The 243906-nt window shown below is 54.9% G+C and overlaps 18 protein-coding genes across 35 annotated transcripts; 5 read left to right on the top strand and 13 right to left on the bottom strand.

Annotated features, from left to right (window-relative positions):
• Positions 1-6254: 6254 nt before the first annotated feature.
• On the bottom strand, positions 6255-8371 carry FXYD2 (FXYD domain containing ion transport regulator 2). The gene is given in 7 exon segments (XM_054647504.2): positions 6255-6444; positions 6573-6603; positions 6739-6775; positions 7357-7431; positions 7545-7583; positions 8259-8286; positions 8288-8371. Coding segments are annotated over 6 exon segments (273 nt in total). The 5' UTR covers positions 8357-8371; the 3' UTR covers positions 6255-6444; positions 6573-6578.
• Positions 8372-9809: 1438 nt separating this feature from the next.
• Positions 9810-19545, bottom strand: FXYD6 (FXYD domain containing ion transport regulator 6). 2 transcript variants are annotated; one of them, XM_054647502.2, is made up of 8 exons: positions 19427-19545; positions 12997-13056; positions 12768-12809; positions 12585-12659; positions 12424-12460; positions 12149-12198; positions 12004-12047; positions 9810-11564 (listed from the first exon to the last, which is right to left on the bottom strand). In XM_054647502.2, the coding sequence occupies exons 2-7, from the start codon at positions 13052-13054 to the stop codon at positions 12019-12021; spliced, it is 291 nt and encodes a 96-aa protein (XP_054503477.2). In that variant the 5' UTR covers positions 13055-13056; positions 19427-19545; the 3' UTR covers positions 9810-11564; positions 12004-12018. The 2 variants fall into 2 exon arrangements, with proteins under 2 accessions (XP_054503477.2, XP_054503478.2); XM_054647503.2 differs by having other exon boundaries at positions 12997-13059; positions 19427-19544.
• A 5448-nt stretch (positions 19546-24993) lies between these two features.
• TMPRSS13 (transmembrane serine protease 13) lies at positions 24994-33683 on the bottom strand. The gene is made up of 13 exons (XM_054647307.2): positions 33663-33683; positions 28783-28957; positions 28462-28563; positions 27697-27819; positions 27490-27619; positions 27219-27311; positions 27088-27131; positions 26674-26833; positions 26280-26452; positions 25736-25834; positions 25363-25505; positions 25112-25264; positions 24994-25008 (listed from the first exon to the last, which is right to left on the bottom strand). Exons 1-13 carry the CDS (start codon positions 33681-33683, stop codon positions 24994-24996), a joined length of 1431 nt encoding a protein of 476 aa, XP_054503282.1.
• A 3445-nt stretch (positions 33684-37128) lies between these two features.
• IL10RA (interleukin 10 receptor subunit alpha) lies at positions 37129-41262 on the top strand. Its single transcript, XM_054647555.2, has 7 exons — positions 37129-37238; positions 38024-38144; positions 38240-38418; positions 38653-38816; positions 39125-39275; positions 39437-39561; positions 39683-41262. Exons 1-7 carry the CDS (start codon positions 37175-37177, stop codon positions 40613-40615), a joined length of 1737 nt encoding a protein of 578 aa, XP_054503530.2. The 5' UTR covers positions 37129-37174; the 3' UTR covers positions 40616-41262.
• Positions 41203-45875, bottom strand: LOC129129443 (small integral membrane protein 35-like). The gene is made up of 5 exons (XM_054647283.2): positions 45497-45875; positions 44353-44469; positions 43935-43968; positions 43655-43784; positions 41203-43030 (listed from the first exon to the last, which is right to left on the bottom strand). The coding sequence occupies exons 1-4, from the start codon at positions 45510-45512 to the stop codon at positions 43679-43681; spliced, it is 273 nt and encodes a 90-aa protein (XP_054503258.2). The 5' UTR covers positions 45513-45875; the 3' UTR covers positions 41203-43030; positions 43655-43678.
• A 5858-nt stretch (positions 45876-51733) lies between these two features.
• Positions 51734-61535, bottom strand: LOC129129475 (small integral membrane protein 35-like). Of its 6 annotated transcripts, XM_077189956.1 has the most exons (8): positions 61418-61535; positions 61199-61322; positions 56806-56861; positions 56210-56407; positions 54576-54692; positions 54093-54126; positions 53813-53942; positions 51734-53622 (listed from the first exon to the last, which is right to left on the bottom strand). In XM_077189956.1, the coding sequence occupies exons 4-7, from the start codon at positions 56223-56225 to the stop codon at positions 53837-53839; spliced, it is 273 nt and encodes a 90-aa protein (XP_077046071.1). In that variant the 5' UTR covers positions 56226-56407; positions 56806-56861; positions 61199-61322; positions 61418-61535; the 3' UTR covers positions 51734-53622; positions 53813-53836. The 6 variants fall into 6 exon arrangements, with proteins under 6 accessions (XP_077046071.1, XP_077046070.1, XP_077046073.1 ...); XM_077189955.1 differs by having other exon boundaries at positions 61199-61520; XM_077189958.1 differs by having other exon boundaries at positions 51734-53188; positions 61199-61520.
• On the top strand, positions 58645-66148 carry TMPRSS4 (transmembrane serine protease 4). Its single transcript, XM_077189834.1, is given in 16 exon segments — positions 58645-58766; positions 58768-58877; positions 58880-58899; positions 62124-62154; positions 62489-62602; positions 62733-62885; positions 62974-63103; positions 63728-63829; positions 63911-63951; positions 64358-64517; positions 64919-65085; positions 65260-65355; positions 65453-65592; positions 65722-65905; positions 65992-66063; positions 66066-66148. Coding segments are annotated over 16 exon segments (1725 nt in total).
• A 362-nt stretch (positions 66149-66510) lies between these two features.
• On the bottom strand, positions 66511-74633 carry SCN4B (sodium voltage-gated channel beta subunit 4). 3 transcript variants are annotated; one of them, XM_077190009.1, is made up of 6 exons: positions 74432-74633; positions 72816-73081; positions 70049-70212; positions 69155-69380; positions 68823-68952; positions 66511-68665 (listed from the first exon to the last, which is right to left on the bottom strand). In XM_077190009.1, the coding sequence occupies exons 1-6, from the start codon at positions 74587-74589 to the stop codon at positions 68572-68574; spliced, it is 1038 nt and encodes a 345-aa protein (XP_077046124.1). In that variant the 5' UTR covers positions 74590-74633; the 3' UTR covers positions 66511-68571. The 3 variants fall into 3 exon arrangements, with proteins under 3 accessions (XP_077046124.1, XP_054503541.1, XP_077046125.1); XM_054647566.2 differs by lacking the exons at positions 72816-73081; positions 74432-74633 and adding an exon at positions 73288-73438; XM_077190010.1 differs by lacking the exons at positions 72816-73081; positions 74432-74633 and adding an exon at positions 72454-72736 and having other exon boundaries at positions 70071-70212.
• A 5170-nt stretch (positions 74634-79803) lies between these two features.
• SCN2B (sodium voltage-gated channel beta subunit 2) lies at positions 79804-85368 on the bottom strand. 2 transcript variants are annotated; one of them, XM_077189927.1, is made up of 5 exons: positions 85121-85368; positions 83375-83465; positions 82284-82450; positions 81918-82128; positions 79804-81819 (listed from the first exon to the last, which is right to left on the bottom strand). In XM_077189927.1, the coding sequence occupies exons 3-5, from the start codon at positions 82431-82433 to the stop codon at positions 81620-81622; spliced, it is 561 nt and encodes a 186-aa protein (XP_077046042.1). In that variant the 5' UTR covers positions 82434-82450; positions 83375-83465; positions 85121-85368; the 3' UTR covers positions 79804-81619. The 2 variants fall into 2 exon arrangements, with proteins under 2 accessions (XP_077046042.1, XP_054503506.1); XM_054647531.2 differs by lacking the exon at positions 83375-83465 and having other exon boundaries at positions 85121-85367.
• A 1563-nt stretch (positions 85369-86931) lies between these two features.
• On the bottom strand, positions 86932-92680 carry LOC129129623 (myelin protein P0-like). Its single transcript, XM_054647570.2, has 8 exons — positions 92572-92680; positions 90890-90938; positions 89481-89638; positions 88804-89029; positions 88182-88293; positions 87824-87884; positions 87583-87678; positions 86932-87422 (listed from the first exon to the last, which is right to left on the bottom strand). Exons 2-8 carry the CDS (start codon positions 90930-90932, stop codon positions 87261-87263), a joined length of 858 nt encoding a protein of 285 aa, XP_054503545.2. The 5' UTR covers positions 90933-90938; positions 92572-92680; the 3' UTR covers positions 86932-87260.
• A 2891-nt stretch (positions 92681-95571) lies between these two features.
• MPZL3 (myelin protein zero like 3) lies at positions 95572-101386 on the bottom strand. Its single transcript, XM_054647569.2, has 6 exons — positions 101308-101386; positions 100224-100390; positions 99595-99805; positions 98307-98472; positions 97517-97580; positions 95572-95598 (listed from the first exon to the last, which is right to left on the bottom strand). The coding sequence occupies exons 1-6, from the start codon at positions 101384-101386 to the stop codon at positions 95572-95574; spliced, it is 714 nt and encodes a 237-aa protein (XP_054503544.2).
• Positions 101387-103264: 1878 nt separating this feature from the next.
• Positions 103265-109080, bottom strand: LOC129129467 (myelin protein zero-like protein 2). The gene is made up of 6 exons (XM_054647309.2): positions 109032-109080; positions 107490-107656; positions 106281-106491; positions 105199-105343; positions 104227-104314; positions 103265-103711 (listed from the first exon to the last, which is right to left on the bottom strand). The coding sequence occupies exons 1-5, from the start codon at positions 109078-109080 to the stop codon at positions 104254-104256; spliced, it is 633 nt and encodes a 210-aa protein (XP_054503284.2). The 3' UTR covers positions 103265-103711; positions 104227-104253.
• Positions 109081-111773: 2693 nt separating this feature from the next.
• Positions 111774-115725, top strand: CD3E (CD3 epsilon subunit of T-cell receptor complex). Its single transcript, XM_054647464.2, has 7 exons — positions 111774-111989; positions 113003-113023; positions 113287-113301; positions 113428-113628; positions 113843-113995; positions 114828-114874; positions 115454-115725. Exons 1-7 carry the CDS (start codon positions 111941-111943, stop codon positions 115508-115510), a joined length of 543 nt encoding a protein of 180 aa, XP_054503439.1. The 5' UTR covers positions 111774-111940; the 3' UTR covers positions 115511-115725.
• Positions 115726-117111: 1386 nt separating this feature from the next.
• LOC129129562 (uncharacterized) lies at positions 117112-119554 on the bottom strand. Its single transcript, XM_054647501.2, has 5 exons — positions 118859-119554; positions 118365-118571; positions 117943-118074; positions 117742-117782; positions 117112-117330 (listed from the first exon to the last, which is right to left on the bottom strand). The coding sequence occupies exons 1-5, from the start codon at positions 119493-119495 to the stop codon at positions 117268-117270; spliced, it is 1080 nt and encodes a 359-aa protein (XP_054503476.2). The 5' UTR covers positions 119496-119554; the 3' UTR covers positions 117112-117267.
• A 74-nt stretch (positions 119555-119628) lies between these two features.
• On the top strand, positions 119629-128394 carry ZW10 (zw10 kinetochore protein). The gene is made up of 16 exons (XM_054647311.2): positions 119629-119785; positions 120323-120457; positions 120979-121080; positions 121446-121523; positions 121625-121784; positions 121951-122100; positions 122500-122691; positions 122880-123031; positions 123207-123389; positions 123589-123827; positions 124677-124748; positions 125367-125536; positions 126085-126215; positions 126461-126592; positions 126762-126964; positions 127198-128394. The coding sequence occupies exons 1-16, from the start codon at positions 119669-119671 to the stop codon at positions 127316-127318; spliced, it is 2337 nt and encodes a 778-aa protein (XP_054503286.2). The 5' UTR covers positions 119629-119668; the 3' UTR covers positions 127319-128394.
• A 26195-nt stretch (positions 128395-154589) lies between these two features.
• On the top strand, positions 154590-185862 carry DRD2 (dopamine receptor D2). 6 transcript variants are annotated; one of them, XM_077189971.1, is made up of 9 exons: positions 154590-154792; positions 155799-155921; positions 174393-174721; positions 177693-177802; positions 178208-178344; positions 179005-179195; positions 180229-180315; positions 180932-181271; positions 182202-185862. In XM_077189971.1, the coding sequence occupies exons 3-9, from the start codon at positions 174449-174451 to the stop codon at positions 182393-182395; spliced, it is 1332 nt and encodes a 443-aa protein (XP_077046086.1). In that variant the 5' UTR covers positions 154590-154792; positions 155799-155921; positions 174393-174448; the 3' UTR covers positions 182396-185862. The 6 variants fall into 6 exon arrangements, with proteins under 6 accessions (XP_077046086.1, XP_077046085.1, XP_054503464.1 ...); XM_077189970.1 differs by lacking the exon at positions 154590-154792 and adding an exon at positions 155135-155269; XM_054647489.2 differs by lacking the exons at positions 154590-154792; positions 155799-155921 and adding an exon at positions 155282-155748.
• Positions 185863-197946: 12084 nt separating this feature from the next.
• Positions 197947-206253, bottom strand: ANKK1 (ankyrin repeat and kinase domain containing 1). The gene is made up of 8 exons (XM_054647563.2): positions 206069-206253; positions 203277-203571; positions 202778-202929; positions 201900-201949; positions 201661-201816; positions 200708-200826; positions 199791-199836; positions 197947-199409 (listed from the first exon to the last, which is right to left on the bottom strand). The coding sequence occupies exons 1-8, from the start codon at positions 206251-206253 to the stop codon at positions 198076-198078; spliced, it is 2337 nt and encodes a 778-aa protein (XP_054503538.2). The 3' UTR covers positions 197947-198075.
• Positions 206254-218111: 11858 nt separating this feature from the next.
• Positions 218112-234619, bottom strand: TTC12 (tetratricopeptide repeat domain 12). 4 transcript variants are annotated; one of them, XM_077189996.1, is made up of 21 exons: positions 233862-234618; positions 233032-233192; positions 232727-232757; positions 232175-232252; positions 231673-231794; positions 230805-230864; positions 230387-230458; positions 229976-230036; positions 228994-229182; positions 228197-228263; positions 227594-227682; positions 226868-227033; positions 225618-225710; positions 225388-225451; positions 224568-224720; positions 223502-223600; positions 222547-222615; positions 221729-221830; positions 220708-220807; positions 219055-219280; positions 218112-218267 (listed from the first exon to the last, which is right to left on the bottom strand). In XM_077189996.1, the coding sequence occupies exons 1-21, from the start codon at positions 233923-233925 to the stop codon at positions 218192-218194; spliced, it is 2142 nt and encodes a 713-aa protein (XP_077046111.1). In that variant the 5' UTR covers positions 233926-234618; the 3' UTR covers positions 218112-218191. The 4 variants fall into 4 exon arrangements, with proteins under 4 accessions (XP_077046111.1, XP_077046113.1, XP_077046114.1 ...); XM_077189998.1 differs by lacking the exon at positions 228994-229182 and having other exon boundaries at positions 233862-234619; XM_077189999.1 differs by lacking the exons at positions 231673-231794; positions 233862-234618 and having other exon boundaries at positions 232046-232252; positions 233032-233135.
• Between the last annotated feature and the right edge of the window lie 9287 nt (positions 234620-243906).

Genomic DNA, 243906 nt, shown 5'->3' with positions numbered 1-243906 from the left:
GCCCTGCTCATAGTGGGGGAGCCCTGGCGAGTCCCTGAGCTGCCTGTGCCGTTCCCTCCAGCCCTGTTTGCTCCTCCATGGATGGCTCAGCCCAGGCCCTCTGCCAGCTCGCTGAGCCCGGGCACACGTGCAGGGCTGGCAGCACTGGGCAGGCAGCCAGAGCTCCTGGAGCAGGAGCTCCTGCCAGCCCACACCGGGGCTCAGCTCTGGCCCAGCAGGCAGCCACTGTTTGGGGACATCAGCCTGCCCACAGCCCCGTGTTTGGTGTGCACAGGAAGCGTTTGTGTGCTGCCTTTGCCTGCAAAGCTGGTGTCCTGCTCGCAAGCAGAGCTGCGGCGTGTGCTTCGTGTGGTGTGATGAGGAAAGGCAGGAAATCTCCAGGGTAATTATTTGGGCAGCGCAGGCGGCTCGCAGGCAGCCAGGCCAGCAGTGGCTGGTGAGGAGAAGCCCGTCCCAGGCTCCCTGTGGCCACTGCCCTGCTCCCAGGCAGCCAGCAGCCTGCCAGAGCCAGCAGCCAGCCCAGCTGCACGGTTCAGAGGTGAAGCTCCCACTGAGGAATTCATTCCCTGGCCCAAACTCTGCATGAGGCACAGGAGAAATGATGGCAACGCATACCCACGCACAGCTCTGAGCCCCAGCAGGATCGGGGAGGAGGGACCCTTCCTTCACCACCAGGGTGGGTCCTGCTGCCTCTCCTGGGGGCACGGGGCATGCTGCAGCCCTTTGAAAACAGCCCTCCCTTCAATCTCCCCCTTGCCAGGCATTTCTTCTGCCTCTGGGCAGAACTGCAGTCAGCTCCAGGCTGCCCCAGAGCTCTGGGGATTACAGCAGTGTCCCTGTTAGCCAGTGAGCTATTTCCCCCTGAAGGCAATTCTTCCACTAATACTCAGAAAACCCGCTCTCAGAGGAGAACGGCCGAGAGGAGGGTGGGCACAGCACCCCCTCAGCCCCCAGGGCCAGCCCCAGATGCAGGCTGTGCCCCGTGCTGGGCACCCCGCATCCCTCGGGCCGGGCACACCCTGCATCCGGCATCCTTTGGGCCGGGCACACCCCGCATCCCGCATCCCCCGGCCGGGCACACCCCACCTCCCTCCGGCCCCAGCCCCGTGGCCTCGGCCGCCCTCGCAGCCAAATCCCCAGAGGAAGCGGTCATTAAAACAACAGGGCTACTTATCTGTCTGGAGCCGATTGGCACAAAGCGCTTCCCACGCGTCCCTGCTTACCCTCGCTGCCCCTCTGCGGGCAGGGCCAGCCCGCTGTGACCCCTCAGGGACAAAGAGCTGCGTCCTGCACAGCCCCCGTGCCAGCCCAGTCTCACCAGGAACAGGTGGACAGCCTGTGGGGTAATTGCAGGATGGGGTTCTGCTGATTATTGGGTACACCTGTTTGGAAGGGCGCTGGGCATGCCTGGGTAGGGTTCCTTCCGGCCAAACCTGTCCTGGAACGCCGTGCCCCTCCTTCCCTGCCGTCCCCAACCCCAAGGCTGGCCCAGTGTGGATGCTGAGGGGGGAAGCACCCCCCTGGGCTGTCGCTGCAGCCCCCCGTGCCTCAGTTTCCCCGGTGGCAGAGGGGAGCAGGCGGCTGCCACATGGAGTGGCGGGGGATAAACACCCTGAAGGTGGCCAGGGGCTGTGCCTCAGTAAAACCCCTGCACAAACAGGTGCACAAGCAGGTCAGTGCCCCCAGAAATGACATCCTGCTTGAGCCCTTTGGGTGTGCACTGCAGGAGCAGCTGCGTTTCCATAAGGAGCCCTGGCACTCGTGACTGTGAGCAGACAACGCCACGAAAACGGGGAACAGTTTAAAACTCCCAGCCCAAACCATCCTGCGGTTCTGTTCTCTGCCAAGGGCTCCGTGTCCCCGTGCCCGAATCCCTTGCCGGGCAGCCGGGATGCTCGGATTCCCGAGGAAAAGCTCTTTCCCGGCAAGAAGCTGGGATTTGGTTCCCCCTAGTGTCGCCGAGCTCCGCGGCTGAGCGGGACCGGGCCAGCGGGGACAGGGCCGGGGGGCTTCGAGGAGAGCGGGGTCCGGGTCCTCACCGGCTCCAGGGGCTTTGCACGGTTTTAGCAAACTCCAGGGGCTAAACAGCCCGCCCAGGACAGCCGTGGAGGGATTTAATGCAGGGATTTAAAAGACAGATGTGTACAGATGTGACCTCTGGGGACCACTAAACCTCTGGTTTAGTGCTGGCAGCATCGGTTAATGGACTTGGATGGTCTTAGAGGGGTTTTCCAACCTCTGTGATTGCAAGGCACGGTCCTGAGACATGGGCTGGGTTCACGGGGACCCTCCTTTGCTTCCAGCCACGTCCTGCAGGGCATCCCACAGCAAATCCCACCGGGACGAGCCAGCCTGCCCATCCTGGGCTGCACTCCCACAGCGCTGCTGCCTTGAGCACTCACTCCCAATCGCCTCCTCTTTGGGGCAGTGTGACAGGGAAATGGGGGCTGTAATGCCTTTTCCTGGGGCTGAAATGCCTTTTCCTGGGGCTGAAATGCCATTTCCTGGGGCTGAAATGCCATTTCCTGGGGCTGTAATGCCGTTTCCAGGGGCTGTAATGCCATTTCCTGGGGCTGGAATGCCATTTCCTGGGGCTGTAATGCCTTTTCCTGGGGCTGAAATGCCTTTTCCTGGGGCTGTAATGCCTTTTCCCGGGACTGGAGGGTAATTCCAGCCCGTGCAGCGCTGCTGTCCTTGCAGAGGTGCTGCTGCTGGATGCGCTGCCTTTTCGGGAGCAGAGCAGAGCAGAGGGAGGCTGAGGCATGTGGCTGGCTCCCCGCCAGCCCAGCCCATCTCTCCTCTCTCCAGTGCTCCTCTCTGGCTCCCTGAGTCACCATTTGCTGCTCTCCTCTTTAAACTAACGAGGAGACATTTTGCATTTGCGTTTCCTCACGGGCGAAATGCGTCCCTGGCACCACGGGCAGGGCTGGCAGCTCCTCCCTGGCTGCTGCTGCTGCTGCTCCAGGTCTGGCCCTGCTGCCTCATCCCCTCGCTTCCAGTCAGGGATGAAGCACAGGCCACAGCCAGCCAGAGCCCCTCTCCCTCCTACCTGTCCACCCAGAGCCCAGCAGAGCAAACAGGGAATAAATAACCAGCTCCAAGGGGAAGCTGTTGGGCTCTGGAAGCCTTCCCAGAGGAAAAGGGCACTCCAGTTGTCCACTGTATTATTTACCCAATCCCCTTTGTGCCGCAGAAAAGATTTGCTCTGAGAAGATTAATGGCTCAGGGGGCTGTGAGAGAAATCCCCCGAGATTGCCTGGTTCAGGGGAGAAGGCCAACACCTCCTCACCAAGGGAGAGCAGGGAAAGGCCCGAGGGCCTGGCCTTGCCATAGGTTTGGGTGCTGGGTGTGCCCTGCCCTGCCCCTGTCCCCTGTCAGTGTCCCCATAACATTTTCTGAAAAATCCTCTTTGCCCAGGATCTTCTCCTGGGAAGCTGGGAGGCCTCAGGAAAAAATGAAATCAATAATTATCTGTTTGCTTCAGAATGTGGTCTGGAGATCGTTTACCAACAGGTGCATCTTTGATTGGTTCCATGTGAACTGTTTTTAATCAGTGACCAATCACCATCAGCTGTGTTGGACTCTGAGGAGTCAGGCAGGTGCTTTCATTATCATTCTTGTTTAACCTTCTGATATATCCTTCATATAATATAATATAATATAATATAATATAATATAATATAATATAATATAATATAATATAATATAATATAATATAATATAATATAACGTGGTATAACGTAATATAATAATATATTATAAAATTATATATAATATATATTATTAGTAATATATAATATATTATATAATTATATATTATAAAATTATATAGATGTATAATATAATTTAATATAATATCACAAAATAATAAATCAGCCTTCTGGAAACATGCAGTCAAATTCTCATCTCTCACCTCGCCCTAGAGACCTCTCAACACCCCATCCCCGTTTGGGGCGTGGGGCCGTGCAGGTGCGGGCACACGTGGCTGTCCCCAAGCCGTGCAGAATAATGCCATTAATGCCATCTGGTGCCGAGACAGAGCTCCAGACACGGCTTTTCCCTCCCCTAATCCGCGGCCCCAGAGCCACGGGGGTTCTGTCTGCGGGGTCCTGGCGAGGGAAGGGCAGGAGGGGAGCCCTGCCTGGGGACGGGCTCGCTTCTCCCCCTGCTGCCTCCCTGCCTGCTGGGAGCCTCGGCTGCTGCTTTCGGGGGACACAGAAACCACCAGGCCCGGTCAGGCACGGGCAGGGCAGTTCTGGTGTGGCCAAACCCTTCGGTGCTGTTAAAAAGGCACTTTGCATAGAATCTCAGGATCGTTTAGTTACACAAACACCTCTAAGACGGATCGAGTTTAACCATTAACCATTTTCTTCCTCGGTCGAAGGACTCCTGTTCTGCTTGAGCTGTGCAAAGCTGCAATGAGTCTTTATTAGTGGGTCACTGTCAAGTCAAAATTATATTCCAAAATAATCTCCTTACTGTGTTAAATAAGCACCTCAGATTAGACAAATTGCACGGATTTTGCCTAATAACCTTCCCCCAGCTAATCCTATTTTTCTGTCAATGTCTGACCTCCAGCGAAGCCCACACCAACCCCGGGATTGATTTCCCCATCCCGGTTGTGCTGGGACGGTCGGGGTCACTGAGGGCGGCCCCTTGCACACCTGAACAACCACAGTGGCTCCAGGTGAGGGGAGGACACCCCTGAGCTGGGGTTTCTCATCCAAACCATTCCCTGGTCAAGCAGCCCCCAGACTGACAAATATTCAGTAACACACAGTAAGAAAGTAATGGGATGGGACTGAACAGAGAAGAAAAGCAAGGTGAAATATTAGGATTATGTATGACTACTTACTAAAAGCTCTTAAAAAGGCTGATGGTGTTTTCAGGGGAGGAGTCAAATGCATATATTTCTGCATTCCACTTGCTGCAAATAAGCAGCTGTCATTTTGCTGAATTTTAGTAATTCTTGTTATTTATATGCTGCAGCTAAAATGACGTTTAAAACATATTTGGTGTCTTTGCGTTTGTGGGTTTTTCTTATTCTCTCAGTCCTCCAATATTCTAAAAGATGCAACTCCGTTTTTTACAGTTGGGGTTTCACTTTATATTTTATTCCTGGCAAATGCATATCCATAAATAGTGCCCCAGGCTGGGAGTGCGCTCCCCGCTGCATCCCTCCCTGCTCCCTCCTTCTCTGCTGTTCGGGGTGCCCCGGTCCCCTTTGCCCCAGGCCTGCGGGCGTTGGGGACAGGCAGTGCTGTGCCCTGCTGTCACTAGGTGTCTGTGTCGGGCCAGCTCTGGCACTCAGAGCGAACCTCCCTCCCTCCTCCTCCTCACTCGCCGCCCAATTGCGCGAGAGTTTTGCTCTTTTTTTTTTCCCTTTTTTTTTTTTTTTTTAAGAGGCGTTTCTGGCTGAATCCGAAGCTGAGAGAGGCCGAGAGCTCCCACAGAGCTCCGTGGTTCATGCGAGCCCCGTTCCTGACCCAGAAGGATCCCGCTCTGTGCAGCTGGGCTGGGCTGACCTTGCCTGGACACCCTGAGCTGCTCCACCACTCCCCTCCCCAGCAGGGCAGGCAGGGATTAAAAACAGGGAAAATCCCCCAAACGCGCGGGTCAAGGTAGAGGCAGTTTATAAAGTGAAAGCAGAGAAAAGGGAAAAAGAGGAAACGCAGAAGCTGAAATTCTCCGCTTGCCCTCTGCAGGCGATGCCCAACCCTTGCTGGGGAGTCGGGATTGTTCTGTGAGGCAAATGTAACTCACGAGCATCCCCCTTCCTCCTCCTTTCCCTTCTCCACCTGCGCAGGTGTCACATCCCTGCTCTGCAATGTCCCTTTGGTCACTTTGGGGCTGTCCGGCCCTGCCCCTGCCGGGACCCTGCCCATCCCAGGGACAGCGCTGCTGTGGGAGCAGCAGGAGCCAGCACTGGAGCGCTCCCAGCACCTCCCCAGCTCCCAGCACAGAGCCCAGCACCGCCAGGGCTGCCAGGGAGAGGATTAACCCCATCCCGGCCAGACAGGAGCACACAGAGAGCCCCGCGGTGCTGCCAGCTGCTGCCTGCGCATCCCAAGGGAAAGGGAGGTGCCGCAGGATCCAGGACCCGCAGCTGGGAGAAGAAACATCGGGAGCAGAGCCAGGGCGGAGGCGGCTGCCCCGTGCCTCGGGCTGCGGGAGCTTTTCCTGTGTCTGCAGGGCAGAAAAGGGATTGGAGCAGGGCCAGGAGAGTGGGCGATTCAAACGCCTCGGGCACGCAGTTGAACCTCTCAGAGCTTGAACTTTATTAGCCAAGAAACTCTCGCTGGGTCTAAGAGAGGGGGAAGCACGAGGGTAATTTGCCTTCTGGCCCTGCGGGGTAATGGATCCACTGGAGCAGGGTGAGGGGTGGCCAGGACTGCTGGGCTTCGGCTGGAGCTCTGCTTCCAGGGGGGCATTGCAGCTCTGGGGCTGGAGAGAGGGAGGGCGACATGGCCAGCGTGCCCCAGCCCCTCTCCTCCCGGGACAGACTCCCCAAGAGCAGTTCCCTGGAGCACGAGTACCCCAGAGCATCGCTGCCCAGCACAGGGAGCTCCTACCTGCACCTACAGCTCGTCCTCGTTCCCTTGTCTGTGGAGCAAAAACCAAAGGGAGAAGTGTTACACTGGGCAATGTGGCTGAGAGAGGGGGGAACAGGGGCTGGACCCCGGCCCTGTCAGCTGGCAGGACTGGAACAGGCAGCAGAGAGGAAACCCCAGCACCCACCTCCTCTTCTTCCTCCCTCCGCAGTGGAACCGCTGGCCTGGGGGTGAGAGGAGCGACTGAGGCTGAGCCTCCCCCCACCCATCACAGCCACCCCTGCAGCCCTGGCACTGCCCACAGGCTCCCCAGGCTGCCCCATGATTGCAAGTGCTGCTAGTTTCCATGGTTTTTTTCCCTAAAATGAGTGAGTACCATCCCTGCAGCAGCTGTGACCATGGCTGCCCTGCACAAAGCGGTGCCAGAGCACCCTGGCAGGGCCACAGTGCTGACACTGAGCACCGGCTCAGTCTGGGAGCTGCTGAGGTTGGAGGGCTCTGGGAACGCTGGCTCCCCTCTCTGGAAATGTCAGAGTTTTCTCTGCTATTTTTAATGAGTGACCTTCCCTCTGAAGCCCGGGCGCTGGCAGGGAAACACAAAATATTTACGTGGTCTCCCTCCCAACTCGCCCTGTGCTGGGAGCGTGCCTGGATGGAAAGTTCCCAGGCAGCGCCGGGGGCAGGCTGTGCCCACCCTGCCGCTGTGGGGCAGGGCTGGTGACCCCCAGCCCCCTCCCGGCCACAGCAGGGGCTGAGTGGAGCACGGAGCAGAGCCCAGGGGTGTCCGACCCACCCAGGCACTTACTGAGGATGATGAGGAGCCCGATCACAAAAGCCACGACGGCGAAGATGAGCCCCCCGTTGCGGATGGTGTCATAGTCTGGGGAGGAGCACGGCCAGGAGGTGTCAGGCCAGCCTGAGCCTCTGGCAGAGCCCACGGCGGAGCGGCAGGGGCTGCCCGTGCCCCTGCCCCAGCCCCGGGCACACACTCACCGTAGCTGAACCTGTCCTGGCCCTGCTCGGGCACGTGCTCTGAAAAGAGGAGAAACTCCAGTGAGAGCCACGTCCTCACAGAGAGGAGATGGGAGAGACCAGGACCGAGGACTGCAAGTGACAGTGCTGTGACCTCCTTGGCACGCAGCTGAGCCAGGAAACGCCTGGGTCTCACCCCGGGAGCTTTCACATCCTGGGCAAATTCACGGGATGCACTTGCAGGATACTGGACAAATTGCAGGATCCTGGGCAGATTCACGGGATGCACTGCAGGCTGCACTTTTAGGATGCTCCAGGTGCAGCTGCAGGCAGGGACCCAGCTCCACTGCCCTCGGGAAGTGCCGCTGCCTGCAGGACTCCAGCAACGGCTCTGTCCCCTCAGAGCTCAGACTGAACAAGCCCTGGGGCTCACACCTCGCACCAGATGCGCCCCAACAACCCCTCGGTGTCACCGAGCTCGTCACCGTGTCACCGCTCCTGCCGCCTTACCTGACTGCTCAGCCCTCTGCCGGGAGCAGCTGCAAGGAGAAATCACCCCAGGAGAAGCCAAACGCCGGCTGTCCCTGATGTGCCACGGGACTGTGGAGCTCTGAGCATCCAACCCCACGTCTGCCCACCCCAAATGCTCACCGAGAGCTTCCCCCGCTCTCGGTGGGAGGGACGGGCGCTGCTGCTGCTGCAGGGAGGTGTCCCCGCGGAGGTGGCTGTCCTTACCGTCACCCATGGCCTCGGCGTGTCGTCGCTCCGGCGGGCGCCTCGCTCTGCGAGTGGGCACCCACGGGAACGCGCATTAATTGGGAGACAAACCTCATTAAACATTAATGGCCTCAGTGTAATGTTTATCGCAGTCACGAGGGGAGGCACAGGGCTCCCGCCCGCCTTTGGCAAAGAGGGAGGGGAGGGAAGGGCAGGGGCAGCACCCACCGTGCCAGCCGTGGGGAGGGCTGGGCACCCCGAGCTGCGCGTCCTTGTCGCGGCCCTGCCTCCCGTTCCCATTGTCCGCCCTGCCGGGCTTCGCCTCCTGCCGCGGGGACCGGCCGAGGGATGGGCTCAAGCACAGGCTGCGACCGCCTTTTGCTGGGCAGGAGCGGGCAGCGCGGCCCGTCTCGCCAGCCTGGCACCGACGGTGTCCCCCCTCGGCCGGGCCAGCCCCTCCGTGCCAGCTCCGAGCCCTCCCGGGCCTGGCAGCACCGCAGCCCCGCGATGGCCGTGGCGCATCCCTGCGGGCGGTGGGCACCGGGATGCCGCGCCCCTCCCCGGGCGGTGCCAGCCCCGGGCCCGGCGTGGCCGGCTGCCAGCAGGGCTGTGCAATCCAGTTTGCTCTAATCTCGCCATCGGCGAGCGGGAGTCACGCGCACAAGCCGATTAACCCGGCCGGGGGGGAGCCGGCCCCGAGGGACGCTCCCCTCGGCAGGGCTGGCAGAGCCCCGGAGCCCCCGGCAGCCCGGCCCCGGTGCCACGGGGCGCAGCCAAGCCCCAGGAGGGCGCTGGCCCAGGTGGGGCCGTCACAGCGGCTCCGCTGTCACCGCTGTCGCCGTGCCCTGGCAGCGCTCAGCATCCGCCGGAGCGGCGCGCCAGCAGCGCGACACGGCGGCTCCCAAAAAACCGAGGGACAAAAGTGTCCGCAGCCGAAGTGTCCACGGCCGTGCCCCCAGCAGCTGAACACGGCGGCTCCCAAAAAACCGAGGGGCAAAAATGTCTGTAGCTGCCCCTCTAGCAGCCCGACACAGCGGCTCCAAAAAACCGAAGGACAAATGTGTCCGTGGCTGCCCCCCAGCAGTCTGACACAGCGGCTCTCAAAAAACCGAGGGACAAAAGTGTCCGTAGCCGCCCCCCAGCAGCTGGACACAGCGGCTCCCAAAAAACCGAAGGACAAATGTGTCTGTAGCCGCCCCCCAGCAGTCTGATACAGCGGCTCTCAAAAAACCGAGGGACAAAAGTGTCTGTAGCCGCCCCTCTAGCAGCCCGACACGGCGGCTCCCAAAAAACCGAGGGACAAATGTGTCGGTGGCCACGCCAGCAGCAGCCGGACACGGCGGCTCCCAAAAGCCCAGGGACAAAAGCGTCCGCGGCCGCGCCCCCGCGCTCCCTTCCCACGGGCTCCGGCTCTGCTGAGCCGCAGAGGGAGCGGAGGGGGCTCGGCCGGCACAAAGCCCGGCTGTGCTGCCCAGGGCGCTGCCCCTGCTCCCCTGACCCTGGGAAGGCGTGGGAAGCTGCCAGGCTGCCCTGGGAACGCCACGGCCCTCGAGACAAGGCAGGCAGGCACCGATAGAAACGATATTTTATTCCTTTCCCCTTAGGTCACAGCACAGAGCACACCAGCCCTCCAGCACAGCAGCACACTCGCCTATTTAAAAGGAGACACAATAGCTCAGTTTATTTTACAACAGTCAGGGTTTGGCCATTTTACACACCACAGGGAGCTCTTTGTTTCGTGGTAACACCGACGGCACACTAGGGACAGCACCGGGACACACACCGTGACACTCGGGGGCCGGGCCGGGGTCTGCCCTGCCCGGGAGCTCTCTGCAACAGCCAGGACGGAGGGAAGGGACACAACACGAGAGACACGGCCCCTCTGCCTGGCACAGATGGGACAGAGCTTCCCGGTGCCACCAAGTGATGCCAAGCATGCAGGGACACAGAGCACGCTGGAGGCAGGGCCACCACAGTGGGATGGGCACAGCAGAAACTCCTCCCAAAACCGTCCTGGGGGACAGGACCCCCTTCCCAGTGTGGGGATGGCACCCTGAGGGGTTTCAGTGAGGCCCTGGGGACCTCCCCACTGCTGCCCCACCCAAGCTGGCAGTCCCCAGTCCCAGCCGAGGTTTAACCTGCCCATGGACATGGGGAGGAGCCAAAAATCACAGGTTTGCCTCTGACCCATGAGAGGACACAGGGTGACAATGACCTCTGGGCTCAGCACGTTGTCACAGTGCAAGCTCGGTGTGCAAAAGCCCCGAGGATCACTGAGTGCCACTCGCTGCTGCTCCATGGGGAGAGGGGACAGCTGGCACGGGGGTGACACGGAACCACCACGGGACAACACACAGCACTGACACGGGTGGCACGGGGGGTGACAAGGCGCCAGCAGGGGCAGGGAGCACCAGGAGGAGACGCCACTGCCCCTTCTGTGCCAGGGACAAGCACAGACAGGGTCTCTGGTTCCCTTTAGCCCTCAGACTGTGCCACCCACCCAGCCCTGGCTCACGGGCAGGAGCTGCTTTGTGCTGGTCAAGGAGGTCACTGCTGTGCTGCTGCCCTCACCCACGGTGTCACCGTGCTGGGGACCTCCCGGGCTCCTCTGCCCTCATGGCCTTGCCTCACACTTAAATCAGTGTGCCCCAGGTCTGACCAGGGACAGAAACAACTGCTTGGCAGGGAGTGCCAAGCAGGAGAGGCAGGAGAGCTCCTTTCAGCCCTGAATCCAGCACCCAGTGACCCCAGCGAGGAGGGCTGAGCCATGGGAGGGCCCTGCCTGGCTCAGCCCCCACCATGGCTGTTTTTAGGCTGGGGCATGCAGGGGGTTATTGCTGAAATGGGGACGGGTGGCCCTGAAATAGCTGGGCAGGTCCCCAGGGCACTGCAGGTCCCCAGGCCCTGCCCAAAGCCAGGGGGGCTGTGCTGCTGGCCCCGGGCAGGGAACGGGGGTCCCTGAGCCACAGCTCCCTGTCCCCAGGCGTGGAGGGCACCCCAAAGGGCAGCTACCTGCCAGTCCCACAGAGCCTGAACCACACCACAGCACGAGAAGGGTGAGGAGAAAGTCACGATTACAACACCAGCAACAACTAGCCCTAGAGGTAAGGATCATCTCACAGCAACGTTGCACACCACGGGAGGCAGAGAGGACGGTGAGCAGAGTTTAGTGGGGTTAGGGACAGAGAGCCGGTGCTGGAGCACAGAGGGGGACACGGACACGGCAGCCCCGCGTCTCCTGAGAGGTTCCTGCTGCTGGGATTTCAGTCTCCTCGCAGGCTGCGGGCATCTGCGCTCTGGGTGTCCCTCCTGGGGTCTCTGGCTCTGCGTGGGGAGCAGAGCAGGGGTCAGGCTTTCCCCACGCTGCTGCCATGGTCAGGCTCCAGCCTCCCCCCTCTCCACAGCAGGACACAGCCCAGGAGCTCGGGGAGCTCAGGGTGAGGAGTTCACACCCAGCTTTCCCAACACCCTAAAACCAAAACCACTCGGGGGTGGAGGAGCAGCAGAAAAGGAAGTGTATGTAACACAAGGGAAAATCCGGACAGATGCTTCCTTTTCCTGCTGGGCTGCCTGTGGACTCTCAGGACCTCACCAGCACTGAGTTTCCCTGTTGTGGACCCCACCAGTGCTCACCCCCAGCCCATCCCAGGGATGCAGAGCTGCCCAGTCCCACTGGTGTGCTCAGAGCCCCACAGTCACCCCACAGGCAGCCCCAGCTGTCCCTCCCATCCCAACTCCCCCACCCAGCCTGGCCTGGACTCACAGCATTGGCTCCTGCTCAGTTCTCTGCCTTCTGTGCTGCTGTTGCTGCAAGGGCAAGAGCAGAGGGGTTTGTGGTGCCTGCCCAGCACTGGGAGGGGGCTGTGGCAGGGGGAGGTGGCACAGTGACCACAGGACAGTGACCTTACCGTTCGAGGTGATCAGGTTCTCTGCCTGAGCCTCCTCGTCCCCTGGAGCCCTGCAAGGAGAGGAGCACAATGAGGGCAGCTGGGACCTGAGCCCCACCAGGGGCTGGGGTGGCCAGGAAGGTGCAGGGGGAGCAGGCAGAGCTGCTCCCCCAGTTTGGGCACCCCAAAGGGACACCCAGAGAGTGCAGCCCCTCTGCCAGCTGTGAGAAAGAGCCCAGGAGGATCCAGAGGGGCTTTCCAAGGGAGGTGTTCCCCACCAGGCTGCCCTCACTCACCTGGGCTTCTGCTTGAAACTGCACCTGCACCTCCTGCCTGCAAGGGGAGAGAAGCCAGGTGAGCGTGGCCCAAGGGGGAATGGGATGGGGCCTTTCCCACCACAGGAACGGCCCCTGCAGCCCCACCTGCCAGCCCAGCACCCAGCACCTCCCCGACTCACTGAGGATGAGGAGAATGCCCACGGTGAACAGGACCACGGCGAACACCAGCCCCCCGATCCTCAGGCTCTGGTAGTCTGGAGGGGACACACAGGGCTCATTCCTGCTGCCTTCAGGGAGGGCACAGCTCTCTGCTGCCCACGGCACACCCACGGCCACCCCCAGGCTCAGCCACGCTCACTCACCATAGTTGAAGGGATCCTCCTCTTCCTTCTCCTGGGCGGCCACTGGAAATGAGCAGACAAGGGGGGGTGAGGTGAGTGAGCCCCTGGCTGAGCCCTGACAGCTCCTCACAAACTCTGGGCTCCCATGGCTGCTGCCCACACCCCCTCCAGCCCCTTGGGTCCGTGTGGAGGCTGCTCCAGGGCTTCCCCAGCCCGTTCCTGAGGTGTGGGGGGCAGCACGGGCACCTACCGTCCGCCAGGGCTGCGGGCACCAGCAGGGAGCACAGGAAGATGAGCACTGCCTCCATGGCTGCTGCGAGAGAGCGGAGAGAGGGCGTCAGCACCAGAGGCCTCAGGAGGCCGCTGGGACAAGGCCAGGGAGCACGGGGGAGCTGCAGACAGCCCAGGGCCCAAGGCTGGCTGTGTGGGCAGGCAGGGCCAGCCCGTGCCATGGGGAGAGCCAGGCTGGTGCTAGGAAACACCCAGGGTGCCAGCGCCGTGCCAGCCCAGCAGTTCAAAGGCAGGCAGGGAAGGGCTCGAGCAGCCAGACAGACTTTTTTTGGATGCATTTTCGACCATTTCCACTTGGCAGAAATCTCAGTGCGATCTCAAGTTTGCTCTGCAGGCAATGGGGCCAACAGCCCAACAATTCCCCCCTGGGCATCCCTGGCAGCACTGTCCAAATGCTCCTGGAGCTCTGGCAGCCTTTGTGCCCATTCCCTGGGGAGCCTGGGCAGTGCCAGCACCCTCTGGGGGAAGAACCTTTTCCTAATATTCAACCTAAACCTCTGCAGAGACAAAGATATTAAAAAAAAAGAGGCTGGATTTACAGTTACCCTAGTTTGCTGAAACACTCAAGCCTAAATCCCGCTGTCTTTGGGAGAAGTTGGCATCACTTAACCAGTTTGCTGAATATTTCCAGCCTCTAAACTGGGACAGGCTCCATTCGCACTTGGGATTATTATTTTTTTTAATGTGGTTTTCGCTTCAATTAAAAACTTTCTCAAGAAGACTTAAGAGACACCACGGAAGAAGAGGCAAGAAGAACAATTTTAGTTTGCTCTTCCTACATCTGCTCTTAAAACTTCATTGCTTTGGAGCATCCCAGGGCTCCTCTGGGCACGGCACCCGGCCGTCAGCCCCGAGCCGGCCCCTGGTGATGATCTGTCCCAATTAGCAGAGCAATTACAGCCCCGCAATGAGGCCAGTGGCCCTGGTGGGACTGAGCTCAAAGACACGCTCGCCCTCCGGGCTCCCCGCAGCAGCAAGGAGAGGCCATAAATAATCTAAATAATCTCGGTGTCCCCTCCTGTGTCTGTCCCTTCACCGGGGACACCCGGCCGGAGCTCGGACCTTTCCCCCCGGCTCTGAGGGCGCTGTGGCCGGGCTGTGATGCTCCGTGCCAGCTCGGGCAGGGGGACACGAGCCCAGTGTCCCCAGATGCACTTGGGATGGGCAGGGTGGGCATCGCTACCCGCAGCCGGCCGCAGCATCCCTCCTGCAGCCCCAGGGGACAGGGGAGAGCTGCTCCCGGTCCTGCCGCTGGCACGGGGCGCTGCGGACCCGGTTTTCTGCGGGGGGGGACACCCGGCAGGAGAGGGCTGGGGTGATGCAGCCCCTCGGAGCGGGATGGTGCCAGGCTGGCCGCTCTCTCCGTGTCCCCACGGCTCCCCGGGGCTCTGCCTGCGGTGTCAGCGGTGCCAGGCGCTCACCCTGTGCCCCGTGCCGGGCTGGGTGCCCATACATGGTCGGGAGCACGGAAAGGGCTCGGGACTGCCAGGGAGGTTATCGGGAGCCCTGAGTGCTCCGGAGCTGCCGCAGCTGCCGCGCTGGATTAGTGCCGATAAGGAAGGGGCCCTGCACGGCAGGAATTCAGCTCGCTGACGAGGCAGAGCGCCGCTCCTCAGCAGCCCCTGCGGAGCCTGACCTGATTCCGCTGCAAGCTCCAGCCCAGCCCAGCCCGGCCGGGGTCCCCCAGACCCTGCCACGGCCCCTTCCCGCAGTTTGTGCTCCACGCTCCGGCACTGGCATGGAGCAGGCTCGGCAGGGCCCACCAGAGCCGGCCCCAGCAGCCCCCAGAGCGCCCGCAGGGCTGGGAGTCCCAGCGACCCCCCCAGACCCCGCCGTGCTCATCAGAGCCAGCGGCAGCCCAGGGTAACTCCCGTCCCTCCCTGCCTCCCTCCCACGTTCTGCATTCCCAAGGCGAAGTGTTTACCCGAACACTGCAGGGTTTCATCCCCCTCTGCTGCAGCTGCCGGGCCATTGTGAGCGCGGGGCAGACAAACCCCCTCGTTTGCTGAGATGCAGATTTCGGGGTAATTACCAGCTCTGAGGAACGCACACAAAGAGCCCGCAGCTGGTGACACAGTCACTTCGATCTGCACATGCCCCTTCTCTCGCGTTGGAAGCTGCAAAATCACTCACTTTACCCTACGAGGGCTCTGTGTGTGCACAGGGGCTGTGACCCAGCTCTCGTGCTGTGATCAATACTAATTGGCTCCCGTATTTCTCAAACAAATCATTCACCAGATTTTTACTGTTTTGCTGCTATTTGCCTGCTACTGGCTCGTTCCCTGAAGAACGCACTGGGGGAATTTTGTGTTATTTCCTGCCCTGAGCCCGTGGCACCGGGCCCTGCCCAGCCACGCACACCCTCCCCAGCCCTTTGCTCAGCGTTTGGCTCCTCGCACGCAGCGCGGCGGAGTTCGCTGCGGGGCCGAGCCAAGCACGCAGCACACATATGTTCTTTGTTTTTCCCTCTCAGTTCCTAGAATTCACACACTTGCCTGCGCTCAGCCTTATCTCTGCACGAGGGAGCCGCCAGGGTTGGCAGTGTCCCTGCTCCGAAGGCAAACACGGCGCCGCGCAGCGCAAACGAGCCCAGCTCGCCTCCAAGGGAGCATATGCCTTGCAAAGAGCCACAGGTTTTTTGGGTTGCTCCAAGCTGGCCCACCCACCTCTTCCTGAAGCTGAAATAAAGTGAGAAGAGCGAGCAGTGCCGAGGGTTTGCCGCTCTCCCCGCTCCTGCCTCGCCTCATGCTGACTCCAGCTGCGCCTTGGCACAGGAAAGGAGAGGAAAACAGCAGCTGCCACGTCCCACAGCCCAGATCTCTCTCTCCTTGTTTCCTCCCCAGTGGTGACACAAAGTTTGGAGTCAGCACGGGCAGTGGCAATGCCTGTGACTCAACCAAAACAAGGGGGTTTCCTGTTAAAACTGCGAGATCCGGTGAAGCACGGAGAGAGGCGGAGCAGCACCGGAGCCGAGCAGCAGCGTCCAGAACTCGCCTTCCCTCTCATCCCGGCTCAGCCTGCTGCTTCCTGAGGGATACCAGAAACCTTCCCACCATCCTTATCCCCACACAAGGGCCGGCGGCAGGAGGAGGCAGCAGGAACTTGTGGGAGGCTCAGGGGGCAGGAAGCAGCCCCACAGAGGGAGGAAGTACACGGAGGATGTGCGTGAGGGTGGGTTGGGGTGTCACAGACACATTTTCTGAAAAATCCTTTCCTTAGGATTTCTCCTGAGAAGCTGAGAGGCCTCAGGAACAAAATGCAAACAATGGTTATCTGCTGCTGTGGAATGCAACAGGTGCATCTGGGATTGGGCTCATGAGGTTGTTTCTAATTAATGGCCAATCACAGTCCAGCTAGCTCGGACTCTGTCCGACATGCAAACCTTTGTTTTTCATTCTTTCTTTTTCTATTCTTAGCCAGCCTTCAGATGAAATCCTTTCTTTTATTCTTTTACTACAGTTTTAATATAATTTATATAATAAAATAATAAATCAGCCTTCTGAAACACGGAGTCAACATTCTCATCTCTTCCCTCATCCTGGCGCCCCTGTGAACACCGTCACATTGGGGGATTAACCCAGTGCTGCCAGAGGCAGCCAGGGCTGGGCCTGCCCCACGGTAGGGGTCAGTTCCCCCTGCCAGGTCAGCCAGCAGTGGCACCAGGGCCGGGTGACAGGGCAGGGTGACACCCTGGCACCAGGAGCAGGGAGCCGCCCGCACCCACGCGAGCCGCCGGATGATTCACAGCCCTGCCACACGCACAGCCACGGCTCCCTCTGTGCTGAGCACAGCCACGGCTCCTCCTCGGCCTCCTCCTCCTGCAGGATCCCTCCGTCCCAGCCCCGCTGGCTTGGTGGGTGTGCGTGCACGGAGCCCGGGCCAGGGAGAGGAGCAGCAAATCCAGGCAGACAGACCCAGTCTCTCCTGCCCGGCCCAGCTCTCTGCAGCGCAGCAAATCCTGCCAGAGCAAGGCAGGTGAATTTGTAACGCCGCCCTTGGATCTCCAAGTCCCCTTTTCCTTTCCATTGTTTTGCGTGGCTCTGCCCTGTCAAGTCTCAGCCATCACAGCACAGCCTCCGCCTTCCGTCAGGAGTCCTCAGGGCATCTCCCGAAGATCAGAGCCAGTTAAAATCTCTGGTTTCTGTGCAAAGCCCCCCAGACCGTGACAGCAGCGCTCCATTGCCCGGGGCGTTTAAGAGCGTGCATGTGTGAATGGACATTTCCAGCTCTGCATAGATGGGCTCTTCTGCCATTTCACGTCAGCATCAATCTGCCTATTAATGTGCCTGTTGTTGTGCCTCGTGCTGCTAAATGAGAGAGGAGAGGAGATTTCCAGCCCTCGCCATTCCAGTGTGGATGGCCCTTCCCAAATCTGGTGCTGATTCAGAGGCTGCCTGGCTGGGAGACATGCTTTACTGCAGTCTGATTGTCTCTTCTGCTGGTTTGGGGTGTCTCAGAGCACACCACCCTCACCTGTACCCCAGAACTCCTCTGGCCTCCTGCAGGGCTTCTTCCAGCCTCATGGAACTGACCCTAAACCATTGAGGAGCCTCAGGCAAGGCTGCCTGGCCATGTGGGGCTCAGCACAGTCCCCAGCCCCCCAAGGACACCCCAATGAGGCAGCGAGGCCAATCCTTCACTGGGGCAAACCCTGCTGAGCTCCAGGCTGCCTGGCCAGGGAACCCAGCAGGTACAAAACATCACCTCCCACAAGAGTCTGCTACTCCTGATCCCTCCTTATTTGATTTGCAGATAACCAAGGGCTGTAAACCTGACCGTGCACCTGCCTGGACCCACCACACCCTTGTTTGGCCACACACCAGCTGAATGAGCCCAGCTCTGCAGGGGCATCAGCCACAAGAATCCCACAGATGAGACAAAGGAAGGATTCCCTGGAGGATCCTGGTGGTGGGAGTGCCCCAGACCATCAGAACAGCCTGGCAGAGCAGCAAGAAGCTGTCTGAGGCTCCTGAGTGTGCTGGGTACCACAGCAGGGCCACGCTCTGCAGCGCATCAGAGCAGACATTTTCTCCCTTCTCTCCTCTGCTGTCACCACCGTGAGCACAAGGCAGGCAGCAGTGCCCAGCAGCACTGCCCCAGCACAGAGTGGTGGGCAGCTGGCACAGCCCCTGGCTGGGACAGGACAGGACACCTCCATGCTGCCAACGGTGCCCTCTCCATGCTCAGGGACACAACAGCTGCAGAGCTCAGCAGCCCTGTTACACCTTGCAAACACACAACCAGCCTGAAAGGCAAACACGGGGGAGCAGCTGGACACAGAGCTGCTGGTTTGCTGTGCCAGGGAGTGCCCTCCACACCCAGCACAGCTGTGGCTCCCCACCATGTTTTACCTGAACGGGCACGTTGAGACAAAGCAGATAAAATTTCCAGGTGAGCGTGAGCCATGAGGCTGCTGGGGGGCAGGTGCAGGCAGACTCACACCTTGCAGGCACAGGATATTCTCCAGCAGGTTCCACAGGTGGCCTGGCTTGGCAGCCATGGCACTCCATGCTGGCAGCTCAACTCTTCACTCCGCCTTGGAACCGTGGGCCGGTTGTGCAGGGATTCTCCAGGTTCGTCTTTGTTTCAAACTGGGAGCAAAACCGCCCAGCTGGACTGAAAATCCCAGCGGGACCCACCAGCGTCTCGGAGCGCTGCGGGCTTGCCAAAATGGGTGCTCCATTCCAATCCACACACGGCTTTCCCCGGGAGGAGAGGCTGCTCCTTCACGCTGCTCGTTCACATCCACACAAACCACCTGTCACTTTCCCTCCCACAGAAATATCCCTGCAAGATCCAAGTTCCACCACATGGACTCCAAAATCCGTTTCTTTGGAAGCATTAATTACACACCCTGAGAGACACGCCACGCTGCTCTTCCCTTCCTCCCTCCGTACGCCTCCCCGGGCTGAGCGCTCGGCTGTTTACGCACGGTGTTACTACAACACGGAACAACAGGAGCCGGAGCGCTGCCAAGGGCTGCGAGAGCGGGATCCCCCCGCTCCCCGGGATCTCCCCGGGATCCCCGGTTCCCCCCAGCCCTGCGGAGCACCGCCCGTGCCCGGCTCTCCCCGCGGTGGTCGCGGGCGGGGTCCGCCGGGGCATCCCCTCCCCAGCACGGGGGGCTGGTAACCAGGGCAACGGTGGGATGAGGGAAAGCGCGGTACCCGGCGTTGCCATGGCAGCCGCCGGGGCCGGGATGCGGGCGGCGAGGGGCGATGCCCCGGGGCAGCGGGGCGGGGTCGCTGGCAGCGGGCTGGGGCTCGGTCCCGCACGCCGGTACCGGGGCTCGCACCCCCGAGCGGGCACCCCGAGCGGCGCTGCCGGGCGCACCCCGAGCCCCCCGTTCCCTCCCCACCTCCCCCAGACCCCTCGGCGGCCGCACCCACCTGAGCAGGGCCGGGCGGAGCCGGGCCGGGCCGGGCTGGCCCCGCGGCTCCGGGCGGTGCCGGGGGAGCGGAGCGGAGCGCGGAGCGGAGCGGGGCTGCCGCACAAAGGGGAGCGGGCGGGCGGGGCGGGGGCGGCGCCTGCGGGGCGGGGGGCGCGGGCAGCGGCGGGGGCGCGGCCAGCACGGCCCGGCCCCCGGCGGCTCCCAGATCCCCCCAGAGGAAGGCACGGGGATGCTCAGGGGGATGGGGCGCCTCTGCTCCGGACACTGCTGGGGTGTCCAGCCTGCAGGAGAGAAGCTCCAGGGAGAGCTCAGAGCCCCGTCCAGCGCCTAAAGGGGCTCCGGGAGAGCTGGAGAGGGACTTTGGACAAGAAATGGATTGGAGAGACAGAGGGAATGGCTTCCACTGCCAGAGGACAGGGTTAAATGGGATATGGGGAGGAAATTCTTCCCTGTGTGGGTGGTGAGGCTCTGGCACAGGGTGCCCAGAGGAGCTGTGGCTGCCCCGTCCCTGCAAGTGTCCAAGGCCAAGTTGGATGGGGCTTGGAGCAAGCTGGGATGGTGCAAGGTGTGTCAGGGATTTCGAACTTGATGGCCTCAAAGATCCCTTCCAGCCCGGAGCATTCAGTGGCTCTGCAGAAGTCACTGCAGGGTGCAGGTGTGGAGGGGAACGCTCAGCTGGCTGTGAAACCTCCCTTCCCACAGCCCAGCAGCCTGCACTCTGCCCTGGGCTGTGCTCCTGGTGTGGGGGGAGCCAGGAACAGCCTGGGAGCTCAGAAAACACACCCAGATGGTTGCAAACACAGCACAGAGCCCCTGCTGTCCTGCTGCCTCCCGAGAGCTGGGAAAGGGGTGCCAGGCCAGGGAGCCCGGCTCACAGGGCTGCAGTCACATCACTCAGCCAGTCTCAGGTCAGGATGGGCAGCAGGGCCACTTCCAGCCTGGCCTGGCTCCGTTTCAGGCACACCCAGGACCTGGTGCTGCCCTGCCTGCCCTGCATCCAGCAGCATCTGGCAGAAAACCAGACCTGGAGTGGCCAGGGCAGGTCAGGAGCCAGGGCACACCTCAGCCAGCCAGGACAAAGCGCTGTGTGACAGAAGGGCTGGCCAGAAACCCCTGCAGAGCTCTGAAAGCCCTGTCACAGAGCTTTGTGGCAGGCCCCAGCTCTTCCCTCACACAGCCAGGCGTGTTGGGAGCAGCAGGGTGGGCAGGAGACCCTTGTTCAGTCAGAGGGAACGGGGTGCTGGGGGCACTGCCAGGCGGGAGCTGAGAGCTGTGGGCACCACCCCATCCCAGGCACATCTCTGTCTGCCTGCAGAGCCATTTCTGCTTGGAAAAACACCTCAGCAATGCTGTCAGCACCCGGCTGGCTCATCCCTGCTGCCTCCAACGCAGCTGAGATAGAGATCAGGCAGTGACGGCACCGCTCCATCCACAGCCATCTCCCCGCTTCCAGTAAAACATAAAGGGAAAATAAACCAGCGCTGGCATTTCAAGGCAATTATTCAAAGGGTCAAGAGATACAGACCAACACCGAGGAGCTGGAAAGCATCAAGTCCCTCTAATGCATGAGGATAACAGGATAAGGCTGTCAGTTGCACTGCAGAGAGGGAGGCAGGGATCAAACCATTCTAATCAAGTTTTGGCCGTTTTGGCCTTCTCTGACCTTATCTGCCTCTCAGCTGTCATTATCCACAGCACACAGTAAAACATGCAGGTGTGACCATGCCCTGGGGGCTGCAGGGAGCACGGTGGGACCCTGCAGAGCCCTGAGCACAGGTGCCCCATGCAGCAGCAGCCAGGACACAGCTGGATGTGCTCTGTGCTTTCCCTCCTTTGGTTCTTTATTTACAAATTCCCAAGGAGCTGCCCAAAGTGAGTGGAACCAAAAAAAAAAAAAAAAATCAGCAGCAATTGTTTTTTCCCTGAACAAACTCAGATAAAATAGAGATCCCAATGTGAATGTGGGGAGAGAAGAGGAAAAACAGCTCCAGCAGTCGCTCGTGGTGAACGTCTGCTCCCCAGAGCTGGGCTGCTGGAGAGGCTGCACCGAGCTCCAGCTTCTCTTCTGGAGAAACTGGGCCAAAAGTAATGCAGAGGCCAGGCAGGAGATGCTGATTTATGTTAGCAAGGGGGCTGGGCTGGCTGAGAGAGCAGGAGCACGGCACCAGCTCCAGCAGGGCAGGATTGGTCCCAGCCTGTGTCCCTTACCCTGGGGCAGGCGTCTCCTCCCCGTGGGGCTGGGGCAGGGACAGAGCCACCTGCTCTCCAGAACTCTCCCCTCCCATTTTAAGGTCTCTCCCTGTAATGCCAAGCTTGGGAATCGCCTGTTCAGAGGCAGTGCAGCCCTGGGTCCCATCAGGGAGATGGGAGAGCGGAGCAGTGACAAAGGTTGTGTGCAGCCATAAGGCTGTGTTTACCCCAATAACATCATTTTCCACCAGGCCCAGCCATTCCTGGTGCCCTGGGTCCCTGCAGGAGCAGGGATTGAGCATTCCTGGTGCCCTGGGTCCCTGCAGGAGCAGGGATTGAGCAGGGATTGAGCATTCCTGGTGCTCCTGCACTGCCCTGCCCAGCACAGCTCCAGCTGAACTCCACCCGTGCCAAGTGATGATGTTACTGACCAGGGAAAGGAACCAATCTCCAACTAGAGGAAAAGCATTTTTGCAGGGAAACATCATCGCTGAAAGCCTGTAAACAAATGTGTTTTGACACAGCAGAACAAAGAGCTATAAAAGGAGAGATCGGGAAAACCACGGCTAATGGGCAGTAATTCACATGGTGCCTGCCAGGCTGTATTTTTGTAATTTTTGTCCCTTTGGGATGCTGGCCTACGACTTCCAGAGCTCAGAGGAGCTTGGGGACAGATGTGGGGCGATGCTCAGCACCCCTTGACTCGGGAGATGCTCTGGAGCAGGGCACTGAGCAAGCAAAGGGCTTTGCAAGAGCCACAGGTGATGGCCTGGGCTGTCCCTCAGGGCTGGGCTGGCACCCAGCACAGCTCTGCTCCCCCAGGAATGGAGGCAGAGCGGTGTCCAAGGCGTCTGCTCCATCTGCACAGCCTCTGGGAGCAGCACGGCAGCCGTGGCCAGGCTGCACGGGAAATAATCGCTCCTAATCTGCTTAGAAAACTTCATCCCCTGGGAAAGCACAGCACACCTGCCTGTGGGCCTGGGGGGACACACTGCTGGATGGCAGGCTGGGAATAAATAAATTAAATTGGTATTAGGGGCTGAAAGCATTTTCTGCTGTGAGAGACTTTCAGAAGAGCAATAACCCCTGAGGAGGAGAAATCCACAGCAGAGGAGAAATCCACAGCAGAGGAGAAGGTCCCACATGTGCTGAAATGTTGCATTACTGATCCCAGGAACAGAGCTCCAGCAAGATCAGCTCTCACTGGGTTCCAATTTTTGGGTTATCCCTTCTCAAAAGTAATGAACCACCAGGAGCTGCTGCTCTGCTCTGACTTACCCACAGAAACCCCCAGACCCCTCTGGACAAACCTAGGCTGGGTCTGTGCCTTCAGTCCCACTGAATTCCCACTTTAACCAGACCAAAACAAACCAGGGAGGCCAGGGCCCCATCTCTAACTCAGGATCAGCTGCTTCTGTTTATGGAAACTTGTGCTGCCTGCACACTGAGGGCAGGCACTGCAGCAAGTGCAGGCTCGGTGTGGGGGGAGCAGAGCCCCCCAGGCCGGGCTGGAGCCCAGCAGGGCTGCCCAGGGCCCCCTTGTCCAGGTGGGGATGTGGGGGGAGCAGCCCCTGGCCCTGGGGAGGTGGGAGCAGCCCCTGGCCCTGGGGAGGTGAGAGCAGCAGCCCCTGGCCCTGCTCACCCCATTCCCCAGGGCAGCTCCTGTGCCCTGGGAGGTTTCTGGGCTGCTGCTCTGAAAAGGGATTTCAGGTCAGGCTGACTTGGCTGTTCCCAAAAGGCACAGGACCCCTCCCTTTGTTTCAGTTCAGGCCCGGGGCAGCCACCCAGCCCTGTCCAAAGGCACAGAAGTGAAGCACGGCCAGGAACTCCCCCAGCCCTTCCCAGCAGCAGGTGCAGCCCCAGCTCCAGCCCCAGCCCCAGGCAGGTGCTTTCTGCACACCCAGTCCTGCTGTCCCAACACAAACCACAGCTGCCCATAACCTTTTGCAGGGGAAGTGGTCAGTGCTGGGAGCCCAGGGGATGTCCCCAGGACCCGAGCAGCAGAAAGGATCCCTTTTCTCCCAGCCACGAGCAGCAGGTGATGGGCAGGAAGGGCCCCTCCATCACCTGCCCGCTCCCCAGGGATCCCTGGCACCTTGGCACGCTGCTGCTCCCTTTCCAGCCCACCCCACAGAGCCATCTCCACGTGGGACACTACCAAAACATTTATTGGAAGAGTGCAGGGTGGCCAGGCTCCACAGGACCCCCCCTGCAGCTGACCACAGCGCTGGGGAGGGGAGCAGGCAGGCTCTGCTCACCCTGGGCACCTCCTTGTGTGCCCCAGCACCCAGCAGGAGATGAAGGCCCTCGTTTCCTCGAGGGAAATGTCCCTGCTGGGGCGTGGGCAGGGAGGACAGACAGGAGGCAGCGCTCGGGCACCGCGGAGCTCCCAGCAGGGACACCCAGGGCTGCTCGCTCTGGGCACTGCCAGGGGGGATCGCTCTGAACCACACTCCAGCGTGGCCTTTGGCTGCCGCTGGTTCTGTCCCAGCTGCCTCGGCCACCCCCGGGGCTCAGAGCGCCCCAAACCCCGCCCGGAGCGCGCTGAGAGCGGCCGCGGGGCTGGGAGGGAGCGCCGGCTCCGACCGGAGCCACGGCACGGAAAAACAAACAGCTCGGCATTTCTCTGGCAGGCAGGGATATCCCGTAAAAGGCACTTCCTAAATCCCTCCGCAAACACCAGGGCAGCGGCCGCCCCTCCCAGAGGGAGGAATATCCGCAGCTCGGGGCTCCCCTTGGGGCAGAGCTGCCAGCGGCGCCCGCAGGTGCGGCAGGGTGGACACAGCTGCCACATCCTGCAGCCTGAGGTGGCACAGCTGTGACTAAAGGGGAGAGCTCCCTCTGCACGGGCACTGCTAAAGGAGAGAGCTCCCTCTGCACGGGCACTGCTAAAGGGGAGAGCTCCCTCTGCACGGGCACTGCTAAAGGAGAGAGCTCCCTCTGCATGGGCACTGCTGGCAGCTGTGGCCTGGCTAAAGGAGAGAGCTCCCTCTGCACGGGCACAGCTGTGTGCAGCCCCTCGCCCTCTGAGTGTGCCAGGGCCCCTCCAGGAAGCACTCACACAGCCTGTCCAGACAGGTCTATTTACAGGAGAGCCACAGACACAGGACAGGGAGGTGTCCCCCAGCCAGCATGGCCAGCTGCTGGCGTGGGCTGTGTCCCCCTGGGCCTGGCTGGGTGCTGTGCCCAGCCACCACCACGCCACCCCTGGCGCCAGGTGAGGGCAGGGGCATTTTGCAGGTGCTGTTTCCAGACTTCGGGGGCAGCCACGGGTCCCTGGCTGCAGGGGCAGTCCAGAGAGGTGGGGGTGGCTGGTGGCATCATGCCTGGGGCAGTGGCCCGTGCCAGCCCAGAGGCACGGTGTCCATCCTGCCTTTAGTCGTTCTCGCTCTGCAAGGGACAGAGAGGGGAGCGGGGTGAGGTGCCAGGGCTGGGCTGGGGGCACAGCCCCTCTCCAGGGCCACCCTGCCCAGGCCCAGCCCTGCCACCTCACCTCCATTTTGCTGTATATCCAGCTGAGGAGCTTTGTCACACGTGTGTACACCCCGGGCTTGTTCTTCTGGCCACATCCTGTCCCCCAGCTCGTCACCCCGGCCACGTACCAGCGCCCATCGTCCTCGCACACCAGGGGCCCTCCGCTGTCACCCTGGCTCGGAGGGGCAGAGCAGTGAGGAGGGGAGACAGGAGATGCCCTCTGTGGGTCCCCGAACGGGGCAGCTGTGCCCCGGTGTGCCCCCAGCTCACCTGGCAGGCGTCCTTGCCTCCCTGCAGGTACCCGGCGCACATCATGCGAGGGGTCAGGTAACCCTCGTACACCTTGTCGCTGTTGCAGATCTTGTAGTCGATCAGCTTCACCTCGGCCTCCCGCAGCTTCGGGGAGGTGTTATCTGCAAGGCAGGAAGAGCTGTGGGCCAGGGGGGGCCTCGCCAGCCTCCACCGCCCCCGGCCCCTCACCAGCGAGGGAGGAAGCGGCTGCTTCTCACAGCTCTCGTTTCTGCAAAGCCCCGCAGCCGGCAGGGCTATCCCGGGAGTTATCCCTGCGGGAAAGCCCTCCAGGCCCCGGCAGGGCTGTGCTCGGGGCAGGGGCTGCCTGCGGGGAGCCGCGGTCCTCCCTCACCTTCGTTCTCCCTGGTCTTGCCGAAGCCGGTGATGAAGCAGGACCGGCCGGTCTGGAATCGCTGGCCGTGCATGGGCAGGCAGGCGGGGCGCACCTGGGCTGCAGGGGCGGGATGGGAGCGAGGGATGAGTCAGCGGCACAGAAATCAGCACAGCCCCGCAGCCAGGGAGGAGCGTGGGGCGCAGGAGAGGCTCCACTCCGTGCCCATCCCACCCACGGCCCCGTGTGGGGCTGGGGGCACAGCTGAGCCCATGGCTGAGGGTGCCAGAGCCTTCCTGGCCATGGGACAGGCAAGGTGGCCACAGCAGAGCTGGATGTGGCACTCGGTGCCGTGGTTTAGTTGATGTTTTGGGGCTGGGTTGGACTCTATGATCTTCAAGGTCTCTTCCAACCTGGTGATTCTGTGGATTCTGTGGATTCTGTGGATTCTGTGGATGCCCCAGCTGGCAGCATCTCCACGCACCCCATGGTTCCCAGGACACACCTCTCAGTCCTGTCCCCCAAACACCACCCAGCCAAGCCCAGGTGAGCCAGGTGACCTCACCTGAGAGTGTCAGTGGCCTGGAGAGCTTCATGAGGGCGATGTCGTAGTCGTCGTGGTCGTCGCTGTAGTTGGAGTTGATGATGACCTGGGACACGGGGATGCCCTCCATGGGCTGCTTCAGGTCTGACACCCCCCCATACACCTTCCAGTCGTCCAGGATCTTCATGCTGTTCCTGGCAGGGCGAGAGGGGCAGGAGGGAGTGAATGTGACCGTGTTCACAGGGGTCTCAGGATTAGGGAAGGGATGAGGGTCTGACTGCATGTTTCAGAAGGCTTGATTTATAATTTTATGATATATATTGCATTAAAACTATACTAAAAGAATAGAAGAAAGGATTTCATCAGAAGGCTGGCTAGGAATAGAAAAAGAAGGAATGATAACAAAGGCTCTCACATGAAGAAGCAGTGGGCAGCAGTGAGCACCCACTGGGCGTCGATGATGGTGCCGCCGCAGATGTGGATGGGCCCGTACTGCACGCTGACCTGCCAGGGCCATTTGTTCACAGAGGTCTCCTTCCCACCGATGATCCGGCCAGAAATCCTCTGCCCACAGGCTGGAGGGGACAGCAGGGCTGGGAGAAAGGCTCGGGGGGAAGGGGAGCATGGAGGGGGACACACACACAGCACCCCCACCACCCACAGGAGCCACGCTTACTGCAGGGGATGCAATGTTGGTGCTTTTCTATCACCCAGAAAATTTGCTGGAAGTTGTCCCATTTGCCCACCCCTGTGCTGAGAAGGGGGGAAAGGGCTCCCAAGCCTGTGAAAAGGGCACCCACCCTCGGCTGTGTCCTAGCCAGCTCCTTACTTGTGCATCGCAGGGAGACGTACTTTCCTGTGAGGCACTGGGAGCTGCGGGAGAGAGGAGGAGGGAGAGCCAGCCTCAGCCTCAGCCCTGCCCCTGTGGCACCAGGGCAGGGCTGGGGGTGACCCTGGTACCTGTTGAGGCTCTGCTGGATGGTCTCTCGCTCATCAGTCACCGTGAGGCTCTTGCCAGGGACACGCAGGGGGATGTACTCGGTCTGGGACGCGCTGGAAGGGAAGAGGACAGGCAGTGAGGGTCCCCCTGTGTGGGCACTGCCCACCTGGTTACCCGGTCCCTGCACTGTGCCCAGAGGGGGAAACAGTGCAGCAGACCCTGCTCTCAGTCAGGGCAGGGCTTTGGCAGGCCCCAGCACCCGAGCAGAACAACCCATCCTGCAGGAATTACTTCTGAAATCCCAGCTGCCGGCAGGTTTTCCTGGAGAGGGACTCGTCCCAGTCGCTGCTGCACACCGGCAGCCACTGGCTCTCGGTGCTGGAGTACACGTGGAGCAAGGACTCCTCGGATGAGAAGCGCACTGTGGGATGGAGCAGGAGGGTCAGGGCTGCTCCTGGGGCTCTCCCCATTCCTCCCATCCCATCTCCCGTGCCTCACCACAGCCCAGCTCGTCGCTCCTCTGGGAGCAGTCGACGACGCCGTCGCAGCGCACGGCGCTGTCCTTGCAGCTCTCTGCTGGCTCCTTGTACAGGATGCCCGTCTGTGACCTCCAGAACATGACTGGAAGCAGGAGAACACCACGCTGAGGCCAGGGCTGTCCATGGGTGAAGGGCTGTGTCCCACCTGGGTGGGCATCTGGAGCGTTCCCCATCACCGGGTGTGAGCGTGAGGTGTTGGAGCAAGAGTGAGGAGCTGCTGGGGAAGGCCTGGGCACCCTGAGCACCCCCTGTGCTGCCCAGCTGCTGCGAGCCCCTCTCCCTCCACCCACAGGAAATGCATTCAGCCTGCGAGTGCTTCAAGCCCCGGGGCTGGCGAGTGGCAGCAGGATTGAAGGGATTCCCTGGTGCCTGTGCCTGTTCTGCCTCATGGTTTGTCTTGGGGAGGGCAGCTCTGGGTGCTGCTGGGTGCCCTGCCGCCCACCAGAGTGAGCCCAGCAGAAGGAAAGCCCACTGCAGCCCCAAGCCCTCAAACACTGCCCCAGCCCAGGCAGCAGATCTCCTTTTCTCCTTCCCCAGCTCCTGTCTCTCCACCAGATGTCAGGAACGCTCAGGGAACGGGAGGAGCTCATCCCTGTCTCTGAGCCAGGGGTTTCCCTCTGGCACTTCCCAGTGTGGGTATCCCCAGACTCTGCTGACCCCCAGCTCCCCTGAGAACCCCTCCAGGAGCCCGGAGCCCCCCGGGCAGGGCCCCCACCCCACTCACACAGCAGGATGAGGGCGATGAGCAGCACGATGAGCACGGAGACGCAGAAGATGAGCGCGAGCCGCCGCTGGCTCATGCAGGGAGCTCTGAACATGGGGGATCCTGGCAGCAGGGCAGAGGCAGGGTCAGGGTCAGGAGCCACCTCTGGGCTGTGGGAGAGCAGTGCTGTGCACACCCAGGCTGCCCTGTGGTCACTGTGCTCTCCCTTGCCCCCCACACCCCTCACACTGTGGCTGTCTGTGACCTCCCTGCCTCCCTCCATCCCTCCCTCCCCAGCCTGGCAGGCACCAGGCCATGGGTCAGCCCTGTCCCCATCCTCACGGGTGCTGTCACAGGCTGAGCAGGGGCTTGGCGCCGGGCCGGACTCGGGGCTGTAGGGTTTGAAGCTGATGCCCAGGACGTTCTCTCGAGGCGGCGGAGGTCGGGCACCGAAGATGCTGCTGGCCGTGGAGACATGGAGCAGGCTGGGAGGGACACTGCTGGGCGAGGCAGTGGTCTGTGGGCAGAGGGGGCTGTCACCAGCAGTGACTGCTGCCCACCAGAGTCCTCCAGCTGCCACCCTGCCGGCTGTGAAGCTCAGAGACGGATCTGAGCCCCCTGGCACCACATTGAGCACGAGAGTCACCACCCCAGTGCCTCTCTCTGTACCAGAGCCTGAGCCACATCCCGCCCAGGATGTCCAAAATCCTCCTTGTCACTGGGTTTTTCCCCCTTCAGGCAGCTGAGCTTCCCAAAGGCATCACTGGGAGCCGAGCAATCAGCCGGGTATTTGGCATCGTGACACGCCGTGTGTCAGTTCATCACGCCGTGGCCCAGTTCCGCGGGGCCAGTGCCCCAATTTATGCATCTATCCCTAATTAGCCATTTGAAAAATACAGTGCAATTTCCAGCTGTCATTTAGTAACACTTAATAATCGGTGTTTTCCAAGCCCTGAAACGTCCTGCACCCTGGAATGCTGCTCTGCAGTTGTGTCACTCCTGATCCATGAATTCACAAAAGAAAATGTATCTGTTTCCTTTCCTCAAAATGCACTCTCCCAAATGCTCCCTTGGTGACAGAAGCCAGAGCCTCTCATTTTCCTCCAGAAAGAACCTGCGAACAAATCCCAAAATAAATGCTGCTTCCTCTACCTTTTGTGGGATGGATGGGGCTTGGAGCACCCTGGTCTAGTGGGAGGTGTCCCTGCCCATGGAAGGGGGCTGGAACTGGGTGAGCCTTCAGTCCCCTTCCATCCAAACCATTCTGGGGAATGAGAACTGGGGAGCCCAGGGAGAAGTGGAGCCACCACCCTTCAGGGACCACTCACCACCCAGAGATGGGCTCTAACACATCCCTCTGAGAGCCTGCCTCTGGTTTTTGGCCCTGCACTGCCAGAGATCACCCTTCTCCACCAGCAGAAGTCATCCCTTTCCCTGCCAGGCTGGAGCTCTGGAGAGGGCAGGACAGGGACACTGCTGGGAGCCCCCTGTCCCTTCCAGCTGGCTTTTCTCCCTGCTCGTGTTCCCTGCCGGGAGCCAGGAGCCCTGGTGAGCAGCTCGAGAGGCTGCTGGTGCTGTGTGAGCACAGCTGTGCCCTCCTTGGTGATGCTGCTGTCACTTCCTGGGCTTTACCTGAGTCACAGCCCGGTGTGGCCACGTGTCCTGCACGGCTCTGAGCCCAGCCACGCACTGGGGACACCTGTGCTGCACACTGGGGACACCTGTGCCACACACTGGGCACACACCTGTGCCACACACTGGGCACACACCTGTGCTGCACACTGGGGACATCTGCCCTGCACACTGGGCACACACCTGTGCCCTTCACACCAGGCACACACCTGTGCCCTTCACACCAGGCACACACTTGTGCCCTTCACACTGGGCACACACCTGTGCCACACACTGGGCACACACCTGTGCTGCACACTGGGGACATCTGCCCTTCACACTGGGCACACACCTGTGCCCTGCACACCAGGCACACACCTGTGCCCTGCACACTGGGCACACACCTGCCCTGCTCGGGCTGTGCTTGCTGAGCCCATTCTGCAGAGCCAGCAGCCACAGCGCCCCGGGCTCAGGGCCACCCTCCCTGGCACAAACCTCCTCCCACCCCCGTGGGCCCTTTGCACAGGCACTGCTGATGTCCCCTGGCCATGGGGAGCCACCTCCCCACTCGTGTGGAGCTCCCGGGCTCCTGTGCACGGGGAGGAGTGAGAGAGGCACTTTCTGTTTCACTGCATCAGCCCCACTCCCAGTCCTTCCCCAGCAGCCTGGCTCTGCTCCAGGTTTCCCTACACCCCCATTTCCCAGCACTGCTGCAGCCTTGCCCTCTCCCAAGGGTGCCAGGGGGCCCAGGAGAGCCCCTCAGTTTTCTCCTCGAGGCTGGGAGGGCTGGAGGGTGCCCTGCAGTGCCCGAATGAGCCTGAGCAGTCCCAGCACTGATGGGATTTCAGTTCTCATGCACCCACATCGTGGGGCATCCCTGGGTACCCTCAGTGCCCGCTGTGGGTGACAGCCAGAGCTGTGGCAGGTCCTGGGCAGAGCAATGTGGAGATGACAGGAGCCCTTCCTGGGAAAAGGATGTCTCCTGCCTGCGTTGAAATGAGGTTTTTGTAAATACCCTTTTCCTGTGGCATTTGTGTGCTGTCCCCACGTCTGATGTGTCACATCTCACCCTGCAGCAGCTGTAACCCTTTGCTCATCAGACCAGCAGCACTACAATCCTCCAAAGGACAAACCTCTCCATCACACACAGAGAAAACAGAGCCCAGCTTGCCCAGGGAGCCAGCAGTGCTGGATGCCACAGCACTCCCACCTGCAGTGTGCAAACACATCCAATGTACACCGAAATGTGCCACAGGTCACAGTGCTCTGAGCGCTCCTCAGCAGGAAGCACATGCCCTTTCTTACACTCAGGTGAACTCCCAGCTGCTTATTTCCTTAAAAATTTTAAGTCTAAATAATTTTGTGGGCTGCCAGAAAGTGTGACGGAGCCCTTAGCATGGTGAGCAGTGTAGGGCCACGGCAGCAGAGCAAACAGTGGTGGTTTTGCAGAGATGTTCCTGCTGGGGAGAGCGCGTGACCCCAGCGAGCGAGCGCCGGCTCCTGCCCACAAAACCTTTACTCATCCCTCGCTGGCTTTTGAGTAAAAGTCAGAGGCAGAGCCCAGCCCGGATCACAGGCGCCGCTGCGGTTTCAGCCCTTTCCCCACGGCTCTGCAGGTGCTCCAGCAGCCACAGGGGTGATCCAGCCCAGGATGATCCATCCACAGGAGTGATCCGTGCCAGGGCAGCCACAGGGAGGGGGGCATGGGCAGCCCCTGCCTGGCACAGAGGGCTGGCATTCACAGGGCAGCCAGGAGGGACACTGGGGACACTCCTGGCCAGCTTTGCTCACCCTGCAGAGAGTGAATGCTGCCTGTCTGCAGCATGAGCCCTCTGCTAAACCTGTCAGGAGTGCAAACAGCACCTCACACCCCATCCCAGAGCAGAGCCGGGCATGGCCCCCAAACCAAGGGCAGCAGCTCTGCCCGTCCCCTTTGCACCCTGAGCTGAGCACTGAGCTGCAGCTCCACACCCTGCCGTGGAGGAAAGGCCCCCAAAGCCACGGCAGCCAGGACAATGAGCAGGGAAAGGTGATCCAGGCTGGCCTGGAGGCTCCAGGGAAAGCAGCCAGCAGGCAGCCACAGTTTCGGAGTGGGAGGGAAAGCGGAAGCCAGGGAACACCTGGGTGTTGTAACCAGACCCGGGGCCCAGCCACGTCCTGGGGGAGCAGCAGGGCACAGAGTTCCCAAAAACCCCGAGCATCAAGAGGGGAGAGAGGGAGGGAGGGAGGGAGGCAGCCTGGCTTCAATGAGCTCAGATCCTCCTCCCCAGCTGCGCCCACCCTCAGCGCGGCTCCTGTGCCCAGTCTGGGAGCTCCTTCCCCTGGTGTGAAGCACCCATTGTCTGCTCAGAGCAGCTCAGCCAGCACCCAACAGAGACATTATCCTCACCAGGACAGAGGTGTCCCCAGCCTAGAGAGCCCCAATCCCTCTGGGTGACAGCGTCCTGCTCAGGTGCCACTGCTGAGTGAGGCCTGCTTGGGAGGGGACAGAGCCCGGCACCAGAATGAGGGGAGAGGGCACTGCCAGGACCCTGACACACACAGCACAGTGAAATCCCAAAGCCAGGCACTGTCACTGTGCAAGTGCAGGTGAGTGACTGTTTATTGGCCAGGGACAGCTCATCCTGTGCCACTGTGGGCACCCTTTGGGCACAGACCCGAAATGTTCCAGGGGCTGAGTAACCACTGCTCACCTCACTCCACAGAGGGGCAAACAGAGGCCTGGAAAGACAGAGAGATGCTACTGCCATTGCAGAGCCAAGGGTGGCTCCTGGCACTCCTGATGTCCCATTTAACCCAGGTGACAATGCCAAGGCGGCCCAGTGGGACTGTCCAGTATTGAGCAATTGTCTCTGTGTGAGGCCATGCCAGTTCCTGCCCCACCATCACCAAGATGCAGTGATGCCACCCAGAGCTGGGACCACTCTGCACGTCCTCAGAGCCAGCCAAGACCCAGCACAAGCCCGCCGTGCCCCTCCTGGCCAGCCCCCAGGCCAGGGGGCAGGAAGGGGACGCTGTCAGAGCTGGCTCTCCTCCCCTGGAGCCCCGGGCACGCCGTCACCGCCGCCTCTGTCCCGGATGTCGCTGGCACCCGGCGCTGCTCAGCACGGTAATTACTCGCTGCCTCGCCCGGTGCCCGGCCGGGATGGATGTTTTCCTCATGACAGGATGCTCAGCAAAGCCCCACATCCAGGGCTGAGCAGGTCCCAGCCAGCCCAGCCCAAAAGGGCGCAGGGAAAACTGCCTGGAGAGCAGGCGAGGGGAGCAGCAGGGCTGTGCCCACCAGTGCGGCGCTGCTGGACACTGAGCCAGAGGGCTCAGGAACGTGCCAGGCGGCACCAGATCCCTGTGGCAGCACCAATGGTCCCCTCAGCTCGCAGCTCCAGTGTGGCAAAGCACCCGAGAGCAGCCTCGACAGCTCTGCCCGCCCCAGGGATGCTGCTGCCCTCCCTCCAGGTGCCAAGGGGTGCCGGAGGCTGCGGCTCCTCAGGCAGCTCCGCCGGCTCCTTCTCCCTCCGGCTGCCGTGAGGAGCACCCGGAGAGCAGGAGCGGAGCGCGGTCCCTCCCCCAGAGCCCGAGGGGTCCATGGAGCGCGGAGCTCCCGCACTTACCGGGGAGGTTTTGCCGTCCATGGGCCGGGCTCGGGGCTGGGCTGGGCTCAGAGCCGCGGCTCGGCCATGCCAGCAGCGCGGTGCCGAGCAGGGCCAGCTCGGCGGGGCCGGCCCAGGAGGCGTTTGGCGAGCGGGCTCGTACGTCAGTGCCAGCAGCGCAGCAAACCTGTCGGACCTGCCGCCCGGCCCCGGCGCCGCCGGTTTCCCAACAGCTCCAAAACACCTGCGCTCTGCCGGCCGGCCAGGGGGCCCTGCGAGCGGGGCAGAGCCGGCCCCAGCAGGGAACTGCAGCATCCCGGGGCTCTCCTGGCTCACCCGAACCCCCGTTCTCCCCTCTGTGCCCCCCACTCACTCACTCACCCACCCGCGGCTCTCCTGCCCGGCCCAGCGCAGGGGAGGGGATGCACAGCCATGCCCAGCCAGGAGAACCCTGCTGCTGTGAGCCACAAGTCAGGAATTCCCTGTCCCAAAGGAAATGAAATGCCGTTTCCGTCCGGTTTCTCTAGAGGATTTTTAATTCCTTTGCTGATGGAGCGATGCTTCTTCCAGGAGCCAGCACAGCCTCCTGCCTGCCCTGCAGGCACAGCCTGGGGATGCTCTGCTTAACCCAGGATTCAGGTAGGAACAGGTGAAAATTCCCAGATTAGAGGAGAAAGGCCTAGCTTCACCCTTCATCCTGTCCCTCAGTGCCACAGGTGTCTCCTGGGATCATTCTTAGTGTAAATCCCTCGTTCACCCAGCTCCCCACCCACACCTGCTCGTCAGAAGGGCAGGAGACAAGCAGGGATGTCCAGGCTTGGAGGAGCCCTGGTGCAAAGCTCCTTTGGAGGCTGGAAAGTTTGGGCTGGATCCCTCTGACCCCTCCTGCCCCCAGGATCCCAGCTCACAGAGGGGCTCTGAGCCAGCCCTCACCCCACAGTGCACTCCTCTGCAGTTTTCACAGCCAGGAGTGGGTTTTGGGCTTTTTTGTTTGCTTTTTGTGCCTCTGCAGGTTGTGTCTGCTGAGTGCCAAGGTGGCCAAGCACTGAGCTGCACCCCCAGGCAGCCCTGAGCCAGCTGTGCCCTCCTGAGCTGCTGTGTCCAGTGCAGAAAGGGATTCTCAGAAAACAGCTCCAGGAATCGTTCATTGCCTGCTACAAAGCCACCTACAGAGAGCAAGTTCCAGAGAACAGCATGTGTGCCTTGACCTCAGCAGCCTGATGGTAAATGTCAGCATGCACACAGCTCCTGGCTGAAATCCTCACCTTTCCTGCTGCTGTGAGCCCTCCCTGCACCCTCCTGCCCTCCCAGCCATGAAAGAGGAGCTGAAACACACAGCCAGAGCCGGCTCCACCAGCCCAGGAGAGCCGCTCCAGCCTCTGGGCTCCAGGGAATTGGGCTGAGGATCCCCTGCCCTGCTCTGTCCTGCGGCAGGGCTGTGCAGAACCAGCCCTCCGGGCCCATCCCTGCCCTGCTCTGTGCAGCCTCACCTGCCTGGCCCTGCTGTCACCCTGGGGAAGCTTCCTGAAGGACAGCAGGGAGGGAAATGCACAGCCCCAGGTGCTCCTGGGCTGGGTTTCTCTGTGGAGCGTCCTCAGGGAGGCATTTCGGGGTCAGCCACATCAGCCCAGCTCTCAGTGTCCCCCAGCAGCCTCTCCTGTGGCACCTGGAGAGCTGTGCCCTCCCTGCAGAGCTCAGGCTCCAGCCCAAGCCCCCTCTGTTGCCACATTTCACAGAGAAAAGCAAGGCACAGTTCTTCCCAAGAATATTCCTGGGTTTCACCTTCTCTGAACCTCAGAGAAAGAAAAAAACAATTCTTATCTCATTTGCTGTGCCTGTGTTTGTGCAAAAATAGAATGCAATATGGAGATTGTTTACCCTCAGTGATGGAGTTTGGTTTCCTTGGCCTGTCAGGGCCAGGTGTATGTGTGTGTGTGTGTGAGGACTGTCAGGACAGTCACAAGATTCTGGGCAGATTCAGTTTAGATGTAATGTAACATAGTGTAATATAATATAATAAAGTATATATATAATATATATATAATATATATTATATATAGTATAACATTTATACTATAAAATAATATAGTATAATAAAGCAATTAATTAACCTTCTGAGAAGATGGAGTCAGATGCATTTTCTCTCCCCACTGTTGGGAGCGAAAATATCATCTCCACCCCTGGTGTAGTATCATCCAAGCATTCTGCAGAACTCTTGTTCCTCCTCAGCCTCTTTCACTTTCCTCTAAATTGCCAACCACTTCTCCCAGTTCTCTGAACTGCCTAACCCGCAGGGCCAGCCCCGCTGTGGCTTTTCCACAGAACTCCCACTTTCCTGCCTTTTGGTCCCGTTGTTTCTCATGGCCATGACTTGCACAAAGCACGGTCTGTGGCTTTGGGGGCCAGCTGCAGAGTGGCAGGACATCAGCTGGTCTGCCCTGGATGGGGACAAACCAGGGCAGGGAGGGGATCTGCTGCTGGTGCTCCTGCCGGGCTGAGAGCTTGTGGCAGCTCTTGGCCTTCACCAGGAAGGATAAGTCAGGGGAAACAGGAGAAAATCTCCCACTTCAGCCTTTAAGATGGTTCTTCCAAGAGGAGCCTGCATGTCTCTGCCCACCTTGATGCTCTCTGACCCTGTCCACACCACTTTTGGTTTCTCTTGCTCTCTTTTTGTCTGTGTTCTTTCCACGAATTCCCCGGTGGGAAATTCCTCTTCTTGAGGAAAATCACTCTCCATCACATGAGGGCCCCATGAAAGCCCTCAAGCAAGCTGTGAGGCAAAGCAGAGCACTCACACTCAGGCTGCTGGCTGGTGATTCAGGTCCCAACAGGCAGGCAGGACATCCCCGTGGGGCCAGACCCCACAGCCATGGGATCACAGACGTACCTGGGGGGCTACCAGAGCCCTGGGGACAGTGGCAGCCCCTGTGTCACACGGGATTTCCAATGTCACCCCTGTGTGAGGCTGTTTGCAGGACACAGGATAGCCCAGAGGGTCTCACTCGGCCCCAGAAATGGAGAAAGGGGAATTGCAGGCTGAGCCCAAAGGAAGGGAAAGCCAGAACCCCCTCCTGGGGCTGCAGGGCTGCTGGAACCTGGCTGGATTCAGCTGCTGGCAGCACAGGACATGGTGCTGTGCTCAGGAAAGCCCCTGTGCCAGGTCACCCTCGGTGCTGCCTCTCACCTGTGCCGTGCTTTGAACATCTCATTTCACAACAAAGCAGCAAGGGCAGAGACATCCCTTACTCGTACTCTCCTTTTACTCTCCTTTCTCAGCACAGCCCAGCTTTGCTCAGAAAAGCCCCAGAACTGTTCCTCTGCAGCTCTGTCGGAAAGCCCAGCCCAGGCTGAGGCTGCGGCTGGGGGTGAGTGGGTGGACAGCAAAGAGAAGTGGAAGTGACTGCTCGGTGACTTTCCTGACGCCTCGGAGACGTCACTGAGCCAGCCCCTGGGGGAAAAACGAGCGCTCGGCTCCCGCCGGGGCACAGCCCGGTCCCGCTCTGCCCTGCTGCCACGGAGGATGCTGAGCGGCCATGGTCCCCTCTGCCACCGCCCTGGCGCTCAGCCTGGCGCTGCTCCTCGCCTGCCCTACCCACGGTGAGTCCCTCCTGCCGGTTTGCATCGCCCTGCTGGCCGGGGCTGAGCTTCGCAGCTCCGGGTGGGATCCTTGGCATGGGGGATAGGTTGGAGGCACAGCCCGGACGCCTTTGCTGGGTGCTCAGCCCTCAGATCAGTGCTTGGGAGCAGGGCATGGCCAGGGCTCCCTGCTCACTGCTTGCCTTTCACTGCTGGTTGGGAGCCCCAGGGCTCAGCGAGGGGCACCAGCCTGGCTTGCCCCCACTGGTCCCCATGTCCCCATTGTCCCCATGATGAGCCACAGGCACTGGGGACACGGCACTGGGCTGGAGGTTTGCCAGCAGGCAGCAGCTGCCAGGGACACCTGCAAGGGAAAAGTGTCAGAAGTCATCAGCGGGGCTTTTCTGCCAGGTGTCAACACAGAGATCAGGCAGGAGGTGTGAAAAAGTCTGGTTTCACCCAGGCAGCAGATGAGCAAAACAGGAAAGCCGAGTCCAAACAGAGCTGGTGGCGAACGGCAGGGGATGGGGGATGCAAATACAGCTCCTTTCCTGGGGCTGAGAAGCACCAAGAAACCCCAGCTGGGCTATCCCAAAAAAGAAAGAGGAAGGAGAAGAGGGGGCTGAGCAAATCCTGGAAGCCAGCAAGAGAAATCTGAGCAAAGGCTCGCACATTTCGGGTGGTCAGCACTGCCACGTCACCCATCACCCATCAGGGGGATGCTGCACGAGGCCGTCCCAAGGCTCGTGGGGGCTGAGGTGGGGCAGGGCTGTGCAGCCCCACCTGAGCCCAGGTGTGCCCCACAGGTGAGAAGCTGGCCGAGCCCCGTTCCGTGCGCATCACCACGGAGATGGGCTGGCCCCTGCTGCGCTGGAAGCCGGGGCGCGGCTGCCCCAGTGACGCCCGCTACAACGTGGAGTACGTCGTGTGAGTAACAGCGAGGGGGAGTAACAACAACGGGGCCCTGCCCTGCCCAGCGCCTGCCCCAGCTCTCTGCTCACCCCTGGTGCTTCTCCCTACAGCTATGGCATAGGCATGAACTGGACAGCCATCCCGGAGTGCTGGAACACCACGGAGCACTCCTGCAACCTCACCCACTACACCCTGCACCCGGGGCAGCGCCACCATGCTCGGGTCAGGGCCGTGGCCGGGAACCTCACGTCCTCCTGGAAAAACACTGGAGGCTTCTACCCAGAGCAAGGTGCCTTGGGCTCTGTCTCCAGCCTGTGCTGGAGCTGGGGGGGTCAGGGTATCAAGGGATGAACGGGAGCTGGGATATTTCCCTCCACACCTTCCTGGAGGGCCGGCGGGCTGCGCAGGGGGATGGGGCAGCCCGAGGGAGGGTGGGACGGTCCCGGCTCAGTGTGGTGCTGCAGGGGCTGAGCTGTGAACAGGAAACAGCCCTGACCTGCCCTTGTGACTGCTCTGCTTCCAGCTGGCCTGCGCCTGGCGGGGCAGAGCCTCTCCGTGATGGGCAACTCCATCCAGGTGCAGCTGCGGCTGCTGCTCCGCCCCGGGACCAGCCCCGAGTACAGCGACTTGCAGAGGGAAATGAGCCGCTACCACGTGCACCTCCGGAGGACAAGGGACAACCACACGGTGAGAGGAGTGGCTGATCCCCTGCTGTCCCCATCTGTCCCACAGGGTGCTGCTTAAGTGGAAAAACAGACTGTTAAAGCAGGGTTGTCCGCAGGAGTAAGTGCTGAGCTTTCTCACAGCCACAGCAGGGCAGAGAGGCTTCTCTGCATGTTTTGTGGGAGAGTTTTCCAGCTCTCAGGGGAATTTTGGATCTAGCTGCTGTCATCATTATCACAACGCACCCTGGGGATTTTCCCCTGCAGAGGAGGAGGAGGGAGGGGAGCAGGAGCTGGGGGCTCCCAGGTTCCAGCCCGTGCTGTTTGTTGCAGATCACGGTGGTGAAGAACAGCACGGAGTTCACCATCAGGGAGCTGTTCTGGCTCACAGAGTACTGCCTGAGCGTGGAGCCCAGCCTGGCCAACATGCCCATCCCCAGCAGGCGCTCTGCTGAGCAGTGTGTCACCACCGGCCCCAGGGACAGTAAGTGACACCCAGGAGGGGGGAACCACGGGGTGCTGACCCCCCCCACCCCAGCCTCCTGGCCCTGGGAGTGTGGGGATCCACGCCAGGGCAGCCTCTGGGTGCTGTGTGCACTGAGGAATCCCCTCTGCCCCCTCACCTGGTCATGTCCTCTCTTGCAGGGAGTGCAGAGCTCCTCCTGACCATCCTCAGCTCCTTCTTCATCACCCTGTCCTTGCTGGGGCTCCTGGGGGCTCTGCTGGCATGTACCTACATCAGGAGACCTGTGAGGACACCGTCTGCCCTGGTAAGGCAGGGACAGTGCCTTTGGGGCCAGAGCAGGGATGCAGGCTCGGGGAGGGCTGGGAGAGGCAGGCACCAACCAGGGATGAAGCACAGCTCACTCCCCTCTTCCTCTCCCTCCCCAGAAGTCCTTCATGAAGCAGAGCTCGCTCTGGGTGGAGCACGAGCCCCCATCCTCGGGCAGCCTGGATGCAGACCCCATCCAGCAGCTCTTCCTGTGCCAGAAGGAGCCCCAGCTGGGCAGCAGCCCTGGCAGCAGCACCAGCGCAGCCCAGCAGCCCCTGGAGCAGGGCTGGAAGCTCCCAGCATGGCCCAAGGACCAGCTGGGACCCACGGGGAGCAGAGACAGCAGCGGCACCAGCATCGACAGCGGCATCTGCCTGCGCATCCCCTCCTCCTCCTCTTCTTCCTCCTCCTCCTCCCTGAGCTGCTCCGTGGGCCCCAAGCCCCAGGGCTACAGGCAGCAGCTGCCCAGGGCTGAGGACAGCGGGGTGGGCTTGGAGAGCCCCTGCCCTGCTGCTGGCTGCTCCTCTGGCAGTGCAAACACCAGCCCAGGGCTGTCCCCTGCCACCAGCCAGGCTGGAGTGGAGTTCCGGGGGTACCTGCAGCAGTCCAAGGGCACCGTGGAGCCAGAGAGGAGCCCGGGGCAGGGAGAGCCCGTCCTGGGCTGTGCAGGGTCCCTGCAGGGCCTGGGCAGCACCGACATCATGCTGGACATGGAGTGCTCCGAGCTGGCTGTGGCCAAGGGGTATTTGAAGCAGTCCAACCCCGAGCATCCCCTCACACAGCACCTCTCTCCCCGGGGAGCTCCTGCCTGCAGCTTCTCCAGCCAGGTGGGGCCCCAAGTGCCCACCCTGCTGAGCTGGGCAGCCCCAGGTGCTCCACTGACCTCCAAAGCCAGCCCTGATCCGAAAACTCCCTTTGACCTGCACATCTTCAACAACACTGCCTTCCCTGGGGTGCTGCCACTGATCCCCAGCCTCAGCTCCAGCTGGATCCCACTGCCCACCCAGCCCCTGGGCCAGCTCAGGGGGGACAGCAAGGACAGCCGCCTGTGACCCGTGCCCTGGGGCCACCAGCCTGTGCTCCGACCCAACTACCTCGTCTGCCTCTGGATAAGCTACTCCTGACCCTGGATGTCCACGGTGCCAGCCCAGCCGTGGGCCAGCAGCACCAGCTCAGCCCCTGGTGGGGCTGCTTTGCCCCAGCCCTGCTGTGGGCAGCCCCCAGGGCACCCCTGCAGCCACCCCAGCTAAGGGGACACAGGGATGGGCTGTGCTGGGGGGGGGCTCATCCTCATCTCTGCCTTGCCCAGCACGGGCTGCAGGGCCACCCTGGGGGCCTGGGCCAGTCCCGTGCTTCCACTTCCCCCTCTCCTGGGCCAGCTGGGCTGACGTCCCCACTCCTGGTGCCATCCCAGCCTTTCACAACACAGAGACTGAAGGCACAGTCAGGCTGACATCAGCACCCTGCTGCTGGCAGCACGGGACTCCTGCCCTGCCTGACCCCACATGGGTGGACCCAGAGCCTTTCCTGACCCTGCAGAGACCCTTGGGGGAGCCCAGGGCGGGATCTGGGATGCACCTACAGGCCCAGCATGAGCCAGGGCAGTCCTACCCACACTATGGTCTGTGTTCTGCCACTCTCAGATACAGACATTATTTATTGGATTTCATTTGTAAATACAGAAAGGATGTGTTATTTATTTGGTCCATTTGCCTGTTTATCCTCTCCTAAGGCCAAGCTGAGCTGTCTGTTTCCAGATTTGGACGTTCCCCGTCAGCAAGAGGCAATGTGCCTTTGCCTCATGTGGGGAGGAGCATTTCTACATCACAACTGGGAAAAAGGAGAACCAAGCCAGCTCTCCAGGAGCCCCTCACATGCCTGAGCTTCTGGGGAATTTGTGGGGGCAATCAGCAGAGGAGCAGCAGGGAAAAGAGGCTGGGCTGCTCAGAGTGATCCCACAGGGATGGAAAAGGAGCTGGGCTGCTCAGAGTGATCCCACAGGGATGGACACCCCATGGGACATCACCAGGGAAGGACAGGAGGACAAGTCAAACCCAGGGGTGGAGGAAAGACAAGAGTCAGGGCTCTGCTAAGCAACGTGGTGCTCGGTCATAGGTTGGGCTCCATGATCTCAGAGGTCTTTTCCAAACAAATCGATTCTGTGAACAGCTGTCATCAGAGTGGAAAGAGGGTGAGCTCACCAGCAGCTCCCCCTGGGTCGCCCTCCAGGTCTCAGGGAAGTTTTTCCAAGAGTCATTTCCAGGAACCTTCAGTGTGGGAAGTAAAACTGCTGCTGGAAACCCTCCTCGGGGAATGTGGTTTTCAGGTGAAGGGTTTTTGGGTTTCTTTTCAGCTTTTCCAGTGCAGGCAGGAGGAGGGGGCTGATCCTTGCTGTTTCCTTCTCTTAAACCTCACATGGCACTGCTCACACATGAGTTCCATCCCTGCATCCCACAGGGATGTGGAGGGCACTGGGAGCCTCCTCCTGCCCCTCCACTGGCCCCATCTCTTCTGCCTCTGTGTATTTTGGGGGTTGGAGCTTTTTGCTTTCTTTTTATTTTTTTCAACTTCCTCTGGAAAGTGCAGTCATCAAAACCGTGGCTGTTTTTTGTTTTTCTTTTAAACACCGCTGACGTTGGGCCCCACGGACGGATCCTGCGTCATGCAGGGCTCTGCTGGGTCCTGCTCACATGGAGGGCTCCCAGCCCCCAGGAGCTGGCATTTCCCCTTCCTCTGAGCAGTCAGAGGTCTCTTTTCAGCCAGGACAAAGCCACAGAGCACATGGTTTAGTTTCGATGGCCGAGAGCACAGCCAGTCCCTCTGACTCCCTGGAAATCCCACTCTGTCCTCACTGGTGTCCCTACACACAACCACATGGCTCTCATGAGTTTTTCTTTGTTCTTCTTCTGAGAGAAATTCTGAGAGAATTCCTTTCTTGCAAAGAAATGGTCCCAAGGCCCCCCATGCCTCAGCAGCCCCCCTGGCCAAGCAGGGCCCCTCTCTGTGGCCACCGAATCTCCCCGGGGCTGTTCCTGTGCTCCAGGCACTTCCAGCCCCTTGTTCTGCTGAGGCCAAAGGCAATTGGCACCAAAAATCCACAAGGAACTTCCACAGGGCCTTGCTGAGGCGTTTCCTTGCACTGGGAATGTGGAGAACCAACTTCCATGTGGGTGCAGGAACTGGATGGAGGAGGAGGAGGAGGGGGTCTGAGACAGATTTCCCATTTCCTCACGGTGTTTTCTGCAGTTGCACCAATGCAGTCACCCAGTTCTGGGGCTCCTCCTCAGCTGGTTCCATAAGGAACAGCCTGGTGCCAGGTCCCTGGGTGTGCAGGAGGCTGGCAGGTCTCTGAGCCATGGGCAATGTGCTGTTTTCTCCAGGATGTTGAGGAATCCTGGATAAAGCTGCATCCTCTTCCTCCATCCCAAGCACCAGCGCTGGCCCAGGCATGTCCTGTGCACCCGTGGCTGCAGAGGCCCAGTGAAAGAGACACAGGTGGAGGAGATGCCCAGGAAATTTGTGGAGTTTCCCTCTCTGGAGATGTTCCACACCCACCTGGGTGTGTTCCTGTGTCACCTGCTCCAGGTGACCTTGGGCACAAGGGGGTTTGGACCAGGTGGTCTCCAGAGGTCCCTTCCAGCCCCAAGGATTCTGTGACTCTGGGAAGATTTTTAGCAACAGAAACTGCACCATGGCCATTTCAGTTGAAATCCAACAAAGTCAGGGGCTGTTTCTTACAGAAGTGAAAATGGAGGAATTTTCCCCAGGCAGTTTTTGTTGCTTTTTCTGTTGGTGCTGGGCTGTGAGTAAGAGGCAGAGAGGGGAAGCTCTGCAGGAGCACCCGGGCTTCGGCCCCATCCTCTGTGCCTGGGACAGCGGGAAAGGAAACACAAACCAAAGCTTGTGTGGGGAGAAACCAAATGCAGAGCTCAGGGAAAGCCTCTGAAGCCCAGAGCCACAGGCAGGACTTGAGCTGGAAAAACCTTGGACTGTGCTGAGGAAAGCTGTGATGCCCAGGGGCTGCAAGGCAGTATGGAGGCTTTGGGGCACAGCACAGGGGGCAGGGGGGGATGAGGGGATGTCCTTCCTACCTGCTCAGCAGCCCAGCTCTCCCCTCACGGCCTCTGGCTGTGGAAGGGCTCGTAGCCACTGCCCGAGGTGCCCAGCGAGCCACTGATGCTGAAGGGTGGCACCAGCTCCAGTGCCACTGAGCCCAGCCCGCTGCAGGGAGAGCAGAGGGGTCACCAAGCAGCAGACCCATCCTCCTGCTGCCCTGCCAGCAGCAGAACTGACTGGGGAGGGGCTGTGACACCCTGGCACTGCACAAGGGGAGCTGCCAGCCTGCCCTGGTGCCCTCATGGTGTCACTCACCGTGAGTGGTAGAGGCTGAAGACAAAGTCAGGCCCTGGGGAGGCAGGAGGAAGAGGAGGGAGAGGAGTCAGAGCCGTGTGCTGCTGTGAACCCACCTTTGCTTTGCTGTGAGTAGCAGGGTGGGGACAGGCAGGACAAGCACCAGGACATCGCTGTGCATCCTCCCCCTCACCTCACAGTGCCCCCAACTTGACTCTGAGCCCCCCTGCACCAGGGATTCCATTTCCCGTGTTCCCCACACCCCAGGCCCTGCAGCCCCATGCTCTGAGCGCCCCTCCCATGCCCTGTCCCCCTGCCCTGTCCCCCCCATCTCCTGCCCTGTCCCCTGCCCTGTCCCCCTGTCCCCTGCCCTGTCCCCCCCATCTCCTGCCCTGTCCCCTGCCCTGTCCCCATGTCCCCTGTCCCCTGTGCCACTCACGGCACTGGCAGTGGCCCCGCCGGTACCAGCGGATGAAGGTGTAGCCAAAGCTGGCCAGGATCAGCAGGGCCAGCCCGATGCCCAAGACAACCCCGATCACCCTGACGGGCTCTTGTCCTGGAAAGCAGAGGGAGGGGGGGCTCTGCACACAGACCCCTGGGAGGCTGCAGGTCCCCATTGTCCCCTGCAGGGCACAGGACAGGCGGGAGTGGGGGTACAACCCTCCAGCATGAGCTGTCCCCACGGCAGCGCTGCCAGCACCGTGGCACAGCGATTTCTGCTGTCCCCAAGGCCCCATGACGGAGACCACCGCTGTCCCCAGGTGAGCTGGCAGGGGAGGTGGCCACCCTGGCCAAGCTGTATCCCCACCGCTGGCCCCGCTCACGGGGTGCTGCTCCTTTCCTGGTGGCACCGGAGCCATTCCTGGGCTGGCAGGTCCCTCTAGAGGATGCTTCTGTCAGGACGAGCAGCGGCTGCCGCCAGCACCAGGCGGGGACGGGACTTGGCCGGGGCTCTGCGGGAGCCGTGCGGGCTCCGCACTGCCCCATCCCTGCCCTCCAACAGCGGGATGGACAAACAGCCGCAGAGCGCCCCGGTCACAGCTCCCGGGGCTCGTGGGGAGGAGCGGGACCTACCCTGGCCTTCCTTCCCCTTCCAGCCGGCCCTCCTGGCAGGGCTCAGCATCCGTGCATGGCCAAGGCTTCTGCTGGGGCCGGGGCGAGCGGCAGCCCCGGGACCCCCGGACAGGACGAGGTCAGGGAGCCCCAGGACCCCGGACGGGGCGAGGTCAGAGTTAGGGTTAGCTGCAGCAGCCGTGAGTCACGGCCGGAGCTGCGGGGCCAGAGGAACGTGCTGCAACAGCCTCCCTGAATCAGCTGGCTGCCGAAACTGCCCCGTCCCCACGCCCACGGCCCGTGGGAGGGTGACAGCGGCATGCCCGGGCCCTGCCCTATGCCCGGTGTGGGAGGCATCCCTGCCCTGGCACCTTCGGCAGCAGAGGTGCCCACATCCCAGGGCATGGCTCTGAGCAGCACCCAGCAGTGAGCCCCAGCCCACAGGGAGCAGGGAGGAAGGTCAGCAAGCACTGCCCGTGCCATGAACAGCCCGGCTCTGTCCCCTGAGGGGGGCAAAGGCACCCGCTCACCTGTGCGGGGGTCCATGTGCTGCTGTGCCACAGGAGCTGCTCTCGTTATCCCGGCCTGGAGCTGCTGCTGAGCCCTGTCTGTGCTGGAGCCTGGCACGTCCTGCCTGTCCCCTGGTGACAGGGCTGCCTCCCTGCAGCGAGGCTGGGCTCCAGTCTGGCCCACTGGTCCAGCTGGTTCTCAGGGAGAAAGCAGAGGAGCTGCAGCAGACACACCAAGGGCACATGGCTGTGCCCAGCCCGCCTGTGTGGGTAGTTCTGCCCTCCCACTGCTGCAAGAGGCTGAACTGGGAGTACTGGGAGCCCGAGGGGCAGGGACAGCCCAGACTTTTTATTTTAAATTTAAAAAATAAAATTAATTAAAAATTAAATAAAATTAATTAAAAATTATTAATTAAAATTAAGTTAAAATATAATTAATTAAAAGTAATTAAAATTAGAAAAATTAGTTAAAATTAGTTAAAATTAGTTAAAATTAGTTAAAATTAGTTAAAATTAGTTAAAATTAGTTAATAATAAAATTAATTACTTAATTAGAACACAGGTATGCCGAGCTGGAGCAGCAGGGACAGCCTGGACTTTTTATTTTAAATTTAAAAAAAAATTAAAAATTAATTAAAATTAATTAAAAATTATTAATTAAAATTAATTTAAAATATAATTAATTAAAATTAACTAAAATTAGATAAAACTAGTTAAAATTAATTAAAATTAATTAATTTATTAATAGTAAAATTAATTACTTTATTAGAACACCGGTGTGCCCAGCTGGAGGGGCAGGGACATCCCGGACTTTTTATTTTAAATTAAAAAAATAATATTAATTAAAAATTGATTAAAATTAATTTAAAAATTAATAATTAAAATTAATTTAAAAATAATTGAAATTAATTAAAATTAGTTAAAATTAATTAGAATTATTAAATTAATTAATGATAAAATTAACTACTTAATTAAAACACAGGTGTGCCCAGCTGTAGGGGCAGGGACAGCCTGGACTTTTTATTTTAAATTTAAAAAATAAAATTATTTAAAAATAAATAAAGAACAAAATTAAAACAGTAAAGTGTTGTAAAGTGCTGTAAAGTGCCGTAAAAATTCCATAAAAGGAAGTGCCGTAGAGTGCAATTGCCGTAAAGTGCCGTAAAGCGCGACTGTCGCAAAAGGTGCCGTAAAGCAGAACTGTCGTAAAAGGTGCCGTAAAGCGCGACTGTCGTAAAAGGTGCCGTAAAGCGCGACTGTCGCAAAGGTGCCGTAAAGCGCGACTGTCGCAAAAGGTGCCGTAAAGCAGAACTGTCGTAAAAGGTGCCGTAAAGCAGAACTGTCGCAAAAGGTGCCGTAAAGCAGAACTGTCGTAAAAGGTGCCGTAAAGCAGAACTGTCGCAAAAGGTGCCGTAAAGCGCGACTGTCGCAAAAGGTGCCGTAAAGCAACACTGTCGCAAAAGGTGCCGTAAAGCAGAACTGTCGCAAAAGGTGCCGTAAAGCGCGACTGTCGCAAAAGGTGCCGTAAAGCGCGACTGTCGCAAAAGTTGCCGTAAAGCAACACTGTCGCAAAAGGTGCCGTAAAGCAGAACTGTCGCAAAAGGTGCCGTAAAGCGCGACTGTCGCAAAAGTTGCCGTAAAGCAGAACTGTCGCAAACGGTGCCGTAAAGCGCGACTGTCGCAAAAGGTGCCGTAAAGCAGAACTGTCGCAAAAGGTGCCGTAAAGCGCGACTGTCGCAAAAGGTGCCGTAAAGCAACACTGTCGCGAAAGGCGCCGTGAAGCGCGACTGTCGTAAAAGGTGCCGTAAAGCAACACTGTCGTGAAATTGCTGTAAATGACTGTCGTAAAAGGGAGTGCCGTTCAGGACTCAGGTGTTTAAAGCACTTTAATGGGATTTCCCGCCGGGCCGTGGCTGCCCCGGAGCTGCTCTCAGCTTGCCGGGTGCTGCTTGAGGCGTTTGCTGCACGGGGGATGCCCGCAGCAGCCGCCCCGCCCAGCTCTGCTCGTGCCGCGAGTCTCCAATGGGACACGCCCCCCACAGCTCCGGTCTCCGCCGCCGTGCTCGCCGCTGCCGCCCCGCCCCCCGCCCTCGCGGTCCCGCCCCCCGCCCCTCCCACCGGCCCCGCCTTTGCCATCCCGTTGGTCCCCGCCCCCCCGATTTCGCAATCCTCGCGGCCCCGCCCCTCAATTCCGCCTCTCCGAGCCCGCCCACCGGCACCACCGCGGCTCCCCCCCCCCCTTCCCCCCCGATCCCGCCGCTTTCCCCCCGCTACCCGCGAGTGCGGCCGCTCCTGCCGCCCCCCCCCCCCCCCCCCCCCCGCCCCCTTTGCCGACCCAGCGGGGCCGGTGCTGGCCCCGGTCCCGCCGCTGCTGCTGCGTCTTTGCCGTTCCCCGCGGCTCCGGGATCTGCGGTGCCGAGCTCGCCTGGCGCGGCCGCGCTGCGTCTCCAGCGCCCCCTGTGCGCGCTGCCGCGGGCAGCCCTGTTCCCCCCCCCCCCCCGCCCCCCCCCCCCGCCCCCCCCCCCCGCGCCGCCGTTCAAGCGCACGCAGCGCACCCCGAGCTGCCCACGGGGGCCCCGGGGCAGCGCACACGCCCGTGTTTAATCCCGTCCCTGCCGGCGTTCCGGCGCAATCCCCCGGTCCCGGCACGGCGCCGCCGGCGCTGGGACCGGGGCGCCCCGGCCCGCCCCGTGCCGGCGCCGCTCCTGCCCGCCGGGCCGGCAGCCAGCCCGGCTCCCAGCGGCCGCACGCCGCGCTCCAGCCGCCCGCCCAGCGCACCGCTCGGCACGGGGCCCCCGCGTCAGCCTCCCGCCGCCTCCCGCCACGCCGGGATCATCTCCCGCTGACGAGGCCGCCCTGCCGCCGCCCGTGGCCGCCTTCCCGCTCCTGCTGCCGCCGCTCGGCACCGCGGCGCCGGCCCGAGCCGTGCCGTGCCCCGCCGCAGCTTCCGAGCTGCCGGATGGCGCGGCTCCGCCGCCCCCTGCAGCCACCGACGTCTCGTGGTTCCCACCCGCGGCTGCAGCCGCAGCCCCGTGCCCCGTTCCCGCAGCCCCGTGCCCCGTTCCCGCGGCCCCGTGCCCCGTTCCCGCGGCCCCGTGCCCCGTTCCCGCGGCCCCGTGTCCCGTTCCGGCAGCCCCGTGTCCGGTTCCGGCAGCCCCGTGTCCGGTTCCGGCAGCCCCGTGCCCCGTTCCCGCGGCCCCGTGCCCCGTTCCCGCGGCCCCGTGTCCCGTTCCCGCGGCCCCGTGCCCCGTTCCGGCAGCCCCGTGTCCCGTTCCCGCCGCTCCGTGTCCCGTTCCCGCAGCCCCGTGCCCCGTTCCGGCAGCCCCGTGCCCCGTTCCCGCCGCCCCGTGCCCCGTTCCGGCAGCCCCGTGCCCCGTTCCGGCAGCCCCGTGTCCCGTTCCCGCAGCCCCGTGTCCCGTTCCCGCGGCCCCGTGTCCCGTTCCCGCAGCCCCGTGCCCCGTTCCCGCAGCCCCGTGCCCCGTTCCCGCAGCCCCGTGTCCCGTTCCCGCAGCCCCGTGTCCCGTTCCCGCAGCTCCGCCGCCTCCCGCACCCCCCCCATGGCCGCCCACGCGTGCGCGATTGCTCCAAGCCCCGCCCCAGCATTGAAATCGCAGCCCCCGCACCCATCTCATCCCTCAGTGTCTGCTGCCTTTTTTAAACAAGAAAGACAAACAAACCAACCTGAAAAATGCATAAATGGGGGGGAGGGAATGTCTCTTTTTTCCTTTTTTTTTTTATTTTTTCTCTTCTTCTCTTTTTTTTTTTTTTTTAATTTTGATTTCTATTTTTTGCTTTCTTTGAGATTTCTAGCAAGATTCTATTCGTTGTGCACTTGCTTTTAAAATGTAAAGCATGTTAAAAACAGGGTTAAACCCGTCACCAAATCAGGGCTCAGCTGGCCCTGTGTATATTCAAACAAGCAAACATTGCAATGCTGGTTGCAATGTGGTTGGGAAGCTCAAAATCAAGTAGTCCTAGACACAAAAAAAAACCACAAAAAAGACAAAAAAAAGAGAAAAGAGACCCTGTTGTTTCCTTTGTTAGTATAGCAGAGATAACCACTGTGCTGCTGGGCACAGCTGGTGCTTAAAGAACAAAGTCCACAATTTATTTTTATACTTTTCAGTCGAGTTTGAAATATGTAAAGCCTCATAAATAAGTTATAATTTCTGTTCACCTTGTATCTGGTCAGTATGCAAAGTGTCTCGAGCTCTTTGTGACTGAATCCTGCTCGCCACGTTAGACCTTTGTTTGGGGTTTATTATTATTATCTATTTTTTAGGAAGAATGCCAAAATTGCAGCTTTGGGGGATGTATTTCAATTTGCAGTATTCAGACTCTACATTTCTTTTCCAATTTTATGTTCAATTTTTTTTTTTTTGGCCAACTTTGGTTCTTTCCAGTGTTTACAATTGACAGATATTTTTTTAACTTCTGTTGTGTTGAAATGGATGTGTAAAATAGCTGCCTTTTTTTTTTTTCTTTTTGGTTTTGGTTTTTCAGTCAATCCAGTCCTGTAGACACTAGGGTAGCAGCATGCTTGCTTTGCAAAGGGAGACATTTTCAACCATGGATGTTTACAGTAGTCGTTTCCCCTTTTCTCTTTTCTTAATTATTGTTATTATTATATTATTGTTATTATTATTATTATTATTATTATTTCTTACTGGAGTAAGAAGAAAAGCGATGCTGGGGTTTGGTTTGGGGTTTTTTTGGGGGGTGGGGGTGTTCAAACCTCTTGGCACCAGTCAAGGGCTTTACCCAGCAATCCCCAAATCTGCTTGGGGTCAGGGAGTTGCTGGAGAAAATCCTTCTGGCCTTAAATTTAGTTTGAAGTCCCTCGCTGGACCTGGGCCTGACTGCATAAGAGAAATCTCATCTCTGCTTTTTTAGGACATTCTCCCCTTTCCTTCACAGAACCCTCCCGCAGCTCTGAGGGGCTCTGGGGAGGTTGGACAGTTTGGGCTGGTCTGGGCTCAGGTGTGTGACCAAATCAATCCCTCCTGATCAGGGCAGAAAATTCCAGTTGCAGAAAATCCCAATTTCAGTCAATTCCAGTTTCAGCAAATTCCAGTTTCGGAAAATACCAATTTCAGAAAATACCAGTTTTGGTAAATACCAATTTCAGAAGATCTCCATTTCAGAAAATCCCAATTTCAGTAAACACCAATTTCAGAAAATACCAATTTCAGTAAATAACAATTTCAGAAAATCCCAATTTCGGTAAACACCAATTTCAGAAAATCCCAATTTCAGTAAATAACAATTTCAGAAAATCCCAATTTCAAAAAACACCAATTTCATAAAATTCCAATTTCAGTAAACACCAATTTCAGTAAATCCCAATTTCAAAAAACACCAATTTCAGAAAATACCAATTTCAGGAATTCCCAATTTCAAAAAACACCAATTTCAGAAAATTCCAATTTCAGAAAATCCCAATTTCGGTAAACACCAATTTCAGAAAATCCCAATTTCAATAAATAACAATTTCAGAAAATCCCAATTTCAGAAAATCCCAATTTCAAAAAACACCAATTTCAGAAAATACCAATTTCAGGAATTCCCAATTTCAAAAAACACCAATTTCAGAAAATTCCAATTTCAGAAAATCCCAATTTCGGTAAACACCAATTTCAGAAAATACCAATTTCAGGAATTCCCAATTTCAAAAAACACCAATTTCAGTCAATTCCACTTTCAGTAAACACCAATTTCAGAAAATTCCAATTTCAGAAAATCCCCATTTCAGTCAATTCCAATTTCTGTAAATACCATGTCCTCTGACCCTAAAGCTAAAACCCAAAAGATCTTTTCCCCACAGGTGCTGGGCAGAGCCCAGGCCCTTCTGCAGGTCCAGCTCCAGCAGGACCCACCCTGGAATCAGGAGCAGGGGCTGGAATTCTGTGCCAGGGCCATCCCTGGGCAAGGGCTGAGGCAGCACCTGAAAAATTAAATTATGGATGGGGGAGCTGATCAATGGGATTTATTATCAGGAATTGTGGAGCAACACTGAGATTTGGGGTGGGAGTGCTGATTAATGGGATTTATTATCAGGAATTGTGGAGCAACACTGAGATTTGGGGTGGGAGTGCTGATTAATGGGATTTATTATCAGGAATCGTGGAGCAACACTGAGATTTGGGGGTGAAAAGGAGCTTTGAGCAGAAGGAAGGCAGAGGAGTGTAGGGAGAGACCAGCCCATTGTATAGAGATGTTCCTCCTGTTGGGGTTTTGGGTATTATTTCCTTTTTTTAAATTTTTTAATTTTTATTTTACTTTATTTTCCCTTTTATTTTCTTTTTTTTTTTTTTTAATTCTACTTTAGATCTGCAAGCTTGTTCACTGTGGGTGCGTGACTATTTTAGTGTGAACCGTGTTTTTTGTCATAGAATTGAAATAATAAAAGCTTCAACACAGTTTGGATGTGGAAGGTGCAGCGCTAGTTCAGATTTGAGAAACAAAAATGAGAAATAAATATTCAGGAATTAATTTAAAACAAAAAGAGAACAAGAGAACAACTCTTAGAAAGAGCAGAAGCCTTTAACTGAGAGGAGCGAGCTGAGGAGGGGTGTGGAGGCTGTGTCTGTGTGTTCCTTGGGAATATTCCCTGTGGGGATCAGTGCTCTGTCCATTCCAGCTGTGAGGATCCATTCCAGCTGTGAGGGGCAGTGCTCTGTCCATTCCAGCTGTCTGTTCCTACAAGGAAAAGGGATGTCCTGGCTGTTCCTACAAGGAAAAGGGGTATCCTGGCTGTTCCTACAAGGAGAAGGGAGATGCTGCCTGTTCCTACAGCCAAGGGGTGGAAGGGATGGGGCTCTCTGGCTGCCTGCGGAGCTCAGCACCTCTCTGGCACCTCAGGATTCCATCTCCAGCTGACGTCGGGCCCCACAGACGGATCCTGCGTCATGCAGGGCTCTGCTGGGTCCTGCTCACACGGAGGGCTCCCAGCCCCCAGGAGCTGGCATTTCCCCTTCCTCTGAGCAGTCAGAGGTCTCTTTTCAGCCAGGACAAAGCCACAGAGCACATGGTTTAGTTTCGATGGCCGAGAGCACAGCCAGTCCCTCTGACTCCCTGGAAATCCCACTCTGTCCTCACTGGTGTCCCTACACACAACCACATGGCTCTCATGAGTTTTTCTTTGTTCTTCTTCTGAGAGAAATTCTGAGAGAATTCCTTTCTTGCAAATAAATGGTCCCAAGGCCCCCCATGCCTCAGCAGCCCCCCTGGCCAAGCAGGGCCCCTCTCTGTGGCCACCGAATCTCCCCAGGGCTGTTCCTGTGCTCCAGGCACTTCCAGCCCCTTGTTCTGCTGAGGCCAAAGGCAACTGGCACCAAAAATCCACAAGGAACTTCCACAGGGCCTTGCTGAGGCGTTTCCTTGCACTGGGAATGTGGAGAACCAACTTCCATGTGGGTGCAGGAACTGGATGGAGGAGGAGGAGGAGGGGGTCTGAGACAGATTTCCCATTTCCTCACGGTGTTTTCTGCAGTTGCACCAATGCAGTCACCCAGTTCTGGGGCTCCTCCTCAGCTGGTTCCATAAGGAACAGCCTGGTGCCAGGTCCCTGGGTGTGCAGGAGGCTGGCAGGTCTCTGTGCCATGGGCAATGTGCTGTTTTCTCCAGGATGTTGAGGAATCCTGGATAAAGCTGCATCCTCTTCCTCCATCCCAAGCATCAGCGCTGGCCCAGGCATGTCCTGTGCACCCGTGGCTGCAGAGGCCCAGTGAAAGAGACACAGGTGGAGGAGATGCCCGGGAAATTTGTGGAGTTTCCCTCTCTGGAGATGTTCCACACCCACCTGGGTGTGTTCCTGTGTCACCTGCTCCAGGTGACCTTGGGCACAAGGGGGTTTGGACCAGGTGGTCTCCAGAGGTCCCTTCCAGCCCCAAGGATTCTGTGACCCTGGGAAGATTTTTAGCAACAGAAACTGCACCATGGCCATTTCAGTTGAAATCCAACAAAGTCAGGGGCTGTTTCTTACAGAAGTGAAAATGGAGGAATTTTCCCCAGGCAGTTTTTGTTGCTTTTTCTGTTGGTGCTGGGCTGTGAGTAAGAGGCAGAGAGGGGAAGCTCTGCAGGAGCACCCGGGCTTCGGCCCCATCCTCTGTGCCTGGGACAGCGGGAAAGGAAACACAAACCAAAGCCTGTGTGGGGAGAAACCAAACGCAGAGCTCAGGGAAAGCCTCTGAAGCCCAGAGCCACAGGCAGGACTTGAGCTGGAAAAACCTTGGACTGTGCTGAGGAAAGCTGTGATGCCCAGGGGCTGCAAGGCAGTATGGAGGCTTTGGGGCACAGCACAGGGGGCAGGGGGGGATGAGGGGATGTCCTTCCTACCTGCTCAGCAGCCCAGCTCTCCCCTCACGGCCTCTGGCTGTGGAAGGGCTCGTAGCCACTGCCCGAGGTGCCCAGCGAGCCACTGATGCTGAAGGGTGGCACCAGCTCCAGTGCCACTGAGCCCAGCCCGCTGCAGGGAGAGCAGAGGGGTCACCAAGCAGCAGACCCATCCTCCTGCTGCCCTGCCAGCAGCAGAACTGACTGGGGAGGGGCTGTGACACCCTGGCACTGCACAAGGGGAGCTGCCAGCCTGCCCTGGTGCCCCCATGGTGTCACTCACCGCGAGTGGTAGAGGCTGAAGACAAAGTCAGGCCCTGGGGAGGCAGGAGGAAGAGGAGGGAGAGGAGTCAGAGCCGTGTGCTGCTGTGAACCCACCTTTGCTTTGCTGTGAGTGGCAGGGTGGGGACAGGCAGGACAAGCACCAGGACATCGCTGTGCATCCTCCCCCTCACCTCACAGTGCCCCCAACTTGACCCTGAGCCCCCCTGCACCAGGGGTTCCATTTCCCATGTTCCCCACACCCCAGGCCCTGCAGCCCCATGCTCTGAGCGCCCCTCCCATGCCCTGTCCCCCTGCCCTGTCCCCCCCATCTCCTGCCCTGTCCCCTGCCCTGTCCCCCTGTCCCCATGTCCCCTGCCCTGTCCCCCCCATCTCCTGCCCTGTCCCCTGCCCTGTCCCCCTGTCCCCATGTCCCCTGCCCTGTCCCCCCCATCTCCTGCCCTGTCCCCATGTCCCCTGTCCCCATGTCCCCTGTCCCACTCACGGCGCTGGCAGTGGCCCCGCCGGTACCAGCGGATGAAGGTGTAGCCAAAGCTGGCCAGGATCAGCAGGGCCAGCCCGATGCCCAAGACAACCCCAATCACCCTGACGGGCTCTTGTCCTGGAAAGCAGAGGGAGGGGGGGTTCTGCACACAGACCCCTGGGAGGCTGCAGGTCCCCATTGTCCCCTGCAGGGCACAGGACAGGCGGGAGCGGGGGTACAAGCCTCCAGCATGAGCTGTCCCCACGGCAGCGCTGCCAGCACCGTGGCACAGCGATTTCTGCTGTCCCCAAGGCCCCATGACGGAGACCACCGCTGTCCCCAGGTGAGCTGGCAGGGGAGGTGGCCACCCTGGCCAAGCTGTATCCCCACCGCTGGCCCCACTCGCGGGGTGCTGCTCCTTTCCTGGTGGCACCAGAGCCATTCCTGGGCTGGCAGGTCCCTCTAGAGGATGCTTCTGTCAGGACGAGCAGCGGCTGCCGCCAGCGCCAGGCGGGGACGGGACTTGGCCGGGGCTCTGCGGGAGCCGTGCGGGCTCCGCACTGCCCCATCCCTGCCCTCCAACAGCGGCTCCGGCAAAATCCAGCACCGATCAACGCTCCCGGGGCTGGCAGGACACTGAGGTGCCGGGCACAGCCACTGAGCATCAATTCCTGCGCGGACAGCTCTGCTGGGCTGTGCCAGGAGGGCACAGGGAGTTTGGGCACTGCCCCGCAGCACGGCCAGGAGAGCACAGGGGATTTGGGCACGGCCAGGAGGGCACAGGGGGTTTGGGCACTGCCCTGCAGCGTGGCCAGCGGAAGGCACAGGGACGGGAATCGATGCGGCACCGAGGAGACAGCGGGAAGGGATGACCTAAGAGCAGCTAAATTTAGGCAGATGCCAGCGGAGTGAGAACATTTCCCCTGTGGTCGCGGTGTTTACACAGCGAGCACGGCCCCGGCGCGTCCTGCAGCCCGCAGCACCCGCTCCACCTGGCGGGATGGACAAACAGCCGCAGAGCGCCGGTCACAGCTCACGGGGAGGAGCGGGACCTACCCTGGCCTTCCTTCCCCTTCCAGCCGGCCCTCCTGGCAGGGCTCAGCATCCGTGCATGGCCAAGGCTTCTGCTGGGGCCGGGGCGAGCGGCAGCCCCAGGACCCCGGACAGGGCGAGGTCAGGGAGCCCCAGGACCCCGGACGGGGCGAGGTCAGGGAGCCCCAGGACCCCGGACGGGGCGAGGTCAGGGAGCCCCAGGACCCCGGACGGGGCGAGGTCAGGGAGCCCCAGGACCCCGGACGGGGCGAGGTCAGGGAGCTACGGCAGCCGTGAGTCACGGCCGGAGCCGCGGGGCCAGAGGAACGTGCTGCAACAGCCTCCCTGAATCAGCCGGCTGCCGAAACTGCCCCGTCCCCACGCCCACGGCCCGTGGGAGGGTGACAGCGGCGTGCCCGGGCCCTGCCCTATGCCCGGTGTGGGAGGCATCCCTGCCCTGGCACCTTCGGCAGCAGAGGTGCCCACATCCCAGGGCATGGCTCTGAGCAGCACCCAGCAGTGAGCCCCAGCCCACAGGGAGCAGGGAGGAAGGTCAGCAAGCACTGCCCGTGCCATGAACAGCCCGGCTCTGTCCCCTGAGGGGGGCAAAGGCACCCGCTCACCTGTGCGGGGGTCCATGTGCTGCTGTGCCACAGGAGCTGCTCTCGTTATCCCAGCCTGGAGCTGCTGCTGAGCCCTGTCTGTGCTGGAGCCTGGCACGTCCTGCCTGTCCCCTGGTGACAGGGCTGCCTCCCTGCAGCGAGGCTGGGCTCCAGTCTGGCCCACTGGTCCAACTGGTTCTCAGGGAGAAAGCAGAGGAGCTGCAGCAGACACACCAAGGGCACATGGCTGTGCCCAGCCCGCCTGTGTGGGTAGCTCTGCCCTCCCACTGCTGCAAGAGGCTGAACTGGGAGTACTGGGAGCCCGAGGGGCAGGGACAGCCCGGACACAGGTGTGCCCAGCCCGAGGGGCAGGGACAGCTCGGACACAGGTGTGCCCAGCCCGAGGGACAGGGACAGCTCGGACACAGGTGTGCCCAGCTCTGGCAGGGTGCCCGAGTGGCTGTGTCCTCCGATTGCCACCTCCCAGCAGCCAGGAAGGGGCAGAGACCCATGCAGAAGCCAGGCTGGGGGGCTCAGGCAGCACCCAGGGGACAGGGAAGGACAGGGGGACCCTCAGCAGCTGCCCCCAGTCAGACATCCCAGAATGAGGCACTTACAGCTCTACTTGATCATCTCCGAGTCCCAAACCAAAGCTTCTCTTAGGAATCAGCTCCTGTTTGTAGAAAGAGGGAAAACCTCCTGTGGCTGCAGGGAAAAGTGACCCTTAACAGCTGGAAACTGGGTGGGATTGCTCCTTGCCTTGGAGAGGACAGGGATGGGATGGGATGGGATGGGGGTGTGTCCATGGAGCTCAGGGACCGTCACTCAGCCCTGGGACATTGGACAGGACAGGGATGGGATGGGGGTGTGTCCATGGGGCTCAGGGACGGTCACTCAGCCCTGGGACATTGGATAGGACAGGGATACAGGGATGGGGGTGTGTCTGTGCAGCTCAGGGACGGTCACTCAGCCCTGGGACATTGGACAGGACAGGGATACAGGGATGGGGGTGTGTCTGTGCAGCTCAGGGACGGTCACTCAGCCCTGGCCAGCCCAGCCTGCCCTCTGCCCAGCCCCAGCAGAGCCAGATGCCCGGAAGGCTGTGCCATGCCTGGCTCCGGGAGCAGGGAAGGGTGACAGTGGCACTCCAGGAAGCAAAGCCCCAGAGGCTTTTGGGCTGTGACACAACACCTGCAAAGCTCAGCTGCGGCCTCAGGGCCTGCGGGTCCCAGGGGAGGACTGGCTGTTCCTGCCCTGGCTCCCGGGCTGCTCTCCCTTCCACGGCAGCACTGCTGGCACCGGGATGCTCTGGGGAGGCTGCCAGGACCTGCCAGGTGCACCAGGGACCCAAGGCCTGCCCAGCTCCCACTGCTGCAGCCCGTGAAACATTTCTCAAGCTGAAATCTGCCACAGCAGCACAGGACCCTACATCCCTGGCTGCACATCCCACATCCTCTGGGCATTCCATGGCCCACGAGGGCAGAGGTGCCCACACCCCCCAAGGGGGCTGGATGCTCAGTGTGAGTGTGGGGAGGGTGCCCACACTGCAGAGCCACAGCTGCATCCCTGGCCAGGCTGGGGCAGCAGGCAGGATCCCTGCTGGCAGGGCTGGGCTGGCACAGCTCCCTGAGGAGCTGCAGGCCGTGGGTGCTCTGCCACTGGCAGCAGCAGGGCCGTTGGGAAAGCTGCATTTCCACGGGAGAAGGGGGTAATTAGCTGCATTTCCACGGGACAATGGGGCAATCAGCTGCTCGGCACATCCTGCACACCCAGCACCTCCAGCATGAGTGGCAGAGGGCAGCCAGCAGCCTCCCCGACCCCAGCCTGCTCCCTGGGCACCCTCGCCCCCTCAGCGCTGCCTCCTGCACTCCTCAAGCTCCCTCCCACCCTGCCAGGCCAAGGCAAACTGCTCCATCCCTGAGGGATTGGTTATTCCTGGATAATCCCAGATCCACCACCCTCAGCCATCCTGAGATCACCCCACAGCTCTTCTACTACCATCCCTAGACAATCGATGAATCACCAACCGACTCTCAACCCTCCAACTGTGATTTATTAATCTAATTACAAAACAACTAATAATGCCCCTAGACAAAGAAGGACAGCCCATGGTGCCCCCCTTGCAGCCTGGGGTCACCTCCCGTGGGCACCCCCTGCCTTCCCTTTAACTGCCCCCAGCCCTGCCCGCCGTGACCCGGCCCCGGCGGGGACACAGAGCCCGAGTGACCCAGAGCACAAACTCTCCTCCTTTCCTCCTCCACCTACTCGAACCTCGCTTTGACAACAGCCCCGCGCAACGCGGAAGAGCCGCACAAAGAGCGGGATGGCCCTGGATCCTCTTATCATCAGGAGGAGCAGGAAAAATCAGTCCGTTCCCTTCTGATAAGCCATTTGGTGACAGCAGCCCGGCAGGTGAGTCACCTGCGGTGCAGATGCTCGGGAGATTAGCGCAGGTGATGGTGCTGCTGATAGACCGGTGTTGTATTACAATACAAACCAGAATTCCTGTTTCACAACTCCCCTTGTGGGTTTTAAGGAGGGCCGGGGCGGTCCTGCCCCAGTGCGAGCGCGGCGTGGGCACGGAGCGCAGGGCACGGGCTGGGGAGCACCGCGGGCCGGCTCCAGGGCAGCCGCAGCCTCCCCGGGCCCGCACCGGGCACAGCTGCCGGGTTTCTGCGGGAAAAGGACCCCGCCGGAGCTGGACGGACATGGTGAGTCTGGCAGCGCTGCCCCCAGCCCCGGGATGGGCACCAGCCCCGGGATGGGCACCAGACCCCGAATTCCCCGTGCCCACCCGTGCTCCCAGCCCGGAGCGGTGCTGAGGGGATGGGGCAGCCCAGGCCCGAGGAGCTGCTGCTCCCCAGCAGCCAAGGAAGGGCTTCCTATGCTCCTCACATCCCTCTGCGGCTGGGCGTGGAGTTTGGGTGCCAAGGAAGGGTTTCCCCTGCTCCTCACCTGGGCACGGTGCTTGGGTGCCAAGGAAGGGTTCCCCCTGCTCCTCACCTGGGCATGGAGTTTGGGTGCCAAGGAAGGGTTCCCCCTGCTCCTCGCCTGGGCACAGTGCTTGGGTGCCCCCCGGCTCTTGCTCCCACATTTCTGGGGCTGCCTTTCCCTCTCCCAGCTCGGGGAACAGACAAGCAAGGCAGTGCCCCCCATGCCAAGGGGAACAGGACCTCCTGAAGGGTCTGATCCCACTCCTGGGCACCGTCTGGAGGAGAGCCAGGCCCTCCCAGCCCCCAGCACAGGGGGCACACCTGCAGCACCCTGGGCAGGAAGAGCTGTGGCCACCAAAGCCCCAAACCCCGGGCAGTCCCTCCCTGGGAGGGAGACACTTCCCCAAGAGGGCACACGGGTATGGCCAGGCTGGCTGGGCACTGCAAAGCCTCCAGCAGCAGCAGCAGCACAGCAGCCCTGCAGGGTGGGGAGCTGGCTCTGCAGTGCCTGCACACACCCACGGGGTAAATCCCCCGGCCAAGGAGTCACCCTCGCAATCGGATCACCCTGAGAAGCTCGGCTGGGCGAGGGAATGTGCCAGCTGCTCCCGAGGGAGGGACAGAGCCCAGCTCAGCACACCCTGCAGCCCCAGCACGGATCCCTGCTCAAAGGGGGGAAGAGGCTCTGCAGGACTGCACGGCCCCTGGGCTGGCACGGGCACAGCTGGAGCTGGGATGGCCACGGTGCCATGGAGAGCTCCAGAAGGACGCAGCAAGGGGGCTCAATCAGTCACGGTAGCATGGAGCTCTGCAGGAAATCATGTGCCTCCACTCCTGCCCTGCCTTTGGATTTAACCAGTGCAGCTCCTGCTCATGGTGGGGCCTGAGAGGAGTCACGGAGGGGCAGCCCCAAGCTCTGACTCACTTTGAAACTGAACAGATTCATGGACTGAAGAAAATGAAAAAAAACTGCAAAACCCTAATAATCACCCATCTCATCTGATCTGGTGTCTTGGAAAGGAGCCCAGCAGGGGATGAAGTTATGGGGACAGCTCTGGGCAGTGGATGAGGTGATGGGGACAGCTCTGGGCAGTGGATGAGGTGATGGGGACAGCTCTGGGCAGTGTGGGGACAGAGGGGCAGCCGTGCTGCTGCACTGGGCCCTGCAGGATCCATCCCAACCCGGGCCTGTTCCCACAGGGAACCGTTAGGATCCCATTATCCAGGAGGTGCCCAGCCCAGGCCCAGGTGACACAGGAGGTCAGCATGAGGCAGGACCAGCCCCACGTGCCCTGGGCTGGCAGATGTTGGGGCAGCATTACAAAACTCCCCAGCCTCCGGGAGCTCTTCCCTTCTCTGCAGAGAAGTGGCTCAGGAAGGGCAGCGAGGCTGGAGATGCAGGGCTCAGGCTCCCCTGCCCTCCCGCTCCCAGCAGCTCCCTGGCACCAGGAAACAGGTTCTGCACCCCAGAGCCCGTGCAGGGGTGGGGAATTGGCACAAGCTGCCCACACTGGGCACGGGTGCCAGCTGAGGCTGGCTTTGGGAGGAAGGCTGCTGGCATTTCCTCAAGGAGCCAGACTCCAACGTGCTGGGACACGGCCACACGGCACCAGGCAGGGCCCAGTCCTCCCCTGCACAGGTCACTGCTTGTTCCCAAAGCCAGCAGCCCCAGCCACGCTGAGGGACACAGCAGGGAGGCAACAGCTCCTGGCTCATGGAGCCTTTGTGAGCCAGCCCCGGGATAATGGCTTGGCACTCACTGTAAACCCTGCTGGGAGGGCGTGTGTGCATGGCTGAGCATGCCCTGGCACTGTCACCCGGGCAGGGAGGGCTCCCCTCTCCTCTGACCTTGGCACACAGCCCCAGTGCCCCCGCACTGCTCTGCCAAGCCTCTGAGCCCCGGGATGGCACAGGGGCCTCTGCTCTCCTCTGGTGTGACAAACACCAACACCTCCACTCTGTGCTGCTCTTGGAGCAAAGGCTCCCAAACCCCCCTGGATTGTGCACCCGGATCTGTGGGTTTGTCACAGCAGGTTTAGCCCTCCTTACCTCTGCTCATGCAAAAACCTTGTCTTACCTGTGGTGCCAGAGCCCAGGAGCAGCAGCAAACGAGAGGAGCTCGCTGGGGCTGGCAGGGAGCAGGCTCAGTGCAGCAGGAACACCTTTCCAGAGGGCTGCTCTGTGGCACGGCACAACCACGGCTGGAAATCACGGAACAGACACCGACAGTGCCCACCTGAACCTCCCGAGGGGGCTCTGGGCTCCAGCCCCCCTGCCCACCACGGGCTCACAGCACCTGCCCGCCCATGGCCGGGGTTTCTCGCACGAGGAGCTCGTGCAGGAGGACAATTCTGAGATAACTCTGAGCAGCTCAAGCGGATCGATGCCTGAGTCATGCCCAGCGCAGTCCCGGCTGTGTTTACCCCGTCTCTTAGCAGCGGCACAGCCCTCCCCGCCCTGGGAGCGCAGGTTCCCCTGGCTCGGGCTGGTTCCTCCGGTGTCCCTGCAGCCCGGCAGGAGCAGCCGGGCTGTGCCACCCCCTTCTGACCCTGCTGGAGCCACAGCCCCGCCGTGGTGCCATGCCCTGTGCCACAGCCCCGCAGGCGTGTGTATTTTGACTCAGGGTGTCTCTGCACACCAGAAGGAGCCTCTTTCACAACACCTGTGACTTTTTAAGCCTCAGGTGTGCTAATGACAGTAACTCTGTGCCACTGAGAGCCACTTACTGGAACTGCACAGGTGGTGTCTATGGGAACAAGGCAGCAGGTGACCCTGGGTGACCCAGAGCTGGGTGTTGTCACCACAGCACAAGCCACCCCATTCCTGGCAGCTCTCAAGTCACCTCAGGTGAAGGCTGGGGCAGTGTCCCTGCTCATCCCTGCTGCCCTCCCTGGGCTGTGAGGTCACCACAGGCCCAACCACCCTGGCTACAGCTGCCCCTGCTACCTTCCAGCTGCTTTTTGGAGTTTCAGCTCATGATTGTTTTCCTCTCTGGTTTGCAGGACTCGGCCTCGGAGCGGCTCAACGGCAGAGGTAACAGGGCTGGGAGCTGGGGGGGATGAGAGGTGCCAGGCTGAGCCTGGCCATGCAGGGCCATGCTGCTCTGTGTTACAGGTCCCTGTACAAGGTGTCAGCCATGCAGGGCCACGCTGCTCTGTGTTACAGGTCCCTGTACAAGGTGTCAGCCATGCAGGGCCACGCTGCTCTGTGTTACAGGTCCCTGTACAAGGTGTCAGCCATGCAGGGCCACCTTCCTCTGTGTTACAGGTCCCTGTACAAGGTGTCAGCCATGCAGGGCCACGCTGCTCTGTTACAGGTCCCTGCACAAGGTGTCAGCCATGCAGGGCCACCCTCCTCTGTGTTGCAGGTCCCTACACGAGACCCAAATCCTCCAGGGCATCGGAGTCCTTCAAGCGGGTCGGGATCCTCGTCCTGGCCGTGGTGCTCACCCTGGCCTGCCTGGTCGCCATCGGGTTCCTGGGTACAGCTCCTGTTCTCTGCCCCTCCTTCCCCGTGGCCACGGCTCAGCCAGCACAGACCCAGCTCCCTGCTGATCCCCCCGAGCCTGCCCAGGAGCTGGAGCTCGGCACTGAGCCCCCCTCTCCCTGCAGTGAAGATTTACCTGGACCACCACTACCTGTTCTGCAAGCAGCCCCTGAAGCTGGTGCCGCTGAAGCAGGTGTGTGATGGGCAGCTGGACTGTCTGCAGGGCGAGGATGAGGCCAACTGTCCCCAGTGGTTCTCTGAGGGGCCACCAGCCGGGGGTGAGTGCAGGACACCCCTCACCACAGCTCGGGGGGCTGGGCTGCTGCGGCCACCCCGTGCCACAGCTGACTTTGTGTCTGCCTCCAGCCCGCGTGTCCAAAGACAGATCCATCCTGCAGGTGCTCCAGAGCCACACGGGGACCTGGTCCTCTGTGTGCCATGACCACTTCACCCCGGCGCTGGCCAGAGCTGCCTGTGAGCAGATGGGCTACAGCAGGTACCTGGCTGCTTGCCCTGCTTGCCCTTCCCTCTTCCTTAAAAGCTCCTCTGGAGTGGGGCTCTGCTGATCTGTGAAGCACTCAGAGCTCTGCACTAGCGGTTTCAGTCCGTCCCCAGCACGCAGAGCACTCTGTGGGTGCCCAGGAGCTGGCTGGGAGCCTGGCAGCCTCCTGTGAGAGCAGAGTGCTGTGCCCTGCTCTGTCCCAGCCCACGGGCACCCTGCCCTGCCCCTGCTCTGCCTCCGTGCCCCCTACCTGCAGCCCTGCCCTCCCCAGAGCAGCCCAGGCTGCCAGCACAGCTCACATGGGGAGCGAGGCTCAGGGCCCTGCATGTCCCTTTTAAGATGGGTTCTGGTGTTTGAGCCACTGCAGGAGCCCAGAGTGAGTCAAACCTGGCATTTTCCAGGTCCCAAATGCAACAGCAAGGAGCCCCCTGAGTTCTCCCAGAGCCACCTGCTCGCTCCTCTGCACAGCAGGGAATTCTCTCCCCTCCCTGTTCCTGGGCCCTCCAGGGCTGTGACATCCCCACTTTGGCACCCCTGTCCCACAGAAGCCCCTTTTTCCTATGGGATCCAGTGCCTGTCTTCCCCACACCTGAAGCCCTGTCCCCCCATGTCTTCCAGCACCCCAACTTTCCAGGGCGTGGAGGTGAGCGCGGGGCAGCCTTTGCCTCCCCGTGAGGTCGTGCTGAACAACGGGAGCCTCCAGGTGCTTGAGCCAGGCAGGTGAGTGGGGACGGTATGGGGAACTCCTCCTGTGGTGCCTGGCAGAGGAGCCAAACCCAGCTCTCTTCCTTCCTCCTGCAGGAAATGTCTGTCAGGGCTGGTTGTGTCACTCTTTTGTTCCAGTAAGTACCACCATGGTTCCTGGGCCTTGTGGGCACTGGGGCCTCTCTCCTGGCACGGCCCCGTGGGAGTGTGGCTCCATCCCAAGCCCATTCCACAGTGTTTGCACGAGGAAAGATGGATTTAATTACTGCTCACCTTGTTAAGCCAGCACAAACCTCCCAGCAATGAAACACCTAAGGGAGGCTTACCCAGCTGCCCGCCTGGCTTTACCTTTACTGTCAAATTACCCGGATTAAACTAATTATCAATTTAATTATCTGGTGGGCTGGAGCAGGCAGGGGGTGGCTGGACCCCTCACATCAAGCCTGGGGACGAGGGGTGGCAGCAGCACTGTGGGATGAGGCACCCTGGACACGCTGCTGTCCCTGGGCTTGCCGTGTCCCCCGTGTCCCCGTGTCCCCGCAGGCTGCGGGCAGAGCGTGCGGACCCCGCGGGTGCTGGGGGGCAGCCCGGCCGCCATCGAGGCGTGGCCCTGGCAGGTGAGCCTGCAGTACAGGAAGGAGCACATCTGCGGGGGCAGCATCATCGGGCCCGGCTGGGTGCTGACGGCTGCGCACTGCTTCAAGTGAGTGAGCGCCGCCCGCGGCTCTGAGCTCAGATCTCCTGTCAGCCTAGGCCTACTCTGCCTGTTAGCCATGTCGAGCTTAGCAGGACACTCCGTCCTATGGTCAGGCTGAGCTTCCAATTCAAAATACGCCCTGATTGGGGCACTACGGGCACCAGCTCAAACAATCTCCTATGAGGTCACCCTAGCAATTATCCTCCTCTCCGTTGTCCTCCTCAGCGGTAACTGCACCCTCAGCACTCTGGCAATCACCCAGGAACCTCTATACCTCATTTTCTCCTGCTGGCCCCTTGCTATAATGTGATACCTCTCTATGCTTACTGAGACCAACCAGCCGACCAACGGGGCTCGCAGGGGGCTCTGGGGCTGTCCCCGTGGGTGACAGCGCTGTCTGTGCACAGGAACAACCCCATCATCCAGAGCTGGCGTGTGAGGGCCGGCTCTGACCTGCTGTCGGGCGCTGCCACCATCGCCGTGGAGAAGGTGTTCCTGGCGGAGGTGACACCCGCGTCCCCCAAGGACAACGACATCGCCCTGGTGAAGCTGCGCTCCCCCGTGCGCGACTCAGGTGGGCCTGGCAAAGCCCTGCCCGGGGCAGGGGTCACAAGTGTCCCCCGCTGGCACTGAGCATCGTGCTGGGATGGCAATGCCCGGCGTGGCACCGAGTGGGTGCCCAGCTGGTGGCTGTCCCCAGCCAGTCTGGGCCCCTTCCCTGTGAGCCCCCCTCACATCTCCTTTCCAGACAGCACCAAGCCCATCTGCCTGCCCTACTTTGATGAGGAGCTGGTGCCGGGCACCCCCCTGTGGGTGATCGGCTGGGGCTACACAGAGGAGCACGGTGAGTGGCACAGCCCGGGGGTGGCAAGGACAAGGCAGAGCCCCCAGCAGGAGCAGAGGGGGTGGAGGGTCCCTCTGAGAGGCCGTGTGTCCCCCAGGGAAGCTGTCGGAGCGCCTGCAGCAGGCTGAGGTGGAGCTCATCGACGAGCAGAGCTGTAACCTGGCCGCCTACCACGGCGATGTCACCGACAGGATGCTGTGTGCTGGGCTGCCCCAGGGCGGCGTGGACACCTGCCAGGTGTGGGGCTGGGCTGGGCAGGGGCTGGCTGGGTTCACACCCATCTGTGCCACGGCTCCTGAGAGGGAAGAGCTGCTCTGGGCACAGCTGTGGCTCTGTGGGGCCATCCTGAGGGTCTGTCCTTGCCAGGGGGACAGCGGCGGGCCCCTGCTCTACTCGGGAGGGCACTGGCAGGTCGTGGGCATCGTCAGCTGGGGCCAGGGCTGCGGCACCCCCAGCACACCTGGCGTCTACACCAGCGTCCGTGCCTACCTGGACTGGATCTACGCCGTGCGCAGGGTCAGTGCTGTCCTGCAGCTCCCTTTGCTGAGCTGCTCCCCAAAGGACACTTTCAGCTGCTTTTCCTCTTGTTCTGGCTGCCCTTTCAGAGCTTCCAACGCCCTCTGTGCCTCTTTCTCCCCGCAGTCGGAGCTCTGAGACCTGCCGGAACAGGTCGCTCCTCGCCCCCAGCCTCCCTTCCCACCCTCTGCCCTTGCTCTGGCAGCAGCAAGGCCACGGATCTCCAGCCATGGAAGGTGAGAGAGGCTCCCAAAGCCTCGTGGCAGCTGTGATTTAGGGTGCCAGAGCCCAGCCAAGGAGGCAAAGGGTGACTCGGAGTGGCGGCCACTGAAGGAATCTCACTGGCCCAAGCTCCCTTCTGGAGGAAGATTTAATTTATTGCCCTGTGCTGACCCCGCTGTGGCAGGATGGCTCCTGGGGGGCCAAGCTGCTGTCAGCTCACTCCTGTTGTACAGAGAGAAATGATGTTTGTGCTTTACAGCCTCCCCCTATTCCCATTAAAGGAAAGGATTTGTTTTTTCACTCAGCCTCCCGAGCCTTTCTCCTGTTTCCTCACAGGGTTATTTTTACTCAGCCACCCCCCAGACCTAAACAAACACCCACAGCAACCCCAAACACCGGCGAGTTTCTCTAGTAAACGTAAACTTTATTTCATTCAAGGCAAAGCTAACTAAACCTCTACAGTGCAAAGATGTGCTGTAAGTCATCACAGAGCCCGGCACACCCCCCCTGTGCTTACCCACAGCCTCCCCCCGCGCAGCTCTACCGTGCTTGGACACACACACGTGTCTGTGGCAGCACACACCCCCAGGGCGCCCCTGCAGCCCCCCAAGAGCCCCGGTGACAGCAGGGACCCCGCTGGTGCTGGCACAAGCCCCCAGGGCAGCCCGCTCCCCCGGAGCACCCGTGTGATCATGGGGTCACATTCCCAAAAGTGCTTTTGTGGCCGTTTCCCAGCGAGCCGGAGGAGTAATCCATGCATAGTGCAGCATTGCATATCCGGCGGGAAGTGGAGCCGCGTCCACGCGCCGGCTAAAAAAGGCCAACAGGTTAGGACAGCTAAAAATAGTCTTTAAAAAACTCCCTTCCTCGCCTCCTCGCTGTCCTCCCCCGCGGGAGGGCTCCTCCAGGGGCGGGCCGGGCTCTCTCGGGGTGGCTGGGAGGGCTCGGGCTCCTCCCGGGCTCGCACAGGTGGCACTGGCGGTGTCACAACACCTGGCACGTCACAACACCTGGCACAGGGCACCTTCCAGCAGGGGCGGTGGCAGAGCCAGGCAGGGCACCCCACACCTCCTCAGAGGTAGCTCAGACTGTCCCCAGCGTGCAGGTGGGGACACTGAAGCACAGATTGGGTCCTACAGACCCTCAGGGAGAAGATCAAGACCTGACTCCCACTTGCCTGTCTTATCAACAGCCAAGGGACGTGCCTGGGCCAGGTGCCAGTACCTGTCCCCTGTCCTGAGCACACGGCCCTGCTCCAATGGGTGTCCCCAGGCCCAGCCTGGGGTGACCAGCCCGCTGTGCTCCAGCATCTCCAGAGAAAGTAGCACCCAACCTTTCCTTGTCACCTTGGCCACCAAATCCTCACCTGCTCCCACTCCAGCACCTCTGCCAGGGCACCCCACAGCGAGCCATGGCTCAGCTGTGAATCCCAATTTACTGTGGGGCGAGGGGAGCTGCCTGTCCTGCAGCGTCACTGTCAGACGCCCACAAATTGGAGAAATAGGGAACAAATCACATTTTAAAGGAAATTGTCAAGCTCAGATGTAGTAGCTCACTTATTCAGTGTCTCACATCCTGTGAGTCCACTCACCCCTCATAGCCAAGGAAACCTCACATCCACCCCGTGAGGTAGAGCAGTATTTTTGTCCCCATTTTACAGACGGGGAAACTGAGGCATGGAGAGGCAGAGCAACTTGCCCAGGGTTGCCCAGCGGGCCAGTGGCACAGCCCCAGCCCGGCTCCCCTGGCCTGGGCTCGGCTGTGCTCCCTCCCTGCCACGGTGAAAGGGAAACACGATTGGCTGCTTTCCCCTGGAATCTCGTACAAAAACATCCACCCAACGAGCTCAGCCTTGGCACCGGCATCAAAAGCATCGAGCTCCAGAGAGAGGGGAGGGGACAGCACCAAGCCTGGGGAGAAGCCCCCTGCCCCCAGGGATGGCCCTGGGACACGGGCACCTCCCCAGCCCTGCCGTGGGAGGGAGGCACCGAGGCACAGCCGGGGCCCTGTTGCTGATTTGGTTCTCCAGTGTGCTTATCATGGCCCTGCTTCCTCCCTGCTTCCCCCCATGCCATCTGCACGGCCGGCCCTGAGCATCCTTGCCCTGCTCCAGAAACCTTCTGGATGCAGCAGCAGCAGCTCCCAGCCACCTCAGCTCAGCACCGCCAGCACCCAGCGGGCCCCTGGTGCCCAGCACCCGGCCCTGGGCATGGCACCCACCCTGCCCTGCCCCTGCCCTGCCCGGCACCCTCTTGCCTGTGCTCAACCCAGCAGCCTCCCAGTCCGAGTCCGCGAGAAGCTCCCAGTCCCCCCGGCAGCCGCAGCCTTGTCGGAGAAGCAGTGCAGGTTGCAGGCACGTGTGTAATAGGAACATGTCTCAAGCGCTGGCAGTTCGGAAAGAAAACAAAAGGGGAAGGCCGGTCCCGTGCCCGGGCTGCCGCGGCGGGGCGAGGCGGGCGCGGGGCGCTGCTGCTCCGTTCATGCCTTTGGTGGAGCTTTTTGTTCCGCCTTGGAGCCGGCCAGGCCGTTCTCGGTGTTGTCGTTCCCTGACGAGCTCACCAGACACTCCTTCCTGCATGGGGAGAGTGCATGGGCAGCTGAGAGACCCCCGAGCCCTGCCCTGAGAGACCCCCGAGCCCGGCCCTAAGAACCCCCCGAGCCTGATCCCGACAGCCCCCTGAGAGCCCCCCGAGCCTGGCCCCCTGACCCCGACCCCACCCCTGACTCACTTCCCGTCCTGCGTCTTCTTGATGATGAACAGCACCACCCTCTTGATGAGCATGAAGAGGATGAGGAGGCCGATGAGCCCCCCCACCACGCCCACGATGATGAGGGTCACAGTGTTGTCTGTCTCCACCACTGTGGGAGAGAAGGTGCTGAGGGGGCTCGGGAGGGGAGCGGGGCGCTCCCAGCTGCACATCCCACCCCAAAAACCCACAACCCCCTCCCCACAAGGCTTCCAGGGATGCCACCCACCACAGCCATGAACCATGGGGCCTGTCACCACGTGTGGGCATTGCCACCAGCCCAGGGCCACCACAGTGGCCTGGCCAGCACTCACTCTTATGGACCACGGTGAGGAAGATGGTGGCGTTGTGCTGGGCGTTCCTCTCCTTGGGGTTCTTGACGTGGCAGGTGTACTTGCCAGCATCGCTGAACTCCACGCTGTTCAGCACGATGGAAATGTTGTTTTCCTTCTTGGTGGTGGAGCCCACGAACTCCACCCGTGGGTTGTGCCAGATGAGGGTGGGCTCCGTGGTCTTGGTCTTTATCTTGCCGTGGTAAATCTGCAGGGGCAGGGGGCAGGATCAGCTGGATGAGGGAGAGGCTCACGCTCTCCTGATGGTGAGCCCAGACTCGGCTCTGCCCACACAGACACCCCCACCAAATGTCCCATTACACCCCCTTAAAGCAGAAATGGCCATGGAGAGGAACCTGAAGCACATCCTGGCGGGGAGCAGCAGATCCGACCTGCCCTGAAGAAATGGAACAGAGCATGCAAAAAAATGGGAGATCCCCAGAGAAAGTGAGCTCCTTTGATGGCCAGAGGTGCTCCAAACCAGCCCTCCTGCTGAGGAATTGAGGAGCCAAACATTCCCAGCAGGAAGCAAATCTATACAGAACCTTTCATATTTCAAAGCAAGCCAAGGAGGAGGAAATGAACCACATTTTGCCCTAAGTGCAGATTTGCACCTGAACAGCCAATTTATGAAAACAAATGAGCCTGTGGGCAGCAGCGAACCTAGAACAGCTTTGTGCCAAAAGCACGATGTTCTGGGGTATTTGAGTCACCCCTTGGCACAGCCTTGTCCCCCCCAGAGCTGGTGGCACTCAGAGAGAAGGACATCCTGCACAAGGAGAAAGGGAACTGTGAGAACTGCAGCGCTGAGCTGCGCTGGGGAAGCACAGCAGGACCTGCCAGGGAAGCAGAGGCAGAGCCCAGAGAGCCACCCACCAGCTCTGTCGTGTTGAAATACCATTTGAAGACCAGGTCCTGGAAGCCTATGCAGGTGGTGAAGGTGCAGGGCAGCAGGACATTGGAGTTATTCAGAGCTGTCACCGTGTTGGTTTTCCCCACCGACACCTCCAGGGCGAAGGCGATGGCCAAGACGTGCAAACCTGGCAGGGAGAGGGGAGCAGAGAGTGAGGCCAAGGCTTTGTCACCCCCCGTTCCCTTTGGCACACCAGGCTGCCATGGCAGGAGCCTGTCCCCAGCCCTAGAAGGGCTCGGTGACAGAGGGGACCCGCAGGGACTGGGGCTGGGTCACCCTCAAAGACAGCGTGGGTTCAAAGGGAACCAGAATATCCCCACCAAGAAAGCGTGCAAATGAGAGCCCTGATTTGCATGTTATCCACAGGCCTCAGCTGGACCTTAAAGGGGGAGAAAAAAGCCAAGGCAAAGCAGAGCTCTGTTCTTCAGGCTGGAGCTGGAGCAGCAATTAGCGAGGCTGTCCTGGCCGCCTGCCACCCGCTCGCCCTCCTGCTGCCCTGCCCTGCCCTCGGGAGCAGCCCCTCACGCCCAGCAGAGAGAGCCCTGGCTCCCTCCGGAGCTGCCTGATGACCTTCAAACTGCAGGAGGCGGCTGTCCTGCTCCTCCTCGGCTCCCCCCGAGCAGGGAGAGAGGGGCAGGGAGAGAGGGGAAGGGAGAGAGGGGCAGGGAGGAGCCCAGCTGCAGCCGAGCACTCCTGGGTGCAGGGACTGGCATTGCACTGGGCTGGGCCACCACTGTCCCCACAGATCCTTTCTGGGAGCACAGGGATGCTCTGGTCCTGGCCAGAGGAGCAGCCCCGCTCTGCATCCCCGTCTCAGCACTGCCCTGTCCTGTTTGGGTGATGTGTGACACGGCTAAGATGTGACACAGCCCAGCAAAGCACTGTCCTCCCCTTTCCCAGACCTCAGCCGGCCCTGCAGAGCTTTCCCCGGGCACAGAACCCAGGGCACAGAGCTTTTCCCAGGGCTGCAAGGCGATCCCCAGCTGCCCCAACACCTCAGCTCGGACACGCTGCCCTCGGTCAGGATTCTCCTCTCTCCGCAGCCGCCTCAGCTGCTGATTTATTCTCCCACACAAGCTGGTGCTAACAACTCCCCAGGCACGTCGCAGCCGGAGCCAAGCCCGTGAGCCCTGCATCCTGGGCTCCGGGCCCTGCTGCAGTGCTGCATTGCAAGCACTGCAGGCGAGGAGTTATTTAACTTTACACAGGAGCGCTCCTCATTCTGCTCGAGAGGCAGGGAGTGGTTCCCGGCTGATGGAATCTCCTGCAGCTCTCAGGCTCCTAGAGCAGCCCTGGGGGTGCTACAGAGGGGACTTCACAGGCAGGAGTGTCCCAGGGGACAGGAGCTGTCCCCCTGGAGCAGGAGTTGGCAGAGGGATGCCTGGCTCTGCTGGTACCTCTGAGGCTGCAGCGTGCTGCAAGGGGACACTCGCAGGAAAGATGATTCCTTGCAGCTTGCAACACTTGAAAACCTGTCTGCCACCCTTAGAATGTAACCTGAATTGGATGTGTGGGGTAAATCGAGGCTGACCTTGTTCCTGTCATCCTGTGCTCTCAGGAAGACAAAACTGATATGATACCACTAAATAAAGCACCGAGGGAAACACGCTGGGGGAGCACTGACTGACCCTGCCACACACCAGCTCTCAGCGCTGCCTTTCCAAACCCTCCCAAAGCTGCTGCACTTCGCACCACCAGACCCCCAACCCTCAGGGCCGCTCCCGTGGGGGCTCCAGGCTCCCTCCCATGCCTGCAGGCACCAGCGTTTCCCAGGGAAGCAGGGAGAGGCCGCTCCCGCTGCCGCCAGAGCCGTGGCTGCCTGCGCTTTGCCCCTGCAGAGGGAGAGGTCCCCAGAGCGAGGGGGCTCAGTGCTCACCCCGGACTGCCATCTGTGGGAAAGCTGCTCGAGAAAAACTTTCACTGCCCATAAAAGTCAGCGTGACATCCTGGCGCAGGCAGCGAGCCGTGCCTGGCAGGCGGGCCGGGCTCCTCTCCAGCGGGTTCAAAGAGAGGAGCTCCCAGCCCAGCCCGAGCCAGGTGCGCTGAGCTCCGGGAGGGGACACGCGGCCCTCACCTCTCTCTGGGAGGGGCTGTGCCCTGCTCCGTGCTGCAGCCAGGAGCCCTCTGCCACTCCCTGCAGAGCACGGCATCCCCAAAACCTACAGACACAGAGACCCGCCCTGCATTCCCCTGCCCACCGCCCTCCCCAGCTCCCAGCCCACCTGAGCGACTTGTGGGACCCTGTTCCCACCTCCACGCCCTGCACCCCAGACCCCTGAGTGCTCTCAAGCCTCTCCGAGTCTCTCCTTCCACCCCACTGCCAGCTCAGGTGCTGGCACCCAAATCTTGCAGGGGGTCAGGTACTTACATGCTCTTTTGTGTCTCCAGCATCCTTTAACTTAAGAACTTTGCCCTCTAAAACGCCTCCCACGGGAGCGCCCCAGCAGCAAGCGCTGCACAGCCAGCCCTGGGTTCCAGGCTGAGGCGGGAGCAGGAGTGCAGCGGGAGCGTGAGGCTGATGCAGGTGGCCGGAGCCTGCCCCAGGTGTGCAGCGGGGAGAGAACGGCTGCCAGCCCCTCCCTGCCCCTGTGGCGGGGGACCTCGGGCATCCCCGACCACAGGGCCGGGCATCATGCTCCAAGCAGCGGCCCCGCGGCCCGGGTCGGTCCCCGCGGCGGGGACAAGCACATGCGGGTGATCGTTGTACCAAAGGAACCGTAAGACAATGACCTGTCGGCGGGCGTGCTGGCGCTGAAGCAGTGCACGGGCTCCCCGCGGGCATCCCCCGGTGCCGGGCAGGCAGCAGCGCGGTCCCCGCCGGCCGGGGCAGCAGCGGGGCAAAGCGGGGTGCAGCCGCAGTGCTCGCAGGAGAAGCGCCGGCCACGGGAGCGCCGCTGCGGGCAGGGCAGGGGCTGGAGCCGGGACTTCGGAGCTGGGGCTCGGCTGCGAAGTCACCTTGGCCGAGTGACTTATCCCCGGCGCTCCGGACCGTCCGTCTGCAGAGCGGAGAGCGGCGTTAGCGCCCGCGGGCGGCATCCCCGGGCGCGGCGGGCGGGGCGCAGGGGACGGGTGCGAAGCGGGGACCCCCGCCTGGGGCTGCCGCGGCTCCCCGGGGCACGGTCCCGGCCGGGGAGCCGGGGCGGGGGGACACGGGACGCGGGCGGTACCCGGAGGGGTCCCCGCAGCCCTCGGCGCCCCTTACCCAGGAGCGCGGCCAGCAGGCGCGGCGCGGCGCGGCGGCGAGCGGCGGGCGAGCCCGGGGCCATGGCTGCGGCGCGGGGCGGCGCGGAGCGGAGCGGAGCGGTCCCTGCTGCCCGCAGCGCCCGGCTCTGGCCGCCCCCGCCGAGGGCGAGCGGCGCCGGGCGGGGCCGCGCCGGGCGGGGCCGCGCTGAGCCCTCCTCCGCGATCCCCCGCGCTCCTCCGCGCTCCTCCGCATCCCCCCGCGCTCCTCCGCGCTCCTCCGCATCCCCCCGCGCTCCTCCGCATCCCCCCGCGCTCCTCCGCGCTCCTCCGCATCTCCCCGCGCTCCTCTGCATCCCCCTGCGCTCCTCCGCATCCTCCTGCGCTCCTCCGCGCTCCTCCGCATCCCCCCGCGCTCCTCCGCGCTCCTCCGCATCTCCCCGCGCTCCTCCGCATCCCCCCGCGCTCCTCCGCGCTCCTCCGCGCTCCTCCGCATCCCCCCGCGCTCCTCCGCATCTCCCCGCGCTCCTCCGCATCCCCCTGCGCTCCTCCGCATCCCCCCGCGCATCTCCCTGCGCCCCCGCCCGCCCGGGGATCGGGGAGCGCTCCCTGGGCCGGGGCAGTGACGGTGCCCCTGGGCTCGGCACTGATGGAGCCGCATCCCGAGTCCTGGGAGCAGCTTTGGGCCCCTCGAAAGGACACTGAGGTGCTGGAGTGTGTCAAGAGAAGGGGATGGAGAACCAGGGGGAGGAGGAGAGGCCGAGGGAGCTGGGGGGTTTAAACTGGAGAAAAGGAGGCTCGAGGGGACCTCCTCGCTCTCGTCAACTCCCTGACAGGAGGGTGGAGCCAGGTGGGGGTCGGGCTTTTCTGCCAGGTAACAAATGACAGGACAAAAGGAAGCGGCCTTAAGCTGCGTCAGGGGAGGTTTAGGTTGGATTTTAGGGAAGATTTCTTCACTGAAAGGGTTGTCCAGCCCTGGCACAGGCTGCCAAGGGCAGTGGTGGAGTCACCAACCCTGGAAGAGTTCAAACCATATGGCTGTGCTGACCTTGTTCCCCAAGGATTTTCGGTTCCCAATCCCAATTTTTGGGTTCAAACCCCCAAATTTTGTGTTTCAAACCCCAACTTTTGGGTCTAAAACCCCAAATTTGGACATTTTGACTCACCCTCGAGCAGCTGGGGCAGGAAATGCATGGCAGCTTTGCCCTTTTGTACCTGTGGTCTGGCCATGGGCCGCCTGTGCCAGTCCAGCCCCAGGTACCAGGCGTGGCCCTGCTGGTGCAGGGCCGAGGTGTAGAGCACGTGGTAGTTCTCGAACATGCATTCCTTGAAACAGCACTCGGGGGTGAAATGTACCTGGAAACACACCTGAGAGTTACCTGAGATACACCTGGGCACACCTGAGATACACCTGAGCACATCTGGATACAGCTGGGGGCACCTGGGGACAGCTGGGATACACCCAGGGCACTCCTTGAACCGGCACTCGGGCGTGAAATGTACCTGGAACACACCTGGGGTTACCTGGGAGCACCTGGGAGTTACAGGGTAACCTTGGGAAGAGGCCAAAGTGCCACTAAGGCCGGTGGCTTCCCAGGATAACAAAACAGGACAAGGCTGGGGCTCAGCTCCCCTTTGGGGCACCTCGGCAGTGTGGCACCAGCTGTCCCCGCCCTCCATCCCGAGACAGAGCACGGACACAGGTGGGATGCAGAGCCAGACCCCGATGGCTGCAGGGGGACCCGCCTGGTGCCAAAGGGAACACTCAGAACTCATTTTTCTCACCGTGCTCTTGTTCCGGGATAATTGGCTGCACAAAGTTCCCGTCTCAGCCACCTTTTCTCGCATCCATTAGGCCGCGGGGCCCTTCTAATGGAAGCCCCGGGCGTGGTGCGGGCAGGCAGAGCCTCACCTCGGTGCCCAGGTCCATTAGCAGGGAGCTCTGTGCAGGGAGCAGCGTTGGCGGGAGGTGACGCGTCCCAAAACAGCCGCGGCGGGAAGGGGAGGAGGCGCTGCTGCCCTCCTGGAGCAGGAACAGCGCTGGATTTCCTCTGGGCTGCAGTGACACAGGGCATGCATCCTGGCAAAGCTCACCCCAGGGACCAGGCATGGCCTTCCCGAACTGGACTGATTGGGTTTTGGGTGTGAGAGCGGCTCACCTGCAGGGATGCTGCCTGCACGTCTAAAATGCCACAGCCTGTCACCTTCAGGGCACCTTAGGGCTCCCCATCCCCATCCAGCCCCCGCTGCAGCACGAAGCAGCAGAGAGGAGGGAAAGCGGGAGGCTTTGCAGGGCACGGGGACATCCCAGGGGAGCCTGAGAAGATGCCAGCAGTGCCTGTGGGTTGAGGCGTTAGGGCTGCAGAGCTGGCAGGAGAGGCAGGAAAAATACCGGCGAGTGGGCAGGGCAGTGCTGGCAGCCGGTGCTGCAGGAGCAGCGTGCACGGCTCTGCTGATGCAGCAGAAGGTGCCTTGGCGGGCACGGGGATGGGTTCAGGGAGGGGAGGGAGTTAGGGAGGGATTCAGGGAAGGGAGGGAGTCAGGGAAGGGAGGGATTCAGGGAGGGGATGGATTCAGGGAAGGGATGGATTCAGGGAAGGGATGCACTCAGGGAGGGGATGGATTCAGGGAAGGGATGAATTCAGGGAGGGGATGGATTCAGGGAAGGGATGGATTCAGGGAAGGGAGGGATTCAGGGAGAGGATGGATTCAGGGAGGGGATGGATTCAGGGAAGGGATGGATTCAGGGAAGGAATGCACTCAGGGAGAAGATGCACTCGGAGCTAATGGATACAGTGAGGTGATGGACACTGAGGTGATGGATAGAGGGAGGTGATGGATGCAGGGAGGTGATGGACACAGTGAGGTGATGGACACAATGAGGTGATGGACACAGTGAGGTGATGGACACAGTGAGGTGATGGATACAGGGAGGTGATGGATACAGTGAGGTGATGGACACAATGAGGTGATGGACATGATGAGGTGATGGATACAGGGAGGTGATGGATACAGGGAGGTGATGGATGCAGGGAGGTGATGGATACAGTGAGGTGATGGACACAATGAGGTGATGGATACAGGGAGGTGATGGATGCAGGGAGGTGATGGATGCAGGGAGGTGATGGATGCAGGGAGGTGATGGATGCAGGGAGGTGATGGACACAATGAGGTGATGGACACGATGAGGTGATGGACACAGGGAGGTGATGGACACAATGAGGTGATGGACACAATGAGGTGATGGACACAGGGAGGTGATGGATACAGGGAGGTGATGGACACAATGAGGTGATGGACACAATGAGGTGATGGATACAGTGACATGATGGACACAGTGAGGGGAGCAGCGCCTCAGGCACTGTGTGGGGACGGGAGGAGAAGCACAGTGTTTGCTGGAGCATCACTCATTGTGAGAGGGCAGGCAGAGGGATCCTCGGGGTGCAGGGATGCCTGTCACCCCTGCAGGTGCCTGAGGGCTGCTGGGGCCAGAGAAACAGGTGACTTTGAGGCCAGCATGCAGCACACAGGACCTGCCCAGTGGGGACTTGGAAGAGCAGCAGCCCTACCCTGGTGCAGGGGCAGGTGTGGAGGAGCCCCTCCCGCGATGCTCAGGTGCCTGCCAAGTTTTGGGATTCCTTTTGGGATGCAGGCTGGGATGCATTTGGCTAAACTGCCACTGAGAGCCTTGCCAGCAGAGCCCTGAATCCTTCTGGAGGCAGGAAGGCTGGGAAACCCGGCTGCAAGGGCTGGCCAGTAAATACCCCAGAGCTCCTGTGGGGCTGGCACAAACGGGGTGCCCTGGGCAGGTGGGCACCCAGCTCATTCCGTGCTGACACGGCCCTGCAGCCGCGTCTCCCTGCTGAGCAGGGGGCCAGCCTGGCACCCCCTGCCCACTCCCCTGCACGCAGCCCCGGGGCTGGCAGCGGGACAAGGGCTGTCACCAGCGCCTGATGGAGCTGTCACACTCGGCAGCTCCAGCCGGGCTCCTCGGGCCGCTGATCCCTGAGACAGCTGCCACCGCCGGGCAGGGCTCTGCTGTCCCCAGCCCCGCTGGCAGCAGCTGCCCTGGCATTTCGGAGCTCGCAGATGTCCGGCGTGGGACCCGCGGTTCCTGCGGCTCAGCGGAAACTTGTTCTGCTGAGCCCAGCACCAGGATGCCGTGTCTGGTTTCAGGGAAGGCGAGCACCCTGTGCTCGGACGCTGTCACCTCCCCGGGGACAGGAAGGAGGGCTCAGGGTGCTGCCAGCTGGCTCACAGCCTGCCGGGGGCACAGGGGGTGCCTGTGTACCCTCGGTCCTTCTCGCCTTGCACTGGCGGAGCCGGGAGGGTTAACGTGCCAGGCTGCTGCTCTCCGAGGAGGGCTCCTGCCTCCCTCCACGTGGCTACCGACCAGGTAGGGCTGAGCAGAGCGCTTGGGCTGCAGCCCTGGCACAGCGCTGGCCCCGGCTGCCCTGGAGCATCCTGCCAGGCGCTGCTCCCCGAGGACAGCCCCAGCCTCCTCCCAGAGCTGCCCGAGCCAGACGATGCTGAGCTCCCGGAGCAGGCAGAGCCCTCCTGCCCATGGAGGGGGAGGAGGAGGTGGCAACGCTGGAACAGAGCTTCCCATCAGCACCTTATGTTTACTGCAAGGTCCTTTAAAAGACAAGGTGGCCTGGCATCCCGGCAGCTGGCGGTGGGCAGGAGGCGCCGCAGGGATCCGGCTCTGCAGGACTGTCCTGGCTGGGCTGGAAGCTGAGCGAGCGCTCCCGGGCACAGACTGCGGGTGAGTACCTGGCTGCTTTTGTCATCCCGGCTCTCGGCTGCCTGCAGCTCTGCCTCGGAGCGGAGCTTTCCCCTCTCCCTGCGCTGCCGCTGCCTGCTCGCCCCCGCCGCGGGGCTGCCTGCCCTCCGAGCGCACAGGTTCCTCACCCCCTTCCTCCCTTCCTTCCTTCCTTCTACCGGCCCTTTAAACGCGCAGGGGAAGAGCGGCCGTGTCCCCCGGCAGTCACTGCAGAGCATCTGCAAGAATCGCTGAGGCAGCCCTGCTGTATCCCGGGAGAAAGTTTGATCCTGACCCGGTACAGCCCCAGGACCCTCCCTGTTCTGTGCCCTAGAGCTGCCCCTCGCACCCCTCACTGCCCCGGCCCCCCCTGCCCCACGCTGTTCCCTGTCCTGGTGCCTCTCCTCACTCCCCGGCCCCAGAGCAGGGCAGCATTGCAGGGATGTGGCTCTGCACTGCCCCTGAGACACCCCAGCAGTGCCCTGCGACTGCACAGGAGCAGGCAGGGGTCCCTGCCACCACCTCCCAGCCCCTCTCTTGCTCTTTAGCACCTGTAATGCACCTGGCCCCAGGAAATGTCAGTGTTCTGTATCAAGGAATGTCCATGGTTCTGGAGAACCCGTGAAGCCCCAGTGCTGGGGGGTTCTGTCACTGCCCTCAGCGCCTGCAGTGAGGAGAACTCACCCTTGGTGTGTCCCACGGGGTCTCCTCTGTGATCCCACTGCTCTCCTCAAGTTTTTTGCCAGCAACATTCTAAAGAGCATCCTAAAAGCTCCGAGGGGTCCCCCACTCCCTTTGCCCATGGCTGAAGCTGGTGGGGACAGCCCCACGTCCTCCTCCGGGGAGCTGCTCCTCCCTGCACGCCAAAGTTGTTCCAGGGATCGATTTGCTGCACTCCCCAGAGCTGCAGGACTGTGCCAGCAGGACAGTGGAGGTGATTTGGGCGCCCTTCCTCGGCGAGGGAGAGGTGCCATGGGAAACTGGAAGTTTCCCGCAGCGCTGACCCCACACTGAGGTGCCCAGGGCGCCGTGCCCAGCAGGGACAGGGACAGGGACAGGGACAGGGACAGGGACAGGGACACTGGGAGAGCTCATCCCACTGGCGCTGCTGCTGGGCAAGGTGAGGGGCTGGGGAGGGTGCAAGGCAGGGCTGGAGGGTGGCAAGACGGGTGGCAGTGCCCTGGGGCAGCCCCTGCCTGTGTGAGGAGTTGTGATGCAGCAGCGCTTGGCAGCCCAAGTGAAGGGCAGCAGGGAGAGGCAGGGTGGGGGGCACTGCCAGAGCTCCCCTCGTGTCCCCACGGTGGCTGAGCTGATGGATGTGCCCATTGACTGTGCCCCAGTTGTGTTGTGCTGCTCCAGAGCATCCCCACGGCGCTGCTGGAGCGGGAGAACGGCCGGGTCCGGGTGTCCATCACCCCAGCGTGCCCTGGGCTCTGCTGAGCCTTACCTGCCACGAGCAGCCACCAATGCCAGCTCTCTGAGGAGCACAGTGCAGAGGCTGGCAGGGCACAGGAGGCCCCACAGTGGGTGTGGAGCACCCCTGGGATCTCCCTGTGGGGAGGCTGGGGCAGCACTGGCCACGCTCCCACCCCCAGCGCTGCCCTGGCTCTGTGCCACCCCCCAGGACAGAGCTGTGCACACACAGGGTGCCCTGGGTTCCCTCAGCACCCAAACCACCTCGGCAGGACCAAGGAACGGGCTCATCCCCCCAGGCAGAGCAGGCCAGGGGCCCGTCCTGCCCCTCCAGGCTGCGGCACAAAAGCATCGAGGGCAAAGTCGGTGTTTTGTTGTTCTTTTGTTTGTTTGACTGTACAAAGAGCAATAAAAACATCCCACACTCGGCAGAGCGCTTGGCAAGAGGGGAAGGCGCACGCCCGGGGCACCTCCCGTGGGTACAGATCTGAATTTGTCAGCTCTGCCGGGCACGGCCGTGTACAGACAGATGCATTGGCGAGTTGCAATCCAAGGATAGTGCACGAGAAGAAATGAAAGGCAGATGCAAGACTGGTTGTGTGCAATGCTCAGAGGCCTCAGCGCCCCCGAGGTGCTGGCTCAGTCCCGCCAGGAGCCGGGGACAGCCCGGCCCCGGCAGGAGGAGGTGCGGGAGCGCTGCGGCACCGCGGGCACCGTGCGGGGCGGGACAGCCCGGCCCGCCCGGGGAACGGGGGCAGGCGCGGGACACGGCGCATTCCTGCTGCGGAGGGGCGGGAGCAGCGTGGAGCCCAGCGGGGTCGGGTGGGATGGACGGGGTGGGAAGCGATGGGGCAGAGCAGGGAGGGCAGAGCTGTCCCCCGTCCCTGGGGCCTGATGGCATTGCCGGGATGGAACCTTCACAGGGACGTGGCAAAGGTGTCCCTTCTCTGCACAGGGACATGGCAAAGGTGTCCCTGCTCCCCTGGCAGCTCGTGGCTGACAGGACCTCCATCCCTGCCCCAGGGCAGTGTCCCCCTGTGGCTCCAGGCACTGTCCCCCTCCTGGCAGCCACGGGAGGAGAAAAGCTCAGGCCTGGTGCCACAGGGGACACTGCCCTGGGTCATTCCCTGCCTGAAGCGCCGGGGCTGCAGCCAGCACAGCTCACCTGCCAGGTGAGGCAGGTGGCACACGGGGCTGGGCACGCTGGCAGTGCATTGCCATGGCAGTTACAGTGTGCAGTGCTCTGCAGGGAGGCTGGAGGAGGCAGTCTCAGCATCATGGGGCTGCTCCAGGGTGACAGAGCTGTCCTAACTCTGGGCCTGCTGTTGTGCCCAGTCCTTCCCAGCAAGTGCCCAAAGGCTTCTCTCCCTTTCAGCAGCTCCTGGTCCCGAGCAGCCTCACCCCAGCACTCCCCACACCCCAGTCTGACACATCAGCAGGACATTTTCCACCACAACCACCCTCCCCAAGAAGGAAAGGAGCACGAAAAAGTCAGCCCAGCACCTTGGGCTGCGATGCTCAGACCCAAAACCAGCCTGAGAGGCAGAAGGGTCCATCCCTCACACACCAAGGGCTGTTAATGGTTCCAGAACACTGCACAGCTCCACTGGGTGGGCTCATGGCCTTGGCCTCTGAGCAGCCCGGGACAGTCCCTGAGGAGCATGAGCTTGCAAGGAGGAGACTGGCAGCTATGGGGATCCCTTGGGATGGGAACACCAGTGCCAGTGGCCCAGGTACAGCAGGAGCAGCTCGGGATGAGCCCTGACCCCAAGGGCAGACTGCTGGCTCACATTTTCTATGGGACAGAGAGCAGACAATGGGGCATGGGGCTGCCCAGACCCCTCTGTCCCTCCTGGCACCCCCTGCTCCAGTCCCCCCATGTGCAGGGGCTGCACAGATCCCCCCTCACCCACCCCAGCACCTCCTCACTACACTGGCACAACTCAGAGCAGGGGACAGGCTGGTCCCAGCTCAGCCTCAGGGGCCTCAGCCCCTCTCCCCAGCCCTGCCCAGCCCAGCCAGGCTCCAGGGACCTCCTCTCTGCGCCCTGCTCCAGGCTGGGGTGGGTGTTGGCATGGAAGGAGGGATGCTCTGGGGAGACAGAAATCCTTGCTCTGGGAAGCACATCAAGAGGGTCACACTGTACAGGGGGCAGGAGGGAGGGGCGGGCAGGGGGCCTTTACTTGGTGCCCTCGTCCGGGTTGCCTTCACCATCTGTCTTCCCTTCCTCCTCTGTCTTCTGGTCATCCGTGTTGAGCCTCTGCTGCTTTTTCCGGCGCACGCATTTCACCACCATCAGCACCAGGATCACCACGGCCAGGAAGCCGCCCACGGAGGCGCCCACGATCACAGCCACGGTCGAGTCGTGCTTGGGGGGCTCTGGGGACACAGGGACGGGCTCAGGGCACGCAGGGACAGGCAGGGCTCCGGGAGCAAACCCTGCCCCGTGGGCGCCCCCAGCACGGGGCACCACTGACCTTTGGTGAGCACCTTCAGGCTGATCTTGCCGTGGCCCCGGTGCCGGTCCGGGGGGTTCAGCACGTAGCAGTTGTAGGTGCCCTCGTCCTCCAGCTGCACATTTTTGAGGGTGAAGGACACGTCGTACTTGGCGGGGTTGCCGGTGAACTCCACGCGGTTCCCGAAGCGATCCAGCTGCTTGTTCATGATCTTGGTGCGGAACTGCAGGAACTGGGCAGCCGTGGGGACAGCGGGTGAGGCAGCGCGTGGCACCCCACGGGTGCTACATTGCCTGGCCAGGAACCCCCTCCCTGCCCTGTGAGAAACCCGCAGGAACACCCTCTGAGCCGCTCCCAGGCCCCCAGCACGTCCCCAGCGAGACTCACCAGCTCCTCCGAGCAGTTACTGCACTCCTGGTACGTCCAGTTGAGGGAAAACTGCTTGTTCTCCACTTTGTAGCAGGAGTTGAAGGTGCAGGAGAGCTTCACAGAGGAGCCATTCAGGGCATTGATGATGGCAGGGGCCATGACCTCCATGCCCAGCCTCGGGGGCGCTGCCAATGCAGATGGATTTGGGGGGTGTCACAGGCAGCCACCCTGGCAGCCGAGCTGCCACCCTGTCCCCATGCTGCCCTGCCCGCACAGAGCTCTCCCTGGGGCCTGGCATTGCCTTCCAGGCACATCCACGCCCTCTGCATCCAGCCAGGAGCAGAATTTCCCTGCCCAGCAGGAACAAGGGGAGCAGCCCTGGCACCGTCCCTGGGCTGGACAGGCAGAGCTCGGTCCCTGCTCTGCCAGGGCTGCTGAGCCTCCCGTGCCACGCCGGTGCTGCCTGCAGGCCAGCCGTGCTCCGGGCCATCCCCCGGGGCTGTGCTGCTGCTGCTGCTGCGGGATCGGTGGCGCTGGGCGAGGCTGCAGCGTCAGCACGCGGGGCCGGCGCCACAGCCACACGCAGACGATGGCTGAGCTCATCACATCGCACTGCCGGCAGGACACGGCTCCGGCAGCAGGGCTGGCATCCGCCAGGGCCGGCCCGGGGCTCCCGGGGGAATGCCGATGCTTTCCCCTGCCAGCAGAGCCCACCGAGGGTTCCCCAGCTGGGAATGAGCAGAGCGAGCTCCAGGTCTCTGCTGGGGGAGCAAGGCCAGTCCCTGAGCCCCGGCCTTGCTGAGACAGGGGCTGTACCTGGTGCAGGGCAGGACTCACCTGGGGAGGGGCAGGGATGGGCTCTGTGCCCTGCTCCCTCCTCCACTCCTTCCCTGCAGCTCCCCTGAGCAGCACCCAAGCACCCAGCACTGTCCCCGGGCTGGGCAGGGGGCACAGGCTCCTGAGCAGCCCAGCTGGCTGCAAACACCAGGCCAGGCCCTGAGAAGCACAGGGGCACGGGGACAGGGAGCCCTGGGAGGGGACAGAGTGTCCTGGGGGGCCGTGACACCCTGCAGGGACGCTGCCACCAGGTGCTTCAGTGATCACCTCACCTCTCCCCTCGGGCTGCTGCTCTTTGCTCTCAGAGCTTCTTGCCGAGGCCAAGCTGGGCGCAGGTCAGGGCTGCTCCGGGCTGAGCTCCGCCTGCAAGCAGGGCAGGAAAGGGGCCAGGCTCTGCAGCCAGGGACAGGAGCCGTGCCCGGGCTGCAGGTACAGCTGGGCTGAGCAGCCCCCGCTGCCAGCTGGGAGCCAGCAGCACCCTGCAGCTCCTGGGGGCCGAGCAGTGCCCTCGGGCAGGGCCAAACCCTGGGACAGCTCCTGGCTGGGCTGGCAGCCATGGGGAACAGCCCCCATCCAGCCCCACAGGGCGCAGGGACACAGGGGTGGGCACAGCTGGTGCATGGGGATGGGTCACAGCACCCACGGTGGGAAGAAGTGTCCCAGGGTCACAGCCTCGCTGCCCCGTGGCAGCCACCACCTTTGATGCCTCTGAGAAAACCTTGCAGGGATGGGAGAGAGGAGGCAGGAGCTGGCCTGTCCCAGCAGGAGTGGTTGGAGGGGATCCCTGCACGGAACCATTGTCTGAGTGCCCCTCACAGGGTGCCCTGTGTGCCTGCAGGTGGGTGACCTGGCCTTGTCCCTTGTCCTCAGCGCTCCCCAGGGCCCTACAGAGGGATGAAGTGCCACCAGCAGCAAACCTGTCACCACCCCAAGCAGGGACACCACGGCCTGGCAGGACCTAGGGGCACCCAAGTGGGTCCAAACTTTGCCCCTGCCGGGCACTCAGCCCTGGGGGACAACAGAGGTGGAGAAAGAAACCCCCAAAACCCGCGGGACCATCCAGGCCGTGTCCTGCAGCGCTGCGCTGGCTCCCAGCGCTCCCAATGCTGCACCGGGGCTGGGGGACAAACAGCAACCTCTGCAGCAGCCCTGGCCGGGCGTTGTGCTCTCCTTCCCAGGCTCTGTCCTCGGGGACAGGCAGCCCAGGCAGGAGCTCGGGGACAGCGATCAGAGGAGTGGAGTGTTCCCGTTGTTCCCGGCCGGCAGCGATCGATGCGGCCGCGGGGCTGCTGACACAGCGCTGCTGCTGCTGCTGCTGCTGCGGCTGCGGGGCATGCACGGAGCCGGCCCCGGCACGGCCACCGGGCGGGGGACAGCCACAGACACCGCCACAGCACCCGCAGGACAGCACAAGGCAGCACAGCCCGCCTGGCAGCACCCACAGGACAGCAGAGCCCACCTGGCAGCACCCAAAGGACAGCAGAGCCCGCCTGGCAGCACCCAAAGGACAGCACAAACCAGCACAGCCCACCTGGCAGCACCCACAGGACAGCAGAGCCCACCTGGCAGCACCCAAAGGACAGCACAAGGCACCACAGCCCACCTGGCAGCACCCACAGGACAGCACAAGGCAGCAGAGCCCACCTGGCAGACCCCAAGGGATAGCACAGCCCACCTGGCAGCACCCACAGGGCACCACAGCCCAGCTGGCAGCACCCAAAGGACAGCACAAGGCAGCCCAGCACCTTCCCAGCCCTGTCCCCACTGCAGCCCATTCCCCTGCCCGGCATGCCGAGGGCTCTGTGCTCCCCAGCCGGGATGCAGGGCGATTTTAGGAGCAGATGCAGCGGCACCAGAGCCCCCACCCTGCCCAAAAGCAGGTCACCCCGGCTGGTGGCTCTCTGCACCTCCGTGCCCATCCCTGCGGCACGGTGCTGGCACACGGGCAGGGGCTCCTGGCCGGGGCACGGGTGTCTCCCCAGCTGGGCACATGCAAGGGGGCTCAAGCCGACACTTACCCAGCGAGAGGAGCAAGGTGAGGCCAGTGAGGAGCAGGGTGGGCTGCGGGAGCCAGCCTTCCGGGCTCATTTTGACGGACTTTAGTGTGTGGAGAGGACGTGGTGTTGGTGTGGGTGGTGGAGGTGGTGGAGGTGCTTTTTCGAACGCCCGGGTTATTTGCAGGTGACATAGAACATTAGAGCCGCTTTCTCCCCACAGCCCAATATGGCTGGAGCGGTGCTGGGGCGAAAAAAAGCAGTAAATGCTGTGGTTGGTGGATTGCAGCCGCCGGAGTGGGAGGGCGGAAAAATTTTCCCCCGAACTGCAGGCACAGACAGCTCCCGGCGCTGCCGGCTCCGTGCTCTGCGCACGGGCTGGGGCACACGGGGGGTTCCCGAGCCCCGGGTGAGGTGGGGACACTCAGGTGTGTCCCCTGCGCCCCGCTGGAGGCTGGCAGCCAGCCCTGCTCGCGCCATCCACGGCAGCAGCTCCCGTTCTGGAGAGCCCAGCGCGGCCCAGGAGGGTTGGAAATGCCCTCCTGGAGGCGGGCAGGGAGCAGAGGGGCTGCCCCAGGCTGGCAGCAGCAGAGGGGCCCGAGCAGCCCGGGCAGGATGCCCCAGGTGGGCTGCAGCAGGTAGAGGTGCTCCTGCTCACCTGCCCGCTCCTGGACAGCTCCATCACCGCCCAGGGCTGCCAAAGTGCTGGAGGCTCCTTCCCCTTCTCCAGCAGGACCCTCTCCCAGGATAACAGGGACCCTCTCCCAGGATAACAGGGACCCTCTCCCTCCTTTCCCAGCCCTGGCACAGGGAGGCTCTGCCCAGCAGCAACAGGGCTGGAGAAACTCTTTGGTCCCCTTTGCACCACCCAGGGAGCCTTTGGGCCCCACACCTGGGTCCCACTGCAGGGATGGGGGCAGGAAGACAAAGATGGGCCCAGAGGGGCAGTGACAGCACGGGGACAGCATCCCTGGGGACACAGGCGAGGGATGCCCCAGGGCCAGGCCACACCAGAGCCGGGAGGCAGGAGGGGTGCAGAGGGATGGAGAGGGCAGGGATGGAGAGGGCAGGGATGGAGAGGGCAGGGGTGCAGAGGGCAGGGGTGCAGAGGGGAGGGGTGCAGAGGGGCTCTGCTGCCTGACCACAGCCAGGACAGCCGGGAGAGCAGGCACGGCAGTGCCCCAGCAGCTCTGCTCAGCAAACACTGCACGCACAGCACTCTGCCACCCATCCTGGGCAGGCAAAGCCCTCTCTGCTCTGCTGCTACGGCTGCCACGACCCTACAAAGGCGCTGTGCCATCCCCCGAGCCCCCAGCCCCAGCTCCGGGGGCTGGCTGCTCCCAAATCCCGTCCCGCGGCCGCCTGCGGGAAAAGAGAGCCGGGTGTCAACGAGAACCAAGGAGCGCAGCGCGGCGCTGCAGTGAGCGGCAGCGGTGGGAGGTGGAGGGTCCCGGCTCCCTCCGCACCTGGAGGTGTCAAACATCTATAGATAGCGCCCGGCACCAGAGATAGCGCCCGGCACCAGAGACAGCGCGGGAGCAGCGCCAGCGCCCGCCCAGGCGCTGCCCCGGGGCCCGGGAGGGGTGGCCGGGCTCCCCCTGCCCATCACCGGCTGCTGGCCATGGCCAGGGACACACGGAGGGGACCCCAGTGCCCCGGGCTCTGCCCCGCTCCCCTCAGTCCCCATCCTGCTGCCCGGGAACCCCTTTTGTGCCCCGTTTGGCTTTGCTCCTGCCTGGGTGCCCCGTGCCAGGCTGCACATGGGTTCAGGGGCTGCCGGGCCCTGGGCCAGGCAGGTTTTGGCACACTTGGACATCACATGCTCAGGCTGGAGGTAAAACGAAGACAGCATCAGGGAAGACTCCCTGAGTTTTATTATGTACAGAGAAACGCTGTGACAGCTCCTGCTGCATCTCCCCCCTTGGGGATCCTCACCCTGGGCCAGGATCAGAGCTGGAGCGTGAGGCTGTGCCCACTCTCTGGAGTCCAGGGGGCAGGAGCCACAGGGACAGGCGTCCCCTGGTGCCCTGCACACAGCTGGGGTGGCTGTGCCCCGGCAGTGCCCTGGCACGGGGCACACAGCGACGTGTCACCAGTTCTCAGTCCGCAGAGGGACAGAGGTGTCCCGGACACACCTGGAACGGGGCTGCCATCCACAGCACAGCTACTTCTGCAGCTCTGGGGGCTGGGGCAGAGCCTCCTCCGGCCTGCTGTGGGGCTCCTGGCTCTGCCCATGCCCGTGGGTCCCCTCTGCCATCCACTCGGACGGGAGGGCCCTCTTGGCCAGCTCCACGTAGACGCCGTTGTCCCGGCAGTGAGACGGGTGCTGCAGGGAGCAGGGACAAGGAGTGAGCGTCACCACGGGTACCAGGGGCTATGTGGGGGCACGGGATCTGGCACAGGGAGTGAGGCCTGGGTGCCATGGCCCTGGTGAGGGGGGCAGTGAGTGCTGTGGGGGTCCCAGCATGCCTGCTGCAGCTCCTCACCATGGTTATGTACGTGTCCTCCGCTCTCTTCTTCTTCTTTGCTTCCTGCTCGGCCTTGGGCACCTCAGCTCCAGGGATGGAGGTGTAAATTGCTTCCTGCGAGGGGCAGATCAGGCTGTTTGGGACTGAGCAGCCCCCAAACACTCAGGGGCTGCCACAGGGCAAGGTGCAAGAGCCATGGCTGGAGCTGCCAGCAAACAGCCCCGGGTGCCCGGGCAGGGTGGGATCCCCTCACTCTCACCTCTGCTTTGCCTTTGTTGCTGCTCTGTCCCATCCTCTCCAGGGCCGTGACGGTTGCAAACCTCGAGGGAAGGCAGCAGCAGTGTCACCTCCGGCCAGGAGCATCACCCGCTCCTCCCGTCCCTCCCTCCCTCCCTCCCTCTCCCGGGACACTGACACCCCTCTGCACACGCCCGGGCCAGGCTCTCCGTGCTGCTGGCACAGCCCAGGAGGTTTGGGAGCCGCGGGGACACACACGGTGACACTAGATGGCAGCAGGGGGCTGGCACCCCACACCTGGGCAGCTGAACCCTCACACCTGCGGGCACCAGGGAGGGCTGCAGAGAGCTCACCCCCCAAACCCAGAGCAGCGTTTTTACCTCTTCCTCACGCAGAGCCCGGCCAGGAACGCCACCACCACGGCCACGCAGCCACAGCCCACCACGGCCGGCCAGAACCCGGAGTCCTTCGGGGGCGCCGCATCCTCGGCACCTGCGGGGGGACACCGAGGAGGGGATGGATGGCACCGGGGAGAGACACCGAGGCGGGGATGGCACCGGGGGGACACCGAGGCGGGGGTGGCACTGGGGGGACACCGAGGAGAGGATGGCACCGGAGGGACACCGAGGAGGGGATGGCACCGGGGAGAGACACCGAGGCGGGGATGGCACCGGGGGGACACCGAGGAGGGGATGGCACCGGGGAGAGACACCGAGGAGGGGATGGCACCGGGGGGACACCGAGGCGGAGATGGCACCGGGGGGACACTGAGGCGGGGATGGCACCGGGGGGACACTGAGGAGGGGATGGCACCGGGGAGAGACACCGAGGCGGAGATGGCACCGGGGGGACACCGAGGAGGGGATGGCACCGGGGAGAGACACCGAGGAGGGGATGGCACCGGGGGGACACTGAGGCGGGGATGGCACCGGGGTGACACCGAGGCGGGGGTGGCACAGCCGGGACCCCCCGAGCCGGGGCAGCCCCGGGAGCATCGCGCACCTCTGGGTACGGCGGGGCTGACGAGCAGCACCGTGCGGCTCCTGAAGACGCTGCTGGTCTCCAGCAGGCGCAGCTCGCACTCGTAGGTGCCGCTGTCGTTGAGACGCAGGTCCTGCAGCAGGATGGAGCCGTCCCAGCCGGAGATGTTCCCCCGCCACTGCGCCCGGTTCTTGAAGCGGCCCGCGGGGACGCCGTGGTTGCTGTAGTAGAAAAACACCATCTCCTCCTGCCAGGGCAGTGCGGGATGGCAGGGGCAGGATGTCAGGTGCCTGCTCCTCCTCAAGAGCTCCCGGTTCACACTTTCTCCCGTCCCGCGGCTGTTCTGGGCCACACTCAGGGAAAGCCCCAGGATGCAGCACCCGGAGCTGAGCTCCCCCTCTGCCGCTAGAACTGCCCCCACACGGGGACCCTCTCATGGAAACTCCCTCTCCTCATGGTCTGGAGGCAGGAGGATTGGCTTCCCCACAGCTTCTCCATGGCTGCTTCTTCATGGCTGTTTCCCCATGGCTGCATCCCCACAGCTTCTCCATGGCTGCATCCCCATGGCTGCATCCCCATGGCTGCATCCCCACAGCCTTTCTAGGGCTGCATCCCCACAGCCTCCCCATGGCTGCCTTGCCCTCCCTCCCCTGCCACCAGCCCCGTGTCCCTGTTGTCCCAGCCCTGTCCTGACCCACCTGTGTGCCAGCTCCTGCCCTGTGCAGCCAGTCCACTTTGTGCAGGGTCCATCCCTTGCTGTCGGGGTCCAGGAAGAGGCACTGCAGCAGCACGGAGTCCCCAGCCCTAGCTCGGAGCTGGGGCTCTGTGAACACCTCGGCAGCCCCCGTGCACCGCCCTGCCCGGGACAAGGACAGCAGCATGAGCCAGGGCAGGAGGGCCAGCTGCAGCCTGCCCGTCCCCATGGCTGTCTCCAGAGCAGGACAGCCTGGGGCTCACGGCCCTGAGCAGCCCAGAGGCCCAGCCCGTGCCCGAGCCCTGCTCAGGGGTGCGGGATGTGGGGCAGTGCATCCTCCCGCCGCCACACCAAGGGCTGCTGCCGGTGATGCAGCCGAAGGGGAGCTGGGAAGCTCAGCCCCTGCCCTCCTGAAGCTCAGCCCCTGCCCTCCTCGCCTCGGAGCCAAAGCCTGCAGCTCCTGCTGTGACTCACTGCCTGGGAGAGCCTGTGCTGCTCTCATCTCCGCCAGGCCAGGGGCGATTCCAGCGCTTCACACGAATTTCAGTTCCTCCCTCACTGCTCATTTGGCTTCCTTCCCCTTTGCTCACAGGCTCCAGACCTGGGCTTGTACTTGTCTGGCCACATAACCACAGTTTGGGGTTTCCAGAGCGGCTGGACAGTGGGAAAACAGCAAAGCAGGGGAACATCAAAGAGCACAGAGCTGACAGCCTGCACGAGGCAGCTGCGGCTGCGGACGGCGGCAGGAAGGGGATTAAAGGTCCCCTCTGAGCTAAAAGGTTCTGTGAAACGAGTGGGGCAGAAAATGTCACTGGAGCTCGTCAGCCCCACCTGCCCCAGCCTGCAGTGGCCCTGCAAGGGGAGGCTGAGGCTCTGCTGCTGTTTGCTGGGAGCTGATTCAGCTCGGGGGAGCTGCTCAGACAGGTAGGCTCGTCCTCGTGGCTGAGCCACTGCGCCCAGCCTGGCCACAGCCACCGAGGGCTGGGCCCTGGCCAGGCACCAAGAGTTTGTCTGAATGCTGTAAATAATGAATGCAAAGTGCTGCAGCTTCCCAAACAAGTTCTGTTGGTCTTGACCAGCTGAGGAGCTGAAAATGACAAATATTTGCCAGCGGAGGGGACCAAGGGAGCTGCCTGCCTCGAGCAGAGCCAAAATCAATACCTTGGAAACCTCTCCCCGTATTTAGAGTTGGTGAAGCAGTTCTGCTTCTTTCAAAGCCTTGGAGCCTCAGTCCAGGGCAGATCCAGGGACAGCAGTGCAGTTTGCAGGGTGTTCACAGGGGAGATCAGCACACACAGGGCCAGAGAGGGGCTGGCACCCAAGAGAGGAGCAGCTCCACAGGAGGAGAGACACTGATGGGGCTGAGAGCAAAGGCAGAGGGGGAAGCAGAGGGGAATAAAACTTAGAGCTTACCCAGCCATGTCAGCAGCAGGGCCAGGCTCAGCAACACCTTCATCTCCCTCTGAAAAGAACAGCACAGGTGACACATGCTCCAGTGTCCCCTGGGGCAGGGCACCAAGGGCTGGCGGCCAGCTCAAGGTCAGAGGAAGACTCTGCTGTGCAGCCTCTGGGGTTGGGAGGCTGGAAATCAGCACAGCACAGAGGGCAGAGACAGGGCTCTGGTCTGTGGCACCACCTGAGCCAGGAAAGGACGAGCGAGTGTGGGGAGACGGCTCTGTCCCCTTATCTTTTCACCTAAGCCAGTCACGATTCTTTCCGGTGGTTTGGGGGTCAAGCTATGACATCTCTGAGCTGAGATGTTCACAGCTGTTTACTCTGCTCATCAGAGAAGCTGGGTCCTGAAACAGGAGCTCCTGCTCCAGATCCAACCCTTGGCCCCGGGTGCTGCCCGCCGTGAGCGGCTCTGCTGGAGCAGGGCCACATCTGATCTCTGCTCCAGCTCCACCTGCTCCACATCCCTCAGAACAAAGCTGACTTCTCCCCTCTGTAGGTTTGTCCTGCAGCCCAGGGAAGGACTGGCAGCCACCCCAGAAGGCGCCAGGCAGTGTCCCCAGGGAGGCAGGGGTCAGCTCCCTGCTGCCCTGTCCCTGCTCCACAGCTCCCAGCTGGGGCCCTTCATCTGAGGGTGAGTGGCTCCTGAGAGCAGCTCTCCTGTCCCAAGAGCCCTCACGTGAAGCTGCAGCACTTTGGGGCTGCCATTACCAGCAGGTATTTGCCAATACTGCAGAAATGAAATAGAAAGACAAGAGCTGAATAATCTCCGGCATTTTGGTGGTTTCTGTTGTTTTGCTCCACTGTGCAAGGGAGAGGCTCTCCAGGCCAGCCTCAGACAGGAATTCCAGACCCAGAATCAGCTGCTGGGGACTCTTGGATCAGTTCTAGGCTGAGAAAATCACTACAGCTTTGTTCTTTCATCACCCCGCCCTTTCCACAAGCAAAAAATCCTGAGAAGTGGCAGCAAACCTTCTGGAAGTCTCTGCCATCTGCCTCTCCAAACACAGGACCCCTCTGGGGCCGGGTTTTTTGCGTGCTTTGCTGTGCTCTGTGCAGCTCTGCCCTGACACACTTGGCTGCACAGTGGACCTACAAACACAGCTCCTGCTCAGCCCAGGCCCTCAGCACAGCTCAGGGCAGCAGGCACGGCCCCAGTGCCAAACCTGCAGAGCTGCACCCCCTGCAGCAGCCAGAACAGCACAAACCCAGTCCTGTTTGACTGCAGAAAACTGAGATTTCTGTACCCAGAACCTCCCAAAGCTCCTGGGGCCCTGGGCTGTGTTTGCCAGCAGGTCCTTGCTGGGTTTCTTGCCCTGGTTTCGAGGAGGGTTTCTGGTCCTGGCTGGGAACACATTTTTGCAGGGTCTCCCCCTGTGACACACAGCAGTGAGAGGGTGCTGGGAGGCACCAGCTGGAGCCAGCACCCACTCACCAGGCTGCTCTGAGGGTGCCAGTGCTGACACATCCAAATCCCCTCTCCCAAACAGAGAGGGGAGAAGGGGCACAGCCAGCACATGGCCCTCACATCCCCTGCCTTTGCACATGGCACTTGTGCTCCCCTGGTTCTCTTCTCAGGAAAAAAAAAAAAACAAAACAAATAAAACCATCCAGAAATAAATATCACAGCAAAAATTACTCACCTAGAGTGGCCTGGAAAGGTCAGCTTGTCTTGCACGTTCTGCAGCAGCTGATTCAGTGTCTGAATCCGGAGTATCTGAATCAGTTGCTAAATCATCTCGAAGCTGCATATGCAAGAGATCTCTTGGGAGGTTCGGTTTGATGGTCACTTTTACACAACAGAAAGCAGAACATGAAATCAGGATGTGCAACAGAGAGGGGAAACCAAGTGCAGATGCATCTGGCCGAGAGGGGTGATGGGGCAGCTCCAGGAGGCACTGACAGCAGAGCTGGGGCTCAGGCCAAGGTGAGGGACCGGCCTGACCAGTCCCAATGACCAGTCCAGGACACAGAGGCTCCTGGCACACCCCCTCTGCTCCCTCCTGTGTTGTTTTGGGGCCCAGAGCTGCTCAGAGCAGCTGTCACTGCTGCACCCTGATCCTGTCCCAGTGAGGCAGCAGCAGCACTGCTGATGGGGGTGTGCCTTCCTCCTGGGCCCTGAACCTGCCTGGCACAGCACAGGCAGCTGCCTCCTCCTGAAACACACACCAGGCACTCATTGGCCTCTGCTGCAACCCCCCTGGCCACTTTGGAAGACCATTCTCACCCTTCCTCTTTCCTTGAAACACCAGAGCAGCTCCTGTTCCCCATTGCAGCATCCGCTCTCCCCATCCCAGTATCCCCTATACCCATCCCAGTATCCCCTCTCCCCATCCCAGTATCCCCTATCCCCATCCCAGTATCCCCTCTCCCCATCCCAGTATCCCCATTCCCCATCCCAGTATCCCCTATCCCCATCCCAGTATCCCATTGTTCCCCATTCCATTATCCCCTCTCCCCATCCCAGTATCCCCTCTCCCCATCCCAGTATCCCCATTCCCCATCCCAGTATCCCATTGTTCCCCATTCCATTATCCCCTCTCCCCATCCCAGTATCCCCTCTCCCCATTCCAGTATCCCCTATCCCCATCCCAGTATCCTATTGTTCCCCATCCCAGTATCCCCATTCCCCATCCCAGTATCCCATTGTTCCCCATCCCAGCATCAGTGCCTTCCATGGCACACTGTGGCAATAAAGCAGTCAAGACTCAGTGTTTAATGCAGAAAAGCCCCTTCTTTACTCACAAAACTCATTTTTCACAGACTTTGTGTTCCATTCCAACTGGCAGCAGTTTCCTTGCTGCACTCATTGGTTAGTGAATGGCATTTTACCTTTCCATCAAATCTCTCTCTTCTTGGATTGTTTACATATTTTGTTCACTGATTCTCACAGGACGAATTTCTTGTTATTACAAGTGCAGCCTGTTTTCCCTGCTAGAATAGGTTGTTTGGTTAACTTGTGAGAACTTACAAGCTAGCTGCACTGAGGAGTATCAGGCCAGCTGGTAATTTAGCCTGATTTTAGAGAATATAGCTGGTAATTCAGGCCTGATTTTAGGTAATTCAGCCTGATTTTCTAAGGCCTTTCTTTTATCTCTACTTGTCTGCACCAGCACACCAAGAAACTCCCACATGGGTGGCAGAGGAGGAGGAAGCTCAGCACCATCCCCAGCTCCAAGGTGGCAGCTCAGCTTTGCAGCAGGAGCATTTGCCCAGGCTCCAGCACACTCGTGGCCAAGGAGGCCCAGCTGAAATGCAGCATTTTGCAGCAAAAAAGAACCTTTGGTTCCCCAGGGGAAGTCGAGAGTGCTGAGAGGGGAACAGCAAAGCCACTTCCCCCGGGCTCTGTGATCCCACCAGCCTTTCCCAGGAAAGTTTTGGCTGACAGAGATGCTGGGTCACCAGGGAGCACAAACACTTGAAATGTTGCTTTATAGCAGAGAGGGAGGAAATGGATTTATCTGGAGGCACAGATCTACAGCTGACCTACATCTCGCCACACCTGAAAGCTGCAGCCAGCAGAGATGCTGAAGGGGGGTACTTGTCCTCTTTAGGGTTAAATCTGCTCCCTAAAAACCTTCACCCACCATCAAACGACAATTTTTACACCTCAGGATGGCAGTTTTTTATGGGTTCAGCTGTATTTAGCCAAATAAACAGAGACCCACAGCCCAGAATGGAATAATGGAATTTATTGGTAATTGCACAGCAAAATCAGCAGTAAACCTGGAGCACATCTGTAAAAGGAGAATATTAGACTGATACAGAAAGAAAGCAGCTTTTTAGGGATTGAGTGAATGAATTCCACTGCTGTCTGCTATTCATTGTGCACAAGGCTGGTGAAAGAGGAAATGCCCTTCACCAAGGGGAAGTAATTGCTTCACAATTAACCATTTCCCTAAACCAGGTCCTAGAAGAAGTGAGGAAGAAAACAACTACTGCAAACAGAACATTCCTTTGGGCAGTGCTTGAGTCCATGGCTGAGGTAGATGGGGTTGTGTGTCCCCAGAAACAGAGTCCCCATTTGCATTTCTGATTTCAAAAAAGAAGAAGAAAAAAAAAATGGTTTTCTATGAATTGTGCTTCGCTTCTACAGGTAGAAGGAGCAGTACCCAGTGGTGCAGCTGAATAAAAAAATACTTCAAAAGCAGTAGGTTCTCTTCAGTCCAGCACAGAGGATGCCAGGTATCACTTCATCAAACTGCTGTGAGTCAGTATGTTCCAAAAAACCTGAGAACAAACCTTGGCAGTGCCCAGTGAGCTGGGGCAGCCTTTACTTCAAAAAGTTGGATTTCCAGGGCTCAGGAAAAGAGGGATGTCACCAAAACAATCAAAAAATCAAACCAATGAACCAAAGCAGCTTGCAGGAAAACCAAGGCACATTGGCACTGTGGGCACTGAGGCTTCTCTGGGCCCCACAGATCCGAGGGCAAGAGATTTTCTTTTCCCCAATAAATTAGAAAGATTTTTAGGAAATCATTACTTTGTGTTTAAATGGAAGAGAATTATCCCATCAGCATTATTATTGCAATCCACTGAGAGCAGAGCACGTCCTTCAGTCTGCACTGGTTACCCAGCAGCCTCTGGAAGGGTCTAACCATGATTTTCAGTGCTGTAACTTTGGTCTTTTTCCACAGCTTTGGTCAGTAGGGATCTTCCTCATCCGTGTCCTAAACGGGGAACAAGGAGACAAACTGAAATTATGTGTGAAGAAAAGAACCAAGCCATGAGTTCAGCCAAAGGCTGAGCCTGGCTGGGCTTCTGAAATGCTTCCCAAAAATCCTGCTGTGCTTGAGCAGGCCAGAGGACTTGGAAAACCACTGCTATAAACATAAACATAAATATGTTAAGATAAAAATAAAGATTAAATATAAATATAAAATATAAATATGGATATGAGTAGAAGCACTAAATCTGTTTGACTTCTCCCAGACACAACCATCATGCTATAACCTACATGAAATGTGTTTTAAGAGAAGCAGCAGCTAAAGATGAACCAGCAAGTGCAGCACAGCCCTGCAGAGACAGCCCTGAGCAGCCCCAATTATTGGTTTTCAACCACATTTAGAAGCCCCACAGGCTCCTAAACCACAGCAGGACTTGATGCTGTCCCACAGGCAGCTCTGCAGCTCTGAGCTGGGAGCTCACCCAAGACCTCAGCTCTGCAAGGCCAATCTCACTGACACCCAGACATTGCACTCTAAAGAGATTTTCCATTGGCTTTGCAATTTTAATTGTCTGCTCCCATATGAAGCATGAAAAAGCACATTAGGGAAACCTCAAACACGCAGAATTGTTAAAGTGAGAGGGCAGCATTCTCAGAGACCCGATGGGATAAATATTTCAGAGATAAATGTTTCAGTATCGGACAGCAAAGGGTCAAACCTGGCAAAGCACTGCCGTGAAAGCAGCAGGATTTTATCATTCCAATTCCACTCCTCCCGAGGGATGAGAGGACAGTTTTCAACGTTTAACATCTCCCACGTCCCGACAGCATTTCCTCACCAAGCTGGGGCTCCATCCTTCCCCATCTCCTCCTGGCACCTCCCTGATTACAGAACATCACCTGGAACAGCCCTCCCACCTCCCAGGGCAGCCCAGCCTCTGGCCCAAGGCGTTTCCTGCCTCTCCAAACCCTCGCTCCCAACCCAGCAACTCAGTGCCTGCCGTGTCTAATGCAGAACTGTAAATATTTTATGGACAACTTACATAATTGCCTGTTTTTCATCCTGTATCTAATAGAAACCATCAGCACACGCCTGTCTGCAGGCTTGGGCATTTAGGACAGTTTGAAATCACTGGCATTAGGAGAGTGGATCAAACAACACATATTTAAACCTTCCTTAACTCACGTCCCGAGCGTGTGCATGAGAGGCAAAGGTGCCCCAGAGGGAAATGTGCTCTGCAGGACACAGAGGGAATGAAAGCCCTCTTGAATTGGGCATTACTCTGGAATGCAGCTCCCATTCCAGAGAGCAGGACTCACACAGAACGAGGGCAGCAGGTGGCAAAACCACTCGGGGGCTGGAGCGCAGGCACCTGATTAACAGGAGCTAGAGCTGGGCTGGCCAGGGCAGCAGCAGCAGGATTAGAAGGCAGCCGGCACTGCAGAGAGCGCCACAAACAAGAAGCAGAAAAACAAACAAACAAACAAACAAACCGCGAGGGTTTAGCAGCTGCTCTGCTGCAGTGAAAGGGAGGCCAAAGGAGGCCAAAGGAGGAAGATCTCCAGCAGCCCTGCAGAGACACAGAGAGGGCTGAGGGGTCACTGCCTGCCTCCCCCTGCCCAGCCCTGCCAGCCCCAAACTGCTCCTGCAGAGCCCCCAGAGATCCCCACGGCAGCTGCCGCTTCAACCCCGATTTCTCATCTCCAAGTGACAGCTTTGCTTCCATCGGGCCCGGAAAGATCAGTTTGATGGATGTCAGGACAGCCTCCCCAGCAGCACAGAGAGCAGCTCTCACTGAGAGGAGCCTCTGGGACAGCCCTGGACACCCAGAGGGGTTGGGACACGGTACCTGCTGCTCCCAGCACCTCCCTGGAGCACCCAGGTTGGCAAAACCGCTGTGGAAACAGCGACTTTCACTTACCAGGCAGTTCAGGCACCACTCCTTGAGCTTCCCCCCGCAGCCAGCCCTGTCTGGGTGCTCAGGCCTGCAGGAAAAGCACAGCATCAGGCTGGACTTTCCCCCCAGACACCCCAGTGCCACCCCCGGACTGTGAATTCTGGTGGTACCACACGGAACTGAAGGTTTTTCATGGTGAGGAAAAGCCTTTAAGTCAGCACAGCAAAGCCAAAAGGACTGAAAGCTGCCAGATGCCTCATTTTGAAGGTGAGATGAAAGCAAAAAATGAAAACAAAAGTTGCTTTTTGACTGGCAAATCTTACACCACCAATCAAATCATTAAAAGACTGCAGTAAAAAAAAATAAAATCATTTTGCAAGGAATTGAGCAGAAGGGAGTTCAGTCTCCAAGGCCCTTTCAGCACCTGGCAGCCCTGCTCAGGCCACCACAGGTGCCATTATTGGGTTTGTTTTGCTGTTATGGGGATTCTCCCCAAAATGCAGCACACAAAGCTCACACATGCAAAACATCCTGCTGACTCAGGCTCAAATAAACCTCATTACAGAAGTGAAATATGCCTGAGCCCAGCGTGCCTCAGCTCCATGGCACTCCTCACACGAATGGCAGCACGCAGGGGATGTGCAGCTCTTGGTCTGTGCTCCAGCTCGGGGATTTCCAGGGCTTTCTGCCTGCTGGGTGAGCAGCAGATCCCAGTGCCTGAGCTGCACTGAAGGACAGTGGGGAAATCGTCCCTCGTGCCTGAGCCAACACCCCAAAGTGGAAATACAGGCTCCAGCCTGCAGCCAGGACTTACTCATCAGACACTTCAATGGAGGATTTCTTGTAGCCACATTTTCCTTTCTCCTTCAGCACCCGGAATTTCCTCCCCATCCTCACCAGCAGCAGAACGACCACGAGGGCAGAAGGGAGAAACACCAGGATGGAGAGCAGAGCTGCTGAGCTCAGCTGGAAGGCCAGGCCTGGAACACAGCGAGGCACGGCCTGGCTGAGCCCTGGCACAAACACCAGCCAGGGCACAGCCTGGTGGCCCTTCCATGTGGGACACGGGGCTGGGAACAGCCTGTGCCCATGTCTGCAGGGCTCCTGTCCCCAGACCTGTGGGGCTCCTGTCCCCAAACCTGCAATCCTCATGTCTGCAGGGCTCCTGTCCCCATGTCTGTGGGGCTCCTGTCCCCAAACCTGAGGTCCCCAAACCTGTGGGGCTCCTGACACCAAATCTGTGGGGCTCCTGTCCCCAAACCTGTGGTGCCCAAACCTGTGGGGCTCCTGTCCCCAGACCTGTGATGCCCAAACCCGTAGGGGTCCTGTCCCCAAATCTGCGGTCCCCAAACCTGCGGGGCTCCTATCCCCAAACCCGTGGGGCTTCTGACCCCAAACCTGAGGTCCCCCAAACCTCTGGGGCTCCTGTTCCTAAACCCATAGGGCTCCTGTCCCCAAAGCCATGGGGCTCCTGTCCCCAAAGCCGTGGGGCTCCTGTCCCCAAACCTGAGGTCCCCAAACCTCTGGGGCTCCTGTTCCTAGACTGTGGGGCTCCTGTCCCCAGACCCGTGGGGCTCCTGTCCCCAAAGCCGTGGGGCTCCTGTCCCCAAACCTGAGGTTCCCAAACCCGTGGGGCTCCTGTCCCCAGGCCCAGCCCAGGCTCAGGTCTCAGGAGCTGCAGAGGAAGGCACGGCACAGTTCAATCAGCACACTGAGCTGGGAATTTGGGGCAGGGCTGGCACGCAGGGCAGATGAGGAAATTGGTGCTGACAATCAGCGCTTGTGATGTGGGGATTATTTTTAGGCCAGCGTTTCCTCAATGTTTAACTTGTTCTGCCGCAATTTGCGGAGGCTGAGACTCCTGAACAAAGGGACACTTTTGATTTCTGCTGTCACCACAGCTCCCCCCGTCCCTTCCTGCCCCAGATCAATTCAGCAGCTCTCAAAGCACTGAGCTCAGAGAGCGGGGCTGGGGCAGCCCCTGCTGAAACTCCAGCGTGGAAGTGCAGGGAGCGTTTCCCATGTGATGCTTGGAATTCCAGGATCCCACAAAGCAACTTTTGTCACAGGGGCGAGGCCAAAGCGAGGGCAGGGAGCCTTACCCCGCTGTGTCACCAGCAGCACGGTCTGGGGAATGTTGTGATAAACATCTGGAGGGTTCTTCACGCTGCAGATGAATGTCCCGTTGTCGCTGAGCTCCGGGCTTTGGATGGCGATGGAGGCATCACCGTTGGCAACGTTCCCAACCCAGATTATCCTGTCCTTGAACCTCCCCCCTGTTGCGGGGTGTGGGACGGACCGATAGTGGAAAATCTGCAGGGAGGGAAAGGCGGTGATTGTGGCAACAAAACGCTCGTCCAAGGAAGAAGAGTGAACTGCTTCTGCATTGCAAAAATAGAGGAAATTTGCGTTGGAAAAGTAAAGGAGTAATGTCACATTAAGAAGTCAGGAAGAATATTTCCTGCATGAAGAGAAATAAGGCCACCAACTGAATCTTTACAGTCATCCTGTGCAGTGCACAGTGCAGCACTTGTGACAACCCCCTAAATTTATCTACTTTATCATTATGATGCCATTTTGTGTTTACCTGGAATGTTTTTTTCCCCCCCAGAGAACACCAAAGGAATTTTACAGGGGAAAGAAGGCAACAACGAGAGTCCCAAACCTCAAAGTGAGGCAGCAGCCCAGCAAAGCAAAGAGAAAATTCTGATTTTGGCCCTGTTCCACCTACTGTCTCCATCTGGCCCCCGGTGAGGGGCCGGTAGGTCCAGTCCACCAGCAGGCTCTCGGTGATGGGGGAGCTGGATCTGAAGGAGCATTTCAGCAGCGCTTGCTCGCCCACAAAAGCTCGGACTTTAGGACTGACTTTAATTTCCAGGGAAAGAGCATTGCAGACGCCTGATGGAGCGGGCACAAAAGGCAGGGGTTCATTTTGTGCTACGTGTGAGGTGCTCAATTGTCCCAAAAATACCGACACTGCAGGTCAGCCATAATTCAGGGACTAAAGCACAGCAGTGACTCCCTCCCCAGCACTGAAATTTGCAGCAAAGCAGAAATCTTCCCTGCCCTACTCTCAGTGAGACTGGAACCGGCCCCAGATGAGGCACCGGGGCAGCAGCACCAGAGGTGCTCGGATTTGGAGACAAGAAGCTGAGCAATGGAATCGGCTGGGTCTCTGATGAGTTACCAGGTCCCGGCCTTTGGGACGTGGAGCAGTTCTGCCCTGCGGTTCCGGCCGCAGCGCCTCAATTTCACACGCACCGGGTCAAAAGTCTCCCCACAGCTCCACGTACTTTCAGTTCTCGTTCCCAGGGTGCGCGGCCGCCTCTGCCCGGTTCAACCCCGGCCGTTCCCGAGTCTCCCTCAGCCCCGGGACATCCGCCGCTCCGGGCAGACCCTTCCCGAGCCTCCCGCCGCCCCGGGACGGCTTTTCCCGAGCTTCCCGGCTCCCCCAGAGTACCGGGACCGCCCCGGGACGGCTCTTCCCGAGCTTCCCGGCTCCTCCAGAGTACCGGGACCGCCCCGGGACGGCTCTTCCCGAGTTTCTCGGCTCCCCCAGAGTACCGGGACCGCCCCGGGACGGCTCTTCCCGAGCTTCCCGGCTCCCCCAGAGTACCGGGACCGCCCCGGGACGGCTCTTCCCGAGCTTCCCGGCTCCTCCAGAGTACCGGGACCGCCCTTCCCGAGCCTCCCCCTGCCCCCGGAGCCGCATCCCGAGCGCTCCCGGCCCGGTTCCAGCGCGGGACCCCCCGGGCACCGCCGCTCCCGTCCCGTCCATCCCATCCCGCCCCGTTCCAGCCCGGAGCCCCCGATACCGAGCAGCAGCAGAGCCCCCCGCGGGAGGAGGAGGAGGAGGAGGCGGCCGCCGGGCCCCGCCGCCCCTGGGCGCCGCATCCCGGCCGGGCTCAGCCCCGGAACATGGCGCTCACCTGGCGCAGGTGAGGGCGGGGCAGCCCCGAAATGGCCGCGGCGCCTGGGTAGCTCTGGGTACACCTGGGTGGAACACCTGGATACACCTGGGAACACCTGGATACACCTGGGAACACCTGGGTGGAACACCTGGGAGGGAACATCTGGGCACACCTGGGAGGGAACACCTGGGTACACCTGGAAACATCTGGGTGCACCTGGGTACATCTGGATACCCTTGGGTACACCTGGGTGGGAACACCTGCGTATACCTGGTAACACCATAGCACACCTGGATACACCTGGGTATATCTGGTAACACCATAGCACACCTGGATACACCTGGGTATACCTGGGAACACCATAGCACACCTGGGTACACCTGGGTACACCTGGGAATACCTGGGAACACCATAGCACACCTGGGTACACCTGGGTATACCTGGGAACACCATAGCACACCTGGGTACACCTGGGTACACCTGGGAATACCTGGGAACACCATAGCACACCTGGATACACCTGGGTATACCTGGGAACACCATAGCACACCTGGATACACCTGGGCACACCTGGGTGGGAACACCTGGGTATACCTGGGAGCACCATAGCACACCTGGGTACACCTGGGCACACCTGGGTACACCTGGGCACACCTGGGTGGCCCTGCTGGGAAAGGTCTGGCGCAGCCACCGTGTTTGTCCCCAGATCACCGGGTGGCTCCTGTCACTGTCACCGCCAGCCCGCTCGCTGAGCTTTGGCTTTTCTGGGTGCCAGACAATGAGGAATGTGTCAGGATTACATTATTAAGTCAGGATGTTCCTCACTGCGAGATCTTTGTAGATTTTCCAGCACAATCCATCGGCAAAATCAAAGAGACCTAATCAGAGGAACAGAACAGCCACATCCCTCAGCCAAGGACACCCTGGAACTGACAAGTTTTAGGGATGTAATAAATCAAGATGTTGATGTGTGTCTGTGTGTATGTTGCTAACTGGGCTACACACGAGGTTTATGTATCCTAGAGCTGAACTATCTTGGTTAAAATACCAAAAATCACATGTACAGGTCATAAAGAGCCTGGCCAGGTGAAGAGGCTGCCCCTGAGCAGGGGTAGAAGTTGGCTGGGGTGACATAAATTGTATGGGAATTAATAACCCATCATAAGAGAGGGGCTGGACTTGGAGAGTTACTAACTCTGAATTCTGTGCACAAAAAATGCTGGTAAAAGTCCAGTGGATGTGCTGGACTTGTGGGACGCCACTAAGCACTCACCCAGGCTTGGGCTCCTCTGAAAGTATTTCATTCTCCCTCAAGTATTTCATTATTGGTTTGTTGCACACGGAGTAACAAATCCGATTTTGGGGACAAACAGTGCAAATCTGCTCATCTGAGGTGTCAGGGGCCCCCAGGTCACAGCCCACTCCACACTAGCCCAGCTCTCAGCAAGGTGCCTTTATTTACAACACAGGTGAGTGCAAATGAAAACAGCCAGGGAAGAGCCAGGGAACGCTGGCACTTCTCAGGTTATAAAGCCATAAAGACACTCTACAAACAAACAGGCCAATGCTGTGATTTGGGGCTGGGCAAATACTGTAACAGGATCCCTTTGGGGCTGGTCAGACACCCTTAGAACTCCGTGGGTTCCAGTTTTGGGGAGCAGGGGGAGCACTGGGATAGTGGGAATGGGAGCAGGGGGAGCACTGGGATAGCGACAGGAGTGGGACTGGGAACAGAGTGGAGCTGCTGAACCCAGGCAGAAAACTCCCCTCAATCCCCAGGTTCTCCCAAAGCTGTCCAAAGCACCCTGGCTGGTGAATGCCATCCCTGGTAACAACCAGCACACCTTGCCCAGCTCCAACTCTGTCCATCTAATGTAGAAAAGGAATTCCAAGGATGTTTGTTGTACCAGCTGAGACCTCACTGCTCAGTCTTCCTTCTCAGGGTGCCAGGGAGAATCTCAGGGAATAAAACCAGGGCAGGTTTAAAACAAAGGCACGTTGTGGTTTCCAAGGTGCAGGAGTGCATCTGTTCAAACACCTCCCAGCCCTCTGTCCAGTCAGTCTTGGCACTTCCAGAGAAGCTCCCATTCCACAGGTGAGAAGATGAAGGAAAAGTTCTTTGTTCATGGGGCAGGATCCTCCTGCTCTGCTTCACTGAAGGGAATTCACAGCTCATGTAAAGTCACCCTCTTTCCATGCAAGACTTTCAGGTTGAGCAGAGCCCCATGCCAGCAGCGTGGGGCGTCTGTAATCCAGCTTTGTTCTAACACCCCAAATTACAAGCTTTCACCAGCTGCTTTGGAAGCACCTGGGAAGAAAGATTGTAAGAAAAGCAAACATCCATTACTCAGGGTTATTGTCAAAAGGCAAAATAATAGAGGCAACTGCTGACCTCAGAAACTGTGGGTAAAATTTGTGCTGACACGTTTAAGCAAAGACAATAAATATGGAGACAGTGCCAGACTTCCTGATGCAATTTTAAGACAATAAAGGTTAAAGTAATCAAAAAGCAGATTTCAAACTGACAAAAGGGAAGCAATTCATTCCTCTTCATCTACAAAGCAGGAATGCCATGGAAAGCAGCAACAATGGCTCAATGGCTTTCCTACAAATGCTCCTCAACACCAGGGTGGAGGAATCTCTTGTACATTAAGAGGCTGTGATTGTTCAGGGATTGTTCAGCTGTCTCTGAAGGATCTTCAGCAGCAAAGTGTGACTGTGGCCTCAGTTCTGACTGTGAACAGCAGGGAAGTACCCGAGGGAATGTCTTGGAGAGTCCACAGGAGCACTGAGACATTAATTAGAGAAGGTTTGGATGGGTACCTGCATTGTGCACACCAGCAAAGACCTTTAATCTTCCAATGGAATGGATTCCTTTTTTTCCCCCATCTTCAGACTCTCCTTTTCTTTACTGTTATAAAAATGGGAGAGAAAAAAAAAAAAGAGAAAAAAAGCCCCATGAGTGTCAGGCAGAGCAGCAGGATGTCCTGAGTCACACACAGCACACCCAAGGTGACATGGTGAATGTGCCACACGAGTGGTGACCACAGCTCAGGGGACAGGGTGGTCATCTCCCCTCCACCACCACGGCAGCTGCGTCCCTCTGAGTGATGAGCCACTGAGAAGGGCAAGAGCCAGATGGGGACTCCAGAGCTGGTCCATCCTGGGGCTCTGTTCTGCCTGCGCACAGCCAATTATCCCTAATTGGGTTGGCAGTTTTGCATTGGGGATGCCCCATGCAGGGTCCAAGCCAAGAATTCAGGAAGGCCATGGGGATAAACTGGCCAAGAATTCAGAAGGGCTGTGGAGATAAACTGGCCAAGAATTCAGGAGGGTCATGGGGATAAACTGGCCAAGAATTCAGGAGGGCCATGGAGATAAACTGGCCAAGAAATAAGGAAGGCCATGGAGATAAACTGGCCAGGAAATCAGAAAGGCCATAGGGATAAACTGGCCAGGAATTCAGAAGGGCTGTAGAGATAAACTGGCCAGGAAATCAGAAAGGCCATGGAGATAAACTGGCCAAGAATTCAGGAGGGTCATGGGGATAAACTGGCCAGGAAATCAGAAAGGCCATGGGGATAAACTGGCCAGGAATCCAGAAAGGCCATGGGGATAAACTGGCCAGGAAATCAGAAAGGCCATGGAGATAAATGGGCCAGGAATCCAGAAAGGCCATGGGGATAAACTGGCCAGGAAATCAGAAGGGCCATGGAGATAAACTGGCCAGGAATTCAGGAAGGCCATGGGGATAAACTGGCCAGGCTGTCCCAGGAGCCCCCTGCCCTCCCTCACCGCTCGGTGTCCGCCGCCTCCGTCCTCCTGTCTCGCGCCTTCCTGCGGCGCTGCCGGCAGATGATCACGGCTGTCACCACGATGATCATCAGCCCAGAGGCTGAGCCGATGGCCACGGCCAGGAAATGGATCTCTGAGAAGCTCACTGCGTGGGGAGAGACAGGGGAATGGAGCAGAGGGAGACAGGGGAATGGAGCAGAGGGACACACGGAGGAACGAGGCTGGGACTCTGTGTGTGTGAATAAAACCTTTCCTCAGGCTCCTCCTCTGCCCTCATGCTTTCTGCTTGTGAGAAACGCCAATCACTTGTTTATAAAAGTTTAAAAGTTTAATAGTGATAAAATGGTTATAAAAATAGTAATATAATTAGAGTAGTAAAATTTTGGACAATATGAGACAATAGAAATAAAGACTTATGGACAGTCTGGGTACCTGTTTCTGGGCAAAATAAGCCCGAAAAAGGACCCACGTTAACAGAGGATTAACCCTTAAAAGCAACAGCCTGTTGCATATTCATACACCTCATACATGATGTAGAAATTCCATTCAAACACAGGATTCTGGCTGGGCAGTGTCAGCTTCTTCCTCTGAATCCTGACAGCTCTGCAGGGCTGAGCAAGGCAGGCAAAAGTTCATTTCTTCTGATAAGGGAGCAATGAATTCTCTTTCTCTGAAAGATTCAGGTGTCCTGTGGCTGCTATCTCAGTGTGAGTACCTCATTCCTCTCTTTAAAAAAGTATCTTACACAGCATAGCTTCTATTTTAACATTATAACCTAAAACAATATACAACCTAAAACTTATAACCTAATAATACCTAACAACCTTATAACCTTATAACATTAACTTATAACCTAAAATTATATTTAACACACTACTTAAGAGAATTAATACAGCATCACTTTCTAACACAACACATATAATAATCATTTTAATATTTGCAAAAAGCCAATCATAAGATACGCGACTTACAACCCCTTTTCACAACTTACAACCCCTTTTCACAACTTACAACCCCTTTTCTCCCATGATTTTCCCTCTGCTTTAACCCACACAGCCTCTGGGGGGTTTTTGGCCTCTCACCTTTCTGCACAACCCGGAGCCGCACCTCCCCGATGGTGCCATAGACATCTGGCCAGTTTGTCACCTGGCAGGTGAAGGTCCCATTGTCACTGGGCTTCAGGTTCCAGACCATGATGGAAACGTCGTGGCGCTCAATGTTCCCATCCCAGGTGACTCGGTCCTTAAACCTTCCCGAGGGGGGCTGGTAGGGCTCCTTCAGGAAGTAAAACACCTGCAAAAGTCACAGGTAGTAAAATATCTGTGAAAGTCACAGGAGGATCCAATGGCCTGGGCTGGAAGGGACCTGGGAGATTCCTGAGGTCTCATCAGGTGCAGGATGTCACCCAAGAGAGTGACATCTCTTAGGTGACATCCTGCACCCAGTGGGACTTCAGGTTTCAGCCATGGTGTCAGCAGGTCCAGCTTTGTAAAGCCACGAATATTTTAACCTGACCACTCAAAACTAAACATGAGAGTGTTTTTTTAGGCAGGGTCTATAAACAGGACTTGGATTAATCACTGCGAGTGACGAAGGCCCAGATGTACCTGTGGGTTTGGGGTGTGTCTGTACCCACTCACTGCTCACCTACTGCTGGGTTTTGGGGTGAGAGGAACCCCTGGAAGGGAGCATGGAGATCTCACTCACTGCTCATCTAGTGCTGGGTTTTGGGATGAGAGGAGCCCCTAGAAGGGAGCACAGGGGTCTCACTCACTGCTCATCCAGAGCTGAGTTTTGGGGTGAGAGAAGCCCCTGGAAGGGAGCACAGGGGTCTCACTCACTGCTCACCCAGCCCCTGGAAGGGAGCATGGAGATCTCACTCACTGCTCACCCAGCTCTGGGTTTTGGGCTGAGAGGAGCCCCTGCAAATGGAGCACAGGGATCTCGCTCACTGCTCACCCAGCTCTGGGTTTCGGGGTGAGGGGAGCCCCTGGAAGGGAGCACAGGGATCTCACTCGCTGCTCATCCAGCTCTGGGTTTTGGGGTGAGGGGAGCCCCTGCAAATGGAGCACAGGGGTTTCACTCACTGCTCACCCAGCTCTGCATTTTGGGGTGAGGGGAGCTCCTGCAAATGGAGCACAGGGGTTTCACTCACTGCTCACCCAGCTCTGCATTTTGGGGTGACGGGAGCCCCTGCAAATGGAGCACAGGGGTCTCGCTCACTGCTCACCCAGCTCTGGGTTTTGGGGTGAGGGGAACCTCTGCAAATGGAGCACAGGGGTCTCACTCACGGGCTCGTGGGCGCTCAGGTCCTCGGGCTGGAAGTTCCAGCTCACTGACAGCTGCTGGCTCACGGGGCTGCTGCTGGAGAAGGTGCATTTCAGCCGCTGGTTGGTCCCGTTCACGGCCACCACCTCCTTGGCAGTGTGAACTTCCACTGCTGCCGCCAGCCACAGCGCTGCAGGGCAAACACAGGGGGAAATCGCTGTCAGGAGTGAGCTCATCCCTGCTCTTATCGCCTTTAGATCCCCGGAGCCTTATCTGTGCTGGCAAGGGATCGCCTGAGCGGCTCAGGCATTCCAAGGGGGGTGATCCTGCCGATTTATGCAGAAAACCCCATTCAAACTGGACCGAACCCACCCAATAATTGCTATTTCCATGCCAGAACTTCCCTTTCTACACTTTCTACTCACTTTCTTCCCTTTCTACTCTTTCTCCTCAGCCTCGTGCACACCACGGTGAAACTGCTCTTACTGGTGTATCCAGAGCCGGTTTTAGAGGCTTTATAGCCCAGCTGGGCAACTGCCGGCAAATTCAGTCAGGTCTAGAGGAAACCCTCAAGGAAAACGTGGATTTGTTTTTCCAAGAAACATCCCCAGAACCACCATGGCTGCTGCTTTAAAAATAAGTGAGCATCGAGCGAGTGATGCTCCCCTGGAAGAGGGACAACTAGCAAGAGGGAGAGCAAGGAAAGGAGAGGAGGAGAGTAAAAAATAAGAAAAATTAATGGTTTGCTAGTGAAGGAAATAGAAAGTATTAATATCCTCTCACATTAAGAAGATAACCCAGTGTGATTCAAGCAAAAAAAAAGCTTACATAGGGCTGTAAAATACAGGTTGAAAATAAAGATGTATTTGGAAGTAATTCATGACTAAATACTTCCTTCCAAATAATTCCTTATCTCAAAGGGGAAAAGACTTGAATGCCAAGGCACTGAAAGCATTCCCACGTGAGAAACCTCATTGGCAGAGATCACGTTACTCATACATGGATTCGGTGCCAAATCTTTTCATTTTTAACTCCTTGAAAAGAACTAAGCGAGGAACAAGAGTAAGATACTTATTTTCAAGCCAGATTACATCCATGTGCTAATGCATTTGGGAAAGGAGGATGTGTTATTATTAAAATCCAGTTGTTTTGATATAAACCAGTGAAAATTCAGATGAGTTTCTTGTCAGTCTGGAACCTTTGCTGTGTAAAGGATCTGAGGCCGGAGCTCCTGGACAATCCCTGACTGTTTAGGAGCAAAGGTAGCAAAAAAAAAAAAAAAAAAAGAAAGAAGAAAGGCTGGGAGTAAAGTTCAGATTCCTGGCAGGAGAGAAAAGGACGTTGAAAGCGGAGCTGAGGAGGAAATCAGTGGAGGAGATCGCTGCTCTTCCTCCCGAATACGCCCAGACCTGTTGGGGAAGAAACCCAACCGCTTCGTGCCACTTCCAGCCCAGCCCGAGCAGGAAGAATCGCAGCAAGGACGGGGGGAAAACCTCAGTCTTGGGGATAATTTCAGCGATCGGAAGAGGGGAGGGAGGGCAGCACGGCCGGGTTTCCTTCCTTACCTCGGAGCTGCGCCCCAAGGACGAGCGCAGCGCGCAGCCAGGTGCGCATCGGGGACACGAATCCGGGCTGCAAAGGCAAATCCGCTTGGGGGAAAAGATGAGTTTCTCGAAGTCCTGGCAGCACAAAGGGGCAGATTCCTTGCCCCCAGCCCGGCCTGCTGGCTGGGGAAGGTGAGCGCTCCCCAGCCCGAGTCAGGGCGCGCTCCTTGCCGAGCTGTGCCCAGCCCCTCCTCGCTGGCTCCTGCCGTAAATCAGCGATTCCCAAGGTAAGATTAATTTCTTCTCCCTCCCATATTCCCCTGCTCTTTGGTGTTGCAATCATTCCTCCCCCCAGCCGCCACCCGAAACCACTCCCCTTTTGTGGGAGGTAAAAGAAGATTTGCCTGGAGGTGTTCATAGGTGGCTCGAAGAAATGAGAGCCATTTGCTCGGCAAAAAAAGAAAAACAAAACAACAACTGCAAACGATCCTAAAAAGAGCAGCCCAACACTGACAATCCGTGGCCGCAGTGTGGGCCCTCACCCAGGGGATGGAAACGTCCCACCAACCACAGACACCCACCCTAAAGCGATTTGAACGTTCCTTGGTTGTAGCCAAGGATTGGGAGCTTGGTGCTGGGGAGGTTCTGGGAAAAATCAGGTGGGAAATGGGTCCAGCCCGGCCATTTTCCAGCAAGTGAGAAAATCCGTGGGACACAAAATATTCCGCAGCCGGCACGTGGCTGTTGTGAGAGTGTGAAATCAGTCAGAGCCTGTGTGTTGGCAAAATGAGGATGTTTACACTCGAGGGCCATAAATCACTGGAGTTTGTGTCTGGTTCACCCTCCCGTCCCAGAAGTCATCCCAGGTCACCGCTCCCACTCGTGCCTGGTGCGGATTTCCCTGGCAGGGGTGCAAGGAGAGGGTGCCCCAACCTCGGGGTGTTTGGGGGGCTCCTATCAGAGATTTGGCGATGGCAAAACAGCGCTGAGGCCGTCAGCTCCCTGGGCTGTCCCCAGAAACAGAGCAGGGAATCCCGTGTGCGCTAACACAGCCCTGCTAACGCCGCCGGGACACCAAGGGTCTCCATTCTCCTGGAATGATTCGGGACACCAAGGGTCTCCATTCTCCTGGAATGATTCGGGGCACCAAGGGTCTCCATTTTTCTGGAATGATTCGGTCCCGTGTTAGCCCTTCATCACGTCCCCAGATTCCCACTCGGTTACAATTCCAGCACATCGCCTCCTTTTGTTTCCTCCCCACTGTGAATATTTATCACTCTGGGGCTTTGTTCAGGTTCAGTTTAATGTTTAGCAGCCAATTTGCTGCCACTTCCTAATCCTGATTCCCAGGCACGGGGCTGGGAACAGCCCCTTTTCCTGCAGACTTTTTAAATCTTTATCTTTTAACAAAACACTTGGACTCCGACTTTTAAGAGGAGACCACGTCCCTGGCACGCTCACCGGTAATCTAAATTCTCTGATGTTTCACTTGGAAACATAAATAAGGAAAAGAAAGCCCTGGCGGCCAAAGAGAGCACCCCAATGAAGGAAATGGGGCACACCAGCACCTCCCCTGTCCCTTCAGAGCCTTTACAGGTACTCTGCCCTTCATCCTAAAGCAGCCGGGCCAGGAGCCCCCTCTAGCGGGGCCAGCCACGGCCACGGCAGCGCCCGAGCGGGAGAACATCCCAAAAATGCTGCTGGGAGAGGGGCTGAGCGCAGGGGATGTGTTACAGACATGTTTGATGAAATATCCTTTTTTAGGATTTTTTTTCTCTTGAGAAGACTCATGAGCAAAATGTAAACAATAATTATTTGTTGCCGTAGAATGCAGCAAGTGTATCTTTGATTAGTTTCATGTAGTTGTTTGTAATTAATAGCTAATCACAGTCTAGCTGTGTCTCTAGTTAGACACAAGATCTTGTAATCATTCTAATTTTCTCTTTTGCTTTCAAGCTTTCTAATAAAATATTTTCTTCTATTATTGTAGTATAGTTTTAATATAATGTATATCATAAAATAATAAATCAAGCTTTTTAAAACATGGAGTCAACATTCTCATCTCTTCCCTCGGCCTGGAGCCCCTGTGGACACCAGCACAGGGGCTGGGCAGGAGCCATGGCCTCGGCTCTGTGCCCGTGCAGGGTTCTGGGTGCTCAGCCTTGGGGGCAGCTCCTGCTTCCCTCATTCCAGCCTGGCAGTGCCTGAAGGGACCTGCAGGAGCACGGAGAGGGGCTCTTGGCAGCAGCTGTGGGGCAGAACAAAGGGGAACGGGTTCATACTGCCAGAGGGCAGGGCTGGAGGGGAGATTGGGAATCGGGAATTGTTCCCTGGCAGGGTGGGCAGGCCCTGGCACAGGTGCCCAGAGCAGCTGGGGCTGCCCCTGCATCCCTGGCAGTGCCCAAGGCCAGGCTGGATGGGGCTGGGAGCACCTGGGACAGTGAGGGTGTCCCTCATGGCAGGGGTGGGGTGGGATGGGCTTTAAGGTCCTTTCCTACCCAAATCACGCTCGGATCCCACGTGAAGTCCTTTGCCACACTTGGAGCCTCTCAAGCTCTCACTTTGAGGAGCTGTTGGGAAGGTCCTGATGGATCCCAGCTCGTTTCTCTCCCCTCGGCTCCCAGGGCAGCTCCAGGAGCTGTCCCGAGCCTGCAGAGCTGGTGCAGAGCAGAGCAGCCACCCCTGGCTGCTGGTGACGTCCCATGAAGACATTTTGAGCCTCCGCACTTCCTGACCTGGGCTTATTTCACGTGTCTGCCTCAGCCTTGGCTGCTCTGGAAGGAGTGAGTGCCCCAGCCCTGCTCGGGTGGGCAACAATTCTGGGAAAAACAATCCTGGGCTCCTTTCTAGGAAAGCCGCCGTGTTCTTTCCTGCCACAGCCACGCCAGTCTGATGTGGTGGAGAGGAGCAGCAGGAGGAGGAACACGAGGATGAGGCTGCAGCAGTGCCTGCCCCTCCTGGGGCTCCTGCTGTGTGCAGGTGAGTGCCCAACCTGCAGGCAGCTGGGCTGGAGCTGGGTGCAGTGTGAGCTGTAAGGTTCCACACCCCGAATTTTGGGTTTATTATCCTTTATCCGTGCATTTTACTCAAAGCGTTTGGGGATCCCGGGTAAGTGATTCAGGCTTGATGGGATATCAGGGGTGGGGCGGCAGCTGGGATGCCCCAGTGGCTTAGGATGAAGTGCAGAGTACCCGTAAAGGCTCCAAAGAACCCAGTAATGAGGAGAGAGAAGTGTGCAAGGTCAATCTATTTAGAGGTGCTCCAAGACTCCAGCTACTCTGCCAAAGTCCTGCGAGTACCAACCTTTGTGAAGATAGAAAACGTGGTTTATCAGTGTCCTGTTCTTTTTTCAGATTTAAATGTATCTCTGTAAAATAAAAACCATCAGGTCACCTTCTCTCCAGGGAAATCCGCTGTGGAACTCAAATCTGCAGTCACTTATTCAAATCTGCAGTCGCTCATTTAAGTTGTTTTTTGCAAAAGGACAAATGTCCTTAAAGGAAATCACAAATGATTCACACCTCCTAAAAACTCTTTCTTTAATATTCCAGCTCCAGAGTCTCTCGTGGAGCAAGTTGTTTCCTACAAGGCAGAAAACCCACACAGATAAACAGTTTTACAGCCTTAAATCAACCTCAGGCTCCCACTCTTGCAGAGGACAGAGGTTCTTACCAGGATTTTCCGGCAGTGTTTGCTCCACGATAATAAAGCAGAATTTTGGGGTTTGCATCTTGCAATAACAACCCTTTTTCTGAGCTGGGTTGGAAAATTACTCAAGTTTCCATTCTGCATTAGGCTGTGTTGAAAATGGCTTCCAAGTTCAGAACAACATCCTGTCTCACCAGCAGAATATGTCTGATGCCTTCAGCATGAATGTGGGATTATAAACATCTCTTTCAAGCTGAGTTCAGAAAGGATGTCCTGGGACTAGGAAAGGTGTGTGATATCTGAAGCTCAATTATTTAACATTTCTTATTCATTTTTTTTTGCAGTTGGCACCACAGCTCAGCAGGGTAAGTGTATTTTACTGCCATCCTTAACTATTTGTCATGCTAAAAACCCCAAATATGCCTCAAAAGTGAGGACTAATAGTCAAATAGAAATATTTTAATTTTGTAAATAGTGCAGGATAGGAAAAAAATCACTGTTCATTAATTGACAGTGGTCTTACTGATTGGAGAAATTGGTCCCTAATTATTACCAGTGTTGGGCATTTCCAGTACTGTGAGGCAATGGTGAGATGGTTTTTTAACACTCCTTGTTTTCTGTTTTGCAGGTGAAGAACTGGAGGGTAAGTGAACTTTACCAGCATTCTTTAGTATTTACCGGGATATAAAGACTGTAGCAGACTAAAAACCAGGTGGAAATATTTGACTTTTGCCCTTGGTTTCCTTTCCCATTGGTGTGTCCTCCCAAGGGGAGTTCCTGGTGGAGATTTCTGGCACCACGGTGACCATCACATGTCCCCTGGAGGACGAGGACATCCAGTGGGAGCTGTCTGGGAAAACCCAGGACACCAGGGAGAGGAAGTTCATTATAAAGGACCACGACAGCACCCCTGCCAACCTCAGCTGCTCCTGGGGTAGCACGAAGCGTCAGCTGTACCTGAATGCCAAAGGTGAGCGCTTACCCCTCACCTGGCAGGTTTTGGGGGCTGACTCTGCCTTTCCACTGGGGTGGGGTGAACGTGGTGCTGTTGAGGCCAGTCCCAGAGCCCATTTTTGGCAAATCTGCCCTCCCAGTTTGCCCTGTTCCCTTTCCCAGCTGCCCACAGCCCTGTGCCAGGCCTGGGCTCTCCTGGCTCTGAGCACCCCCTGCCCTCATCCCTGCAGTGTGTGCCACCTGCGAGGAGCTGGACGCCCTGACCGTGGCAGGGATCATCACTGCCGACCTCCTCATCACCCTGGGCGTGTTGATCCTGGTTTATTACTTCAGCAAAGGCAGGAAGGGACGAGCCAGCTCTGCTGGGGACAGCCGGCCACGAGGTGAGAGCCACTGCAGGCACCCCTGCCGCCCTCTGGGCACACAGGTGTGGTATTTTTGGGGTCCCCAGATGGAGGAGGAAGGAAATGATGAATCTGACTCCATGTTTTTAGAAGGCAGATATATTATAATTATATTATATTATATTATATTATATTATATTATATTTATTATATTATATTTATTACATTATATTTATTACATTATATTTATTACATTATATTTATTACATTATATTATGCCATACTAAAACTATACTAAAGAATAGAGAAAGGATACAGACAGAAGGCTACAAAGAATGATAATGAAAACTCGTGACTCTCTCCTCAGAGTCTGACACAGCTTGGCACTGATTGGCCACTAAGTAAAAACAATTCGCATGTTGGATAAACAATCTCCAACCACATTCCAAAGCAGCAAAACACAGGAGAAGCCAATGAGATAATTACTGTTTTCCTTTTTCTCCGAGGCTTCTCAGCTTCCCAGGAGAGAAATCCTGGGCAAGGGGATTTTTCAGAAAATGTGACAGTGACACCCAGGGAAACCCTCATTGCATCCTCTGCTCCCCACGAGCTTCCAGGCAGTGCTCCTGCATCCCAGGGGTGTTCTCCAGGTGTTCTCTGAGCAGGGACGGGCTGGCTGCTGCAATGGAGCCCATTTCCCAGGCCGCTGGGCAGGAGCCAGCCCTGCAGCTCCTGGCAGCTGGTGGCTCTTCAGGAGCTCAGGATAAATCCATGGGAGTTGATCCATGGTGTGCCTGGCCCTGGCATCAGCCTGGAGGCCCCTCATGGCAGGAATCCCCAGGGATTCACCCTCTCTGTGCCTCTGTTTCAGGTCAGAAGATGCAGCGGCCTCCCCCTGTACCCAACCCGGACTATGAGGTGAGGACAGTCCCTTTCCATCCCTGCAGGTCGGGGAGGGACATCCAGGTCATCCATCCTTGGAGGAGCATCCAGCCCTTGGCAGTGCAGGAAAAGGGAAAAGGGTGCTGGGGGTGCAGCCCCTTTCCCTGGTGCTGCCATGGGGGTTTATCTGGGGGCAGAGCTGCAGCTCCCTGGGCACTGCCCCTGCTCTGCTGTGCCCTTCTCCATGCCCGTGTGGGCTCAGGTGAGGGCTCCTTATAGCTGGTGCTGAAGGAGGAATGATGAGGGGGACTCCATCTTATCAGAAGGCTAATTAATTACTTGATTGTACTATATTATTCTGTACATCTAAAACTGAACCTGCCACAGAATCTCGTGACTGTCCCGACAGTCCTGACACACACACCCTGATAGGCCCAGGAAACAAAACACCACCACTGTGGGTAAACAATCTCCACATTGCATTCTCCTCTGGCACAAAAACAGGCGCATCAAATGAGATGAGAATAACCTTGGGAAGAATCGTGCCTTGCTTTTCTCTGTGAGGAGAAATGTGGGGCTCCAGCTCCTTACCCAGGGTCTCATGTCTCCCCACAGCCCATCCGGAAGGGGCAGCGGGAGGTGTACGCAGGCCTGGCCCCCAGGGCCATCTGAAACTCCTCTGATGGCAGCCTGGAGCCAGCAGCTCAGGGTGAAACGCTTCTGCCCACCTTGTCCCAGCTCTCTGCAGCTCTGCTGGGCCTCTGGCGCTCTGGCCACAGGACAGGGACGTGCTGTCCCACCCTGGGGTGTGCTTGGGTTTGCCAGCCCAGAGCAGAAATGAGCACATTGGCAAGAGATTTCCTTCTCATTAAAGGACTGCAGCCTCACTGGGCCTCCCTGGTCTCCTTTTCCCCTCACACTTCCCTCTGCTCCTGCAGCCTTTCCCTCAGGTTTAATGTCTGCCCTGAGCGCCCTCACTTGCTTCTGGTGTTCCCTGGCCTGAGAACAGATCCCTTTCAGGGGAATTTGCCTCTGACCTTTTCCTTCAGGTTTAATTTCTACTCTCAGTGCCCCCACTTGCTTCTGGTGGTTCCCTGGGCTGAAAACAGATCCTGTTCAGGGGAATTTGCTTCTTCTACTTTTCCCTCAGGTTTAATATCTGTCCTGAGTGCCCCCACTTGCTTCTGGTGTTCCCTGGGCTGAGAACAGATCCTTTTCAGGGGAATTTGCCTCTGACCTTTTCCTTCAGGTTTAATGCCTGCCCCCACTTGGTGCTGGTGTTCCCTGGGCTGAGAGTGGATCCTCCTGAGGGGGATTTGCCTCTGACCTGGTCCCGCTCTCCCCTTCCCAGCCTGGCCCCCATTTGCAGCAGTGCTGGCTCACAGGAGGTGACAGCGTGGCCCTGTGTGGGTTTGGGGCTCTGGGGCTGGCTGGTGCTGTGTGTATCTCGCCATCTCCCCGCCGGGGTGTGGGGCCTACTGTGGTGAAGGAGCCCAGCTGTGCTCTAAACCGCATCCTGGAGCTGCTGGGGTGCAGCTCAACGCCCCCAGCCCTGCTCTGCTGCTGCTTCCTCTGCTCAGGGCTGCCTCAGCCAGGCTTTGAGCTCAAACTGGCACCAAAACAACCCACGGGCCCCTCTTCACTGCTGCACCCCCACTTTGGGGTTTTACTGCCTGCAGGACTGAAAATTTCCTTGTCCTTCCAGGGCGAGGTGATGCTGCCTGGCCCTGTTGGTGTCTGTGCCCTGTTTTGGGGGCTCAGACCACATGAGCTGCTTCTGCTTGGGGCTGGGGAGTGGAGACCTGGCATTGCCATCCCAAATCCCATCCCAGTGCACCTTCCCAGTGACCAGACCCCATCCCTGTGTCCTTCCCAGTGAGCAGACCCCATCCCTGTGTCCTTCCCAGTGAGCAGACCCCATCCCTGTGCACCTTCCCGGTGACCAGACCCCATCCCTGTGCACCTTCCCAGTGACCAGACCCCATCCCTGTGTCCTTCCCAGGGACCAGACCCCATCACTGTGCCCTTCCCAGTGACCAGACCCCATCCCTGTGCACCTTCCCAGTGACCAGACCCCATCCCTGTGCACCTTCCCAGTGACCAGACCCCATCCCTGTGTCCTTCCCAGTGACCAGACCCCATCCCTGTGCCCTTCCCAGTGACCAGACCCCATCCCTGTGCACCTTCCCAGTGACCAGACCCCACCCCTGTGCTCCTTCCCAGTGACCAGACCCCATGCCTGTGCACCTTCCCCAGGAGCTGCACACAGCAGATGGAGCAGGGAGCCCGTGGGACAGGCTCATCTTTAATGGCATTAATATAGAAGTGCAAGAGGTGTGGAATGAGCACAGGGCTGCAAGCAGCCCACCCTGGAGGGACCCCCAGGCAAAGCCAGCGTGCTGATGAAGGCAGTCCCAGAGTCTTCCTCCTCACTTGCGGGCACGGGCGGGGGCCAGCCGGCTGTACTGCTCCTCCTCCCGCTCTCCCAGGGGCTGCCAGGGGGGAAAAAAGGAGACATGAACCCAAACTGCACCTGCCCTGCCCTGGAAGGGAGAGCTGGGTCAGCCTTGGGCAAGATTCTCTCCACACTGAGGGGCTGAAAGCGTCCCTATACTCACAGGGGGGCTGAAAGTGTCCCCACACACTCACAGGGGTGCTGAAAGTGTCCCTACACTCACAGGGGTGCTGAAAGTGTCCCCAAACACACAGGGGGCCTGAAGGTGTCCCCCCCCCCACACACAGGGGTTCTGAAGGTGTCCCCACACACACACAGGGGTGCTGGAGGTGTCCCCAAACACAGAGAGGTACTGAAGGTGTCCCCACACACCCAGGAATGCTGAGTGTCCCCAAACACAGAGGGGTGCTGGAAATGTCCTCACACACAGGGGTGCCCCCAGACTCACCTGGTAGAGCTCATTGGAGATCAGGTTCTGCTTGTCAGAGGCTGAAGGAAGAAAGAAGGACAAGCTCAGGGACCAGGGGAGCCATGGGCAATGTGGGGAACGTTTCCAAACAAACCCAAGAGCTCGCTGCAGCCCCCAGGGGTGCCACACAGAGCTCCCAAGGGTGCCAGGCACAGCCCTGGGGCTGTTCCCATCCCTCACCTCGCGAGGTGTGTCCCCTGTTGTGGCCAGAGATGCAGTACACGGCCACTGCCAGGAACAGCGTGGCCACCACGTCGGCGACGACGATGCCCGAGATGGTGGGAGCGTCCACCTCGATGCAGTTCTGGCACACTGCAAGCCCAAAAGGACACAAACACTGAGGGTAGGGCCAGCTCTGCCGGTCCAAGAGAGCCCAGCTGGCTTTGCTGTGTGACCCATGTGTCCCCCACACCAGGGCAGGGCAGAGGAGCAGGTCATGGCACTGAGCAGGGCTGCAGGGCTCTCACACGGACACCGCACACAGAGGAACCTGCAGCAAACTGCTGGAGACACTCCCAGGTGAGGGGAAATTCCCTCAAGACCCGGCTTGGGGGAAAACTCCAAGCAGCTCTAGCTCTGGCAAGGCAGCAGTGAACACTTACTGCGGTAGTGCACCTGGAGGCTGATCCTCTTGTCTTCTCCTATCTCACACGTGTAGAGGCCCCTGGGGTCATCATAAACCCCGCTCAGGTCCAGCTGTGCCTCGTGCCCAACAATGCTCCCATCTCTCCACCAGGTGATGTTCTTGCCTTGGCTTCTCACACACTCCAGGAACACCTTCCCGCTGAATTCCTTCACAAATATCTGCCCTGTGCAAGGAGAAGGGAGCAGAGAGCTTCACCTATGAGTGATGAGCAGCAGTGCAGAGCTCGGAGCTCCTTCCTGGGCAGGAAGCATCCCATCAGGCTGTCCCAAAAGAACTCTGGGCAAACTCCCCCATCCTCCTGCACTGATTCCTTTCTCCCCATGGACATTCCAAACATTCCCTGCTGGAAAAGGGAAGGTTTGGAATGTCACCAAGCCCTGGGGTTCCTTCCCAGCATGTCCAGAGACCACGGCGAGTGTCCGGCCGCTGACCCCACACCTCCGGACTCACCTCGGACCCCCCAGCTGGCCACGGCCAGGCTGGCCAGCAGCGCCCAGGCACTCAGAACCTTCCCCCCCGGCATGGCACGGCGGTGGTGGCTCTGTCCCCGCTCCAGGACGTGGGGACAGCTGTCACAACGAGGCACCTCCCGCCCGGGCTGCGTCAGGCACCGGATGCCGGGGGCTGATCCTCCCTCGCCCGGCATGGATGGATGGGGGCTCGGTGCCTGCTCCTCACCCCAGCACCCACGGAACCCTCTGAGCCCCGCATCTCCCTGTCCCCCTGCAGCCAGGGATATCCACTGATGCCCCCCAGCCAGGAAACACTGCAGAGATGGGGAATCCCCTGAATTTCCACACCCCCTGCAGGCACTGGTCCCCCATAGCCACGGACTCCGGCATCCACTGGAGTCCACTTGTCCCCTGCTAGCCATAGACCCTCTACTGGTGTACTCCAGCAACCACAGGTCACGCCACCCACAGATCCCCTGGCATCTCCATGTCCCCATAACGGCGGCCCCCCCCATCTCCGGGTGTCCCCATAACCACAATCCCCGATCTTCGTGGCATTTCCGTGTCCCTATAACCGCGGTCCCTTCTTCCCCTAATCTCCGGGTGTCCCCATAACCGGGGTCCCCGATCCCCATGGGATCTCCATGTCCCCATAACCGCAGTACTCCCCAATCTCCGTGTCCCCATAACGCGGTCCCCTCTCCCCCCCCATCTCCGGTGTCTCCGCGCAGTCTCGAATCCGCGTCCCCCCGATCGAGCTCCGCGCCGCGGTCCCGTGTCCCTCGCGGCCGCCGTAGGGCGCGCAGCCATGGCGGCGCGGGCGGGCTCGCTGGTGGCGGCCGTGCTGGCGCACTCGGGCCGGCTGGACAAGGAGCACCTGGGGGCCCGCGTCGGGCGCCTCTCCCGCCGCGTCGAGGAGCTCAAGGCAAGGGACGGGGAGCGGAGGGGGCGCGGGGAGAGACGGGGAGCCGGCGCTGCGGCGGAGCCGGTCAGGACTGGGTGTCCAGCTGTGGGTCAGCTCGGGTGTCCAGCTGTGGGTCAGCTGGATCGGGATGTCCAGCCCTGCTTTGGGCCGGGTATCCAGCCTTGGGTTAGCTCGGGTGTCCAGTCCTGCTTTGGACCGGGTGTCAGCCCTGGTTTGGACCGAGTGTCCAGCCGTGGGTCAGCTAGATCGGTGTGTCCAGCCCTGGTTTGGACCAAGTGTCCAGTCCTGGGTTAGCTCGGGTCCAGCCCTGCTTTGGGCCGGGTGTCCAGCCCTGGGTCACCTGGATTGGGGTGCCCAGCCTTGGTTCAGCGCCGGGTGTCCAGTCCTGGTTCGTTCCGGGGTGCCCAGCCCTGCTCAGGGGTGCCCAGCCCTCTCCATCCCGCGGTGCCCCGGCCCTGCCCCTCTCTCTCAGCCCGTCCCGGCTGTCCTGTCCCTGTGTCACCGAGGTGACACTGTCCCTTTGCTTGCTGTCTTCAGGGAGAGGTGTGCACCATGATCAACAAGAAGTACAGCGAGTTCCTGCCCAGCATGCAGAGCGCAGAGGACCTGGTGGCACAGGTGGAGGGGCTGTCCAACAACATCGACCTGCTCAAGGCGGGCATTGAGAACGAGGTGACTCCCAGGGACATCCTGCTCCATTTCAGCCCAAATCTGGAGCCCCCCACCCCACTGTGGGGTGCTTGGTCACAGCCCCAAACCTGCCAGAGCTCAAGGAGTGTCTGGACAATGCTTTCATGATGGGATTTTGGGGTTTGTGGCAGGACTCAGTGATCCCTTCCAGCTCAGGTGGATTCTGTGAGTCTGTGGCTGGGATCCCTGGGTGATATCAGCCCTAAAGAATGCCTTGAGGTGACACCAGGGTGCCCATTAAGAGCTGCCACTAAGGGGTTGTCACTGTTGTATGGGTGGAAAAGTGTGTCACAGTGTCCTTCAGAGAGAAGGACCAGCCTTGGCTGTGGCAGGGAGTGGGACACAGGAATAAAAAGGATGGAGTTTTTCCCTCCTCACCAAATTATTCTCTGAACAGAAATAAATGATAATTGAAATTCAAGAGGAAAATGTGTGTGCTAACCAATGCTGTCATGAAACTGAACTGAACTGAAATGCTGAACTGAAAACTGCTGTTGTTTTAGGTCCAGCGAGATCTAAACGTGGCTGTTGCTGAGTTCACAGAGCTGAAGCAGCAGCTGGAAAGGGACACCCTGGTCCTGAGTGTCCTGAAAAAGCTGCAGGAGGTGAGGAGGAGGAGGAGCAAAATAATCCAAAATAATCCTGCTCCTCAGTGTGAGCATTGTTCTGGGCTTCTGTTTGGGATGAGTGTCTCACGGGTTTGGTGAGTGTCTGTAGCTCACAGACTTGGGAGTGTCTGTAGTTTCCCAATTTGGGTGAGTGTCTGTAGTTTACAGACTTTGGAGTGTCTGTAGCTCACAGGTTTGAGTGTCTGTAGCTCACAGGTTTGGGTGAGTGTCTGTAGTTTCCCAGTTTAGGTGTCTGTAGCTCACAGATTTAGGTGTCTGTAGCTCCCAGGTGTGGGTGAGTGTCTGCAGTGTCAGAGCAGAGCTGCAGTGACACCCCCTGTGTGTGTGTTTGGCCTTTGCAGTTTGACACAACCATCAAGGAGTGCAACTCTGCCCTGCAGGAGAAGCAGTACGTGGCAGCAGCTCAGCAGCTGGAGAAGGTAGCAGTGGCCCTTCAGGGTGCTGGATGCACTGGCTGGGCTCCAGGGGATGCTTTCCCTGGCAGGGCAGTGCCTGCCTGAGCTGTGTCTGCTCTCCCCAGGCACGGAGCAGCCTCAGGAGCCTGGAGTCCCGCAGGGGCTTTGAGCTGAAGATCCTGAAGGCCCTGGGCACAGAGCTCACAGTGCAGACACAGAACATGATCTACCACCTCGGGGAGGAGTGGCAGAAGCTCATTGTGTGGAAACTTCCCCCTTCCAAAGGTGCTCACAGGGGTTTTTTCACTCTTTCTGCCCCACTGAAGTTCTCACCTGCAGGGTGGGACATGCAGTGAAGTTGTTGGGCTGAGGGGGCTGAAGGAGCTCTGGGAGGGGTGGATCTTTGCTTCTGCAGTGCCCTGTGGCAGCCCTGGCTGTGCTTTGTGTGCAGGGAGTAGCAGCCTGGAGGCCCTGGTGCTCTCGGAGCTGCACTTGCACACGGTGCCACCCCAGGATGAGGACACTGCTGTGCCCCCCATGGCTGCTGTGCTGCAGGCCTTGGCTGTCCTGGGAGAGCTGCACTCCAAGCTCAAGGATTTTGGTAAGACAGACCCCAGAAACAGCCCCAGTACCTCGAGGGGATACTTCAGCCTTGTTTTAACACTTCACTCCAGCAGGACACTGGAAAACTTCCTCCTCTCCTGGCTTGTGTTTCCCACTGAGGTGAATGCTGGAGCTCTTACTAATAGGAAAATATTTATCCCATTATCTACCTGGAATTATTTCTCCTTTCCTGACAATTCAGTGTGTTTTTGGTCTGTGACTATGTGGTTTCATAGCCTGATGCTTGAAGAGTTTTACCTCATTAGTAATGCCCTGATAGAGCTGATCAAGGGATTATTCCTCCCACTCCCTGCAGTCTCTGAATCCAGAACAGTCAGGGCTGGACCTCACTGGAGCAATCTGCTGCTGGAAAACCTCTGTTTTTCTCTTTCCTCAGGCCACTTGTTGCTGCAGTACATCCTGAAGCCTCTGATCTCACACCCATCTCTGGAGCCAGTCCCAGAGGAACAGCCAGATGTGTTCATCCTGAGGTTCAGGTCCCAGGAGCTTGCTCTGGACGAGTCCTCTCCCATGGAGGTGTTTGAGAAGATCAAGCTGGTGTTTGAAGTTCTGCACAGACACCTGCTAAGTATGCAGTTCCTCTCTTCTGGAGTTAGTTATGATCAGTACCTGTTAATTTAATGGGAGTTTTCTAGAATATCTGGCTGTTAATCAGCAATATGTGCAAGGAAAATGGAGGAACGGCTTTTGAGCTGATGGAGGGTCTGGCCCGGGCAGCAGCTGTGTTAAAATCTGTTTTTCTTCTCTGGGATGCAGATGTGCCTCTGGAGCAGCCTGGGGACGGCAGAGTCACCCTGGCAGAGCTGCTGGGGGAGCTCATCTGGGAGGAGCTCTCAGACTGCCTCATCCACAACTGCCTGGTGAACTCCATCCCGACCAACAGCAGCAAACTGGAGCAGTACAAAGAGGTGGGTCCCAAAAAGCCCCTCAGGGCATCCCAGACACTCCAGTGGGATGGCATTCCAGTGGTTAATGCCCTCCAAAACCTCCTTCATCCTTTGCTTTCAGCCTTTATACCCAATTTAACTTTGTTCCCTGATCTTTAGGGGCTGGGCTAACATAGAACACATCTGCTCTCCTCAGGTGATCGAATCCACAGAGGAGTTTGAGAAGGCCTTGAAGAAGATGCAGTTTTTGAAGGAAGACACGACTGCCTTGCTGAAATACGCCTGCAATGTGGATTCCCACTTTGCCAACAAGAAGTGCCAGGATGTGATCATGGCAGCCAGGAACCTGATGACCTCAGAAATACACAACACTGTGAAGGTGACTGGGGATGCCTCACACAGTTTTCCCATGTGGAAAACAATCTCTAAATATTTTTTAATAGTGCTGCAGTGTTGTGTTTATCTTGAGTCTTAAACCTCTGCCATTGAGTGCTTTTTAATCCTGCAGATTTTCCTTTCTGAGTTCCAAATTCTGTTTGGAGAAAAACCATCCTGTTCTCTGTCTCTCCTTCCCTTAGATCACACCTGATTCCAGCATCGCCCTCCCAGAGCTCCCTGATCCTGCCTCAGGAGACCACGTGAAGCTGCCCAGAGTGCCCAGCCTGGTGCCCAATGGCACAGTGAGCGTGGGCAGTGAGAGCAGGCTGAGCCCCCTCACCCTGTGCCTGCCCTCCTGCCGCATCAGCTGCTCCGTGCAGCAGCTCGTGGAGCTGGCTTACCACACCCTGCTGGAGGCCACAGCCAGCACTGACCTCTGGTAGGGATTGCCTGGCATTCCTCAGTTAGCATCACTTATCAAAGCAGGATTTGTTTATTTAGTAGCTTGTGTGTCAGCCCCTAGCAACACCCAGCATCTGGGAATGAATTTAAAGAACTTCAGAAATTGGACTCAGGCACTGCTCTTGTTTTGGCTGGAGGATGTATCCCTGGGTTTGGGCAGGAGATTGACACTGCTGCAGGCTGTTCCTTCAGGTTTTTAGAAAAATCAGTTGTTTAGAAAAATCAGTTGTTTAGAAAAATCAAACCCATCCCTTTTTGCCAAAACCAAGTGCTGGCCTCAGTGTGAGCAGAATTCTCTGTGCTGGTGAAAACAACTCCAGGCTGCAGCTCGCAGGGCTCTTGGGGAAAAACAAACAGGATCCACATAAACTCAACTTTAACCACAGCCCTAAAGCAGGAGAGTTGCCCAGGTAACAGCTGCCCTCAAGGAGCAGAGAGGGCTGGGTCTCCTGCCCACCTGGAGGGGCAGGGACAGTGTCCCCTTTGTTCTGGGCTTTCATGGATCTCCTTTCCACACTGATCCTCAAGGTCAGCACAGCCTTTGAGAGTTTTCCAGAGTGCTGACAGTGCTGTCATTGATGCTGACAATCCCCTCTTTGTGCCAGTGCTTCACTGCTCATAAAACCTTGTTGTGGGGCAGGCTGAGGGTGAGCTGTGAGCAGGACATCAGTGCCAGGCTGCCATGAGCCCTCTTTGGGCAGGCTGAGGGTGAGCTGTGAGCAGGACATCAGTGCCAGGCTGCCATGAGCCCTCTTTGGGCAGGCTGAGGGTGAGCTGTGAGCAGGACATCAGTGCCAGGCTGACACGAGCCCTCTTTCCCTTGCAGCTGTGTGCAGCTCTTCGACTGTGTCAGGAACATCTTCCAGCTCTTCTATGAGGTAGTGCCCACATACCACAGGTGAGTGTGTCCACATTTCCTGTTCTGAGGGGCAGTACTGCTGTTGGAACAGTCCCACTTGTCCACTACAGCTCCACCAGCAAATATCAACTACTCAATCTCTAACTAAGCCATACCTGTGCAAAGCAGGTGCTTGAGAGTTTCTGTGTTGTCAGTCTATGATCGAGGGTGTGGGTGAAGGTCTCACACAGCTGTATTTGTTTCCAGCCACATAACTTTGACCTCAGATCTGATGCACAGATTTTTCAGGATGTTTTTCATGTGAAAAAAGGAGCAGCAGTGAAGATGGAAAGTTCACAATCCTGTCAGAGACCTTCTCTCCTCTTTCCTCTCTGTGACTTTGCTCTAACAAAATATATTCCTGTTTGAAAGCCCATGGCTGGAAACAGTGTGGGATAGCACAGGGTTCAAGTGCCTCAGTGCCATTTCTGACTCTTTTCCTGCCAGTTCCTGTGGAGTTTGTGAGATTAAATGTTTTCACTCTGAAGTCAGTCAGGCCTTGCCAGCTCCATCTCCTGACAGACCGTGCGTTTCTCTAGGACAGACACGAGCATTTTTTTTTTAACAGAACCAGCTCTAAGTAAACCCATTCATCCTTTTCCCTTCTTGCTGGGCCAGGGAGAACCTGCAGAAGCTGCCCCAGCTGGCTGCCATCCACCACAACAACTGCATGTACATCGCCCACCACCTGCTCACCCTGGGCCACCAGTTCCGCTACCGCAGCACCGGCGTGCTCAGCAACGGGGCCGCCACCTTCGTGGACCTGGTGCCTGCCTTCAGGAGGCTGGGTAACTTCCTGCCCCCTTCCCCTCTCCAAACCTGCTTGTGGGCCCCCTGGGAGTTCACCCTGGCAGTGGCTGCTGGGTGCTGTCAGGGAGGTGTGGCTGCTCACCCCGTGCCAGCAGTGGGTTGGTGTTTGGACCAGTGGCAGAAACATTTTCTGAGTTAGGAAGTTTTGGCTCTTTGAAACCTGAATCTTCTTGTGAGCTTAGTCCCAGGAACAGCTCAGCATGCAGCAAGATGTGTTCTGGGATCTGCTGCTCAGTCCTTGGATATTTTCATTAGTTATTCCACAGGAATAAATTCAGAGATAGGTTTGTGAGAGCTAACAGGAGTCATGCACAATTCCTTCTGCTGCTCTGTTTTTTTTCCAGCAGTGTTGTAGCAATGCAAGCTGCACTGGTTAAACTGGCTCTGGGAGAGTGTTTGGAGACTGGAAATTGATTAAAAATAAAACATTATAGCAAGTTTATTATTCAGCACTTGCAGTCATAAATAGGCAGAGCAAATTTAGTAATTGTTTAATTGCTTCTCTCTGCTTGTTTTGCTCCTAAAGGGATGGAGTGTTTTCTGGCCCAGATGCGAGTGCAGAAGGGAGAAATCCTGGAGAGGCTCTCGAGTGCCAGGAACTTTTCCAACATGGATGATGAGGAGAATTACTGTGCAGCAAATAAAGCCATAAAGCAGGTGAGGAAGGCAGAGAGAGAGCATCCCAATGCCTGCAGGTATCCTGGGGAGGGTGCACTGTGGAATCTCAGCCCTGACAGCTGTGCAGCTGCTAAAAAACCTGTTTTGTGATGTGATGGTTTGGGGTTTTTGTCCTGGGCTGTGTCTTTAGCAGGATTGCTCCATTGTTTCTCCCCATTTGTACTCTCCTGATGCCCTGGTCCTTGCCCAGGGTTCTGGTGTCACACTCAGCTGTTGCCTTGCAGGTGCTGCACCAGCTGAGGAGGTTGGGCATGGTGTGGCAGGACGTGCTCCCTGTGAACGTGTACTGCAAGGCCATGGGGGCCCTGCTGAACACAGCCCTGGCAGAGATTGTCACCAGGATTGCTGCCCTGGAGGTAACAGCCATGGGGGTGCTGGGGACAGCGTTTGTCACCTCCAGAAACTCCCACACAGAAATTATAATCATGTATCCATAGGAAGTGTTCACAATCCCAGTTTTTCATTTCACTCGGTGCTCCAAAACTACACCTCACTTCAGCTCTGTTCATGTCCTCCCCATTCCAGGATATCTCTGCAGAGGATGCAGACAGGCTGTACTCACTCTGCAGGATCATGGTGGAGGAGGGACCCCAAGTTTTCACCCCTCTGCTTGAAGAAGACAAAAACAAGAAGTACCAGGAGGAAGTTCCAGTCTATGTGCAGAAGTGGATGACATTCAAGGAGCTGATGATCATCCTGCAGGCCAACCTCCAAGAAATTGTGGATCAGTAGGTGTTTTCCTTTCCAGCTGCTTCTCCAGGCCTGTGCCAGGGAGCTGCAGTTCAGAGCAAGAGCAGGAATTTCCCTTTTCCTTTTCCTTTCCCTTTCCCTTTCCCTTTCCCTTGCCCTTTTCCAGAGGAAAGAGTCAGGATCAGCTGCTGGCACAGGTCCTTGGAGGCTTGTTGGAGGTGCCATTTCTGGGCAGGTTGGTGCCATAAAGCTCTCCCTGTCTCCCCTCCAGGTGGGCAGATGGGAAGGGGCCTCTGGCAGAGGAATTTTCAGCAGCTGAGGTGAAGAGTCTGATCCGAGCCTTGTTCCAGAACACAGAGAGGAGAGCAGCAGCACTGGCCAAGATCAAGTGACTCCACTTTACACCTGCACCTTGTGGCACAGCAAGAGCAAACTGACACTTCCAAATACTTTTTTTATTTCACCTTTCTTATTTCTGCTGGTCTGGGAAACATTGGGATTGGTTTGTGCTTCCTGGAGCTTGCCTGGGAGAAGGAGCATTTCCTGCTCAGTGTTCCTGTCACCTCATCTCAGGCTGGGCCCTTTCAGTGCCCAGCTGGGACTCCTCTGGGCACTGCTGCATCTGGGACCTGCAGCCCCTCTGTGACCTCTGCTGTCCCCCAAAGCACACGTGGAACCCAGAGACTTGGAGAGTTTCTGATGTCCCTCCAGGAAGGGCCAGAGTTTCCCACCTCAGCTTCCCTGAGACCTCAAGGGAGACACTTCAGAGGGGGATGTGGGAAAGGAGATCCTGTGCTGGGTGAGCCATTGGTCAGGTCACAGGATTTCTCACAAGTAGGAAAATTCTCTTCTTTCTCATGGAAAATATCCTCAAACTGATTTAGAGCTTTCCAATGTCACTTTCCCAAGTGTAGAAGGCAGTTCAGCTCCTTCCTTTATGTTTGTGTTGGGTGTGAACTCCACACCTCTGGTGTCTTTCTGGTGTATTTTCTGTCCTTCAGGAGTGATGAGAGAAATGTAAACCAATATACAAAGGGAATGAAAGGTGCACTCACAGCATGAAGGCACAAAAGGCTGTTTGACACTTGGGTTGTTGTGCATTTTTTAATTGAAAATCTCACTGAGAGCATTCACTGAGCTCAGCCCAGAGACCAAGGTGCTGCAAATCCTTCCTGCCCTGTAGTGCTTAGAAGAGTTTCAGTCACAGTTTAATGTTTTAATCTGTTGTCTCCTGTTCTGTCCCACTCCTGTTCCCATTCCCAGGCATTTGTGCAGGGGCTGAGGCTTTCCTGTCACCCCAGTCCTTGCAGAGCCTTTGTGGTTTTGTTTTCCCAGAACACCTCATGGGATCCCCTGTCCCTTCAAACACAGTAATCCAAAATGGTCTATTTTGAAAAACACTTCTCCTCTGTTGATTGTTCACAGAATTGGAATTTGCTATTTTCTTTAATAAACTATTTATACTGAGCACGTTTGGGAGTCTGTTTGGGTTACAGTAAGTGAGGCAGCAGGAGCCAGTCCTGGGCTGTTCTTCACTTGTGGGAAGGGCAGGGCGTTTCCATGTGCAGTCTGTCCTTTCCTGAATCCTAGGGGGTCTAAGAAAATCAGTAACAAAGGAAACAAAAAAAGCAATCAGTACCATAAAAAAGGTCCTAAAGTCTTGTACATCCAGGGAAGGAATTCAGCAGGATCCTGGTCTGAGGAGCAGCTCCTCCCCACCCTGAGCCCCCCAGGAGCTGGAGCTGGGTTTGCCTGCCTGGAGCCCACAAGGAGCAGCAGGGCTCAGGCAGAGCTCCCAGCTGGCTCCTGACTCTCTAGGAAATTCCTTGCTGCTCAAAGAGGAGTTTCCAGCCCGTGGCTGGGCCCTGTTGGGGCAGGAGATGATTTTCTGTCCTGGTGGAACAGAAATCCCTGGGGCTGCAGCATCCCCTCATCCTCCTGTGCCCCAAACCAGGAGCAGCTGAGCAGACTGCAAGAGCTGTCCCATGCAATAAAGGCTCTTTTCCCCTATTCCTCCATCCCTGCCAGCCACAGCTGCTGGCTCAGTGCTCCAGTGAAGCACCAATGAATTTTTAATGCTGTTTAACCAAAGGAACTCCCAGGAATGTTTCATGGGTTCTGTTCTGCGGTTTCAGGTGGGGTTTGTTCTCCCTGTGAGCAGCACCGGGTGTGCTGTGGCACAAACCCACGCTGTGCTGGGCAGCTGCTGTGAGAACAGGGGGTTTGGGCTTGGTTTGGGTGTTTTTTCTCCTGTCTCATTTAGAGTTCAGGCCAGAAAAGCTGCAAACACCCCCCAGATCACACCTGGCTCAGCTCCTGAGCCTTCCCGTGCCTGTGCTGCAGCCGGAGCTCCCTGGCAGGACTGTAGATGGTGCTGGAGCACCAGAGGGAGAGGAGGGAACAGCGCGGGCACAGAACCCAGCCCGAGCATCCTCTGCCAGCTCTTCTGGGCACAGTGGGACTCACCAGGCTGCTCCTCCAGCCCGGGGCTGCTGCTGGGCCAGTTCAGGGCATCTCCCCTCCCGGAACCTGCCACAAACTGAACCTTTGCAGGGTGAAACGGAGATGAGAAGTTCAGGGGTGTGAGTGCCAGGGCAGGGACAGCTCCCAGCACAGCTCCTGGAGGATTTTCCTGCTCATCTCCCACTGCAGAGCAGCCCCCACCCCCTGCCTCTCTCCCGGGGCAATTTCCCGGGTAATGATTATGGAGCTGAGAAGGCAATTTCAGGAAAACTGGGAGGAATTGCATGGAGGCACTGCTATCACCTGCTACAACAATCTCTCTGAAAAGCAGCTGGCACGGCGTGAGGGAGAGGCCATTTCCAGGCGATTCCCTGCAGGGGTGATGCCAGCGTCCCCAGGGCAGGGAATGGGCACGCTGCTCCTCAGAGGGCACAGCAAGAATGTCCTGACCCCTCTGACACCACGACGGTGGTGGGGACACCTCAGCGCCCACCCTGAGCAGGCGCTGTCACCTCCCACCTGGCACAGGAGAGGGGCAGGGATCCGGTGCCTCCCCTCTGTTTGTGTCTCTGCAGAGCCAGGAGAGGGCTGGGCCCTGGGTTCTCATCCATCAGCCAATAAAGAGGGAATTTAGGGATGGCAGGGATGAAATGTTTTCATTCTCTGTGCCATGTTCCAGCACAAAGATATCCCCAGGGATTTATTCTCAGAGATGAGTCAAAGAAGAAGAATAATTGTTACAGGGAAATTAATTTATGCTCTTTTTCCTCCCGTTTCCAAACGGTTTATTTGTCACTTGTCAGCTGAACCTTTGCCCTCGCAAGCTGCTGAGGACCCAAATCCCAGGAACGGAGAAGGAAAATGTTTGTCAGGAGGCTGGATGGCATTTCTGCTTTGTTGTACCCTCAGTGCCTGCATTGAAACCGGAGCTTTTAACGGCGGGGGAGTCACCCTGGGGCGACATTTGCCACCTCGAGAGGGAGCAGAGCGGGGCTGTGGCTCACGGCCAGCCCAGACAGTGACACAGGGGCCACTCGCCCTCCTCCCAGCCCGCATGAAGTCACAGCTGATGTCACCGGGGCTGGCGGGTCCCTGCGGCATCACCGGCTGAGGGAGCAGCCTCCTTTTATCCCAATTTCCCAGCCACATTTCCCTTCTCTCCTTCCCCAGTTCTGAGGAACTTGAGAGGTTCAGGCTCCCCAGAACGCCTAATCCTGAAGATTTCTCAAAGATTCCCCTCTAATGCATAACCCTCGCTTTTAATTTTGAATTTTTATGGAATTTAGGGAGTTTTCCCCATTTCTGAGGTACTTGAGAGGTTCAGACTCCCCAGAACACCTGATACCAGAGATTTCCCTCTCATGTATAAGCCTCCCTTTTCATTTTTAATTCTTATGGAATTTAGGGGTTTTCTTCCCCATTGTTTCTTACATCTCTATCTGATTTCGTTTATCAGCAAACCTAAAGTTTATTTGTAAAAGCAAATCTCTTTTTCCATCCATCAATCAGTGGAATCCTTCCCATTGTTTCTTTTCTCTCCCAGTGCTGGTTTTATCCACCAGCACACCCACAGCTTGTTTGGAAAGACAAATCTGCTATTCCTCTTATTTGGGACAGAAATCGAGGTTTCCCCAGGCAGCAGCAGAATTTTCCTGCTCTCAGTTCCTGGGTGCACCCTCCTGGATCCCAACTTTCTTCCCCTCCAAAAGCACAAAGCCTTGGCCAGTGCTGCTCACCACAAACATCTGCCTCCGAGCTCCCTCCCACAGCCTCATTATGGATCCTAATTAAATAATTGCACATTTGCATTCTCTGTAATTACAGCCACTGCTGATGTAAATAAATACGCCGCCTGCAATTACAAAGTTATGAAAAGCCATTAGAAATTATGGATTTGGTCAAAGAGAAAATCACTTCAGGGATGCCCCTGGTCCCCTCCAGACCCTGACACCTCCTTTGGCACCAGGAACCCTCTTCCCACCTGGAATTCTCTGCATTTCCCCAGGCTACAAAGGGAAACACCTTTAATGCATCTTGGCAGAGAAATAACTGCCCTTGTGCCAGCATTTACCAGCAACAGCGCTGCAAGGCACAACATTCAGGGGAGCAAAGGTCCAAACCAGCCTTTCCTTATTTACTTCCTCCCATAAATTCACACGGGGGAGTTCCTCAGCACTTTAAAGCAGAAGCCTCGATATTTCCCTGAGGGATCACCTGAACCTCAAAAAAAAAACCCCAAACCAATTCCACATTTCTCTTTCTGTTTCATTTCTGCAGCAGTTTGGGAATGATCACAGCCTTTCCTGGGCACGCAGCTTCCTCCAGCTCTGAATGCTCAGGTTTGCAAAGCAGCCCGTGCCGACTGAAAAAAGGAAAAAAAAAAATAAAAGGGATTTTATTTAGGACGTGCCTGAATGGGAGAACAACGATCCTGAGCCCTGGGATTGTGTCAGCCCTTGTGGCCAGCAGAACTTTTGTGGGGTGCTGAGGAGGTGCTTGGCTTGACAGAGCTGCTACCTGAGACTCAAAAATACCACATGTTTCAGGAGGTTCCGCAACCCAAATGCTTTTCTTTTTCTTTTCCTTTTCTTTCTTCTTTTCTCTTTTCTTTTCTTTTCTTCCTTCTTTTCTCTTTTCTTCTTTTCTTTCTTCCTTTCTCTCCTCTCCTCTCCTCTCCTCTCCTCTCCTCTCCTCTCCTCTCCTCTCCTCTCCTCTCCCCACAAGAGGCCACGCTGACCCGCGTACATCGAACGGGCTGCAGTTTCTAACTCATTAATTCGTTTTTTCCAGCAGCTGGAGCCGTGCAGGGCTCAGGGCAATGGCTCAGCCCGGCTCACCCAGCTGTGAATCCTCGTTAAACGCCGATGGAGCCGCGGGCAGCGCTGCCTGGCCAGCCCAGAACGGGGAATTTCGGCTGCTGTGAACCTCCCATGTCACTATAAAACACCAATAACACAACGTGGACACGCAGCTCTCCCAAGGTAAAAAGAGAATTTTTAATTTCTGACTCCAACATTTACAGATTTCCAAGAGTGACAGTGGGTTGGAGGGTGACAGTGCCACCTCTCCATGACACTGCATAAACCAACAGCCCATCCAATTTCTCTTCTCCAATAAAAGAATGCAAAACAATGAGTTATTTACAGAAAGTGTGGGAGAAAGTTCGTTACAAGAATGTAAAAATCAAGAGGCTTAAAAGAACTTAAAAAAATAAATTAAATAAATAATAAACATATAAATAATAAATAAATAAACAGGGTAACAGGGTCTTTGGGGATCTGTGGGCTTTTGTTGCTTTAGGACATGAAATAAAACCACGTGGACACTGGTTTCCCTTTAAAAGTCAAATTTGATCCCTCCTGGGCAAGGTGGAATGTCACAGACACATTTTATGAAAAATCCTTTTGCCAGGGTTTTTTCTCCTGCGAAGCTTCAGATGAACAGAAAAACAAGAATTATCTGCTGCTGTGGAATGCAACAGGTGCATCTGGGATTGGGCTCATGTGGTTGTTTCTGATTAATGGCCAATCACAGCCCAGCTGGCTCGGACTCTCTGGTCAGTCACAAGATTTTATTAACATTCCATTCCTTTCTATCCCTTTCAAGCCTTCTGATGAAATCCTTTCTTCTATTCTTTCAGTATCATTTTAATATATTTTATTTTCTTTTAATATAACATATATCATAAAATAATAAATCAGCCTTCTGAAACACGGAGTCAAGACTCTCATCTCTTCCCTATCCTGGTACCCTCAAACACCAGCACAGTGCAGAGCTGATTTACCCCGTTCACCTGCACAGAAAGCAGAATTCCCACCCTTCCTGCAGCAGGGCGATGTTTTTAACCCACTGTGTGCCCTTGGGCAGCCCCTCAGGAGCCACCCCTGCAGGGGAATTTGTGTCCCAAAGCAAGCCCAGCTCCCACCCCAAAGCAGCCTCCAGAGCTGCCTGCCAGGCTTTCCTCAGAGCAGCTTTATTGCTTCCTCATTTCAGAGGTGAGGATCTAATGAGTCATTAAAGACAAACAAGAAACAGGAGAAAGCGTTTGACTTAGCACTTCTTCTTCCCAAAAAATCCTGTAACTGCAGAATTTTAAGCAGAGCGAGCCAGAGCAATTTTAATAATATTAAGCTTAAATTGACAGCGAAAAGGGTGAATACAAAAGAGTAACAAAAACCCAAATATATATAAACCATAAGGCTTTGTGAAAAGAAGATGATTAAGCTTTCAAAGTTATACATTGAAAATCGAGGCAGCGCTGGGAGCGAGGGCTTGTTCTTCCCTCCCATGGCAGCGCAGAACAAAGGCTGCAATAATTCAGATAAAGGGATTTGCTGCCTTCTGGTTTCCATGTCCAGCTCGGGTGTGCCCTGTGCCCCTGTGGCATCACAATTGTCACCTTCTTCAGCCAGGGAAAGCAGGAGCTGTGCAAGCAGAGCCCAGCTCCGAGAGCCTTGGCTGCCATCCCTCAGCCCCAGGTAGAAACTGCGGATTTGCAGTGAAAAGAAACAAAAATAAACCAGTGCAAATTCACCTGAAGGTCCCTGCAAAGGTTCCCTGCTTTATTTGCCATTGTTAATAAGTGTCATTGTTAATTGTCATTGTTAATTGTGGTTGTTGCAGCCCTGCAAACCAGAGCCAGGCTGTCACCGGGGCTGGCATTCCCCAGCAGCAGCAGAGGCTGCAGAGCACAGGGGATGCTGAGGGGCAGGGCTGGAGCAGCGGCCCCCAAAAGCTCCCTGGGGGTGGATTCTTGTTCTCAGCTCTGCCCTGACACTTCCTTTGCCAAGCTGGACAGAGAAAAGCATCTCCACACCCAGAAGAGCCTTTTGGCCCCCGGTTTCATTTCCAGAGCATCTCCACACCAAGAAGAGCCTTTTGGCCCCTGGTTTAGGACAAAGCCCAGCATTTCCCGGGGCCAAGCCCAGCCTGCAGGAGCTGCTGGCAGCACTCCCTCCCCAGCCCCTGAGCTGTGCCTGTGAAATGGCTCTATTGGTCATTGCTGGTTAATGATGGCGTTCCTGCTAATTGCAGCTCCTGCAGTGCCTCTGTCGCTTCTCTCCAGGTGAGGGTTGATGAATTGTCACCTCCTGTTTGACAGCCTAACAGGTTTGCAGCTGTTTTGTTTGTTTGTTGGTTTGTTAAAGGATGGTGGAGGGATTGAAAGAGCAGAGTGAGGCTGTGGTGTTCCCGTCCCCTCCTCAAAAGTGTCACCTGTCCCTTTGACCACACTGGGGCACTTTGGGGTGACGCTGCCCTGAGAGGCTGCAGGACACAGGGTGGCAAGAGAGCAACTGAGATTTGGCAAATGAACGGTAAATAATTAAGGATATGACTCCTACAGAGCTGATTTTTCACTGTCACATAAACAACAGCAACAGCAACAACAATAACAGGCCAATATTGCCAGATACCAGGGGGATTAAACATCAAATTAATACTTAGCAAGGTTAGGATTAAACAGAAATAACAGCTTTATGATTAGAGCCTGAAACTGCCGCTGATAATGACTGATTATGCTCCTGCAGAGGAAGAATTACAAGTACTTAAGGACAAATAACCCTCCCAAAGTTGCTGGCAGCCTAAAGCTGAGAAGCAGAGCCATAAATCGTCTGTGTAATGGGGCTGGAGCTCTGTGGACAGAGCAGGGAGGTGAGGGAGGATGGCAGTGGTTTCCAGGAGATAAAACACTTGCTTGTCTCCATGTCACCGCCACCAAAGTGCTGGGGAGGAGTTAAACTGAGCAAAAAAGGATGAAAAAAAATCTTCTCAAGTCCTCTCTGCGTGGGATTTGGAGCCCTTGTGGCAGAGCCCTTGTTTTGTGTGAAATGATTTTATCTGGAGCTTGGCAGTGTCTGGCTGCAGTTTCCAGCCCATTAGGTTGGTGTTCCTGGAGCTCCTCAGCCCCTCTGGGCTCCTCTCCACTGGCTGGGCTCCCCGGGGTTTGTTCCTCCCAGCTGGGCTGCAGCAGCAAGGCAGGGACAGCACATCTGTGCCCTTGGGCAAAGCTGGGGATGGGCAGAGAGACAATACTGGGGTGCCAGGGCAGTAACTGTGGTACCAGGGCAGTAACTGTGGTACTAAAGCAGTAACTGTGGTGCCAAGGCAATAACTGTGGTACCAGGGCAGTAACTGTGGTACCAGGGCAGTAACTGTGGTACCAGGGAAGTAACTGTGGTGCCAAGGCAGTAACTGTGGGATTAAAGCAATAACTGTGGTACCAGGGCAGTAACTGTGGTACCAGGGCAATAACTGTGGTGCCAAGGCAGTAGCTGTGGTACCAGGGCAGTGACTGTGGTACTAAAGCAATAACTGTGGTGCCAGGGCAGTGACTGTGGTACCAGGGCCAGAAGGGAAGCTCCATGCCAGGCTGGTGAGCAGGAAAAGCTCTTTCTCCACTTGCTGGTGGCTCCCAGCTCAGGATTTTCCAGCTTTCCTGCAGCCACGTTTCCTTTCCCCTGCTGCCTCTCCCTGCCTGATTTACTGCCCCCACGACAGTCTGGCCATGGAGCTCGGCTCGTCTGGCTCCAGCTGGCTGAGAGCCTCCCTCAGGCCTGTCCCTGTCCCCTCCTGGCCCTTCCCAGCCCTGCTGCTCCCTGCTCTGGGGAAGGAGGGCACAGGAGCTGGGATGGATGGGCTCTGCCTGCAGGGCTGTGTGCTCCAAACCCCCTGAGCCTGGCACAAACCCAGCCTGGGGGCTCTGATTCGCGAGGCCTCCAGGAGCAGCTCTCCCTGAGCTGATCAAACGAGAAGAGGAGGAATTCAGTCTTCAATTCATCTTGCCCTGTCCTCGCCGAGCAGCCTGTGCTGCTGAACTGATCCACAGCAATTTGCCAGGAGCCAGCAGGGAGAGGGGAGCAAGCTGGGACAGAGGCAGCTCGGATGTTTTGCCTAAACATCAACAAGAAGCCAAGGAGAAAAAAGTCCAGGTTGTGACTAAACAGTTGATTTTTTACTCGCCATGACATTAGTAGCTGTTAGGAGTTATTTTATAAGGATTAACACCTCTGGCATTCATCTGTGACCTCTAAATTTATGTTGGTCCTGAAGCTTGGCCAGCCCAAGCCCAGGTGAGGAGGAAGGAAGGTCAGTGGTGCCTGAGAGAACACTCAGGTGTGATGCCCAGTGAGGGGCAGAAAGTTTGGCCAAAAAACCAAACAGCACTGCCAGTGTGGGGTGAAAATGGTGCTGAGCCCCCTCATTTGAGACCATGGAGTATCTCCTGCACCTCTGGGTGGCCTCCCAGCTTGGGGCACTGGGTTTGGGCAGGGGCAAAAAAAATGGGTTATTCCTGGTGAATCCATCAGGGACACAATAATGGGTTATTCTCCATGGATCCAGCAGGGCACTGGGTTTGGGCACTGACATAGTAATGGGTTATTCCTGGTGGATCCAGCAGGGACTGGGTTTGGGCAGGGGCACAATAAGGGGTTATTCCCCATGAATCCATCGGGACACAATAATGGGTTATTCTCCATGGATCCAGCAGGGCACTGCGTTTGGGCAATGACACAATAATGGGTTATTCCTGGTGGGTTTGGGCAATGACACAATAATGGGTCATTTTTGGTTTGCTTTGCTGGGGCCACCAAAGGCAATGAAAAGGAATTTATAGGAAATATAGACTGGGCTGCTGTCAGCTGGGCTAATGAGGTTACACAGCTGCCTGGGGATGGGGTGGTGCTGCCAGTGCCATGGGATGAGGGGACTGGAATTAATCAGAGCCCACAGGGCCCAGTGTCTCCCTGTATGGATTCGATTTCTTTGATCTTTGTCAGCAGCGAGGATCGATTTATTAAAAATGATGCAGAGCAAAAGCCCTTTTTCTCATTTACTGCAGCTGCATCCCACCAGGCTGGGTGAAAACAGCTCCCTGATCCCTGGAAAGTGCCCTGCTGGAACTTTGCTTTTGGAATTTGTACCAGTTTGGGCTGGATTAGCCAGAAACCCACGAAGGACAGTTTTCTTTCCCCACTCCTGGATTACCCTGGATAATCTGAATGCTTTCAAGCTGAGAAATAAAATGACCAAGACAAACATCCCTCCACAAGCCTGAGAGCTGAGCTCTGCTGTTTAATTACTCTGCAGATGTACAGGGGCCTTTTCTGTATTTAATGACCCCCGTGTGCCAAGCAGGAGCAAGGTCAGCCCTGGTGCTTTGAGAAGAGCTCTCCCAGAGGAGCTGCCAGCAATTCCTCCCCTGCCAAGAGCCAGCATCCCCATGCAGCTGGGTGAAGAGTTCTCCCTCCTGCCTACACAGCCAGGTAAACGTGGGCTGGCAATTAAAGTCCGGATTTCAAACTCTGAACGAGTTTGCCTTTGATTGCCGTGCGTCAGTCGCAGAGCACATCATGTTTATTCATGATCTGCCTCCCAGCCTCGGGCTCGGGGGAGCTGCTGCTCCCTCCACACCCAGGGGAGCTCCTGGGCAGAGCCTGGGCTCCCTTTGGGCAGCTGGGAGCAGCCAGGCTGGGCTGGCACAGCAGAGAGCCCTGCACGGAGCAGCCTGGCCCCTGGAGGGTTCCCTGCCCATCTGTTGGGATCTCTGGCTGCTCACAGGGACCCTGGGAAATGTTCAGAGTCTCTTTTCCCAGCCTGGCACTTGATGGAGGAGTCAGGGCTCCTCATTTCTCGGTCTCAAGGTTGTTCATGGTTTCTGATCTGTAAAATTCTTTCTCCTGTCCTGCCGAGGTCCATCCAGCAGGTCAGACAGAGGCACCCTGGTATTATCTTTTTGTACTAAAAACTACGTGTACAATATTTACCATAACTTCCCAATATTTACCATAACTTCCCAATACCCATCACCTGTGTTAGACACTGAGCTTCTACTCTAAACCAATCCCAAAGTGCCACCATCACAGCAGAAGATGGAGGCCAAGAAGAAGAAGGAGAAAGGCTGCACACACCCAGATCCCTCCATCCTGCCCCCTGAACCCCCATACCAGAAACTCCAAAATCTATTTTCCACCCCATGATAACTTCACTATTATTCTTCACTATTATTGTGGCTTGCTGATCTTCATCCAAGGTTGGTAACTTGCTCCAGGGGTCATAATCAAACCCACAGGGGTTCTGGGGTCTGTGCCAGGCTCTCTGAGCCCCTGGCAGGGGTCCTGGCAGTCCAGGACAGCCAGAGGGATGTGCTGGGTTCCCACACCCATGGAAAGGGTGCAGCTGGAAATATTTAATGCCCTTCCACCCCAAACCTTCCCGTGGTTCCATATTTCACACAGTACCTTCTCTGTGCCCCTGCTGCCTGGGCTGTGGGATGCAGCTCCTGCTCTGCACACCCATTGCCCTTCATCCTCCCCAAAAGAGGAATATTTCCAACAGTGCCCAGCCAGAGCTGTTCCAAAGCCCAGCCCAGCAGAGCTGGACATTTGCTCTTGGTTATAAACATGTGGTGGAACAGAAACCTGCACAATTGAACAGCCCTGGGCTCTCCTTCCCAGGCAATTTCCTTTCACAGGCTGCTGGTGGAAATTACCCAGGGCAGCCATGGGAAATCAGAGCCTGGACTGATCACAGCCTTGTCTTTCATTCATATTTATACATTTGGCTTCATTTCCTGGCTGCTTTTCCATGCATGTGTTTGCTGCAAGGCCCGGGCACCCCAGGTTAGGCATTTTCCACACCACAATTCCCAGGCTGGGCACAGCCTTGCCTTGCACTGGGAATTTTTGCTCTGCTGCTCTTTGCACATGGGGATGAACATCCAGACACTCAAATAACACCCAACAACCACCAGCACAGAGGCCAGGGTGAGATCCATGGATTTCTCCAATATTCTTTAGAGCTGGTGTGAAACAGAAAATAAAACCAGTTTGTGTGAAGGTCTGTGACAAGGCCTGAGTGCCACAGGCTGAGCTGTGCCTCACTCACTGCTCTGGGAATATTGGAAATGGAACATTCTCAATGGCTGGAAACCTTCTCCACCTCAAGGGCTCTCCCCAGGTGGAACAACATCCTGCAAGCTTTGCTAAGAGATTTCAGAGATCCCTCATTTCATACAAATCTCAATTGTCAGAATATTTCTGAGCCATGGGAGCCAATAGTGGATTTAATTCAGATTTAATTCTGGTCTTGGTGCAGCCACAGATTCTGCCCCTTGGGAGGGGATGAAGGAGCACCTGGGAAGATTTTTTCCCCTAATCAAACCTTAGTCCTGATTCTCATTTGTGAGATATTTGGTATTTTGTGTGTAGATCTGATGCAGTCCTTTACACCTGTACATCACCCTCAAGCACTGCCCAGCAGAAAATCCACATTCTGCTCCTTTCCCACCTTTGTGATTTGGAGAGCCAGAGGAACAAAAGATATATTTATTGTTTTTCTTTCTCTGCAGGCTTGAATCCTAATCCTTATTCTCCCAAGCTCCACAGAGCCCACAATAAGGAGACATCACCTCTTTCCCTCAAAAAATGAGGAAGAGATTTATCACTGGGGAGGTTTCTGAGCCGTCTGGCAGCACAAGGAGAGATTTAGGAAGTTTTGTTTTGTTGTGACACAGAGAGCCCCAATCCTGGGCTGGGAGGATCCTGAGAGCGCAGCCCGAGGTGAAGCAGTGGACTGGGACTCGATCTGGGCAGTCCCAGAAAAGTCCTCTGAAAACCTCCCATGCCTTATTTTAATAACACACAAAAAAGTTATAATTTCTGTCATTTGAATTTCAAATCCAACAGAAAGATCTACCTGATGCTTCTATTTTAAAATGCAATTCTTTCTTCTCTTTTCTTTTCAACTCCTTTGCAGAACCAAACATCATGTTTCATCTCCAAGCACTGAGATTAAAAAAAGCCAAAACAATTAGTGGGGAGCTGATGAAGGTGACAGGGTCATAATTAGTGCTGTTCCTCTCCAGCATGTGTTTATCATGCTAACAGAACAAGTCACTCACAGCGCCAGAGTCATGAGCTGCAGGAGCACACATGCCTTGTGCAGCTCTCACACTGCTGGCACTGCTCTGCAGGGGGAAAAAAGCCCAAATTTAATGTTTCAAAGTCAGTTAGAGAGGTAAACAAACAGGCATGGTTTGGATGCTGCTGGTGGCTGAGTTAAGCTGGCTTTGCACAGCTCCCAGATTGCTCTGTTTGGTGTTTTGAGGGTGGTCCCTGCCGGGATGGGAGCAGCCCTGGTGATAATTCTGGGATGTTCCAAAAGGAAATGGGTTTGTAGCAGCAGAGACTCTGCAGCATCCTGCCCAGAGAATCCAGCAGGGCACTGGGTTTGGGTTTTGTGAGCACAGGGAGCAGGAGGCAAATCCCCCAGCAGCCCCACACCAAACTGGGGGAAATCTGTGTCATTAAATACTCCTAAAGAACCCTTTGTAAACCCCTCCTTTCCACCCTCCCCACTCAAACACTGCGTGCTCCTCGCAGGATTTTACAGGGAATTGAATAAATTAAAATTGGAGAAATTCAAATGGAATAAATTCTCCCTAAAACAATTTTGTCTTCCTGAATCCACAGCCGAAAATGAGCAGCAATCACCCGGGGAAGGCGTCCCTGTGAGAGTCCCTTGCTAATGAGTTCTTAAGTGATTAATTCCCTTCCCATCCTTCCCTAAACCTCTGCATTTTCCCCCTGGTGTTGGAAAGTCAGCTGGAGAAAAAGCAACAGTTGGTAAAACTCTTATTGAGGACGGGCAAACAAATGTCCAGGAGGAGCAGAGCCAGTGGGAAAAGGGAATTGTGGAAGCTGTGGAACGGGCTTCACATGGAATGTGACGTCTCCCTCTGAAATGAGATTAAAAATGGGGTGATTTTGGATGATTTTGAAGAGATAGTGACATCTCTGCTTCAAGATCCACCAGCCCTGCACTGAGAGGCCAAGGGAAAGCTCTCCCTGCCCTACCCATCCTGCACTTCAGTGCCACATCCCAGTGGCAAACCTGAGAGCCACTCCCAAACTGCATTTCCATGGCTGAATCCTCCCTTTTGCTGGGTGCTTCTGCACTTGTTTGGCAGAAATCTGCAGGAGAATGCCCTGGGCCACCAGAAATGGCTTTAAACCAGCCTGGCTCCTTCTGCCCACTGCAGGATGGCTCCACATCACGGAAATGATAATTAACACAGGGCCATGATAATTAACACAGGGCCATGACTGCCTTAATGAGTGGGTGGCTGTCACTTCTGGCCCCTGGTGAATGAAAAGTGCAGCTCTGGAGCCCTGATCTGAGAGGAAAATGATTAATTGAGCTCATTGGCACCTGCCTCCCAAGCACACTTTGCATTGGGGATTTCTTGCTGGGATACTTGGGCAAATTTTAGCGCAAGAAAAGTGGGAATAGGGTTCCCAAACCCACGGAGCAGGCATTTGCATTGCTCAGCCTTATGGGGACTTCTTCATGCCATAGGTGGGCAAATTTTAGTGCAATAAAAGTGGGAATAGGGTTCCCAAACCCACAGAGCAGGCATTTGCATTGTTCAGCCTTATGGGGATTTCTTGCTGCCATAGGTGGGCAAATTTTAGTGCAAGAAAAGTGGGAATTGGGCGTCTCATCTGCCACCAAATGATGGCAGAGCTGGGACAACCCCAGCCGCTCTCTGCCTGGTGTTTGCATGGGCCTGTTTGGGGCAGGAGCAGGGGATGCTCCCGGCTCTTGGTGCAGGAGCAGAGACTCAAGGCAGGACACGGTGCTGGGGCATTCCAGAGCTGATCCCAGCCAGGAACAGGCAGATCCTGCTGGATTTGCTGCCCACAGAGCCTCGTTTGCCAGAGCTCTTCTGTTCCAGCCACCTGCCACGCTGGGAAGGCTCTTTGGAAATCCCAGTGGGATGGGGATCAATACTGGGATCAATACTGGGATCAATGCTGGGATCAATGCTGGGACTGATGGGGCTGTCTGACAGCCAGGGGGGGCTCAGGACAAAGCAGGGATGGGGGTTTGGTTAATCAGGCAGCAGAAGAGATGACAGGCAGGGAAAACCCCTGGATGGACCCTGCAAAAGCATCTCCTGCTGCCCAAATTCCAGCCCAGCAGCCAGACAAGAGCCCTGCCAATTCCCACAGCTCTGCCAGCAGCTCCTAAAGACTGAGCTTTCCTGTGTGTTGGGTCAATAAACAGCAGCCTGTTATCATATTTATTTGCTGATTGAATCTAAATTACAAGTGAGCTGCGAGCTGCAGAATGGCTCTGTGGAATTAGCAGCTCAATCCTGCTCCTTTCTAATAGGGATTCTGATTGCAGCAGTGATACATCCTGCAGGCTCCACGGGTAAGCCCGAAATGAATTCAAAATAAAAGGGAAAAACGAGAGTGGAGATAATCTCCAAGTGTTGATTTGCCTTTTAAACCCGATTTGCCAACTCCTGAAGCAGCCCTTTGCTGGCAGTGGAGGAAGCAGTGAGCTGGAACGCTCCTGAGAAGACGTTTTGTCCCTATATAAGCTGGGTTTAAAGGTTTAACTGGGCAAAACTCCGGGAAAAGCCAGGCCTGGGGGCTGCCAGGGCCCTGAGTCAGCTGCTGTCCCCTGGGCAGAGCTGCTCATCAGGCATGCAGAGCTGACCTTTGCTGTTTTATTGCTGAGCTGCTCCTCCGGGAGGGCTCAGGCAGCAGGTGAGCTCTGGGCAAACACAGGTGAGGCTCCTCCTGAACTTTGCACAGCTTCCCACAGGAGAGCTGAGCCAGGGACGAGCATCCCGGCCCTGTAACCCCTTCAGGGGTGCCCTGGTGAGAAGAAAATGCTGTAAATCCAACCCCATTTCCCCCCTTTTGCCCGTGGTTATTGGGAGGAGGTTTCCTCTGGAAAAAGCTCCTTCAAACACAGATCCACCATAGGTGGCTTTTCTCTCCTCGAGGATGAAACAGGTAGGGGAAAAAAAGCACAATTTGTGGAATTTGCTTTGAATTTCCCACCCTCAGATCCTGAGCACAGACTCTTCCCCAGACTCTTCCTCAGCACAGCAAAGTGCCCCATGGATAAAAATCCATTCCAACCCCAAGGAGAGGAGCTAACAGGAGAGAAAGAAGTGCCAAGTTCACCTTCCTGCCTGTGACAATCCAAAGATGTAATTTCCATGACAGTTTTCCTCCCTAATTAGAAGCGTAATTAAAAATTACACTTGGGGGAAAAAAAAAAAAAGGGAAAAAAGGAAAAAAGAGCAGTTTGTGCTTTCCCACCCCACCCATTTAAGGGAACAAAATCCTTTTGAGGATTGGTCTAAAAGCAAGATTGACTCCTTTGGAAACAGAGCGAGCTGAACACTGGGGAATTCACCTCTCGCTGTGCCCACTGTGGTTTGGGAGGGAAAGCAGGGGAAGGACATTAGCTCTGTGTCAAACCCTGCCCTTGTTTGCCTTTTTCCTCCTTTTATTGCCCAGAATTCCCCCGGGCACAGGGTAATTTCCTCTCAGAGCACAGCCCTCATTAGACACACAAAAACTCAACGGTGAGGGCACAAAGTGCAGGGAATGAGGCGATTTCTGCTGCTCTTTGGCAATTTGGGAGCATCAGGACACTGAACCCGGTGGGGTTGGTGTCAGTGGTAAATGCAGGGAGGTTTTGGGCAGAAATGCGGGGAGGCCACCTGAAATGGAGCTGAAATCAAAAATCTGCACTGCAGGCAAATATCTGAAGTCGAGGAATGTGAATTTTCCAACCTAGCCTTCCTCCTCTCCACCCTGTGTAAGCCATAACGATGGAACACCCCTGATGAGACGCTTCAGAATTTTTATTGATTCCTGCCTCCTTTGTGATGGTTTTACCAACAAACACACGAACCAAGCATGGAAAACTCAGACTTCAGGCAGTGAAAGAGCCCATGAGCGCTCACCCTTCCACAGGAGCAGCCCCATTTCTGTGATGACAGGCAGAGCTGCAGAACACTCAGCTAATTACACGGTGAGGGTAATTATTGGTATAAAACCGACGTTAAAGGCAGATGAAAAGTGCTGGTGTCGTTTTTAAGGCTCAGAGTTACAGGGCTCAGAAATGTCAAGTCAAAATTTCGGTTTGAAACACAATTCCCAGCCTTTTTTTTTTTTGCGTGTGTGGTTTTTGATCTAATGGCAAGCTGGAAGCCTGCAGTCAGAGAAATCTCATTTCCAGAGGAAAGCTCTCAGGTTTTATGGATCCTGTTCCTCCTTCACAAGGGCACATCCGAACCACCCCTGGTCTGGGTGTTTGTTTGGAATTATTTGGGAGTTAAGGGAGGTTTTTGTTGAATTATTTGGTTTAAAGGGGAAACCATGCTGTTGTGTGCAGTTATCAGCTCTGCCTGGAGCAGCCTGGGCCAGTGTAAGGTGTTCCTGCTCGTGGTAAATTGGAATAAGATGATTTTTAAGGTCCTCCCCTACCAAAATCATCCTGGGATTCCCCATTGTTATGAAGTCCTGCCTGTCCCTGCTCCCGTTCAGGCACACAGGTGGGTCAGGGCTGCCTGTGCCTCCAGCAGGCTGCCAGAAAGAACTCTCCATATTAGTGTAAATTACACTTAATTAGTAAAAGACAGTAAACCTTTGCTATGGGCAAAGAGATACAAGATGGGATGCAACCACACTCACCAGGGCCATCTGCTGAGAGCCAGCCCTGCTCTAAAGACTCCATGCCTTGATTATGCAAATCAGGGCGATTATTCCATCCTCAAGACTGCGGCAAGATAATTAGCCAGCAATAAATCACCCCAACTCCAGCGGCTGCAAATGAATTTTCGGCTTTATGGCCATCATTGCAATTGGATGGTGGTGATGAAGTGAGCAGGAGAGAGGACATCAGGCCCCAGAGACCCCTCCTGCTGCTGGGGAGGGGAATTGGAATGGTTTGGCTTTGCTCAGCCTGCCAGGAGGCTGCAGAGGGTTCATTGGCAGGAAAAAAAAGAAATATATATATATATATATATATAAAAAATAGATAAAATATATTATATATAATATATAGATAATATAGATATATTACACATAATAATTATATATAATAAAATATATAAAATTATACTAAAATATGTAAAATATATAATAGGAAATATATTAAATAAATAAATAAATAAATAAATAAATATATATATATATATATATGAAATAATAGATAATTTTCTATATATTTTCGGCATCTCTATAAATACAATTTTCACCTGCCCACCACGCTGGGTTCTGCTGGGTCAGGCCCTATAAATATATATATAATATATATTAAAATATATATAATATATGTAAAATATATGAAATATGTTATATTTATATATATATATATGAAACAATAGATAATTTTCTATATATTTTCGGCTTCCCTATAAATACAATTTTCACCTGCCCTCTAGGCTGGTTTTGGTTTCTGCTGGTTCAGGCTCTCACAAGGTCTGAAGTGAGGAGTGAATAGCAGGGGTTCAGCAAATCCTGAGCCTGATTTCGTTCAAATTATCACCATTTGAGGGGAAATACTCAGCCTGTCGCCTAAACCTGGTTCGTGGTGACTCTCACCTGGCTGGAGCTCTCCAAGCTCCTGAGCATGAGAAAATAAACTCAGGTAAAATCTTCAAATCAAGCAAAGCACGGCTCCTGCAACGAGCTCTGCAGAGCAGAGGGAAAACCCCCAAGGCATGTTTTGCCATAAAAGTTAAGAACTGTCATTTTTTGGCTGCGTTTTCTTTGGAAAGAGCCGCATTCCAAGGGGGAAGGAGCCCAGCCTGGAATTCCCTCCATTCCTCACTCCCCGTGTCACTGGTGCTCCAACAAACCAGACAGCATTTCCTCCGAGGTTAATTAAATTTATGTTCATAGAGAATCAATTATATGGATTTAGGACAGACATTTTAGATGATAAAGGACGAGATCAATTACAAACACGTTTACAAAGGAGGGAAATGCCTGATGGTTTGGGAAATTTAGAGATATTGAAAGTATTTGACGTCTATATTAACTCAAAGCCCTAAATGGGCTGGGCTTGTTTACATTGCTGCAGTCTTATTACAGGGTGAATTTTACCAGCTGTCTTGCTGAGCAGTCATTTAGCCTTAAACTATAGTTAAAACTGTCATGGTTTTAAGCAAATTATCTTGCGTAAAGTAATTATTTCCCCAAGTGCAAAGAGGATCCAGGTAGCTCGTGAATCTCATTTCTGAAAAGGAGCTGGGGAAGCGCCCTGGGTGTGAGAGCCTGGATTGGGGAAGGGTTTGGTGCTCCAGGAAAGGCTGAGCCAGCTGGGTTTGGGTGCAGAGCAGGCAGGAAGGGAACAGCTCCTGCGAAAGCAGCTGCTCCCTAAAGCCTCGGCCAGTGAGAGCTGAGATGAGGGATGCAGGACTCAGGCAGCTCTTCAAAAGGCAGTTCATTACAAAATGCAGTTTGTTACAAAATGCAGTTCATTACAAAATGCAGTTCATTACAAAATGCAGTTCATTACAAAATGCAGTTTATTAAACCAAGAGGTTACAGCAGTCCAGGGTCGTGGGTGACAGAGCTGTCAGCTCCCTGCAGGCAGGCCTGGAGACCCTGAGTTTAGGTTACATTAAATATATATATATATATATATGCATTATATACTTTGCTGAGCATCTTAATACAGTAGAACCAATCTATACCTTCACTTTTACCTCTAGCCTATCATAACTACTGTAATTTCCATGTTCATGTTACTGTTCTCCAATCACTCAAAGTCAGTGCATTACAGTTTAAGCTAGAAGTTGGTTTTCAGTTTTCTTGCAGTAGAAAATTATTTTTTTTCTACTTGCAGCATTTGCTGCCTTGTTTGCCTGTGCTTTTTGCTTGGTAAAAACATCTTCTTGTTTGGGATGGGTTTATCCTTTGCTCTAAGCCATAAAACCCCTTCTAACTCACACACCCTTTGCCTCCTTGGTTACCCAGTGAGACTGGCTCAGCAATTCTTTCCTTCTATATCACAACTTTCTTCTATTTCTATTCCTTCTTCAGATTCTACATTCAAAAATCTTTCTGCCAAGCACACACATCTGTGAGATTTTCTTGTCAAACTTTCATCCTTCCCAACGTTGACCACTGATCCCAAAATTCCCAGGCAGAACTGGATTCCTCCCCAAAGTGTTCCTGCAGCAATAAATTCATCCTGGGATTAACACACACTTTGGGCTGGCTGTGGTTGGGAGAAAGCACCAAAGAGGTGTTTTGGGGGAAATAAATGACAGAAATAAAGGGCTGGGCAGGGTAAGGAGGAATATTCTTCATGTTTGATCTGGCAGCAGCATGCAGAGCTCTCATAGGACCCCAAAAATCCCTTTGCAGCTGAAATTCATGGTGTGAATCAGGCCAATTCCCTGAGAGAACCCCAAAATTGCCCTTTCCATCCCAAATCCACGGAGTGCAGCAGGAGCTTCCCCTCACAGAACCCCAAAAATGCCCTTTCCATCCCAACTCCACGGGTGCAGCAGGCAGATTCCCCTCACAGAACCCCAGAAATTCCCTTTCCATCCTGAATCCACGGGGTGCAGTGGGCAGATTCCCCTCACAGAACCCCAAAAATGCCCTTTCCATCCCAAATCCACAGAGTGCAGCAGGAGCTTCCCCTCACAGAACCCCAAAAATGCCCTTTCCATCCCAAATCCACGGGGTGCAGCAGGAGCTTCCCCAAATAGAACCCCCAAAATGCCCTTTCCATCCCCAATCCATGGAGTTCAGCAGGCAGATTCCCCTCACAGAACCCCAGAAATGCCCTTTCCATCCCGAATCCATGGAGTTCAGCAGGCAGATTTCCCTCACAGAACCCCAGAAATGCCCTTTCCATCCCGAATCCATGGAGTGCAGTGGCAAATTCCCCTCACAGAACCCCAAAATTGCCCTTTCCATCCCGAATCCCCGGGTGCAGCAGGAGCTGCCACGGGCTGTGCCGCAGGCCCCGACCAGGCCTGTGCTGGTTGCTCTGTGTGATCACTCCCGGCTCTGTCTGGCAGCCTCTCCCAGCCGCCTGTGGCCCGTGGGTGGCTGTCCCTGGGGTTTTCTCTCCTGCCTCACTGAGCAGCCGCCTTCCCCTGGCTCTGAGCCTCCCCAGCTCCCGAATTCCCCCCAGCTCCCACTCCCAGCAGCTGTTTGGAGTTTTCCCTCCCACTCTGGGGATGTGCGCGTGTGTGTGGCACCAGGAAGGCCCCATCTGTTCCCCTCCTCTCTGCTCTTTTCCCATCTCACAGTAAAAAAAGGGAGAATTCCAGCCTAGGATGGTCCCCTCCTGAGGGTGGGGCTGGAATTTGGGATTTCTGCTGCCCAAAAATTAAATCCCCATCAGCAATTAAATCCCCATCAGCGCAGCAGGGCAAAGCACCAGCCACTGGCCAGAGGGGCCACTACAGCAGCCCAGAATTATGTAAATTAGGGATTTTGAATGCTATTTAAATGCCTTTTTTTACCCCCAGCAAGCCAGGCAGGTTATTTAATGCAGATCCTTCTGAAATCCCAGCATGACAGAGGCACAACGAGGCAAAATTCCCAGAGGGTTCTGGATCCCAGAAAGGGCAGGAGTCAGCTCTGGGCTGGGTGTTTGGCTTCGAGATGTGACAAGAGTGGCTTTGATCATCCATCAAAGTGTTGTCACCTCCCCCTGGGCCCCGGGGAGGAAAAACTGCAGCTGGGGCATTGATCAGCACCAGAGATCTGTCAGCAGCAGCCTCAAAAACAAACAGAAAATGAAATGTACCTGCAGGAGGTGACATTGCCACCTCCCCCTGGGACCAGGCAGGGGAGCAGGACAGACTCTGCAGTGCTGTGGGGGCTCTGTCCTGCTGAAATTTCCCATTCCCTCCGAGCCTGAAGCACCCTGAAGTCAGTGGGGGGCTGTTGCATCACTGAGCAATCACAATTAACTCTAATTACACGTCTTCACTGGCTGCCGAGCTCTGTGAGAATAACGAGGAGGCAAGAAATGAAAAACACCTCAGCAAAGGCACAGGAGAGGCTCTTGCAGTGCAGGTGAATTTTGCCAAGCTGATTGCCAACACTCAGGGCTCCCGAGGGCCTTTGTTAGCAGAGAGAAGGCACCAGACAAAGAGATGGAGAGAGAGGAAGACTCATCTCCTTTTACCCTTTAAAGTTAGGACCCAAAACTTGGGACACTCAGATATTTTGGGGCCATCAGAGCCTGACATTTCTGTGCTTCCCTGGTGAGACACAGCTCTGACAGCACCTGAGCCACCCCACGGGTGCTGGAACAGCGAGGAGCTGAATTTTCTTGGGTTGAATCAGAATTAATAACCTGGGCTCAGCCAGGTGCTTTGAAATCCTCCTCCTCTTCTGCTTATCTGTCCTGCAAAATATTGCATTTGGGGAGAAACAAAGGCCCTGCCACGGAATCCCTTTCAGCAGCACGTCCTTTATCCCTGTGCACAAGGAGGAAATGAAGGGAGGATTTCAGGTTCCAAAAAGCTGCTCCGAGAGGGGGGTGTGTGCTGTGCCAGCCTGGTGTGCCCACCCTGACCCTTCAGCACGGAAAAATCATCACTGACTCTGCTCTGAGCCTGGCTTTGCTCTCCAGAGAGCTCAGCCCATGGCTTGTGAGCACCACCACAGCAAATGTTGTTTTATTTGAATATGCACTGATGGCATTTCCCCAGTCAGATCCTGTGGGGATTGCACAGGCCCATTTAGAGGATTGATTGAAAAATATCAAATATGTGTCAGCTTCACACCCATAACTTTAGGCTAAGATGGAGAAAAGTCAAAGTGTGCCCAGCGCTCCCCAGAAAATCAGTGGCATGGGTAGGTCAGATCCCTTTTCCAGCCCTTCCTCTCAGATTAGAACTTTCTGGTGATTGCTTGTGGGAAAAAAGATAAATATTTTGAGCCCACTATTGACATTATTGATTGATGGGAGTAACAGCATCTCCTGGCCCATCCTGAGGAATGTGCAAGGAGTGGAGAATTCATTTCCTTCCCACAGATATCAATACCCAGCCTGGCTCCTGCAGAGATCTCACAGCCAGCACTATTGATTTCCTGCACTTGAAATGAACTGGGTCAGGCAATGCCAGGGCTGGGTGGACAGACTGGGCTGGGGCTCAAACAGACTGGGAATGTACTGGGAATGTACTGGGAATGCACTGGGAATGCACTGGGAATGTACTGGGAATGCACTGGGAGTGCACTGGGAGTGCACTGGGAATGTACTGGGAATGCACTGGGAATGTACTGGGAATGCACTGGGAATGCATGGGGAACAGACTGGGAATGCACTGGGAATGTACTGGGAATGTACTGGGAATATACTGGGAGTGCACTGGGAATGCACTGGGAATGCACTGGGAGTGCACTGGGAATGCACTGGGAATGCACTGGGAGTGCACTGGGAATATACTGGGAATATACTGGGAATGCACTGGGAATGCACTGGGAGTGCAGCAGGCCTGGGGCACCAAAACCTCCTTGGGGGTGCAGGGATGGGGTGAAACTCGATGTCCTCCAGAGCTGCCACGGGGGCTCCAGCAGGGCAGGACCCTCCAGGCACCTCCTTCTGCAACCCAGGCACCCCAAAATGGCAATTTCCTCACCTGGGGGACTCATTCCAGAATGGCAATTTCCTCACCTGGAGGGACTCATTCCAGAATGGCAATTTCCTCACCTGGAGGGACTCATTCCAGAATGGCAATTTCCTCACCTGGAGGGACTCACTTCATGGACTTTGCAGCACTCAAGGCACAAAGGTTGCCCTGAGCCCATCAGCCCCGTTCTGTTCCCCCTGCTGATGAGTCAGAGCCTTCATTAACAGCACAGCTCATTTGGTGGGACAGTTCCTGATGGGCTCAGACACATCTGTGCCCAGAGCCTGCATTCCCAGGGCTGCATTTAACACCTGCAATGAGCAGCCAGCCTGTGCCAGGCCCTGGGTGCTTCCCCTGGCATCGCTGAGGAGCTGGGCATGGGCAGAGAACCACAGCACAGGGAGAACCATCCCCCAGCAGCCAATTCTGCCCAAAATTCCCTGAGCCTGTTCTGCTGAGCAAAGCAAAGGCTCCAAGTGTGCACAGGGGGCTGGGAGTGCTGCTTGTTTTGGCAGAAGAGATGAGAAAACCGCAGAGCATTCGAGTTCAGAAGGCTCATTATGACTAATCTGCCTTCCTGAGCTGCAGGTCTTTTATTCCAGAGTCAGATATAGGCCTGCCCTGGGAGGGAACATCTGCAAGGGATGCTAATTTAGAGATTTGTGGGAAAGGTGGCACAAGCTGCAGCCAGATGAGTCTGCAGCAGGGCTGGGAGGGAGCACAGAGGGGGAGAGGAGCCCTGCCAGCTCCCAGAGGGGTCTGCACCAGAATCAGCTCCAGAATCAGCTCCAGAATCCAGCACCAGCATCCAGCACCAGCATCCAGCACCAGAATCCAGCACCAGAATCAGCACCAGAATCAGCACCAGAATCCAGCACCAGCATCCAGCTCCAGAATCCAGCACCAGAATCAGCACCAGAATCCAGCACCAGAATCAGCACCAGAATCAGCACCAGAATCAGCACCAGAATCCAGCACCAGAATCAGCACCAGAATCAGCACCAGAATCAGCACCAGAATCCAGAACCAGAATCAGCTCCAGAATCCAGCACCAGCATCCAGCTCCAGAATCCAGCACCAGAATCAGCACCAGAATCTAGCACCAGAATCAGCACCACCATCCAGCACCAGAATCCAGCACCAACGTCCAGCACCAGCATCCAGCACCAGCATCCACCTCCAGCCTGGCTCTGGGGCTGCTGGAGGGGCAGGCTGGGCTCTCACTGGGGAACTGGAACCTGCATTTCCACCCCTGAGTGGGATTTAGCATTCCAGGTGTTTAATTTGGGCTGTGGGTGCCACAGAGAAAGGTGGAGCAGCCTGGGCTGGCTGTGGCATTTTCCTCACTCTCCTCCTCAGCTGGACAGCACTGACCCTTGATTTTGGGAGCATGGAGAGCTGGTGCTTTGGAACAGCTCCCATGAGTTAACAAGCATCCTGCAGTGAAACAGGGGGAGTTCTGCTCCATTCTGGGCCAGTTTTTGTAGGTTTTGTGGGTTTTTCACTTTCTGTGATACCTGAGCAACATTCAGGAGTGTGTGTGATGCTCTTGTACCAGTGAATCAGTGTTAAAGGGCTGGGTGGGTCTGGTTTCAGCAGGAGGAGGAGCTGAGTTCAAACTGAAGTGGTCTGCTCTGTAAATCTTCCCCATTTTTGTATTTGTTGAATGTTGGTGCCAGAAAGAGACAGGCCTGACACAGAAAGCAGCAAAGTTGGGATAAACTTGCAGGGAAATTCATTCTACAGTTCAGGACTGGCCCCTAAAAACCTCTGCCTTATCCCAGAGGTTTCAGAAACGTTTCCTCTTCAGCGTTTGTGGCCAACTGCTCCTCTCATTAGAGAAATCAAATCGTCACTCAGGACCTCAGTGCTCCCTTCAAAGCTTTCCACAGCAGCAGCCTGTGACAGAGCAGCAAAGGAATGAATTATCTCATGGTCAGGGGCTGATATCCCACTGGCATTTCCCCTTTTCTGGGCCTGGTGCAGTGCAGGAGGCACCTGATCCCCTCCCAGCTCTGAGTCTGCTCTTACAGGAGCACAAAATGAACACACGGCCAGGAAAATACAGAACATTCAGGATATTCACCAGCATTTGCCCCAGGATCAGCACTCCACAAACCAGAAAAGCCCTGAAAAGAAAAGATTTTGCTCCTTATGAGAAGGATGGACTCATGGGTTTGAAGTTTCATTTTGTTTTGGCTTTGGTTTTCTTGTTATTGAGCTTTATTTTCCACCGTGATTCATCTGACTCTAGGGCATTTATTGAAATCCTTGATACAGAATGCAAGGGAAATGAATCTCACTTTAAACTTCCTAAGGACATCTCCATCACCTGATTAAAGTCTCCTGCAGTTTTTTCCAGCCCTTCCCATTGCAGACTCAGAGTCAAGGTGCATTTCTGGCGGAGGCAGGTGTGATTTGTGGCACATCTCCCATCAGACCAGCCATTATTTTAATCCATCGTTTTCCAGGGGAAAGAATAAATTCTTCTTTTCTTTAGTAGGACTGAAAAAAACCCCACACAGAGATGAGCTGTACAAGCAGTTAAATGCTGTAAATCAACAGGCTGAGGCAGATGGCAAAGAGTCAGTGAGACTCAGAGCTCGTCCATTAAACACCTCGCCCAATTCTCAGTTATTAAATTGCTCTTTTCTGACTCAGATTGGAGTTGATTTCCTTATGGATGGCTGGATGGAAAATATTCTTGTGATCCAGCTGGAAGCCCAAGGAGTCAAGGAGAGGACAGAATAAACATCTCAAAGAAGTCTTGTCCATCCATTAAATAAATATCTTTATTTTGAGGCAAGCAAAGCATGTGAGAGCTTTTGCTGCCCTGCTCTCCAGAAGAAATAATTGTTCTATGCTGAGCTCATCTGGCTGCCTTGGCATTGCAATACTCACATAAATCCGATAAAAAGGAAATTATTGCAGCCACACTTGGAAAGTTCAGGAGAATTCAGTCTGACTTTAGCACTGAAGATGACTCAGAAAGTCAAGAGTGTGCACATAGCAACTCAGGAATGCAACATCCCAGGAGATTTAGGGTTCCACCACCCAGAGAGGTCAAAGCAGCATTTGAAATCCACTCGTTTGGAGAAAACCCCCCAGAAACTGAATTTCTTTAAAGCCTCACCACAGAGATGGGTTTCACTCTGTTCTCTCCTTGTCTGGGACTGTTTGGTAATATGAAAAATACATCCAGAAAAGGTTTTGAGCCATTACTGGAGAAATAAAGAGGAGCTTTCTCAGGAAACACTCCTCAGATGAGGGACAGCCGATGCTCTGGAAGTGAGCTGGTGTTAGGGATATTGAACTATGAGAAGATATGAAAATATTGCAGCTGCGGCCACACTTTCAGGAAATGGTTTCTCTTGGTGTTTGAGTCGCAGAGAGATCTCTTTGCCAGCACGGGGAGTGTTCAAACGAGGAGCACAGCTGAGAATTCCAGCGGGGGTTTTTAGGAAGGACGCGGTGCCCTGTTCCCTTCCACCGGGGCTTTACGAGCTGTGAACAGCGGCACTAACAGCTCCAGCCGGCTTTTGACACAGAAACCCCTGCTCTCCGTGCTGGGGGGACACTCTGAGCTTTCCTGCAGTGCTGGGGGGGCCACTCCGAGCTTTCCTGCTGTGCTGGGGGGGCCACTCCGAGCTTTCCTGCTGCTCTGGGGGGCCACTCCGAGCTTTCCTTGCCGTGCCACGGCTGTGCACACGCGGGCACAGCGCTAACCTTGGCACTCAGAGGGTGCTCCAGGCCGAGCATCCCTGAGCGAACATCGAACATCCCTGACCGAACATTCCTGGCAGAGCATCCCTGTCCGAACGTTCCTGACCGAGCATTCCTGAGCGAGCAGAGAATCCCTGGCAGAGCATCCCGGGCCGAGAATCCCTGACCTAACATCCCGGATCGAGCATCTCGGGCAGAGAATCCCTGGCAGAGCATCCCTGACCGAACATTCCTAACCGAGCATTCCTGAGTGAGCATCCCTGACCGAACATCCCTGGGCAGAGCATCCCCGGCCGAGCATCCCTGGCAGAGAATCCCTGGCAGAGAATCTCTGACCGAGCATCCCTGGCAGAGAATCCCTGACCGAGCATCCCTGGCCGAGCATCCCCGGCAGAGAATCCCTGACCGAGCATCCCTGGCAGAGAATCTCTGACCGAGCATCCCTGGCAGAGAATCTCTGACCGAGCATCCCTGGCAGAGCATCCCCGGCCGAGCCATCCCGGCGCTCAGCCGGGAGCTCAGCGCGGGGCAGGGCAGCCCTCGGGGAAGGGCCGCTCCCCTCGAGGGGTTCCTGGGGGTGGGTCCCCATCTCGCTCCTCTCTCCGGGGCCGCGCTGGGGGCGGCCGAGCCCCTCCAGCCCCCCCCGGCCCCGGCCCCGCGCTCCGCCCGGCGCTGTCCCGGAGCCGGGGCCGCATCCCCGGGGCTGGAGCCGCCCATCCCCGCCGGGGTGAGTCCGTGGGATTCGGGGGAGGAAACTTCGCCCCCTCCCCTCCCCTTCCCTCCCCTCCCCGCAGCAGCGGCAGCGGCAGCGGCGGGCGAGGCAGAGGGGGAAGCGCTGCGGGAATTCGCATCCCGCGGCCGGAGAAGGGAGCCCGAGTGGAAACAGGTTGTTGGGATCTGTCCGTGGGAGGAAGGGGCGGCTCTGCTCAGCCGCTAGCCAAGCCTGGGCTCCGGGAGATGGAGCCGGAGCTGCTGCCTCGCCAGCCGGCCGTGTGCTGAAGGGGATGGACAGCGAATTGCTGCGGGGGAGCCTGGCCCCGGGGAGCTGAGGCGCTTCCCAGGGGGCTGAGGAGCTTCCCAGGGGGCTGAGGAGCTTCCCAGAGAGCTGAGACGCTTCCCGAGCTCCCGAAGTTCCAGCAGTGCCCAGCCCGGGTTACCCACGGCGAGTTCCACCCGCCCCGCTCCCGGCTGGCAGGGGTCAGGCAGGTGATTGCCTTTCTTTTTGCTCCTCTGCTTTTTGTGTGAATGCTGAACAGCGAGAAATCTGCCTGAAAGCCTGGGAGAGCTTGGGAAAAGCCACGGTGGAGAGTTGTGGTGTTTTGGATTTATTTGGCACAAAGTACTCACACCTCTGCTCGAGGGATTCGTATGGCTTGAAGGTAAGAGATTGGTGTTGTGCTTTTCTTCCAGAAACGGAGATGTCGTGAATATCCTGGTGAGGGAACACAGACGGCAGTGGCTGCTGCGATCACCACTGCCTAGAGATGTAAATAAAGGCAGGAGAAAAGGGAAAATATTTGTCATTACACCAAAAGGATCCATTAAGCTGCTCCCTTCCGCGAGACAAGAGGCGAGAGCGGGTTTTCAAACTGGAATTCAGGCTGTCTCATTTCTCCATCTAAACCATTCACTGCAAAGCAACAAACAATTGTTATTGTATGCTAAAGAGGCATTTGGAGTTGCTGAGAAGCTCGGCTCGGTTTTAGAAGTTTGATGTTTAACGTTGCTCTCACGCAGACACAATGGAGAGAGAGTGACAGGGAGAAGTGGAGGAGGAGGATGTGTGCAGAGGATATAATGTGGGTACATTCCAGCTCCCCAAGGAACAAGAGTGTTCAGTCAGATTATTTGAGGGAAAACACTCTTTTTTCTCTTGCCACACTCATTCTTTCATATCTGGTAAGGCAGAACTGGCATCCTGTCAGACTTCGTGCTCAGCACCAGTCCTGACGCAGAACAATCCTCCCCAGTGGAGAACAGGGGATCTGCCACCCTTTCCTGAAGAACCCCTGGAAGGGAACCTCTCAGAAATTCTTCCCTGAATGCTGCAAGCAGATTTTGTGTTTACAATCACCTTTGTCTCGACCTTAATTCTTTTTTTTTCCTTTCCCCCCAGTTCTAAGTTCCATCCAGCCTTTTGAAACCAGTGCAAAGTGTGGCTTTAGGGCTTTAGGGAACCAAACTCCAGGCTGGCGCTGGGTCCTGCTCAGCCCTGGAGTATTTTTGGTCCAAGCTGTTGCCTGTGGGTTGTTTCTACCCCAGATCACGCTTCCCCACTCTGTAATTCTCAAGTCTCTCTCCCATCCCAGCTTTCCCACATGCCAGACGTGGAGCTGCACAGCTCCCAGCATGTGTGTGGAGCATGAATCACTGCTGCTCGAGTGGAGCTCCAAACTGAAAAGGAAAACAGCCTGGTTTGTTTTATAAATAAGCAGGTTATGGCAGGGCTGGTCAAATGGGTTACACACGCTAAACAGCGTGGGCTGGGTCTCCTACGTGCTCAGGCTTTTGTGGCGTTATTGTTCTTTACACACACTGTGGTATTAAAAACTCCAAGCCCTGGTTTTTATCTCTTTTGAAGTAATTGCTTGTAGTAATCTAGGAAAAAAAAACTCTTGGCAATATTTCTGACTCCATCAAGGAAAGACTGCTGTAGTTCTTGTTATTCCCCCCCTTAACTTCTATTCCATGCTGCAGAAATTCTGTTACGTTCAAGGCTTCCTTCCTTACTTCTGAACAGAGTTTTGTAAAAGAGTTTTCTACTGATTTATGAACCCCAGTGTAAAATCTGCTGTGCTTTCCACACTTCCACCTAACTTCCATGGGCACACACACACACTGTGTGTGGAAATGAGCTTCACTGCCACACTGGAGAAGAAGATGTGCAAGCTTCAGGCTTTAGAGAGAAGCCTGTGACCCCCCAAAAGCGAGGAGCAGTCAGTGTGGGTATATTTAAGGGCTCCTTCCCTGTGAGATTCTGCCCCTGTGTCACTGCTACCATGCAGGAAAGGCTTGGCCGGGGTCTGGGTGGGACCAGGGGCCACACAGTGTCCCCCGTGCCCATCCTGACACTGCTCCCACACCCCAAATCACCCTGAGCTGAGGGGGATCCCCCCTGAGCCTGCCTGGCCGTGGGGATTGAGCGATTTGTGCCCACAGAGGGGTCAGCAGAGGCACAGGTGACCCCTCTGTGCCCCTGTGCCAGGCAGGAGGACACGGGGTGCCCTTGGTGTGCTCAGCTCTGCTCAGGAGCCACCCCTGCCTGGCAGGGACACAGCTCTGCCCTCCTGGCACCTCATGGATGTACCTGGCATTGTCCTCCTGCCCTGCCCAGGCTGCCCCAGGCTGCTCCAGGCTGCAGGGACCGGGCAGGGTTCACAGCAGGGACACAGCTCTGCCCTCCTGGCACCTCATGGGTGCGCCTGGCATTGTCCCCTGCCCTGCCCTGGCTGCTCAGGCATGGCCACACTTCACATTTCACACTTCACAGGGGCATAAATAAACCCACGGAGCTGCCTGGGGAAAGGTAATCACGGAGTCACCTGAATAAACCCTCTGCAGCCTCTGCTGGGCATCCTCCTGCTTTTGGAGCTCCTTTCCTTTATCCCAAATCTCTCTGTAGCCTCGGCTGTTCGGGCGTGCCAGGGTCTGCAGGCACTCAGGGGCTGATAAACGCACACAAAAATACAAATACTGGATCCTGCTCTCTGCCCCAGGCTGCTCCAGGCTGCAGGGACCAGGCAGGGTTCACAGCAGGGACAAACCTGCTGGGAAATGCATCTGCAGCACAGAAAAATCTCACTGGGCAGCTCAGGGCAGGCACTGGGCAGCTCAGGGCAGGCAGGACCTGTGACAGAGCTGTTCCCCCTCTGTGGCACAGGCCTGGCACAAAAAGGGCCATTCCCTGGGTGTTCTCCTCCTCAATCCCATCCTTTGCTCTAATTCAGCAAATCTCCACCCTCCCTGCTCTGGGTACTTCAGCTCTGGAGCTGCAGGTGAAGCTGATGGAACCAGGAATATCCTGAGCTGGGAGGGACCTACAAGGTTCGTTCTGTAACAATCACCAGACACAAATTCCCTAAAACAGCAGCCAAAAAAAACCAACCAACAAACCCTTTGGAAAACATTAATCTTCAAGGTTTGGTAGTTCTCCAGCTATGAAGAGGATGGGTTTGGCTCACACCCCTCACAATCCTTTCAGGATAACTCGTTTTCAATTTCACCCTCTGTGCACAAATTCCTCGTGAGCACGGAGGAAATCTGGGACTTGGCTTTGGAATTCCCACGTGCCCAGAGCTGACATTCCCTGCCAGGAGGTGCAGGACAGCGAACACTGAGCTGGGAGCCCTGGCACTGGTATCTGGGTGCAGAACGTTCCCAGGTGCTGGGGAGCCCGGGGAATTGCAATTCCGGGGGAGAGAAGTCCACAGATTGTTAATGAATGCACAGCAAGCAGTTGGGTGATGGGGGAGTGTTTGCAGAAACATCACAAACATTTCTCCACTCTCACACTCCTGCCCAGGCAAAGGCAGAATCGGATAAAAAGATCCCAGACTGGTGGAACTTCTGCCTCCCAGGGGTATTTTTCTAAGGCTAAGAGAAAATACAGTGGGCTGAAGGTTAAAATGTATTGAGGCTTGGACTATAGGTTTGGAAAGCTTTGTCTGGGATCAAACTTTGCTGCCTTTGACAAACAAAAACTTTGAGCAGCTCCTGAGGAGCAGGGACACTGAGCAGTGAGTGCCAGGCTCCTGAGATCCTTTGGGGAAGAGGGAGGCAATTGTTTAAGTCCTGTCAGATGCATCATCCCCTGTGCTGTTACAAAACCAACCTATATTCAATCTGAAGTGATTGCTAATAACTATTAACTCCTCTCCCAATTGTTCTGCTTCAATCATGTTTTCTCTCGCTGTCCTTCACCTGGGTATTTTTAGCATTGTAATTTTTTTCTTTTTTTTTTTTTTTTTTTTTTTTTTTTTTTTTTTTTTTTTTTTTTTTTTTTGGAGATGTGACTGTGTGTTCAGTTGCTGCTTCTCTGTACATCCCTCCCAATTATCCCGGTGGGTATTTTTCTCTCAACCCCCCAGAATGGGTTTATTTCTGGTTTACTCTTCCCTGTTGGTTTCCATGTGGTTATGTGGGAGGCTGCACTTTCTTTATCAAAGCAGAGAGCCATGATTAGTCCATTCAGAAAATGTAAATGCAGCTTTATGTGTTCTGGAGCGCTGGGGAGAGGGAGAGGCTGCAAGGAGCAATAAAAGCTGGGATAACAGAGCACAGCACGGGCCCTGCAGGGAGCTCAGGCATGGCCACACTTCACACTTCACAGGGGCATAAATAAACCCACGGAGCTGCCTGGGGAAAGGTAATCATGGAGTCACCTGAATAAAACCCTCTGCAGCCTCTGCTGGGCATCCTCCTGCTTTAATTTATCCCAAATCTCTCTGCAGCCTCGGCTGTTCGGGCGTGCCAGGGTCTGCAGGCACTCAGGGGCTGATCAACGCACACAAAAATACAAATACTGGATCCTGCTCTCTGCCCCAGGCTGGGGATGGATCAGCAAAATCAAGGCCATTGAGAGTGCTCTGTGCAATCTGCAGCTCCAGGGAGAGAAATGAACCCTTCAGCAGCAGCTCAGGTTTTTCAATCAGCTCCCCTGAATGCTGCAGCTGACACACTCCAGCAGAGAACTTAGAGCTATTACCTCAAATATGGCACCTTGCAAATTACTTGTCTAAACCCCCTCCTATTTTGATATCTCAGGCAATCTGGAGCTCCAGCAAATTAAGATTCTCTGCAACAAGCACTCTCTGACCCCCAGCCCCTTTGTATCTGCTTATTTCAAGCTTCTGCATATTTGTATGACAGCCGAGAAAAATGTGATTGTCTCTGGGATTACTGGAGTCTGGAATTAGGTGTCCAGCACTTGATCTGTTTCCTCTGAGCACCTTTTAGTCCCAGCCTTGTCTCCATCCCTGGAGGCCACCCCAGAGAGGGGCCAGGACACCTCCAGCCTCCTGCTCTCCCTGAGACGTCCCCACGCAGATCTGGGAGGTGAATTTCAGTCACCCGGCTTTGAAAAGCCACAATTATGAAGAACTTGCTAATTTCAAATCCCTTAAAAATAGAAACACCCCCCCACATTCACATACATATTGTTGAACAGGAAGAATCACTCATGTCCCAGTACATGAATCATTCATCATCCCCATGAGGTTATGGATGCTCTAAAAATGTGTTTGTGAGTACTAAAATGGGGATTATAATAAATACTACAGGAATATTTCAGCCCACCGTGTCCAGGCATGTGTAAAGCTCCTTATTTTCACTTTGATGGCAAAACTGTAAGAATTAGAGGGAGTCTAACAAGGGGGTCAAAAAGTCAACATCAGAATTTCCATGTGAGTGGAGTCCCACACGTTGGTTTATTTTTATTTGTAAAGCAGGCTGTGATCCATGCCTGGGGCCTGTGCTCTAAAACAGGAGCTAATTAAAGCATGACAGTTATTATTATAAAGAACTCCCATTATTATTATTATTGTTATTGTTATTATTATTTTGAAATGGCACATCAGGCACCAGTGAGATCCAGGCTGCTGCTCATCTCTCCTCTCTAGAAAACCAGACTGAAAGAGGAGCCTTTCCCTCAAGTTCAGCAATAGGATGCAGAGCAGGGTTTCATATTTCCAAGGGTAGCACTGAGGGAACAGGTCAGGGGATCCCTGGCCCTGGGTTTGTTTCCTGAGAGTGAATTCCAGCCCATTTGGCCACAGCAGCTCCCACCCTCAGGGATTCCCACCCAGGGATTTCTCCAGGGCTCCCTCCTGTCCTTACAATAAAACCACGTGGACACTCAGCTTGCTAAGGTGAAAAAGAGAGAGTTTAATTTCTGATTCTAACATTTACAGATTTCCAAAAGTGACAGTGGGTTGGAGGGTGACAGTGCCACCTCTCCAATGACACTGCACAAACCAACAGCCCATCCAATTTCTCCTCCTCCATAAAAGAATGCAAAACAAGGAGTTATTTACAGAAAGAATGTCAACATCAGAAGGCTTAGGAAAAATTACCATGCCCTGGTGTGGTGGTGTGTGAGGGTCTCCAGGACAAGATGAGCATCTTGACTCCATGTTTCAGAAGGCTGATTTATTATTTTATTATATATATTATATTAAAGATGCTATACTAAAACTATACTAAAGAAAGAGAAAGTAGACATCAGAAAGCTGGAAAGGAATGAAAAATAAAATCTTGTGACTGACCAGACAGTCCAACACAGTTGTGCCATGATTGGTCATTAATTAAAACCAATTCACACGAAACCAATCAAAGTTGCACCTGTTGGTGAACAACCTCCAAACCACGTTCCAAGCAATCAGATAATTATTGTTTCCATTTTGTTTCTGAGGCCTCTCAGCTTCTCAGGAGGAAAATTCTGGCAAAAGGATTTTAATAAAACATCGTGGGGACACCCTGGTCCCCAGCCGTCCTCTCTGGAGCCCAGCCTGCATTTCTGTGAGAGGTTCCCCTAATGAAAGCAGAAATCCGTGTGCAGGAACCCAATTCTGTGGGAGGATGTTTGTCTACGTGTGATGTCTGGTGCTCTGTACTTCCCTTTGTCATCCTTTCCAAGTGTTATTTTTATTTATCTCAAGATTTATATTTTTTTGTCTCTCTCGGCGTGAAGGAAGAATCAATTAGGAAATCACAACCCTAATGGAAAATGACAAGGATGGATGATAACAATAACAGTAACATTAATAACATTAATAATAACATTAATAATAATAACAATAACAACAACAATAATAATAAATTAATAATAGAATTAATAATAAAATAATTAATAATAATAATAATAATAATAATAATAATAATAATAATAATAATAATAATAATGTCCAATTTCTTTGGGTCTACACTTTGCAATTTAATTTTTATGACTGAATTTCTGATTCAGGAGGCCTCAGAATCACAACCATCAAAATTTAGCTTAAGAGGATCGTTTGTAGAGAGAATAACGCATGTTAGAAAAAATTAATGAAAAAAAGAATAACAGGCAGAGCAATTACCAAAGAGGGAGTTCAATAACTTGCACCTGTCCATCAGCTTGCAGTGCTCCCATAAAAATATGCTATTGAATGGGTCAGGTGGGACAAGACAGTGACCACTATGAGTGGGAATGATCGCTGGTGCCAGGGAAAAAACAAAGCCACAGGTGCCTGAACTGTAACAGAGAATATTTATTGCAGGATGACCAAGAGCAGTGTCTGCAGGAGGCTTTTCTTGGGGTTCTGTGCCTGTTTCACCCTCAGCGAGTTGGGCACCTCTCTTCAGATTATGATTTTAGTCCCTGCACCCTGTGATTTTTATTTGCTGATGAATTAAACAGTCCTGGCTTTAGTCCTGCCTGAACTTGCACAATAACTGGCACCCAGCACCTTAATTAAAAACATTACAGCTCCTTGTAATGCTTCATCTGAAAGGAAATCTGCTCCCTGCCAAGCAGGGGAAAATATTCATGGCTTTGTGGAGCTAATGACTTTGTGGATTAAAGGGAAATGGAAATCATGTGCAATTCACTGTCCCAGCCCCTGGATTTAGGAATTGGGTTCATAACGGATGGAGTGTGCACTTCCCAGCAGGCTGGAAACTTTGCTGACTGTGCAAAAGTCAAATAAAATTCAGGAGAGCAGCAGCTGAGCATGTGCAGTGATCCCAGGGACACAGAGAGAGAAATTCCTCCAATCAGCCAAAAAATGCAGCACTGAAGGTTCACGTTTTTTCCCCTGGCTGGGGATTTGTCAGTGATGCTCCCAACAAGTTTTGTGGAATATGGGAAGAAATTGTTTGTTTGTCCAAAGTGGTTTTTTGGGTATGATCAGCCCAAAACCATGAAGTGAGCAAGGGATGCTCTGTCAGGAGGTTGGAGACACCTGGAAAGTCCAATTTGTTCTTGGGCTGTGCTCCACACCTGAGCTGTGGCTCCACTGCAGCACCTCAGGGTGTTTGCCTGAATTTTAGTGAGGTTTCAATGGGAGAAGTTCAGTTTGGTGGTTCCTGCTGGTGAAAACAAGAGAAAAACTTGAACCACTTTTGTAACAGGCAAAAGGCAAAATAGCCACGATTTCACCTGAAAATAGCCATGATTTCACATTGAAAATAACCATGATTTCACCTGAAAATAGCCATGATTTCACAGTGAAAATAACCATGATTTCACCTGGAAAATAGCCATGATTTCACCTTGAAATAGCCATGATTTCACATTGAAAATAACCATGATTTCACATTGAAAATAACCATGATTTCACCTGGAAAATAGTCACGATTTCACCTTAAAATAGTAATGATTTCACCTTCAAATAGCCACAATTTGACCTCCAAAATAGCCATGATTTCATCTGAAAATAGTCACAATTTCACCTTGAAAATAGTCACAATTTCACCTGGAAAACAGGTGGTACCACACCTGATGGAAGCAAAATCCTTCCACTACCAGCATTCACTAAACATGAGAGAATTTAAAATGTGCTGTGGGACCCCTCTGCTCTTGGGAAGTTCGACTGACCAGGAAAAGATTTCCAAAGGCCAGGCAGGGAAAAATATTCCCCCAAAATGCACAGAAACACCCCCAGGGCGCCCAGCTGAGCATCTTTCTTAGGGAACCTGAACACCCTGCCTGGGAGCGATGATTTTCCCAAAAATGTGAGTGTTGTGGCAAAAAAAAAGGAGCAGCAAAGACGAGAATTGGTGACTCTGCAGGTGGGGCAAGCCGAGCAGAGAAGGGACACGATGATGCAGCAGCAGCAGCAGGGTGGGGAGACACGGCAGGGAGGGATGAAGAATTGCAGATATCAAAGGGAATGAACCTTTCTGTGCGTCTGGGGAAGGTCAGAGCAAGGAGGGCAGGCAAACACTTGTGCTGGAGAGGCCCCAGGGCAGAGCAGGAGCTCCCCAGGAGAACAGATGCTGCTTCCCAGAGCTGCTGATCCAGCGCAATTCCTGCACGGCTCAGCGCCCACAGCAGCTGGGAAAGGACGGATCCAGAGGGAGAGGTGGCTCCTCCTTGTGAAAAACGCCAATCAGTTGGTTTGCAAATGGCAAAAGTTTAATAGTAATAAAACGGTGATAAAAATAGCAATGTAATTAGAGGGATAATAATTTGGACAGTTAGGATTAGGACAATACAAGACAATGAAAACAAAGAGTTATGGACAGTCTGGGTACCTCTTTCTGGGCAAAATAGGCCTGAAAAAGGACCCACATGAACAGAGGATTAACCCTTAAAAGCACCAGCCTGTTGCATATTCATACACCTCATCCATGATGCAGAAATTCCATTCAAACACAGGATTCTGGCTGGGCAGGGTCAGCTTCTTCCTCTGAATCCTGACAGCTCTGCAGGGCTGAGCAAGGCAGGCAAAAGTTCATTTCTTCTGATAAGGGAGCAATGAATTCCATTTCTCTGAAAGATTCAGGTGTCCTGTGGCTGCTATCTCAGTGTGAGTACCTCATTCCTCTCTTTAAAAAAATATCTTACACATCATGGTTTCTATTGTAACATTATAACCTAAAACTATATATAACCTAAAACTTATAACCTAATAATAACCAATAACCTTATAACCTTGTAACATTAACTTAAACATTAACTTATAATCTAACGTTATAACCTAAAACTGTATTTAACACACTACTTAAGAAAATTAATACAGCATCACTTTCTAACATAGTACACATAATATTCATTTGAATATTTTTATATATATACATATAATATTCATTTAATATTTGTGAAAAGCCAATAATAAAATACACATTTTTCACCTCCTCCTCTCCTTTTGCCTGCAGAGATGACAGAGGTGGGTGCTGGAAGTCAGGATTTGAATAGCTGAGCTGATGTAGCCCAGGGATGAAATGATTAAGGATCATTAGGATTTGAAATTTGAGGAGAGCTGGATGGAGCAATGCTGGGAGCCTTCCCTCTGAGATGGGAGCTGGCTCTGCTCCTTGGCCACGAGGGACAGGCAATAATTAATTGTGTTTTCTTGGGGTTTTAAATGCAGGGAAGATGCACTTGGAGCAAGGGCTGTGCTGATTGACACATCCCCATCAAAGCTGCTCATGGGACTGGGGGCAAATCTTAGTCATGGATGGTTTGGGGCAAAGTCCCAGAAATCTGAGGAGAAGAGGAGGGGAGGGAAAGGGGAGACAAAGAGCTGTGCTCTGGAACTCGCTGCTTTTGGCAAACATTTCTGCAAACAAGCTCAGGGGGAGGAGTGGCAATGCAAAGAGCAGATGTTCAACGAGTGCTCCCTGACATAAGTGGAGGGCAAATATTTGATGGCTTCAATCTGAATTATTATTATTTACTTTTAATAAAGTGTGGCTGAAGGACTCGAGAGCTCGCAGTGTCCCTGTGCCAGGTGCTGCATAAACAGGGGAAGCAAAAAGGGTTTATTCAGCCAAGGAATTAACACAACCTATTTCTGCAATTAAATTGTTTTACACTTCAAATGCCAAGTACCAAAATGTGAACATTAGACAGACAAAAACAAATAATGGAAAAAAATACCCCTTAAATATCTGCCACGTTTTTTTGCCAGCAAGTGCTTTGCCAACACTTAAAGAAAGTATTTTGTTCAAATTTCAGCCACTTTTGTACATAACTAAGGGGGGTGGGAAGTGAAGAGATTCAACCTTTCCAATTCCTCAAAATTAATACAATTGGCTGTGTGACTGATCAAGAGTTATTTGCAGACATTGGTGGATGATCTCAAACACAGCACAGATTCTAGAGGAACACAGATCCCCAGCATTCATGAAGCTGGGAATTTATTAGATTAGTCAGAGGCTCAGATCTCGTCAGAGAGATTTGGCATTAGGATACAGATAAAGGAATTATGAGCAGAAAAAAAGAGCTTTTGTGGAGAACAGGATGTTGGGTCTATAGCAATGCAATGTTTAATAAGAACCAATATCTTGCAGGCTGAAGAGCTGCCTCTGACAGAGACCATCCCTATGTGAGAGCACAGGGGAAGAATAAATCCTTCCCTTTAGCCACTGAAAATCGAGCTGTGCCCAGTATTTCTGGCTGCGTGTCCAAAGCTGAAAGCACAGAGTCAGAAATGGTTTTAAAAAAGCCTTTTCTGCCCATCCTCTCCACCCAGCTGAGAAGGGCTCAAGTGGGCTGTGTCTGGAGCAACTCCAGCTTGAGAAATTCATCTGCCAAATGTTGCAGAGATCAAAGCTTGCCCTGCACCCACAGATTCTTAAACAGCAGCAGGAGCCCAAGGCTCTGCAGGCAGGCAGGACCCAAAGCTCTCCAGAATTCCAGGTGGGCAGGGGCAGTGCTGGGCTTTTCTGGGAGGAGATGGTGGCTGGAGGGAGCTATTTATACCCCCAAATGGTCCTAAAATGATTATTTCATGACAAAAACCCCAAAGCAAACAACACAAACCAATCCACTAGGACCTCTCCTTGCTGAAGTTTAACATGTTGGAGTGAGAAAATGTTAAAATTGGAGGATTTCTGATAAAAGCATATTTGGCTGCAAGCCTTGAATGAAGGCGAAGCCTTAATCTTTAATTTTAAAGATTCCTTTGAAAATGGAACCTGCTCTTTATTAGCAGAAGGACAGGTTAAAGGAAGGTACAGGAGCATTCCTCCCCCTCTAGGGAAGATATCCCTGAATTCTCCCCTTCCATGAGGACTTGCTAAGAAACCTGGAAGGAGGAGATGTTCAGACGGCCTGAAAGCAGCAGGCAGTGAATCCCCAGAGAAATTGAGCCTCAGGACATCCTTCTGCAGGGCTCCAGCCTGATGTGTGCCCTGCATTTCAGCTGGGAGGGCAGAGCACAGTCCTGGGGAAGGTTCTGCTCCATCACAGGCGTGAAGGACAAATGCTCTGGGATGAAACCTCTTCCCTTTCCTTCCTGCAATACAAATTCAGGCAAAAAATTCCATAGGGAAAGAGGGACGCTCGAAGGAGCAGCACCACGGATGGAGAAGTGAGAAATCTGCCTTAAAACCAGGGCTCAGCCTGGAAATTCTGGAGCCACCGGGCGCTGGGATTGTCCTCTCCAGAGGCAGGAAACCCTCGCTGTGCTCCAGAGGAGGCTCCTGAGGGTCTCTGCTGCCTGGGAGGGGGTGAATCACAGCCTGGAATGGGTGCAGGGAGCTCTGAGCAATGTGATTGTGATCATCAGGCTGGGAACAGAAAGCGCCGCGGTGGCATCAGCAAGGGTGGGTGACTCAGAGGCCCTGGTGGCAGCGGGGTGGTGTCACCCACAGGGCCCTCTCAGAGCTCTGCTGAGCACGAGGCAAAGCTGGCACCGGGTGCTCAGGGGGACTCTGAGCACCTTCCAGCAGGAGCACCCAGTTAGGGATTGTCATGGGCGGCATTTTCCAGCAAGAGCACCCAATCAAGTTATTATCTGTGGTATTTTCAGGGTCCCCCGTGGCAGGAAGGAAGTGATGAATCTGACTCCATGTTTTTAGAAGGCTAATTTATTATGATATGATATGATATTTGTATTGTATTACATTACATTGTATTATATTATATATATCACATTATATCACATTATAGCACATTATATCACACTATATTATATTATATTATATTACATTACATTACATCACATCACATCACATCACATCATATCATACCATATTAAAGAATGCTATACTAAACTATACTAAAGAGTACAGAAAGGATACAGACAGAAGGCTAGAAGATAAAAATGAAAAACTCCTGAGTCCTGACACAGCTTGGCACTGATTGGTCATTAAGTCAAAACAATTCACCTGTTGGATAAACAATCTCCAAACCACATTCCAAAGCAGCAAAACACAGGAGAAGCAAATGAGATAATTACTGTTTTCCTTTTCCTCTGAGGCAGCTCAGCTCCCCAGGAGAAGACTCCTGGGCAAAGAGGATTTTTCAGAAAATGTGATGGTGACAATTATGCAGAACCAGGAATGTTTCTGAATCAGAAGTGAGCAATAGCTGCAATCAACACACCCTTGATATCCTGGATAGCAAAGGATCAGGGGAACAGGGAGCCAGGAGAGAGGCAGAGGAGGGAGATTTTCCAGAGGCTTTTGGAAGGAGCTGATGGCAGAACTGTTGGCTTGATCGACATAAAGGCTGCAGTGTTGAAATTAGAATTCAGCCCCCTGAAAACCCAGCCTGGGCAGGATTTTTGTAGGAACAGGTCTCCAAGAGCTCATAGGACCTGGCTTGAGGAGATCCATGTGCCAGATTTTTGTCTCCAATTCTGCCCCTGTGTGTGCAGAGGCGCCCAAACCTCCTGCTCATGAGCGGTTCCTGCAGACAGGGAGGGCAGGGGCAGGGTGGAAAGCAGAGCTGTGCCTCCCCCAAGCCGTGCTCAGAAGCTCTCAGGTGTAATTACTGCCAGGCCTCAGTCACGGCTGCCACCTCCCCTGTCACCTCCCTGCTGCATTTGCATCAGCCACAGGGTGCCTGGGGGAGCTGTGTTTATTTAGAGCCACCAGGACCGTGCTGGGTCACCCTGTGCCAGCTGCTCCTGAGGAGCCCAGGGCAGGGCTTGGGCATTTTCAGCAGCATCAGCAGAGCTCTCAGGTCAAGGCAGGATTTACAATGTTTGCCTCATTCCTGGCCTCTCCTCCTCCTCCTCCTCAGAGCCTGCAGAGCTGCCCCCTGAGCAGAAATGAGTAGGAAAAGGTTCTCACTCCGTGCCTGCTGCTCCACACCTTCCCTGCTCTCCAGGGAACCACGACCAGGAATCCACAGCAATTCTGGGCTTGCATGCAAAAGAAAAAACAGTGAAACTACTGCAGAAGATACCTGTTTTCCCTCTCCACAAAACCCCTGAACAGGGAAACAAAGCAGCTCCTCAAGCACATTTCCCCCCTTCCCTTTTCTTCCACTTTCTCTGTGCTCCAAAGAAATGCTGCTTTTTCATTCGACTGGAATATTTTTGTCGCATTCTCAGCGAACACCTTGAGGACAGAAAGGATGTCAGTTTGACAGCTTCCCATGGCCCATTGATTCCAGAATTCCAGAGCAAAGTGACAACATCCAGGGAGGCAGTGTTCTGTGCAAATTCCACTTAGACATTGATTTCTGTGCCAGATCTTTGGAGAGGTTCTGCCTGGGAGTGATGGGCAGCTCTGGGCAGCAAAATTAGCAGGAAATTTTAACCTGGCAACACCTGCAGGCCCAAATGCCTTGGGGACAGCAGGTGGGGCCTGTTCTGAGTGGGACAGGGCCCTTGGGGATGCTCTAGAATTAGAATTAGAATTCATGGCTTTGGCTGCTCTTTCCCTCTTGGGTGCACCCTGAGTTAGGGCCCAAAATAATTTCTGGAGTCTAGAGAAAAGCTTGGGCCCTGAAATCTCACCCTGAGCTCCAGATTTCATCTTAAATGGGCCATGACTGAGGCAAAATCACAGAGGGTTCCATGCAGGAGCAAGGGCTGGCTGCAGTTCTGGTCCATGGCCCCAAACCTTTCCCAGGATCAGCTCTGCCAGGGTTTTATTCCTGGAAGGGTTTGCAAGCAGGGTGAAAACCAAAAGGAGAGTTGCACCTTTGCTGTTTCTGAGAGGAAAAAGGTTCCAGAAGCTGCCAGAGACACAAAGGGTTCTTCTGGGCTGTGAACACCCCACATTTACCCTCTCGTGCTGTTTGCCACAATCCTGGTTAGAGGATCCATCACGAGGAGCCTTGGGGAAATAATGGCACAGCAAATGAACATTTTTCAGTTTGATCTCTGGAAAAGCAGGGGGAGCTGCCAGCAGAGGAGGGCAAAGCCCTGGCTCTGCACTGCAGCCCCTTCCTGGCTGCCTTCTCCCTGTGAATTCCAGCAGATTCCCCCTGCCCTAACACAAACACACAGGATTCTTGATTTCTTTAGCAGAAAAGCTGAATCTTTATCATATATCTTATATTTTTATAGGGATATCAGAAGGCACTGTGGTAAATCAAATTGACTATTGATTTTTTTGCTACTTAATTTATTGGTTAGAAAATGTCTCTGTGTGTATGTGTTAAGACTTTTTCTTTACTCAGGTGTTCACATAATTTTTTTTTTGCAGATTCTTATGGGAAAGACTTTTTGTTTTTAGAGGTGTGAATGGTTTTCTTACTAGAATAGACTGTTGTGTTAACTGGTTTTTATTTTCATTATCCTTTTACATGGGAACTTACCAACTAGCTGCTAGCTCAGCCAGAGTAGCAGGGCTTAAACTGTATTTTAAAACTGTATTTTAAAAATAACTGTATAACTGTATTTAAAAAAAATTTAAAAAATTATATCAAAATAAAAATTAATTATAAATAATAATTATAAATAATATAATAAAATAATTATTATAATTATATTTTAAAAAGCCTTTCAGAAGGCTTTTTTTGGTATGGTATTATTGAGATGTCCCACCCTCCAGCTGCTGGAGAGCTGCTTGCAGGGGTGTTTTTCTGGAGCAGGGAGGATGATGAGGATGAGGAGCAGCAGGTGCTGCTGCACTGCTGCCATCAAACACGAGGCTGCAACCTTGCAGCCCTGTCCTGCCCTTGACCCTGCAGCTAATCCATGGCTGGATCAGCTCAGCCACCCTGGAAAGCTCTGGGGTGGGAATTAGAGTGGCTTTGCTGCCCTTAATTCTAAATAAGGGAATTTGTTCCTTTCTGGGCTCTTTCTCCCCCAAACCAAGGCTCTGTTTGATCTCTGTGCAGGAACTTCAACCAGGCCAGAGCCAGGTGCTGTTTGTGCCTTTCCCCTGTGGTTTTTGATCCCTTTTCCCCAGGAAAGTGCAGCTTTTGGATAGGGCAGGGAAAAGCCCTCCCTCTCCCCGCCAGCTCTTTAAGTGCTTCTTTCTTTATTTCTTCTTTCTTTCCTCTTGCTGAGGAACTGTCAGCACTAAAATCAAAATTGCTCCTCAAAGCAGGACTGAGAGACTCACAAACCTCCCTAATGGCCACCAAGAATGCTGCCAGCTCTGGGGCTGGGGATGGGAAAAGAACGTTCATTTTAGCACTGAAAACTCAACTGAAAGTTCTTTTTAGCACTGAAAACTCAAACTTTCCAAAGCTGGGGATTAACAGAATTGTCCATGTAACTGTAGTTTGTGCCACAAGGATGTGTGCTGGATACAGCCTTTAATTGTGTGATCACACAGTTTTAATTTCTAGGTTTTGGTGTTTAAGTTTCCCCATTCCATGCAAAATATTTGGAACTTTTCTTCTCTTTCATTCTCCCAAATTAAAACTTTATTCTTTAATAGAAACACCGAATCTTTTCCTTTGTACAATATTCAAACATGAACTTTCCCCATGGTGCATATAAAGGCAAAAATTATTACTGTGAAAATAGTTCTATTTAAAGAAAAAAAAAAAAAAAAACAACCTCTTGAGGATATAGAGAAGGAAATGAAAGGAAATGTTGGTTTCTTTATCCAGGGATTTTTTACACGCTCCCTAAGCACCATTGAGGAAATTCCTGATGAATGGACATGAGATGAGCTATAAATGCCTCCTCCAATCGAGCAGGGAGCTGGAACAGCCTGGCAAGGGCTGGGATTGCTGAGCCCATCTCCATCTGTGGCCTTTCCTTTTCAAAGCCAATTTTCTTCCTGCACTCAGAGCTCAGCAAAACCAGCCCAGGCCAAGTGACTGATCCTGCCCATCTCCAACCCTTTTACACCTCAAGGACACTTCTCCATGCCCCTGCCTTTTTTAAAATATTTTTTTTTTGTCCCACCCTGCATTTTCTGCATGGTTCTGCCTCCTCGAGATAGTTTTGCATTATGAAAGGGCAACAGGAGAGGAGAAAAAACTGTTGCTGTATTTAGCATTGATTTTTCCCCTTCACTCTGAGTCACAGAAGCTAACATTTAATTAATTTCTGACACTTTGACAGCTCCTAAGAAGACATTTGTAGAGCTATCAAGTGCTGCTGATAGCACTGTCAGACAGACACTTTTTGAATTATCAGCTATTAAGGACCCATATGCAACAAATTTCCAAGGATTATTATCCAAATTGTTCTCTGAATGAGAAAAGCACACAAAAGCTCAGTGAAACATAAAGAAACCATTGTTCCCAGGTGAATTTGATATTTGCAAATGTTTTGCTATTTTGATCACTTACGTGGTTTAATAAATCGAAGTCACTTTGTCTTTTTATTAAGGAAATTAAGTGGCCTTGGTTTGGGGTGTCTGAGAGCAGGGCCAGACCTCCCAGTGTGGTCTTGGTGGAGATGAAGCTTGGGAAACGTGGAATATTTGGTCAAACCTGGAATATCTGATCCTTCCCTCAAATGGAATATTTGATCCTTCCCTCAAACATGGAATATTTGATCCTTCCGTTAAACATGAATATTTTATCCTTCCATTAAACATGGAATATTTGATCCTTCCCTTAAACATGAATATTTAATCCTTCCATTAAACATGGAATTTTTGGTTCTTCCATTTAAACGTGGAATATTTGATCCTTCCATTAAACACGGAATATTTGATCCTTCCACCAAACGTGGAATATTTGACCATTCCATCAAATGGAATATTTGATCCTTCTACTAAACATGGACTATTTGATCCTTCCACCAAACATGGAATATTTGAATCTTCCCTCAAATGGAATATTTGACCTTTCCCTCAAACATGGAATATTTGATCCTTCCATTACACATGGAATATTTGGTCCTTTGGAATTTAGGGGTTTTTCTTCCCCATTGTTTCTTTCATCTCTCAGTGTCTAATTTCATTTCTCAGCAAACCTACAGTTTATCTGTAAAATCAAATCTCTTTTTCCCTTCACCAATCAGTGGAATCCTTCCCATTGTTTCTTTTCTCTCCCAGTGCTGGTTTTACCCACCAGCAGCCCCACAGCTGGTTTGGAAAGACAAATCCACCGTTCCTCTCACCAGGAAATCGTGTTCCCAGAGCCAGGAGCTGCTGAGGGCTGTGGGGTGGCAGCAGTGCTGTCCCCACCGTGTCCCCTTCACTGTCACCTCACTGGGGCAATGGCAGAGGCAGCACAGCCCAGCCCTGGCTGCAAAAGCTGCTGCTGTCAACTTCCATCATTGTCACTATTCAGGGTTTAAAATTTATTTATTTCACTGCTGGAGGAAAAAAAAAAAAAAACATATAAGGAAAAGAAAAAAGAAAAAAAAAAAAAAAAAAAGAAAGGAATACAGCCCAAAGCCCCACGAAGCACATGGGAAATAAACAAAGTGGGTCATGGCACTTGTGCCCTGAACTGTGCACACCTTACAGGGAGCAGGGAATGGCAGGGACAGAACAGCCCAGGCACTCTGAGCCAGCTGTAGCACAGAGGAGCTGCCACAGAAACCTGGGGCTGAGCTGGAAATAAAAACCAACTTCTGCAACCCCTGCCTGGGCCAGCAGCTCTGCATCCATCCCATCTCCAGCCAAACCTTTCACCAGGGTGGGGAGGACAGGCTCCAGGGAATTCACAGAATCACAGAATGACCAGGTTGGGAGAGAGCTCAAAGATCATCAAATCCAACCTCAACACCTCATCTAAACCCTGGCACCCAGAGCCACATCCAGGCTTTGTTAAACACCCCCAGGGATGGGGACTCCACCATTCCCATTCCCTGGGAATTCCCAAAATTCCCAAAATTCCCAGAATCACAGAATGACCGGGTTGGAAGAGACCTCAAAGATCATTGAGTCCAACCCAGCCCCAACACCTCATCCAAACCCTGGCACCCAGAGCTTTGTTAAACACCCCCAGGGATGGTGACTCCACCACTTCCCCGGGCAGACCACGAGCGAGGCAGCAAAACCTGATTTCTTTTTTTTTTCCATTTTCATTTTTCCCCCACTGCCCCAAGGGCCTGTCCAACACCTGTGTGGCAGGGTGGAGCTGGCAGCTGGCACTCGGGGCCCCATGGATCCCCTCAACCTCTCGTGGTACGACGGGGACAGGAACTGGAGCAGGGCCCTGAACGCCTCGGAGGCGGCGCAGAAGCCGCACTACAACTACTACGCCGTGCTGCTGGCCCTCCTCATCTTCATCATCGTCTTTGGCAACGTCCTGGTGTGCATGGCAGTGTCCAGGGAGAGGGCCCTGCAGACCACCACCAACTACCTGATCGTCAGCCTGGCCGTGGCGGACCTGCTGGTGGCCACGCTCTGCATGCCCTGGGTGGTCTACATGGAGGTAAGGGCACCCAACAGGCCTGAGGGACGATGGGGAGGGTGCAGCAGCCTGGAAATCGGCCTCCTGAATTCCCCACAAGTGATTTGCACGCCCTAAATACAGGATTTTTCGTTCCCTGAAGTGCAGGTTTTTCATTCCCAAAATTGCATTTTTTTTTCCATTCCTGAAATTGTAGCTTCTTCATTCCCGAAATTGCATTTTTTCCCATTCCTGAAATTGTAGCTTTTCCATTCCTGAAATTGTAGCTTCTTCATTCCCTAAATTGCATTTTTTTCCATTCCTGAGATTGTAGCTTTTTCATTCCCCAAAATTCCTTTTTTTAACTGTTCCTGAAGTTGTAGCTTTCTCATCCCCAAAACTGCCGGTTTTTTTTCCCCAGGAGAAAATGAGATGAGAGAGCAGGTAGCTTATAACCCCACTGCTGCTCAGAGTGCTAAATGACAGCCCGATGGCACCAGAAATTGGGGGTCAAGAGGGAAAGAATCCCAATTTTGTGTTCAAAACTCCACCATGGGTATCACACTGAAACCACAGGAAATTTGTGGAGGTGGAAGGGACCCACAAGGATCATTGAATCCAGCAATCAAAAAAAAAAAACCAAAAAAAAAACCAAAAAAACCCCAAAACCCAAAAACAACAACAAAAAAAATAGCAATCAAGGCCCTGTTTCTGAAGGACGGCAGGAAGGCAATTGTGGAAGTAGAAGCAGGATGGGAATCCACAGTTTTATGTCCCAATATAGGGGGGAAAAAATCACTTTTCACAGCTCAAACCACACTGGGTTTCCAGGCACTCACCCATGGGAGGGATGATAACATAGGGAGGAGAGCAGGGCAAGGAGGGATCATCAATGCATCGATGAGCCCAGTGAGTCCTGATGCAAAGCAAAACAAAGCCAGCGATGTGGCACGGGCTGAGGGAGGGCACAGTGCTAATTATCACTGCGTTAATGATTGTTTTCGTGGCACTGCAGAAGCTCATTAAGTGGCCACGGGCTGGCGAAGGCAGGCTCTGCCTCTGGGGCTCCATCTCCTTCTCTTCTGCTCCTTCCTATTCCACCAATCTGAAGCAGAGGCTGCTGCTGGGAGAAGCTCCTGCTCCCTCAGGTCCAGCCACAAGAACCTCTCAGACCCTTTGTAATTTTCAGGCAGAAAAAATAAAGCACAAATGATGCAAAATTCTCTCCCTTATCTGGGCTCACATGCAGGGGATGGTCAGGAACCACAGCTGCCTGCATCTACCAGCTGGGACAGTTTCCTCCAGGTTTTGTGAGACAAACTTGGCCTAAAACTCAAAATCAAAATGAAACACTTGAAAAAACCCCAGCCTTGGTGCACACAGATCTTTTCCCCCCAAATTTTGGAGGTTTCTCCAGCACAAATGAAAACACCAAGAGAAAGAACTGCTGCAGTTCCCAGCTTCCCCCAAACCATGCCCTCAGGAAATCGGTTTCACAGAGGTTTGGATCTGGCTGGAAACCTTTGCCTTTGGGCAAATTCTCCTCAAAGTTCTTGATGTAACTGTCTCTTAAGTGCTTTTTTAATCACTGAGTATTCATCTGTCACTCAGGCTTCAATGCAGTCATTCTCCCTTCTTTATGCTGCCTATGGTTATGTATATCAGAGCAGAAATAACTGAAGAATAGATATCTTATTCATTCTATTTTCAAATGCAGTAGGGCTCTATTTTTGTTAGAGGGAAATATACTTTTTTTTCATCACATGTCAAACACAGCAGTCCGAATAATTGCTATTAAACTTAATTGGCAAAGTTCAGCTTCAACAGCAAGAGAAGTGAAGAGAAAAAAGGCTACTGGTGCCTGGAAGTGTTATCATTAGTTCTTTGTCTTTAGCACTTCCTGTGGAGTGTTAAAGGCTTTTCACTCTGAATCAAACTCATTTTGTTCACCAAAAATAAAAAAGATAAAGGTGAGGAATGCCTACCCCGATTTTTTAAACTAAGAAATGAAGGGAAGCTCTTGCTTGTCTGCTGCTGACCTTTGCTGGGTGCAATTGGAAAAACTGTCTGGGAAAAGCTGTGAGTAAAATTAGAGGTGCTTGGGAGTGAAAATGAATGTGTGTCCCCCCTCATTCTGCCTTGAAATCCTTCGAGGAGATGTTTAAACTCCTTTATCTTCCCTTGTGAGCCCAGGTTTGTGCTGGGGCTGCCCAAACCCACAGAGAGCAGCGGGGTGGAAGCACAGCAGCCCCTTGGAAGGGGCAGAGCTCTGCCTTGGCCCAGCACAGCCCCAACCACCCACCAGCCTCTCCATCTTCATGCCAGACTCTCATTTTGTGCCCTGCCAGCAGCCCAGCCCCAGGGATTGCTCACTAACCCCAGGGATTGTTCACTAACCCCAGGGATTGTTCATCAGCCCCAAAGATTGCTCTCTAACCCCAGGGATTGCTCTCTAACCCCAGGGATTGTTCATCAGCCCCAGGGATTGTTCACCAGCCCCAGGGATTGCTCTCTAACCCAGGGATTGCTCTCTAACCCAGGGATTGTTCACTAACCCCAGGGATTGCTCTCTAACCCCAGGGATTGTTCATCAGCCCCAGGGATTGCTCACTAACCCCAGGGATTGCTCACTAACCCCAGGGATTGCTCTCCAACCCCAGGGATTGCTCAGTAGCCCCAGGGAATGCTCTCCAGCTCCAGGGATTGCTCTCTAACCCAGGGATTGCTCTCTAACCCCAGGGATTGCTCTCTAACCCCAGGGATTGCTCACTAACCCCAGGGATTGCTCTCCAGCTGCAGAGTTTGCTCACTAACCCCAGGGAATTGCTCTCTAACCCAAGGAATTGCTCTCTAACCCAAGGAATTGCTCACTAACCCCAAGGAATTGCTCTCTAACCCAGGGAATTGCTCTCTAACCCAAGGAATTGCTCACTAACCCCAAGGAATTGCTCTCTAACCCAGGGAATTGCTCTCTAACCCAAGGAATTGCTCACCACCCATGCTCTCTCTGCAGGTGGTTGGGGAGTGGCGGTTCAGCCGCATCCACTGTGATATCTTTGTCACCCTGGATGTCATGATGTGCACTGCCAGCATCCTCAACCTCTGTGCCATCAGCATTGACAGGTGAGGGCTCTGTGCCACCAGGCTGTGCCAAACCCAGGCTGGCAAGGCCCAGCCATCTCTGTGGGACTCAGAGGCTGGGAAACTGTGGGAGTGTTTGAAGAGCATCCCAGAGGATCCTGATGAGCTGTGAGCAGGCAGTTCTGTCAGGAGGCACAGAAACTCTGCTCCTGGGGGTGCAGATGGAACTGCTCTGTGCTCCATGGCTCTGGCCCTTCTCTTTGTACTCTGGGATGGTGCAGGGGCGTTGGTGGGAAGGGTGGGAAGAGAACACCACGAGCTGACCCAGCCTCACCCTCCTGGCGTGGCTGCAGCCCCCTGGCACCCATGACCCGTGCTTGGCGGGCAGGGCTGGGCAGTGGCAGCCCTGGCAGGGTGACAGCAGCCTGGGGGATGTGTCCCCTGCAGGTACACGGCCGTGGCCATGCCCATGCTCTACAACACCCGCTACAGCTCCAAGCGCAGGGTCACCGTCATGATTGCCGTGGTCTGGGTGCTCTCCTTTGCCATCTCCTGCCCGCTCCTCTTCGGCCTCAACAACACAGGTGAGGGCTCTGACACCTGCAGCTGCCTACTGCTGTCCCCCCAGGTAGCCAGGAACAAGGGTGGGGTCAGGTCTGAAGTATATTGCAAGTGTTCTTTCCCTCTGCAGCTCCCTCCTGCTCCCTCCCAGACAGGCAGGAACAAAGGTGGGATCAGCTCTGAGGTGTATTTGAAATGTTCTGTCCCTCTGCCACCTGCAGCTGGTTCCTGCTGTCCTCCTGGCTCCCAGATAGCCAGGAATAAAGGTGGGATCAGGTCTGGGGTGTATTTGAAATGCTCTCTCCCTCTGCCACGCCTCACTGTTTGCACACTGAGTCTGGGTCTGTTTCATCTCCAGAGCAGGGTTTCAGTCTCACCAGAACTGAGGTGATGTACAAGTTCACACAACACCAATCTGTGTTACCTTAACATTTGTCCACTACAAATTCAAAATCCTCCTTCTATTAAAACACACGAAAAGGGAAGCCATGGGACAAAACCTTCCCTGAGGCAGCAGAGAAAAGGACTGGCAGTCCAGGCAGCAGTTTCCTGGGAATGTTGGGCTGGATCCAGCATGGGATCAGCAGTGCTGAGCTGCAAGGCAAGGAGCAGCCAGGACTTTGGGGGTGATGTGACCCCCTCCAGCCCGAGGGACACCAACCCTGAGAGGTTTTCTCTTGCAGATGAGAAGGAGTGCATCATTGGCAACCCTGCCTTCGTGGTGTACTCGTCCATCGTGTCCTTCTACGTGCCCTTCATGGTGACGCTGCTGGTGTACGTGCAGATCTACATCGTGCTGCGGCGGCGCAGGAAGCGCGTCAGCACCAAGCGCAGCAGCCACGTGCTGGACTCGGACACGCAGGCCCCCCTGAAGGTAGCCAGCCTCAACACCTCCCCCTGCCCTGCTCCCCTGCCCCACACCGCCCTGCCTGGGGCAGAGCTCCCACAGCCGCATGCTGTGGTCACTTCGGGGTCCCGGCTGCACTCCCTGGGCTCCCGGCTCGCGGGCTGGGGCTTCCCTGGAGCTCAGGGCTGTTCCAGCAGCAGATCTGCACCAGGAGCTGCTGCAGCGACCCCCAGCATTGCCTTGGGCTGGGCTGGGGTAGCCAAGAACAGAGGCTGCACCATTGTGTGAGTCGGTCCTGCAGAATCACAGAATCAAGGAATGGTTTGGGTCAGGAGGACACTGAAGCCCATGGGCAGAGACACCTTCCACTGTCCCAGGCTGCTCCAAACCCCATCCAACCTGGCCTTGAACACTCCCAGGGATCCAGGGGCAGCCACAGCTGCTCTGGGCACCCTGTGCCAGGGCCTCCCCATGCTCCCAGGGAGGAATTTCTCCCTAATATCCAATCTAAACCCACCTTCCTTTAGCTCAAGGCCATTCCCTCATGCCCCACCACTCCAAGCCCCTCTCCAGCTTTCCTGGAACCCCCCTTTGGGGGCTGTCAGGTGTCCCCAGAGCTCGGTGGCAGTGCCTGGGGTGCACAGCTCCTCTCTGGGAAGGACAGCTCTGCAGGACCAGCCTGTCCCTGCAGGAGCTGTGTGTGAGGGAGCCCAGCTGGGCGGGCTGGCTGTGAACCCACTTGTCAAAGCAGGGCTTTGGCAGCACAGGCAGCACAGCCTGGGGGATGCTGCAGCTCCAAACCGTGCTGCCTGCAGAGGAGGCAGCCACACAGGGACACACACACACAGAGCAGAGCTCCGTGGCCTCCTTCCCCTGGTGCACAGCACAGGGCCAGCAGCCTCCATCCCTGCTCCATCCACTTCTCCATCCTGCTCGGCTCCTGAGCCGCGCTGGTGAACTCCTGATTCATCCCTTTGTGTTCCCACGTGCCTCCCTTACCAGCTTCCCTTCCCAACCCCTCTCTGCCTGTGTAACCTCTGAGCTGGTGCTTGCCCCTTAGGACAAATGCACTCATCCAGAAGACGTCAAGCTCTGCACAGTTATTGTGAAGTCCAATGGGAGCTTCCAAGTTAATAAGCGCAAAGTGGTGAGTGTTAAAGAGAAGTGGGAGCTTTCCAGAGCCTTCAGCCTTCCCCTTCTCCCTCAGGACACGAGGTTCATTTATGTAGGGTGGGAGAAAAATAAACCTAAGAGCAAAGGTTACCATTCAATCTCAAAATTTAAATAGTCTTCCCATTCCTTGGAGTGAAGCAGGGGGTTTAAGCTCACAGAGCTCACAAAGCCAGATTAAGCTCACCGAAAGATCAGCTCTAAAAGCCATGGCATTTGAACATTTTTGTGCCTTTGAGTTCCTTCTCCTCTCTGTTATTTAAATCTTGGACTGCATTGGCTTTGTTGGGTTTTGGTTGCCGATTCCATTTTTATTTATTTGCATTCTGAAAACCTGAACAAAATCTGTAGAGAGTGGAGACAGCGTCTCCCCCATTTCTGAGCCTCTGAGCCTGAGAATCCTCCAGTGCAGCCCTGTCCATCCCATCTGCCCAGAATACCCCAGCACAGCACAGCCCTTTCTCCAGGCAGGGAGGGAGAAGAGGGACTGACTGTTCTCCAGCATCATCCAGCTTCACTCTGTAAGGAATGCTCGTTGCTCCTCTCTGTGTATTTACCTGTCATTATGTTGTGGACATTTGATTCTTGTCCAGGAGGCAGAGAGTCACATAGAAGAGATGGAAATGGAGATGGTGTCCAGTACCAGTCCCCCTGAGAAAACGGCCCTCAAACCCACAGCACCAAGTAACCACCAGTTGATTGTGCCAGTTGCTTCTAATCGGGGCAACAACTCTACCCTGCAGGCACCCCTGAGCAGCCCTGGGAAGGTGGAGAAGAATGGCCATGCCAAAGATTCCCACCACACAGCCAAGGTCTTCGAGATCCACTCCCTGCCCAACGGCAAGACGAGGAACTTGCTCAAGGCCGTGATCAGGAGGAAACTGTCCCAGCAGAAGGAGAAGAAAGCCACGCAGATGCTGGCCATCGTGCTCGGTGAGAGCGTGCCCTGGCTGCCCTGGGCTCCCTGCAGAAACCCCTGTCCTGTGCAGGCTGATTTTCCAACCCCCCCAGAACTCATTTCCCTTCACACAGTAGAGGGTGGCAGGCAAAGTGTGCTGGTGTTCACAGTGGTCTGAGGATGAGGGAAGAGACCAGAATGTTGACTCCATGTTTCAGAAGGCTTGATTTATTATTTTATGATATATATTATATTAAAACTGTACTAAAAGAATAGAAGAAAGGATTTCATCAGAAGTCTGGCTAAGAATAGAAAAAGAAGGAATGATAACAAAGCCTTGTGGCTCAGACAGAGAGTCCGAGCCAGCTGGGCTGTGATTGGCCATTAATTAGAAACAACCACATGAGACCAATCCCAGATGCACCTGTTGCATTCCACAGCAGCAGATAACCATTGTTTGCATTTTGTTCCTGAGGCCTCTCAGCTTCTCAGGAGGAAAAAAATCCTAAGGAAAGGATTTTTCATAAAAGATGCCTGTGACAGGCAAAGGGCTGCCCACGGGAGGGGTCCCTCCTCCCCAGCCACACACAGCTGGCACCGAGGGTGCACAGTGCACTAAGCTGGCAGGGCTGCACTAAGGGTGCCCAAAGCTGCCCCTCTCGGGGGCATCTGAGCTCCCAAACCCAGGGAAGAGCTCCTGGGCTTTCTGGAACAAAAGGCAGCAGAGCTCAGCAGAGCTGGCACCTCTGAAGAGCAGAGTTTCTGCTGTGTCTGGGCTCATTCCTCGAGCAGAGGAGTTCCTTAGTGCCAGGGCAGGACGCAGACCAGCACACTGAGCACACAAACACAAATCCCATTCCTCTGTGAAGTAAATTCCCCCTCTCTTGAACCTTGCTGTTCCCCCAGCCCGAGAACCCGCCCAGCTTTCAGCCATCAAACTCCTCCTCTCTCCTTTTCCCCCCCAGGTGTTTTCATCATCTGCTGGCTCCCCTTCTTCATCACTCACATCCTGAACATGCACTGCGACTGCAACATCCCGCCGGCCATGTACAGCGCCTTCACGTGGCTCGGCTACGTCAACAGCGCTGTCAACCCCATTATCTACACCACCTTCAACATCGAGTTTCGCAAGGCTTTCATGAAGATCCTCCACTGCTAAAGCCACAAACAGCGCCCGCTTTTTTTTAGGGACGGAGGGGGAAGAGGGAGCGATGCCATCCGTGCCGGGGAGGGGGCTGGAGCTCTGGAGCTGGGCACCGCGCGGTGCCCGGGCGCCTGGTGGGGCTGCAATGAGGTGGGAGGGTGTCTCACCCCGCTGGGTGACCTCTGGACCGGCCCCAAGGGCGCTTTGCAGAGCCAGCCTCACGCTGTGTTGGAAGTGGAGGTGCAGGAGCCGAGGAGCTCTCGCTCGGTTCTCGCCCGTGGCCACCCGGCCTGGAGGGCGCTGTGGACACGGGGTGGCCACGGGGCAGCAGGAGGTAGCGCTGGGTCACAGTGGTCCAACTCTCACCAAAGACAAGGCCATGCTTCCCCCTGGCAGCAGGAGCCAGCCAGGGCCTCTGCAAGCTCCGTGCAATAGCTTTGCCTTCACCTCGAGCTGACTCACCCGGTGTTTAACTGCTGAAGCCTTCAGAAATTCCATAAAAAAACCAACCCAAGAACTTTCAGAGGTCCCCAGGCGGGTCGAGAAGGTTCTGCCACCCCCAGACCCTGCAGCAGCGGGAGCCTACGAGCCATGGGTGGAAGGGAGAAGGGGGCATCAAGTCTCACATCAAACCATCGGTGTAAATAGGAATGAACAGGATGGATTGTGGAGCCCCAAGCCAAAAAAAAAAAAAAAAAAGAGATGGAGAGAGAGGAACTCAAGGAGTGGAACCTTGTCTTGCATGGTGTACATCCAACAGGACCCCCTCACCTCCCATCAGCGATTTCTGCCCACCAGCATCTCATCTCCAGGCTCTGCCCAGGTGACAGCAGGGGAGGGTGGCAGCGTGGTGAATGTACAGACACGAGGACACTGTGCCAGGGGAGGCACCCTGAGCACCCAGCCAGGCCAGAGCTGCTTCTTCTCACCCAAATCAGGGGCCCCAAGGAGCGCCTCAGGTCTGATTTGCCTCTGTCTCTCCCCAGAGAGTGCAGAATAACATTGTGCCTAATTTAAATCAACAGTCAAGGAGATAAAACTGTGCATTTTGGAAAAAGCCAGAATAAAAACCCAAGAAAGCCCCTGCCTGGACCAGCTCCTGTGTCCAAGCTGGAGTCTGGGAAGGTCTGGATGTTTCCAGCATCCTTTACTCTCTGCTGTCTATTTTTCCATGGATTCTAGGAATGGAAACCCCACAAGAGCATCATCTCACCACGCTGAATCTGGCACTGCCAAACCCACGCTCTACGTGCTATTTGTACTCAGTTCACATGATATTTTGCAATATCTCTGTAAATAAAACACAGCAAGGTGAATAAAACAACGTGGAAATAGGTCTGGCTAGAAATTCCTGCAGGATGTGGAGCAGCAGAGGGTTGCAATAGCCATAAACAGGGGCAGACTCCCAGGGTGCAGTTTCCTGCTGTTTTCTAAAGGAGTAAAGTCACAAATGGGAGAGCAATAGAATCCCTTTTTTTTCCTCTATGCAGTTTGTGGAATATTCACTCAATTTCTGCTTCAGATGAGGTGAAGCTCTGCCAAGGTTTCCTTTAATTCCCTGGATTTGCTGTGTTGCTAGCAGAGCACCCTCCTGTGCTGGTAGGAGATGTTCCAGCCCTGGTTCAGGAGGAGATTGCACCAAGCAGCTCTAGCACACAATCTCAGCTGCTTTCTGAAATGGAAGCAGCAGTCCCACCTTAATCCCCAGGTTTCTGTTCCAAACCTGGCATTCCTGGAACGGGCTGGAACCCAGGGCTTTGATTTTCAGCCCACAGCCTTGTGTAACATTTGAACCTGGCTCTTCAGAGCTAAAAGCTGCAAAACTGGGAACTCCCAACTCGAGGGATCTCAGGCACACGTGAGCTCTTCTTTCTTCCCCTCAGTTTCAACCAAACAAATTCACTCAGTGGTGGGAATCCACTCAGACTTGTACCCCAATATCCACAGAATGGTGCAAAGGCAGGAGGTTTTGGGGCAGAAAAATAGCAACAAGCTACTGGTCCATCTTTTAATGTATTTACAAGCAGAAAGATCCATTTGACTTGGGGAATTAACAGGTGGGGAGCTGAACAAAAATAGCAAATATGACATATATAGACCAAAAAAAGCTTTAAAGCATTTGGAAGTTGCCATAGGTGATGTTTGCCCTATACTAAAGGCTGGCGTGAGCCCTCAGGATAAGTGGAATAATAACAGGATAAATGGAATAATAATATCCCTCAGGATAATGTGGATAATATCTTCCCTTTGTGCCATAATTTTACTTTGTGTCCAGTTTTAAAACCCTCATCTCCAGTGCTGTGCACCTCGCTCCCAAATTTTTTTTTTTTCTGAATCTAGAAGCAGAACCTCAGAGCTCAACCCACCTGAAAAACTCTTCCAAAATGCCATGGAGGGAAGAAAGCTGCAGGGAAAGGCAGTGTTCTTCATGTGGAGCAAGCCCCCAGGTGTGATTTCCAGAGCTGCAATATTGGCTGTGAGGAATCACCTGCAGCCTTCATCCCCGGGACACTTGAAGCTGCTCCTTCCCACCACTCCAGGCTGAACTGTGGGAGTGTGAAGGTCCCCAGTGCCCTTGGGAGGGTGGCAGTGCCAGGCCTGCCCATCTCTGCAGCAGCTTTTCCTCCCCCAGACAACTCCTGCACTTGCAGACAGCAAACAAAGCACTTTGAAAGCCAGGACTGGGCCTTGCCCTCTTGGAGACAGCACCAAAGTCATCCTCACCTCTGGTGTCCAAGGAGTGAAGCAGTGCCAGGAGCAGGGGCAGGGGGTGCTGGCACCAGGAGACCTCTGGGAGCCCCTCAGAGCCCAGCCCAAGGGATTTGGGAGCCTCCCCCCATCTCTGAGCCTGCCAAACCCAGACCTCACTGTTCCTTTCACCCTGGAAAAATCAACCCCTGCTTCCCCAAGGACCTCTGCTGCTGATGGGAAGGGCACTGAGCTGGTTTTTAAAACCACCTTAAGCAGAAGATTTCATTTCTTTGTTCCTCCAGACCTTCAGAGCCTTGCTCTAGCCCCTCTTTTGGGATTCATTATTTACAATTGAAGCTTTTGTTCTGCTTATTGAGTCTTCCTGGTCCTGCTTTCCCTCCCTGTGGTTCCCAGCTTGCTGAAGCCCTGGGTGGGGATCTCTGCACCCCCAAACAGGTTTGAATTAAAAGCCAGTGAATTCTGCCTGCACTGTATTTGCTGCTTGCCTGCTTGCTCCCACTCCACAGAACTGTTTATCTTCCTGGCTGAAGAGTAAATGAACTCCAGTAGGTCCAACCAGCTTATCCAATCCTGCTGAAATAATAATAATAATAATGATAATAAAAGGAAAACAGGAAAAATAAAGCCACTACCTCTTGTGGTGAAAATCTCCAGTGCAAACACGGCTCCCCTGGGAGTCAGGAATGTATAAAATGCCCATCACAGGTACATGTGACACCAACAATGTCTTCATGCAGCTCTGTCATTAAATAGAGACTTGCACAAGCCACCCTGATGTCCATCTGCTTGTTTTGTTCTGCTTTACTCTGGGCTCTGAGGAGTCCTGGTTCCGCTGCACAGCTCAAACCCACAGAGCAAAAGCTGCCCTCACATGAAATTTGCCTTTTTTCTGACTTTCTTTTCCTTTTTCCTCCCTTACCCCAGTCTACCCCTGAGAATCCTGGTGTTTGTCTTGCCTGCAGCCACGAGAATCAGACGTGGGAGAGGAAAGCTGCAGAAGGGCACAGCCAGAAGGGAAATGGTCTGAAATGGTCTGAAATGTCTCCCCTGTGCCAGGCAGGAGAGGGCTGGGCAGGATGGGAGGAGGAAGGGGAGGAAGGCACAGGTGCCCAGCTGGATTCATGCTGGAGGACTGAAGGATTTTATTTTGGAATATTTTAATTTATGTTGCGCTGTTTTCTCAAGGTTTGGTGTTTGTGCAGGTGGACCCTCAGCCAGGCTTAATCAGCACTTTCAAAATAAAGATTATTTTCTTTATATAAAAGAAGAAGAAAAAATAATGCAAAGAAAATCCTTCCCACTGCTGGGAAAGAAAGCTGTCTGTCCATCTCCAAGAACTAACAGGCTAAAATTTCAGTTTAATGGCATTTCAGAGCCAACACAGAATAATCCCTGCCCCAACGCCCTCAGTTTATGCAGAACCCAGAATCTGCAGAACTGCAGGGTTCAGATGAGGCTGAATTCCCCCGTTGGATGATTCACCTCAGTGCCACCGTGACAGAGGGAAAATGAGGAGCTCCAGGCCCCCTCCCCTCCCAAACTCAGCAGAATAAATGATATTTTCAGATCCAACAGGACACACCAGGCTGTTTGCAGCCAGTCTGGCCTGAGCCTGGCAGGATCAAAGGCAGCTGCTCTGAGCTTCACCCTCACAGCCAAATTTCATTTCTAAGCCTGTGGACAAAAGCCACTCACAGCACCCAAAAGAGATAAAAGGGATGCTCTGCCCATCTCCTGGGGCATCTGAGTGAGCCCTGCTGCTCCAGGTGAGCCCTGACACATCCCTGGCTGTGCTTTGTTCTGCACAAAATAAAAAGAGAGAGAAAACCAGTTACTCTTGTTAAATTAACTCCCTGTCTTTAATCAAAGCTTCTTTTAATAATTCCAACTGCTCCCCCAAGCCTTTCTGACAAGATACCAGCCTGTCTGCTTCATAAAGAGCTTTTGACTCACAAATAACAACTTTCTTCACCAAAGAAAGAGTGATCACAGTGGACTAAACATAATTACAGCATCATGAATAATTAACAGGCCTAGAAATGCCTTTAAAGAGACTTAAGAAGCAAAGAAAAAAAAAGCCCTTTTAAAGGAGAGGAGAGCACTGTGCCTCCCCAAGCTGCCATGCTGGGCTGGGGAAGAAGGAGAGGCTGATGAGAGTGAGTGAGCACATTTAGCAGCTCTGCCTCCCTGCTGCCAGCCTGCCTGGCATGCAATCAACTGCACTGCAGCCCTGATGAGCCAGGGCAGCCCCAGCTTGGCCCTGCCAGCCCCGGGGAAGGGAGGGACAGCACAGGCCTGACCCTGCCCTGCGTGAAAAGCAATTTCTGTGGTTCTACCCAAGCCCTTCCCTGCCAGGGGATCTGGTGGTGCATGGTGAAAAGCAAATTTTTTGTGATTTTACCCAAGCCCTTCCCAGCCAGGAGAGCTGGTGGCACATGGAGAAAATAAAATTTTTTGTGGTTTTATCCAAGCTCCTGCCTGCCAGAGCAGTTGGTGGCACATGGAGAAAAGCAATTTCTGTGGTTTTACCCAAGCCCTTCCCTGCCAGGGGAGATGGTGGCACATGGAGAAAAGCAAATTTTTTGTGATTTTACCCAAGCTCCTGCTTGCCAGGGCAGTTGGTAGCACATGGTGAAAAGCAATTTTTTTGCTGGTTTTACCCAAGCTCCTGCTTGCCAGGGCAGTTGGTGGTGAAAAACAGGTTTTTGTGGTTTTATCCAAGCTCCTGCCTGCCAGAGCAGTTGGTGGCACATGGAGAAAAGCAATTTTTTATGATTTTACCCAAACCCCTGCCTGCCAGGGGAGCTGGTGGCACATGGTGAAAAGCAATTTTTATGGTTTACTCAAGCTCCTGCCTGCCAGGGCAGTTGGTAGCACATGGTGAAAAGCAATTTTTGTGGTTTTACCCTCCCCCTGCCAGGGGAGCTGGTGGCACATGGAGAAAAGCAATTTTTATGATTTGACCCAAACCCTTCCCTGCTAGGGGAGCTGGTGGCACACAGCAGGGGCACCAGGAGTGGCAGAGCAGCAGAACAGGCACAAAGTGGAGCTGGGGAAAAGGGGCTCTGCAGGGGGATGGGGCTCAGCTGCTGCCCCTGCACTGGGCAGGCTCAGCTCAGAACAGAGGGGGGAAATCAGCCCCAGATAAATCAGGTAAATCTGGGGAAATCAGCCCCAGATAAATCAGGTAAATCTGGGGGAAATCAGCCCCAGATAAATCAGGTAAATCTGGGGAAATCAGCCCCAGATAAATCAGGTAAATCTGGGGGAATCAGCCCCAGATAAATCAGGTAAATCTGGGGGAATCAGCCCCAGATAAATCAGGTAAATCTGGGGGAATCAGCCCCCAGAGCTCCTGGCTGGGAGGGGACACACTCCTCTGTGGCTGCTGCCTTTGGGGGCAGAGGGAGGCTGACTCTGCAGGAACAGGAGCCTTCATCCCCTCCCCTCCATCACCCCTCACATCTCTCCATCCCAGAGGATTCCCTGCTGCCCCTCTGGGGCTGGAGCTGCCTCAGCTCCTCACCTGCAGCCTGGGAGCCTTGGGATGGGGAGTTTGTCAGGATATGAAGGGGAATTTTTGAGGATATGAAAGGTGAGCGGTTCCTGACCACAGCCTGCCCCATCAGCCTCTGCCCCTGAGCTCAGGACAGCAGGACAGAAGGACAGAGCAGCAGGCAGCACCCAGATCCTCCTTCCCATGGCCGATCTTGTGGGGTTTTAATGCTGGGAAAAGACAAACCAGCAGAATTCAAGGGTCCTCATGGCTGTTTCTGCTTCCTGGCTGTATCCAGCTGTTCATAAATCCTTCTGAGCTGGGTGCAGGGCAGATGGAAAGGGCTGCAAACCTCACCTGGCAGAAAACCAGGTCATAACCTCAGCCCTTGCCACTGCATGAAATGTTTCCTGACAGCCATCATTAATATTTACTGCACAGTGCAGCCACAGAGCTGATTGTTTTTATTCAGGCCGTGTGAAAAAAGCAGGAAAAGCCCAAACTGACATCAGCCAGAAATGTAATCTCATCTCCAAGTGCTAACAGCAAGACAGAGAATCTCTGAGCAGCTCCTGAGTTCAGAGAGCTCTGTCAAATCACCAGCTGGAAAATGTACAAAGCTTCAGAGGGAAACCCAGGAGCTGCAAATCTGATTGAACAAGACAGGTTATGAGCTGGGAGCTCGTCTGTGTGAAGAAATGGGCAGTCAGTGCCAGTCTAAACAAATATGTACAGCTCCTCTGAGCACCTCCCTCCCCCTGGGACAGCTCCTGGCAAACACCGAGGTGGCTTTGAGCTGGCACCGTTCTCTGAGTTTGCTGGGGAAAAAAACCCTGCAAAGATGGCAAAGCAGCTGCTGTGGCTCCTGCAGAGGGATGTGACACAGGGGGATGTGCTCACAGCAGGGCCAGCTCTGGGGTGACAGCAGGTGTGTGACAAATTTGGGGTGACAGGAGTTGTGTGACAAATTTGGGGTGACAGGAGTTGTGTGACAAATGTGGGGTGACACCAGGTGTGTGACAAATGTGGGGTGACACCAGGTGTGTGACAAATGTGGGGTGACAGGAGGTGTGTGACAAATTCGGGGCGACACCAGGTGTGTGACGAGCTCTGCTGAGGGGGGAGCACACCCTGGATGAAATCCACGGCGTGAGATGATGCCATGGCATGAAGCAGTGACAATTCTGTGACATTCAAGAGCTGAGCTCCTGCCTCTGCCTCCCTCTGGGCCGTGGGCTGCGTTCCCTGCTATGGAACCGCTGGGGGAATGATGAAAATGGGAGGGTTTGACCCAGAACTGAGCTGGGGATGGGCCCCAGAACCTGCTGAGGGGGGCTGGGAGCAGAGCATGGGTGTAAGAGATGAAATGAGGGATGTGGGACTCCAGGCAGATCTCCAAAATGCAGTTTATTACAAAATGCAGTTTATTACAAAATGCAGTTTATTACAAAATGCAGTCTATTGTATCCAAGGTGTCACAGCAGTCCAGGGTCGTGGGTGACAGAGCTGTGCCTACAGCTGTCAGCTTTCTTTTGATTACAAATGCATTTTATACTTTTCTTTTGGTTCCAATGCATTCTATACTTTTCTTCTGGTTACATTGCATTATACACTTTTCTTTGCTGAGCATCTTCATACAGTAGAACCAATCTATACCTTAACTATTATCTATAGCCTATCATAACTACTGTAATTACCATATTCATGTTACTGTTCTCCAATCACTCAAAGTCAGTACATTACAGTTTAAGCCAGAAGTTGGTTTTCAGTTTTCTTGCAGTAGAAAATTCTTTTTTTCTACTTGCAACATTTGCTGCCTTGTTTGCAAATGTGCTTTTGCAAATTTGTGTGTGCAAATTTGCCTGTGCTTTCTGCTTGGCAAAAACATCATCTTATTTGGGGTGGGTTTATCCTTTGCTCTAAGCCATAGAAACCCCTTCTACCTCACACACCCTTTGCCTCCTTGGTTAGCCAGTGAGACTGGCTCAGCAATTCTTTTCTTTTATATCAAAACTTGCTTTCATTTCTATTCCTTCTTCAGATCACAGAATCACAGAATGATGAGGTTGGAAGAGACCTCTAAGATCATCGAGTCCAACCTGTGCCCTCACACCTCAACCAGACCATAGCACCAAGATTATACATTGAAAAATCTTCCTTCACACACATATCTGTGAGATTTTCATCTTCTAACCCTGGCACTGCCCTGCCAGGCCAGCAGCAGGGGCTCAGCTCCTGGAGGCTGCAGCCAGAGCCAAAGTCACACCAAATTAACCTTGGGGATGCAGATTTATGTCTGAATTATCGGGGCTGGCAATTTCCTGCTGCAGTAATTGAGTTTGTGCCTGTTCCCAGCTGGTGGCAGATGCTCCAGGTCACATTCCTGCATTGTGTTTACATTGAAATGCCCACCTGGAGCTGGCTGGGAGGGCAGGGCTGGGCTCAGGTAGTGCCAGGTAACCCGGTTAGCTCTGCCTTTGTGTCTGAGCCCCCCCAGCTAAGGGAACACTCAGCTCCCTGGCAGGTCCAGGGTGTCTGGGAAGGAGCATGGCTGATTGCCTCTGTGATAAACAAGCCCTAAATCACTTCAAAGCTGAGGCCAGAATGGCTGGGGAAGAATGCAGACAGTGAAATAGCAGGGCCTGGGACGTGATTCAGAGATACCAGGGAAAAACCACAGTCAATTCTGCCTCCTTCTTAATTACAAAAATAAAAAAAAGCAAAAGGAAGTGTTCCATGAGCAGAGTGACTGAGACACAGCAGAGCTGGGAACTGGCATTTAAACCCCACGGCCTGGGGAAAGCTGTTCCCCTGTGGGTGACATCCCAGGGGCTGCACAGCTCACTGACAGCTTTAACTCATTGCCAAAAAGCTTTTTCTGCAGCCAGGCTCATCCTCCAGCTGTCCAAGCCTCCAAAATCCCCAAATCCATGCTTGTGCTTCAGGCACAATTTGGAATTTCCCCCCTCAGCCCACAAACCCAGTGAGGCCAGGTGAATTTTCCAGGTGAATTCCAGGGCTGGGCACCAGCCCTTCCCTGCTGGGATGTAAAAAAGGTTGGGAAATATGATTTTGGAAGCCTTTTCCAGAATCAGGGATTCTGTGGGGTCAAGGAGATGCAGCAGGAAGCCCCAGGAGCTGCTCCAGGCTCCTAAAATTTCTCAAAAGCAGCATTTTCCAAGCTCAGGGCATGTCAGACAAATTCCACCTTTTCTCTGGTTTTCCTTCTCTCTCTTGTTGATTTTCCTCTGCCCCTTTTTAATGTCTGAGTGGGCTCATGGTCCTGTGGCATTTTCCAGCATTCCCTGGAGCAGAACATGACCCTGCTCAGCCAAAAGGAGCAGCACATTGGGCAGCAAAGAGCCCAGCTCAGCTCTCCTGGGAGAAATCCTGCGAGAAATCCTTACAAAACAAAGACTTGAACCAACTAACAGCAGGGCAGCCTCAGCAAAACCTTTTGGTGGAGTGCAGTCTTTTCCAAGGCAAGAAAATGAATTCCCTGAATGGCTTGTAAGGATTTTTTTTTCTGCTTGGAGCAGATATTAAGGATTTGCCCAAAGAACAGCAATAAAACCTTGCTGGTGATAAGAAGGCAGCTGTGCCTTGCTGAGGAGCAGTGGCAGTGCCATGGAACCAGGCCAGAAATGCCCCAAACCTCAATTCTGTCCAAGCTGAATTTTCTCAGTGTCTGTAACATTTCCCTTTTCTTTCTGAAGCCAAGGCCTTGCAGGCCAGCAGCAAACAAAGGCTCATTCCAGCCCTTCTTGCAGCTAATTACTGCACCTCCTGATTGCTGACCTGGCCTAATGCTCCTCTCTGTAATTGCTCCAGATGGACCTGGAGTCTTTAATAGGACATTTGCTGTCCAGAAAGGCTGCTGGGGATTATTATTTATTTATTTTTGCTCAGAAGAAGTTCCCTCCAGGATGGGGAGTTCAGCCGTGTTCTCTGGATTTTCTCCTGGTTCATTTGGAGTTGATCTCTGTACCTGATTATTTTTTTAAAGGGAAATTCAGAGCAGGGATGCTCCAGGGGTGGTGTTCTGTTCCTCCCAGCACACTGCTGTGGGTAGCACCAATCCTGGCCACAGAAAAAAGCTGTTTAGACTCACAAATTCCATGGTCCCATGACCCCCCAGACCCAGGCTGGGCAGCACATTTAGGGCTCTGCACCTTTGAGGGATATAAATCTTTTCCTGGGCTTTGTTTGGGTACACAAGATTCTTCCCAAGGCCACAGAGGTGTGAGGAGCTCTGACTTGCCAAAATGAGAGCCTGAACTGTGATATCTCCTCCCCAAACTGTCCCCACAGTGCTGAACTCCACCCCTCACTGCCAAGAACCTCAGGCTTTAAAAACAATCATTTTTGGGCTCGGGATTGTGGGGTTATTTTGATTTTTTTTCCCAAAGAGGAGAAGGAGGCCAGCAGCAAATTGCACAGGAGAAGAGTTCCCTGCTGTGCTCTGAGGCAGAGGAGAGGAAAGCAGCAGCTGATCAAAAGATGTTGAACTTGCTGGGGATGAGCTGCCTGCTAGGAGCAAACAGCAAGAGCTCCTTGATTCCCAGCCAGGCCCTTTGCCATTATTCTAATGGAAGTGCAGCTCACACCTGCACTGATGGAGCTGGCTGGGGAGCAGCTTTTGGAGGGGATAACGTGGTTTTATTGCAAAGGAAGGGACAGGTTGGGGAAGATGAAACAGGAAAGCCTTATCAGTATGATTGCCTGGCAGAAGATTTGGAGAATATGGAAACTATAAGCGAGATTGAAATGAAAGCAAGCTTTGAGATACCTCAGTTACTGAACAGCTGGAAAACAATGGTGTGGCTGCTGAAGGTGATCCCCTTTTGATGGAACAACACCCTCTGCTTGCAGACAGCCCCAAGGGGCAGAGCAGACCCTACAGCTTGGCAGAAGGGGCCCAAAGAGGAGTTTTTAGGGTTTAAAATGTAACACAGGATGGTGATGTAATGTGGTTTAACTCTCCTTACAAGGTTAAATATAAAGTTTGTACACAAAAAAATTAGAGGCAATGGCAAGCAAGTGGTTTTCAGAGCCCTGGATGAGGGGGACACAGAGGTTCTGGGGCTCTGAGCAGGCTGCAGGCTTGGCCTTGCTTTCCAAGGCTTGGAGAGGAAAGAGTTTGTTTAGAATGTGACACAGGATGGTGATGTAATGATTCTTATAGGCTGTATGGAAATGCTGTAGGATTTGTGTCTTGGACTAGATTGGTCAGTGAGAATCAGAATATTCAACACAGAAGAAGATTTATGGTGTTGTAATGGGAACCTCACTCTCTCTTTACCTTTTTATGCTCTTACCTTTTTTACTCTCTTACCCTCTCATCCTCTCTCCCCTCAGGCCTGCTCTGAGCTGTGCCTGGCAGCTCCCAGCAGGGCCCTGCACCCAGGCCCTTTGCAATAAACTCCAAATTCCAAGACCAGAAGAAGATTTATTGTATTGTAACAGGAACCTCACTCTCTCATCCTCTTTACCACTCTCCTGCCTTCTCTCTACCACTCTCTTTACCTCTCTCTCCCTCTCTCGGGCCTGCTCCAGCTGTGCCTGGCAGCTCCCAGCAGGGCCCTGCACCCAGGCCCTTTGCAATGAACCCCAAATTCCACTACCAGAAGAAGATTTATTGTATTGTAACAGGAACCTCACTCTCTCATCCTCTTTACCACTCTCCTGCCTTCTCTCTACCACTCTCTTTATCTCTCTCTCCCTCTTTGGGGCCTGCTCTGAGCTGTGCCTGGCAGCTCCCAGCAGGGCCCTGCACCCAGGCCCTTTGCAATAAACCCCAAATTCCAGCCCTGGCTGCAGAGATCTCTGGTCCCCTCCCTGGGGCTGGGAGGGCACAGGGAAGTGCTGGAGGGCCTGGGGAGGGAGCAGGAGGAATCCTGCCAGGCCAGGGAGAGGCTGAGCAGAGCCAGGCACGTCTCTCACTGACGTCTGCCACAGCACAGAGCCTACAACCACCTCCTTGCAAGAAAAAGAAACACAGAGAATTCACTATTCCTTCTTACATTAAAATCACTGCCTCCTACATTCACATCACTGCTGTCAGAAACATCTTGATTTTCCACACCTAAGGGGCTATGGAAAAAAACAAGCATTTCTGCTAAAAATAAGGGTTTTTTCCCCCCCACAAGCTGTATTTATTCAGATCTCTTTTCCTCTAAAACGCAGCATTATTTTAATTTTAATTTAATCCCATATCTGCATAATTGCAGCACTGCCAAACAAACAAATCACAGTCTCTGGGAAGCAGGAGCAATGCAAAACGTGGATTTAACCAAATTCAATTCCAAGCATTTTCCTGTGAGCATTCCCTCACAGAAGAGCCACACTTCTGACTGAAACGTCCACATTTTCATCACTACAAGCATCTCCCCTTCAAACCAATTTTACATCAGAGGATTGATATTACAGTCAGATCCAGCTCTGAGAGAGCACTTAGGAAATCAGTGCCAGCCCCTCCTGAAACCATCCCCTGCTCTGCTGATTGATTTGCTCTGAGTTTCTTGGTGTGCTGCTTGTGGGGAAGCAGGGATGGGGTCCTGACAGTCCCATCCCTTACCCAAAGCTGTCCTGGATGGAGGTGATGCAGAGGGAGTGCAGGCAGCCTGTTAGGAAAATAAACCCACAAACACCAGAGGTTTATGTCCAAAAAGGAGACAAAGGAGTCCTTTGGCTTTATTCCAGTCAAGGGAGAGGCCATGGGGCATCCCCTGGGGTCTCTCCAAGTTTTGGAGGATGCAGCCTCCTTTTTATCCCAATTTCCAGCCACATTTCCCTTCTCTCTTTCCCCATTTCTGAGGTACTTGAGAGGTTCAGACTCCCCAACACACCTGATACCAGAGATTTCCCTCTAATGTACAACCCTCCCTTTTAATTTTGAATTCTTGAGGAATTTAGGGGGTTTTCCCCATTGGCTGAGGTACTTGAGAGGTTCAGACTTCCCCGAACACCTGATCCCAAAGATTCCCCTCTAATGTGTAGCCCTCCCTTTTAATTTTGAATTCTTATGGAATTTAGGGGTTTTTCTTCCCCATTGTTTCTTTCATCTTTCAATGTCTAATTTCATTTCTCAGCAAACCTAAAGTTTATTTGTAAAAGAAAATCTCTTTTTCCATTCATCAATAAATTGAATCCTTCCCATTGTTTCTTTTCTCTCCCAGTGCTGGTTTTATCCACCAGCAGAGCCACAGCTGGTTTGGAAAGACAAATCCACCATTCCTCTCAAGCCCAAAGCACACCCAGGATTTACAGAGCTCAGGATGATTCCTGCAGGGAGCAGGGCTGCAACAAGATCAGCTTTAGAGGACCTTAAATTTCCCTCCTCTGGTTTTCTGTCTTTGTCACCCCAAACCATGCTGGGATTCTGTGAGGGAATTGAAGAGCAATTGGTTTGGAAATCTCCCCGTGGTTTGGAAATCTCCCCGTGGTTTGGAAATCTCCCTGTGGTTCAGGATGTCTGGAGCTGCTGCAGCCCAGGGATGCTCAGAGTCATTCCACAACTCCCTGCCAACATCAGAACACCACCCTGCTTACCCAGGCAGCTCTGAGTACCTTAAAACCATAATTTTTGAGGCACAACAACAATTTTGATCTTTTGGAATCTAAACGAGCTGTTTAGGAGGTTCCTGCCCTGCTGCTGCTGCCATGCCCTGCCAGGAGCTGCCTGGGCTGTGAACTTTGGGTAAGAACGTGAGATAATCAGCTGCAGATTTATCAGCAGGGACAAAAGACTGAAATGGAGTTGAAAAAGGCAAAAGAAAAAAAAAAAAAGAAAGGGGAGGGGGGATGGAGATCCACGAATAATTTTAGAAATAAGCTGCAAGTTGCACAGTCACAAAGCGGAGGCTGGAATGCACTTTTCCAGAGTTTGTAAAGACTCATTTAATTTCTATAGAAACTGAGCAGCAAACAGGTAATTTTCTCTGCAAATTGCTTCTATCACCTCTGGAATGCTCTGCAAGAGCAATGTATTTCCCTCATGTCTTCTTAATCCCCTGTTATTTTCATTATAAATTTAATTAAGCTCTTGTAGAGAACATTCCATGACATACGAGCTGAGTTTTGTTTTTCTGCTGGAGCGGGGACAGAAAGGAGCTGCTGAATAAGTGGCAATTGGATTTCTTCTTTTCTGGGTAAATATTTCAAATGACACCAAGCAAGGGAGACATTTGCTGAATCAATACAGCTGAAGCTGAGGGAAGGAGCTGCACAGGAAGGTCTGAGCTTCCCAAGAATTCCTTCAGCCAGGCCTTTCCTCCTTGGAGAAAATTAGGGAATATCAAAAGCAGGTAATTCAGGGAAATGCCAAGATTTTTGGGGTTTTTTTTTGTGGTTGCAATAAAAAAAGTCAATTTTTTACACTCGCTGCAATCCAAAATGTCACCAGCATTTCATTTCATAACCTGCCCATCTCCCCACTTCACCAACAGCAAATGTTAAAAATGAATCATTTAATTACAATTTATTTTAAATGATATCTAAAGGCTCTGGTGCCAAAGCATAGTGAAAAACTGGGTTTGAATACAATACACATCAATACCCCCTTAAGTTAATATAAAATGAAAACTGCATTAGTAGAGGTTTGGCTTTTTAACCCTCTTTTTAACCCATTTAATCTCACGTTATCAGGCAACAACAGCTCCCCTGCAGAGCTGGGGTTGTTTGTTTCTATTTCAGCCTCTTCCCAGCTGAGGGCCATGACAAGTCACCCTCCCAGCAGGCACGTTTGGGGACTCAGGAGTCACAGCAGGGCTGTCAGAGCTGCACACCAGGGCTCTCACTGTCACCAGGGAATCAAATCCAGCAAGAAGATGTTTCTCACAGGACTGATTGAGCTCTGGAACATCTTCCTGAAGGAAACCAGGAATTATTTCCCCCCAGAGACACGACTCAAACCTTGACCTGCAAGCAGCCAGATCTCCTGTGTGATTATTCTGGAATTTCTGTTCCCCGAGCTGCATCCATTTCAATACTCTCTAGCAGTGATTTTTCCTCTCTGCCTTGTTTTATTTCATTCTTGTTACAGAAAGGAGATGTCAGGAAATCTGACACATTGCTGTGCCAGCAGCAGGTGAGAATCTCACGATTCAATTCCCACCTGTGCCAGGGCCATTTTACACCAATTTTCTCTGTAGGAAAACATGGAATGAAAGCAATAAAAGCTGTGTGTGCTGCGCACAGCTTCAGCACTGCCTGCATGAACAGGGGGTGCATAAATCCCTGCTCAGGAAGGATTCAGTAGGAAAGCACTGCCTAAAGTATCACCAAGCCAAAACATTCTACAAGCTTGGAAAAAAACTTGTCATCAAATAACTTCATTTTCTTTTACTCTCTGAGCATTCACGCTTAAAAACTTCCATTTAAAAAGGGCAAACATTTTCCTGCAATCAGCAGGGGACAGGACAAGGTGCTTTGAGGCATCACAGCTGATGTGGGAAAGCTCAAGCTGCAGATTTTAGAGCTGGTGAATTTACAGATCTGTCCTTCCTGGGATAAGCCTGGGGATCTTCACCTCGTTCAGAGTCCTGTTGCCAGCTTTGCTCCCCTCCTTGCTCTGGAGCAGGGTGATGATGTTCTCCCGCTGGTGCCTCACGGCCAGCTGCAGGGCCGTGCACCCCGTGATGTCCTCCACGTCCAGCAGGGCCCCCGCCTTCAGCAGGGTCTTGACGATGGCCATGTTGCCCTTGAGCACGGCCAGGTGCAGCGGGGTCCGGCCCACCTTGTTCCTGGCGTTGACGTCGGCCCGGCACTCCAGGAGGTTGATGACGCTGAGGAAGGAGCCCCTGAGCACGGCGAAGTGCAGGGGGGCCCAGCGGGACCTCTCGGCCGTGTTGGGGTCGGCCCCGCAGCGCAGCAGCTCGCTGACCACGGGCTCGTCCCCGTAGCGCGTGGCCAGGTGCAGCGGCGTCCAGTCCATGCCGCCCTTGGCGTCCAGCCGGGCGCGGCTGCCCTTCAGCAGCCGGATGATCTCGATGTGCCCCTTGAAGGAGGCCAGGTGCAGGGGGGTCCAGCCTTTGTCCGTCCTCAGCTCCACGTTGGCCCCGTACTTGATGAGTTTCTCGCAGATCAGGTACTTGCCCCTGGCCACGGCCAGGTGCAGGGCGCTGTAGTGGTTCTGGTCCAGGCTGTTGACGGAGATGCCGTTCTTCAGCAGGTACTGCACCACCCTGAACTTGCCCCTCTCCACGGCCACGTGCAGCGGCGTCCTGAGGTTCTTCTGCTTCCTCTCCAGGTCGGCCCCCTGGCTGGCCAGCAGCTTGACCAGGCCGACGTGCCCGAAGCCCGCGGCCACGTGCAGGGCGGTCTTGCCGTCCACCTCCTGCGCGTTGGGGTCGGCCTGGCGGGACAGCAGCACCCGCGCCACGTTCTCAAAGTTGTTCTGGGCTGCCAGGTGCAGCGGGGTCCACCCGTCGCGCTCCTGGGCGTCGGCGCGGGCCCGGTGGTCCAGCAGCAGTCGCGCCGTGCGGTCGTCGCCGTGCTGGGCCGCGAAGTGCAGTGGGCTCCAGCCGTCCTCGTCGGCCGCGTCCACGTCGGCGCCGTGCTCGATGAGGAGGGCGCAGATGTCGGGGAGCCGGCGCTGCACGGCCAGCAGCAGCGGGGTGCAGCCACCGCCCGCCGCCGCGTTGGTGCCGGCCCCGCGGCCCAGCAGCGAGCGCACCTTGGCCGCGTGGCCCTGCAGCACCAGCAGGTGCAGCGGGGTCAGGCCGTTCTCCTGCACCCTGCCCAGCTCCTCGGGGCACAGCTCCTCGGGGCTGCCCGCCTCCCCCTGTGGAGGTGGGAGAGGAACCTCCTGCGGGTCCTTTCCTAAAGGCAGGGATGCAAAATGGGAGGAAAAGAGTGAAAAACGCCCAGGAAGGGAGGGAGAGCTTGTGGCTCTTGGTAGGACGACATGGAATGAAGTCATTTAGAGATAAGGAAAGTAAAATAAGGCCAGACATGCCCTGTGACATTTGGCCTCTCTCTCACAGTACCTATTTCCTGAATAGTTCATTTTTCTTAACTTAAACTTTTCCTTAACTTAAACTTTTCTTTAACTTAAACTTCTCCTTAACTTAAAATTTTCCTTACTTTAAAATGTCCCCCGCATGGAAAACCTTATGAGCCACATACTTCTACAACAAAACAAACAACTTTTATAGCTTCCCCTTCTTTCATTTTCAATTCTAAAGCTGGTCCCCTACTTACCCCCACTTCTAGTGTCTCGAGGGAAGGTGAACTCCTCTTTGTCACCCTGGTTTTCAGAAAGGAGGAAAGGAAAAGGATAAAACAGAGTGTTTATTTGCATTCTGTAATGTTTGCACAAAGTCCTTTGATGCTGCTCTGCAGTTTTGTGTCATCATTTGAGAGTTTTTTATCCAATCCTGTTTTTGCACCCAAAACTCAGCTAAGCCAGTCATGACAGAGCAGGAATGGGGGAGCCTGAAGATGATCTCTGGATATCCATGAGCTTTTCCTCCTTGTGCTCATTTGCTCCCAAACACACACATATTCTGCTTCCTGACTGCATGGCAGCATCCCAAAGTGATTTCTGTTGTTGTTTAGGGACCCCCAAGCCCCTACTTCTTCAGGCCTCTGGTTTCTTGCACAGCTTGGCAAAACCCTCTAAATACCAATAATTCTCAATTCCTATCTCTCCCTGTTTTCTAGGCATAATTACTTCAGTTGCTGGGATTACATCGTGACTATCCAGGAGCCTGATTTTTTTCTTAGCCAGAGAAACATCGGGATTTCAAACTATTAAAAAAAAAAAATTCTGTAAGAATTGTTCAAAGAGGAACATCCTCAGTTTTGTGCACAGAGAACCCTGTGATTCTGTGTTTGCTTGAGTTTCTTTTAGTGACTGAGGTCACCATGATAAACCCACTTCACCTGAGCAGGTCCAGAAAAGGGTTTTCCTCTTGGACTATTTATCATTCAGTGCATTTGTTAATTAATTTGCAAGTGTCTCATCCCCATAAATGAATTACAGAGGCACAGCCTGTGCAGACACCCTGTGAAGGTGCTGAGGGGCACCTTAGGGAGGGGAAAGAGCCTCAAGGCCTGGTCAGAACAAGGAGCAGGCTCAGAGGAGTTTCCTGAGAGGCTTGGTGGGTTCTGCTCACCTGCTGGCTCCTGGAGAGGGCCGGTTTGTGGGACATCTTCCTGACCAGGCGCTCGTTCTCCGGGTCCTGCACCAGGCTCTGGATCAGAGCCAGCAGCACGTCTGTCTCCACAGGGATATCTGCCAGGGCAGAGCAGCTCGGCTGTGCAGGCTGCCCCAGCTCCAGAGCCAGGCAGGACCCACGTGGGAAGGGAGGGAGAAGGGATGAGGGGATGTGGGACAGCAAAAGGGCACCCAGCTGTTAAACCTCAGAGGTGGAACTGGGAAAACTGACACAAACCCTGCTTTTGTCAACCCATGGGGCTCACCCTTGGCTGATCCATGTCAGAACCCAGGAAATTCCTCTGGCTGCCCTGGAGGACTTGAGACCCTAGCAGGGGGCTCAGAGACCTTGGCATGGAGTCAAAGACACCTGTGCCTTCGATTTTAGCCCATGGAAACAATTACCAGCTTTGTGAGGAGTTACAAGCCACAGGGGTTTGAATAGAATGACAGTGAATTTATCACAGGGTGAAAATGTAGAATTTTGGGGGTTTTAGAATGGGGTTCAGGGGGCAAGATGGAGGAATCTGGGTGTTTCCAGTCTTTCTCCTTCTTCTTCTTGGCCTCCATCTTCTGCTGGGATGGTGGCACTTTTGGATTGGTTTAGAATAGAGATAGACTGTCTAGCATAGGTGATAGGTATTGGGAAGTTATGGTAAATAATGTACAGGTAGTTTTAAGTATAAAAAGATAACAACGCCCTGAGGGTGGTCAGAGTGCCATGAACCAACGTGCTGGACAGATCTCAGCAGGTCAGAGAAAGAATTATAGAGATAACAGAAAAGAAACAACCTTGAGAACAAGAGCCAAGGAATTCTGCCTTCTTCTTCGGTTTCGGGGCTGGGAAAAAGTGATTTTCCAACACCTCGGGGTCACACCAGAGACCCCATCAGATCCACACCCCAGTCCCACCTGCAAAGCTGGGCCTTTGCTTGGGGTCCTGGTCCCAGCACCTCTTCATCAGGTCCACCATCTGGTGGCACTCCCCGGGCCAGTCGTCCCTGATGAGCTCCAGCCCTGGCCTCTTCCCCGCTGCCACCTTCACGATGATGGCCATCATGTTGGCCCCTGGAAAAATCCAGCACCTCTGGGTGTTCTGCCTGGGAAAAGGGCTGGGATGGACATTCCACGGGTGCAGGGTTTGTGTTTACCTGTGTAAGGCTTTTTCTGCATGAGCACCTCCCAGATGACGATGCCGAAGCTGCGGGAGAGGAGAGACTGTGAGCACTTGGACATGAGATGCTCTTATTGCTTCTGCCTTCTGGAGAAATGGGGAGGTCAGGAGGGAGGTTGTTCAGGAGGGAAGGATTTCATCTCCCAGAGCAAAAGGATTTCATCCCCCAGGCCAAAAGGATCAGGCCTTGTGGTTCTGCCTCATGCATCTCCTTTAGAGTGGGGTCATCACCCTCCAAAGGGTCTGAGCAGGCACTTGGAGCCTCTGCTGCCAAAGTCAGTCTCTCAGTGCCTTTTTTCCACTTTATTCACACTGAGGTTTCAAGCCCTTGGCTCCTGCAAGTTCCTGTGGCCATGCAAACCCTCCTTTCCCTCTTCCCTCTACCCTCTGTGCTGCAAAGGCCACGGAGCTGAAGAATTTCCAGACATGGACTTGGGGCTCATGTGAATGTGCTGCAAAGCTCCTCACCCAAAAGGACAAAAGCCAAGCTGAAATCTCTTCTCTGCCTGTTCCTGACCAAAATGAAGCTGAAGACTGAGGCAGATAAGCCAATATTGGAATTGTTTTAAAAGCAATCTCAGCAGGGACTGTGATGAAAGAGCAGCACTGACTGTTTGGGCTCTGCTGTCACTCATTTTTGGGAACAGGGTGTGATGGCACCTGGGGCAGAGGGTGCAGTGGGATGATGATTATCCACAGAGAACTCCCTCCCTCTCAGTCTCACCCCTGAGGTCGGGTACCCCACCTTCTAAGAGGCAGAAAAGCAGAATTTAAACAAACTGAGGCAGTGTCCAGCCCCCCTTGCTGGGTGTGACAGCCCAGGGACACCCCTGGGTGCCCTGGGCCAGCCCTCACCTGTACACATCGTACTTGATCCCCGGGGGTTTGCTGTTCTGCAGGAACATTTCGGGGGGGATGTAGCTCAGGGTGCCCCTCAGAGCTGAGCTCTCGATGTACTGCATCCTGCTGGACTGCTCCATCCACTTGGACAGCCCAAAGTCGGAGATCTGCAAGCAGGAACAGGGAAGCTGCCCTAAAATGCTCACGCTCTGCCCTCCTGCTGTCACCCAGACATCCCCATCTTTGGGATCAGGGGCAGCAGGAGGGGAGAGCAGCTGGAGCTTGACAAAACCCTGAGAGCCTGCAGCCACTGAGTCCAGCTGGAGCCCTAAATCCCCAGAGCTGGCCCAGAGTCGCCGTGTGATGCTGAGAGCAGCGCGTGATTTGCTCAAAGCAGCTGCTTGTTAAACACCCCACAGGTCACTCTTTCACGGCTGCTCCTGCAGAACCTGATTTACTGGGGTAATTCTGTCTGGCAGGAATTGCCTGGCCCTGGTGTGAGCCGTGGCCGTACCTTGACGTGCATGTTCCCATCCAGGAGGACATTCCCTGGCTTCAGATCCAAGTGCAGCAGGGGAGGGCTCATGCTGTGCAGGAAATTCATGGCCAAGCCCATCTCATGGATCACCCTGAATTTCAGCTGCCAGGACATTCTGTGGGTGGGGAGGATTCTCTCCAAGGAGCCCCTGGCCATGTACTCCATCACTATCCCCAGGGGGCTGTTGCACACCCCGTAGATGGTGACAATGTGCTGGAATTTGATTTTCTCCATCTTGCTGGCCTCCTCCATTAGACAGTTCATGCTGGTCCTGGAAAATGGAAAATAAAAAATAAAAATAAAAAATAAAATAGAAATTAAAATCTAAAATTAAAATTAAAAACTAAAAAAATATTAAGAAATAAAAATAAAAATAGAAATAAAAATAATTAAAAATAAAAATAAAATTTAAAAAATCAAAGAAAAAATACAAAAAAAATACAGTGGGAGCAAGAAATTTTGTCAGTTGATTCACGGCTCAGTAACTCTGTAGTAACTCAGTGGCACCCAGCCTTTCTGAGCACTGCCTACCCCAAAAAGATTGGTCCCAAATTCCCCGTTGAGTTGATGGTAATGCTGCCACACAGGGATCTTTTGCAGATTAAAATCTGACATGGATGCTGTTGTGACTTCTCCAAATGAACTGAGGTTTATTATGTGGTTCATTCAGCCACCACAAAGAAAAGATGAAAAGCTTGCACTTGTTTCAATCCTTAGCAGTGAGGACAGAGAGCCTGTACTTGTCCCACTGCTGAAATGGCTTTAAACTGCCCCGGGGCAGGGTTAGATGGGGAGGAATCCTTCCCTGTGAGAGTGAGGAGGGGCTGGCATGGGATTCCCAGAGGCTGCCCCATCCCTGGAAGTGTCCAAGGCCAGGCTGGAGCAGCCTGGGACAGTGGAAGGTGCCCCTGGCCATGGCAGGGAGGATTCAGATGGGCTTTAAGGCTGCTCCCAGCCCAAAGCACTCTGTGGTGCCATGACATTCCCAGTGTTTCCCTGGCCAGGAGCAGGCAGGGAGGATTCAGATGGGTTTTAGGGCTCTTCCTAAAGCACTCTGTGGTGCCACAAAATTCCTGGTGCTCCCTGGCCAGGGGCAGGCAGGGAGGATTCAGATGGGTTTTAGGGCTGCTCCCAGCCCAAAGCACTCTGTGCTGCCATGAAATTCCCAGTGTTCCCTGGCCAGGAGCAGGCAGGGAGGATGGAGATGAGCTTTAAGGCTGCTCCCAGCCCAAAGCACTCTGTGGTGCCATGACATTCCCGGTGTTTCCCTGGCCAGGGGCAGGCAGGGAGGATTCAGATGGGTTTTAGGGCTCCTCCCAAAGCACTCTGTGGTGCCATGACATTCCCGGTGTTTCCCTGGCCAGGGGCAGGCAGGGAGGATTCAGATGAGCTTTAGGGCTTCTCCCAAAGCACTCTGTGGTGCCATGACATTCCCGGTGTTCCCTGGCAGCAGGATGCCAGGGGCAGGCACAGCTCTGTGCCACACCTTGGCCACACCTGCAGCTCCTCCTGTGCCTGCAGCTCTGTCCCTGGGCACGGTGACTGCTCCCAGGGGAGCTCTGGCATGGCTGCTGCTGGCTGCCAGCTCTGGCAGACCTGTTCCTCCAAATCCTCCCAAGGCTCACCCCTCCCGACCTGCTGAACGAGTTTGGGGGAGCAGCCAAGCAGCAAAGTGCCAGGAGTGCCTTTAAAAAGCACACCCTGGGAATGGAGCTGAGCTGCCAGCAATTGGGCCAGGTCATTCATTCATTGATCTAAAATGGTTCAGCCAAGCAAAATCTCCTCACAGTAAGACCCACCCATGGGTTGAGGAATCTGGGGTATTTTACTACAATTGATAAGACACAGAATTAAAACTGATTATTTGACTCTTTTTTTCCCCGCCACAAACAAGAACAAAATGCAAATGTAGAATCTGCAGAGCAAACTGAGGGCAGTCAGTGCTCAGCCTGAACTCAGTTGTTGTCTGTAACAAGAAATCACAAGAGTGAGATTTTTATCCTGGCAGGATCCTTCCAAATTTGAGGGAATAAAATTTTAAATTAAATAAGTCCATCAACTCTGCTGTTTTTCCATCAGCTCTGCCTGTATTGGATGTGTTATCAGCAGTGGTTGTGATTACCTGGCCCTGCTCCATCTCCAGACTCAAGGTGGGCACCAGAGGAGTCTCTGCAGGTGAGAGACAGAGCAAGAAGCAGAGAGGAGCTGCAGGTGCCCCATGGAGAGGAAGGAGATGTCTGGAGGCTACAGGAGCAGGGCAGCAAAACCAGCTGTAAATCCTCTGCCCCTCATCTTTAAACCTGGTGATGAATTCAGTTTGATGGATACAGCTCAGCCCCAGTGTCCAGTGGCAGCTGTAAATAACCCACCAGGCTGCTTTAGTCTGTGTGTGAGGTGCTGAGCTCAGCCCCAGGCTTCAGCCCTGCTCTGTTCCCCATGTCCCTGTGCATCCACACAGGACAAGGAAAGGCAGAACTCCTATTCCCCGCTCCCTCTGGGTACACAGCCCTTCCCAAGAGCTCCTTCTGCAGAGTTTTATCCCCCAATCCCTCCAGCTGGGACGGCCAGAGCTGCTCAGGGGTTACCTGTCCACGCTGGAGTCCTGCAGCAGGTACAGGGAGCACTTCCCTGCACAGACCATCTCCTGTGCTACACCTGGCCAATTCCCCACTCCCTCTGGGTACATAGCCCTTCCCAAGGAGCTCCTTCTGCAGAGTTTCATCCCCCAATCCCTCCAGCTGGGACGGCCAGAGCTGCTCAGGGGTTACCTGTCCACGCTGGAGTCCTGCAGCAGGTACGGGGAGCACTTCACGGCATAGACCGTCCTCCACCTCCTGTGCTTCACCTGGTACACGTGGCCAAAGCCCCCGCTGGCCACTCGCAGCCACTCATCCTCGAAATCCTCCTTGCTGAACACGGTCAGGCTGCCCAGCCTGCCCCGCTCCGTGCCCATGGCACAGCTGGTTCTGCCTGCCTGCTGGGGAGGCACAGGAGCTCCTCCTGCCCCGCCTGCCCTGCCCTGCCCAGCCCTGCCCTGCCCGGGGAGGTGGGGATCCACCCCAGGCAGCCCTGGCAGCCCCTGCCAAGAGGTGGATCCTCAGTGGGGCTGCTCACATATTCTGCTTTTCACTCAGGCTCAGCTCCAGCCTGGCAGCGTGGCTCTGCCCGCTCATGTCCAGCACTGGGTGGGCAAATCCTCCGGGAATTCCAGGTGGGAATTGGTGCAGAGGACAAGCCTGCAGTGAATTCAACAAGCCTGTGTGAATTCTACATATTCACACGTGGCTCAGCTCCAGCCTGGCAGTGGGGCTCTGCTCTCTCATATCCAGCCCTGGGTGGGCAAATCCTCCAAGAATTCCAGATGCAAAGGACAAGCCTTCAGTGCAAAGGACAAGCCTGCAGTGAGTGCTCCGTGCTGAGGGTGGGATTCCTCACCTGGGGCATCGGCACATCCTGGGGGAAAGGGAGCTGGGGACTGGGGCAGGGTGAGGCTTGGAGGGAGCAGAGAAATCCACTAGGCAGAATTGTACATGAGAGATGTGGAAAACACTCCAGAGAGAACAGAGGGGGGAAAAAAAAACAGAAACAGCTGGATGGAGAGGTGGAAAACACTCCAGAAAGAAGAAAAGCTGATTTTAAAAAACCCCAGAAGCAGCTGGATGGAAAGGTGGAAAATACACCAGAAAGATAAAAAACTGAGTTATAAAACACCCCTAGAAGTAGCTGGATGGAGAGGTGGAAGACGCTCCAGAAAGATGAAAAACTGAGTTTAAAAAACACCCCAGAAGTAGAGAGGTAGAAAAAAACACTCTAGAAAGATAAAGAACAGGAAAAACACCAAACAACCAGAACTAGCACATGAGTGCATGAGGCTGAGAAAAAACCTCAGCAGAAATACCAGAAATGTGGCAAACCAGAGCAGTTCCCTCAGGGATAAAATAAAATCAAATCTCCCTGGAAGTGGGTGTTTGGAGGAGCACAGACTGGTCAGAGCAGTTTAACCCTCACCATGTGAGCACAGGGGCAGCGCACACACCTTCAGCTGAAAAGGGGTTAAAAATTCTCGTCTGGATCTTGTGCATTTGTGTCTTTAATGCCTCAGCTCTCTCTGGAGGTAGCTCAGTGGCAAATACAAGGTGGTGCTGATTTCCTCAGAGCTACAGAGCAATTCAAATAATAATTAGCACTGCTGCAGGGTCATTGTCTCACTGCCAGCAAGCCTTGACCTGGGGTTTTTAGTTCTGTGGCAGAATGTTGAGGAAATCCTTGGGGGAAGCCTGGCCCAGGTGGAAATGTGAGTTACTTGTGTTAGGGGTGTATGTGAGGGGTTCTGGCAGTCCCTTCTTTGAAGGAAAGAAGGGGGAAATAAAAGAGGGGAAAAGGCTCTGCAGCCTTTTAGGGAGGAAAAACCCCAATTAGAAGGCGATTGCTGCCAATGCCCTGGCACTGCCCACCCGGAGTGATGCCCTGCTCCCCTCCACTCCCAGCTGCCAGCGCAGTTCTGGAGCCGGGGACAAGCACAGGGGCCCCATTCCCTCCCCTGCAGGCACAGACCAGACCAACACTGCAGGCTCAGGTTTATTGCAGAGCTCAAGGAGAGGGGAATGCTCAGCCCACGGCTGCAGAGGGGCAGCAGCTGCTGCTTCTCTCCCTCCCCACACCTTCCCAGGGGCAATTCTGGGCCAACAGCTCAGGAGCTGCAGCTCCGAGGGCAGGAGGAGCAGGAGCTGAGGTCCTGCTGTCATCCCCAGCACAGGCACATCCCTCCCTCCATCCCCACGGGTGTTTCCTTGCTCACTCTCCCTGGGTTGCAGCTGCTGCAGGAGGCCCTGGACAGGATGGGGCAGCCCCAGCTCCTCTGGGACAGGGGGATGTGGGGCTGGAGGGGGCTCTCCACAGCCCCCAGGAGAGCCCAGTTTGTGTCCCCCATCCCATGGATGCCTTTCCCCAGTGCATTCCAGCAGATTCTGGAATTCTACTACTTCTGGGGTTCTCTGACCATTAGTGGGGAGTTGGAGAAAACAGCAGCAGGGCTACAGGGCAAGGAGGAAGGCACTTGGCTCCTGGGAGGTGAGAGAAGCTGTAAATCCCAGGGGACACATCCCTGGGGCTCTGGATCCTGTCCAAACGCCCAGTTCCATCCTTTTCCTCACCACCTCTCCCTGGTGGCTGTGAGGGCACAGTGCTGCATTCCCACCTCTCCCTGGTGCCATCTCCAGGGCACAGTGCTGTGTTTCCATCCCTCCCTGGTGCCATCTCCAGGGCACAGTGCTGCATTTCCCTGGTGCCATCTCCAGGGCACAGTGCTGCATTTCCACCTCTCCCTGGTGCCATCTCCAGGGCACAGTGCTGTTTCCCTGGTGGCATCTCCAGGGCACAGTGCTGCATTTCCCTGGTGCCATCTCCAGGGCACAGTGCTGCATTTCCCTGGTGCCATCTCCAGGGCACAGTGCTGCATTTCCATCCCTCCCTGGTGCCATCTCCAGGGCACAGTGCTGTTTCCCTGGTGCCATCTCCAGGGCACAGTGCTGCATTTCCCTGGTGGCAGCTCCAGGGCACAGTGCTGTGTTTCCATCCCTCCCTGGTGCCATCTCCAGGGCACAGTGCTGCATTTCCCTGGCTCTCCTGCCCCCTGCTCTCCCCTCTGCTGCCCCTTGCTGTGCCCAGCCTGGCCCTGCAGCCGGGGCCCTGCAGCCATCCCTGCTCTGCCCTGCAGTCTGTGGGCTCTGGTGCACAAGGGAAGGGAGGGAGGAGAGGCAGGCTCGGGGCAGAGGTGGCATCTCCTGCTCCCTGCTCAGCAGGAGCTCTACAGAAGCAAAGCAAACTCAGCTGCTTCTCTGGTGGCCGGGGGAGCTGCAGGAGCAGTTCAGCTGCTGGGATCACAGCCCGGGCAGTTCTCCAGGCAGGGGATGACGGCTGGGCTTGGCTCTCTGCCGCCGGTGCAGCCACAGCCCCATGAAAGCAGCGGCCAGGACAGCACAGCCCGCCAGGGCCCCCAGCAGGATGGGCAGCAGCGTGGCAGGAGCAGCACCTGGACACACAGAGAGGCAATGGAGCAGTGAGAAATGTTCTTTGCACAAACAAGCACAGCCACAGGGAGTCAGGGATGGTGCCAGCGGGTTTTGAGAAGTCTCTCATATTTTACCAGCTCTTTTCTAATAGCTACAAACATCTAATGAACATCAGCCAGCTTCTGTGTTTCACCTATGAACAGTCCTGTCCCATGGCCGCCCTCATTCTGCACGCTGCAATTCCTCACAGACAGAACATTCTGCCTCATTTTCTCCCCTTCCCTCCTCCTAAAGCTGGAGTTCCTCACAGGGGCCTTTGGAGCTCTGTTGGATGTGGCACTGATTAACCCCCACATCTGGGATCCAGGGAGGCCAAAGCAAAGGTCAGGAGTTGTTGGGATATAACCTAACCAAGAAAGTGATTAAAAATGTCCTGGTTTTCCTACAGCAGGAAAAGCTGAGCAAAAACCTCTGCAAGAGAAATGAAACCAGGAGAGCCCCACCTTCCTCTGGCTTGTACAGAAACCTGTTGTTCATCCTCCAAACGGGCCCGAGGGAGACCAGCCTGTGCAGGTTTCCATGGCTGGTCCTGTCACTGGGCTGGGCAAGGGGCTCCACACTTTCCAAGCAGTCCTGGGAAAGAGATGGAAACACCTGGGAGTGCCCTGGACAGAACCTCCTGCCCCAGGCCCTCCTCAGTCCTTTCCACTTCTGTTACTGTTCCAAAAGGTGAATTTCCAATCCTTGGACCAGCACATGTGTAAATCTTTATTCCCTGATTTCCTTTTCTCAGGGATTACCAACTATTGCCACCCTTCCACACCATGAACTCCTCTCCCAGACTCTAACCAGGGATTGGCCATGGGGTGACCTTGGTGTGGAGGCTCTGGAAGCACCGAGTCCCTCCTGATCTGGTGGGATCCCTGCTGCTCCTGTGGGAGCAGATCCCCCCTCAGTACCTGCTCACATCCTGGCTGGCCGGGCAGGCAGACCCTCAGCTCGCAGTGCAGGTAGGCCACGGAGTGGTTCAGCATCTGGAACAGCTGGATGGAGAAGCTGGTGGCCCTGGAGCTGCCACCCTCCAGCAGCTGGATGTGTCTGCACTCCAAGGGCAGCCTGGCAGGGGCAAACAGCAAACAGCTCCAGATCCCAGCACAAACTGCACAGCCCAGCCCTGCAGCCCTGTCTGAGGGGCAGGAAAATCCAGCAACAGCAGCGTTCCCTGCTGGAGCTGCCCTGCTCAGAGCCCCGAGCAGCAGAGCTGTTTTGGGATGTTGGTTTTGCTGTGGTGTGTCCAGCACCCCCTGAGGGTTCACAAACCTCGGGCAATGGCCCTCCCGTGTCCCTGGGGGCTGAAATAAATGGGATGTGAGGTTCCAAATGGCTGGGGTGTGCCTCCCCAGCAGGAAGGGGATGCTGCACCTCTGGGACAGCCCCTGGGGGACACCCCCGGGGTGGGTTATTTCCATCAATCCTAAACAAAGGGGGGAAGAGTTCCCCATTCCCACCTGCGGAAGAGGCAGCACTGAGCCCCCGCAGCCCCGGGGCTGGCCGAGGGGGTCACGCAGCACGAGTGGAGCTGCAGCAGGGCCCGGCTGCTGTCGCTCTGCAGGGCCACCAGAGCCACGAAGGTGTCGTGGGGCTGCTCCGAGCGCGGCTCCCCGGGGGCTGCGGGGCTCAGGCTCAGCCGCACCGAGTGGTTCCCGACGCCGCACGAGTCGCTCACGACGGCGAGCCTGGGGACAAAGGGGAAAAGGGAATAGGATGAAAGGGAATAGCATGGAAAAGGGAATAGGATGAAAGGCAGGCAGGCAGCAGCAGGCAAAGGGAGCCAGCCCGGGGTACTTGCCCGTCCAGCGCGGTCGCATCCGAGCGCAGCCCCCTGCTCTGGTGCCAGTCGCTCCGCGGCGCTCCGGGCTCCGGGGTCACCGCTGTCCCCAAGGCTTCAGCTGCTCCGTCTGTCACCTCCCTGGTCCTGCCCTCCTCCTCCTCCGCCTGCTCCGTGCCCGGCAGCAGCCCCGGGGCCGTGCCCGCCGCCCCCAGCCCCGGCTGCCCCGGCACGGTCCGAGCGCCGCTCCCGGCCCGGGGGCTCTGCGGGCCCGGCGACACCGGGAGGGGCTCCGGGCCCCTGTCCCTGTCCCTGCCGGGGCCAGCAGGGCCCTCGGTAACGAGACTGTCAGCAGGGACTGCTGGGGGTGGGACTGCCCGGGCCGCAGTGCCAGGGATGGAGGGACCAGTGACAGCTTCCATGGCACCCTGCTCCAGAGAGGGGGACACCTCGTCCGGAGGGGGGGACACCTTGTCCAGAGGGGGGGACACCTCGTCCAGAGGGTGGAATGCCTCCTCCAGAGCGTGGAACATATCCTCCGGAGGTTGAGACATCTCCTCCACATGGTGGGATACGTTCTCCAGAGGGTGGGACACCTCCAGAGCGTGGAACATCTCCTCCAGAGGGTGGGATATGTTCTCCAGAGGGTGGGAAACCTTGTCCAGAGGGTGGAATACCTCCTCCAGAGGGTGAGATATATTCTCCAGAGAGTGGGACACCTCCAGAGTGTGGAACATCTCCTCCAGAGGCTGGGACAGCTTCTCCAGAGGCTGGGATACGTTATTCTGAGGGTGGAACATCTCCTCCAGAGGGTGGGATACATTCTCCAGAGGCTGGGACACCTTGTCCACAGGGTGGGATAGGTTCTCCTGAGGGTGGAACATCTCCTCCAGGGGGTGGGATATGTTCTTCAGAAGATGGGACACCTTCTCCAGAGGCTGGGACACATTCTCCAGTGGGTGGAACATCTCCTCCAGAGGATGGGATCCATTCTGAGGGTGGAGCATCTCCAGAGGGTGGGATATGTTCTCCAGAGGGTGGGATACATTCTCCAGAGGGTGGAACACCTTGTCCAGAGGGTGGGATATGTTCTCCAGAGGGTGGGACACCTTCTCCAGCAGGAGCCTGGTTGATGCCAGCAGTGCAGCTGGCACGGGTGCCTGGGTGTGCAGCTGCCTGGTAGGGGCTGCATCTCCTCCTGCTGCCCCCTCAGGGCTCCCCAGTGCCACAGGGAGCTGCCCTGAGGGCTCCAGCACCACCCTGGGCTCGGGCTGCCCAGCTGGGGCTGGCAGCAGGAGCAGCTCTGTGCCTGTGAGCGGGGACAGTGCCACCTGGGCCGCAGGGACAGCAGTGCCCGCTGCCTGTGTGGCTCTGGGGTGTGTCCCCAGGGCAGGGACAGGGCCCGGCTGGGCTGCAGTTAAACCCAGCTGGTGTCCCAGGGCTGCTGGGGGTGGCTGAGCTGTGCTGGGGCCGGCCATGGCCAATGGGGACACGCTGGTGCCCAGGGAGCCAGCAGCTCCTGCTGCTCCTGCCCCACTGCTGGCTGCAGCTGGCCCTGAGCTGGGCTGGGGGGACAGCTCAGGAGCTGGGGCAGGAGGGCTGGTGGCCATCCCTGCAGGGCTCAGCACAGCCAGAGCCTCCCCAGAAATGGCTGGTTTGGTTTGGGTCTCTGTGGGGAGCAGAGCTTGTTCTGTGGGGAGCACACCCTGCCCTGTGGGGAACAGAGCTTGTTCTGTGGGGATCAGGCCCTGCTCTATGGGGAGCAGGCCCTGCCCTGTGGGGAGCAGACCCTGCCCTGTGGGGATCAGGCCCTGCTCTATGGGGATCAGGCCCTGCTCTATGGGGAGCACACCCTGCCTTGTGGGGAGCAGGCCCTGCCCTGTGGGGAGCAGACCCTGCCCTGTGGGGTGCAGACCCTGCTCTATGGGGAGCACACCCTGCCCTGTGGGGAGCAGACCCTGTCCTGGTGCTGCTGCTGGGCTCTGTGTGGTTGTCAAGGGCTCAGGCACAGCAGGGCTCAATTCCAGCCCCAAACCCGGGGTGGGACCAGGTGTCCCAGCAGTGATGGGCGCTGGGGCTGCCGTGGCAGGGGCAGGCACTGCAGCCCGGGCTGTGCTGCCCACTGTGGGCTCCCTGTGCCCCTGCCCAGCTGGGAGCACTGAGGACGTGCTGGGAGCTGCTGGAGATGGCAGCAGCTCGGGGCCTGGCAGCCTCTGAGGATGGGCCTGCAGGGCTTTGGTGCTGGGGGGTGCCCTGGGAGGGGGTTTGGAAGGCAAACAGCCCGGGCAGGGGCCATGGGCTGGGCTGGGGGTGGGCACTGAGCCCCCTTGCCCTGCAGCCCCCGTGCTGCCCCCAGGCTCTGGGGAGCCCCGGGGTCCCTTTGCTGCCAGGAAAGCAGCTCCAGGTGAAGACTGCGGCCTTTCAGTGGAGAAATACCCTCTGGAAGGGGAAGATTGGAGGCTCTGGGTGGGCACAGGGGAGGTGCCAGGCTCTGCTGCCAGGGAAAGCAGAGCAGTGGCCTGCTGGGCATGGGGAGCAGCAATCTGCACCTCCTCGGGCAGCCTGGGCAGGGTCTGCAGTGTGGGGCTCACCCTTGGCTCCAGCACAGGGACTGGGGCTGAGGGCACAGCTGGGGACAGGGCAGCAGGGACAGGATTGGCTGGCACTGGCTCAGAACTGACTTCTGCTCTCCCTGCTGGCTGCCTGGCCACAGTGGGCAGAGCAGTCCCAGCTCCCACAGACTTCCCAGCGGCATAGGAGGGACCGGTGTTCACTGGGGTGCCCTGGCTGCTGGCAGGTGTCCCCATGCTGGTGGCCAGGGGGGCCATTCCGAGGCCACCCTGAGGAGGGGGCAGCCCCTGTGCCCTGTCCCTGGGCAGCAGGACAAACACAGGCCTGACCAGGACCAGGCTGGAGGGGCTCAGCTGGGAGTGTGCCAGGCCCAGCACTGAAGAGTTGGGTGCTGCCAGGACCTGCTGGATGGAAAGGAGCCCCCCAAGGCTGGAACTGGGGAATCCAGGGGGCAGAGGGGAATCCTGCATGGGCTGCAGGCAGATTGTGCTCTCAGTGCTCTGCAGCACGAAGGACAGGACTGGGGACGAGGGCAGCAGGGCCAGGGGCTCCCCTCTGGCCGTGCTGGGGCTCTCAGCAGCCGCACCAGGGCCTGTCCTGAACTGGTGCCCCAGAGCCTGTGCCAGGGCTGCTGGCACCTCCCTGGGCACCCCTGGGCCAGGCTGGGATGGGGGCGAGGGCAGGGCAGGAGCTGCCAGCTCAGGGGGGCTGGGGGGGACAAGGCTGGGAACTGCCTGGGGCCTGTGGCTGGGTGCTCCAGAGGGGCTGGGGACAGGGCTGGATGCTGGGGACAGGGCTGGGGCCTTGGGGACAGGGCTGGCTGCTGGGGACAGGGCTGGGGCCTTGGGGACAGGGCTGGATGCTGGGGACAGGGCTGGAGAATCCCTTTTGGGGATGGGGCTGGCTGCTGGGAACAGTGGTGGAAGATCAGTTTTGGTGACAGAGCTGGCTGCTGGGGACACTTGAGGAGAATCAATTCTGGGGACAGGGCTGGATGCTGGGGACAGGGCTGGAGAACCAGGTTTGCTCCTTCTCCCTGTGCTCACCTGCAGCATCCCAGCCAAGGCTCCCTGGGGCACAGGAGGGGCAGAAGCTCCTTGGAGCTGGGAGCCAGAGCCGGGAGGTGAGGATGAGGTGCTCGGGGTGTGGAGGCCTGTGGGCTGCATCCCAGCAGCAGCAGAGGCAGCAGGAGGCTGGAGCCCTGCTGGGACAGGATCCCAGGGCAGGAGGTCACCGTTCCCAAAGGTGGGCATGCCTGGAGAGAGGGCAGGAGTTGCTTCTTTGGGAGCTGGGGAAGGTCTGGGTGTGGAAATCCACAGCTGGGTTAATGAGGATGAGCTCAGAGGAGGCTGTGGGCTCTCAGGGGAGGGAGGATTCCCAGGGCTCCCTGTCCCTGCCCAGGGAGCAGCATCTCCTTGGATTGCCATTTCCTGGGAGCTCCTGTTGCTCCCCGGGGGAAGGTGCTCGGTGCAGCTGACAGGCAAAGAGAGGGGCTGCTGTCCATCGCTGGTGCCAGCCTGGAATGGAGATGGAAGGGATCCCTCAGCAGCTGGGGCTTCCATCCACAGTGCAGAAGGGAGGCTGTGAGGAGCAGGCAGCTGGGCTGGGTGTGCTGAGCCCTTTGTGACAGCTGAGCTTGAGTTCCTGCCTTTGCTGCTCCTTCCAGGGCTGGGAGCAGCTCCTGGGCTCGGGGAGGTGCCCTCAGCCCTGTCCCCCTCGGTGCTGGGCTCGGGGCTGGGCTGGGCTGCTCCAGCAGGGCTCAGGGCCAGCGCCCCACCGCCAGCACGGCCACTCCTGGAGGCACCTGGGGACACAGGACAGCCCTTGGGGTCAGCTGGAGTCAGCCCTGAGCTGCTGCAGCAGCACCTCAGCACAGCTGAACGGGGCAGCACTGCCAGTGCCAGTCCCAGTGCCAGTGCCATTCCTGGTCCTAATCCCAGTCCCATTCCCAGCCCCATTCGCAATCCCATTCAAATTCCCAGCCCCATTCCGAGTCCCAATCCCAGTTCCATTCCCAGTTCCATATTCCCATTGCTATTCCCAGTCCCTTCCCACTCCCATTCCCATTACAATTCCCAGTCCCATTCCAAGCCCTATTCCAATTCCCAATCCCATTCTCAGTCCCAGTCCCATTTCCATTCCCATTCCCACCCTCCTCCTCTGCTGCTGCCACTCGGCACCAGCTGAAGCACCCAAGGCATGAAGCAGCCAGAGAGGAGCCCTTGATTTCCAGAGAGGAGCCCCTAAGGCTGGCCCAGGACAGGCAGGAAAGCAGCAAGAGCAGAGCCAGAGAGGCAGAAAAGCAGCAATAGCAGAGGCAGAAAAGCAGCAGAGCAGCAGTTCTGGAAAGCAAACCAAAGCCCAGCACTCACCTGACAATTCCAGCAGTGCAGCTGCCAGCAGGACCAAGAGGGGGAATTTTTCCTGCATGTCCTGAGCCATCCCAGTGAAGGATGTCCCAGCTGGCAGCAGCTCCCTGGGCTCACTGCTGCCTCCCAGGTGCTGCTCTGCAGGGCAGCAGAGGGCTGGGTCACTTTATAGGAGCTTAGGCCAGACACCAACCAATAACCTGGTCCAGGAAAAAAAACCCTGCACCAATTGGAATCAATGGGTTTTGAACAAAAGAGCAGAGCTGGGCAGGTTTGCATCCAAAAGGTGGAAAATGTGCCTGTGAACACCAGAGCAGCCCTGGGCAGGGGTTGAAACCCTCCCTGGGGAGGATGTGAGGGGCTTGGGGGCAGCCAGAGCAGGGGAAAAGCAGGATCAGGGGAGACCTCCTGGCTCTCTGCAGCTGCCCAGGAGGACATGGAGACATGGAGGGGAGATGCTGAGTTCAAGCTCGGTATTAGGAGGCATTTTTTAGCCAAAAAGGAGGTAAAACACTGCAAGGGTTCCCTGGAGAGGGGATTTTGTACAATGCCCTGAACACACCCTGACTTCTGCTCAGCCCTGGAGAGCTCAGGCAGCTGCACTGGGTGATGGTGTTGGTCATTTTTAACTGAACTATTCTATAATTCTGATTTTTTTTTTGCCGGTTTGTGGCACTACAAACATCCACAGGGATCAGCCTGGATCCTAGGGAGGAACAGAAACCACAGTGAAACCAGCACAGAGCTCAAACCTTCCTGAGCAGAGAGAGCCCAGAGGCTTCTGGGGCACAATCACAGCTACACCCTTTCTTTTAGCCACAAAGCCCCCAAATACCTGTAAACATCCCCTGCAGGCAGCAGGAATCAGTGCCAGGCACACAAACCTGCAGCCAGGCTGAGAGAGGATCCTGACACTGCCCTGCCTGTGTGAGGGCACTGAACACCTGAGCAGGGGCAGATAAGGGCCCTAATGACAGCTGGGAACAACAATGTTCTCCATTATTCAACAATATTCTCCATTATTCAACAATATTCACCATTATTCAACAATATTCTCCATTATTGAACAATATTCTCATTATTGAACAATATTTTCCATTAGTCAACAATATTCCCCATTACTGAACAATATTCTCAATTATTCAGCACTATTCCCCATTATTTAACAATATTCCCCATTATTTAACAATATTCTCCATTATTGAACAATATTTTCCCCACTGCCCAGGCTGGGCCAGGGTCCAGCAGGAGCTCCCTGACCCCAGTGCCAGCCCAGCCCTGCCCTCCCCTCCCTGGCAGGACCCTGCAGCTTTTCCCCCTCCCACAGAAAGGAAAATTCCTGTGACCTGCAGAGCACCTGAGCCCTCAGGTGAGGGTTTTTACCTGTGTTTGCAACCCCAAACCTCCCAGATTATTAAATTGAGGTGATCTGTCGCACCCTTTCCATCCTAGAACATCCCTTCTCTCCAGGGGTGGGAAAAACGTGTATTTTATGATTGGCTTTTCACAAATATTTTTATAACTCTAATTATAAATTTATAATTTATAAATATAAATTTATAAATTTATAATTTAATTTTATAATTTATAAATATTTTACTTTTAACATTTTAAAAACAAAGGGTTGGTGTTTTTCACAATGGGGAAGCTGATCCAGCTGCTCTCTCTCTCTCTGGGAAAAGCTGCTGGAGAATTTGAGGGGACAAAGGTTCCCCCAGAACTGACAGCCCCAGGTGCCAAGGAGAGGAGCTGAAGAGCCATTTCAAACTCAAACTGGGCTGGCCTGTGCTTATTCTTCACAGAAATGTCATAAATGCTTCCGTTTCCTGTGTTGAAAACCAACAAAAAGAGCTACACTGTACTAATGGCCATTTATTAAATTCATGTCAATTATTAAAGCAAAGGCAGCCTAATGCAGGGGAGTATTTTATCTGGTAGCTGAGATAATAAATCAACTCCTTCCTCCTGATTTTGCTTCACTGCCTTCTGTGAGGGACCAAAACCACTCCAAAAAGCCACTGAAAAGCTGATGTGCTTTGAATTAATTTTATTAAAGCAATGAAAACTCAGGAGCAGCGAGATGAAGGGCACTGGGGAGGGGCTCTGAGGAGCTCAGCTGCTCTGCACGTATTTCATGGAGGAGTTCAGGATGGCCAGGCCATTGAGCTTCCTCAGCTGATGGATGTGCCTGCAGAGACAACAGGGGGACAGCTGGTGACTAAAAATTAAAGTTTTAACCTCTCACTGCTCTGCCCAAGCTTTCAGGGGTGTTTCATTCTATAAATAGTTCAGTATATTCAATATAAAATGTTGAATATAAAATATTCAATATTCTATATATTATATAAAATATAATTTATGTATTTATATAAAATATAATTTATTCATTATAAAACTGGTATTATTATTATTATTAATAATAATAATAATAATAACACAGAGTTAATGCAGATACTCTTAATAGAGTTTCTAGTTATCATTGCCCTCAGAAAGGCACATAAATTACATTCTTCAAATAGGTTAATTTCAGATTAAGAAAACTAAGAAAAGTAAGAGTTTCCCTTCTATCTCTGCTGTTTCAGACAAATCTCAGGGCTGATGTTTTCTCTACTGCTCATTTGGGGTCTACAGACTCCTAACAGGTCTGAATATCCCAAATGAGCAGCATTTCTTCCAGCACAGGTCAATGAACTCCTTGAGAGATGTGGGGACAGAACTGGCACCCCAGGAGCCCTAAAGGGATTTGGGGACAGATCACAAGGGGGAGTTTTGGCCAGAGGAAAGAAATGGAATTCATGGAGTGTTTATCTAAATTAACCCAACAACTCCAGATCTTCCCCTGGTTGCTTTCTCAGGGATAACAGAATAGGGAAATAAAAAATATAACAGAAATCACAGAATAATAATAACAACAAAATAACCAAAAAGGGAAATAACAGAAATGGGAAATTAAGAAAGGGGGTTCTGGGGCTTACCTTGGCTCAGCCACACAGAGCCTGCCCAGGGCAATGGCCGAGTTCTGCTGCACTGAGGTCCTGGCAGCATCACCCCCAGCGTGCCTGAGCAGCAGCTGCACCACCCCAGAGCCCAGCAGGGCCGAGGCAGCCCCGGGCAGCAGCAGGCACTGGCTGAGGCAGAAAGCTGCATTGGCCACGGTCAGCTCATCCCCGGAGCGCAGCAGCGCCAGCAGCAGCCGGAGCCCTGCAGGAGGGAAACTCTGTCAGACACAGCCAGAGCTGCTCCTGGAACCCTGCAGGAGGGGAATCTCGGTTAGACACAGCCAGGGCTGCTCCTGAGACCCTGCAGGAGGGAAATCTCGGTTAGATACAGCCGCAGCAGCACCTGGAACCCTGCAGGAGGGAAACTCTGTCAGACACAGCCAGGGCTGCACCTGGAACCCTGCAGGAGGGAAACTCTGTCAGACACAGCCAGGGCTGCACCTGGAACCCTGCAGGAGGGGAATCTTGGTCAGACACAGCCAGAGCTGTACCTGGAACCCTGCAGGAGGGAAACTCTGTCAGACACAGCCAGGGCTGCACCTGGAACCCTGCAGGAGGGAAACTCTGTCAGACACAGCCAGAGCTGTACCTGGAACCCTGCAGGAGGGAAACTCTGTCAGACACAGCCAGGGCTGCTCCTGGAACCCTGCAGGAGGGAAACTCTGTCAGACACAGCCAGGGCTGCTCCTGGAACCCTGCAGGAGGGGAATCTCGGTTAGACACAGCCAGGGCTGCACCATCAGCACCTGGAACCCTGCAGGAGGGGAAATCTCGGTTAGACACAGCCAGGGCTGCACCTGGAACCCTGCAGGAGGGAAACTCTGTCAGACACAGCCAGGGCTGCACCTGGAACCCTGCAGGAGGGAAACTCTGTCAGACACAGCCAGGGCTGCTCCATCAGCACCTGGAACCCTGCAGGAGGGGGAATCTCTGTCACACACAGCCAGAGCTGCTCCAGCTGTGACTCTGGTGCTGTTTGCCTGGAAAAGCTGGGGAAAAAGGGGATTTCATGGTGGTTTCAGCAGCCAGGAGCTGCCTCAGCTCCTCTTGGCCAGAGATCTCTCTCACAGAGAGCTGAAGGTGCCACATCACAGAATCACAGAATCACAGAATCACAGAATCCCAGAATGGTGAGGTTGGAAGAGACCTCTAAGATCATCGAGCCCAACCTGTGCCCTCACACCTCAACCAGACCATAGCACCCAGTGCCATGTCCAGTCTATTTTTAAACACATCCAGAGATGGTGATTCCAGCACCTCCCTGGGAACAGCATTCCAGTGCTTTATTATTAACTGCCTTAAAGCAGAGATGCTGCTGTGGAGAGAACAGCTCGAAAAAGGAACATAAAAAAAGCTGAGACATTGTTGTGGAGAGAATAGCTGGAAAAATGAACATAAAAAAGCTTCCTGTGCATCCAGAGCTACCAAAGCTCAGCTGGGAGCTGCCCCTAAGGATGGCAGAGTTTTGGCTTCTGACACCTGAGAACAGCAGCAACATCTCAGGCCAGAATCCTGAACACTCAGAGGTCACTGAACATGGGCTGGATAAATCCAGGACGAGAGGGAGAAACAGCCCCCAGCCCTGGAAATCAGGGCTTATATTAATAGGAAATGACCAGTTTCACTTACTTTTATCCCCCTTCAGCAGCTCTTCCTGAGCTCTCTTGCTGCTCTTGGTGCAGACGGAAAGGGTCTTTATGGCATAGCTGGAAGTGAGCTGTCCCCCAGCCTGAAGGGGCAAACACAGGGAGTAAAAAACCCAGAGAGCAAAAAACCCAGGGAGCAAAAAACCCAGTGAGCAAAAATCCCAGTGAGCAAAAAACCCAGGGAGCAAAAATCCCAGTGAACAAAAAACCCAGTGAGCAAACAAAGTGGGCAAACCCAGGGGCACACTCAGCTAAATAAAAACCTTCACAGGGCATTGATCTCAGGGTGAACATGAGCTGAGAATCACAGAAATCTCATTTAATTCCTGCCAGTAATGAACACACAGCATTCCCTGGGTCTCTGCAGGCCAATCCTTTTCAAATCAGCTCCCCTTGACAAAGAGCCCCGTGCCACAGATTTTTTTCTAGACTAACTTGCTCTGCATAAACACCTGCTGGGCACAGATATACATCAAAATTAAAGAAATAAAATTAAAGAATAATTAGAATTAAGAATTAAAAAAAAATTAAGAAGAAAGAATTAGAGGAAAAAAGAAATGAAAAAAATTAAAGAAAAAAATTAAAGAAGAATTAGAATTAAGAATTTTTTTTAAAAAATGTAAGAAGAAAGAATTAAAGAAAAAATTAAAAGAAAAAAGTTAAAGAAAAAAATTAAGAATTAGAATTAAGAATTTTTTTAAAATTTAAGAAGAAAGGAAAAAATAAATGAAAAAAGATTAAAGAAAAAAATTAAAGAATAATTAGAATTAAGAACGAAAAAATTTTAAGAACAATTAAAGAAAAAATTAAAATAAAAAATTAAACAAAAACATTAAAGAAGAATTAGAATTAAGAATTTTTAAAAAATTTAAAATGAACCCTGGAAGCAGTGTTACAATGGACAAGGATGCAGACACAGCCTCCAGGGAAAGGAGGATAAAGCCAGGGGGAGGTAGATTTGCTCAGGGGACACTGCAGGCAGAAATAAAGGAAGTTGGATTTACTTTCAAGAATTTGAGCATTTTCTTCACCACTCCTGCTCCCACCACCTCCTGCACGGCTGAGGGGGACGCAGGCAGGACACGGCTCAGCACTCCAGTGGCTCTCTAAGCCAGGGGGAAAGAGAGAGAAACAAAACAAAACTTTTATTAGTCCAGGCAGCTTAATTGGTTTGTTCTTGCATGGTAAAACTGAAGTAATTCAAGTGCTGGAAGGAGAAATTCACAGGAATTAAGGAAATCCCAGAATTGCAGAGTCTAACAAAGAACATCTTCAGGATGTGGCTTTTTTGGAAACTGAGCACAGCAGAGCTTCAGCACAGGGAGAGAGGAACCCAAACTGGGACCCTGGGTGTTCATTCATTAAAAAATAAAAACACAAACTCCTGGTAGAGAGCAGAGGCACTGAGAGAGGTGGAACAGCTCAGAGCAGCTCCTGGGAGCTCAGGAAGGGACTCAGAGCCCCCATCTGCCCCTGCCTGCAGGAGCTGCTCTCCCTGAGTCCACCCCATTCCAGCTGTAAATCCCACACAAGAACTGCAAAGGGAAACAGCTCAACACCCAAACTGCTCTGGCTGCTCTGCTTCTCCGCTGATTTTTAAAGGGTTTCACACTGAAATGGTTTTTAAGAGCTTCTATGAAGCAGATTTCAAGGGAACCTTGAAAACCTCCTGCATCAAACCATATAAAAATGATTATAAAAGTGGTTTGTTATTTCTTTATTGCTATTAGGAATGTTTTAGGCTTCAAAGCCTCCTGCACAGGGCAGAAGTTGGCTCTGAGGAGCTCAGGAGAGCCAAACCCAGCTTTGGTGAGTGACTTACTGTGACAATCCTTCCGTCCTGGTGGCTGAGCAGAGCCAGGCACCTGCCACTGATGGGCACAGCAAAGTCCTGGAAAACACAGGGGAAAATCAGGGGGAAAATGGGGAAAACACAGGGGAAAATCAGGGGGAAAATGGGGAAAACACAGGGGAAAATCAGGTGAAACACAGGGGAAAATCAGGGGGAAAATGGGGAAAACACAGGGGAAACACAGGGGAAACTCAGGGGGGAAATGGGGGAAACTCAGGGGAAAATCAGGGGAAAATCAGGGGGAAAATGGGGAAAACACAGGGGAAACAATACAGGGAAAAGTCAGGGAAAAGTCAGGAGAAAGGGGAAAGTCAGGGGAAAGTCAGGGGAAAGTCAGGGGAAATAACACAGGGAATACTCAGGGAAAAATACACAGGGAAAACACAGGGGAAACTCAGGGAAAACAGGGAAAACAACACAGGGAAGAAAACACGGAATACTCAGGGGAAAGTCAGGAAAGAAAACATAGAGAAGAAAACACAGGGAATATTCAGGGAAAAGATAGGGGAAACTCAGGGAAATCTCAGGGAAAACTGAGCTGGGAGGGCTGGAGCAGAAATGGGTCCAAGGCCAAAGGAATGCCCTGGAGCTCAGGGGACAGCAGGAGTCAGCAGCTCTGCAGCAACCTGGGAACTCCTGATGGGATCCTGAGCTTTGGAAAATTGGGAATGTGGAACCAGGACCTCAGAACACGGCACAGCTGGAGAGGGATTCCAAACAAAACATTGACACCACCACAGAAAGATCATTTGTGCACTCGACACTGGTTTTTCCTCATGGCTGTTTATATATTGGAGGTGGTGGCAGAGGAGAAAATCCTGAAGCTTTTTTCACTTCCCAGCCTACTTAAATTATCACCCACCCTTAAAAACAACCTGCAACACTGTAATTTTTATTTTTTTTTAAATTCCCAGAGGTTTCTTACCTGGATGGTGCCGTTGGATTCAAGCAGCAGGTTCATCATCAGCCCCAGGACTGCAAACACACAGTCCTGGTACCCAGGGCTGGCATCAGGGCTCCCATCCTGGCACAGAGCAGCAGAATCAGCACCCAGGGCAGGACAGGCCCTTCCTGGGGCAGCTCCAGGGCAGGAAAGGTTCTGGGAGGAGCAGAGCTGAGGCCACCCCACGACACCAACCCACGTGTGGCACCCAAAGCTGCACCCCAAAGCTGCACCCCAAACCTGGGATGTTTGGGGCGTCACAAAGATCCTTCCCACCCCATGAACCTTCGGGGTTTGGGGACTGTGCTCACAGCACAGCCTCCTCTGGAAGGTGCTACAATCCTGGAATTTTAAACTGTCTGTGCTGAAGAATTTAAAACTAGAATTTCAAACTTTCTCTGCTGAAGAACTTTAAAGTAGAATTTTAAACTTTCTGTGCTGAAGAAATTTAAACTAGAATTTTAAACTTCATGCGCTGAAGCATTTTAAAGTAGAATTTTAAACTTTGTGCGCTGAAGAATTTTAAAGTAGAATTTCAAACTTTCTGTGCTGAAGAATTTTAAACAAGAATTTCAAACTTTATGTGCTGAAGAATTTCAAACAAGAATTTCAAACTTTCTGTGCAGAAGAATTTGAAACTTTCAGTGCTGAAGAATTTCAAACTAGAACTTTAAACTCTTGGTGCTGAAGAATTTTAAACAAGAATTTCAAACTTTCTGTGCAGAAGAATTTGAAACTCAGTGCTGAAGAATTTAAAACAAGAATTTCAAACTTTCTGTGCAGAAGAGTTTGAAACTTTCTGTGCTGAAGAATTTAAAACTAGAATTTGAAACTTTCTGTGCTGAAGAGCACAGACCCACAAGGAAATCCTTTATTTGACCTGAGGCTGTAGAAAAAGCTGCCAGCAGGACGGGGCCACTGTGAAGGGACATGGCTGAGGGGGGCAGCTCTGAGACCTCCCCCAAACCCCATTCAGAGGGAAGGGCTCAGGGCTGGGAGGGGCGCAGACAGACAGACAGACAGGGGGAGGGCTGGGGATTCCCTTTACCAGCAGCAGCTCCAGGCAGGCCTGCCAGCACTCCCTGCTCTGAGCCAGCTGTGCCCTCAGCCCAACATCTGCACAGAGCCTGCCCAGCACGGCCAGGGCACGGGCCAGGGCTGCCCAGGGCACCTGCCTGGCACACGCCTGCCTGGCACACACCTGGAAACACAGCAAGGCAAGGCAAAGTCAGCACAAACCAGCAAACAGGACATGTGTGTGTGTGTGTGAGTGTGTGTGTGTCTGTGTGTGTGTGTGTGTGTGTGAGTGTGTGTGTGTGTGTGTGTGTGTGCCACCCCCTGGCACTCCAGGGCTGCCCAGGGCACCTGCCTGGCACACACCTGGAAACACAGCAAGGCAAGGCAAAGTCAGCACAAACCAGCAAACAGGACATCCCTGTGTGTGTGTGTGTGTGTGAGTGTGTGTGCCACCCTCTGGCACTCCAGGAGCTCTCTGGTGAACCCCAGCTGCCCAAAGTTTGCAGATTTCCCTCATTTTCACTTTGTCTTCAAGGCAGGATCAGCCCCAAGCAGCACTGTGTGTGTGTCACCCCTCTGGCCATGGAGAATGGCACTCCAGGAGCTCTCTGATCAACCCCAGCTGCCCAAAATTTGGAGATTTCCCTCATTTTCACTTTATTTTCAAAGCAGAATCAGCCCAAACCACCAGCAAACAGCACCTCTGGGTGTGTGTGCCACCCTCTGGCACTCCAGGCGCTCTCTGGTGAGCCCCAGCTGCCCAAGGTGTCACAGTCATATTTTTTGGAAAAAATCCCTTTGCCCAGCACACACAAGAACAAACTGGAAATACAAAATCAGATCTCCCCTACCTGCAGCTGGGTGAATAAAGGTGAAACAGCCGTGGAGAGCGTGGCCCGACACTGGGCTTGGAACCTGTTGGGGGATAAAGAACCAAAGTTTTAGTCAAAAAACACAGCTAAAAGCAAGAGAGGAGCAATGGAAACCTCTCAGTAAGCTCACAGCAGAGGTGGCCAACAGCCTGTCCCTGGCTCATTTCACACAGCTTCAGAGAAATGAATGAGGAATTTAAATAAATTACCTTTCCTCCCCACTTAAGTCAGACAGGATGTTCATGGCACTATCAGCCCTTGCATCAGTGCACTTGACAAATGCCATCAAAATCTGCAGCCATCTGGTGTTAAAATAATATAGAAAAAAAAACAACCAAAAATTGGTGTCAGCCTTGGTTTAATCATTAAAGATCAAAATTGGATTTTTTTAGGTTGTTGGTATTTGAAGCCACAGTTAAATCTGCCTTTTTAAGCACCCTCTGAGATGTGGCTCATTCCTTTCACCTTTCCTCCCAAGGAAAATGGACAATGAGCACCCATTATTGCTCCAAAGCAGTAAATGGGCATTTCTCAGGGGGAGGAAGCAGCAGGACAAGGGACAAAGGCAATGGGGTTTCCTCCCCACTCAGTGAGCCATGGCAACACTAAATAACCCCAGAATCCCAATTTTTAAATGAGGAGAGGCTCAGCTGCAATCCAGGAGATTTTAGAGGCACCAGGGCGAGCTCTGCCTGAGAGCTACAGGGGTTTGGAGGAGGGGACTCCAAATTACAGGAACTCATTTAAAATCCTTTATTTCGGACATCAGAACACCCAACTCCCACTTCTGCCAGGCCAGGCCTGTCCCCAAGGGGCAGAAGCCTCAGTGCCACTGGGTCCCCTCAGGAATTCACAGAATTCACAGAATTCACAGAATTCCCAGAATGACCAGGTTGGGAGAGACCTCAAAGATCATCAAATCCAACCCAGCCCCAACAAAACCTCATCTAAACCCTGGCCTCCAGTGCCACATCCAGGCTTTGTTAAACACCCCCAGGGATGGTGACTCCACCATTCCCATTCCCTGGGCATTCCCAAAATTCCCCCAAATTCACAGAAGTCACAGAATTCAGAGAATTCACAGAATCACTGGGTTGGAAGAGACCTCAAAGATCATCAAATCCCAAAGATCATCAGCCCCAGCACCTCACTAAACCCTGGCCCCCAGTGCCACATCCAGGCTTTGTTAAACACCCCCAGGGATGGGCACTCCACCACCTCCCTGGGCAGAACATTCCAGAACTTTATTTCCCTTTCTGTAAACAACTTTTCCCCAACACCCAGCCTGTATTTCCCTCAGTGCAGCTCGAGGCTGTGTGCTCTGGCTCTGTCAGGCCCTGCAGGCAGAGCCCAGCCTTTGAGGAGCTGTGCAGAGCCATGAGGGCACCCTGAGTCCCCTTTGTTCCCCTGAGCTGGGCCAGCTCTGAGCCCTGCCTGGAGCTTTCCCTGCTGCTCTCACCTGCTCAGGTCCTGCCTGCCCAGCAGCCTCCGGCCCCCCTCGTGCTCAGAGTAGAGGGAGATCAGTGCCAGGGCCTCCCTCTGGATCTGGGCTGTGCCACAGGACAGCAGCTCCGGCAGCTGGGCACCCACCTCGGCCTGGGCCAGCAGCACACGCTGGTTTTCCTCTGGAAAGGGACAGAAAATCTCTGCAATGTCCCTCATCGGCCTCCTTGTTTCATTTATTTTATTTTTTTCTGCATGAATATTTTATTTGGCATCAGCTGAACCCCACAAGCCAACACAATGTTCTGCATTTCCACTTTAGCGCCCACCCCAGCCCATCTCTCACTCACGTGGGTATTCCCTAAAAACAGAGGCAGGTACCTGCCCAAGCGCTGTGGATTGATAATTCTAAATAAATTCAGCCTTCTCTTCTGTAAAACTCTGCTTTTTGCAGGTGTAACTACTTAAAACAGAGAAAACTCTGCAAGGGGTATTATCTTAGGAGCAGCAAAAATCCCAGGGAATTTACTGCCCACCCCTTGGGTGGATTGGAAATGTTCAGAGAGTGGAAATTCCATCCTGCACCCAACACCTCCTCTGACCTGCAAAACTTGGGTTCCAACCACGCCTGGATGGATGCAGGTGCTCTGGGAGAGGGGTGGCCATGCCCAGCCCCAGCCCCAGCCCAGAAATGCCAAATGAATCCCACATTAATTAACAGGGATGAGGGGGATTCCTTTACCATTGCCAGCACAGGCAGCTTGCCACAGCAGCAGAAGGGAAACACAGAGCTCCACCTCAGCAGGGCTTTTGCTCTCTGCACAGAAGGCCCTGGATGGGAAAAGTCAGCTTGTGGACAGAGCAAAGGGTGGCTCAAACCACGGGAAATATCCAGGGAATGGGGATTTGTACATGGTTCACCCCTCAGGTCTGTCTGCAGCCCCCACCCAAAATATGGATGAACTAAAAAAACCCAAAATATGGAAGCTAAAAAGTGCCAGGAGCACCCAAATATTCCCTGGTGCCCAAGCCCAGCCCCAGGGGTGCCCCCTGAGCCTTCACATGTTCTTTCCCACTCAGATTTTCCTGCACAGCTGCCCTCAGCACCAGGGATGGGAGAAGTGCCCAGCCAGAGCAGACACCACCAGCAACCCAGGGCTTCTCCTCCTGCATCTGAGGGAGCACTGTCTGTGCCACAGGCAGGTACAAGTGCCTCCATTCACACACTCAAATCTGGCATTTCATCCCCCTCTGATCGGTCCAGCTGCATTTCAAGGGCTGGTTCTGTTTCTTGAAAACAATATTGCATTTCCCCAGGCTGGAGAGGCCCTCGGGGAGCTCTCACCCTCTGACAGCCTCGTTGCTCAGGATACTGAAGCCATTGTTTGTCCTGAAGAGCGTCTGCCCAGTGCCTGCAAGAGCACAGACAAACTCAGCTGGGCCACAGCCAGGCAGGCTCCTGCTCTTCCTGAGCAGTGCTAAAAGAAAAGGTCACAGCAGCAGCAGCTCTGGGGAAAAACATCCCTGGGAATGGGGGAGAATTCAGGGAGGAGGGAAGGAGGAGTGGTTCTGAAGCTGAAAATTGCTCTGGTTCATGCCTGGTGCTGTTGGGTTCAAGTGAAAGAATTATTAATTATATTAATTATATTATATTATATTAATTATATTACATTATATTGTATTATATTAATTATATTATTTATAGTTATTATATTAATTATATTATATTAATTATATTATATTAATTATATTATTCAGGAAGGCTGAAACACAAAATTGGCTTTGTAACTCAATGGGCTTTAACAAAGAATTACAAATATTTAGAAACAAACATTGCAAATTACAAATATTACAAATATTTATGAATTACAAATATTTACAGACAAGTGAGACCCCAAATCCCCAAGGACTCTCAGCAGCTCAGCTACAGCATCAGTCTGATGCTAAAAGGTGCTGTAAACACCCAGTGGCCAAGCTGAAATATCCACCATTGCCAGTTTTGTGTTTGAAATCCAGGAACAGTTACTGGGCTGTATCCACTAATATCCTTTAAAAGCTGCTGCCCTGCCCTCCTCTGCCTGGCTTACACCTCCCAGAATCAACAACAATTAACAAAATGAACATTTTGCAGCAAAGACTCACAAGAGCTCACGGCTCCTGCCAGCAGCACCACGGCCCCTGTGTAGTAGGGGAGGTCGTGGCCAGGGCGGCGGAGCCTCTGCAGCAGCTCCTGGATGGGCAGAGCAGCCACGCTCCCGGCCTGGAGCTCCCTCTGCGCTCTCTGCTCCTCCCTCAGCCTCTGCTCCTCCAGCCTGGCCTCGGCCACGCACTCTGAGAGGGGGACGGGGGACGGGAGGGTCCCCAGCAGCAGGGGAGAGAACAGAATTGGCTTTAAGTTCTCAGAAGGCTTATATATTATAATATTATATTAATTATTATATATATATATTAACTATATTATAGTAATTATATTATATTATATTATATTATATTATATTATATTATATTATATTATTATAATTATATTATATTTTTCTATATAAAATATATATAATATATAATTATACATTATATAATTCATAATATGATAGAATGTAATGTAATATAATGTAATGTAATATAATATAATATAATATAATAATATATGTCTATATATAATTAATATAACATAACATCATAATATAATATAATATAATATAATATAATATAATATAATATAATATAATATAATATAATATAATATAATGTAATGTAATGTAACATAACATAACATGATAAGATAATGATATACTAAAACTATACTAAAGAAAAAGAAAGGAGACATCAGAAAGCCCGAAAGGAATGAATAATTAAAAACCCATGACTGCCCAGAGAGTCTGAACACAGCTGGACTGGGATTGGCCATTAATTAAAAACAATTCACATGTTTTGTAAACAATTCTCCAAATCACATTCCAGAGGAGCAAAACAGGGAGAAGCTGAAGCTTCCCAGGAGAAGAAATCCTGGCCAATGGATTTTTCATGAAATATCACAGTGGCAGGAGGTGACAGGGAAACCAAGTGTGGCAGGGAAGCTCTGCTCCCCCTTCAGCAGATAACACAGGTGAAAAGATCTATTTCTCACCTTTAAAGAGGTTTTCCTTCTGGGGATCAATCTGCAGCATCTTCTCATAGCACTGCCTGGACTGCAGGGGGACAAAAAGGGCTCTGAGTTGCAGCTGGAAACAGGAATCAGTGATAGCAATGATATCCCAGTCAGATCCCAAAGGTTTCTGGGGCCACAGCCCTTAATAAATGGGAAAAGTAACATTTATGGGGACACAGATGGCAAAACTCCCAAAAAAGCCAGATATTCTCAGTCCCTACATCTGCCTGCTGTTGCAAATTCAAAGGGAATTTTCCAGTAAAACCCAAGGAGCAAAGAATCAGAGTTCCTGGAAAACAGGAACTGAGGCATGGCATGGAACTCTGTCCCTCTCACCCCCCAAAGCAGAACAAAATGTGGGCCCAGGGCCCCAGGATTCACCCAGCTCACCTCAGAGAAGTGCTGCAGGGCCAGGTGAGCCTTCCCCATGAGGAAATAGGCCTTCAGGCAGTTCTTATTGCACTGAGGTAAACCAGAAATTATTATGAGTTATGTCTTCAGAACATTTCAGCCTTTCAGTATGTTTTCTAGCATTCTGATTACTAATAATTAATTATTCAAATTCTGATTATTAGTAGAGCTGCCCAAAGCAAAGATCAGGGTGTTTATACCATTTATTAGTGGTGGCTAATATTTTTATGCTGAATTATTGCCCACAGAAAACCAAAAACCACAGGCTTGAGGTGAGGACAGAAAGCAGGGTTTCCAAAAGGTGATTATTTTCCAGTTAATTTGAGACAAAAAATATGGATTTCTGTAAATAATGCTGATTTTAGGGGTCTTTTCTACGTGGCAATTGTGGAATTACCTTTAATGCCCACTCACAGTCACTGATGGCTTTCTCATACTCATGGAGCTTCAGGTAGGCCTGAAATAAACAGAAAAAAAGTCCAGGCAGAAGAATTGGAATCCTTTAAGCAATTTCTGCTCACTGTTGCACAAACACTGGCTAATTAAAAAGAATAAAATGAGGCTGCTGATTGGCCTGGCCATTGATTTTGCAGGGTAATTTCCATTCTTAACTCGTCTGCCATCTCCCTGGATGTTCTAATTTAGAATCAATGGAATAGAATTCTAAATGACACACAAACATACAGAGTGCACAAGGCAAACAGAGACTGCAAAGCAAATATTTCACTCTGCAGTTATAGAAGTGATTCTTGGAAAATAATAATTTTTATGTAATAATATAATATAATATAATATAATATATTAAAATATATCTATTATCTAATATATCTAATATATCTATAATATATAATATAGAGTATAGGATATAGAATATAGAATACAGAATACATATTATACAATATATATAATAGATACAATATATATAATATATATAGTATATAGTGTATAGTATATACTACATACTATATATTATATAGTATATATTACCTATTATATATAATATATAGTATATAGTATATTATTAATATATAGTGTTATTATATTATATATACTATAAATAATATTTATTATTTTATTTTTTTATTGATAATAAAAAATGCAGAGTATTTGAATCAAACTGGGAATTGGAAGGATTTTCCCTCACTTGCTGTGCAGGAGCAGGGGTTCACCACACCCAAGGGGTGTAACAGAACAATGGTTTGGGCTTTTACCCTGGCACAGCCACACAAAACCCAGCCAGAAGTGGCTCCTGCCCTGGCACTGACCTGGGCCCTGTTTGTGTAGAGCTCCTGCTTGTCCCTCAGCTTCTCCAGCCCCTCTGAGTACCTCTGGATGGCCAGAGCAAAGTCTCCTGCCCTGAAGGCTTCGTTGCCCTGCTCCTTCAGGGCTGAGAGCAGCAGAGTGCATTGAGAACAGCAACAATGTCCATCAGTATTTAATTTATTTCATCCCCCAGTGGGACTGAGCAGGCAGAGCCAGGCTCTCCTGCTGGAACAGCCCCAGGGTTCCAGCCCAGCTATTATTGCCATTATTGCCATTATTTCCATTATTTCCATTATTTCCCTGCAACCATTCCCCTTCCAGAGGAAGAACTGAGTGTTCCCTTCCCCTCCCAGCATCCCAGACCAGCTCCACCACCTGAGATCGTGCAGAGCACCAGGAGCAGCAGCTCTGAGGAGCCCTGAGCCCGTCCCAGGGCTCAGACGAGCCCAGCTGTGCCTCCCCCAGCCCCTGGCAGGGGTTTCTGGAGCTGCTCTCAGCAGTCACCGTTTGCCAGCTGCTCATTCCTCCTCCTCCTCTGCGCCCGTTCCTTGGCATCCTTCTCCAAAGCTGCCAGGAAGCCATCTTCCAAAGAGCAGAGTTGGTGGCATTTTAGAGGGGAAAAAGAAGAGCAAACTTCATTAAAATAGTGAAAAAAACCAGTAATTCCCAGGGTACTTCTGAGTCATTTCTTAATAAAAGCCAGCACCAAGGGGCCGTTTCAGCAATTCAAGTGGAAGTGGCTGAGAGGCTGTCACAGCCAAGGATGATGCCACCCCTGAGGAGCTGCACACCTGCCTTGCTCCTCCCCGGGGCCACACAAACAGGTTCGCTTTGAAATTCACAGTAAAAAGTGTAAAAAGATGAGGAGCCAGAAGAGAACAAGGCTCCCACCTGTGGAAAACACAGCCACGCTGCTGAGACCTCGAGTGTGCTCCTGGGTGTGACTGAATTTTGGTTACAGACGCCAGGAAAAGGGGCGGAATCAGCTCTTGCATGAGCTCCATCCCTGCTGGAACTGGTTTTAGAGCTTGGTTTTAGACAGGAGCAGTGTCCTACCTGCATCTGCTGCCTGCACCCTCGGCGTGCCCTGGAAGAACAGAAACAGAGCTCAAATGGTTTGGGAAAAGCCACAAATGGTTTGGGAAAAGCCCCAGCAGCGCAGGGACACTTGGCTGGGCTGCACAAAGCCACAGCAGCATCAGGAATGTCTGAAACCCCCAGCCTGACAGCAGGAGCACCAGTTTGACATTTAAACAAAAAATGGTAAAGATTTGATAAATTCTGGCAGTCCTGGGAAGTTCCCATCTGTGTCTTTAACCCGGACTGAGCCCAGCCTTAATTCCAGAGGGAGAAGCCCTTACAGAAGTGTTGATGAGTGTTCTGTTCACCGTGGTCCTGCACTCCTCCTCCTCCTCCTCCTCCTCCCTGCTGGCCCCTTGCTCTCGGAGCCTTTTCTCTGTCTCAGCAATGGCTTTTTCCTGCACTGCTGAGTCCGGGGACTTCAGGTCTTGCAGCAAATTGGCTAAAAAATCACAGAAAAATCCCAGATAAAATAAATGTACACATAGGACTTCAAACGTGGAAGCACCGGGAGTTCAGGTGGCACCTGCTCTGAAGGCAGTGCTGACCAGGATGGCTTTTACCATAAAACCACTGAATCCCAGGGTGGTTTGGGGTGCAAAAGACCCTAAAACCCACCCAGTCCCATGGGAAGGGACCCCTCCCATAGGCCGGGATGCTCCAGCGTGGCCTTGGGCACTTGGAATAAACAGAAACTTTCCCAGGGTGGATTTCGTGTCACTTTAAGGACAGAAACCTGCAGTTTCTGCAAACAATAATGAAATCCACAGAAACAAGCGGCACTTCGAATAAACAGAAACTTTCCCAGGGTGGATTTGCCGTCATTTTCAGGACAGAAACCTGCAGTTTCCGTCACTTTCGGGAGCCCCCTGCAGTTTCTGTCACCATTACCGAAATGCACAGAAGGAAGCGGCTCTCAGCGTCCCAAATAAAGGCGAGAGCCCCTCCGAGCCCCCGGCAAACACCGAACAAACCGAACCGGCCGGGGCACAGCGGGGATTTGCCCCTTTCCCTCCGATGTTCCGCCGTCCTCGGCCCCGCTCCTGGCTCCCCTTCCCCGGCTGTCCCCTCGGTGTCCCCGCGCTGTCCCCGCGCCCCTCCGGCCACTCACTGACATCGTCCACGCGGCGCAGGAAGCGCTGGAAATCCGCCTCGGTGTCCTTGTCGCGCAGCATGGCCGGGGGACACCGGGGGGACAGAGAGGGGACACAGACGGGACACAGAGAGGGGACACAGAGGGGACACTGACGGGACACCGAGGGGACACCGAGGGGCAGCGGGAGCCGCCGGGGCCGAGCTCGAACCCGCGGCGCCGTTGCCAGGGGAACGCGCCGGACGCGGCACCCGAGGGTGGGCGCGGCGATGCAAATGAAAAGCGGGGGTTATGCAAATAAGAACGGTCGCGCTATTTAAATTAAATGGGCGCGGTTATGCAAATGAGCCGGTAGTTTGGCGGGAAAGCGGCAGGTCCGTGCCGAATCCCGGGGTTATCCCGGCTGGAAAGGGGCTCCGGCAGCACCGAGCGCTCCCTGTGTCCGTCCCCACCTTGTCCCCAGCCCAGAGCTCCGGCGCCACGTCCGGGCCATCCCGGGCACATCCAGGGACGGGCACCTCAATCCCCCCGGGCAGCCCCTGCCCATGGTTCAACCTTTCACGGAGCAATTCCTGCCGATGTCCAGCCTGAGGCTCGTCCCGATTTTTATGCCAGACTCGGGCTGTTTTCCTGTTGCGATCTCCTGAAAGGCTTCCCGGCTCTCTGCGAGGCGGCGGCGATGGAAGCAGTCGGCCACCGCAGGGAGCCCGAGCACCGCGGAGCTGCGCTGCCTGGGATGGCCATTCCTGGTACAAACCCATCCCGGGATGGCCATTCCCGGTACAAACCCATCCCCGGATGGCCATTCCCGGTACATTCCCGGTACAAACCCATCCCCGGATGGCCATTCCCGGTACATTCCCGGTACAAACCCATCCCCGGATGACCATTCCCGGTACATTCCCGGTACAAACCCATCCCGGGATGGCCATTCCCGGTACAAACCCATCCCGGGATGGCCATTCCCGGTACAAACTCATCCCCGGATGGCCATTCCCGGTACATTCCCGGCACAGGCTCAGCCCGGGATGGCCATTCCCGGTACAAACCCATCCCGGGATCGCACATTCTGCACAGGGACAGGGACAGCTCACCCTGAGGCTGCTGCGGCTCCAGGAGCCGCCAGCCCAGCCTCATCCATTGCCCATCCATTGCCCACTTCCCCATCCATCCTCATCAGCTGGAGATGGAATCCTGAGGTGCCAGAAAGGTGCTGAGCTCCGCAGGCAGCCAGAGACCCCCATCCCTTCCACCCCTTGGCTGTAGGAACAGGCAGCATATCCCTTGTCCTTGTAGGAACAGCCAGGATACCCCTTTTCCTTGTAGGAACAAAAAGGATACCCCTTTTCCTCGTAGGAACAGACAGCTGGAATGGACAGAGCACTGCCCCTCACAGCTGGAATGGACAGAGCACTGCCCCTCACAGCTGGAATGGACAGAGCACTGCCCCTCACAGCTGGAATGGACGGAGCACTGCTCCCCACAGGGAATATTCCCAAGGAACACACAGACACAGCCTCCATACCCCTCCTCAGCTCGCTCCTCTCAGTTAAAGGCTTCTGCTCTTTCTAAGAGTTGTTCTCTTGTTCTCTTTTTGTTTTAAATTAATTCCTGAATATTTATTTTTCATTTTTGTTTCTCAAATCTGAACTAGCGCTACACCTTCCACATCCAAACTGTGTGGAAGCTTTTATTATTTCAATTCTATGACAAAAAACACGGTTCACACTAAAATAGTCACGCACCCACAGTGCACAAGCTTGCAGATCTAAAGTAGAATTAAAAAAAAAAAAAAAAAGAAAAGAAAAGGGAAAATAAAATAAAATAAAAATTTAAATAAAAAGGAAATAATACCCAAAACCCCAACAGGAGGAACATCTCTATACAATGGGCTGGTCTCTCCCTACACTCCTCTGCCTTCCTTCTGCTCAAAGCTCCTTTTCACCCCCAAATCTCAGTGTTGCTCCACGATTCCTGATAATAAATCCCATTAATCAGCACTCCCACCCCAAATCTCAGTGTTGCTCCACAATTCCTGATAATAAATCCCATTGATTAGCTCCCCCATCCATAATTTAATTTTTCAGGTGCTGCCTCAGCCCTTGCCCAGGGATGGCCCTGGCACAGAATTCCAGCCCCTGCTCCTGATTCCAGGGTGGGTCCTGCAGGCGCTGGACCTGCAGAAGGGCCTGGGCTCTGCCCAGCACCTGTGGGGAAAAGATCTTTTGGGTTTTAGCTTTAGGGTCAGAGGACATGGTATTTACTGAAATTGGAATTGACTGAAATGGGGATTTTCTGAAATTGGAATTTTCTGAAATTGGAATTTTCTGAAATTGGTGTTTACTGAAATTGGGATTTTCTGAAATGGAGATCTTCTGAAATTGGTATTTACCAAAACTGGTATTTTCTGAAATTGGTATTTTCTGAAACTGGAATTTGCTGAAACTGGAATTGACTGAAATTGGGATTTTCTGCAACTGGAACTTTCTGCCCTGATCAGGAGGTTTGAACACCCTCACCCCTCAAAAAAAACCCAAACCAAACCCCAGCATCGCTTTTCTTCTTACTCCAGTAAGAAATAATAATAATAATAATAATAATAATAATAATAATAATAATAATAATAATAATAATAATAATAACAATAATTAAGAAGAGAGAAAAGGGGAAACGACTACTGTAAACATCCATGGTTGAAAATGTCTCCCTTTGCAAAGCAAGCATGCTGCTACCCTAGTGTCTACAGGACTGGATTGACTGAAAAACCAAAAAGAAAAAGAAAAAAAAAAAGGCAGCTATTTTACACATCCATTTCAACACAACAGAAGTTAAAAAATATCTGTCAATTGTAAACACTGGAAAGAACCAAAGTTGGCCAAAAAAAAAAAACAACCAAAATTGAACGTAAAATTGGAAAAGAAATGTAGAGTCTGAATACTGCAAATTGAAATACATCCCCCAAAGCTGCAATTTTGGCATTCTTCCTAAAAAATAGATAATAATAATAAACCCCAAATAAAGGTCTAACGTGGCGAGCAGGATTCAGTCACAAAGAGCTCGAGACACTTTGCATACTGACCAGATACAAGGTGAACAGAAATTATAACTTATTTATGAGGATTTACATATTTCAAACTCGACTGAAAAGTATAAAATTAAATTGTGGACTTTGTTCTTTAAGCACCAGCTGTGCCCAGCGGCACAGTGGTTATCTCTGCTATACTAACAAAGGAAACAACAGGGTCTCTTTTCTTTTTTTTTTGTCTTTTTTGTGGGTTTTTTTTTGTGTCTAGGACTACTTGATTTTGAGCTTCCCAACCACATTGCAACCAGCATTGCAATGTTTGCTTGTTTGAATATACACAGGGCCAGCTGAGCCCTGATTTGGTGACGGGTTTAACCCTGTTTTTAACATGTTTTACTTTTTAAAAGCAAGTGCACAACGAATAGAACCTTTCTAGAAATCTCAAAGAAAGCAAAAAATAGAAATCAAAATTAAAAAAAACAAAAAAAGAGAAGAAGAGTAAAAATAAAAAAAGAAAAGGAAAAAAGAGACATTCCCTCCCTCCCCCCATTTATGCATTTTTCAGGTTGGTTTGTTTGTCTTTCTTGTTTAAAAAAGGCAGCAGACACTGAGGGATGAGATGGGTGCGGGGGCTGCGATTTCAATGCTGGGGCGGGGCTTGGAGCAATCGCGCACGCGTGGGCGGCCATGGGGGGGGTGCGGGAGGCGGCGGAGCTGCCGGAACGGGACACGGGGCTGCGGGAACGGGACACGGGGCTGCCGGAACGGGACACGGGGCCGCGGGAACGGGACACGGGGCTGCGGGAACGGGACACGGGGCTGCGGGAACGGGGCACGGGGCTGCGGGAACGGGGCACGGGGCTGCCGGAACGGGACACGGGGCTGCCGGAACGGGGCACGGGGCTGCGGGAACCGGACACGGGGCGGCGGGAACGGGACACGGGGCTGCGGGAACGGGACACGGGGCCGCGGGAACGGGGCACGGGGCCGCGGGAACGGGACACGGGGCTGCGGGAACGGGACACGGGGCTGCCGGAACGGGGCACGGGGCTGCCGGAACGGGACACGGAGCGGCGGGAACGGGGCACGGGGCTGCCGGAACGGGGCACGGGGCTGCCGGAACGGGGCACGGGGCTGCCGGAACGGGGCACGGGGCTGCCGGAACGGGGCACGGGGCTGCCGGAACGGGGCACGGGGCTGCGGGAACGGGACACGGGGCGGCGGGAACGGGACACGGGGCGGCGGGAACGGGACACGGGGCTGCGGGAACGGGGCACGGGGCTGCGGCTGCAGCCGCGGGTGGGAACCACGAGACGTCGGTGGCTGCAGGGGGCGGCGGAGCCGCGCCATCCGGCAGCTCGGAAGCGCGAGGCTGCGGCGGGGCACGGCTCGGGCCGGCGCCGCGGTGCCGAGCGGCGGCAGCAGGAGCGGGAAGGCGGCCGCGGGCGGCGGCGGGGCGGCCTCGCCAGCGGGAGATGATCCCGGCGTGGCGGGAGGCGGCGGGAGGCTGCCGCGGGGGTCCCGTGCCGAGCGGTGCGCTGGGCGGGCGGCTGGAGCGCGGCGTGCGGCCGCTGGGAGCCGGGCTGGCTGCCGGCCCGGCGGGCAGGAGCGGCGCCGGCACGGGGCGGGCCGGGGCGCCCCGGTCCCAGCGCCGGCGGCGCCGTGCCGGGACCGGGGGATTGCGCCGGAAAGGCGGCAGGGACGGGATTAAACACGGGCGTGTGCGCTGCCGCGGGGCCCGTGGGCAGCTCGGGGTGCGCTGCGTGCGCTTGAATTGCGCGGGGGGGGGGGGGGGGGGGGGGGAACAGGGCTGCCCGCGGCAGCGCGCACAGGGGGCGCTGGGGACGCAGCGCGGCCGCGCCAGGCGAGCTCGGCACCGCAGATCCCGGAGCCGCGGGGAACGGCAAAGACGCAGCAGCAGCGGCGGGACCGGGGCCAGCACCGGCCCCGCTGGGTCGGCAAAGGGGGCGGGGGGGGGGGGGGGGGCGGCAGGAGCGGCCGCACTCGCGGGTAGCGGGAGGGAAAGCGGCGGGATCGGGGGGGGGGGGCGCGGTGGTGCCGGTGGGCGGGCTCGGAGAGGCGGAATTGAGGGGCGGGGCCGCGAGGATGGCGAAATCGGGGGGGCGGGGACAGCGGGGAAAAAAGGGATGGCAAAGGCGGGGCCGGTGGGAGGGGCGGGGGGCGGGGCGGCAGCGGCGGGCACGGCGGCGGAGACCGGAGCTGTGGGGGGCGTGTCCCATTGGAGACTCGCGGCACGAGCAGAGCTGGGCGGGGCGGCTGCTGCGGGCATCCCCCGTGCAGCAAACGCCTCAAGCAGCACCCGGGAAGCTGAGAGCAGCTCCGGGGCAGCCACGGCCCGGCGGGAAATCCCATTAAAGTGCTTTAAACACCTGAGTCCTGAACGGCACTCCCTTTTACGACAGTCATTTACAGCACTTTTACGACAGTCGCGCTTTACGGCACCTTTTGCGAAGGTCGCGATTCAAGACAGTTTTGCTTCACGGCCCCTTTTGCGACAGTCGTGCTTTACGGCCCCTTTTGCGACAGTTCTGCTTTACGGCACCTTTTGCGACAGTGTTGCTTTACGGCACCTTTTGCGACAGTTCTGCTTTACGGCCCCTTTTGCGACAGTTCTGCTTTACGGCACCTTTTGCGACAGTGTTGCTTTACGGCACCTTTTACGACAGTCGCACTTTACGGCCCCTTTTGCGACAGTTCTGCTTTACGGCACCTTTTGCGACAGTTCTGCTTTACGGCACCTTTTACGACAGTCGTGCTTTACGGCACCTTTTGCGACAGTTCTGCTTTACGGCAGCTTTTGCGACAGTCGCGCTTCACGACACCTTTTGCGACAGTTCTGCTTTACGGCACCTTTTGCGACAGTCGCGCTTTACGGCACCTTTTGCGACAGTTCTGCTTTACGGCACCTTTTGCGACACTGTTGCTTTACGGCACCTTTTACGACAGTCGCGCTTTATGGCACCTTTTGCGACAGTCGCGCTTTACGGCACCTTTTGCGACAGTCGCGCTTTACGGCACCGTTTACGACAGTTCTGCTTTACGGCACCTTTTGCGACAGTCGCACTTTACGGCAGTTTACGGCACTTTACGACAGTCGCTCTTTACGGCCGTTTACGGCAATTGCACTTTACAGCACTTCCTTTTATGGAACTTTTACGGCACTTTACAGCACTTTGCAACACTTTACGGCTTTTGTTTTTCATTTATTTTTAATTAATTTTATTTTTTTAATTTTATTTTTTATTTAATTTTTATTTTTAATTTTTCCTGTTTTTAAAGCTTTTTATTCTATTTTTTAATTTTATTTTTATTTTAAATTTTTCTATTTTTAAAGCTTTTTTTTTTTTTTTTAAGGCACCTTCTACGACAGTTCTGCTTTACAGCACTACCCTTTATGGACCTTTTACAGTACTTTACAGCATTTTACAGCTTTTATTTTGTTTTTAATTTATTTTTTATTAATTTTATTTTTAAATTTTATTTCGTATTTAACTTTTATTTTTAATTTTTCCTGTTTTTAAAGCTTTTTATTCTATTTTTTAATTTTATTTTTATTTTAAATTTTTCTATTTTTGAAGCTTTTTTTTTTTTTTTAAGGCACCTTTTACGACTGTCGTGCTTTACTGCACTACCTTTTATGGACCTTTTATAGTACTTTACAGCATTTTACGGCTTTTAGTTTGTTTTTCATTTATTTTTAATTAATTTTAATTTTTTAATTTAATTTTTTTATTTAATTTTTATTTTTAATTTTTCCTATTTTTAAATTTTATTTTTTAATTTTATTTTTATTTTAAATTTTTCTATTTATAAAGCTTTTTTATTTTTTTAATTTTTTTTTTTTTTTACAGCACTACCCTTTATGGAACTTTTATGGTACTTTACAGCATTTTACAGCTTTTATTTTGTTTTTCATTTATTTTTAATTCTATTTTTTAAATTTAAAATAAAAATTAAAGTAAAAATACCTTAAAAATAAAAAGCTTTAAAATAGAAAAATAATTGTGTTTGATGCTGCCCAGACCAGCTCAAGCCGGTGATTGTGGTGGTGTTTGAGGGTCCGCAGGACAAGGGAAGAGATGAGAATCTTGACCCCCTCTTTCAGCAGGCTGATTTATTATTTTATGATCTTTATTATATTAATAGAAATCGAGATATTAGAACTATACTAAAAGAGCAAGGAGACATCAGAAAGCTGGAGAGGAATGAATAATAAAAACCTGGGACTGCTCACAGCCCCGACCCAGCTGGACTATGATTGGTCATCGAGTAGAAACAATGCACAGGAGACCAATCCAAGATGCCCCTGCTGCTAAACCATCTCCAGCCCACACTCCACAGCCAGCAGATCGTTATTGGTTCCATTTCTGTTCTGAGGCTTCTCAGGTGAAAAATCCCAGCGAAAGGATTTTCATCAAACACGTCAGTGCCAGGTGATGGCAGCTGGCCACTGCGGGCCACAGACCCCCAAACACCTACGCCAGCCCTTTTCCTTTTGCCCCCCAGCCCTCAGGCTCTGTCACCCTCAAGCCCCCCCTATGCCCCTCAAGCCCCCTCTCAGCTGCCCCTCAGCTCCTGTCTGTCACCCTTACTCCCTCTCCTTTGCTCCTCAGCCCCCAGCTTCTCGGTGTCACCCTCCAGCTGCCCCTGCCGCCCTCAGCATCTCTGTGTGTCACCCACTGTGCCCTCTCCCTGCTCCTCCCTCAGCTCCCAGCCTCTGCCACCCTCAAGCCCCCACAGTGCCCCTCGAGCTGCCCCCAGCCTGTCATGCTTGAAAGGACCCTAAAAAAACCCTATCAAATCTCTTTTTTGTCCTTCATTCTCTGTCCCGCCCTTCTCCCTGTCCATCTCTTCTCTGTCCTTCTCTCTGTCCTGTCCTGTTCTGTCCTGCATTCTCTGTCCTGCATTCTCTGTCTTGCATTCTGTCCTGCCCTGCTCTGTCCTGTCCTTCTCTCTGTCCTGCCCTTCTGTCTGTCCTGAATTCTGTTCTGCCCTGCTCTGTTCTGCTCATCTCTGTCCAGCTCTTCTGTCTGTCCTGCCTTTCTGTCCAGCCCTCCTCTATCCTGCTCTTTTCCCTGTCCTGCATTCCCTGTCCTGCATTCTCTGTCCTGCATTCTGTCCTGTCCTTCTCTCTGTCCTGCATTCTCTGTCCTGCATTCTGTCCTGCCCCTCTCTCTGTCCTGCCCCTCTCTCTGTCCTTCTCTCTGTCCTGCCCTCTCTGCACCTTGCAGGGGTGTTCTGGGGATGCTGCCTGGCCTCCTGTGCTGCTGGGGGAGGCTCTGTTCCAAGGGAGCTCTCCAGGGCTCTCTGGAGCTGCTCTTTGGAGCAGGGCCCCTTTCTGACCCCACCTCCTTTCACCAGGAGCTGGCCCCTTTCAGCTGCCAGCCAGCCTCTCCTGCCAGCCTCATCAGCTTTAGCTGGAACAATTTCCTTTGAACTCGGCTTGAGTGAGCATCTCCATGGCAATGGGATCGGGGCTTTGTGTCCCTGCACCCTGCCCTGCACCCTGGGCACAGGGAGGTGGGCAGGGATGGACAGGGATGGGATGGATGGGCAGGGATGGACAGGGATGGGATGGATGGGCAGGGGTGGGCAGGGATGGGATGGATGGGCAGGGGTGGGCAGGGCACCCTGGGCAGCAGGACCAGCCCCTGATGGGCAGAACCAAGGGCAGGAAGGGCTGGTTCTGCTCCTGGAGCTTCCCCAGGGCAGGCAGGATCCTGCAGGGCTGAAGGAGTGGGTGTTGGTGGGGTGAAAGCAAAGCAGATCTTCCTCCACCATGAACAAAACTGAGCTTTGCTGGGACTGGGGTTCTCTGGTGGAGAAAAAATGAGGAAGGGAAGGGAAGGGAAGGGAAGGGAAGGGAAGGGAAGGGAAGGGAAGGGGGCACCTCAAACCCCCCGGGCAGCCCCTGCCCATGGTTCAACCTTTCCATGGAGCAATTCCTGCCGATGTCCAGCCTGAGGCTCGTCCCGATTTTTATGCCAGACTCGGGCTGTTTTCCTGTTGCGATCTCCTGAAAGGCTTCCCGGCTCTCTGCGAGGCGGCGGCGATGGAAGCAGTCGGCCACCGCAGGGAGCCCGAGCACTGCGGAGCTGCGCTGCCCGGGATGGCCATTCCCGGTACAAACCCATCCCGGGATGGCCATTCCCGGTACAAACCCATCCCGGGATGGCCATTCCCGGTACAAACCCATCCCCGGATGGCCATTCCCGGTACATTCCCGGTACAAACCCATCCCGGGATGGCCATTCCCGGTACAAACCCATCCCCGGATGGCCATTCCCGGTACATTCCCGGCACAGGCTCAGCCCGGGATGGCCATTCCCGGTACAAACCCATCCCGAGATCGCACATTCTGCACAGGGACAGGGACAGCTCACCCTGAGGCTGCTGCGGCTCCAGGAGCCGCCAGCCCAGCCTCATCCATTGCCCATCCATTGCCCACTTCCCCATCCATCCTCATCAGCTGGAGATGGAATCCTGAGGTGCCAGAGAGGTGCTGAGCTCCACAGGCAGCCAGAGACTCCCATCCCTTCCACCCCTTGGCTGTAGGAATAGGCAGCATATCCCTTCTCCTTGTAGGAACAGCCAGGATACCCCTTTTCCTTGTAGGAACAAAAAGGATACCCCTTTTCCTTGTAGGAACGGCCAGGACATCCCTTTTCCTTGTAGGAACAAAAAGGATATCCCTTCTCCTTGTAGGAACAGCCAGGATACCCCTTTTCCTTGTAGGAACAAAAAGGATACCCCTTTTCCTTGTAGGAACAGCCAGCACATCCCTTTACCCCTCATGTCCCAAACCCAAACATTTCCTGTCCCTCCCCTCACTGCCATCAGCTCTGCCCACACCACCCTCCATCCCAAAATGTTTTTTTCTTCTCTAATGAAGCTGTTCCCAGCCCAGTGTCCAGTTAAAAATACCCACAAGGCCATAGCTGGGGCAGTGGGATGCTCAGGAATTTTGGGGTTATTTGTTATCCCACAAAAGCTGGGGAATAACACACAGGCCAGTTA

This window comes from Agelaius phoeniceus, chromosome 23, assembly GCF_051311805.1.
Source record: "Agelaius phoeniceus isolate bAgePho1 chromosome 23, bAgePho1.hap1, whole genome shotgun sequence".
Classification (NCBI taxonomy): domain Eukaryota; kingdom Metazoa; phylum Chordata; class Aves; order Passeriformes; family Icteridae; genus Agelaius; species Agelaius phoeniceus.
Note: the sequence above shows the minus strand (reverse complement) of the source record. Positions and strands in the feature narration are given on the sequence as shown.

Coding starts and splice junctions, on each gene's coding strand:
- LOC129129562 (XM_054647501.2), bottom strand. CDS start 119,495: ATGGGGATCGGGGACCCCGGTTATGGGGACACCCGGAGATTAGGGGAA. Junction 117,783..117,942: donor CAGGGGACACACCTCGCGAG/GTGAGGGATGGG, acceptor TTCTTCCTTCAG/CCTCTGACAAGCAGAACCTG. Junction 117,331..117,741: donor TCTCCAATGAGCTCTACCAG/GTGAGTCTGGGG, acceptor CCCCCCTGGCAG/CCCCTGGGAGAGCGGGAGGA.
- LOC129129467 (XM_054647309.2), bottom strand. CDS start 109,080: ATGCGCACCTGGCTGCGCGCTGCGCTCGTCCTTGGGGCGCAGCTCCGA. Junction 105,344..106,280: donor GCTCCGGGTTGTGCAGAAAG/GTGAGAGGCCAA, acceptor CTCCCCACGCAG/TGAGCTTCTCAGAGATCCAT. Junction 104,315..105,198: donor GAGGCGGCGGACACCGAGCG/GTGAGGGAGGGC, acceptor TTTTTATAACAG/TAAAGAAAAGGAGAGTCTGA.
- SCN4B (XM_077190009.1), bottom strand. CDS start 74,589: ATGCATGTTCGAGAACTACCACGTGCTCTACACCTCGGCCCTGCACCA. Junction 70,213..72,815: donor GCCAGCACGCCCGCCGACAG/GTCATTGTCTTA, acceptor TCTCCCTGCCAG/GTTTGCACGTCTTGGCCATC. Junction 68,953..69,154: donor CCTCACCGTGGTCCATAAGA/GTGAGTGCTGGC, acceptor TCTCTCCCACAG/TGGTGGAGACAGACAACACT.
- CD3E (XM_054647464.2), top strand. CDS start 111,941: ATGAGGCTGCAGCAGTGCCTGCCCCTCCTGGGGCTCCTGCTGTGTGCA. Junction 113,996..114,827: donor TGGGGACAGCCGGCCACGAG/GTGAGAGCCACT, acceptor CCTCTGTTTCAG/GTCAGAAGATGCAGCGGCCT. Junction 114,875..115,453: donor TACCCAACCCGGACTATGAG/GTGAGGACAGTC, acceptor GTCTCCCCACAG/CCCATCCGGAAGGGGCAGCG.
- IL10RA (XM_054647555.2), top strand. CDS start 37,175: ATGGTCCCCTCTGCCACCGCCCTGGCGCTCAGCCTGGCGCTGCTCCTC. Junction 38,419..38,652: donor AGGCTTCTACCCAGAGCAAG/GTGCCTTGGGCT, acceptor CTCTGCTTCCAG/CTGGCCTGCGCCTGGCGGGG. Junction 39,276..39,436: donor CACCACCGGCCCCAGGGACA/GTAAGTGACACC, acceptor CCTCTCTTGCAG/GGAGTGCAGAGCTCCTCCTG.
- ANKK1 (XM_054647563.2), bottom strand. CDS start 206,253: ATGGGCACGGAGCGGGGCAGGCTGGGCAGCCTGACCGTGTTCAGCAAG. Junction 203,572..206,068: donor CAGGACTCCAGCGTGGACAG/GTAACCCCTGAG, acceptor TCCATTTTCCAG/GACCAGCATGAACTGTCTAA. Junction 201,817..201,899: donor GCAGAAAAAGCCTTACACAG/GTAAACACAAAC, acceptor GGATTTTTCCAG/GGGCCAACATGATGGCCATC.
- LOC129129443 (XM_054647283.2), bottom strand. Junction 43,969..44,352: donor GCGGGGCCACTGCCAGTGCC/GTGAGTGGCACA, acceptor CTGCCTCCCCAG/GGCCTGACTTTGTCTTCAGC. Junction 43,785..43,934: donor TTCAGCCTCTACCACTCACG/GTGAGTGACACC, acceptor CTCTCCCTGCAG/CGGGCTGGGCTCAGTGGCAC.
- SCN2B (XM_054647531.2), bottom strand. CDS start 85,190: ATGAGCCCGGAAGGCTGGCTCCCGCAGCCCACCCTGCTCCTCACTGGC. Junction 82,451..85,120: donor CACCTTGCTCCTCTCGCTGG/GTAAGTGTCGGC, acceptor CTGCATTGGCAG/CGCCCCCGAGGCTGGGCATG. Junction 82,129..82,283: donor GTAACTGCTCGGAGGAGCTG/GTGAGTCTCGCT, acceptor ACGGCTGCCCAG/TTCCTGCAGTTCCGCACCAA.
- TTC12 (XM_077189996.1), bottom strand. CDS start 233,925: ATGCTGCGCGACAAGGACACCGAGGCGGATTTCCAGCGCTTCCTGCGC. Junction 228,264..228,993: donor GGCAGGAGCCGTGAGCTCTT/GTGAGTCTTTGC, acceptor GTGCTCTTGCAG/GCACTGGGCAGACGCTCTTC. Junction 224,721..225,387: donor CTTTATTCACCCAGCTGCAG/GTAGGGGAGATC, acceptor CTGTGTTTCCAG/GTGTGTGCCAGGCAGGCGTG.
- LOC129129623 (XM_054647570.2), bottom strand. CDS start 90,932: ATGAAGGTGTTGCTGAGCCTGGCCCTGCTGCTGACATGGCTGG. Junction 88,294..88,803: donor CAGCCCCGCCGTACCCAGAG/GTGCGCGATGCT, acceptor GTCCCCCCGCAG/GTGCCGAGGATGCGGCGCCC. Junction 87,885..88,181: donor GGGCTCTGCGTGAGGAAGAG/GTAAAAACGCTG, acceptor CCTTCCCTCGAG/GTTTGCAACCGTCACGGCCC.
- ZW10 (XM_054647311.2), top strand. CDS start 119,669: ATGGCGGCGCGGGCGGGCTCGCTGGTGGCGGCCGTGCTGGCGCACTCG. Junction 121,785..121,950: donor GAAACTTCCCCCTTCCAAAG/GTGCTCACAGGG, acceptor CTTTGTGTGCAG/GGAGTAGCAGCCTGGAGGCC. Junction 123,828..124,676: donor ACAGCCAGCACTGACCTCTG/GTAGGGATTGCC, acceptor TTTCCCTTGCAG/CTGTGTGCAGCTCTTCGACT.
- DRD2 (XM_077189971.1), top strand. CDS start 174,449: ATGGATCCCCTCAACCTCTCGTGGTACGACGGGGACAGGAACTGGAGC. Junction 178,345..179,004: donor CTTCGGCCTCAACAACACAG/GTGAGGGCTCTG, acceptor TTTCTCTTGCAG/ATGAGAAGGAGTGCATCATT. Junction 180,316..180,931: donor AAGTTAATAAGCGCAAAGTG/GTGAGTGTTAAA, acceptor ATTCTTGTCCAG/GAGGCAGAGAGTCACATAGA.
- LOC129129475 (XM_077189956.1), bottom strand. Junction 54,127..54,575: donor GCGGGGCCACTGCCAGCGCC/GTGAGTGGGACA, acceptor CTGCCTCCCCAG/GGCCTGACTTTGTCTTCAGC. Junction 53,943..54,092: donor TTCAGCCTCTACCACTCGCG/GTGAGTGACACC, acceptor CTCTCCCTGCAG/CGGGCTGGGCTCAGTGGCAC.
- FXYD6 (XM_054647502.2), bottom strand. CDS start 13,054: ATGGAGGCAGTGCTCATCTTCCTGTGCTCCCTGCTGGTGCCCGCAGCC. Junction 12,660..12,767: donor GGAGGATCCCTTCAACTATG/GTGAGTGAGCGT, acceptor TGTCCCCTCCAG/ACTACCAGAGCCTGAGGATC. Junction 12,461..12,584: donor GGGCATTCTCCTCATCCTCA/GTGAGTCGGGGA, acceptor CTCCCCTTGCAG/GCAGGAGGTGCAGGTGCAGT.
- MPZL3 (XM_054647569.2), bottom strand. CDS start 101,386: ATGCGGCGCCCAGGGGCGGCGGGGCCCGGCGGCCGCCTCCTCCTCCTC. Junction 99,806..100,223: donor CCGGGGGCCAGATGGAGACA/GTAGGTGGAACA, acceptor CCCTCCCTGCAG/ATTTTCCACTATCGGTCCGT. Junction 95,599..97,516: donor AGTGGTGCCTGAACTGCCTG/GTAAGTGAAAGT, acceptor TTCCCCGTTTAG/GACACGGATGAGGAAGATCC.
- TMPRSS13 (XM_054647307.2), bottom strand. CDS start 33,683: ATGGACGGCAAAACCTCCCCG. Junction 28,958..33,662: donor TGGACGGCAAAACCTCCCCG/GTAAGTGCGGGA, acceptor CTCTGCCCACAG/ACCACTGCCTCGCCCAGCAG. Junction 26,834..27,087: donor CGTCTCCCTGCGATGCACAA/GTAAGGAGCTGG, acceptor TGTCCCCTCCAG/CCTGTGGGCAGAGGATTTCT.